Source organism: Schistocerca cancellata, chromosome 3 (genome assembly GCF_023864275.1).
Source record: "Schistocerca cancellata isolate TAMUIC-IGC-003103 chromosome 3, iqSchCanc2.1, whole genome shotgun sequence".
Lineage (NCBI taxonomy): Eukaryota > Metazoa > Arthropoda > Insecta > Orthoptera > Acrididae > Schistocerca > Schistocerca cancellata.
This window is the reverse complement of record NC_064628.1, coordinates 839,809,894-840,098,251: the sequence shown is the minus strand read 5'-3', so window position 1 is coordinate 840,098,251 and position 288,358 is coordinate 839,809,894. Positions and strand designations below refer to the sequence as shown.

The 288,358-nt window shown below is 41.2% G+C and overlaps 1 protein-coding gene across 4 annotated transcripts; it reads left to right on the top strand.

Annotated features, from left to right (window-relative positions):
• Positions 1–121,381: 121,381 nt before the first annotated feature.
• On the top strand, positions 121,382–222,773 carry LOC126175892 (uncharacterized protein KIAA0930 homolog). 4 transcript variants are annotated; one of them, XM_049922946.1, is made up of 11 exons: positions 121,382–121,727; positions 137,790–137,950; positions 160,307–160,486; positions 160,570–160,671; positions 179,339–179,479; positions 179,673–179,811; positions 181,443–181,549; positions 181,673–181,835; positions 191,933–192,553; positions 201,259–201,408; positions 222,405–222,773. In XM_049922946.1, exons 1-11 carry the CDS (start codon positions 121,616–121,618, stop codon positions 222,443–222,445), a joined length of 1,917 nt encoding a protein of 638 aa, XP_049778903.1. In that variant the 5' UTR covers positions 121,382–121,615; the 3' UTR covers positions 222,446–222,773. The 4 variants fall into 4 exon arrangements, with proteins under 4 accessions (XP_049778903.1, XP_049778905.1, XP_049778904.1 ...); XM_049922948.1 differs by having other exon boundaries at positions 121,385–121,727; positions 192,341–192,553; XM_049922947.1 differs by having other exon boundaries at positions 121,385–121,727; positions 192,290–192,553.
• The last annotated feature ends 65,585 nt before the right edge of the window (positions 222,774–288,358 follow it).

Genomic DNA, 288,358 nt, shown 5'->3' with positions numbered 1-288,358 from the left:
GGTCTGCGGGTCTCGTAGCTTGATATAGTGCACATGATCTCTCACTTTTATTAATAAACACCATGAATGTGAGAGAAGATTTCCACAACCACGCAGTCCAATGTACCTGCTGGGGAAAACGGAAGGAATGTCCAGTTACGAAATGCTGGGAAGGCAGAAGACACAACGACATCAGCTTAAAGGAATGAAATATTAAAAGTATAACTAGGCAAGAAGTACATACCAAAAGGAACAAGGTGAAACTTGGTCTGCGGGTCTCGTAGCTTGATACAGTGCACAAGATCTCTCACTTTTATTAATAAACACCATGAATGTTAGAGTAAATTTCCACAAGCATGCAGACCAATGTACCTGCTGGGGAATACAGAACAAATGTTCAGTTACGAAATGTTGGGCAAGCCAAGGGTAAAACGACATCAGCTTAAAAGAATGAACTATTGAAATTATAACCAGGGGAGAAGTACATACCAAAAGGAACATGGTGAATCTAGGTCTGTGGGTTTCATAGCATGATATAGTGCACATGATCTCTCACTTTTTTTAATAAACACCATAAATGTGAGAGTAATTTTCCACAACCACTGAGTCCAATGTACCTGTTGGGGAAAACAGAAGGAATGTCCCGATACGAAATGCTGGGGAAGCAGAAGACAAAACGACATCAGCTTAAAAGAATGAACTATTGAAATTATAACCAGGAGAGAAGTACATACCAAAAGGAAACAGGTGAAACTTGATCTGCGGGTCTCGTAACACGATATAATGCACATTATCTCTCACTTTTATTCATAAACACCATGAAAGTGAGAGTAAATTTCCAGAACCACGCAGTCCAATGTACTTGCTGGGGAAAACAGAATGAATGTCCAGTTACGAAATGGTGGGGAAGCAGAAGTCACAACGACATCAGCTTAAAAAAAATGAGCTATTGGAATTATAACCAGGAGGGTAGTAGATACCAAAAGGAACAAGGTGAAACTTGGTCTGCGGGCCTCGTAGCTTGATATAGTGCACATGATCTCTCACTTTTATTAATAAACACCATGAATGTGAGAGAAGATTTCCACAACCACGCAGTCCAATGTACCTGCTGGGGAAAACGGAAGGAATGTCCAGTTACGAAATGCTGGGAAGGCAGAAGACACAACGACATCAGCTTAAAGGAATGAAATATTAAAAGTATAACTAGGCAAGAAGTACATACCAAAAGGAACAAGGTGAAACTTGGTCTGTGGGTCTCGTAGCTTGATACAGTGCACAAGATCTCTCACTTTTATTGATAAACACCATGAATGTTAGAGTAAATTTCCACAAGCATGCAGACCAATGTACCTGCTGGGGAATACAGAACAAATGTTCAGTTACGAAATGTTGGGCAAGCCAAGGGTAAAACGACATCAGCTTAAAAGAATGAACTATTGAAATTATAACCAGGGGAGAAGTACATACCAAAAGGAACATGGTGAATCTAGGTCTGTGGGTTTCATAGCATGATATAGTGCACATGATCTCTCACTTTTTTTAATAAACACCATAAATGTGAGAGTAATTTTCCACAACCACTGAGTCCAATGTACCTGTTGGGGAAAACAGAAGGAATGTCCCGATACGAAATGCTGGGGAAGCAGAAGACAAAACGACATCAGCTTAAAAGAATGAACTATTGAAATTAATACCAGGAGAGAAGTACATATAAAAAGGAACAAGGTGACACTTGGTCTGCGTGTCTCGTAGCATGATATAGTGCACATGATCTCTCACTTTTATTAATAAACACCATGAATGTGAGAGTAAATTTCCACAACCACACAGTCCAAGGTACCTACTGGGGAAAACAGAAGAAATGTCCAGTTACGAATTGCTGGGGAAGCAGTAGACACAACGACATCAGCTTAAAAGAAAGAACTATTGAAATTATAGCAAGGAGAGAAGTACATACCAAATGGAACAAGGTGAAACGTGGTCTGCGTGTCTTGTAGCATGATATAGTGCACATGATCTCTCACTTTTATTAATAAACACCATGAATGTGAGAGTAAATCTCCACAACCACGCAGTCCATTGTACGTGCTGGGGAAAACGGAAGGAATGTCCAGTTACGAAATGCTGGGGTAGCAGAAGACACAACAACATCAGCTTAAAGGAATGAAATATTAAAAGTATAACAAGGCAAGAAGTACATACCAAAAGGAACAAGGTGAAACTTGGTCTGCGGGTCTCGTAGCTTGATATAGTGCACATGATCTCTCACTTTTATTAATAAACACCATGAATGTGAGAGAAGATTTCCACAACCACGCAGTCCATTGTACCTGCTGGGGAAAACGGAAAGAATGTCCAGTTACGAAATGCTGGGGTAGCAGAAGACACAACGACATCAGCTTAAAGGAATGAAATATTAAAAGTATAACAAGGCAAGAAGTACATACCAAAAGGAACAAGGTGAAACTTGGTCTGCGGGTCTCGTAGCTTGATATAGTGCACATGATCTCTCACTTTTATTAATATACACCATGAATGTGAGAGAAGATTTCCACAACCACGCAGTCCAATGTACCTGCTGGGAAGACAGAAGGAATGTCCAGTTACAAAATGCTGGGGTATCAGAAGACACAATGACATCAGCTTAAAAGAATGAACTATTGAAATTATAACAAAGAGACAAGTACATACCAAAAGGAACAAGGTGAAACTTGGTCTGCGGGTCTCGTAGTTTGATATAGTGCACATGATCTCTCACTTTTATTAATAAACACCATGAATGTGAGAGAAGATTTCCACAACCACGCAGTCCATTGTACCTGCTGGGGAAAACGGAAGGAATGTCCAGTTATGAAATGCTGGGGTAGCAGAAGACACAATGACATCAGCTTTAAGGAATGAAATATTAAAAGTATAACAAGGCAAGAAGTACATACCAAAAGGAACAAGGTGAAACTTGGTCTGCGGGTCTCGTAGCTTGATATGGTGCACATGATCTCTCACTTTTATTAATAAACACCATGAATGTGAGAGAAGATTTCCACAACCACGCAGTCCATTGTACCTGCTGGGGAAAACGGAAGGAATGTCCAGTTACGAAATGCTGGGGTAGCAGAAGACACAACGACATCAGCTTAAAGGAATGAAATATTAAAAGTATAACAAGGCAAGAAGTACATACCAAAAGGAACAAGGTGAAACTTGGTCTGCGGGTCTCGTAGCTTGATATAGTGCACATGATCTCTCACTTTTATTAATAAACACCATGAATGTGAGAGAAGATTTCCACAACCACGCAGTCCTATGTACCTGCTGGGGAAAACAGAAGGAATGTCCAGTTACGAAATGCTGGGGTATCAGAAGACACAATGACATCAGCTTAAAAGAATGAACTATTGAAATTATAACAAAGATACAAGTACATACCAAATGGAAAAAGATGAAACTTGGTCTGCGGGTCTCGTAGCTTGATATAGTGCACATGACCTCTCACTTTTATTAATAAACACCATGAATGTGAGAGAAGATTTCCACAACCACGCAGTCCATTGTACCTGCTGGGGAAAACAGAAGGAATGTCCAGTTACGAAATGCTGGGGTAGCAGAAGACACAACGACATCAGCTTAAAGGAATGAAATATTAAAAGTATAACAAGGCAAGAAGTACATACCAAAAGGAACAAGGTGAAACTTGGTCTGCGGGTCTCGTAGCTTGATATAGTGCACATGATCTCTCACTTTTATTAATAAACACCATGAATGTGAGAGAAGATTTCCACAACCACGCAGTCCATTGTACCTGCTGGGGAAAACGCACGGAATGTCCAGTTACGAAATGCTGGGGTAGCAGAAGACACAATGACATCAGCTTAAAGGAATGAAATATTAAAAGTATAACAAGGCAAGAAGTACATACCAATAGGAACAAGGTGAAACTTGGTCTGCGGGTCTCGTAGCTTGATATAGTGCACATGATCTCTCACTTTTATTAATAAACACCATGAATGTGAGAGAAGATTTCCACAACCACACTGTCCATTGTACCTGCTGGGGAAAACGGAAGGAATGTCCAGTTACGAAATGCTGGGGTAGCAGAAGACACAACGACATCTGCTTAAAGCAATGAAATATTAAAAGTATAACAAGGCAAGAAGTACATACCAAAAGGAACAAGGTGAAACTTGGTCTGCGGGTCTCGTAGCTTGATATAGTGCACATGATCTCTCACTTTTATTAATAAACACCATGAATGTGAGAGAAGATTTCCACAACCACGCAGTCCATTGTACCTGCTGGGGAAAACGGAAGGAATGTCCAGTTACGAAATGCTGGGGTAGCAGAAGACACAACGACATCAGCTTAAAGGAATGAAATATTAAAAGTATAACAAGGCAAGAAGTACATACCAAAAGGAACAAGGTGAAACTTGGTCTGCGGGTCTCGTAGCTTGATATAGTGCACATGATCTCTCACTTTTATTAATAAACACCATGAATGTGAGAGAAGATTTCCACAACCACGCAGTCCAATGTACCTGCTGGGGAAAACAGAAGGAATGTCCAGTTACGAAATGCTGGGGTATCAGAAGACACAATGACATCAGCTTAAAAGAATGAACTATTGAAATTATAACAAAGAGACAAGTACATACCAAAAGGAACAAGTTGAAACTTGGTCTGCGGGTCTCGTAGCTTGATATAGTGCACATGATCTCTCACTTTTATTAATAAACACCATGAATGTGAGAGGAGATTTCCACAACCACGCAGTCCATTGTACCTGCTGGGGAAAACGGAAGGAATGTCCAGTTACGAAATGCTGGGGTAGCAGAAGACACAACGACATCAGCTTAAAGGAATGAAATATTAAAAGTATAACAAGGCAAGAAGTACATACCAAAAGGAACAAGGTGAAACTTGGTCTGCGGGTCTCGTAGTTTGATATAGTGCACATGATCTCTCACTTTTATTAATAAACACCATGAATGTGAGAGAAGATTTCCACAACCACGCAGTCCAATGTACCTGCTGGGGAAAACAGAAGGAATGTCCAGTTACGAAATGCTGGGGTATCAGAAGACACAATGACATCAGCTTAAAAGAATGAACTATTGAAATTATAACAAAGAGACAAGTACATACCAAAAGGAACAAGGTGAAACTTGGTCTGCGGGTCTCGTAGCTTGATATAGTGCACATGATCTCTCACTTTTATTAATAAACACCATGAATGTGAGAGAAGATTTCCACAACCACGCAGTCCATTGTACCTGCTGGGGAAAACGGAAGGAATGTCCAGTTACGAAAAGCTGGGGTAGCAGAAGACACAACGACATCAGCTTAAAGGAATGAAATATTAAAAGTATAACAAGGCAAGAAGTACATACCAAAAGGAACAAGGTGAAACTTGGTCTGCGGGTCTCGTAGCTTGATATAGTGCACATGATCTCTCACTTTTATTAATAAACACCATGAATGTGAGAGAAGATTTCCACAACCACGCAGTCCATTGTACCTGCTGGGGAAAACGGAAGGAATGTCCAGTTACGAAATGCTGGGGTAGCAGAAGACACAACGACATCAGCTTAAAGGAATGAAATATTAAAAGTATAACAAGGCAAGAAGTACATACCAAAAGGAACAAGGTGAAACTTGGTCTGCGGGTCTCGTAGCTTGATATAGTGCACATGATCTCTCACTTTTATTAATAAACACCATGAATGTGAGAGAAGATTTCCACAACCACGCAGTCCAATGTACCTGCTGGGGAAAACAGAAGGAATGTCCAGTTACGAAATGCTGGGGTATCAGAAGACACAATGACATCAGCTTAAAAGAATGAATTATTGAAATTATAACAAAGACACAAGTACATACCAAAAGGAAAAAGATGAAACTTGGTCTGCGGGTCTCGTAGCTTGATATAGTGCACATGATCTCTCACTTTTATTAATAAACACCATGAATGTGAGAGAAGATTTCCACAACCACGCAGTCCATTGTACTTGCTGGGGAAAACGGAAGGAATGTCCAGTTACGAAATGCTGGGGTAGCAGAAGACACAACGACATCAGCTTAAAGGAATGAAATATTAAAAGTATAACAAGGCAAGAAGTACATACCAAAAGGAACAAGGTGAAACTTGGTCTGCGGGTCTCGTAGCTTGATATAGTGCACATGATCTCTCACTTTTATTAATAAACACCATGAATGTGAGAGAAGATTTCCACAACCACGCAGTCCATTGTACCTGCTGGGGAAAACAGAAGGAATGTCCAGTTACGAAATGCTGGGGTAGCAGAAGACACAACGACATCAGCTTAAAGGAATGAAATATTAAAAGTATAACAAGGCAAGAAGTACATACCAAAAGGAACAAGGTGAAACTTGGTCTGCGGGTCTCGTAGCTTGATATAGTGCACATGATCTCTCACTTTTATTAATAAACACCATGAATGTGAGAGAAGATTTCCACAACCACGCAGTCCATTGTACCTGCTGGGGAAAACGGAAGGAATGTCCAGTTACGAAATGCTGGGGTATCAGAAGACACAATGACATCAGCTTAAAAGAATGAACTATTGAAATTATAACAAAGACACAAGTACATACCAGAAGGAAAAAGATGAAACTTGGTCTGCGGGTCTCGTAGCTTGATATAGTACACATGATCTCTCACTTTTATTAATAAACACCATGAATGTGAGAGAAGATTTCCACAACCACGCAGTCCATTGTACCTGCTGGGGAAAACGGAAGGAATGTCCAGTTACGAAATGCTGGGGTAGCAGAAGACACCACGACATCAGCTTAAAGGAATGAAATATTAAAAGTATAACAAGGCAAGAAGTACATACCAAAAGGAACAAGGTGAAACTTGGTCTGCGGGTCTCGTAGCTTGATATGGTGCACATGATCTCTCACTTTTATTAATAAACACCATGAATGTGAGAGAAGATTTCCACAACCACGCAGTCCATTGTACCTGCTGGGGAAAACGGAAGGAATGTCCAGTTACGAAATGCTGGGGTAGCAGAAGACACAATGACATCAGCTTAAAGGAATGAAATATTAAAAGTATAACAAGGCAAGAAGTACATACCAATAGGAACAAGGTGAAACTTGGTCTGCGGGTCTCGTAGCTTGATATAGTGCACATGATCTCTCACTTTTATTAATAAACACCATGAATGTGAGAGAAGATTTCCACAACCACGCAGTCCATTGTACCTGCTGGGGAAAACGGAAGGAATGTCCAGTTACGAAATGCTGGGGTAGCAGAAGACACAACGGCATCAGCTTAAAGGAATGAAATATTAAAAGTATAACAAGGCAAGAAGTACATACCAAAAGGAACAAGGTGAAACTTGGTCTGCGGGTCTCGTAGCTTGATATAGTGCACATGATCTCTCACTTTTATTAATAAACACCATGAATGTGAGAGAAGATTTCCACAACCACGCAGTCCATTGTACCTGCTTGGGAAAACGGAAGGAATGTCCAGTTACGAAATGCTGGGGTAGCAGAAGACACAACGACATCAGCTTAAAGGAATGAAATATTAAAAGTATAACAAGGCAAGAAGTACATACCAAAAGGAACAAGGTGAAACTTGGTCTGCGGGTCTCGTAGCTTGATATAGTGCACATGATCTCTCACTTTTATTAATAAACACCATGAATGTGAGAGAAGATTTCCACAACCACGCAGTCCATTGTACCTGCTGGGGAAAACGGAAGGAATGTCCAGTTACGAAATGCTGGGGTAGCAGAAGACACAACGGCATCAGCTTAAAGGAATGAAATATTAAAAGTATAACAAGGCAAGAAGTACATACCAAAAGGAACAAGGTGAAACTTGGTCTGCGGGTCTCGTAGCTTGATATAGTGCACATGATCTCTCACTTTTATTAATAAACACCATGAATGTGAGAGAAGATTTCCACAACCACGCAGTCCATTGTACCTGCTGGGGAAAACGGAAGGAATGTCCAGTTACGAAATGCTGGGGTAGCAGAAGACACAATTGCATCAGCTTAAAGGAATGAAATATTAAAAGTATAACAAGGCAAGAAGTACATACCAAAAGGAACAATCTGAAACTTGGTCTGCGGGTCTCGTAGCTTGATATGGTGCACATGATCTCTCACTTTTATTAATAAACACCATGAATGTGAGAGAAGATTTCCACAACCACGCAGTCCATTGTACCTGCTGGGGAAAACGGAAGGAATGTCCAGTTACGAAATGCTGGGGTAGCAGAAGACACAACAACATCAGCTTAAAGGAATGAAATATTAAAAGTATAACAAGGCAAGAAGTACATACCAAAAGGATCAAGGTGAAACTTGGTCTGCGGGTCTCGTAGCTTGATATAGGGCACATGATCTCTCACTTTTATTAATAAACACCATGAATGTGAGAGAAGATTTCCACAACCACGCAGTCCAATGTACCTGCTGGGGAAAACAGAAGGAATGTCCAGTTACGAAATGCTGGGGTATCAGAAGACACAATGACATCAGCTTAAAAGAATGAACTATTGAAATTATAACAAAGACACAAGTACATACCAAAAGGAACAAGGTGAAACTTGGTCTGCGGGTCTCGTAGCTTGATATAGTGCACATGATCTCTCACGTTTATTAATAAACACCATGAATGTGAGAGAAGATTTCCACAACCACGCAGTCCATTGTACCTGCTGTGGAAAACGGAAGGAATGTCCAGTTACGAAAAGCTGGGGTAGCAGAAAACACAACGACATCAGCTTAAAGGAATGAAATATTAAAAGTATAACAAGGCAAGAAGTACATACCAAAAGGAACAAGGTGAAACTTGGTCTGCGGGTCTCGTAGCTTGATATAGTGCACATGATCTCTCACTTTTATTAATAAACACCATGAATGTGAGAGAAGATTTCCACAACCACGCAGTCCATTGTACCTGCTGGGGAAAACGGAAGGAATGTCCAGTTACGAAATGCTGGGGTAGCAGAAGACACAACGACATCAGCTTAAAGGAATGAAATATTAAAAGTATAACAAGGCAAGAAGCAAATACCAAAAGGAACAAGGTGAAACTTGGTCTGCGGGTCTCGTAGCTTGATATAGTGCACATGATCTCTCACTTTTATTAATAAACACCATGAATGTGAGAGAAGATTTCCACAACCACGCAGTCCAATGTACCTGCTGGGGAAAACAGAAGGAATGTCCAGTTACGAAATGCTGGGGTATCAGAAGACACAATGACATCAGCTTAAAAGAATGAACTATTGAAATTATAACAAAGACACAAGTACATACCAAAAGGAAAAAGATGAAACTTGGTCTGCGGGTCTCGTAGCTTGATATAGTGCACATGATCTCTCACTTTTATTAATAAACACCATGAATGTGAGAGAAGATTTCCACAACCACGCAGTCCATTGTACCTGCTGGGGAAAACGGAAGGAATGTCCAGTTACGAAATGCTGGGGTAGCAGAAGACACCAAGACATCAGCTTAAAGGAATGAAATATTAAAAGTATAACTAGGCAAGAAGTACATACCAAAAGGAACAAGGTGAAACATGGTCTGCGGGTCTTGTAGCTTGATATAGTGCACATGATCTCTCACTTTTATTAATAAACACCATGAATGTGAGAGAAGATTTCCACAACCACGCAGTCCATTGTACCTGCTGGGGAAAATGGAAGGAATGTCCAGTTACGAAATGCTGGGGTAGCAGAAGACACAACGGCATCAGCTTAAAGGAATGAAATATTAAAAGTATAACAAGGCAAGAAGTACATACCAAAAGGAACAAGGTGAAACTTGGTCTGTGGGTCTCGTAACTTGATATAGTGCACATGATCTCTCACTTTTATTAATAAACACCATGAATGTGAGAGAAGATTTCCACAACCATGCAGTCCAATGTACCTGCTGGGGAAAACAGAAGGAATGTCCAGTTACGAAATGCTGGGGTATCAGAAGACACAATGGCATCAGCTTAAAAGAATGAACTATTGAAATTATAACAAAGAGACAAGTACATACCAAAAGGAACAAGGTGAAACTTGGTCTGCGGGTCTCGTAGCTTGATACAGTGCACATGATCTCTCACTTTTATTAATAAACACCAAGAATGTGAGAGAAGATTTCCACAACCACGCAGTCCATTGTACCTGCTAGGGAAAACGGAAGGAATGTCCAGTTACGAAATGCTGGGGTAGCAGAAGACACAACGACATCAGCTTAAAGGAATGATATATTAAAAGTATAACAAGGCAAGAAGTACATACCAAAAGGAACAAGGTGAAACTTGGTCTGCGGGTCTCGTAGCTTGATATAGTGCACATGATCTCTCACTTTTATTAATAAACACCATGAATGTGAGAGAAGATTTCCACAACCACGCAGTCCATTGTCCCTGCTAGGGAAAACGGAAGGAATGTCCAGTTACGAAATGCTGGGGTAGCAGAAGACACAACGGCATCAGCTTAAAGGAATGAAATATTAAAAGTATAACAAGGCAAGAAGTACATACCAAAAGGAACAAGGTGAAACTTGGTCTGCGGGTCTAGTAGCTTGATATAGTGCACATGATCTCTCACTTTTATTAATAAACACCATGAATGTGAGAGAAGATTTCCACAACCACGCAGTCCATTGTACCTGCTGGGGAAAACGGAAGGAATGTCCAGTTTTGAAATGCTGGGGTAGCAGAAGACACAATGACATCAGCTTAAAGGAATGAAATATTAAAAGTATAACAAGGCAAGAAGTACATACCAAAAGGAACAAGGTGAAACTTGGTCTGCGGGTCTCGTAGCTTGAGATAGTGCACATGATCTCTCACTTTTATTAATAAACACCATGAATGTGAGAGAAGATTTCCACAACCACGCAGTCCATTGTACCTGCTGGGGAAAACGGAAGGAATGTCCAGTTACGAAATGCTGGGGTAGCAGAAGACACAACGACATCAGCTTAAAGGAATGAAATATTAAAAGTATAACAAGGCAAGAAGTGCATACCAAAAGGAACAAGGTGAAACTTGGTCTGCGGGTCTCATAGCTTGATATAGTGCACATGATCTCTCACTTTTATTAATAAACACCATGATTGTGAGAGAAGATTTCCACAACCACGCAGTCCATTGTACCTGCTGGGGAAAACGGAAGGAATGTCCAGTTACGATATGCTGGGGTAGCAGAAGACACAACGGCATCAGCATAAAGGAATGAAATATTAAAAGTATAACAAGGCAAGAAGTACATACCAAAAGGAACAAGGTGAAACTTGGTCTGCGGGTCTCGTAGCTTGATATAGTGCACATGATCTCTCACTTTTATTAATAAACACCATGAATGTGAGAGAAGATTTCCACAACCACGCAGTCCATTGTACCTGCTGGGGAAAACGGAAGGAATGTCCAGTTACGAAATGCTGGGGTAGCAGAAGACACAACGACATCAGCTTAAAGGAATGAAATATTAAAAGTATAACAAGGCAAGAAGTACATACCAAAAGGAACAAGGTGAAACTTGGTCTGCGGGTCTCGTAGCTTGATATAGTGCACATGATCTCTCACTTTTATTAATAAACACCATGAATGTGAGAGAAGTTTTCCACAACTACGCAGTCCATTGTACCTGCTGGGGAAAACGGAAGGAATGTCCAGTTACGAAATGCTGGGGTAGCAGAAGATACAATGACATCAGCTTAAAGGAATGAAATATTAAAAGTATAACAAGGCAAGAAGTACATACCAAAAGGAACAAGGTGAAACTTGGTCTGCGGGTCTCGTAGCTTGAGATAGTGCACATGATCTCTCACTTTTATTAATAAACACCATGAATGTGAGAGAAGATTTCCACAACCACGCAGTCCATTGTACCTGCTGGGGAAAACGGAAGGAATGTCCAGTTACGAAATGCTGGGGTAGCAGAAGACACAACGGCATCAGCATAAAGGAATGAAATATTAAAAGTATAACAAGGCAAGAAGTACATACCAAAAGGATCAAGGTGAAACTTGGTCTGCGGGTCTCGTAGCTTGATATAGGGCACATGATCTCTCACTTTTATTAATAAACACCATGAATGTGAGAGAAGATTTCCACAACCACGCAGTCCAATGTACCTGCTGGGGAAAACAGAAGGAATGTCCAGTTACGAAATGCTGGGGTATCAGAAGACACAATGACATCAGCTTAAAAGAATGAACTATTGAAATTATAACAAAGACACAAGTACATACCAAAAGGAACAAGGTGAAACTTGGTCTGCGGGTCTCGTAGCTTGATATAGTGCACATGATCTCTCACGTTTATTAATAAACACCATGAATGTGAGAGAAGATTTCCACAACCACGCAGTCCATTGTACCTGCTGGGGAAAACGGAAGGAATGTCCAGTTACGAAAAGCTGGGGTAGCAGAAAACACAACGACATCAGCTTAAAGGAATGAAATATTAAAAGTATAACAAGGCAAGAAGTACATACCAAAAGGAACAAGGTGAAACTTGGTCTGCGGGTCTCGTAGCTTGATATAGTGCACATGATCTCTCACTTTTATTAATAAACACCATGAATGTGAGAGAAGATTTCCACAACCACGCAATCCATTGTACCTGCTGGGGAAAACGGAAGGAATGTCCAGTTACGAAATGCTGGGGTAGCAGAAGACACAATTGCATCAGCTTAAAGGAATGAAATATTAAAAGTATAACAAGGCAAGAAGTACATACCAAAAGGAACAAGGTGAAACTTGGTCTGCGGGTCTCGTAGCTTGATATAGTGCACATGATCTCTCACTTTTATTAATAAACACCATGAATGTGAGAGAAGATTTCCACAACCACGCAGTCCATTGTACCTGCTGGGGAAAACGGAAGGAATGTCCAGTTACGAAATGCTGGTTTAGCAGAAGACACAACGACATCAGCTTAAAGGAATGAAATATTAAAAGTATAACAAGGCAAGAAGTACATACCAAAAGAAACAAGGTGAAACTTGGTCTGCGGGTCTCGTAGCTTGATATAGGGCACATGATCTCTCACTTTTATTAATAAACACCATGAATGTGAGAGAAGATTTCCACAACCACGCAGTCCAATGTACCTGCTGGGGAAAACAGAAGGAATGTCCAGTTACGAAATGCTGGGGTATCAGAAGACACAATGACATCAGCTTAAAAGAATGAACTATTGAAATTATAACAAAGACACAAGTACATACCAAAAGGAACAAGGTGAAACTTGGTCTGCGGGTCTCGTAGCTTGATATAGTGCACATGATCTCTCACGTTTATTAATAAACACCATGAATGTGAGAGAAGATTTCCACAACCACGCAGTCCATTGTACCTGCTGTGGAAAACGGAAGGAATGTCCAGTTACGAAAAGCTGGGGTAGCAGAAAACACAACGACATCAGCTTAAAGGAATGAAATATTAAAAGTATAACAAGGCAAGAAGTACATACCAAAAGGAACAAGGTGAAACTTGGTCTGCGGGTCTCGTAGCTTGATATAGTGCACATGATCTCTCACTTTTATTAATAAACACCATGAATGTGAGAGAAGATTTCCACAACCACGCAGTCCATTGTACCTGCTGGGGAAAACGGAAGGAATGTCCAGTTACGAAATGCTGGGGTAGCAGAAGACACAACGACATCAGCTTAAAGGAATGAAATATTAAAAGTATAACAAGGCAAGAAGCAAATACCAAAAGGAACAAGGTGAAACTTGGTCTGCGGGTCTCGTAGCTTGATATAGTGCACATGATCTCTCACTTTTATTAATAAACACCATGAATGTGAGAGAAGATTTCCACAACCACGCAGTCCAATGTACCTGCTGGGGAAAACAGAAGGAATGTCCAGTTACGAAATGCTGGGGTATCAGAAGACACAATGACATCAGCTTAAAAGAATGAACTATTGAAATTATAACAAAGACACAAGTACATACCAAAAGGAAAAAGATGAAACTTGGTCTGCGGGTCTCGTAGCTTGATATAGTGCACATGATCTCTCACTTTTATTAATAAACACCATGAATGTGAGAGAAGATTTCCACAACCACGCAGTCCATTGTACCTGCTGGGGAAAACGGAAGGAATGTCCAGTTACGAAATGCTGGGGTAGCAGAAGACACCAAGACATCAGCTTAAAGGAATGAAATATTAAAAGTATAACTAGGCAAGAAGTACATACCAAAAGGAACAAGGTGAAACATGGTCTGCGGGTCTTGTAGCTTGATATAGTGCACATGATCTCTCACTTTTATTAATAAACACCATGAATGTGAGAGAAGATTTCCACAACCACGCAGTCCATTGTACCTGCTGGGGAAAATGGAAGGAATGTCCAGTTACGAAATGCTGGGGTAGCAGAAGACACAACGGCATCAGCTTAAAGGAATGAAATATTAAAAGTATAACAAGGCAAGAAGTACATACCAAAAGGAACAAGGTGAAACTTGGTCTGTGGGTCTCGTAACTTGATATAGTGCACATGATCTCTCACTTTTATTAATAAACACCATGAATGTGAGAGAAGATTTCCACAACCATGCAGTCCAATGTACCTGCTGGGGAAAACAGAAGGAATGTCCAGTTACGAAATGCTGGGGTATCAGAAGACACAATGGCATCAGCTTAAAAGAATGAACTATTGAAATTATAACAAAGAGACAAGTACATACCAAAAGGAACAAGGTGAAACTTGGTCTGCGGGTCTCGTAGCTTGATACAGTGCACATGATCTCTCACTTTTATTAATAAACACCAAGAATGTGAGAGAAGATTTCCACAACCACGCAGTCCATTGTACCTGCTAGGGAAAACGGAAGGAATGTCCAGTTACGAAATGCTGGGGTAGCAGAAGACACAACGACATCAGCTTAAAGGAATGAAATATTAAAAGTATAACAAGGCAAGAAGTACATACCAAAAGGAACAAGGTGAAACTTGGTCTGCGGGTCTCGTAGCTTGATATAGTGCACATGATCTCTCACTTTTATTAATAAACACCATGAATGTGAGAGAAGATTTCCACAACCACGCAGTCCATTGTCCCTGCTAGGGAAAACGGAAGGAATGTCCAGTTACGAAATGCTGGGGTAGCAGAAGACACAACGGCATCAGCTTAAAGGAATGAAATATTAAAAGTATAACAAGGCAAGAAGTACATACCAAAAGGAACAAGGTGAAACTTGGTCTGCGGGTCTAGTAGCTTGATATAGTGCACATGATCTCTCACTTTTATTAATAAACACCATGAATGTGAGAGAAGATTTCCACAACCACGCAGTCCATTGTACCTGCTGGGGAAAACGGAAGGAATGTCCAGTTTTGAAATGCTGGGGTAGCAGAAGACACAATGACATCAGCTTAAAGGAATGAAATATTAAAAGTATAACAAGGCAAGAAGTACATACCAAAAGGAACAAGGTGAAACTTGGTCTGCGGGTCTCGTAGCTTGAGATAGTGCACATGATCTCTCACTTTTATTAATAAACACCATGAATGTGAGAGAAGATTTCCACAACCACGCAGTCCATTGTACCTGCTGGGGAAAACGGAAGGAATGTCCAGTTACGAAATGCTGGGGTAGCAGAAGACACAACGACATCAGCATAAAGGAATGAAATATTAAAAGTATAACAAGGCAAGAAGTACATACCAAAAGGAACAAGGTGAAACTTGGTCTGCGGGTCTCGTAGCTTGATATAGTGCACATGATCTCTCACTTTTATTAATAAACACCATGAATGTGAGAGAAGATTTCCACAACCACGCAGTCCATTGTACCTGCTGGGGAAAACGGAAGGAATGTCCAGTTACGAAATGCTGGGGTAGCAGAAGACACAACGACATCAGCTTAAAGGAATGAAATATTAAAAGTATAACAAGGCAAGAAGTACATACCAAAAGGAACAAGGTGAAACTTGGTCTGCGGGTCTCGTAGCTTGATATAGTGCACATGATCTCTCACTTTTATTAATAAACACCATGAATGTGAGAGAAGTTTTCCACAACCACGCAGTCCATTGTACCTGCTGGGGAAAACGGAAGGAATGTCCAGTTACGAAATGCTGGGGTAGCAGAAGACACAATGACATCAGCTTAAAGGAATGAAATATTAAAAGTATAACAAGGCAAGAAGTACATACCAAAAGGAACAAGGTGAAACTTGGTCTGCGGGTCTCGTAGCTTGAGATAGTGCACATGATCTCTCACTTTTATTAATAAACACCATGAATGTGAGAGAAGATTTCCACAACCACGCAGTCCATTGTACCTGCTGGGGAAAACGGAAGGAATGTCCAGTTACGAAATGCTGGGGTAGCAGAAGACACAACGACATCAGCTTAAAGGAATGAAATATTAAAAGTATAACAAGGCAAGAAGTGCAAACCAAAGGAACAAGGTGAAACTTGGTCTGCGGGTCTCGTAGCTTGATATAGTGCACATGATCTCTCACTTTTATTAATAAACACCATGATTGTGAGAGAAGATTTCCACAACCACGCAGTCCATTGTACCTGCTGGGGAAAACGGAAGGAATGTCCAGTTACGAAATGCTGGGGTAGCAGAAGACACAACGGCATCAGCATAAAGGAATGAAATATTAAAAGTATAACAAGGCAAGAAGTAGATACCAAAAGGAACAAGGTGAAACTTGGTCTGCGGGTCTCGTAGCTTGATATAGTGCACATGATCTCTCACTTTTATTAATAAACACCATGAATGTGAGAGAAGATTTCCACAACCACGCAGTCCATTGTACCTGCTGGGGAAAACGGAAGGAATGTCCAGTTACGAAATGCTGGGGTAGCAGAAGACACAACGACATCAGCTTAAAGGAATGAAATATTAAAAGTATAGCAAGGCAAGAAGTACATACCAAAAGGAACAAGGTGAAACTTGGTCTGCGGGTCTCGTAGCTTGATATAGTGCACATGATCTCTCACTTTTATTAATAAACACCATGAATGTGAGAGAAGATTTCCACAACCACGCAGTCCATTGTACCTGCTGGGGAAAACGGAAGGAATGTCCAGTTACGAAATGCTGGGGTAGCAGAAGACACAACGACATCAGCTTAAAGGAATGAAATATTAAAAGTATAACAAGGCAAGAAGTACATACCAAAAGGAACAAGGTGAAACTTGGTCTGCGGGTCTCGTAGCTTGATATAGTGCACATGATCTCTCACTTTTATTAATAAACACCATGAATGTGAGAGAAGATTTCCACAACCACGCAGTCCATTGTACCTGCTGGGGAAAACGGAAGGAATGTCCAGTTACGAAATGCTGGGGTAGCAGAAGACACAACGACATCAGCTTAAAGGAATGAAATATTAAAAGTATAACAAGGCAAGAAGTACATACCAAAAGGAACAAGGTGAAACTTGGTCTGCGGGTCTCGTAGCTTGATATAGTGCACATGATCTCTCACTTTTATTAATAAATACCATGAATGTGAGAGAAGATTTCCACAACCACGCAGTCCAATGTACCTGCTGGGGAAAACGGAAGGAATGTCCAGTTACGAAATGCTGGGGAATCAGAAGACACAATGACATCAGCTTAAAAGAATGAACTTTTGAAATTATAACAAAGAGACAAGTACATACCAAAAGGAACAAGGTGAAACTTGGTCTGCGGGTCTCGTAGCTTGATATAGTGCACATGATCTCACACTTTTATAAATAAACACCATGAATGTGAGAGAAGATTTCCACAACCACACAGTCCATTGTACCTGCTGGGGAAAACGGAAGGTATGTCCAGTTACGAAATGCTGGGGTAGCAGAAGACACAACGGCATCAGCTTAAAGAAATGAAATATTAAAAGTATAACAAGGCAAGAAGTACATACCAAAAGGAACAAGGTGAAACTTGGTCTGCGGGTCTCGTAGCTTGATATAGTGCACATGATCTCTCACTTTTATTAATAAACACCATGAATGTGAGAGAAGATTTCCACAACCACGCAGTCCAATGTACCTGCTGGGGAAAACAGAAGGAATGTCCAGTTACAAAATGCTGGGGTATCAGAAGACACAATGACATCAGCTTAAAAGAATGAACTATTGAAATTATAACAAAGAGACAAGTACATACCAAAAGGAACAAGATGAAACTTGGTCTGCGGGTCTCGTAGCTTGATATAGTGCACATGATCTCTCACTTTTATTAATAAACACCATGAATGTGAGAGAAGATTTCCACAACCACACAGTCCAATGTACCTGCTGGGGAAAACAGAAGGAATGTCCAGTTACGAAATGCTGGGGTATCAGAAGACACAATGACATCAGCTTAAAAGAATGAACTATTGAAATTATAACAAAGAGACAAGTACATACCAAAAGGAACAAGGTGAAACTTGGTCTGCGGATCTCGTAGCTTGATACAGTGCACACGATCTCTCACTTTTATTAATAAACACCAAGAATGTGAGAGAAAATTTCCACAACCACGCAGACCAATGTACCTGCTGGGGAAAACGGAAGGAATGTCCAGTTACGAAATGCTGGGGTAGCAGAAGACACAATGACATCAGCTTAAAGGAATGAAATATTAAAAGTATAACAAGGCAAGAAGTACATACCAAAAGGAACAAGGTGAAACTTGGTCTGCGGGTCTCGTAGCTTGATACAGTGCACACGATCTCTCACTTTTATTAATAAACACCATGAATGTGAGAGTAAATTTCCACAAGCACGCAGACCAATGTACCTGCTGGGGAATACAGAACGAATGTTCAGTTACGAAATGATGGGTAAGCAGACGACATAACGACATCAGCTTAAAAGAATGAACTATTGAAATTATAACCAGGAGAGAAGTACATACCAAAAGGAAGCAGGTGAAACTTGGTCTGCGGTTCTCATTGCAAGATGTAGTGTACATGATCTCTCACTTTTATTAATAAACACCTTGAATGTGAGAGTAAATATCCACAACCATGCAGTCCAATGTACCTGTTGGGGAAAACAGAAGGAATGTCCAGTTACGAAATGCTGGGTAAGCAGAAGACACAAAGACATCAGCTTAAGAGAATGAAGTATTGAAATTATGACCAGGAGAGAAGTACATACCAAAAGGAAGAAGGTGAAACTTGGTCAGCAAGTCTCGAAGGATGATGTAGTGCACATGATCTCACACATTTATTAATAAACACCATGAATGTGAGAGTAAATTTCCACAACCACGCAGTCCAATGTACCTGCTGGGGAAAACAGAAGGAATGTCCAATTAGGAAATGCTGGGGAAGCCGAGGGTAAAACGACATCAGCTTAAAAGAATGAACTATTGAAATTATAACAAGGTGAGAAGTACATACCAAAAGGAACAAGGTGTATCTTGGTCTGTGGGTTTCATAGCATGATATAGTGCACATGATCTCTCACTTTTTTTAATAAACACCATGAATGTGAGAGTAAATTTCCACAACCACTGAGTCCAATGTACCTGCTGGGGAAAACAGAAGGAATGTCCAGTTACGAAATGCTGGGGTATCAGAAGACACAATGACATCAGCTTAATAGAATGAACTATTGAAATTATAACAAGGAGCCAAGTACATACCAAAAGGAACAGGGTGAAACTTGGTCTGCGGGTCTCGTAGCTTGATACAGTGCACACGATCTCTCACTTTTATTAATAAACACCATGAATGTGGGAGTAAATTTCCACAAGCACGCAGACCAATGTACCTGCTGGGGAATACAGAACGAATGTTCAGTTACGAAATGATGGGGAAGCTGACGACATAACGCTATCAGCTTAAAAGAATGAACTATTGAAATTATAACCAGGAGAGAAGTACATACCAAAAGGAAACAGGTGAAACTTGGTCTGCGGTTCTCGTTGCATGATGTAGTGCACATGATCTCTCACTTTTATTAATAAACACCATGAATGTGAGAGTAAATTTCCACAACCACGCAGTCCAATGTACCTGTTGGGGAAAACAGAAGGAATGTCCAGTTACGAAATGCTGGGTAAGCAGAAGACACAAAGACATCAGCTTAAGAAAATGAAGTATTGAAATTCTGACCAGGAGAGAAGTACATACCAAAAGGAAGAATACAAATCTTGGTCTGCGGTTCTCGTAGCATGATATAGTGCACATGATCTCTCACTTTTCTTAATAAACACCATGAGTGTGAGAGTAAATTTCCACAAGCACGCAGACCAATGTACCTGCTGGGGAAAACAGAAGGAATGTACAGTTACGAAATGCTGGGGTATCAGAAGACACAATGACATCAGCTTAAAAGAATGAACTATTGAAATTATAACAAGGAGACAAGTACATACCAAAAGGAACAAGGTGAAACTTGGTCTGCGGGTCTCGTAGCTTGATATAGTGCACATGATCTCTCACTTTTATTAATAAACACCATGAATGTGACAGAAGATTTCACAACCACGCAGTCCAATGTACCTGCTGGGGAAAACGGAAGGAATGTCCAGTTACGAAATGCTAGGAAAGCAGAAGACACAACGACATCAGCTTAAAACAATGAAATATTAAAATTATATCATGGCAAGAAGTACATACCAAAAGGAACAAGCTGAAACTTGGTCTGCGGTTCTCGTGGCATGATATAGTGCACATGATCTTTCACTTTTATTAATAAACACCATGAATGTGAGAGTAAATTTCCACAACCATCCAGTCCAATGTACCTTCTGCCGAAAACAGAAGGAATGTCCAGTTACGTAATGCTGGGGAAGCAGAAGACACAATGACATAAGCTTAAGAGAACGAACTATTGAAATTCTTTCCAGGAGAGAAATACATACCAAAAGGAAGTAGTTGAAACTTGGTCTGCAAGTCTCGAAGCATGATATAGTGCAGATGATGTCACACATTTATTAATAAACACCATGAATGTGAGAGTAAATTTCCACAACCACGCAGTCCAATGTACCTGCTGGGGAAAACGGAAGGAATGTCCAGTTACGAAATGCTGGGGTAGCAGAAGACACAATGACATCAGCTTAAAGGAATGAAATATTAAAAGTATAACAAGGCGAGAAGTACACACCAAACGGAACAAGGTGAATCTTGGTCTGTGGGTGTCATAGCATGATATAGTGCACATGATCTCTCACTTTTTTTAATAATCACCACGAATGTGAGAGTAAATTTCCACAACCACTGAGTCCAATGTACCTGCTGGGGAAAACAGAAGGAATGTCCAGTTACGAAATGCTGGGGTATCAGAAGACACAATGACATCAGCTTAAAAGAATGAACTATTGAAATTATAACAAGGAGACAAGTAGATACCAAAAGGAACAAGGTGAAACTTGGTCTGCGGGTCTCGTAGCTTGATACAGTGCACACGATCTCTCACTTTTATTAATAAACACCATGAATGTGAGAGTAAATTTCCACAAGCATGCAGACCAATGTACCTGCTGGGGAATACAGAACGAATGTTCAGTTACGAAATGATGGGGAAGCAGACGACATAACATCAGCTTAAAAGAACGAACTATTGAAATTATAGCCAGGGGAGAAGTACATACCAAAAGGAAACAGGTTAAACTTGGTCTGCGGTTCTCGTTGCATGATGTAGTGCACGTGATCTCTCACTTTTATTAATAAACACCATGAAAGTGAGAGTAAATTTCCACAACCACGAAGCCCAATGTACCTGATGAGGAAACAGAAGGAATGTCCAGTTAAGAAATGCTGGGGAAGCGGAAGACACATTGACATCAGCTTAAAAGAATAAACTATTGAAATTATCACTAGGAGAGAAGTACATACCAAAAGGAAAAAGGTGAAACTTTGACTGCGGGTCTCGTAACACGATATAGGGCACATTATCTCTCACTTTTATTAATAAACACCATGAAAGTGAGAGTAAATTTCCACAACCACGCAGTCCAATGTACCTGCTGGGGAAAACAGAAGGAATGTCCAGTTACGAAATGCTGGGGAAGCAGAAGACACAACGACATCAGCTTAAAAGAATGAACTACTGAAATTATAACCGGGGGAGGAGTACATACCAAAAGGAAAAAGTTGAAACTTGGTCTGCGGTGTTCGTAGCATGATATAGTGCACATGATCTCTCACTTTTATTAATAAACAGCATGAATGTGAGAGTAAATTTTCACAACCACGCAGTCCAATGTACTTGCTGGGGAAAACAGAAGGAATGTCCAGTTACAAAATCCTGGGGAAACAGAAGATACAGTGACATCAGCTTAAAAGAATGAACTATTGAAATTATAAACAGGAAAGAAGAACATACCAAAAAGAACAGGGTGAAACTTGGTCTGCGTCACTCAAAGCATGATATAGTGCACATGATCTCTCACTTTTATTAATATACACCATGAATGTGAGAGTAAATTTCCACAACAACTCCGTCCAATATACCTTCTGGGAAAACAGAAGGAATGTCCAGTTACGAAATGCTGTGGAAGCAGAAACACAAGGACATCACCTTAAAAGAATGAACTATTGAAATTATAACCAGGAGAGAAGTACATACCAAAAGGAACAAGGTGAAACTTGGTCTGCGGTTCTCGTAGCTTGATATAGTGCACACGATCTCTCACTTTTATTAATAAACACCATGATTGTGAGAGTAAATTTCCACAACCACGCAGTCCAATGTACCTGCTGGGGAAAACAGAAGGAATGTCCAGTTACGAAATGCTGGGGTAGCAGAAGACACATTGACATCAGCTTAAAAGTATGAACTGTTGAAATTATAACAAGGCAAGAAGTACATACCAAAAGGAACAAGGTGAAGCTTTGTCTGCGGGTCTCGGAGCATGATATGGTGCACATGATCTCTCACTTTTATTAATAAACACCATGAATGTGAGAGCAAATTTCCACAACCACGCATTCCAATGTACCTGCTGGGGAATACAGAGGTAATGTCCAGTTACCAAATGCTGGGGAAGCAGAAGACACAACGACATCAGCTTAAAACAATGAACTATTGAAATTATAGCCAGGAGAGAAGTACATACCAAAAGGAACAAGGTGAAACTTGGTCTGCGGTTCTTTCTTGTAGCATGATATAGTGCACATGATCTTTCACTTTTATTAATAAACACCATGAATGTGAGAGTAAATTTCCACAAGCACGCAGGCCAATGTACCTGCTGGGGAATACAGAACGAATGTCCAGTTACGAAATTCTGGGGAAGCAAAAGACATAACAATATCAGCTTAAAAGAGTGAACTATTGAAATTATAACCAGGACGGAAGTACATACCAAAAGGTACAAGGTAAAACTTGGTCTGCGGTTCTCGATGCATGATATAGTGCACATGATCTTTCACTTTTATTAATAAACACCATGAATGTGAGAGTAAATTTCCACAACCACGCAGTCCAATGTACCTGTAGGAGAAAACAGAAGGAATGTCCAGTTACGAAATGCTGGGGAAGCAGAAGACACAACGACATCAGCTTAAAAAAATGAAATATTGAAATTATAACAAGGCAAGAAGTACATACCAAAATGAACAAGATGAAACTTGGTCTGCGTCACTCGTAGCATGATATAGTGCACATGATCACTCACTTTTATTAATAAACACCATGAATGTGAGAGTAAATTTCCACAACCACTGAGTCCAATGTACCTGCTGGAGAAAGCAGAACGAATGTCCAGTTACGAAATGCTGTGGAAGCAGAAAACACAACGACATCACCTTAAAAGAATGAACTATTGAAATTATAACCAGGAGACAAGTACATACCAAATGGAACAAGGTGAAACTTGGTCTGCGGGTCTCGTAGCTTGATATAGTGCACAAGATCTCTCACTTATATTAATAAACACCATGAATGTGAGAGTAAATTTCCACAACCACGCAGTCCAATGTACCTGCTGGGGAAAACAGAAGGAATGTCTAGTTACGAAATGGTGGGGAAGCAGAAGACATAACGACATCAGCTTAAAAGAATGAACTATTGAAATTATAATAAGGCAAGAAGTACATACCAAATGGAACAAGGTGAAACTTGGTCCGCGCATCTCGTAGCGTGATATAGTGCACATAATCTCTCACTTTTATTAATATACACCATGAATGTGAGAGTAAATTTCCACAACCACGTAATCCAATGTACCTCCTGGAGAAAGCAGAATGAATGTCCAGTTACAAAATGCTAAATAAGCAGCAGACACAATGACATCAGCTTAAGAGAATGAAATATTGAAATTATAACAAGGCAAGAAGTACATACCAAAAGGAACAAAGTGATACTTTGTCTGCGGGTCTTGTAGCATGATACAGCTCATATGATCTCTCACTTTTATTAATAAACGCCATGAATGTGAGAGTAAATTTCCACAACCACGCAGTCCAATGTACCTGCTGGGGAAAACAGAAGGAATGTCTAGTTACGAAATGCTGGGGAAGCAGAAGACATAACGACATCAGCTTAAAAGAATGAACTATTGAAATTATAACCAGGAGAGAAGTACATACCAAAAGGAACAAGGTGAAACTTGGTCTGTGGGTCTCGTAGCATGATACAGTGCACATGATCTCTCACTTTTATTAATAAGCACCATGAATGTGAGAGTAAATTACCAGAATCACACAGTCCAATGTACCTGCTGGGGAAAAGAGAAGGAATGTCCAGTTACGAAATGCTGGGGAAGCAGAAGACACAATGATGTCAGCTTAAATGAATGAACTATTGAAATTATAACCAGGAGAGAAATACATACCAAAAGGAACAAGGTGAAACTTGGTCTCCGGGACTCGTAGCATGATATAGTGCACTTGATCTCTCACTTTTATTAATAAACACCATGAATGTGAGATTAAATTTCCACTACCACGCAGTCCAATGTACCTGCTGCGGAAAACAGAAGGAATGCCCAGTTACGAAAAGCTGGGGAAGCAGAAGACACAATGATGTCAGCTTAAAAGAATGAACTATTGAAATTATAACCAGGAGAGAAATACATACCAAAAGGAACAAGGTGAAACTTGGTCTCCGGGACTCGTAGCATGATATAGTGCACTTGATCTCTCACTTGTATCAATAAACACCGTGAATGTGAGAGTAAATTTCCACAACCACGCAGTCCAATGCACCTGCTGGGGAAAACAAAAGGAAAGTCCAGTTACAAAATGCTTTAGACGTAGAAGTCACACTGACATGAACATAAAAGTTCAGCTATTTAAATTATACCCTGGAAAGAAATATTTAAAGTACTTACCAAATGGAAGAAGGTGAAACTTGGTTTGCGGCTCTCATAGCATTATGTAGTGCACATGATCACTCACCTGTATCAATAAACACCGTGAATGTGAGAGTAAATTTTCACAAGCACCCAGTCCAAGAAACCTTCTGGGAAAAACAGAAGGTATGTCCAGTTACAAAATGCTGGAGAAACAGAAGACACAGTGACATCAGCTTTAAAGAATGAACTATTTAAATTATAACCAGGGGAGAAGTACTTACAAAAAGGATGACAGTGAAATTTGGTTTGCGGATATCGTAGTATGATATAGTGCACATGATCTCTCACTTGTATTAATGAACACCATGAATGTCAGAGTAAATTTCCACAACCACACAGTTTAATGAACCTCCTGGGAAAAACAGAAGGAATGTCTGGTTATAAAATGCTGGAGAAGTAGAAGTGACACTGACATGAGCTTAAAAAAGTGAACTATTTAAGTTATAACCAGGAGAGAGATACTTACCAAAATGAAGAAGGTGAAACTTGGTATGCGGTCCTCGTAGTATGATATAGTGCACATGTTTTCTCACTTGTATTGATAAACACCATAAATGTGATAGTAAATTTCGAGAACCACGAAAACCAATAAACCTCCTGGGAAAAACAGAAAGAATGTCCAATTACAAAATTTGGAGAAGTACAAGTCACACTGACATGTACTTAAAAAAATGATCTATTTAAATTATATCCAGGTGTGAAGTATTTACCAAAAGGAAGAAGGTGAAGCGTTGTCTGCAGCTCTCGTAGTGTGATATAGTGCCCATGATCTCTCACTTGTATTAATAAACACCATGAATGTGAGCGTAAATTTCCACAACCACACAGTCCAATGAACCTGCTGGGAAAAACAGATGGAATGTCCAGTTACGAAATGGTGTAGAAAAGGAAGTCACACTGACATGAGCTTAAAAAATTAAACTATTTAAATTATAACGAGGAGAGAATTACTCACCAAAAGGAAGAAGGTGAAATTTGGTCTGCAGCTCTCCTGGCATGATACAGGGCAGATGAACTCTCACTTGTATCGATGATCACCATGAATGTGAGAGTAAATTTCCACAACCATGCAGTCCAATGAACCTGCTGGGAAAAACAGAAGGATATCCCATTAAGAAATGCCGGAGAAGTAGATGTCACACTGAAATGATCTTAAAAAAAGCAATTATTTAAATTATAACTAGGTGTGAAGCACTTACCAAAAGGAAGAAGGTGAAACTTGGTCTCCCACTCTCGTAGTATTATATAGGTACATTATAACTCACTTGTATCAATATACAACATGAATATGAGAGTAAATTTATACAACTGCACAGTCAAATGAACGTGCTGGGAAAAACAGAAGTAATGTTTCTTACGGAAAACTGGAGAAGTAGAAGTCACACTGACATGAGCTTAAAAAAACAAACTATTTAAATTATAACCATGTTGAAGTACTTACAGAAAGGAAGAATGTGAAACTTTGTCTGCCACTCTCGTAGTATGATATAGTGCACATAATCTCTCACTTGCAACAATAAACAGCATGAGTGTGAGAACAAATTTCTACAACCATGGAGTGCAATGAACCTGCTGGGAAACCAGATGGAATGTCACATTAGTAAATGTAGGAAAAGCAACAGTCACACCTACAAACTATTTAAATTATAATCTGGTGTGAAGTACTTACCAAAAGCAAGAAATTGAAATTTCGCGTGCCTCTCTCATAGTAAGATAATAGCGTACATGATTTCTTACTCGTAACAATATACACCATGAATGTGAGAGTAAATTTCCACAACCACCCTAGCCAATGAACCTGCTTGGAAAAACACGAGGATTGTTCCTTTACTAAATGGTGTAAATGTAACAGTCACACAGACATGAGCTTTTCACAAAATGAACTATTTAAATTGTAATCAGGTGTGATGTACTTACCAATAGGAAGAAAGGCAAATTTGGTCTTCCACTCTTGTAGTAAGATATGGTGCACATGATGTCTCACTTGTAACAAGAAATGCCGTGAATGTGAGATCAATTTTTTCACAATTATGCAATATAATTGGACTGGTGGGAAAAACAGAAGGAATGTACCATTACTAAATGCATTAGGTGTAGCAGTCACACAGACATGAGCTTCACAAATTGAACGATTTAAATTATAATCAGTTTTGATGTACTTACTGAAAGGAAGTACGGGACATTTGGTCTGCCTCTCTCGTAATAAGATGTGTAGCATATGATTTCTCATTTGCAACAAGAAACACAGATAATGTGAGAGTAAATTTCGAAAAACCAAGCAATGGATTGAATCTGCTGGGAAAAAGAAATGAAACTGAATTAGAATTATATTAATACTTTCAGCTTGTGGTGGGTGTTGTTATATATCAACGGGGACAGGTGACAATGTGTTCCCTGACCAGAACTCGAACCCAGGTTCTCCTGCTACATGGCAGACGCTCTATCCATCTCATACCCTGAGGGCACATAGTGCAACTGCAGGGACTATGTCGCGCATGCCTCCCACGAGGCCCACATTTTCACCTTGTATGCCCACACACTACTTTTGTAGTGTCCCACCCCAACACACTCATTTCTCGTGGAAGACATCTTTACCAAGTTCCGTAATATGTGTGCATCTGCACAGAAGTAGAGGGTCATGACCGGTATTGCCAGGTCCGTAAGAAAAGACACCATTGCTGACCTGCAGTTGTCTAGAACAAAATTAGAATTATATTAATACCTTCAGCTTCTGACGGACGTTGATATATATCAACAGGGACAGGTGAAAATGTGTGCCCAACCGGGACTTGAACCCGGGATATCCTGCTTACATGGCAAATGCTCTGTCCATCTGAGCCACCGAGGGCACAGAGGATAGTGCAACTGCAGGGACTATCTCTCGCATGTCTCCCGTGAGCCCCACATTCTCATGTTGTATGTCCACACACTGCATTCGTAAGTGTCCCACCCCAACACACTCTTTACTCATGTAAGACATTCTTACCAAGTCCTGTAAGAGTTCAGGGAATATGTATGCATCCCCACAGAAGAAGAAGGCCATGGCCGGTATTCTCAAGAACTATATACTTATATGGATATGGTGTCTGTTCGTTCGGACATGTCCAAAAGAACAGACACCATTGATGATCTGCTGCCATCTACAACGAAATTAGAATTATATTAATACCTTCAGCTGCTGACAGGCATTGATATATATCAACAGGGATAGGTGAAAATGTGTGTCCCGACTGGGACCTGAACCCCAGATCTCCTGCTTACATGGAAGACACTCTATCCATCTGAGCCACCGAGTGCACAGAATATAGTGCGACTGCAGGGACTATCTCGCGCACATCTCTCGTGAGATCCACATTCTCACCTTGAATTTCTATACACTACCTTCGTAGTGTCCCACCCCAACACACTCATTACTTATGGAAGACATTCTTACCAAGCCCCGTAAGAGTTCGGGGATATGTGTGCATCCGCACAGAAGAAGAAGGTCATGGCCGGTATTGCCAGAACTATATACTTATATGGATATGGTGTCTGTTCTATCAGTCATGTCCAAAAGAACAGACACCATACCCATATAAGCATAAAGAAATGAAATGTTCTGTTACTAAATTCTGTAAAGACAACAATCATGCCAACATGAGCTTTAGAAAAAAATTATTAAATTTATAAAGAGGTAGGAGGTGCTTACCAAAAGAATGAATTTGAAGTTTCTTCTGATTCTCTCGTAGTGAGATTTGTTGCATATGATCTCTCATTTGCAGCAATACACAGAATCAATGTGAGAGTAAATTTCCACTACCACGCAATCCAATGGACCTCTTGGGAAAAGCAGAAGTTATGTCCTGTTACTAAATGCTGTAGATGTAACAGTCAAGCAGACATGAGTGTTAAAAAACCAATTACTAAAATTATAAGGATCTAGGAGGTGCTTTGCTCTTGAGGTATGATATGGCACATGTGAACTCTTATTAGAAATAAGAAACACAGTCAATATGTGAGGAAATTTTCACAGTAACGCAATCAGATGAATCTGCTGCTACTAAATGCTGTAGATGTAACAGTCACGCAGACACAAGCCGTCCAAAAAAAAAAAAAAAAAAAAAAAATGTGAGGAGATGGGAGGGTCTTACCAACAGAAAGAAGGTGCAGTTTGTTCTGTGGCTCTCGTAGTAAGGTTGGGTGCATGTGATCTCTCATTTACAACAAGAAAAACAGTCAGTAGTCACAACCAAATAATCAGATGAAGCTGCTGGCAATAAGAAGGAATGTCCTGTTACTAAATGCTGTAGATGTAACAGTCACGCAGTCATGAGCTTTCCAAAAGGAATTATGAGAATTATAAGGAAGTGGGGTGTTATTACACAAAAAAGAAGGTAAAGTTTGTTCTGTGGCTCTTGTGGTATGATATAGTGCATGTGATCTCTTATTTGAAATAAGAAACACAGTCAATATGAGAGGAAATTTTCACAATAATGCAATCAGGTGAATCTTCTGGGGAAAAAAAAGGGATGTCCTGCTTCTAAATGCTGTAGATGTAGCAGTCATGTAGACACGAGCTTTCCAAAATGAATTATTAAAATTATAAGGAGGTGGGAGGTGCTTACCAAAAGGAAGAAGATCAAGTTTGTTCTGTGCCTTTAATAGTTAACTACTGTGCTGGTGATGTCTCAATTTTACCAATAAATACAACTGATGGCATCGTACATGTTCCCAACAATGCAATCAAATGAACCTGCTTTGAACAACAGTTGGAAGGTTCTGTAACTAAATGTTGTACACTAAATGAAGCGTGCGCATGACTAACACTGTATGGCACATTTTGACATTTCGTAGAACTGCGTGGAATAATGCTATATACGACAGTCTGCATTGCCTGCTGTTATAATTGACATGTTCACCATCTGAGGGCAGCACTAAACAGCAACGAGACATGCACAGTTTTTGCGCCTCTGCGCGAACAATGCTGTATGTTACAAGAATGGCGGAGTGCAGCAAGGTGACGCTTACCGCAAGTGGTTTGAAACGTGCAAATAATGCACGGAAAAGGAAAATTAACATTGGTAGTTAGCAGGATATTAAGAGGAAAAGGCTTCGTGATGCTGGTAATTATGGACTCCCTGTCCAAGGAGACCGTTTCCCTGTGAGCTTAGAGATGAGGACAAGTGCTTCAGGGCTTTAACCGAAGAGGACATCAACCCCTAGACTTGATGGAAGTCGACTGTTCAAGACATAGACCAGGGAGGACATTGAACCTTTGGGAAGATCTGGCAACAATGCAGACTGGGCCAATAACATGAGAGCCCTCTTACTCATATCTTTCTGCATTTAACATTTCCTTAAGCACGATCAGTGGTTAACACCCTAACCACGATGAACACTCTCAGGTTGTACACATCCTCCTCCTTACTTCACAGTTGACACTATACATGATGTGAGCCAATGCTCTCCAGGTATTCGCCAAACCCAAAGCCTTCTCATCAGGTTGCCACAGGCTGTAACATCCTACATCACTGCAAATAACTTTTCCAGTCATTCACAGTCCAGTGGCATTGCTCTTTACACCACCTCAAGTGTCTCTTAACACTAACTACAGGTAAGTGTCACTTATGAGGAGCTGCTTGACAATTATATTCTATTATTTTTAACTCTCTACACACAGTTGTTGTGCTAGTTGGATTTCTAGTAACACTTTGGAACTCATGAGTGATCTCTTCTACTGATTTCAAGTGATTTTCTGCAACCATCTTCCACAATGCTTGGTTCAACTATCCTACACAGTGCTTGGTTGGTTGGTTGATTTGGAGGAAGGGACCAAACCATGAGGTCATCAGTCATATTGGATTAGGGAACCGAATGGGAAAGGAAGTCAGCCAAGCCCTTTTGACAGAACCATCCCGCTATGTACCTCAAACAATTTAGGCACGGAAAACCTAAATCAGGATCGCTGGTTTGAACCAGCATCCTCCCGAAGGTGAGTCCAGTGTGCTAACCACTGCGCCACCTTGCTCAGTTCACAATCCTTGATGGTCCCTGTCTGTCAGTAAATGAGGTCTGCTTGATCTTTGTTTAGCTCTGATTGTTCCTTCATGTTTCCACTTCACAGTCACTCCACCAGTAGTCGACTTGGGAAGCTTGAGAAGGGTTCAAATGTCTCCAATGAATTAATTACTTGGGTAACATCCGATGATCAGTTAACATTCAAAACCACTAGAGCTCCCATGACTGACCCATTCTGCAATTACTGCTTCTCTACTGAAAACACAATAACCTCCACCTCCCTTTATACTGGCAGTTCTGCCTCTCATAAAATCTAGTGGTTAGTTCAGCATCACAAAGGGGTTTCAGGGTACTTCAGATGAGTTAGTGTATACAGTGATATCTCTGTAATTATATTGTCACAGAAGAGCCTGAGCAGCAAAGTCATCATAGAGTAGTGGTTATGATACTACACTGTAGCACGGAGGGTTGTGAGTTCAAAACTCACCTCCACCATACAATTTGAATTTCTATATTCGGTTCGGTTACATTCTAGAAGTATCCATAAACGTCAAGAATCATTATAGTGGAATGTTCTGTAACTGTACATCTACCGCATATGTTACGCGAAGTTAGTGTTCGTCATTCATCTGATCACACCTTCTTCTACATGACGTTATTCTGGTGGAGGAGCCGGGTATTGGAACTTGTGATAGCACACATTACCAACACACAGTGGCTCCCTTCAGGCCACCACAGAGCTGCCGTTTACGTGGCGAGAAACCCGAGTTTGAGCCATATTCAACAGATCACAATCTATCAGGAACAGAAGAAGAAGAGTACATTACGATGACAGCAACTGTGTGCCACCACATGAAACATCCTTCTGGGTTCTCTGGTGACGATGGCCAAGATCCAAACAAGTGGCTGAAGGTATTTAACAAATGGCATGACACCGTGTGTTTGGCTAACGTGTTTTTCTACTTGGAGGGCACTGCGAAGCAATGGTATGAGAACAACGAGGGGAAGTTCACAACCTGGGAAGTATTCCAGGTGGAATTACGCAAGTGTTTCAGTGACACACAACGACAGAAGTGCAAGGCTGAAGATAAATTAAAATGCAGGGCACAGCGTCCAGGAGAAACTACAGCATCCTACATTTAAGACGTCTTGGAGCTGCGTAAAATAGTGGATCCTAAAATGAAGAAGGAAGATAAGGTTGCACATCTCACGAAGGGTGGTGCTGAGGACATGTATCAAGCCCTACTCATGAAGGAGGTTTCGACGGCAGGCGACTTCATAAAATGGTGCCAGTATATCGAGACAATGCATCAAAAAAGAATTACACACAAGAAGTTTGAATGGTTTCCAAGTGTCGTACCGATGTCTGTGATGGAGGAAGGAACTGATTTCACAAATGTTCTTCGTCAGATAGTGAGAGAGGAAGTTCAGAAGACACTTGGATTGCATGGCGAGCAAAAAACCGAGACGCTTCAAGAGGTCATAAGGGAGGAAGTGGAACAGACATTGAACCCAATTCTCGTCCTTCATTTCCTTTTAAAACGGTGGAAGTCGAAGCCCAGGCGAAGTTACATTCCTACAATGCTGCATGAGGATCCTGTTTGGGCACCAAGGAAGACTGACGTCTGGAGGATCCAGGATATCAAACCAGTAGGTTTCCACTGCGGACCACTGGGACATGTGGTGCGCTATTGTCGAGAAAGGCGGCGGATGTTTGATGACGCCCGCGCCAGAAGACAGCAGACCGATCTTAGCCGACGCCAATTCCGGGATGACGAAGATGAACAAAAGGATGTGGGTGTAGGACGACGCACGTCACCATAGCCGCAAGCTAGCCGCTGGACAGGACGCTCCCCAACACGCCGATCAAGGTCTCCATCGCCGTTTAGAAGCTCCAGCCGATCACCTAGCCGCCGCAACCTGGAAAACTAAAGGTTGCGACCTTCCTTGGAGGTGAGGCTGCCGAAGAGAAAAACCCTTCTCCGTCGATCACTACAAAAGTGATAGGAAACTACGTCGATATCCTCGTGGATGGCCGACCAGCCCAAGCTCTTGTGGACTCTGGAACATCATATTCAGCCATTTCGGGACAGTACCGTTGCCAGCTGCAGAAAACCGTACTCATCAACAACAAAAAATCTCTGCTGAAGGTGGATAATGGGCAATATGTAAAACCTACAGGAAGGTGTACCATTCGTGTAGGTATAAGTGGCCATACGCAGCCCTTAAAATTCATCGTCTTACAAGAGTGTAGTCATGACGTCATTCTCAGATGGGACTTATTGAAAGCTTCTCAGGCAATTACTGATTTTGGTCGCTCGATGATTATGCTAGACGAGATGAGATGCTGTGGACAGGAAGATGCACATCCGAGTGTGTGGAGACTATGTGAGCTAGATGAAGTGATCATTCGTGCAATCAGCACTAGAAGGGTAACTGTCATGTGTCATGCCACGCATCAGCCCATGGATCTTGTACTGGAATGTAAGAGAAGCATTCCACTGAAGAATAACTTGGTTATCCCAGCCTCTGTCGTCTCGTTTAAGAATGGATTCGTTGAACTGTGGATAGTTAACTGTCTCCTAGAACCGCAGATCCTTCCAAGACGCATGTGAGTAGCAAACGCTGAGCCGTTAATTGCAGAACAGCTGAGCGTCATAGAAACCTACCACGCCGAGTCTGTCCGCCGCTCGTGGTCTCGCGGTAGCGTTCTCGCTTCCCGAGCACGGGGTCCCGGGTTCGATTCCCGGCGGGGTCAGGGATTTTCACCTGCCTCGAGATGACTGGGTGTTTGTGTTGTCCTCATCATTTCATCATCATCCAGGAAAGTGGCGAAATTGGACTGAGCAAAGATTGGGTAATTGTACGGGCGCTGATAACCACGCAGTTGAGCGCCCCACAAACCAAACATCATCATCATCATGCCGAGTCTGTGGGCGAAATTAGCGCTACCACTACGAGATAAGATCTTATAGCTCGACTATCACCCAATCTCACTAAGGAACAACAGAAGAAGCTACTTGCCATTCTTCAAGAGTTCTCTGAATGCTTTAGTCCACAGGTGAAGAGCAAATTAGACAAATCGATGGTGAAGCACCGGATTAGCACTGGAGACCATTAATCAATAAGCCAGAGAGCATACCGTGTGTCAGCAATCGAACGTCGAATAATTCACGACGAGGTAGAGAAAATAATGAAAAATGACATCATTCAGCCTTCGCAGAGCCCATGGTCGTCACCAGTGGTTCTCGTCAGGAAGAATGATAGCAGTTGGCGCTTTTGTGCTGATTACAAGAAGCTTAATAAGATAACGAAAAAGGATGTTTACCCTCTTCCACGAATTGACGATACACTAGATTGTCTGTAGGGGGCTAAACTCTTTTCAACCACTGACATGTACTCGGGACACTGGCAAATCGAAGTAGGTGAGGCTGACCGTGAGAAAACTGCATTCATCACTCCTGAGGGCCTGTATGAGTTTAAGGTAAAGCCATTTGGTTTGTGTAATGCACCAGCAACTTTTGAACAGATGATGGATAATCTTCTAAGGCACCTGAAGTGGACGATGTGTCTTTGTTATTTAGATGACATTATAGTGTTCTCAGAGACATTTGATATACACATAAGAAGACTGAGGGCATTCTTAAGTGTCTCCAACAAGGCGGACTGAAACTTAATCCAAGAAAGTGTCTCTTTGGAGCAAAAGAAATCAAAATACTTGGACACCTTGTGTCAAACGAAGGTGTGCGGTCAGACCCATAAAAGGTGAGATCTATAATGGAATTTCCTATTCCTAAAAGTATTAGAGAAGTGAAAAGCTTCCTCAGATTATGTTCTTATTACCATCGTTTCATCAAAGACTTTTGCATCAAATGGTTCAAATGGCTCTGAGCACTATGGGACTTAACATCTGTGGTCATCAGTCCCCTAGAACTTAGAACTACTTAAACCTAACTAACCTAAGGACATCACACACATCCATGCCCGAGGCAGGATTCGAACCTGCGACAGTAGCAGTCGCGCGGTTCCGGACTGAGCGCCTAGAACCGCTAGACCACCGCGGCCGGCTACTTTTGCATCAAAGCCAGGCCACTCCAAGAGTTGTTAAAAGCCGATACTAAATTTATCTGGGGTGGTGCTCAACAAGATTCTTTCGGTGTGCTGTGAAAAGCGCTGACAACTGACCCCGTACTTGGTCTGTATGATGAGAGAGCACCTACAGAGCTACACACACATGCCGCTGGGTATGGGATCGGTGCTGTTCTGATGCAAATTTTGGATGGAAAAGAGAAAGTTGTGGCCTATGCTTCTAGGGCACTTACAAAAACCGAGAGAAACTACTCAACTACAGAAAGAGAATGTCTTGCTGTGATCTGGGCCATGTGCAAATTTCGACAGTATCTATATGGAAGGCCATTCACAGTTTTACAGACCATCACTCAATTTGTTGGTTGACAGGTCTTAAGGATCCAACAGGACGACTCGCCAGGTGGTCACTATGTCTTCAAGAGTATGACTTTGCCATAGTGAACAAAAGTGGAAGAAAACACCAAGATGCCGACTGTCTCTCAAGAAACCCTGTGCAAGACCATCAAGACATTGATGAAGATAGTGACTGTCTCGCTGAACTCCAGGATCTCTCTGCTGAGCAGAAGAAGGACGCCAAGATATCTCAAATTATGCTTTCCTTAAATCAGTCAGAAGATGTAAAAGGACAATTTAAGGTAGTTAATGGATTACTTCACAAGAAAAACTTTGATCCGTTTGGAAAGAAGTGGCTACCAGTGATTCCTAAACACATACACTTAGATGCTCTACAGAAATTCCATGACACACCTGAGACCGGACATTTAGAATTTATTAAGACATACCATAGGATCCGCAAGAGATTTTTCTGGCCAGGTTTATTTAGGAATGTCCGTCACTATGTGTCGCACTGCCGAGAGTGCCAGAGGAGAAAGGCAGTTCCTCAGAAACCATCTGGCCCATTTATACCAATTCCACCAGCCGGAACGCCTTTGCAGCGTGTTGGGATTGACCTTCTCGGACGATTTCCAACGTCTGCTAGTGGCAACAGGTGGATTATTGTCTGCACTGATTATATGACACGCTATGCCATTACAAAAGCCGTGAAAACAGCCGAAGCATCCGAGGTAGCCAAATTCATCGTAGAAGATATTGTATTAAAACATGGTGCCCCAAGGTCGTTAGTTACGGATCGAGGGAAAGTTTTTCAATCGAATCTTGTGACAGAGATAAACCGTCGGTGCAACATTACTCATCACATGACGACTGCCTACCATCCGCAAACTAACGGTCTTACGGAACGGCTTAATAAGACCTTGACCGACATGCTGTCAGTGTTCGTCAATGTTGAGCAGAGCAACTGGGTGCTAACTTTCGTGAGTTTGCCTACAACACCGCCAAACAAGACACCACAGTATTTACGCCATTTTTCCTGGTGCGTGGCCCTGAGGCGACTACGACGATAGACACCGTGTTTCCGTTAAATCCTGATGACGTGGACGACGACTTCATCGGCCAGGTGTTAACCAGAGCTAAGGAAGTTCGGCAGTTAGCTCGACTCCGCACGCTGCAGGCTCAAGAAAACGATCGCCGAAGGTATGACGTGAGCGAGCACCCTGTTGTCTACCATCCTGGTGACCTCATCTGGATCTTCACTTCTGTTCGGAAGTTTGGTCTCTCTGAGAAGCTCCTCAGGCGCTATTTTGGATCTTATAAGGTTGTAAGACAGTTGTTTGATGTTACTTATGAAGTTGAAGATTTCGACCCCGATGCAAGACGACGAAAGATCAGAGATACGGTCCACGTCCTTAGAATGAAGCCCTATAAGGATCCTGCAACCCAGGGTAAATTCGAAGCTCCAGGGACAGGCAACAAGCGGAAAGGTGACGAAGAGCGTAGCGGCAAAAGAAGTTCTAAGAAGCGCAAGAATTAGTCATCAGGAGTCGGAGTATTCAGGACTGATACTCGTTTCTGGACTAGGAGGACGTAACACCGAGACGCTGTTCTCTTAAGGAGGGAGCGAAGTCACGGAAGAAGCTGAGTATCACAGTCACCATAGTGTAGTGGTTACGATACTAGACTGTTGCATGGAGAGTCGTGAGTTCAAAACTGAATATATACCGTATGTGTTCTAGCCGGAAGCAGTTCGCTCCGCGCTCTTGTATGTGCAAGTGCTGAATAAACCTTCGTTAAGTGAAGTTAGTGTTCGTCATTCATCTAATTACACCTTCTACTACTTGACAATGTTATGCCTGAATACAATGTAGACAGTATACAAGCGATTTCAGCGTTTCATTAGTGTATGAACATTATTCATGAAATATGATGTTTTCGCAAGAGTTAATCATTAGGTAATATTATAACATATCCCTTACTACTAATATTTTTAGTAGGCACAGATATTTATGCATTGGCGCTTAGTGGTGGTTTTTTATCTTTTGGAAAAAGTTTTCAACAGCATAAATATTTTGATGACTTTTACGAAAAGACTTTAGCACAAACTGCCAAGTTCTGTATATTATATTTGTTCTATACTGGCTTAATCATATCTGAGTTTCACTCAATTACTGCCCCTATAAACATGATATCTAATTTGAAATTTGTGTCGAGCAGTGCTGCAGTGTGGTGCATAGGTACAGGAGGCTACTGAAAATAGAAGCGAGATGATGTTTGTGATAGTGTAAATTTCTAATTTCGATCATGTATTCATTGACTATGCAGACATTAAGTAATGTGGAGTACCTGCACGAAAAAAAAATGGTTTCTGATCTTGTTTCTGATCTTACCAGATGTAGGTTTGATCATCACAAAAATATTGTTAACTATATATGACGGTAGTATCTGTTCCCGAAAGAACAGTTACCGTCAATGACCATGCAGCTTTGCTAGAAATGAAATGATAATTAAATAGACACCCTAGCTGCAAGCAGGCGTTGATATACTTCATTGGGGACATGTTGAAAATGTGTGCCCCGACCGGGACTCGAACCCGGGATCTCCTGCTTACATGGCAGACACTATATCCATCTGAGCCACCGCGGGCGCAGAGGATAGTGCGTCTGCAGGGACTTATCCCTTGCACGCTCCCCGTGAGATCCACATTCCCAACATGTCCACAACACTACATTCGTAGTGCGCCTAATAGATGTTTGCCCATCATACTCGTTACTCGTGGCAGATTAATCTATCAAGTCCCGTACGAGTTCGGGCATAGCGTGTGCGTTCGCACAAGAAGGTCAAAGGCCGGGAACCCATATTTTTAACTATATATGACGGTAGTATCTGTTTCCGAAAGAACGCACACGCTATGCCCGAACTCGTACGGGACTTGGTAGATTAATCTGCCACGAGTAACGAGTATGATGGGCAAACATCTATTAGGCGCACTACGAATGTAGTGTTGTGGACATGTTGGGAATGTGGATCTCACGGGGAGCGTGCAAGGGATAAGTCCCTGCAGACGCACTATCCTCTGTGCCCGCGGTGGCTCAGATGGGGTTGCCGGCACGGTAGCTCAGCGTGTTTGGTCAGAGGGTTAGCTACACTCTGTAATAAAAAAACTGAGTGAATGGATCAACGAACAACCTGAAGGGATGTCATGAGACGTCCGCCCCGAACATATACAACGAACAAATTAGAACAAAATGAGATCAACAAAGAACTTAAAAAAAAAGAGGGATAGAGTGTTTGCCATGTAAGCAGGAGATCCCGGGTTCGAGTCCCGGTCGGGGCACACATTTTCAACATGTCCCCAATGAAGTATATCAACGCCTGCTTGCAGCTAGGGTGTCTATTTAATTATCATTTCAAAAATATTGTTGCAATATTATTACTGAATTATATTAATGGATTAAATTGATAAACACTCTCACTTTGGTCTGAAATGCAGTCGCTTAAGATAAAGTAGTCCCTTTTATAAGTTTACTCTTTCTCAGTAGAACGATGACTGTGTTACGTGATCCCTGTCGTTATTCATATTAAACGATCTTAACAGATTGTCCAAAATCTGTGTGCACAGAGTGCTATGGGTTCTGGTACTCAGTCTTCTGAGTCATTTTTATCAATGAGACAACAAGTAGATGATGTTTATATATGACGTCAGGAATTTTGTGACTTGGAAAAAAAAATGGTTCAAATGGCTCTGAGCACTATGGGACTTAACATCTGTGGTCATCAGTCCCCTAGAACTTAGAACTACTTAAACTTAACTAACCTAAGGACATCACACACATCCATGCCCGAGGCAGGATTCGAACCTGCGACCGTAGCGGTCACACGGTTCCAGGCTGAAGCGCCTAAACCGCACGGCCACACCGGCCGGCTTGACTTGGAATGCATACACATACATCGTGTAGAGATTTTTCGACCCATGGTGACTGTTACAGCATACATAATAATGACCTGCATTGTACAGATGTTTGATTAACAAACAAAGTTCATGCATCACAGGTGTCACACCCCCATCTCCTCAAAGGTGGTTGGATGGCCATCGAGCATTGAGCTCTCGCTCACTGGGACAGTTGACCAGCCCTGTTTCAAATAATTAGCCTTTGTACAGAGGCTAAATTTTACAACTGCCGAAGCTTATATAAGAGCGAATGTTCTTTGCCTGTACTTTCGAGAGGACGTATTAATTCCAGAAAGATCGCTGCATCTTACGCCATCCCATTCCTTTCTGTGCGCTTGATTTTCTTGCCTGGTTTTCACCAGCCCCCGTAGAGTCTGCTGAAAAGATGGTAGCTCCTAAGATTTCTGATAATTAGCAGAATAGAATTAATATGAAGAAGTTCTTCTATGTAAATCAGCTCACATAAAAGAAGGGTTTTCTATGATTGTGATCAGCAAATACTGCAGAGGGACGGTTTGCATTGAGTTGTAAGAATCAGTGTAGGTACACTCTGCACATATTAGGAACTATTACTAAAAGCCTAGATATTAACTCTGCTGTGACTGTAGGAGGATACAAGATGACTTGGACAGGATTTGTGATTGGTGTAAAGAATGGCAGCTAACTCTAAATATAGATAAATGTAAATTAATGCAGATGAATAGGAAAAAGAATCCCGTAATGTTTGAATACTCCATTAGTAGTGTAGCGCTTGACACAGTCATGTCGATTAAATATTTGGGCGTAACATTGCAGAGCGATATGAAGTGGGACAAGCATGTAGTGGCAGTTGTGGGGAAGGTGGATAGTCGTCTTCGGTTCATTGGTAGAATTTTGGGAAGATGTGGTTCATCTGTAAAAGAGACCGCTTATAAAACAAAAATACGACCTATTCTTGAGTACTGTTCGAGAGAGGCGGGCTGCTAGATTTGTTACTGGTAGGTTTGATCATTAAGCGAGTGTTACGGAAATGCTTCAGGAACTCGGGTGGGAGTCTCTAGAGGAAAGGAGGCGTTCTTTTCGTGAATCGCTACGGAGGAAATCTAGAGAACCAGCATTTGGGGCTGACTGCAGTACAATTTTACTGCCGCCAACTTACATTTCGCGGAAAAACCACAAAGATAAGTTAAGAGAGATTAGGGCTCGTACAGAGGCATATAGGCAGCCATTTTCCCTCGTTCTGTTTGGGAGTGTAACAGGGAGAGAAGATGCTAGTTGTGGTACGAGGTACCCTCCGCCACGCACCGTATGGTGGTTTGCGGAGTATGTATGTAGATTTAGATGCAGATGTAGATGTATCTGTATTAAATCATTCTATCTGGCATAACACAGATCGGATGTATTTGAATATCTTTTAAGAATAGTTGTATGGAGCAGTGGACAACTCCTAAGAAAAAACATTAACACTAAGTAAGAATGATTGAACAGAGCAGACAGAGTAGGCAGTCTGGATGGACATAAAGCAAAATTTTTGGGCCAATAATTCTCACGATGCACTCTTCAACCCGACATAAAAAAATCTCAACTGCAACCACGCACTAACATATACAATCATAAAAATGTTCGGTAAGCATAACACATCTATTATTTGTTACGACAATAACGTAACTGATAGAAACCTGCGTTATATTTGTGACTTGAAACTTGCAACAGAGGACTCCGAATATTTTATTTGAATGCCGTTGGAGTCTAAGTTAATCTTACACCGTGAAGAGTGTGTGTGTGTGTGTGTGTGTGTGAGAAGATGCTAGTTGTGGTACGAGGTACCCTCCGCCACGCACCGTATGGTGGTTTGCGGAGTACACACACATACACACACACGCAAGGGGCGGGAGGGGGGGGGACACCCTCCCCTTCCCCCCACCCCCCACCTCCGCCCTTCCCCCCACAAACGCTAACACATGTGCGCGCGTTCATGTGCGCTCGTTTACAGTGTCAAAAATGCACGCACGGAACTTTTACATAACCTACAAATAAAATTTTTAGATTTATTGCAGGTCGTACCACAGCAGTGGTGGATATCAATATCGAGCAATTATTGCATAGTTTTCAGTAAGTAATACTAGTGACATAAAAATTTTCTGAGTATCGCACCGTGTCACAATGTAAAAAATTATATTGGAAAAAGGAACGTTTCAGCCATCGTTACAGTGGCATTCTTCTGGGTCTACTGAACAGGGCCAGAAAAAGGCCGCTGTAACCGTGGCCGAAGACCCAGAAGAAGCCCGCTGTAACCGTGGCCGAAACGTTGGTTTCTCCAGTATACTTTTTTACATTATGGCACCGTACAATATTCAGAAAACTTTTATGTCAACTGACTCTGGCCGCTCAGGCCTAATCAATTATAAAACAATACTGTTATTAATAACAACATTATATTCAAAACATAACGGGTTTAACGTAACAATCGGCCTGACTAAACGCATTCCATAGACAACAGTTCACGGAACTTTTGCACCAGTTGAGTGTTACTATACGGCTACAGGAGAATCAGTCGCACAAACAGAACGTTTACAAGGTGCAACTATTAGTTTGTCACAGAATAATTTAAAACTGTCCAGAAATTTACCATGGCATTACGGCCTTAGAGACACACATAGGTAATTATTATCTGTTCTAGGCCACTGACAACTAAAATAAATTCAGTTTGAGTTACCGTATTGACTTTGCCCATGGGTGATTGTGAAAGAAATGACCGTCGTAGAAGTGACAGACACAAGACACTGCGTGCAATTCGAGCACATACGTTTTTCGTATATGTTGACATGTCAAATACACGCCCAACAATATTAACATCCCCGACGAACACAAACATAACACATTTTCGCAACTTCTTCTAAGCACAGTCGCTGTTCATTACGTGGCAGTCTCATCCTGCACTACAGAAGTTGAGTTTCTCTTACCTTTAGGCCGAAAAGACTTTCTACTGGACGCTGGGAACCCAAAATAAAATCTTAAATCTTCTGTTACACTCTTTTATAGAAAACTGGAAGTTACGAATTCGCCTCGTACGCAACTGTCGAAGACAGAGAGTAATGCGAAGTGACAGCTGCTCGTACACATACGTCATTCAAAGAGTAATTGTTTATCGCGGGAAAACACTCAGAGCGTAAATAATACGCAGCTGGAAAACAATCAAAGAGTAAATAATTCGTGGCGGGAAAAACAATCTCGTACCGAACATGAATAAAAGTTATGTATCAGCCGTTCAGAACTTTGACCTGAATTCAAAGTAAAATATAGAACTGAAGCGTCAGTCGCTCAGAATTTCGACCTGACTTCAAAGTAAGCATAGGAACTGAACTAATGATTTGTTTTGCAAATAGCAACGTCGATTGTACTAGCCCTCTGTCAACCTGCTTGGTAACAGAAATAATCACTCAAATTTTTCCTCCCATTGATATGACTCTATATATAAAGATCAAAGACCCGACATTTGACTTTATGATTTGGATACGGCTTGATCCTCATGGGTACTTTATTTCTCATAAGTGTTATATATCCTGGCATACGGAGTGTTTCAGTTGATCCACAACGGGAAAACATTTCGGAAAACACACACAACACACATGCATCAGATACGGACACTCGCTCTTTTGCCTAGAGTCAGGCACATAAGAAATTATGTTATAAAAACACTTTATTAGTTGTATATTGTATTAAACATAAGATAGATTCATATGAATTCACCATAGAAAAAACATTTGTAAAGATATTATATAGTAGTTGAAATGTATCTTGACAAATCCTATATCACAAATGTGATGATAATAAATAAATAAATTGACTGACGCAATGGTGGCCAGGTTGTCAATATGAAAGGTAATGTTTACTATTCCATGATGTCTCTCTATGGAGTTGATGTCCGTCTGAACAGATTACCCATGAGAGAGCAGCACACTGATCTCTAAGTTGCCGCTATTTAGTTGCTGTTACGGTTACATTATAGATTTCATTTGGTGGTTGCATCATGCAACATTTTACGGGCAAAGGGACTAAGTGCTGCAGCCTGGAACTTCTAGCTGATAGTTTGTCATACATGACGCAAAAGAATCGTGCGTCTTACATTTTCCTTGTTTGTCACAGACCTGCGTAATAAAGAAATAAATTTCTGCAAAATCCTTTATTTATTCACATAAAAAGTCAATATTTACACATGAATAATGTGGTTGTGGGCCGTTAACGAATTATTCGTACTGGGTATGTGGTTTTTAAAATTAGTCTCACGACTAAAGGTGTTGTCAGTAATTAGGAGATGTGTCAAAGACAAAAGAGAAAACTCAGCACTCCACATTATTCACAAGTGACATTTGTTTAGCCAGTGGCACCTCAATAATTTCAAATGGTAACGTAATGAACGGTCTACCATGGGCTCATACTGATTTCTTGTCTATTATGTTCAGAATATGTATTGTCGGCCCCTGACAGTTGAGTGGTCAGCGCGGCGGAATGCCACGCCAAGGGGCCCGGTTCGATTCCCGGCTGAGGCAGGAGATTTTCTCCGCTCAGGGACTGAGTGTTGTGTTGTCCTCATCATCCTTTCATCCCCATCCCCGACGCGCAAGTCGCCCAATGTGACGTCGAATGCAATAAGTACTTGCCCTCGGCGGCTGAACTTACCCGAATGGGGGACTCCTGACCCACAATGTTGTACGCTCATTTCCAGAGTATGTACTCTGGTGTAATCGACTGACACCAACAAGAACATGAAATATCCTACTTGTACGTAAAATTACCATTAAATAAAAGCCGATTAAAAAATTCCCGTTTGAGAGCGTTGCTGCAGCGTATATGCAACGTAGCGCGCGGGCAGGTATTTAAGCACCGACGCGTAGGATAGGGATTAGTGTGGCATTCGTATCTTTCCTACATTTGTGCAGTAAATGCGGAATCGTGAACTACGGCGTTATTACCAAATGTGCCCAGACAGCTCCAACGTAATGTTATTATTTTCTGGGTTGCCGAAGTACAAACACCGGTTGACAACCATCGGAAAATGAAAAATGCATATGGGCCAATATGTTCGTCGAAAACTACCGTTGTGGAAAGGTGAGCCAAATTTCGTGCTGGTCGCGGTTCGACACAGGACGCTTGTCGATCTGAGAGGCCAGCCTTATTTGATGGAACCTGGTATCTCCATCACTGGGGAACGGTACTGTGCAACGCTGGAGAAATTACAACGTGCAATTAAGGCGAAACGTCTGGGAAAACTGCAGCAACGGTACTGCTGCTTCAAGATAATGCATGTCCCCATATCGCAAATGTACACTACTGGCCATTAAAATTGCTACATCACGAAGATGAGATGCTACGGACGCGAAATTTAACCGACAGGAAGAAGATGCTGTGATATACAAATGATTAGCTTTTCAGAGCATTCACACAAGGTTGGCTTCGGTGGCGACACCTACAACGTGCTGACATGAGGAAAGTTTCCAACCGATTTTTCATACACAAATAGCAGTTGACCGGCGTTGCCTGGTGAAACGTTGTTGTGATGCCTCGTGTAAGGAGGAGAAATGCGTACCATCACGTTTCGACTTTGATAAAGGTCGGATTGTAGCCTATCGCGATTGCGGTTTATCGTATCGCGACAATGCTGCTCGCGTTGGTCGAGATCCAATGACTGTTAGCAGAATATGGAATCGGTGGGTTCAGGAGGGTAATACGGAACGCCGTGCTGGATCCCAACGGCCTCGTATCACTAGCAGTCGAAATGACAGGCATCTTATCCGCATGGCTGTAACGGATCGTGCAGCCACGTCTCGATCCCTGAGTCAACAAATGGGGACGTTTGCAAGACAACAACCATCTGCATGAACAGTTCGACAACGTTTGCAGCAGCATGGACTACCAGCTCGGAGACCATGGCTGCGGTTACCCTTGACGCTGCATCACAGACAGGAGCGCCTGAGATGGTGTACTCAACGACGAACCTGGGTGCACGAATGGCAAAACGTCATTTTTTCGGATGAATCCAGGTTCTGTTTACAGCATCACGTGTTTGGCGACATCGCGGTGAACGCACTTTGGAAGCGTGTATTCGTCATCGCCATACTGGCGTATCACTCGGCGTGATGGTATGAGGTGCCATTGGTTACACGTCTCGGTCACCTCTTGTTCGCATTGACGGCACTTTGAACAATGGACGTTACATTTCAGATGTGTTAGACCAGTGGCTCTACCCTTCATTTGATCCCTGCGAAACCCTACATTTCAGCAGGATAATGCACGACCGCATGTTGCAGGTCCTGTGCGGGCCTTTCTGGATACAGAAAATGTTCGACTGCTGCCCTGGCCAGCACATTCTCCAGATCTCTCACCAATTTAAAACGTCTGTTCAATGGTGGCCGAGCAACTGGCTCGTCACAATTCGCCAGTCACTACTCTTGATGAACTGTGGTATCGTGTTGAAGCTGCATGTGCACCTGTACCTGTACACGCCATCCAAGCTCTGTTTGACTCAATGCCCAGGCGTATCAAGGCCGTTATTACGGCCAGAGGTGGTTGTTCAGGATACTGATTTCTCAGGATTTATGCACCCAAATTGCGTGAAAATGTAATCACATGTCAGTTGTAGTATAATATATTTGTCCAATGAATACCCGTTTATCATCTGCATTTCTTCTTGGTGTAGCAATTTTAATGGCCAGTAGTATAGTAGCGCAGAAGCTACGCCAACTCACGTGGGAGACACTTGAGCACACCCCCTATAGTCCTGATCTCTCCCCATGCGGTTATTACGTCTTCCGTCTCTTAAAAAGGGCCTTGAAGGGTCGAAGATTCCTGTCGGACGTGGACATCTTCACGCTACAGTACACGGTGTTTTGCCAAACCGGTGTCTTCAGCCTGATACGTCGATGGGATGATTGACTCAGTGGTTACACCGGTTCTGCCTGAGTGGCATATCGATTCTGGAATGTACGGTCTTCGAACGGAAACTTCTTGATTGCCTCTTAATAAAAACCTATTAGTAATGTAAGGGGCAATCAAAAAGATAATAATAACATATTAGTAATATAAGGGCGATCAAGATGTTTCGTTGTGGTGACTTATTTGGTACGTTAAATAATGTAGACATTACATTCCATACAATTTTCTTATGTTCTGCATTCATTGATTTGGCTGGAAGTGTACCGAACAAAACTTCACGTTGGTGAATAGTTATACGAGGTCCTTCTGAAAAATGACAGACCTCCTGCTGTCTACAAATCTTTTTTGTTCCTAAAGGAAAGCGACATTCTTCATTAAATGTGTGTACCTCATAAAAATTGAAAAGTTAGTATGGAAGTATTGATAGGGTTTTTCCATCGCCTGGTACAAGTCTTTTTAGTTGACGCCATTTCGGCGACTTGCGTGCTGATGATGACGAAATGATGGTGTGGACATTATACACACCCTGTCCCGAGTGGAGAAATTGTCCTGATCTGTCTCCCAGACGTAACTCGTTATGCTAGAAGACGAGCTTCTTCATTAAGAACATAGAAATAACTTCTTCATGTAAATGAAAAAAATAAACTCTTCATAGAAAGAAAGAAATCTCCTCTAGGAAAACTAAGAACACTCATTATGGGAAAAAAAGCGTTATGACTAATTACTCTGGAGGAGAACTGGAAAGAAAACTCTTCTACAAAAACCAAAGGCAACTCTCTTAAAGAAACAATTAAAATAACTCGAAAAAACAACACAGCGCAAAGCAATTTATAAGGAATGGTGTAACTTTTTTTTTTGAGAAAAAACAATAAGGCTTTTCTGGAACAGTAGGAAAAAAAACCTTGTATAGTAACTTCAGACTACTTTACTGAGAGAGATATGCAAAAAAGTGCAGAAAAATTATTTAAACTTCTTTTCAATTTCTTACTTAACAGCCAGTGTGCTGAGTTTAGTCATCTCGAATGCCCGTTGTTTCTGGCTCTGCTGCCGGATGGAAGGGCCAGTCTGGTCGTAACATATTTTCTAGTAGTAGGCCTAATGCTAAGGTGCCCTGTGGGTAACGTGGACCAATCTGTTCCGAACCTACGACCACGTTTTCTTTTGATCGATGCACACGGAATGGTGTTCCACATTGGTTGCAGAGTACACTTAGTGCAATACGAGTCCGGTGCCATTCAAATTCGAAACAGTTTCTCTCGCGTCACCACTTTGTCATTGACAACGTCATACCACTGCGACTGGCGTTAGTGGGGAGAAAAGACTGGTGTACCTCAATCCACACACGCACCCAGGTCGTTCTAGGACCGACGATTTGTCTTGGTTGTGTGGGTGGCGATTCGAAGAATCTGCTGTATAATATTGCCATGGCTAGGCGTACGATGTCCTCATCAGTATAAGTTGACTCAATGTAGTATTGTCTGACGAATGGAAATGGAGACTCAGAGCTAGACAGTGCATTGGCGGAGACATGCCTGCAGTTCTATAGTGGAACACCAAAGCTTTTGTGATGGTTTTTGTTCTCACTTCAAGGATGCAAATCTGTCCTTTTGGGACACCGCAAGCCCACGAGCTTCTGACTGCGTTAAAAAAGAATCGTAAATAAACTGTTTGTACTGTACCATTTCATGCTTCCCAGGAATTATAAGTAACTAAAGAAAGACAAATACAAAGTAACTTTTTAGTTAATGCCGATTTTTACTGCACTACGTATGTTTCCTTTTGTAAATCGATATAAACGATTCTATTTACACTCATCCGATGCCGTATTCAAAAGCGTACATTTCTGTCCGGTTGGAGCTCTGCTGTCACGCTGGGTAAAAAAACAAGCAGCGGTGACGTGACTGTATTTGTTGGAACAGACTGTGGTTACGCTGTGGTCTAACACACAGTAATTCCAAACTACTCCTTTTCGGCACTTGTCTTGATTGCTCCGTTGTTGATAGCAGCATAAAAAAAATTGGATTCGAAGTTATTAGTTTTCTTGAAAAGAGATCAGTAACACTTGATATGAATTTCATATTTCGGTGTGTACGAGTTAATTTCTCTTGGCATACAGGTTATAATATTTCACCAGTAAGAGAGCGTAGATACTTGTGATTGTGTCCGGTAGCAGTTGCGAATCTTTGTAATGTGTGCCACTTCCTTCCAGATGAGCTACGAAATGTGATGAAATGTTGGCACATAGTTTGTGGCATTTCATTATACCAATTAACATGTATGAATCACACATATGCTAGAAAAAGGGTTCTCTCTCTTTCGCGACAATCGTTATCCATTACAATCACCCACTAGCAGAACCGATACAATAACTGTAATTTAGTTTTTGTTTATTGATTGTGCTTCGCTGCAGGTAAAAAGCTAGTTGTGTTGTCGTTAATACCGTAACAGGTTGCAGCTGCAGTCATTTTGAAAACTTTTTGTCGCTTCCGTTGTGAGAATCAGGATACTTATGACAGTTTTATGTTCACCATACATTGTGTGACACGCTAATGGTCTGAATTCGAAAATGCTATGGCGAACAAAATGACTGCCTTGGAGTCGTGCTGGTGACACCCAGTTGGTGCAATAGTACCGTGAACTAAATTCTGTAGCATGAATTGAGTCCGTCAGGTAATTTACATTAGATCTTTACGCTAGAATATAACTGACATAAGCAGATGCAACTAGTGATCTGCGATCGTTATTATGACTGTGGTGGCAGTATTTTAGTATGTTATATACACTGCCCCTCCCTCCCCCCCTCCCCCTCCTCCCCCCCCCCTTACCCACCCTTGTTATAAAATCCGAGCTGTCGTCGTTGGATTAAATGTGCTCGTCTGGCCATTCTTGAGGAAACCAGCCGAAATCAGAGCGAAATCTTTTCCCCCATATGTCATCTTTCCAATGAAAATTGGTGTAACATGAATAAATTGTGTAGGGGATGAAATTTACTACAAACGGAAATTTATAATTTTTCTTCTATCCTTTATAATTCCTAGATATAAAGCCTTAAAAATGTCTATAGCCAAGTTGGCAGAAACAAGTATTTTGCATGTGAAGGTTTTACTTGTTCGCAGTACTTCGTTCCCAGGGCAATTTTGAGAAAAATCAACCAACAACAATATAGTGCAACAAAAACTCTATGTAAGGCATACAAACCTTACCGAGGTAATCTTGTGTCCTTGGTAGAATTGCCAAAGCTACGCCTTGCTCTTCTCCCCATCCCTCCACACACGACCCGGAAGAAGGAGGGGGGGAGGGGAGGAATGGCAACAAAAGGGGCATACCACTGACAGATTAACACACTGGCCCCATGATGGTACGGGATACAGGCTAGGAAAAATAAGGATAAGAGCAGCTAATTTACGTATGAACACCGTCTTAGTTGATATGATTTCCAACAGGAAATATTCCAAAACAAGTTTAATACATTTAACTCTTTTTTTACTAGTATTAATCGACATACGAAGAGTTGTTAATCATGGCAGATAAATTTCAATAATAAGACATCCTGACAGAGTGGCGTTCTAAATAGTGATTGAAATTGCTAGATAAATCGTTGCTGTGTTGTGTGACCCACTGCAGGCGATAATTGCCTGCGACATTTCTAGCGACGTATCGCTCGTGTGTGGGGCACGTAATGAACTCGTTGTCAGCGAGACAACTTGATGTGTCAGGTCACGGGTCATAGATGCTCACTGCTATAAATTACGTATTACCGAAATGAAACACAGCATTATGCAGTGCCGACTATAGCGTCAGAACTATGGCGCACTGGATGACTTGAATGCCGCAGTTGGCAGCGGAATGATACATTAGATGTTCGAATTCGAGCGATCTCTACCAGTTCCGTACTAAAGAGATCAGAAGGCAAGGAAAAGTGGCTGCACTGTGTTGGTATTAAGGATACGAACTGCAGTGGCACAAATAGATAAAGCAGAAGATGCGTCAGCAGAAAAAAAATTTCAAAAGGCATTTCATTTCATGAATAAATCTACGATTTAAAACGCAAATTAGCGTTCTGTCAAAAATAGGGGCTAATTTCTTGTTTCCACCCCGCAGCTATGACCAATTTGGCTTATTCGTAAACGAACGAATGTACCACAGAAAAATACATAATACACATACATACGGTAAAATACAATTGCAGCTCACGCAGTTATATGGCTAAGAAATTGAGATAACGAAAAAGGAAAGTAATATCGGAAAACTGGAAACATAAATGCGTGAAACAAATTGACGCACTGCGAACCGTAAGAGCCTAAAGCACACTGTCGTAGATTTTGAACAACCTTACTGTGAACCAGCTCTAACAGTGCTGCACCCCTAAATTGTATTTATGGACATTTGCGAAAATTCGCCGATTTCTATGATATTCATTTCCATAAGGGCCCAAAGAACAAGTGGTAATTTTTGCATGAAAGCTCACTGGCGCACATTTCTTCATAAAATGTGGAAACTCTTGAAGAAATTCCCGACTATGACCTCACGTTCCACGTTTCAGCATTCTAGTTTGTGAAATGGAGCTGAGGATTTTAGTACTTTTAAGAGAGCGACTGACCTCACTACCTAACCAAGAATTGATGTTCGTGGTAACAATGTACATATCAGAAATTTTACAATGATGAAGTTGCAACGGGTTTCTGAGAAATGTTGTGTAAAGTAGCATATTCTTATTTGGAGACATGGGATACCACAATATTCTTCAAGTCACATAGAGGGAGACCACAATGTGTTATTTCCCCAGAGTTTGTAGATGCGTTGTAAAATCTAGTATCCAAATACATAGGCAGAAGCAAAAAAAAAACCTTAAAACACAGAGACTTAACAAAACTATTACGTCAAACATGAAACACAGACACTAAGGCGACCAAAGTCATGGGATACGACCTAATACCGTGTCGGACCTCCTTTTCTCCGGCGTAGTGTAGCAGCTCGACGTGCCTAAGTCGTTGGAAGTCCCCTGCATAAATATCGAGCCACGCTGCCTCTACACCCGTCCATAATTGCGGAAGTGTTGCTGATGCAGGATTTTGTGCTTGAACTGACCTCTCGATTACGTCCCATAAATGTTCGATGGGATTCGTGTCGGGTGATTTGCGTGGCTAAATTATTCGTTCGAACTCTCCAGAATGTTCTTCAAACCAATCACGAACGACTGTGGCCTGATGGCTTACCGCATTGTCATCCATTAAGATTCCAGTGTTATCTGGGAACACGAAGTCCACGAACGGCTGCAAATAGTCTCCAAGTAGCCGAACGTCACCATTTCCAATCAATGATCGGTTCACTTGGACCAGAAAGCCAGTCCATTCCATGTAAACACAGCCGATACCATTATGGAGCTGCCGCCAGCTTGCACGTGCCTAGTTGCCAACTTGGGTCCATAGATTCGTGGGGTCTGCGCCGCACTCGAAACCTACCATCAATTCTCACCAACTGAAATCGGGACTCATCTGACCAGGCCACAGTTTCCATTCGTCTAGGGTCCAAACGAGCCCAGGAGAGGCGCTGCAGGCGATGTCGTGCTGTTATCAAACGCACTCGCGTCAGTCGTCTGTTGCCTCAGCACGGTTAACGCCAAATTTCGTCGCACTGTCTTAATGGATACGTTCGTCGTACGTCCCGCATTGAGTTCTGCGGTTATTTCACACAGTGTTGCTTGTCTGTCGCTGTTAACATCTCAACACGAACGCCGGTGCTCTCGGTCATTAAGTGAAGGCCGTTGTCCATGGTGAGAGGTAATGCCGGAAAATTTGTATTCTCGGCACACTCTTAACACAGTGGATCTCAGAATATTGATTTCTCTAACAGTTTACGAAATGGAATACCCCATGCGACTAGCTCCAACTACCATTCCGCGTTCAAAGACTGTAAATTCTCATCGTGCCGCCAAAATCACGTCGAAAACCTTTTCACATGAATCACGTGTGTTCTGCCATTCTATACTTCGTATACGCGATACTACCAGCATCTGTATATGTGCATTTCGCTATCCCATGACTTTCGTCACTTCGGTGCAGACTTTAAAAAAAAATTAAAAAAGTAAGTACTAGATTTCACGCCTAAAGTGAGCAGATAGTTTTATCTGGACCTCAAGTCAGGTTTATGAAAATGATAACTAGGAACATGAAGTGTTGGAACAGGTCATAAATATGTGTGTGTGGTGCATTTAGTATCTATTCCTATAGTCCGATTCTGGTTTTACATTAATTGCACCCTACACTACAGTCAAAAAGGTACTATTGGCACTAGCCTACATGTGTAACTGTCATGACTTAGTAATAATAATCTTAACATTAATTAAAATTTCATAACAAAAAGTGGGTACACAATTTTTTTCGGAAATACAGGATGTTGAGACTTGGTTTAAAAACAAGTCAGCCCTACGAGACTGGCGGTTGATTGTCACTAATATCTACTTTTCTCAAAACTTCGTACCTGTGCTTTGGGCCGTTATGGTTCTCAGTGCCTCAGTTATTATCGCATTAAAATTTATGCGCGAAAGATGGGAAAGAAAGGCGGCCGTGCTCTTAACGAAGGTACCATCCTGGCATTTGCCAGAAGCGATTTAGGGAAATCACGGAAAACCTAAATTAGGACGAAGGACATGGGTTTGAACCGTCATCCTCCCGAATGCGTGTCCAGTATGCTAACCAAAGTGACACCTCGCTCGGTGGAATAGCGGTAACATAATAATAATAATTGAATCTAAGGGCAATTTTGGTAAACATTTTTGGAAACAGTGATCAATTAATTATTATATTTTGACTAAAGTTCAGTCTTGATCACTCATGTATGTTTTAATGATACAGGTAACCGGTTTCGGTTCTTTCTACAGAACCATCATCAGACCCATGGCTCCCTTAGGATGGTAGGCGGAGCTCTCCTCGCTGCTACGCAGTCAACTGAACTTTAGTCAAAATATAATGAATCTAAGGGAACTACCGCGGGAAAGTGGGGGTTTTTGGAGGGGACAAACTGCAGTCTAAGACAAAAACTGCAAAATGAAATTAATAGTAACACATAGGAAACGTACGTAGGGCATAAGCAGGGAATAAGGACAAAGCTACACAGAGTTCCTAAAAGAAAAGGGACTACACAACTAACGGAAATTTTTGAAAAGATAACAAATCTTGGAATAGATAACCAGAATTCAGCTACGGAGGTCAGGTCTAGTTATCGATTCCATGACTGATTATTTTCAGTGTTTTCGTTGTAGTTGTGTGCAGCTCTTTGTTACAGGATTTCGGTTTTTGGTGTTGCTCTCTGCACTGCTGCAATAAATAAGAAATCTTGGAATCGGTAACTAGAACTGGCTTATGTAGAACAATTCTAGTTGTCGATTCCACGGTTTGCTATTTATCGCGTTTTTGGACTAATACAGTATGTGATACCATACAATTAAATACTAAAGGGTTAGCAAGCGACACGTAATGAAAATGACATAACGAAGGAATGTGGAATCGGCAATTACAGCTGTACCACATATGAAAATTCTAAAGGAATGCAAGGTAGGCGTATGTATTGGTTCTTTATAGTATTTCAGTTTTTGTTGTTACCTCTGCCTTACTACTGTTGCAGTAGGTCTCCACAGTGCATTATTTGAGGACTACCATACATGGTATCACTCTTATTATCGATTCTGCATTTCGTTCTTTTTCGTGATTTTTACTGGCTGTTAACTATACCGTTAAGATTTTAGAATTTGTTTATCGCTCGTTACTCTACGCGAAAAATAACAAACGTTGGATTCGACAACTAGGCTTCACCTACATAGAAATAAGAACGGAAGAAATTAGTGATAAACACTCAAAGAAAAATTACGAAAATTCTCGAACCATGGAATGAAGAACTAGAATTGACCTATGTAGCTGTTTTCTTGCGTTCCTGCCTAACCTCATTCTCACAAATCGTGCCACATTTGGAAACAAACAACCAAATACTTATGAGAACCAAGATTATAAATACGATTTCTGCTTGAGTCACTCGCAGGAATTTTAACTGTGCACTTAAGTTCGTGTCTAACAACTCCCTCGGAAATCGCAAAAAAATTGTAATTGATAGTACAGTTTACGTCAGTTGCTAAGACAACCAATGGTAACGTATAATAACAGCCAGTTACATCCTTCGCGTTGTAAACTCATGGTGTCGTGCAGGATGTCACTGATAAAACCTGACAGGTGGAATCGGACACTAGAATTGATTCAAAATAGAACTTCATTCCAGATATTAATCTATAATCCGTTTGAAATTCTTATAAAAATATATTATTTCTTACAGTAGGGCCATGGAAAGCGTGTGTTTCAAGACAGCATGGCAATGCACTAAACTTCTCGAATGTTATAAAAACGAGCGAGTACAGGAAGCACTTGGCGTGGCAGCTTCTTAGGAGCATAATCTGTAATATTCCGATCTTGTTCCAAGTACAGGATTTATAAAATTCTCCAACACAGACTGCCTTAGACGAATCGTGATACACAGTCTAGAAGACCGGTTTACAAAATTAAATTGCCCTGAATATAACTACCTTGTCGAAGATCTCCACGCTCACTAAACAAACATGATACACGAAATAATATAACGCGTCCGCAGAAAGGCGAAATCGATTTGACGCCTGTGCTTTGGCCACGAATGGTTAGCAAAAATGAGACGCTTTTTGGTAACTTACCAGAGACCGCTATTGTTGCCTGTGCTACTGCATTTCACGATTTTCCTAAGGTGTAGCTGAATGCGGACAGGAACGTTGTTGGTGTTGCTCGCCATTCGACTCGCTCAGACTGTTGCTAAGACACGGCATTGGACGTTGCATAGATCCCTGCATTGTTGATAACTGTGTCACGCCGCGATTTCTGGTGTTTACTCTAAGGTGGACAATTATCACAGTACTATTAAAGAAACAAGGTACCCTCCACCACGCACCGTACGGTGTCTTTCGCAGTATCTATGTAGCTGTAGATGTAGATGTAGAAACTGTCCAGCGATAAAAATAGCGGCATTAATGGGCTGTGGCGTCCGCGGCAATGCCGAGAACAAACTGTCCCTGCTGCCCGAAGGACAGAAATAATGAAAAATTAAAAGAGGAGGAGAAAACTGATAAAAATAGTGAAATGGAGCAGTCAAGGCAAATCTTTCACTATGTTAAAAGTAATCAAAGTAGTTTGTTTACTTTTATTTAGTGTTAGACATCTCGTTCCGTAGCACCAGATTGAGGAGCATATCTTCTCAGTCATGGAAAGAGTCTGTGCGTAAAATTAACAAGGGAAACGTTTATACCGGATTACATTTACATGAACCGTAGGCAAATGACAAACTGCTGGGTAAAAGCTATCATAATAAACAATATAATAAACTGATAGAAGGAGTGTGCCATGAGAAAATTCTTCATGGTGGCTTATTCAAAATGCACTAGAATACTGCACGCCTTTTTACGTAAGAGACAAGGAGGTGCGATACAAATGCAGATTGGATTTCTGCCTAGTATTAACTGAGAGAGAGATGCGATTTATCGGGATTAAGCTCATACTGTTAACAGCCAACGGCATTAAAAGAAATGTATATTAAGAGGCCAATGGAATTCCAAGACCCCCTAAGATCCTAACCGTGAACTTATTCCATATCGTGCTCGAATCATCCATTTCTGAGCCAAAAATACCCTTCGGGATTGGGAAGAGTTACCCCAGAACTGAATATCGTATGTTACACTACTGGCCATTAAAATTACTACACCACGAAGATGACGTGCTACACATGCGAAATTTAACCGACAGGAAGAAGATGCTGTGATATGCAAATGATTAACTTTTCAGAGCATTCACACAAGGTTGGCGCCGGTGGCGACACCTACAACGTGCTGACATGAAGGAAGTTTCCAACCGATTTCTCATACAAAAACAGCAGTTGACCGGCGTTGCCTGGTGAAACGTTGTTGTGATGCCTCGTGTAAGGAGGAGAAAATGCGTACCATCACTTTTCCGACTTTGATAAAGGTCGGATTGTAGCCTATCGCGATTGCGGTTTATCACATCGCGACATTGTTGTTCGCGTTGGTCGAGATCCAATGACTGTTACGAGAATATGGAATCGGTGGGTTCAGGAGGGTAATACGGAACGCCGTGCTGGATCCCAACGTCCTCGAATCACTAGCAGTCGAGATGACAGGCATCTTATCCACATGGCTGCAACGGATCGTGCAGCTTCCTCTCGATCCCGAAGTCAACAGATGGGGACGTTTGCAAGACAACAACCGTCTGCACGAACAGTTCGACGACGTTTGCAGCAGCATGGACTATCGTCTCGGAGACCATGGCTGCGGGTACTCTTGACGCTGCATCACAGACAGGAGCGCATGCGATGGTGTACTCAACGACGAACCTGGGTGCACGAATGGCAAAAAGTCATTTTTTCGGATGAATCCAGGTTCTGTTTACATCATCATGATGGTCGCATCCGTGTTTGGCGACATCGCGGTGAACGCACTTTGGAAGCGTGTATTCGTCATCGCCATACTGGCGTATCACTCGGCGTGATGGTACGGGGTGCCATTGGTTGCACGTCTCGGTCACCTCTTGTTCGCACTGACGGCATTTTGAACAGTGGACGTTACATTTCAGATGTGTTACGACCCGTGGCTCTACCCCTCATTCGATCCCTGCGAAACCCTACATTTCAGCAGGATAATGCACGGCCGCATGTTGCAGGTCCTGTACGGGCCTTTCTGGATACAGAAAATGTTCGACTGCTGCCCTGGCCAGCACATTCTCCAGATCTCTCACCAATTGAAAACGTCTGGTCAATGGTGGCCGAGCAACTGTCTTGTCACAATACACCAGTCACTACTGTTGATGAACTGTGGTATCGTGTTGAAGCTGCATGGGCAGCTGTACCTGTACGCGCCATCCAAGCTCTGTTTGACTCAATGCCCAGGCGTATGAAGGCCGTTATTACGGCCAGAGGTGGTTGTTCTGGGTACCGATTTCTCAGGATCTATGTACCCAAATTGCGTGAAAATATAATCACATGTCAGTTGTAGTATAATATATTTTTTTCCAATGAATACCCGTTTATCATCTGCATTTATTCTTGGTGTAGAAATTTTAATGGCCAGTAGTGTATAAGCGAATGAACGTAGACAAATTAATCTCCGTGCCGGACTACACTCACTACAGATACCGTCCTAATCATGAATATTAAAGCATTACATTTCTGAACAAAATCCTTTTGAACATGGGCTTTCCATGACAGCTTATCAAATATCCGAAGTGTTCAGATTCACTAATCGTATGACCCTTCTGTGTAGTCCAAATGTCTGTTTAAGTTGAATTGTTTGTTATAAACTATAAAATCTGTCTTATTGTGATTTAGCTTCACTTTTTTCGCAGGCTATAATCTTATGGCTGGAGCTGCACTATTTGATTCTTTCCTATGATGCACTCAACATCCTTCACAACCCAGCTAGTGCCATCAGCAAACAGAAATACCTCAGAATCACCTATCATATTAAAAGGCATATCATTTACATACATAAGAAACGGGAACGGTCCCAACAGGGACCCCTGAACCCCCTCCATCCCCTCCTCCCCCCCCCCCCTCCCCCATCACCTCCCGGCATAAACATCGTCCAGTCAGACTCTATGCACATCCTTTTTCATTACTGTGGACATAAGACCTTCCGCTGTCTGTTCTTAAAGCATGAGTGGAACGAATTTTCAGTTACTCATCTTATTCCATAATGATACAACTACTGCAATTATATTTTGTGACCAACACAATGAAACATCTTAGTTGTATCAAAGAAGACGCCTAGAGCTCGCGAATTTTCGTTTAATGCGTCCAGTGTCTCATAGAGAAGAGAGAATACAGCATTTTCAGTTGTTAAGTCACTTCTAAAACAAAGCTGATCGTTTGGCAGCATCTTATATGAACTGCGATGATCATTATCATTATATATACAACCTTTTCAGTAACTTTAGCAAACACCAATGGCATAGAAATAGGTCTAAAATTGTCTACATTATCCGTTTCTCCTTTTTTTTTTTACAAAGCGTTTTCACTAATGAGTACTTTAATCGTTCAGGAAACTGACCATTCATAAAGGAAAAATTACAGAAATGGCTCAGTACTGGGCTAACATATCTCGCACAGTGTATTTTGCTGCATATCCCATTATGTCTATGAGATCCTTTAGTCTCCAGCTATTTAATTATTGACTCGATCTTCCTCTTGTTAGTATTACGGAGGTGTATTTCAAACAGCAATCTTGGAAAGCCATTTTCTTAGAGAGTTGTATGATTCCCTTTAGAAACTAAGTTTTTACTTAATTCGAATACTATATTGAGAAAGTGATTGTGAAATACTGTGGATATACGTGACTTACCAGTAACAGATACATTTCTTGCCACACTCTGACATTACATCCTCGACCCTGTGTTGCTGACCCAACACATCCTTCACTACTGACCAACTGGTTTGAATTTCATCCAGAGTATTAACTATTCCAATTTCATGTAACATACTTTTTGCCTTGCTAATAATATTTCAAGTACTTTCAGTACCCTTCGTATTGGACTACTGCAGCTCGATTGTGACTCTTTCTGACGTTACACACTGAAGCGCCAAAGAAACTGGTATAGTCATGCGTATTCAAATACAGAGAAATGTAAACAGTTAGAATACGGCACTGCAGTCGGCAAAGCTGGGCCATCAACAAGTGTCAGCGTGCGAACCATTCAACGAAACGTCATCAATATCGCCTTTCCGAGCCGAAGGCCCACTCGTGTACCATTGATGACTGCACGACACAAAGCTTTACGCCTCGCCTGGCCCATGAACTCCGACATTGGCCTGTTGGTGACTGGAAAAATGTTGCCTGGTCGGACGAGTCCCGTTTCAAATTGTGTCGGGCAGATGGACGTGTACGAGTATGGAGACAACCTTAAGAATTCACGGACCCTGCATGTCAACAGAGGACTGTTTAAGATAGTGGAGGCTCTGTAATGGTGTGGGACGTGTGCAGTTGGAGTGATAGGGACCTCTGATATGTCTAGATACGATTATGACAGGTGACACGTACGTAAACAACCTTTCTGATCACTTGCAATCATTCATGTCCATCGTGCATTCTGACGGCGTTGGGCAATTCCAGCAGGACAATGCGGCATCCCACGCGTCCACAATTGCTACAGAGTGGCTCCAGGAACACTCTTACGATTTTAAACACTTCCGCTGACCACTCCCCAGACATGAACTTCATTGAGCATATCTGGAATGCCTCGCAGCATGTTGTTCAGAAGAGATCACCACCTCTCGTACTCTTACGGATTTATGGATAGCCGTGCAGGATTATTGGTGTGAATTCCCTCCAGCACTGCTTCAGACATTAGACGACTTCATGCCACGTCGCGTTGCGGCATTTCTGCGTGCACGAAGGGCCCTACACGATATCCGGCAGGTGTACCAGATTCTTTGGCTCTTCAGTGATAATACCCACTTTGTTCTGCATGATAAGCTTACCCCACTAGTCAGCAACCTAGGTTGCTGTTAGTCCTAATATCCTGATATGAACGTTCTAATGCTCAGCAACTTCCATAAAGCATGAGAAATGTTTTGAGGAAAGCATTATATTTATCTGTCGTCTAGCTAATCAACACTATAAACGTCCTGCTACTCTTGATCTTTCGAAAAAGTCTCTGTTGCTTTAGATTAATTTTTGTAAATAGTTTGCAATTATGTTTAACATTTGTGCGTCCACAAATTTCTTTTAGTATTAAAATTTGCGCATCAAGGTGTGAAAGGCCAGTCATCCTTTCACTAACACAATGCCACTCTAGCTATGAACGACTACCAGAAGTGTAGTCTTTGGATGTGCCCTGCACTCAGGGCAGAAAGAATATAGTCTTCATGAGAGATATGAATCTAGGATATCTTTCAGCATTGTTAATCACTTGTAAAATTAATATTAAAGGCAATATATAAACTAATTTTTGGTGCTTTCTATAAAGTGAACTAAGAACTCTCTCTAACTTGAACAGAAATGTCCTGAAGTTAGAGTAAGGGGACCTATGAATAACTACAATTAAAAGTTAAGCTTCACTAAATGATGCTGCACTTGCACAACACTAGAAGACCTATACAGTGCAGTGCTTTGACACGTCAACAGACTCAAATGGAATACCGTTTTTCACGTACATGGCCAGTCACCCACTCTGCAACGTGCTCCTTGAAAAATAGTCAGCTAATCTGTATCCTAATAAAGGGAGCCTCTGATTAGTCAAATAATTTAACTGGTGCTTTGATATACCAATAATATCGGGGACAACATCTATAAGAATTTTCTGAGTCTGACTCTACTGTATCTTATATTCTGTTGATATATGCTAATTCCTTCATTATGTAGATGCCTGACCATTCTTGAATGTAGATCCTTTATCAGAGAGACTTTCCTTAAGCAGAGATACCTTCAGCTGACCTCACCCCGGAAAAGTTCAGCTCTAACACCAACTACTACATGAATTTTCCCATGGTGATACCATCCTCCCCATGAACCCAGCCTCCCCCACTACACTGTCACCTATACACTTTGCCAGCTTCCTCTCCCCATACCTATTGAGACGGAGATCACACCTAGTGAAATCCGATCTATCGATGGATTCAACTGTTACCACTGTTTTGGAAATCATTCAGCCGTTACGTATGAGAACCATTTACCTCTTTCATCCGCCTCAGAAACTGATCTGAACGTCAGTTAATTGAATACATAGAACGAAAGGGACAAGACGTGAGTAGGGTTTTGGCAAAACTATGGCTGAGTGTTCATCATGATTGGTGCATACAGTGGTGTACAAGAAAGTTTGAATCTAGTTCTTAAAGGTGCTACAGCTTCTAAGCGGTTAAGCAAAAAACAGCCCCTTATTTCGAAACCGCTGAGGACATCTACAAATTTTTTTGTCTAAGCGTGACACAGAGATGAGAATCACTGCATACATACATACATACATTAATCCTTGTTCCATAGATCATAAATACGACATTTCCTAACGATGTGGAACGTGTCACTTTAACATACGTTTTTTACACAAAATAATTAATTAATTAATTTTTGTTCTTTTTCATTTTTTACAGTTACTATTTCATATCTAAGAAATGTTTGGGCGAAGTTTTGTTGAGTTGGCTATGAAGTGACCATGTAGGAGACATGTGGGAGTTAGAAGGATACTCACTATTGATATTCACCCCATGGTCTTCAAAACTGAACGCACTTACGCCCCTGTAGCAGGTGCAAACTTTTTTAAGTGATTGTGTTTTGGATATCACCATTGTTGGGACACCACCTATCCCAGCATAACGTTGCTGTAAGTGTTTCTTTAAACATTTTTATTTTAATGAAGTTTTTTACAGCGTTTCAGAATTTTGCTGGTTTTCGAATAATAATGATAATAATAATAATAATAATAATGGTCACGATCGCAAGTGAATTCTTGATTTATAAAATAAAGCCATCATTGTCAATATATGGGAAAACAGCATCGTATGAGCATAGCAAAACTGCTTTGGTCCACAAAAAGGTGTATAATACAGATCCAGACAATTACCTATGCATACCAGGCTGTAGCAACAGACAGAACATTTGATAGGTGAATAACAGCTAGGCTTTCGTCCGGGCCAATCATGTGCAGGGCAGGTCTGGAACTTCAGGATGGTATTGCAGTCAAACTGCACAATTCTCACTTTCGTAGATTTCAAAAAACCTGTGACTCGATCGATCGCATCAACCTATTTGATATACTTCGTGAATGTGGTGTGGATAACAAAACAACTATGTTAATCGAACATATTTTGGCAGGTACATTACCTAAAGTAAAATTCATGCGCGAAATCTCCGAACCTTTTCAAATTAGAAGTAAGTCAGGGGGATGTACTGTTCCCACTCCTATTGAGCCTAGAACTAGATAGTCAAAATGTAGGAGATGTAAATACCTGGATAAGTATGGGAACAAAAGATAAAGGAATCAACATCAAGTGCCTTGTTTTGCTAACGATCGAGCAGTAATTACCCAGACTCCCGAGGAAGCCAGCCACGCCATCGAGAAGCTTCATGACACCTCCAACAAGACCGAACTCAAATCTCTTACAAAAACACATTAGTGGCCTCCAAGAGCCCAAACCTCTCATCACTTGCAACCAAGTTAAATAGCTGAGGTACCCAGTTGAAGTTATTGGAAAGAGTAGTTTACAAAACACGCACAGAAAAATTGCTTGTAGCCTTTACAATTATCTGGAATATGTACAATAAGAAATCGTTGTCTATCAAAGCCCAACTTTGTCAGTAACACACAGAACACACAGTTGTTCTTACGAGTACCGTCCTATAGTTTGTGTACGCGATACTACTACAGTCTGTATATGTGAATTTCGGTATCCCATGACTTTTGTCGCCCCGGTGTGGACTTAACAAAACTGTTACAATTATTGCCTAAAGGGAACAAATAGTTTTATCTGAACCTCAAGCCAGAGAATGTGATTAATGAAAATAATGATAACTAGGAACATGAAGTGTCAGGACAGGTTACAAATGTGCGTGTGATGCATTTAGTATCTTTTCTTATAGCGTGATTCTAGTTTTACATTCATTACACACTACACTACAGTCAAAACAGTCCTGTTTCCAGTAGCCTGTATATGAGCTTTCGTGGTTAGTAGTAATAACCTCAATAATAATTCAAATTTCATAACATAAAATGCCCACACGATTTTTTTTCGGAAATATGACACTGGTGGTTAATTGTCACTAATACCTACTTTTCTCAAACCTTCGTATCTGTGCTTTGAGCCCTTATGATTTCCAGTGCCTAAGTTATAATCGAATAAAAAATTCATCCGATTAAGTGAAAAAACTGCAGACGACCTTTCAAGCCCACTACTATATCACGCATTGTTAACTCGTAATACTGTGGAATAGCGGTAATTCTTAAAAATTAACTATTGAATCTAAGGGTCCCGCGGGAAGATGGGAGTTTTGGACGGAGGCAAACTGCAATCCAACACAAATCGCAAAATGAAATTAATAGTAACACACAGGAAACATAAGTAGCAAATAAGCAGGACATCAGGAGAATCCAACACAGAATTCCTAAAAGAAAACACAACTAACGAAAAATTACGAAAAAATAACAAATCTTGGAATCAATAACTAGAATTGAGCCATAGAGATCAATTCTAGTTATCGATTCCATGACTGATTATTTTCGGCGTTTTCGTAATAGTTATCTGCAGTTCTTTATTAGAGGACTTTTATTTTTGGTGCAGCTTTATGTACTACTGCGATAAATAATAAATCTTGGAACAGGTAGCTAGAATTGGCCTGTATAGCGCAATGCCATACACCTAAATATTAAAGCAATTAGCAACCTACACCTAATCAAACTGACATAACGAAAGAATGTGGAATCGACAATTAGAGCGGTATCACATACGAAAACTCTAAGGGAATTCACAGCAGGTGTATAGTTGTTCCTTATAGGCTTTCGGTTTTTCGTGTAGCTTTCTGTACCACTGTTGTTGCAGTAAGTCTCTACAGAGTGTTATTTGAGAATTGCCATGCACGGTGACACTTTAATCGTCGACACCTCGTTCCGTTATTTGCCGTGGTTTTTACCGGGTGTTAACCATTTCGTTAAGAATTTAGGATTTTTTTTATCGCTCTTTATGCTAGTGGAAAAACGCGAAAAATAACAAACGTTGGGATCGACAACTAGGCTAGGCCTACATAGAAACAAGAACGGAAGAAATTAACGATAAACACTTAAAGAAAAATTAAGAAAATTCACGAACCATGGAATGGAGAACTCCAATTGACCTTTTGTAGGTGTCCTCTTATGTTCCTGCCTAACCTCATTCTCAGAATTCGTGCCACATTCTGAGAACCAAGATTATAAAAATAATTGCTCATCGTTTCACATGCAGCAAGGAAATCACACCATTTTCGGTAAAAATAGCCAAATATTTATGAGAACCAAGATTATAAATAGGATTGCTGCTTGAGTAACTCGCAGGAATTTTAACTGTGCACTTAAGTTCGTGTCTAACAACTCCCTCGGAAAACGCAAAAAAATTGTAACTAACAGTACAGTTTACGTCAGTTGCTAAGACAACCACTAGTAACATATAATACCAAGCGAGTTACATCCTTCGCGTTGTAAACTCATGGTGTCATGTAAGGTGTCACTGATTAAACCTGACAGGTGGAATCGGACACTAGAATTGACTCAAAATATAACTTAATTCCTGATATTAATCTATAATCCGTTTGAAATTCTTATAAAAATATATTATTTCTTACAGTAGGGCCATGGAAAGCGCGTGTTTCAAGACAGCACGGCAATGTACTAAACTTGTCGAATGTTATACAAACGAGCGAATACAGGAAGCACTTGGCGTGGCAGCTTCTTAGGAGCATAATCTGTAGTATTCCGATGTCTTGTTCTAAGTACAGGATTTATAAAATTCTCCAACACAAACTGCCTTGGACGAATCGTGATAAACAGTCTAGAAGACCGGTTTGCAAAATTAAATTGCCCTGAATATAACTTATTTGTCGAAGATCTCCACGTTCAGTATACAAACACAATGCACGAAATATAATAACGCGTCCGCAGAAAGGTGCAATCGATTTGACGCCTGTGTTTTGGCCACAAAGGATTAGCAGAAATCACAGCCTGGTTGACAACTTACCAGAGACCGCTATTGCTGCCCCTATTCCTACCGCATTTCACGATTTTCCCAAGGTGCAGCTGAATGCGGACAGGAACGTTCGTGTTGCTCCCATTCGACATGCTCAGACTGTTGCTAAGATACGGCATTGGACGTTGAAGAGCCCCCTGTATTGTTGAAAACCACGTCACGTTGGGATTTGAGTTGTTTATTCTGTTCGGTGATAAAAACAGCGGCATTAAGGGACTGTGGCGTCCGCGGCAATGCAGACGTGAACGAAGTGTCCGTAGCGTCCGAAGGAAAGAAATAATGAAACTGTAAAAGAGGAGGGACAAACGGATAAAAATAGTGATCTGGTAAAGGCAAGACAAATCTTTCGCTATGTCAAAGTAAACGAAATAGTTTATTTTCTTTTTTTTTCATTTTAGACCTCTTGTTCCGTAGAGCCAAATATAGGTGCAAATCTCTACTGTCATGGAACGAGTCAGTACACGAAATAAACAAGAGAAAAGTTAAAAACAGGTAATATTTACACGATTCGCATACAAATGACAAGTGCTAGGTAAAAGCTGACATAATCAACAATATAACACATGAATGTGTTTCCTTTGAACCGGGAACTCCCAGACTGAATTGAAGGAGTGAGACGTCAGAAAATTGTACATGGTGGTTTAATCAAAATGAATGTATCAGAATACCGAACGCATTTTTACATAAGCGACAAGGAGACTGGATTTCTGCATGGTATTAGAGAGAGCTGCTACTTCACGGGAATAAGTTCATACTGTTAACAGCGATCCGCATTAAAGAAAATGCACATTGAGGAGCCAATGTTGGAATTCCAAGACCCCCTAACAGGGATCGAAAGGAGGTTCGCGAAGGTGTACCGCCGTGCGGTTCTAGGCGCTTCAGTCTGGAACCGCGTGACCGCTACGGTCGCAGGTTCGAATCCTGTCTCGGGCATGGATGTGTGTGATGTCCTTAGGTTAGTTAGGTTTAAGTAGTTCTAAGTTCTAGGGGACTGATGACCACAAATGTTAAGTCCCATAGTGCTCAGAGCCATTTGAACCATTTTTGAAGGTGTACCACATTTTGCTCGAACTGACTACTTCTGAGCCAAAAACACCATTCGAGAATGGGACGAGTTACCCCGGAATACAATACCATATGTCATAAGCGAATGAAAGTAAACGAAGTGACTAACTTCTGTGTTGGACCACACTTAATACAGATACTGTTCGAATGGTGAACATTGAAGCACTACGTTTCTGATCAAAATCCTGAACATCGGCTTTGCATGACAGCTTATCATCTGTCCGAACTGTTCAGATTCGCTAATTATATGACCATTCTGTGCAGTCGAAACGTCCGTTTCAGATGGATTGTTTGTTAGAAACTATAAAATCTCTGTCTGATTGTGATTCAGCCTCAATTTTTTTCAACAAGCCATGAACTTATGATTCGAACTGCACTATTTGATACTTTCCTGTGTTGCACTCAACGTCCCTCACTACCAAGCTAGTGCCATCAACAAACAAAAATAACTCAGAATCACCTATCATATTAAAAGGCATATCATTTACGTATATAAGAAACGGGGGCGGTCCGAGCAGCGGCCCCTGACCTCCACCTCCCCCCCCCCCCCCCTCAAATTACATAACCGTCCTGAAGTCAGACTCTATGTCACATACGTTCGTATTACTGTGTATACATATGATCCTTCGCTGTCAGCTCTTAAAGTAAGAGTAGAAGCAATTTTCGGTTACTCATCTTATTCCATAATGATCCAACTACTGCAGTAATAGTTTTTGGCCAACACAAACACTTTATTTATAGCAAACTAGATCCCTAGTGTTAGAGAATTTTCTTTTAATTCGTCCTGTGCCTCACAGAGAAAAGAGAATACAGCATTTTCAGTTGTTAAACCACTTTTAAAACCATGCTGATCGTTTGACAGCAAATTATGTGAACTAAAATGATCAATTATCCTTATGTATACAACGTTTTCAGTAACTTTAGCAAACACCAATGGTGTTGTCTACATTACCCCTTTCTCGTTTTTTATGAAGCTTTTTCACTAGTGAGTACTTTAATAGTTCAGGAGACTGACCGTTCATAACGTAAAAATTACAATTAGGGCTATGTACTGAGCTAACATATGCAGCACAGTGTATTTTGCTGCACATCCCATTATATCAACGAGATCTTCTAGTGTCCAGCGATTTAATTATTGACTCGATCTTTCCCTTGTCAGTATCACGGAGGTGTATTTCAGAGAGCAGTCTTGGAGAGCCATTTTCTAATAGAGTTGTATGATTCCCTTTAGAAACTAATTTTATTTTTAATTCACCTACTATATTGAGAAAGTGATTGTGAAATACTGTAGATGTATCTGACCCATCAGTGACAGAAACATTTCTTACTGCACATTGACATTACATCCTCAAACTTGTGCTGCTGACCAGACACGACTGACAATCTAATTTGAATTTTATCCTGAGTGTTAGCTATTCCATTTGTATATCACATACTTTTTGCCTTTCGAATAACATTTTAAACGCTTTACAGCACTGTTTGTAATGGAGTATAATGCAGCTCGATTGCAACTCTTATATGACATTATGTAATTCCCACTTTCTTCTGCATGATAACCTCACTCCAGCAATCAGCCACGTAGATTGCCTGTTAATAACAGTACCGTGCTCTAAACGTCTTGATGGTAACCAATTATCATAAAGCTTCATAAATGGGTTGAAGGCAGAATATATTTAACTGTCGTCTATTTTATCAGCACTATAAACGTCCTGCTACTCTTGATCTTTAACGAGGTTCGAAAAAGTCTCTACAGGCATTGGATTAATTTTTCCAAATAGTTTGAAATTATATTTAACCTTTGCGTATACACAAATTGCTTTAGTATTAAAATTTGCGCATCATGATCTGAAAGGCCTGTCACACTTTCACTAAGAGAATGCTTCTGTAACAATGAAGAACAACTAAAAATGTGGTCTATGGTTCTCCTATCGTTCCCCTGCACTCTACATTAGATGATACGAATTTAGGAGATCTTCCAACATCCTTTGTATTGCACAGTCACTTGTAAAATTAATATTAAAGTTACCACACAAACCACTAGATCTACAACTTTGATTCCGCCATTTTTTCTCGAAGTTCGGGACTGTATTGTGAAAAACTTACAAAAAAAATTATGATTTATAATATTGCCCATCGCTGGCCACTACATTTTTCCATCTTTCGGACAGCGTACGAATCCCGTGGCGGAAGAATTGGGCGTCTTTTGTGGGGCTCCATGAATCGATTCAATTTTGCACTTGTTCATATGTTCTGAAGTGCTGGTCAGCCAGACTGTATGCCACTGATCGAAAAAGGTGGTAGTCAGAGAGCGCAACGTATGGAGAATACGGCGGGATGGATAGGACTTCTCATTTCAACGTTTCGATGTATTTTGACGGGTTTTGCAACATGGGGTCGAGCACTGACCTGCTGCAAAATTACCTTTACGTGTCTATAGCTGTATTGTGGCCGTTTGTGTTTCAGTGCTGGGCTCTAACGCTTTCGATAATGATGTCCTGTGACTGTCTTCGTCTGTTTCAGTAGCTACAAAAACGTTCTGCCTTCTACCGCCATGCCGGTCTGCGACATCAAAATCACCGTTCTTAAGGCGTTGAAAACATTCTGTGCACGTTCTTCCACTAATAGTTCCCTCACCATTGGTCTTACCCAGCATTTCAAGAGCCAAAGCCGTAGATTTCTTCATGTTAAAGCAAAAAATTAAAACTTCCCGCAAATTGCGAGAAATGAGTACGTAAGTTGACGTACTTAATCGAGAATAACCTTATGATACAATCACAAATCGACTATTATTTTTATGGCATTACGTTAACAGACGCCTAGGCTATTGTATTACACCTATGACCAACCACCTGAACCCCACTTGCCGCTACTGCCGATTATTGCAAAACGGCGGAAGCAAAGTTGTAGACCTAATAATTTTTGGTACTTTCTGTAAAGTGAACTAAGATCTCTCTCTAGCTTGAACATAAATGTCCTGAAGTCAGAGTTAGGGGACTTGTCAATAACTATAATTAAAATTTAAGTTTCATTAAATGTAGCTGCTCCTGCACAACACTAGAAGACCTATACAGTACAGTGCTTTGACACGTCAACAGACTCAAATGGAATACCGGTTTTCACATACATGGCCAGTCCCCCACTCTGCAAAGATCTCCTCATAAAATAGATAGATAATCTGTATCGTAGTAAAGGAAGCCTCTGATTAGTTACATAATTTAAGTCGTGCTCTGATTTACCAATAAAGCCAACATCTATAAGCACTTCACTGAGTTTCATTCCGTTACCACTTATATTTTGATGGTATATGCTAATTCCTTCATTACCTAGCTACCCGACCTTTCTTGACTATAGATCCTTTATTAGTGACACTTCCCTTAAGCAGAGATACCGTCAGCTGACTTAGACCCAAAAAAGGTGCAACTCTAACACCAACTACTACTTGTATTTTCCCATGATTGATTGATTCCACCCTCCCCCACTACACTGTCACCTATAAGCTTTGCCAAGACCACAACCCCCCCCCCCCCCCCTCCAACCCCAGTACCCATTGAGACGCAGGTCACACCTAGTGAAATTCGATCTATCGATAGATTCAACTGCTACCACTGTTTTGAAAATCATTCAGCGGTTAAGATATGAGAACCATTTACCTCTTTCACCCAGCTCAGAAACCGACAAGAACGTCAGTTAATTGAATATATAGAACGAAACGGACAAGACGTGAGCCAGTCTTTTGACCAAAACTGTGGTGGAGTATTCATCATGAGTGGTGTGTACAGTGCTGTATAAGAAAGAAACGAGCTGTAACTCGAATCTAGTCCTCAAAGATGCTGAAGAGTCCAACTGGTTAAGCAAAAAACATCACCTTATTTCGAAAACATTGAGGACATTTACAAATTTTTTGGTCTAAGCCTCATACAGAGATGCGAAGCAATGTGTGGGTGACCTTTTGTTGAGTTGGCAATGAGGTAGCCATGCAGGAGACATGTAGCCGACAGAGGGGTCTCACTATGGGTATTCGCCCACGGTCCTCAAGACTGCACGTACTTACGCCTCTGTAGCAGGTGCGAACTTTTTTAAGTGGTTGTGTTTTGTATATCACCATTGTTGGGACACCACCTATCCCAGCATTCTGTTACTGTAAGCTTTTCTTCAAGCATTTTCATTTCTATGAAGTTTCTTAGAGTGATACGAAATTATACTGGTTTTCCGATAATAATAATAATAATAACTCCGCCATTGCCGGTCGCAAGATCGGGGCCCCATCTCGCAAGTGATGAAGGAGGAGCAGGAGAAGTATCAACCTCAATAAAAAAAATACCAGAGTCAATCTGACTCCAGATAGTAGTTGGCTCAAATGGCTCTGAGCACTATAGGTCTTAACTTCTGAGGTCATCCGTCCCCTAGAACTTAGAACTACTTAAACCTAACTAACCTAAGGACATCACACACATCCATGCTCGAGGCAGGATTCGAAACTGCGATCGTAGCGGTCGCACGGTTCCAAACTGTAGCGCCTAGAACCGCTCGGCCACCCCGGCCGGCCCGGATGGTAGTACCCTGTTATAGTTCCCTTTGCCATGGTTACGGCGAAGACCTCAGCGGCATCTAAGCTGGAGAAGATGGACTTCAAATCAGCGTAGGTGACGAAAGAGGCAGCCCAGTACTCGGGACTAATGGAGTATATCAAATCCAAGTCGCGTCTGCAGTGGTAGCAACCGGCGACTGGTTAGAGTCTGTTCGCTCTGTGAGTACGGCTGCAATACATGCTTCAGGAGCTGACAGTCCCTGATTCTAACAAACCCACTGGGTGACCACTGGGCACCAATGCTTACAAGTAATCATGACTCGTGTAAGTAATAACAGCAATACCCCAGGTGTTGACTAGTCCACCCATCGACAGATGGCAACTGGGCACTCGGATTCTGGAGGATCCGAACTTCCATGACCACAGAGGAAGTCAAAGTTCTCTGGCAAACTCCCACACAAGACACCAACATACACAGGCACATTCAACATCAACAGAAAATCCTAAGAAATTTTGGTCTTATGTCAAAGCGGTAGGTGGATCAAAACAAAATGTCCAGACACTCTGTGACCAAAATGGTACTGAAACAGAGGATGACAGACTAAAGGCCGAAATACTAAATGTCTTTTTCCAAAGTTGTTTCACAGAGGAAGACTGCACTGTAGTTCCTTCTCTAGATTGTCGCACAGATGACAAAATGGTAGATATCGAAATAGACGACAGAGGGATAGAGAAACAATTAAAATCGCTCAAAAGAGGAAAGGCCTCTGGACCTGATGGGATACCAGTTCGATTTTACACAGAGTACGCGAAGGAACTTGTCCCCCTTCTTGCAGCGGTGTACCGTAGGTCTCTAGAAGAGCCTAGCGTTCCAAAGAATTGGAAAAGGGCACAGGTCATCCCCGTTTTCAAGAAGGGACGTCGAACAGATGTGCAGAACTATAGACCTATATCTCTAACGTCGATCAGTTGTAGAATTTTGGAACACGTATTGTGTTCGAGTATAATGACTTTTCTGGAGACTAGAAATCTACTCTGTAGGAATCAGCATGGGTTTCGAAAAAGACGGTCATGTGAAACCCAGCTCCCGCTATTCGTCCACGAGACTCAGAGGGCCATAGACACGGGTTCACCGGTAGATGCCGTGTTTCTTGACTTCCGCAAGGCGTTGGATACAGTTCCCCACAGTCGTTTAATGAACAAAGTAAGAGCATATGGACTATTAGACCAATTGTGTGATTGGATTGAGGAGTTCCTAGATAACAGGACGCAGCATGTCATTCTCAATGGAGAGAAGTCTTCCGAAGTAAGAGTGATTTCAGGTGTGCCGCAGGGTAGTGTCATAGGACCGTTGCTATTCACAATATACATAAATGACCTGGTAGATGACATCGGAAGTTCACTGAGGCTTTTTGCAGATGATGCTGTGGTGTATCGAGAGGTTGTAACAATGGAAAATTGTACTGAAATGCAGGAGGATCTGCAGCGAATTGACGCATGGTGCAGGGAATGGCAATTGAATCTCAATGTAGACAAGTGTAATGTGCTGCGAACACACAGAAAGATAGATCCTTTATCATTTAGCTACAAAGTAGCAGGTCAGCAACTGGAAGCAGTTAATACCATAAATTATCTGGGAGTACGCATTGGGAGTGATGTAAAATGGAATGATCATATAATGTTGATCGTCGGTAAAGCAGATGCCAGACTGAGATTCATTGGAAGAATCCTAAGGAAATGCAATTCGAAAACAAAGGAAGTAGGTTACAGTACGCTTGTTCGCCCACTGCTTGAATACTGCTCAGCAGCGTGGGATCCGTACCAGATAGGGTTGATAGAAGATATAGAGAAGATCCAACGGAGAGCAGCGCGCTTCGTTACAGGATCATTTAGTAATCGCGAAAGCGTTACGGAGATGATAGATAAACTCCAGTGGAAGACTCTACAGGAGAGACGCTCAGTAGCTCGGTACGGGCTTTTGTTGAAGTTTCGGGAACATATCTTCACCAGGGAGTCAAGCAGTATATTGCTCCCTCCTACGTATATCTCGCGAAGAGACCATGAGGGTAAAATCAGAGAGATTAGAGCACACACAGAGGCATACCGACTATCCTTCTTTCCACGAACAATACGAGACTGGAATAGAAGGGAGAACCGATAGAGGTACTCAAGGTACCCTCCGCCATACACAGTCAGGTGGCTTGCGGAGTATGGATGTAGATGTAAATGAACACTCTCATACAGCCTGGAAAGCTGCACAACCTAGTAACAGAACTCTATAGTCAGAAGATACTGGTCCTCGCACTGCAAGAGACATCTATCACCGACAAAGACACCACAGACTACGGCAAGTACCGCATCTTTAAGAGCAAAACCGATAGGCAAGTTGCCAAAGGCGCTCCACTGTTGGGGATGGCCTTCGTGGTCCATAATAAGTATTATCCAAAATGCCCAAGGATAACATCAAACTTCTTATGGGCGATTTCAATGCACAGATTGGCAGAGAAAAATGCACAGGAAAACAGCTGGAAATTATCCCGCACATAAATTCACCGGCAAAAATGGCACACAGCTCATTGAGCTGTGCCAGCAGCACAACCTCAAGCTCATGTCGACATCTCAAAAAAAAAAAAAAAAAAAAAAATGCGTTTGTACACCGTACAGAAAGAGATCCATTACATGCAGGTACGCAGGGAAGCCAACATTGATTCTGACCACTACGTAACACGCATCAAAGTCGAGAGAACTTTAACTTCGCTACTGAAATTTGACACGAAAAAGATCGCTGACTCTGGAGTGAAAGAGGCTTGGGAAAAAGAATATACAAATGACTGGCAAAATTTCAGCCAAAAAAAATCACAGAAAAAACACAAGCCCTCATTCCTCTGAAGAGGAACACCAAGCACCCATGGTGGGACACTGATTGTGAGAATGCACTCGTCACCAGGAAATTGGCATACCTGAAACACAATACTAACAAGTCTCCAGAAAATTCACAGGTGTTCAACGAAACACGAAAGACAACAGCAAAAATTATTAGACAATCCAAGAGGAAATACCTGAAGGAACAGCTAGACTCCATAGAGGACAACCTCCGCAATTACAAAGGAAGGGACTTCTACAGGACGTTTGCTGGGCACATCCGAGGATACACACCACCTAACCTCTACTTTGCAAATAGTGACGAAAAATTGGCACTTACAGATAAGGAGAACTGCAAGGTGCTGGCACAGTACCTCTCATAACTTCTCAACTGCCCAGAACTCGCAGAGAGATTCCCAGACGAAGAACCTACAGACAGACACACAGACTCACTATCCCCAACACAAGAGGAAGTCCACAGGCACATCCTCAGCCTCAAAAACAACAACACACCTGGTGAAGACGGCATAGTCTCCGAACTACTGAAAAGCCTCGAACGAAACTCATTCAGAGAACTCACACAGATCATCACAGACATATGGACGTCAAAGATGTTGCCAGACGACTGGAAATGTGCACTGATCCACCCTCTGCACAAAAAGGGTGACCCCACAGATGTGAGCAATTACAGGAGCATCTCACTAATACAAGTCACATACAGGGCATTCTCAGCGTGCTTCTCCAAAGGACACGGAACCAACTGGAACACAAGATCACTGAGTACCAGGCGGGCTTCCGCCCTGGTCGCTCTGTGCAGAACAAATCTTCAATCTGAAGACTACTGTGAAAATCAGAGTCCTCAGGAACAGTCCAGTCATGTGCATCTTCGTTGACTTCAAGAAGACATATGACTCCATTGACCGCCAGTCATTGTTCAACATTTTACATGAACATGATTTGGATGGCAAGACACTGCGACTGATCAAACAGACACTGACAGACACGACATCTAAGGTGCAGTTCAAGAGGGAAATCTCCGAACCCATGAGATCAAGACAGGCGTTCGTCAAGGTGACGGATTCTCACCGCTCCTCTTCAACCTAGTGCTGGATAAGGTCAACAAGCGATGGGAGAAAGAGCTGCAAGTACAAGGCCACTAGAAGCCAGTGCTACTTGCACGACCCAAGGACAAGCTGGAGGTCGGCTGTCTAGTCTTCGCAGACGATCTGGCACTACTCACAGATAACGAAGCCACAGCAATCAGACAGATAGAAGAGTGCGCGGAAAAAGTAGGGCTACAGATTTCCTTTCTTAAAACTGAGTTCTTCTGAACTAAATTACACATACCAAATCTGAACACAAAGTATAGCAAGATCAACTGGGTCACACACTTTAAGTACCTCGGTTAAGTGCTCGAATCGGCAGGGAAGGAGAAAATTGCCCAGACACTAGGTTACTGAAAATGAAGAGAGCCTTATACAAAACACAGGGTATTTACAACAAGAAATGTCTGTCCACCTGCACCAAAATTCGTCATTACAACACTGTAACCAAACCTGAGGTGCTATGCGCCAGTGAGACATTGTAGTTACTCACAAAGGTACAAAGGCCGACCTTGAGAACATTCTCACACAGGAAAGAAAAATCATTAGGAAAATTATTGGACCAAAACTCAAGGACGAAGGATATAGGCTTAACTCCAAGGACACCACAGAGAAGTTCTTCAACATCTCAGCAGACATTAAAAAGAGGCGACTAAAATTTTATGGACACATCAGCAGACTCCCACATACCAGACTCGCCAACAGAATCCTCAGGTACATCCAGGGACTGAAGACCACAACACCCTGGATGAAACAAGTCAAAATTGATCTGGAAAGAGCTCAGATAGATTCAGCGGACGTCATGAACAAAGGCGTCTATAGACACAAGATGTACAAATGGGAAGTGAAGTCAGAGAAAACAGCATCTAAAGTCCAAAGGCCAAAGTGGACTGCAGAAAGGAAGAGAGTCTTTAGTGAACGAATGAGGGAGTACTGAAAGAACAGGAAGAACAAGTAGTCGTGAATGTTTCGCGAGGTCTGATGAAAGGCCTGTAACGTATGTAATAATAATAATAATAGTGCTCCCTATCGCAACTGAACTCTTGATTTACAGACTACAAGCCATCATTGTCAATATACGGGAAAACGGCATCATATCTGCATTGGCAAAATGCTTTGATCCACAAAACGGTGGATAATACGGAGGTATTTCATTTTTACTAATTTCCTCACGCGCGCTACTTAACTGACTGGAGCAACAGACAGAACATTTGATCGGTGAGCGCCAGGCATGCTTTCGTCCGGATCGATCACGTGCAGGACAAGTCTGGAACCTCAAGATGATACGGCAACGCAGAAAGTCAAGCCGCGCAGTTCTCGCTTTCGTAGACTGCAAAAAAGGCTATTACTCCATCGATCGCAGCAACCTGTTTAATATACTTCGTGAATACTGTGCGGATAACGAAACAACTATGTTAATCGAACATACCTTGGCAGGTACATTATCTAAAGTAAAACTCATGCGCGAAATCTCTGAACCTTTTCAAATTCGAAGTGAAGTACACTCCTGGAAATGGAAAAAAGAACACATTGACACCGGTGTGTCAGACCCACCATACTTGCTCCGGACACTGCGAGAGGGCTGTACAAGCAATGATCACACGCACGGCACAGCGGACACACCAGGAACCGCGGTGTTGGCCGTCGAATGGCGCTAGCTGCGCAGCATTTGTGCACCGCCGCCGCCAGTGTCAGCCAGTTTGCCGTGGCATACGGAGCTCCATCGCAGTCTTTAACACTGGTAGCATGCCGCGACAGCGTGGACGTGAACCGTATGTGCAGTTGACGGACTTTGAGCGAGGGCGTATAGTGGGCATGCGGGAGGCCGGGTGGACGTACCGCCGAACTGCTCAACACGTGGGGCGTGAGGTCTCCACAGTACATCGATGTTGTCGCCAGTGGTCGGCGAAAGGTGCACGTGCCCGTCGACCTGGGACCGGACCGCAGCGACGCACGGATGCACGCCAAGACCGTAGGATCCTACGCAGTGCCGTAGGGGACCGCACCGCCACTTCCCAGCAAATTAGGGACACTGTTGCTCCTGGGGTATCGGCGCGGACCATTCGCAACCGTCTCCATGAAGCTGGGCTACGGTCCCGCACACCGTTAGGCCGTCTTCCGCTCACGCCCCAACATCGTGCAGCCCGCCTCCAGTGGTGTCGCGACAGGCGTGAATGGAGGGACGAATGGAGACGTGTCGTCTTCAGCGATGAGAGTCGCTTCTGCCTTGGTGCCAATGATGGTCGTATGCGTGTTTGGCGCCGTGCAGGTGAGCGCCACAATCAGGACTGCATACGACCGAGGCACACAGGGCCAACACCCGGCATCATGGTGTGGGGAGCGATCTCCTACACTGGCCGTACACCACTGGTGATCGTCGAGGGGACACTGAATAGTGCACGGTACATCCAAACCGTCATCGAACCCATCGTTCTACCATTCCTAGACCGGCAAGGGAACTTGCTGTTCCAACAGGACAATGCACGTCCGCATGTATCCCGTGCCACCCAACGTGCTCTAGAAGGTGTAAGTCAACTACCCTGGCCAGCAAGATCTCCGGATCTGTCCCCCATTGAGCATGTTTGGGACTGGATGAAGCGTCGTCTCACGCGGTCTGCACGTCCAGCACGAACGCTGGTCCAACTGAGGCGCCAGGTGGAAATGGCATGGCAAGCCGTTCCACATGACTACATCCAGCATCTCTACGATCGACTCCATGGGAGAATAGCAGCCTGCATTGCTGCGAAAGGTGGATATACACTGTACTAGTGCCGACATTGTGCATGCTCTGTTGCCTGTGTCTATGTGCCTGTGGTTCTGTCAGTGTGATCATGTGATGTATCTGACCCCAGAAATGTGTGAATAAAGTTTCCCCTTCCTGGGACAATGAATTCACGGTGTTCTTATTTCAATTTCCAGGAGTGTAAGAGTGATGGACTGTCCCCACTCCTGTTGAGCCTAGTACTCAATAAGGTTCTCAAAATTTAGGAGAAATAAATACCTGTTTAAGTATGAGAACAAAAGATAAAGGAATCAACATCAAGTGCCTTGCTTTTGCTGACGATCTAGCAATAATTACCCAGACTCCCGAGGAAGCCAACCACACCATCGGGAAGCTTCATGACATCTCCATCAAGACCGGACTCCAAATCTCTTACGAAAACACATTAATGGTCTCCAAGAGCCCAAACTTCTGATCACTTGCAACCATGTTAAGCAGTTCAGGTACCTTGATGATGTTATTGGAAACACTAGCAACGAAAGAGTAGTTAACAAAACACGTGCATAAAAACTGCGCGAAGCCTACACAATTACGTGGAATATGTACAATAAGAAATCGTTGTCATCACAGCCGAAGTTTGTCACTACCACACAGTAGTTTTAAGTAGTCTATCCAACTGTGACATCATGAAGTACCAATGTCAAAGACAACGAGAAAATAGAACGACGATTTCAGAGAAAAGTATTTAGACCGAAAATTCTTGATGCACGAACAAGACGTTTGAATTTCTACGGTCATATTAGCACGAATGGACGACTTTCGCTTGACGAAGAAAATTTTTCACACCAACGTCGGAATCCGACAATCATTAATACTTATTTGGCATTTACCCAAAGTGACCTCACACAAATCGGTGTTGACCCACGGGTAACTACACGCACTACATACAGGCAGAAAATCAGCAGACATAGCATCATATCCAAGAACTCAACAGGAAGGAATTTGAAACTCAAAACCGCATTGATGCAGGAAAGAAGACAGGGCCAAAGAAACAGTGAGGAAGTTTTTGAAGATAAGAAATGCAAGAATGCCAGTGATAAGCAATGTTTCCATGAGCTCCATAGATCCTACGTATGTAATTTATACAGATCCAAAAGATAAATCACAGAGTTCTTTTATTTTATAAGTCAGTTTTGCTGAGAATTATCGGAGGAGTAGATTTTCAAGACAGGCTATTTTTCTGTGAAGACAAAACTGACGCTGAAGGCTGAGTCGAATAGGGAGGCAATGAAATCGCCGAAGGTGATTGCAGTGATCATAATCATGTTGAAGATGGTTTGATGGTCGATAATAAAGTGATATTTTCGGAAAATAACCTCAAGGCATACCGCAATAAAGCGTCCCAGGACGCCATCGTGTTCCTTCCAGGGCGAACAATAGAAAGATAACGGTTAATAGTGAAAAACGTAACCATTTACTTGCAACATGTGTAAAGAGTCTTTAAGCCCTGATGTATGTAAATTACCACATGGAGACTGATTTCTCTATTCATTGGATTGTTAACAGCAATCCACAGTAAAAAAAACGTGAGTTTCCACCATTTGAATAAATAATTACTTTGATAGTTGGGGTTTACTGTTCCTCGGTATAGTGTCCGCGGATAGTGCACGTAGATGGAGTATTGCTCTGTTAGTCTTTTTTTTATTTTCTAGCCAAATTTGCGCCCCCTGTGTGCCTGTGCGCTAAGCGAGGGCCTACCATCCCACCTCCTTAGTAAGGCGCTGCTACTACGCATCGAGGTTCTAACCAACTTAAATTCAGGCCGAAAACTAAATGATACAGTCGGAAAGCGTTTCGAACTTTTCATTCCCGGACTTTCCCTTTTTTCAACATGTATTTTGTTTGCAATACTTAGTGATATCAAAATAAACATGTCTACAATATTTATCATCAGCGTAATTGCACTGTAAGATAGAGATTAGTAAATGATACGGGACATAAACTGCAAGATTGGAATAAGCTGCTAAGAGGCAACACTAGGAAGAAATGGTACAGAACAACTAGAGAGAGAAGAGAGAAAAATGCTGAGGAAAGTACTAGGCCTTAAGAGAGGTGGTTAGAGATGGGTGCAAGGACCTAGGGAAGTACTGTACTGGACCATGAGAATAATACCAGGAGAAGTCACTGAAAGGGGCAAGGTTTGCTGGGCATGTAATGAGGATGAGTATGGATAGAGAGACGTAAAGAATGTGAGAAACAACAGGGAGAACGAGGCGAAAGACAGAAACCAAGTGGGGTGCTGAACTCTGGAACGATTGCTCGGAGTTGGGAATCAAGGAGGAGGAGGAGGAGGATATTAGTGTTCAACGTCCCGTCGACAACGAGGTCATTAGAGACGGAGCGCAAGCTCGGGTGAGGGAAGGATGGGGAAGGAAATCGGCCGTGCCCTTTCAAAGGAACCATCCCGGCATTTGCCTGAAGCGATTTAGGGAAATCACGGAAAACCTAAATCAGGATGCCCGGAGACGGGATTGAACCGTCTACCTCCCGAATGCGAGTCCAGTGTGCTAACCACTGCGCCACCTCGCTCGGTAGTTGGGAATCAAGAAGCAAGTAAAGGAATAGTAGAGAAGCTAGTACAAACCGAACAAAACGCCATAGATCAACGACAAAGATGGACAAAGGAAAGGTGACTCACTTTTACCAACTTTTTGGCAATGTACGTTGGGAGGAGAGAGAGAGCTATGAGGAGATCCAGCTAATCGACATCCTCGCCAGTGCTTATTGACTGCATCATACTGAGAAGACAACGAGATTGCTGGCGCTACTATGAGAATGTCAGCATCCCCTTCTGCATGTATTGTCATAGTGTGTGACCGTCCAGACAGGGGGAAATTAAATGTGACTAGTTCTTTTAATTTCCCAGAAACTTTCTCTGTGTCACTTATGGGTGCATCCGTTCAAAAGGCCAAACCATAGCAGAATTTGAAACACTGGCGCACAGTTCTCTTTCCATTCTCTTATAGCTTCTGTTCCCTACTAAATCTGTATTGCCGTCGACGACCACTATTGCATTGGCATAATAAGGATTTTGAACATACATATCGCGCGAAAACTGAAGAAAAATGTTGAGCACGAGCCATGAAACTTTGAGCAGTAGATGTAGCTACATGTATTTTGCAGCTTCTTTGCTCTGTGTAACTTCGTAGTGGGTTCCTTTGCACATCCTTTCCTCTGAGAAAAGGGCAGAGATGATATTAAAAGTATTCCTTTAATAAACTTTCCGTTTTTTTCACACTATGCACACGATCGATGTAAGGGCAACAATGGACCTGCTGCCACAGTCATACCTTGTTTTTGAAATTACTGGTCGCTGCGCCAAATGAAACACTGTATTATTAAGTTTTAAATGTATTTCTCCAAAGATCTGATTCATAGCTTTGGACACAGAGATTTTCCCCATCTTTTCAGCCATGTGATAAATGCCTTCGCTGTTTTCGATCGTGTCGCTGCTTATGGGCATAACCACGTTTGTTTTAGGAAATGGTTCGTGGCAAGCAAACCGATCAAAGAGAGTTTGGTCGACTTGATCAACCTTCCCAATTCGTGCAAACCCATCACTACATGTTGCTGTGACGTTCCTGATTGTACCTCATAGAACGACTCTATATCCTCACAGACGTTTTGCCGATAAACAAATCCAGTAGTTCAACGAAGAATGGAAAAGTCTGTAATTCCACTTCCTTGGGTCTAATCTCCTGATGATTCCATCTATCCCATAATAACAGACCTTGAGGAAACATGACCTGAAAGGGTTTTCTCGGTGTTGTTTTGTGCATAGCTCCTTCATTCCGTTTCCAGGCTCGATAATCCGAATGCATCCCATAAATGACATTAGCGGATGAAATCCTCCAAGCCTAACAAATACATCTCTTATGTTGGGGATCATCCCGATTGCAAGCATATCTCGTCCTTGCTGGTCTAACGATACAAAGGCAGTCCTTTGATTGTGAAAGCGGCTCTCTTCACTAGTTGTTTCCTAAGAGATCAGCACTGTGTCATGAAGAGTATGTGCTGCGTTGATGAACGGCAGACATAATACCTTCGACATTTCAGTAGTTTCATGTGATGTTATCCACCCACAAATCCATTTTTTCAGGATGGGCAAAAAATTTAAAATATTTTTCATACAGCCAAACGCGGGTAGCTGGTGACAGTAAAATATATTCAGGATGGATCTGTATAACGTCTGTAACTCGGTTTTCCTGCAAACCGCAATTCTGTACTGCATCACAGGATTTCAAAGGAGCAGAACCAAATTTCCCTAGTAGTTGACTTGAAAATAAAAGCTCTGGACGAGCTCAGAGTTTTGATCTGGCCCTACGGTTGTTAACTGGGGTCACAGCTGCAATTCCTCCCATTACATGAAACGTTCCACATCCGTAGAAAGAGTCTATATTAAAATCAGCATTGTCAAATACTAATTGGTTAAAAGTGATATATTGAGGGGCTTTCCTGGATGAAGAATGACAGTATGTTTAAGTCAAGTCGCCCCTTTGTAGGAACATGGAAACCTATGGGCTGAGAGAATATCAGTGAGTTTTCTCGAGACAATTTTTTTTTTATTTTTTTATTTTTTACATATACGCATCTACACCAGTAACAAGTGATAAAACGAAAAACCGCGATCTTGTCGCTGAAATCAGAGAGTGCGATAAGCTAATACAGTTCCTTTCCCATCCCCCTGAACTGTCGTATTTGCATTCGCCTATCAATCTTCCATGAATCTCTGTAGTGTATGGGGCACCAACGAGTTGATTTCCTGAAGAAAGTCATAGGATGGGCAGTAATTTTCCATGGATGACCATAAGGATCCAATATCTTCCTTACTAATGTCTACAGCAGCTCTTATAATCCGACAACGGGTTTCCGTGGCGTTGGAACTCCTGTCTTGATAACTTTGGTTATTTATTATTTTGCACCCAGCATTTTTTAAATAAATTAATGCTGTAAGTTATTATTTTGTACCGAGCATTAAAAATTACTGCCGTATCTTTCTTCCTTTCAACAAAGAGGATGTCGAAAATTGGTCACAGGTTGAAACTGTGTGCCGGACCGAGACTCGAACTCGGGACCTTTGCCTTTCGCGAGCAAGTGCTCCATCAACTGGGCTACCTACGCACGAGTCACGAGCCACCCTCACAGCTTTACTTCCGCCAGTACCTCTTCTCCTACCTTCCAAACACTGCAGAAGTTCCCCTGCGAAACTTGTGGGTCTAGCACTTCTGGAAGAAGGTAAGAGAAGATGTCGTTACCGTAGTAATTTTCATATCTTGCTCTGACAGTTTTTATGTTAGGCCGGAAGTCTTCTATTTTATCCACTGGCTCTTCCAGTAAAGTCTGACATTCCTCTGAATTGTTGAACAGATAATTATAAATGTATCTCAGAGCTTTATCAAAATTTTCAAGAAGTAATTGGCAGGTTTTTGAATAAAGAAGGAGGTAAGTGAAATAACTTTTTGTAGCAAGGCGCTTGGTTACTTGCATCTTGAGCCACCAAGTCAGGGGCTTCAGGCATCTGAACAGTAAGTCGAGTCACTTGTTGAGACCACTTACCATCATGTTCTCAGCTGCTTTGATGATACTTTGATGCACAAACGGATGCTCCACCTTACGTACAGGATCCAGTTAGCCATAAATTTGTTTTCATTCTGAGCCGATTCAGTACCTCTCCATTAGTTCAAATGGCTCTGAGCACTATGGGACTCAACTGCTGTGGTCATTAGTCCCCTAGAACTTAGAACTACTTAAACCTAACTAACCTAAGGACATCACACACACCCATGCCCGAGGCAGGATTCGAACCTGCGACCGTAGCAGCGGCGCGGCTCCGGACTGGAGCGCCTAGAACCGCACGGCCACCGCGGCCGGCCCTGTCTTAAATTCAAAGTTGGGATTATTCTACGTGAGGGAACTTGTTTGTGCTGGCGCGCCACCTCTACACATAAATGCTAAGATGAGTTTTCATTGGTGTTGTATTTTTGACAAACGTCATCAACGGTGACTTCCGTCAAGATTTTCAATGCCCATTGATGTGAAGCGACTCCTCGTTCCATTCTTGCATTTCGAAATGGAGCAACTGCTCTCTCCTTCACTAACACCACTCCACCATCATAAAAACTTTTATCACAAATGAAACAATTGGCTCCTTCCAAAATCCACATTTAAAATCATCTTAACAGGCTCCCAAAAATATATAAATCGTTTCAGACGGACCCCTCAGGTAAAACTGAAGCGTCAACAGCGGGCTCCGATGTTCAGTCCCCTTTCCAACCTTTTTATATCGGAACCTACAAGAAGGAAACGGAGGGATACCACTCTCGTTTCTGCCATAGACAGGAACAACCTGGCCGACTGACCGCCGTCTCATCTTCAGCCAATGGCGTCATTTGGATGAAGATAGGAGGGGCTGTTGTAAGGTTCCCAGATCTTATGTCCGCTATTTCTCTTTCAAGCAGCTTATCAGTTGGCACCATGAGGCTGAGCGGATCCTGCTCCAGTCCATCTACTAATGAAAATCCGTGGCACTACCGGGAACCGAACCAGGGTCATGCCAGTCAGCCGCACTGACCACTCGGCTGTGAGGGCCGACGGAACCTGTAATAATTAAGAGAACAAGTGTAAATACAACAGTGTTAGAATTTGCATGCTCTATGGAATTTATTCAATCCAATTTAACCGAAATTTGCATTGGAAAGGAGATACATTGAGGAGAAATGATTTCACAGCGATTTCAGCTTTTTTTTTTTTTTCAACATGACGGTGCTCAAACAAGCGCTCCAAGGTCGGGAACATGGATGTTACAATACGGGACAGTTCTAAAACGTAGCTAAGAATGGAAAATAACAGAACAATAACGAACACAAACGCCTTTTTGATGTTATTGCACTGACTTCGTATCCAGCTGCAAAACCCGTCGGTGGGTAGATGTGTAATCGTACCGGAATGATGAAATTGCCCAGACTCCATCACACACCACTTAAGACCTAATGTTAAATTTTGATTACTACCCAGCGGAATCGCTGTCAAAAATGACCCTAACATGGAATCCTAAGGCGGAGAACTGATTTGAAATCCTGCTGAATGACCGTTTTTGCTCAATCGACGAATAATAATAATAATAACAATAATAATTAATCGAAGGAAAGTACAAGTTACTTCAAATGAAATACACACAAACTTAAATTGATGTTTTATTATATTAAAAGCAATGAGACAGTACAAGACTCCGCTGACTGTCAGGAAAAGTAATTTCAATAAAGGTATGAAGCAATTGAGGGCCCAATGCGGTATCCTAGTTGCACATGCAATCACCAATACGAAGGCAACCCACTACATGTTTTCGTTACTCCAGTGGCTGACTGAATATTAAAAATGTTCAAATGTGTGTGAAATCTTATGGGCCGTAACTACTAAGGTTATCAGTCCCTTAGCTTACACGCTACTTAACCTAAATTATTCTAAGGACAAACACATACACCCATGCCCGAGGGAGGACTCGAACCTCAGCCGGGACCATCGCACAGTCCGTGACTGCAGCGCCGGAGACCGCTCGGCTAATCCCGCGCGGCGACTGAATATTAGATGAACACGATACTATCAGTGGAACTGTGGTTAACTGTACTGTGATTTTCCAAAAATCAACGTCCACCTATCACTAATCTGCTGTGGCGGAAAGTTGGCGGTGTGTGGTCGCAACGTGAAGAACCAGACTCACGCCTGTCAGTAGTCGCACACCGTGAAGTCCCTTCCATCGTCTTAAATCGAGAGTTCACGATTTCTAAAACTAGCGATCTTTCACCTTCCACATCCAAACCAGGAGCGTCATCCTCTTGTGTCTCTGCTCCCGAATCTGCTGTTTGTGGCGTTCCGGCCGCAACCGCCAATCAGGAGAAACGTTACTGTTTTCCACCAGCAGCGTGAAAATTGTCACGTTTAATTAATTTCTACCAAGTAATGCCTCCAAACGCAGGCCAATCAGAGCAGTTTGCTCTAGCAATTCCCGTCTGATGTCAGTAGGTGACGCGTGAATCAGAGTGTTGCTTATACACTTCTGAATTTCCAGAAGCCTAACCAACATGGTGGGAACCCCACGAGGATTCTCTTCCCACCGCATAGACCCAGGCATTCCGAGACTTGTGATTTCTCGTCATAAATTATTAGGTGGCAGCCAGCGCTTGAGACTACCGCTTTCAGCCTTCTACAGAACCGAACCGTGCCGAATACCGCGAACCCCGTATCAGCTTGACTGGCAGGGGAGTTCCGTGAGCGTGTCAGGTGGCTCCTTGACACATGAAAGCCTCTGATCTGAGTTCTGTGCGAACTGGGCGGTTCTCACGCATTCTTAGAATGGAACTACAAGCCTCTACCGACAGCCACTGCAGATTTATAAAATAGGTTCCTCAGCATTGAATAACGTCATGAGACTTATATCATAATGAAACTAAAGAGTTCTGCCTATCGCCAATCAAGATAAGGGGCAGATGAATTTAGTATAAAAATGGAAGGAGGCAAGCTAGACGACTTGTAACGTTTCACAGTATTTGTGTAATGGGATGCCCTACTGATTCTTTGTAGCATCTCTACAAGAACAGAAGGAAGTAATGACACTTACTGGCGCAGCTGAACAAAAGTATTTTATGTTAAAATCGAATTACCTTTGAAATAATAATGACAATAATAATACTAAACAAAGTAAGAAATGTAGTGAACCTACGAGTTTGGATATAACTAACTGTTGTTGTCGTGGTCTTCAGTCCTGAGACTGGTTTGATGCAGCTCTCCATGCTACTCTATCCTGTGCAAGCTTCTTCATCTCCCAGTACCTACTGTAGCCTACATCCTTCTGAATCTGCTTAGTGTATTCATCTCTTGGTCTCCCTCTACGATTTTTACCCTCCACGCTGCCATCCAATACTAAATTGGTGATCCCTCGGTGTCTCAGAACATGTCCTACCAACCGATCCCTTCTTCTAGTCAAGTTGTGCCACAAGCTCCTCTTCTCCCCAATTCTATTCAATACCTCCTCATTAGTTATGTGATCTACCCATCTAAGCTTCATTATTCTTCTGTAACACCACATTTCGAAAGCTTCTATTCTCTTCTTGTCTAAACTATTTATCATCCACGTTTCACTTCCATACATGGCTACACTCCATACAAATACTTTAAGAAACGACTTCCTGACATTTAAATCTATACTCGATGTTAACAAATTTTTCTTCTTCAGAAACGCTTTCCTTGCCATTGCCAGTCTACATTTTATATCCTCTCTGCTTCGACCATCATCAGTTATTTTGCTCCCCAAATAGCAAAAGTGCTTTACTACTTTAAGTATCTCATTTCCCAATCTAATTCTCTCAGCATCCCCCGACTTAATTCGACTACATTCCATTATCTTCGTTTTGCTTTTGTTCCGTTCAACTGCTCTTCCAAGTCCTTTGCTGTCTCTGACAGAATTACAATGTCATAACTGACTAGAGTTGTATAATTTTTTGAAAACTGAAGCATTAATGTGAGGTTGAATTTCTCTAAATTCCTAAGTTCTACCTAAAAATTGGTTTGTGGTTTCTGGTACATCCAACAAGTGCAAGTTTGCCTGCGCCTTGTCTCCATGGACGCCGTGCGGTGGGCCTCGGGAGCTCACGTGAAACTTAAGACTCAGTTTCACGCGAGCTCCCGAGGCCCACTGCACGGCGTCCATGGAGACACGGCGCTCGCCGGAGCTTAAGTCTTGGTGGTGACTTAGTAGCTATGTACCGCATTTTTAAAATGTGACTACGCCTATTCAGGCTGTTATAGTTTTATTTCTAGACATGCCCTCGTAGACATATTATAGAATCAGGTTTATCTTCTGAAGAAGGCTCAATTACTTGAGCTGAAACCTAGGTAAAGGTTGGTTTCATTACCGCAATCGAGGCTGATAGTTGCTTATACAGGGTGAGTCACCTAACATTACCGCTGGATATATTTCGTAAACCACATCAAATACTGACGAACCGATTCCACAGACCGAACGTGAGGAGAGGGGCTAGTGTAATTGGTTAATACAAACCATAAAAAAAATGCACGGAAGTATGTTTTTTAACACAAACCTACGTTTTTTAAAATGGAACCACGTTAGTTTTGTTAACACATCTGAAAACATAAACAAATACGTAATCAGTGCCGTTTTTTGCATTGTAAAATGTTAATTACATCCGGAGATATTGTAACCTAAAGTTGACGCTTGAGTACCACCCCTCCGCTGTTCGATCGTGTGCATCGGAGAGCACCGAATTACGTAGGGATCCAAAGGGAACGCTGATGGACCTTAGGTACAGAAGAGACTGGAACAGCACATTACGTCCACATGCTAACACCTTTTTATTGGTCTTTTTCACTGACGCACATGTACATTACCATGAGGGGTGAGGTACACGTACACACGTGGTTTACGTTTTCAATTACGGAGTGGAATAGAGTATGTCCCGACATGTCAGGCCAATAGATGTTCAGTGTGGTGGCCATCATTTGTTGCACACAATTGCAATCTCTGGCGTAATGAATGTCGTACACGCCGCAGTACATCTGCTGTAATGTCGCCGCAGGCTGCCACAATACGTTGTTTCATATCCTCTGGGGTTGCAGGCACATCACGGTACACATTATCCTTTGATGTACCCCAGAGAAAGAAGTCCAGAGGTGTAAGATCAGGAGAACGGGCTGGCCAATTTATGCGTCCTCCACGTCCTATGAAATGCCCGTCGAACATCCTGTCAAGGGTCAGCTAGTGTTAATTGCGGAATGTGCAGGTGCACCATCATGCTGATACCACATACGTCGACGCGTTTCCAGTGGGACATTTTCGAGCAACGTTGGCAGATCATTCTCTAGAAATGCGATGTATGTTGCAGCTGTTTGTTACAACACGCAACTGAACGTCGGAGGTTTCAAGCGTCAACTTTAGGTTACAACATCTCCGGATGTAATTAACATTTCACAATGCAACAAACGGCACTGATTACGTATTTGTTTATATGTTCAGACGTGCTAACAAAACTAACGTGGTTCCATTTAAAAAAACGTAGGTTTGTGTTAAAAAACATACTTCCATGCATTTTTGTATGGTTTGTATTAAACAATTACACTAGCCCCTCTCCTCACGTTCGGTCTGTGGAATCGATTGGTCAGTAATTGATATGGTTTACGAAATATATCCAGCGGTAACGTTAGGTGACTCACCCTGTATATTAGATTATCACGATTGCTGACTAGGCTGCAATGTTTGAAGTACTACAAGTAAAGGCAAGTGACATCTGCTGTGAGCGTGCCTACCCTACGACTCTGCGTCTTCCGCTGACCTTATTGGACAGCACCTACTACCTCTAAATTGTGCAGGTTACACGCTTTTGCATTATTCCTGCATTTCCTGCCTGTTTGTCTGGTTCTGCTTAGCGTTTGGTGTGTCCTATGAATTTGGCGTGCGGTTTTGCTATTCAGAGTTTCGCTTTCCCTCACTACCTGGCATGGCGCACCACAGTGCACATAGCGCCCCACACCCGAAACAACGAACCAACACAAGTATCAGACACGCTGTTCTCATCACTGTTTCCGAAAAGTGTGTTTACAGTGAATAGTGTTGGTCATATAAAATATCAATGAAAATGGTGGAAGGAAATGAGAAGGTTAGTACGTTCACATCCCCGTGACCCTGAAATTGCTTGGCATACTGCCATTGTGTGCTATATTTGAAACAAAATCAGGATGCAGTAAGACACTATTTTTGACCAGTTTCGACCAGAATGTCTGGCCTTCCTCAGAATATCTACCAGTGTTAAAAATTTGATTACTGATCAGGACTGTTCAACTCATTGTAATTTCAGGACTTTCCAAACAAACAAACCTCCAGGTAGAAAAGGACGGCTGTAGCTCTTTTGATGGGCTCTCATATACGACTGCAGTTGCTGAACCAAATTACGACCCACCTCCTGCTCAGTCGGTACCTCGCCACAAAGCTGCACATAGGCATTTTAATAGCGTTCGTCTCGTCCCAAAGATTACGTTGACAGATCTCAAGGCGCCACGTTTCGTCGAGCTGCCTTGCCCGCCTTCGTTGCTCTTTCCTTCTTCTTATGAATACCAAGTGTGCCATGGCCACTTCCATGAATCCAGGCTGAAATACGTGCATTAATGAACTCACTCTCATCTTGTATGGCAGTTCTTCAGTAAAACGTAATCACTATGTTCAAAACTAAAAATCAGTCAATATTTCTAAAATAACAAATTGTCTCCGAAGTGAAAGCACACCGAATCGAACGAATGGCGTTACTCACACCTCACCACCGCTCGGTACAGTAGACGAGGAATTAGCAAGCAGAGGGATCAGTAACAGACGTCATTAGTGTACAGAATAGCAATTTTGGCTACTGAACTAAAAACGACGTCACTACTGAGGCTAACCTACGGGACCGAACGGTATGGGCGACAGAGAATAGGGTTACCGAAGAAGTCGCGACCACCCTCGAGGAGACAGCCAGTCCTGTTGACGATGAGGAGGCTGAAGAATCGCCCAGGAAGGCACCTTCGTCTAGAGGAGGCTAGTGCTGGTTTTGGAGGCGACTAATACAGAATCATCAGTGGGTGAACTTTGCTTCATAGTCGAACATTTGTGCTCTATAGGTCATTACCGTATACCTGCTATAAAACTTCTATATGGCACAGAGCAGAAAGTCTGAGAAAACGCCCATAACTATACGTTATGTTGAACTGTGCAAATGATGTCACAAAATTGATGACTTCATACCTAAATATCATATTTCTATTTTCAGTTTGAATTAGCTAATGAAGAGAACTAACAAGGAGTCCACACGGTAATAAGATTTTTGTAATTGTTTATATTTATGGTACATGAAGTTCAGAATTTAAATATCAATTTCCCAAAGCAGTTCGATGCAACTTTCATAAATCCTCGAGGAAATCAACTTGGAAGTTTCGCGAGTGTCTTCAGTACCGTAAAGTGTGGTCAGTTCTTCAATAGACAGAGCGGCTCTGTGGTAGAATGTTTCCCTGCCCAGCATGGGACCTACATTTGACTCCCGCCTGACACACATTTTGTAGAAAGTGAAATTATCACCAACTCCAATTTGTTAAGTCTATAGTAGGAAAACACCACATTACGACACTGTTCCACCTCAAATTTCCAATTTGACACCACTGGTATAGAAATAATAGCTCGTATGTTGTATACACAGGATGATTCCACTATAATGTTACAAACTTTCAGGGATGATGGAGAAAGAACAAGGAAACTATATCATTTTGAGCTAAGCGATCCTTATCCGGAAACAACCAAGTCGAAAGTTGTAAACGAAAAGGTTCTGATACCTCTGACAGTGGCATACATGTACCGGTACTGTTCCTAAGATTATACGTTTCCTCACGTTTTATATAACAACGATTCTGTAAATAAAAATTTGTTCTTATTTCATCTGCTTTCATATTTGAATTTACCTATTTGGGGTAAATAAATAACACAAAAATGATTATTTTGTCAAATGAAATATTATTCTTTGGGAATTTCTTTTTGAAATTTCAACCAGACAGTTACATTTGCGTAAAAGGTGCTAGTAACAGTGTGTAGAAGGTACTTAGAACTTGGCTTTAAAAAATAAAAAAAATACATAAAATTAAATAAATAAATAAAATTCAAAAAATAAAGTCGAATGATTAGGAGCGAAGTTACGACGGGTTAAGCGAGCGATGACTCACCATTTTTCCCCACCCCGCTCCCACCTCTCATTAGCGTGTATGAGATGCCCACCATCACTTTTCTCGATCCCTACCTTACAAGGAACAAAATGATACCATCCCCAATACTCGACCATTAAACTGCACATACCATGCCACTAGAAAACCCACTAAAAGTCATGTTCCCCTAATTCTTTTGAGCAGTATATTTTTCTTCCTCTGCACTATTTTTAACGAGAAAATTTGTACCTGAAATCATTGAAGAAGAGAATTAAACTGTGTTCTACGAACAGGCAGCGTTTAATTCGATTTTCCTGTCACTTCCATGAGCGTGAAAATGAAAAGTCCTCACTTTGCCGAACGTCTTTGCGCAATATTTTCTTGCGTTTGTGGACATGATGTGAATTCGTTTGATATGATCCATGATGATGATGATGATGATGTTTGGTTTGTGGGGCGCTCAACTGCGTGGTTATCAGCGCCCGTACAATTACCCAATCTTTGCTCAGTCCAATTTCGCCACTGTCCTGGATGATGATGAAATGATGAGGACAACACAAACACCCAGTCATCTCGAGGCAGGTGAAAATCCCTGACCCCGCCGGGAATCGAACCCGGGACCCCGTGCTCGGTAAGCGAGAACGCTACCACGAGACCACGAGTGGCGGACATATGATCCATATCACCGACAACAACCCTTGGCAAGTTATGGAGTTGTGTGAATAACTGTACTTCAAGATGACAAACGAAAACTTTACGATCGACTATGTTAGCGTTTACACTGATACATTGCTACTCAGTTAGTCTATGGTACATAATGAAACTGTGGATGACATCTGTTTTTCCGATAGTTAATCACCCCATGATTCTAATAACGTATGTAATACTTAACTTTAAGAATATCCTATAAAATTTAATTTTATCCCCCCCCCCCCCCATCCTATACACACTTACGTCTGAACACGATATAAATATTGCATACAGGAGTCCACTGCTTGTAACTACACATTTTCTATTTCCAACAGAGTGTAGTCATCGTTGATCAAAAACACTATTTGCATAAATATTGTAACAGGATGCTTCATATACTAATATTGATTAACAGGCACACATATCGCTACGTTGAGAGCTGCTACAGGGCTTTTCAGCTTTTTTGTTAGGTAACATGGATGCCTAAATATTTGTTCCAAACGTATAACGTAAAATGACTATTTATAATCAAACATGGATTATAATTTAATTTAGAAACTAAACCTGCACATGTATTGACAGAGAGAAAGACTGACTGAGAAATTTTTGTTAACCAAAACGGCTACATTTACGTAAATGGTGCTAATAACATAATGTCTAGAACTTCCTTCGATCTTTCTTTTTTTTTAAAAAAAATATTAAAAATCGAATGATTAGGAGCGAAGTCACAAGGGGGTGAGCAAGCGATCACTCACTGCCAATACTTTCCTTATTCCCTACCTTATAAGGAACGAAGTGATATCATCCGTATTACTCTACCATTAAACTATTCATGGGAAGAAACAAGTAAGCCCTAGAAAATTGACTATTTGGGCGTCTGCCATTCTCCATTGAGCGATAATTGAGTACTGGGTATGTTATCAAATTATACCTTATCTTCCACAAATTAAATACGCAACAAAACATTATTACATTCTTCTTCTTCTTCTTCTTGCGTTACAGCCTCTGTAGGACCACGGGTAGCCCCTTCGTGGACTGCATTTTCCTCTTCTTCTCCCAGAACCTCTTCAAGCTTTCTTTTCTTCTCTCCCGCTCTTCTTCCGAGATCTCCAATTTCCGTTTCTCCTGTCGGCTCCACTGGTGACACTCTAATCTTTTCCTGTATTCTTCTCTGTCATTGATCTCCGGCATATTGGTCGGTGTATATTTGTTCCTCCAATTTTCCTTTCCTTCGAGCTTCATCCCCAGTTCCAACCAGTCCTTCCGAAGTTCAACAACTCACTTGGTTCCTGTCTTTCACCTTGACCTCCCTGTTGTTTCCCACACTCTCTTCGTCATTCTGTGCGTACTCATCCTAACTACATGTCCAGCAAAACTTGCCCTTTTGAGTCTGATTTCCCCGGATACTGTACTCATGTTCTGGTACAATTCTTCCCTAGGTCTTCGCATCCACCTCTCTCCACCTCTTTTGGGACCTAGTATTTTTCTCAGTATTTTTCTTTCTTCTTTCACTAGTTGTTCTGCCCCATTTCTTCCTAGTTGAGGTGTTGACATAAGTGCCAACACCGTGTTTCTTGAGGAGGCCGAAATGCACGCTGTTAAAGCTCACGCAAACGGTCGTGAGGTCTGGAACAGTTAACGGAAATTATAGTAGCAAATAAAGTACGTAGTTGAAGTAATACTTAACTTTATTCCATAATTGGTGTACATCGGTCAGATGGTTCATGCTTCATCAGATACATAGCAAAGGATAAATGGCGCCTTGCTAGGTCGTAGCAAATGACGTAGCTGAAGGCTATGCTAACTATCATCTCGGCAAATGAGAGTGTATTTGTCAGTGTAGCTTCGCTAGCAAGTCGTCTGTACAACTGGGACGAGTGCTAGGACGACTCTCTAGACCTGCCGTGTGGCGGCGCTCGGTCTGCCATCACTGACAGTGGCGACACGCGGGTACATCGTATACTAGCGGACCGCGGCCGATTTAAAAGCTATCACCTAGCAAGTATGGTGTCTGGCGGTGACACCACATTCCTCCCCCGCAAATCGGCGGACGGTTGTGTTATAAGGCTTTCGCCCGCCGTGGAGAGGACCCCATGTTGGCGTATGCGACGAGGTGGGGAGCCGAACAACAGGCGAGACTGTGCCACCCGCACCCGGCCATTCGGTCCGAGGGGAGCTAGGAAACGCCTGAAAACCTAGTCCAGGGTGCACGCCAACATGGGGTGTATGCGCCCGCAGATAGTCAGGAGTGGCCGAAGGGTCGACCTCCATCGAGTCGGAGCACCCGACTGGCGAAGACGACATCTGGTCCGGAGCGGGCAAGAGTTCCACGTCGGCGGACAACCGGTCACGGGAAGCGATCGGCGGCGCGTGACCCAGGGAGGCGCCCGGCGGTTGCAGCGACGCGTCCACTGCGGGCTGCGCCGGCGGCGGCTGCGGCGGCGGCGCGACGCCATGGGGCAAAATGGAAGGCATCGTCGGTAACACCTGGGGATGAGGCGAGCCAGTAGATGGGTCCCCAGGGCGCTGACCGGACGGCACCGTCGCTGAAAGCAGACGGGGAGCGGCAGAACCCAGGCGACGACAGAGGCGCAGCTGATTGAGATGCCGACGCACCTCACCAGAGGCCCCCAAAACCAGATACATAGCGCGGCCGAGGCAGCGCAGAGTGCGCCCTGCGAGCCAACGCTGGGAACCGCGATAGTTGCGATAGTATACAACGTCGCCAGGAGCAAAAGCAGGTGGCTGCCGCAGCACAGGAACCTGATGCGGCGGATGCAGCAAAGACATCAAGGTTCGATGAGGACGACCGTGCAACAACTCAGCCGGCGAGCGACCATCGCGGGGCTGAGAGCGATACGAGGACAAAAAGAGCAATAACGCGTCCTCCCGAGAATGCGACTCTTTCAACTTCAACATCTGTGACTTGAAAGTCCGGACCAAACGTTCCGCGGCACCGTTTGACTGCGGCGAAAACGGCGCGGATGTCAGATGTTGAATACCATTGGTCTTGCAGAATGACTGAAATTCTGCGGACATGAATTGTGGGCCATTGTCGGAAACAATAGTCTGTGGTAGACCTTCAATGCAAAAGATAGCGGACAACGCTTGGATTGTGGCAGAAGACGTCGTGGAAGACATCCGGACAACAAAAGGAAAATTACTGAAGGAATCGACCACAACCAACCATCGAGCATTCCAGAATGGACCAGCAAAATCTATGTGTAAGCGTTGCCACGGGGAAGTGGCTTTCGGCCATGCAAAGAATTTCCGCGGTGGTGCGGATTGTTGTTCGGCACACGCCATGCAGAGCACATATCCGTAATCGCAGCATCGATTCCGAACCAAGTACAGTGCTGACGAGCAAGTTGTTTCGTGCGCACTATACCCCAATGTCCTTGGTGGAGAAGTTGTAAGACAGAGGACTGTAACGAACGTGGGACCACGACCCTGGACTGATCATTATCAGAACGCAACAGCAAAACACCACGTCGAACAAAAGGTCTCTCTCTGTGAGCAAAAAATCGGCGAACCAACGGATCCACGGTCCGTGACTTTGACAAGGACCATTGCGTAGCAACAAAACGCAAAACTGTAGTAAGGACAGGGTCAGCAGCTGTAGCTGTAGCTACACGACGAAAATCAATCGGAAACGATTCGACCACGTCATCGGTTTCCGCATCAATGAACATGCAAGCAAGTTCGGAAGAATCGAATGCTCTATCCTCAACAACAGGCAAACGGGACAATGCATTGGCGTTTCCGTGCTTAGCAGTGGACCGATACAAGATATCGTAGTGGTACTGCGAGAGGAAAATAGACCAGCGAATGAATTTCTGCGCTGTACGTGGAGGTACAGGCTTGTTCGGATGAAAAAGTGATGTCAAAGGTTTGTGGTCTGTGATGATGGTAAAGTGACGACCTTACAAGAAATCGTGAAACTTTGTGACATCAAAGACGAGAGCCAAAGCTTCTTTCTCTATCTGTGAATAATTTCTTTGCGCTGACGAGAGCAATTTGGACGCAAACGCAATAGGGCGATCATGCGATCCATCTTTGTGCGCAAGCACAGCACCGATCCCAAAATCCGATGCATCTACCATCAACAAAAGGGGTTTCTGGGGATCGAATGGCGTAAGGCAAGTATTAGAAAGCAACGCCGATTTCAACTGGCGAAAGGCGCGTTCGCATTCCGTCGACCAGACGAACGGAACACCTGTACGGCGTAAGCGATGAAGCGGAGCTGAAATGGAAGAGGCATGTGGGATATATCTATGGTAGTAATTTATTTTACCCAGCACACTCTGTAGCTGCTTCAAATTCTGCGGCGAAGGCAAGTTTTGTATGGCACGGAGGTGCTCTAGACTGGGATGTATGCCTTGGGCATTGAGTACATGTCCCAGATTTGGCAATTCACGAGCAAAAAACACACATTTGTCCTTCCGCAAGCGAAGACCATTTTGTCGCAAGACCTGAAATAATGTTCGGAGGTTGGCTAAATGTTCTTCTTCTGTCTTTCCGGAGATCAAAATATCGTCCAGATAGTTTGCTGCAGTAGGGACCGACGCACAAACAGTTTGTAAATATTGCTGAAACAATGCAGGGGCGGATGCACACCCGAATGGCAGTCTTTTGAATCGGTACAAACCAAGATGCGTGTTAACCACCAAAACGCGCTGGGATTCTTCGTCCACCGGCATTTGCAAGTACGCATCTGCTAGGTCCAACTTAGAAAAATATTTACCCGGGCACAGTTTGTCAAAAAGATCTTCCGGGCGGGGTAAAGGATAAGTTGCAATCACTAGCTGTGGATTTACTGTTGCCTTGAAGTCCACGCAAAGTCTCAATTTTCCGGAAGGTTTTGGCAAAATTACTAAGGGTGAAGCCCAGAGAGAAGCCTGCACACGTTCAATTACACCTTGTGATTCCAAATCGTTTAACGTTTGTGCGACCTCAACACGCAATGCGTGGGGAACATTGCGCGCTCTGAAGAATTTCGGTTGCGCGTTTACTTTCAGTTCCAAGTGTGCTGTATAGTTCTTAGTGCAACCAAGGCCCGGTGCAAAAATGTCTGCAAATTCTTCACATAGACGAGAAACACTGGCTGAAGGCACAGTCTGGTTCACTGATAGGACCCGATTGACTATAGACAAGTTAAACAACTGAAATAAATCCAAACCAAACAAGTTCACGGCAGAAGAAGAACGAAGGACGTAAAATGACACAAGTTTTGTTTGTCCCTTGTATGTTGCAAGAAGGCTGCACTGTCCTAACACAGGGATAGCTTGTCTGGAATAACTATGTAACTTAACATTTGCGGCACGCAACGGAAGTGTGCCCAGTTGTTTGTAGGTGTCTTTATAGATCAAAGAAACTGCAGCTCCGGTATCGAGCTGGAATGGGATCACGTTGCCATTAATGTCCAAGTCTACAAAAAGTTTATTGTCGTGCTGACGACAAGAGCGACTGTTTTGTGCAACGTGAACAGACACTGGTACAGAATCACTTGCGACTTGACGTGATTTCCGTCGATGTCGATGCACACTTTTTGTGGGACGAACACAGTCACTGGTAGAGAGAGTGGCACTGGGTGGAGTGGAATTAACTACATGAATTTCCACGGGCGAAGGTTCACGAGCCTGAGTATTCTTGGTTCGATTCCGGCGCGAAGCAAAGGGCCTGGAATGGTTTTTAGTGTCCGATCTGAGCTTTTTCTGGCAAACACTCTGAACATGTCCTTTTTTATTACAGAAAAAGCAAATAGCTTGGCGTGATGGACAATTCTCACGCGAATGTCTAGTAGCACAACGCGGGCATGATTTCACTGCATTTGCGTGCTTGCGCGGCACACGTGGCTGTGCGGACGTGCGCGAGGGCTGTTTACAGTTCCGTGCAGCTCGCCTGGCGGGCCGGTTAATGTGACACACAGCTGGCGAAGTTTCAAATGATTCCTGAGCAAAGTCAAGTGTGTCTTGCCTATCCAATATGTCTATCACTTGTTGAAGGGAGGGATTGACTAGTTTCAAAATCTGTTCCCGTATACGAACATCAGAAACGTTCTGTGAAATTGCATCACGCACCATAGTATCTGAATAAGGGAGTCCACGTTCACACTCAAAAGCACAATCCCGTGTAAGGCCTTGCAAAGTTGCAACCCACTCCCGATTAGTCTGACCAGCCATACGTTTTGTACGAAAGAAAGTATACCTTTTTGCAACTACATTGACTGATTCTTTGAAATAGGCATCCAATGCAGACAAAATTTCGTCGTAGGACAGAGTTGCTACGTCGTGTCGGGGAAACAATTTCACTATCACACGGTAGGTGGACACACCTATACAAGAAAGGAGATGAGGCTGCCGCTCGTTACCTTGAATTCTGTAGGCGGCGAGATGGAATCCAAATTGGCGTGACCACTCCGTCCAGCTTTCCATTGCTGCATTGAATGGACGAAAAGGTGGTGCAACTGCGTGTTGTGGCTGCGGTAGCGATGAAGCGGCGGCGGCCGCATCGTTTTGCAGCGCACGTTGACCCTGGACGAGCTGTCCAAGGGCATCCAATAATGCCTGCGTCTGCTGATTCTGCAAGCGATAAAATTCGGACAGTACATCTGGAGATTGTGGCGAAGCCATGACACAAGGAAGTTAAGCAAGTATAAAGAATAAGACCCTTTTTATACTCGTCGCCAATGAGGTGATGACATAAGTGCCAACACCGTGTTTCTTGAGGAGGCCGAAATGCACGCTGTTAAAGCTCACGCAAACGGTCGTGAGGTCTGGAACAGTTAACGGAAATTATAGTAGCAAATAAAGTACGTAGTTGAAGTAATACTTAACTTTATTCCATAATTGGTATACATCGGTCAGATGGTTCATGCTTCATCAGATACATAGCAAAGGATAAATGGCGCCTTGCTAGGTCGTAGCAAATGACGTAGCTGAAGGCTATGCTAACTATCGTCTCGGCAAATGAGAGCGTATTTGTCAGTGTAGCTTCGCTAGCAAGTCGTCTGTACAACTGGGACGAGTGCTAGGACGACTCCCTAGACCTGCCGTGTGGCGGCGCTCGGTCTGCCATCACTGACAGTGGCGACACGCGGGTCCGTCGTATACTAGCGGACCGCGGCCGATTTAAAAGCTACCACCTAGCAAGTGTGGTGTCTGGCGGTGACACCACACTAGTGTCATCGTCTCAGCAGCATATAATACTGCATTCCTCACGTTGCCTTGTAGTGGCGTATCTTTGCTTCTGTGGATATATTCTTATTATTGTATATGTCTCTCGTCATGCAGAAGTCTGACATCATCTTCTTTATCCTCTCTGTTATTCCTTCCTTGCTCCTGTTCCTTCCTGTTATAAATTCTCCCAGATATTTAAATTTGTCCACCATTTGCATAGTGCCTTCTGGTGTTTCTCAGTTTGCAGTGGTATTTAATGTCTTTGTCTTGTTATAGGCGATCCTCAGTCCCACCTTTCTGGCTACCTTACTTAAGTTGTCGAGTTGTGTCTTTGCGTCTTCTTCCGTCTCACTTACTACTGCTATGTCGTCTGCAAACGCTAGGCAGTCCACTTGAGCCCTGTTGTCCTTTTTGTCCGCAACATGGGTCTTTGGTATTCCCATTTCTTCGTTAATTCTCTCCACTGCCTGCTCACTTCATCCAGTACTATACTGTACAACAATGGTGTCAATCCATCTTCCTGTTTAACACCAGTCTTGATCTCAAATTCTTCTGACAGTGCTCCTCTGAATCTCACCTTTGCTTTTGTGTCTGTCAGAATTTCCTTTATGAGTTCTTGTGTAGTTCCATCAACTCCTCTGTTCTTCAGGATCCTAGCAAGAGTCTGTCTGTCGATGGAGTCATATGCCTTTGTGAAGTCCACGAAGGTTATTACTGTCTTTTTGTTTTTTAAGGCCCTATGTTCTATCAGTTGCTTCAGGATAAATATCTGTTCTATACAACCTCTTCCCTTCCTGAATCCCGCTTGGTAGTCGCCAACTGTACTTTCTACCTGTTCTTCTACTCTCTTGAGCAATAGTTTTGACAGCATCTTGTATCTGACCTCTAGTAGCGATATTCATCTGTAGTTGTTTGCATCTCTCTTGTCCCCCTTCTTATGTATTGGTACTACAATTGCATTCTTCCATCCTTCTGGCAATTTCTTTGTTCTCCAGATCTGGTGAATTATGTTGGTCATGTTGTCTATTGCTTTGTTGCCTCCCCACTTTATCATCTCGGCTGCTATACCATCTTCTCCAGTTGCGTTATTATTCTTTAGATCACTTATGGCACGTGCGACTTCATCCCTGGTTGGAGGATGTGGCTCTCTCTCTTCTGTGTCAGTTCTCAGTTCCAGCTCTTCTTCAGGTGGTTCACAGTTCAGCAGGTCGTGAAAGTGCTCTGCAAAAATCCGACAGTTCTCCTTTGCACCAACAGCCAGCCCCCCTTTCTTATCTCTTATAAACAGTTCTCTACCATTGAATCCAATCAGACTCTTTTTGAATTTCCAGAAAAAGGGCCTGCTGTTGTTTTTCCTGAAGTTGGGCTCAATCTCATCCAGTTCCTGCTTCATCTTCTGTCTTCTGGTCCATAATATTGTTCGGGCCACTTCCTTTCTTGCTCCTAAGAAAACTTCCCATTTTTGCAGTCTCATCATTACATGCTACATTCTCGTTCATTTACATAACAAGAACTGGAATGTCCGACAGGTGTTGAAATTAACAATCATTCATCTCGTCACCCTGGGTGCTTTTCATTGGACTTTGAGAGCTTCTGTAATGTTTATGGCCTCTTTGAGCACTTATCGCTGTTCGACATCTACATGGCCTGCTTCGTGTAAATCTACGGAGGTCACCCTGTGGTAAACGTTCTCATTTTTTGATAAGACCCCTTGAGAGATTTTGGAGAGTCTGTGGTGCAACAGAATACATCAAACACGTTTGTCAAACATGTCCCACAAATGCTTGATGGAGTTTAGATCGGGATTCTCCGCTGGCCATTCCATTAGTTCATTTCCCGTCACATGGGCCCTGTGACAAGGAATTCAGGCGACCACCTTATGTGGCAATTATCAAATGGTCCAACAAGAGCTGTTCAATGTACTGCATGTACTGCATGTGCTGCTAAAGCGACCATAGACAACGACAAGACCCGTATGGCTGTCGAAACTGAAGCTTCCCCACAACATCACAGAACCCAGGCTGAACCTGTCGATTTCCTTAACAATATTTGGCAGGTATCGCTCACCACAGGATATTCACACACGAATCTGGCCATCACCGTGAGTCAGAGAAAATCTGGGCTCATCTGTAAATAACACGTTTAGCCAGTGACGAGGTTTCCAGTTGACATGGGAATGGCAGGACAAAGGCGAGATGATGTCGTGGCAAGCGAGATAGTCGAACAGGGCGTCTGGGTCATAAGGCCCTTTCTCGTAACCTGTTCCTTACAGTCTGATCTAACATAGCGGCTGCAGTGGCCCTTCGTTCGAACTGAAATGTGTTCTAGGGTACAACAGCATCACCTTCAGTCTTATCCAATAATCGTGACACATCAGTTGCTTCCATTTTGCAGTGTGCGGTTTTAAACCTGTCACTTCTATGGAATGGCGAGAACACTGTTAGTGATCCTCAATAATAGTTTTCTTATCGATTTTCTTCTCTCTCGTTTCGGGAGGCTTTATTCCTCTCAGTCAATACGTGTCACTGTGTATTCAGGACATTTTTGGAACAAACTTGTAAAACACGTTAGTAGATTTGTCCACATGGAGAAACGAGGTACCTACCGGTAGCAAAATGTTTTTCTTACAAGCCACCAAATCACAATGCAATGACATGTGTGTCTTTCAAACAATATTAGTATATCAAGCACCCTGTAACATTACCTAATTGATTCACCAGCAAAAGTAACTACAGGGTACAAAACAATTTTCTCGGAAGACGCCAAATCTCAGTGCAGTGATATGTGTACCTGTTAACCAATATTAATACACAAAGCACCCTGTACATTACTTAACTGATTACACCTGCAAATAGCGTATTTAATCAACGATGATTACACAATACTGGAGATCCATAAATGAAAACTTATAAGCAGTAAACTCCTGCGTGCAATATTTATACCTTTTTCCGATATTAGGTGTGTATAGAGGGACATAATTTTACATGACATCTTGGATATTCGGGAATCCAGCCGGATGTTCGCGTCGTTCTCGCACGATATTTCAACAGTGTGCCTCGCTGTCTTCTTCAGATGCTACCTGAGACTGGTCCTTGGGTCGATCGAGTCCAGTATTTATGCCTGGGAGGAGCTGGGCGTTCCCTAATCGGGTCGAGTGTTCCATCTGTGGTCCGCGCCCGCCATACTCGGCTTCAACGGACCCCTCCAGTCGCAGATGTTCCGACTGCCGTCGGCGCCCGTTCTGGCCGTCCTCAACGGATGTGGTTATCATCTGAGGTGTGTCAGACCCGGTCTGAGATGTTGGGTACTCTATTCCTGACTGTTACTATGATTTCCACTTCTGTTTCGTGCTGGGCGCTCCCTAATCGGTCCGCGCCGCTTCGTGTGTTCCGTCTGAGGTCCACGCCCGCCAGACGCGGCTACATTGTCCCTCTCTGGTCGCTGGTGTTCCCTCCGCCGTCCGCGCCCGGCCTGGCCGTTCATGATCTGGGGTGTGTCAGATCTGGTCTCCAATGTCAGACACCTTGCCTCACGGCTGTTCTCTCGGTCTCCACTTCTATTTCTTGTAGAATCCCGGAGTGTCCTACGTTGAGTTTTCACAAGCTCAAGCGCTGGATTCCAGGCAGTGCTGATTTGGTATCCCGAGTCACGGTTGATTAGATTGTCTGTGACCTTAATCTCAATGGCTTCTTTAATGACACTGTCCCAAAATCTTGAGGTCTGTGTCACAATCTTGGAGTCATTGTAATCCATTGAATGACCAAGTTCCAGACAATGCTCTGCTATGGCTGATTTAGTTGCCTGCCTGAGCCTGGTATGTCTCTGGTGTTCTTTACACCTGATGTTCAGAGTTCTGGTGGTCTGGCCAATTCCCGAATATCCAAGATGTCAACAATCGCCGGGAAAGCATGAAGAATTACATAATTTTACATGTTTTGCAAAGTTACATGTTACATACGTTATCAGTATCAAGGGGTGACAGGCTATTGGAGAAATAGACATGGACTACAATTTCACAAACGACACTGTAGCAGTGTAAACGTTAATAGAGTCGAAATGGTTCAAATGGCTCTGAGCACTATGGGACTTAACATCTGTGGTCATCAGTCCCCTAGAACTTAGAACTACTTAAACCTAACTAACCTAAGGACATCACACACATCCATGCCCGAGGCAGGATTCGAACCTGCGACCGTAGCGGTCACGCAGTTCCAGACTGAAGTGCCTAGAACCGCACGGCCACACCGGCCGGCTTAATAGAGTCGGTTGAAAAGTTTTCAGTTCTCATCTTGTAAGATAGTGACGCACATAACTGCGCACCTGGTCAATGGGTGTTATCCTTAGTATGGATCTTATGAAATAACTTACGATCACATTCCACAAATGCAATAAAATATTGTGCAAAGACGTTAATAGTGGGATAAAGTATGTACGGCCCCACTCCCCATTGTTGCCAGATGTATCCAAGATGATGGCGATAACGTCATCCAATATGGCGGCGAGTAGACTTAGCAACAATGCATGACATCATCCAAGATGGCGGCTGTGACGTCATCAAAGATAGCGCATTTTGGCATGAAGATAGGTCAGTTGGGCAACCTACACTAACCTAAGCCCCTCCACTCCCCTCCCCCAGAAAAACGGCGGGAAGTCCAAACTCCAACAGGATAATGCATCACACCATGGTTATCTCTACTAACATAAGAAAATTGTGTGGAAGATTGGTCACTTGGGCAACCTAAGTCACCCGACAGCCACCTCTTCCTAGGAACTGGTGCCAAGTTTGAATTTTGGTGGTAATGAAAGGCCACTTGGGCTACCTCTACTAACCTAAGAAAATGGAAGGAAAGAAACGGCATTTGACTAACCTAAGTTACCCAACCTCTTCTTAGGGATTGGCAGGAAAATGACTCAGCCTGCACTTGACTGATGGAGAGAGGAAAGAGTGTACTTTATTTATTTTAGAACAATTTATTTAGGGATGGATTTTGAAAGATAGTATATTTATCACAGTGATACAGAACACATTCTCTGACATGCCACACAACCTACAGATATGTAAACCACTCGTAAATAATGCAATACATTTATATCCAGAGAGCCAAACAACTAGTAAATCATCAAAATAATAATGCATCTAAAAGAGTCTGCAAACAAACTTGCTAATCGTCAACTGTTGAAATCATGCACTAGTTTTATTTAAACAATTTGAGGCACTACCACCATCCAGTGTGTTTGCCATGAGGTCCAGAGTCCAACTGACCTGGTACACAGTACTACTACCAGAGGGCACTGTCGTTCATTCCGTGATGTAATCCAAGATGGCGGCCATGACGTCAGCTGATGACGCAAGTACCATTATCCAAGATGGTGGGAAACAGTGTGTCCACCACGAGGTCTGAACCTAGTACACAGCACTGCCAAGAGAGTGCTGTCACTGTTCCATGATGTAACCGCAGAAGCTCTCTATCAAAAGCAGAATATTTCTTCGGTGCTGTAGATAGTATTTTAGAGAAGAAATGAAGTAGTGAAACTGTGTAATCTTTTTTCTGTTCTAATACTGCCCCAACTGCAACATCGCTGGCATCCATAGTGATGAACAAATCGGAAAACGGATCAGCGTGGGCAAGTACAACTGTATGAGCTAAAGCTGTTTTAAGAGCCCTGAAAGACTCTAGCATGGGTTTAGTCCAACATATTGGTTTAACGCCTGAAGTTTGTTTGCCAGAGAGCGAGTCCGTCAGCGAGGCCTGCACGGCGGCAGCAGAAGGTAGATGATGGTTGTAGTAATTTATAGCGCCTAGGAAATGTCTGAGTTCTTTGTACGTAGCTGGGGATGGCAATGACATGATAGCCTTCATGCAGGATTTGGTGGGCTGTATCCCATCTGCAGAGACAGTGTAACCCTGAAATGTCACAGAAGAATGATGCAATTGGAATTTTTCTTTGTTAACCTCAACACCACTGGATGCCAAAGTCTGGAGGACCTGAGATAAATGACCTTCATGGTCTTCAGTCGATCTGCTGAAAATGAGTATGTCATCCAGGTATGTGAAGCAGAACTCGAATTGTAAGGTTGAGTCAATGAAACATTGCCATGTTTGTGCCGCATTCTTTAAACCAAATGGCATGAAGTTGTACTGGAACAAACCGAGCAGCATGATGATCGCAGTCTCTGGAATGTCTTCTGGCGCTACAGGAATCTGGTGATAAGCACGTTTGCAGTCAATCACACTGAAGATTGTGGCGCCCGATAACATATGAGTGAAATTGTTTATGTTTGGCATGGGGTAATTGTCCATGACAGTGCAAGCATTTAAACATCTGTAATCACCACACATTCGAAAAGAACTGTCGTGTTCGGTGATTAGGGGAATTGAGGGGAATTGGTGAAGACCAATTGCTGTCTGATAGCTGTAGGATGCCTGGCTCCAGAAGTTCGTTAATTTGCTGCCGGGCTGCGCGCAACTTAATGGGGCTGAGGCATCTAACCTTGTGTCTAATAGGAGGGCCAACAGTGGTAATTATCTTGTGTGTTGTTCCATCAGTGACAGAAGAGACTGAGAATTGCACACAAGGCTGAGTAACATTGTGACGTGGAGTTTTGGGACGAGTGGGGTGCAATAAGGCGTAGCCATTAGCACGAGTGGGAAAAGGCAGCATGGAAGTCCTATGCCTATTACGTGAGTGTGGCGTGCACTTGTTTGTAGAGGTCGGCTGCGCGTGCACCACTGAGCGGAGTGGGGACGCAGCGACTGTCTGTTGTTAACTTTGCCTTTGGGGAGAGAGGCACTGGGGTCGCGCGAGAGACAGCGATGGCCACTGAGTTGCTTGGCTGGCACATGGGAGAGGGGAAATGTTTATCAACAATTGGGGTGGCTGCCTGTGTAGTGGGTGTGGTCGTGCTGTGTGAGCGACTGTTATTAGAGACACTGTTTGAAACACGAGACATTGCGCGTAGTGGGCGCTTGGATGGTACGGAGGTCACTGAACGCGAATTGTCACACACAATGAATGTTTTTGAACTAACCTGATGAGTGTTTGAACTGATGCTTGGTGATGAAGTTCGATCCAGTGAAGGAACTGCAGATTGCAGTTTCAACAGCAAGGTGCAGGCCGCAGCGAGCTCATTGTAAGTGTGAGCAATGCATTGTTTCAGCTCGTCGTTCTCCTGGGGGAGGTGCACCACTGAGTCGTATTCTGAAAGTAGGTTAATGATGCAGGTCACAATCTTGCTCACAAGGGTAGGACACTTGCGGGCTAAATCCCATGTTGTGGCAGAAACTGAATGAGGAGAATGGGTGCCAGAGCACGGTATCAGAGTGTTAGACAGTTGGTGTAACACTGAACACTAGACTACATTCGAGGAGAGCTTGTAATGGGACAAAAAATCCATACCGAGAATTGGTTCATCGATTTCGGCAATCTAGAAGGTCCATGGGAAAAGCAGAGAAGGGATAGGTGCACCATCACTTTCACAGAACCAACAGTTTGTAATGTTGATGCATTGACAGCTTGTAGGAGAGACTTCGTTGGTGAAAAGTCAGTAGGAGCCAATTAGGTAGACAAACTGCAATGAAATGTCTGTCACGAATAAACGACCGCTCAGCCAAGGGGATGAGTGGACGGAGTGCAATGTTAGGAGATGCCTGTGAAGTTCCCTGCAGGACTCGGCGTCACTTAGTTCCTGTGGTCGGTGTTTGGGTGTTGGCAAGGTAAACTGCACCTCTTGGCCTCAGCCTCAAAAATCTTCTGGTAGCAACAGTACAGATGAGCCAGATGTGGCGGCGGCGGTGACTGTGATAGTGGCGGAGGCTTGTCCTCGTTGATCTGTTCTGGGGTGTAAATCGGGACGTATGGAGCAGGGACGATTATTCAGTGTTTGGAAAGAGGAGAGAGCAAACGAGTACTGCCTGGTGGCGTAGAAGGCATGGAAGTGGAACGGGCCCTGCCCCTGCCTGCAGACAGCCGGTAAACAGGAGGTGTAGTGTCACACAGTGATGGTGGATGAGCTGGTTGTTTCTAGCGTAGGAGCGCATATAGCTGATTTGCGATGCATAGGTGAGAACCGATGCACTTGAAAGAGAAGAGCAGTAGGTGTATCTGTAGGTTGGTAGATAACTTGGCAGACCACACCGCCCACAGGGTGGCATCTGGCATTGTGTGTTCATTCACAAGTAACCTGAGGCGGCGCCAAAGTTGTGACGGAGTGTGGTCCCCCAGGTGCTCCTCGTACAGAATCTTGATTATCAATTCCTGTGACAAGCAGGCAAGTCGGTATATCGTTTTCTTGGTGAACTCGTACTTCGGTAGAGGTGGAGGCGAAAGTAGGAGATCACAAATTAAATCTGAGTGGTCATGAAAGTGTATGTCCAAACATAGGAACTTGGATTTGTCATCAGTCACTTGACGCAGCTTGAAGAGGTGCTCCATCAGTGCAAACCATGAAACTGGATTGTCCTCGTATAGGGGAGGTAGCTTGGGTACGGTGGCCTGGAGGTGGAGATGAAGGTGGCTTTGGTGTGTCTTGGAAGGCCTGCAGCCCCACTGCACAAGATTTCATGCTGGAATCCGGCATCACCGGAGTGGAAATGCTACTAGCACACACATTCGGAACAATGGCTGGTTGTAATGTCTCTGAAGACACCTGAAAACACGACACGGCAGGCATGGTTGGTACCATGGAAGCAAACAAGAGAGAGGCGCATAATGAGGGCCTGTAAACTGGACCAGAAATTGTAGGAATAGCACTGACATTGTCCAACTCAGAAATGATGCAGAAGGCCAGTGTGGAAGATGCAGACAGTACTGCAGAAGGAATCAGTGGTTTTATGGTCAGAATCAAGGCCCCCCGTTAGAAGGGGGGGGTAGTGGGGTGGTGGCCTGGAGCTTAAAGTGGCAACAACAAGAGTTTTCCACACACACTGGCCATGCACCCTTCATGGTAGGACCATAAAATGCTGGTGAAACCTGTTGGTGGTGGCACTGTCGTAGTACAATGTTGCTGGGTGAAGAGCCTATGTTGAGTGGACTCGTACTCACGTTGTCATGAAACTGGGCCGCCAATTGGTTTGTTCTGGCGAACTGGAAGCATAAAAATGTCTGTTACTGATTTGTGAGGAAGGTGAGGCTTGCGTAGCTTGGTAATAGTCGACTGCGTGTGTGTTTTGCACAAATGGCAGCATTGCACATGGCACTACTGTAACCGACATCGTGGTGCGTAGAGGATCAAAGCACATGTGCGAATTTTGGTCCCTTTGAACTTACTACAAGCAATCGATCATCACACTATTTAGTAGATCGTCCACTTCACTTTTCACTTGTTGTTGTGCGTAATCCGGCGAAACAAAACTTGAGTCCATTGTTTGAGGTAACTGCATAACACTTGGTCGTTGTGGAGTTGCTAAAGTAGAGGTTATCCTCATCGAAGACCGTATATCATTGTCCGTTAGCTGTGAAATAACTGATGGTGGAGGGTTGTGATTGTCAGGTTGTTAGAGCTGGGCCTCCAAATCTTCACAAAGAATGTTCGGTGATGCAGCCATGGATTCGTATGTGAAACGTGAAACCTGTTGATTCTATATGACCGGCACAGAATTTGCGGAAGAGGTAGAACTTTTTGTCTGGTGACACCAATAAGGGATTTTGGATATGGATCATAATATACATAATAAACAGTTGCTAAGTTTCCTATATACACATATATTTTACCATAAAGACTGATACACATGAACACTGAATGCAGTACAGAGGCAGACTGAATTAAACATTGTGGCTTGTCAGAGCAGTTAATGCTCCAAAGATTGTAATTTGTGTGGTCGTGCCCTATCGACACCACAAGCATATCCTAAATCATCAAGAGAATTTAGCTGCAGGAGCTATTTGTTCTTCTCTTCTAGGTTAAAAGTGATGATAAAACAAAATCAGTGTGCTCAAAATTCTTTCATAATTTATGTAGAGTAAGCCAAACAAAGATTAATGACACATCAAAAGGTGTTAAAAATGGTGGTAGTGTCTGAGAGAGGAGAGGCAGCAACAGAAAGTATGCTTCATTTAGTGCAAAAAGAGAAAAGAAGACTGCTAACTTCTGTACAATTATTGTATTTTTTCCTGTGAGAGGACATTCATTTTTACCCACAGACATGGCTTTTGAGATTAAAAGTCTCTTTGTTAGCGCTCAAACATCATTACACCCAAGGAACACCGAGAAGTTTATCAGGCTGTGAGAACTGTAAAATTTCTAGGCAAGGAATGATTTGTAAGGGATTACCAGATGCTTGCCAAGAATTTTAAGAAATTGGATGGGAGGAAAGAAGTGTAGAGAGTGAGAAAGATGCCCCTAGATGGCCCATGCCCACAAATAGTTTAGCATTGGATGGTTCCTTGCAGGTGCTCATTGCTCTACCAGAGATTTGTTCATTGGAGATGTCTTCAAAAGAGAAGTAATTATAAGTGAGCATGTAATTGGTCATGGTGATCAGGCAGGAGGTGGTAGATTTGAAGTCAGTCAAGCATTGGGAAAGATAGTGTTTAGTAGTGGATATTCGGGATGTTAGTATAGAGGGAGGAGAAATCAACAGGGTGAGCAGTCAGGGGTTGTAAAGGAACAAAAACTTTGGAGAATCAATCAGAGAAACTGTTTGTGTCTTTTATGTAGGACGGTAGGTTAAGCGTAAAAGGCTGAAAGTGTTGGTCCACAATATTTGGTTACTGTGCCCGTACAGAGAGAATCTCTGCCCTTATCCCCAATGCCAATAGCCAATGCCAGACTAACTGCAGACCTACAACCTCCTTCTTGGTCACCATGACCAATTATGATACTAACCCACAATTATTTAACTATAGGAATATTTCCTAATCATTCAGAATCCCAGTCCCCTTGCCTGGTTCAGATTCATTGATGACATCTTCATGACATGGACCTAGAGTGAGGGCATCCTAACTGCATTCCTACAGAACCTCAGCACCTTCTTTCCTGTTTGCTTCATCTAGTCTTCTCAGCCCAAGTCATTTTTCTCAGTGTTGAACTCCACCTTTAGGATGGTTACATCATTCCTCAGACTACATCAAACCTATAAAACCACTAACCATACTTCCACTTAGAGAGCTGCCACCCATTTCACACCAAGAAGTCCGTCCCATACTTCTTACCCACCTTTGGTTGTCACATGTGTAGTGACAAGCACTCCCTCTACAAATATACCAATGGTCTCACTGATTCCTTCACAGATGAAATTAGCCTCCCAACCCTGTCCCATCCCTTGTCCCACCAGTCATCTATTATCCCCTACATACCTACAGCCCAACCACAAAGTGACACTTCTCTTGTGATTTGGTACCAGGCAGGACTGGAGCAAATGAATTATATTCTCCTCCAGGGTCTCGACTAACTCTCATCCTGACCTCAAATGGAAAATCATCTCCCGCCCCCCATGCCCCTCTTTTCCCTCACACTCCTCCCTATAATGTATTCTTCATTTCTGTAATCCCACTGGCTTCAGCCTTTGCTAGTCCATGTCCTTCAACTGCCTATCTATTTCCCCATTCCCATTTCAGTACTACACACATTTCATCTCACTAATACACCTACAAAGTCCCTTCATAATGTCTACTTCTTTCTTTTCTCCTCTTTCTTCCCCCCCTCCACTGCACAGCCATCCTATGTTGCACCTAACACCCCTACCCTGTCTCCAAACAGTGCCTACATGCTTCCACAGGCAGCACTAGAATCTTCCTCCTCTCTGCCCCATGGCTGTCCTTTACCCCCACTACCCACCCTAACTATGTAGATTGCTGCCCATATCAGACATAGTCACAGCTGGGCCTTAGAGCCCAGAGACAGTGGTCACATGTGCGTGAATATTCTAAATCTGTAGAAGGACTTTATCTGAAAGATGAACTATTTCTCTAGTTCCTTTTATTGTACCTGTCTGTGACACTATGATCCCTCTATGTGGTGATTAGCAGTCTATCCTTTGCATGTAGAAGATGGATGGCTAGGTCTGACAGATGAAAGAGTGAAGGCATCAGAGAATCAAACAGGCAAAAAGCCTAGGCCTAGTAGAAGTCATTGGATAACACAGGTGACAGTAAATTTAATGTACAAAAGGTGAAAATATAAAAATGCAGCTAACAAAACAGGTGAAACGAAAAACAGATCTTTACAAATGAAATTGAGATAAATTGTAAAATGAAATGACTAAGTGTGAGCCGTAGTTGTGTCCGGCTCTTCAAAAAGCATGCCAGGCGGAGTGCTTTTGCTTCGCATCTAGTGTTTGCAGTGGCACGTTCTTTATGGCATGCTGTTTGGATTGCTACCATCCTCTGGCGGGAGGTGGAACAAGTGTACGGTTGCGTGATGATCGAGAAGTACGTACTGGGCAGTGATCAAGAGAGGTGGTGGTGTGAGCGGGGCCCTGCTGTTGGAGGTCATCAACTGCTCACCTCGTGCTTTGGCTGACCTCTTGGCTGTAAGTGGTTTATGAAGCTTAGAAGCCGTGGTGCAGGAGATCAGTGTGTGGGACCATATGTCTTCTTATCGGCTGTTGAAACCACTTGAGGAGGTGGTAGCTTCAAATGGAAGTTTTGGGGCTGATCTGCTATGGCCCTGTAGACCACCAGTAACTATTCCACCTATTGTGATTTGGGCCCCTTTACACGTGTCACTCTCTCACCGAGCTAAGGAAAATTGTTTTTGGGAACTGCCTTTAATGTGAAGGTTTGTGTGCTGGATTATTCACATTTATCTTGTAACAAATATAAGTTATGTAACTGGCGAGAGACAACTATTTTTGCTTAGTACAAGCTACCTACTTAAAGTTTTTTTTTTTGGAATTGTTCCCTTATTGATATAACAAGTTTAAAATCTTCTTATTGTTAATGTTAAACCTTATATATATATCAAGCTAAAATCTCATTATTGGCTAGTTGTTAATGTCATACCTTTTCATAACGAAAATTATCAAGCTATTTGAAATTGTTTTGAAATTATTATTATTTTTTTTTAGAGAAATGTCAGACTTAAAACTTTATTACAGAGAAAACCTTTTAAAATAAAAGATAACCTTATTAATGTGTGTTTTTTCACCAGCACCTCCTGGCCCCTTCTTCCACGATAACGTATTTGGAATACATGTGTACTTAAGTTGTTGTTTGTGAATCGCCCTAATTGATGGTTCATTACTGGTAGCAGAGCGTGGTTCTTTGATTATATATATTCAACTTCCTTTTGAATGAAATTTAAAGTTATATTTTCAAAAAATAATGTATGTTCCTTTTTCTCAGAAAGTATTCAAGAGATTTCTACAAAAATTTCTCTTTTCATCTCTTTATATGTTGTAAAATTCTATCATGAGGTTTTTGGAATAGGTGAAATAGGAGAATTTTCATAATTTTTTAATTATAATTCCACAAGTACAATTTTAAATTCATGCAGAATTCCAAGCACTTTGCCCATATCTCAGCTTCCAATCAGAATTTCAAAATTTGCTCTTGAGACAACGTTTATTAGATTTACAGAAATATGTGTATAAAATTTCATAATTATAGCATTCATAGAATCTGATTAAAAGGTACATAAACTTTAAAAAACAAACTTTTCAGAAAACGCAATTTAAAGTTCAACCTAACTTTTTTCCTTATCTCACTTCTTCAGAAGGCACCACATTTGTACTCTGGGTCATCTTTCCCTTCAAGGCTTCTCTTCTGGTTTCTTGTTGTCTGTCTTCTTTCCTTTGCCAGGTCTTCAACTGACTTTTCAGCTGCAGAGATGTGCTGTAAATCTATTTTTCTCAGGGTATCTTGAGCAAAAATTCCTATCTTGAAGCCCATTCTTTATAATACCTTCATCCTCCTGATGTTCCCATCATTAAATCCAATAACTGCATCATAAGTTGCAATTCTGACAACAATAGCAGATGCAAATGTGTTTTTAGGGTATCGTTTCCATATGAGTGAGTTTAGAGACGCATTTGGATTTTGGGTTTTGCCATGAACACACTTTTTGAGAAGTGCAGGATCGGCCAAAGATGATCTATAAAACCAAAGAGTTTGTATCACAGCCTTCTAGATGTATCCCGCACACATTTGGTTGAAATTAATACACATAATTGTTGTTCACTGAGCTGGTATTGAAGTGCTGCTTCAAAATGTGGGCGGGGCAGGGAGGCTGCGTCACACTTTTAATTAATTTTCAGGCACTTCGGAAGCAATTTCAAGATTTCAATTTTGGGAACTTATTGTCCATGAGTTGTACCAACAAATACAAAATAAATTGAAATTGACGTTTTTGGTCAATTTCATCAACGGCCCCCTTTAAGATTAGAAGGGTAGATTGAATAACAGATGTGCAGTTACTGAACTGAATTGGTGAAAAAAGAACTTTATGCACAATTTGACTAAAGGAGGGATGGATTAACAAGATACATCTTCAGGGATTAAGGAAACTTTAGATTGGTAATGGACGGATGTGTGGAGGGTAAAAACTGTAGAGGAAGATCTAGGTGTGAATGCAGTAAGCAGACCCAAGTGGAGGTAAGTTACAGTAGCTGTTCAGAGATGAAGAAGCTTACACAGGATAGACTAGCATGGAGTGCTGCATCATGCTAGAGTGTAGACTGAAGACCTCAACAATCTGCATCAAACTGAACTGTGGACTAAAAACCTCAATAAGAAACAATACCATCAAAAAGGCAAAAACCTCTGCACATAAAAATTAATAATTTCAAGAACCAAGCAAGGACAGTATGGAGCCAGTATGGAGCATAATTAGGCAAAAAATAAATCAACTCAGCATAGCAAATGATACTGAACTCACAAATGACAATCGCAGTGAGACATATGATATGTGAGTTCTTCCTAGTAGTAACTGAAACCAAGGAACAAATAATCATTCACTGAAAGCAGATCCTATAAACTTACCTTGACAGGCAATGTGAACTCCACCACCAGGTATCAATTTTGCTATCTTATCTGTCGGAGAGAGAATAAAAATCGTTACATCACTAAAAGTTGGTTACTCCTCTGGCTACGATGGTATCTCAGCCAAAGTACTAAAATTTTGTGTCATATTGATGGTGTCACCCTTGAGTTACTTTGTGATCAATCAATAAGTCAAGGTATGTTTGGTGAAAGACTGTAGTAATAACAGCCGGCCGCGGTGGTCTCGCGGTTAAGGCGCTCAGTCCGGAACCGCGCGACTGCTACGGTCGCAGGTTCGAATCCTGCTTCGGGCATGGATGTGTGTGATGTCCTTAGGTTAGTTAGGGGACTGATGACCACAGATGTTAAGTCCCATAGTGCTCAGAGCCATTTGAACCATTTTTGTAGTAATAACACAAATATACAAAAGAGGAGATAAGCACATGACCACTAATTTTAGATCAGTCTCCCTTCTTACCAAATCCTTTAGATCAGTCTCCCTTCTTGCCAAATCCTCAAAAGTTTTTGAGAAAGTAACTTACAACAGAGTACTGAACTATCTCTCTGAGAATAATCTTTTAACAACAGCTGAGTTTGGCTTTCACAAAGACTTCTCTACTGTAAATGCAATATCTGATCTCACAAACTCAGTTCTAGTGAAACTAAACGATGAAAATTGCTCTGCTGGCATTTTCAGTGATCTTGTCAAGGTATTTGACTGAGTAGATCACATAATTCTGCTAGGAAAACTAAAATGCCATGACATTAAAGGTCTTCAAGTTTAATGGGTGGGATCATATCTTAACAACAGCAAACAAAATGGTCACATTAGCAAATGATGCAACAGTATATGTGGTGCACTACATAGTTTGGTACTTGCCCACTCCTGTCTGTGATCTACTTGAATGATTTACTGGGATACTGAAGGGCTCTCCAGAAGCTGTAATGTTTGCTGATGACACAAGCTTATTGGTGAAGGGTCCAGACATGGCCACACCAGATACAACCACAAGAATAATGGAACAGGCTTACAACTGGTTCATAGCCAACAGATTAACGCTTAATCTTGCAAAAGATCGTGTTACAAAATTCCAAAAAAATAAAAAATAAAAAACTTATAGGTAATGCAAGTATAGATTAATTGACTTACAATGGACAAGGTTCCAAGTGTGGAGTTCTTGTATATCCAGATGGGTAATAAACTGAGGTGGCACCAATATGTGGACGCGTTAACCAAAAAGCTCAGTCCTGCCTGCTTTGCACTCAGAAATCTCTCTCACTGTGTTGATGTGCAGACAAGAATGCTAGTGTACTTTTACTCAATTCTGCCCTAAAGCATAACCTTTTGGGACATTTCAGCTAAGGTGACAAGAAAAAATGTTTTCTTCAGAGTAAGACTATTGAGTAAAGATAATAACCAAATATCTTGCTGAAGGCTCTTCAGTGACTTAGGGATTCTTACACTGACATGCCAATACATTTATTCCCTAGCATTATTTGTGGTTAGTAATAAGAATGGATTTAGGGTGAATTCAGTAATTCACGTTATTCACAATCACAATACTAAAAGTAGAAGTAATTTTCATATAGACTGTGCATTCCTTTAGGGTTCAGAATGAAGCTTTATATTCTGGTAAAAAAGGTCTATAACAGGTTACCAGTGAATATGAGGCAGGAAATCGAGCATCCCCAAATAGTTAAAGAAAAGTAAAAGAGCACCTGATTAACCACTCCTTCTACAATACATCTCAATACATTGATGCACAAATGTAAACTCTGCCCAACCCCAATATTTGTATCAGATACATTTCAATTGTGTCAGTATATAGACAGATAATATGAGTCTGAAAAGGTAAAATGCTTTGTTTGAAGTGTTAGATAACAACAGCAGCTGAGTGGTGTATAAGGAGCAGTAGCAACATTTTTTTCCATAGTACCATAGCTGTTTTTCTCCTGACATACATATATAAAGTAATCTAGAAGTAATTACCACAGTTATTAGTTTGAGAAAATTAGTGTTAGTCACAATTTATTGTCAGTATACTTTACAGAAGCATCCAGCAGTGGTTGCTTCTGGCTGTTATGTATAACTTAATTGAATTCCACAACCTTGATGGCTCTCCTCCACAATGAGATTTGCTGAATGGATGGTTTTGCCACATTACCATTAACATTGCCTTGTTTATGCTTTATGCATCACCCTATTTTGTAATTATTCCCTAGCCCCTTCCAGTTCGTAATTGGCTCTTGTCCTGTGTGACCATTTATTACAGTGCCAATGTTTTTGTGCCATGGAATGCATTATACCCAATTTCTTGTCACACAGAAATATTTCCTGTGATTATGCACCACCACAAGTTGAGATTAATGTCCATGCAATAAACATTGTGTGAACAATTCTTGGAGTTCAACTGGGTAACAAATTAGAATGGAGTCTACACACAGGTAAACAAATCAAGAAGCATAGTTCAGCTGTTTGTACTTAGAACTATCTCACATAGGGTTGATCTAAAGAAATGAGAGGTAACTTGTTTTGTAAATTTTAATTCCTTTGTCTCATGGAATTACCTATTGAGCCATGGTATCTAAAGTAAACAAAATACTTATTCAGTAGAAGTGAGAAGTAAGAATCTTGTGTAAACTAGATAACCACGCATCCTGCAGGAGTCTCTTTAATGCTCTTGGAATGTTTACACTCCCTTCTCAGAACATTTACTCATTTTTTGCTGATAACAGAAATCAGTCTCAGCTTATCTGTTATTTACACAATCACAATACAAGGCACTGCAGCGACCACAAGTTAGATCTTGCAGGTCACCACCAGATGATCGCATAACCACCACAGACCGCAGCAACATTACACCACTCTGATTGGCCTCAATACACAGGTACAACCACTTGTTCGACAACCAGTGGTGTTTTTAAAATCTGGACCACCACTTCAGAATTACTGTGTTGACACCAGGACATCTAAACAACAACATATGGGGTCTGAGCACATACAAATAGCACTAACTCATGTGGCAAAAGGCATATAGTTGCTCAGTCACCATCTACCAATGCATCCATCAGTATCAGCCTGCATCATTAAATTGCTGCCATTAAGTTCTGCACTAAACACTAATTGGTCCACAATTATTGACCACTGACACAGGACATCACCAGACGCTGATGTTTGTAGTTCGCTCCCTGGATGACATCGCCTTTTCCATACGTTGATGCGGAGCAGGCTGTCTGTTGTGTCTAGGAATCCTGCCTACTTGGTTCACTAGACAAACAAACAACTCATTAATATGAGTTTTATTACAATAAAACAATACAATACTTAACTTTGATGGATGTGTCACAAGCAAGGGGCGACATACAAAATTATCAGTCTTCTGTAGAATAGACATATACAAGTCTGTGCTACATAGATATTCCTAACAAAGTGGCTAAGGTTGATGCTGCTATTGAGGTTGCTAACACTGATACTGCTATCCAACTGGGCTGCCAACAGTTGGGCATGGCACTTACGTTCTCTTCACGTAGGGGCCACTGCTGTTGCATTCTGGAAGGGAGGTTGGTCAGCATACGATTGGCTGATTTCTTCTCACACCCTTCTCTTCCCTGTCATTTCCGACTGGCACGCCAGTGCTGACTTTATGTAGTAACACTGTCAGAATAACCCACTCACCACTTGGCTATGAAACATGGTTGTGTAACCAGCATTGATTCAGCACCGTCTGCCACTGAGCTGCCTGCCTGGTGAAAACACTCTGCCCTTGAACTACACTGTGCTGCTAAAGCCTTGGCTGGGATTATTACAGTGTACTGCTGCCAAGGACCAGAGGTTCAGTACCCACTCTGCCTGCTGGACATGGACATGGAACATCACTATACACTGTGCAAGATCAATACATCACTCTGGTTGTAACAAGAGCATTGTTAAATTTGCTCTCCCTCTCCACCAGTGAACCTGCACACTCACGGTGAGGAGATAAGAACAGGCACCCCGAAAAAACTATAGCTGCTCTGCCCCCTCCCTTCCCCCGCTCCCCCTCCAGTGGTGTGGACACATCATAGTGCTGCAGACACTGTTACAGCACAAAAATAATTTTCATGTAGACTTCACCTCCTAGTCTACAGTTTAGAGTGGAGCTGTGTTCTCTGGAGTACACATATTCAACAAACTTCCCATCTAGCAAGTAACTGGATATCACAACCAGTTAAAAAGAAATGAAAATTATACATCATTAGGAACTCTTTGTATAAATTAGGTGAATACCTAGATTTAAGGTTTGAAATGTTTTGTTAACTACATGCAACTAACAGTATTTGTTGTAAAACTGCATAAAAGATAGTAATCTACTGAAAACAGGACCCAGTGTTTACAGATGTAGGTAACTTTTCCTTCATAAAATCTCATTGTGAACAAGTAAATGTTAATTTAGTATACATTTCTTTCACTTCTGAGAATGAGCATAGGATGTTTGGTCCTTAGTTTACTGGTTTCAGTTACCAAATACCCATCTTCAGAAATGTTTTGTAAGATGTCCTAATACTATAAAACCATAGTGGCATCATTACAAAATATATACAAAGTCAGCTTAGCATCCTCGCACGTATTTACAATATCGTGCAAATGAGGCCAGAGTACCAGCAGGGTCTTACTGTCAATAGCACTACTGTTCATAATAAAATGTTATGAACTGTTGCACTATCAACAGTATGACTTAGCTGGTACTGTGGCCTAGTTTAAACCATATTTTAAATGTGTGTGATGATGCTAAGCTGATTTTGTGCATATTTTGTGACGATACCACTACAGCTTCATTATATTAGGACACGTTATAAAACAAATCTGAAGATGGTCATTGGTAACTGAAACTGGAAGTCTAAGGACCAAAAGTTTTGTTATCATTGCTGGAAATAAAAGAAATTTATTCTACATTTCCAGGCACACTGTTTTAATCTACAAATATGTCACATCTTGTAAATGTTAATGTGGCAATAGACGATGAACAACAGTTATTTCAATGTGAACAGCAGTACCCCCCTGCCCCCCTCCCCAAGATATTAGTTTTCCTTCTAATTAACTAAGTTTCATTTAGCTGGTCTCAGAACAAATCAACAAATAAATGAATGAAAAAATGGAATATTTTAAATTTGGTGAAAATGCTGCAGATCTGTCTCTTTCTCTCTGACTGACTGTACTGAATTGAGAATGAAAAAATATGTACATACATGGAAATTAGAACAAAGAGAATTAAAGTAGTATGTACATGGGATAAAATGGAGGATGTGCAAAAGCTAAAAAAGAAGACTCGTAAATGTTCCAATGATAAAAATAAAATGATTACCCATGACATCTTGGAAAGAATGGAAAGATCTTGTCATGCAGCAAGAGTTTTAAGAATAGTGATTGAAAGGACAGGGAATGTTGAAGACAGAAATGCTGATTGAAGGACTGGACCTGTCCCCTACCCCTCACCCATCACAATATATTTAATGAAAAGTGATTAGCTCTAAACTGCTGTCAGAAGCTCCTACACAGAGTAAAAGGAATGTGCTCCAATGAAACCGACTTGGATTTGAAAATCTCAAGTATTTCATTCACATTATTCAGTTCTCTGGAAAGCCTACTCAAAAACTGAGCCTGTAGAACAATGTAGACAAGTGTAATGTGCTGCGAATACACAGAAAGATAGATCCTTTATCATTTAGCTACAAAATAGCAGGTCAGCAACTGGAAGCAGTTAATACCATAAATTATCTGGGAGTACGCATTAGGAGTGATTTAAAATGGAATGATCATATAATGTTGATTGTCGGTAAAGCAGATGCCAGACTGAGATTCATTGGAAGAATCCTAAGGAAATGCAATCCGAAAACAAAGGAAGTAGGTTACAGTACGCTCGTTCGCCCACTGCTTGAATACTGCTCAGCAGTGTGGGATCCGTACCAGATAGGGTTGATACAAGACATAGAGAAGATCCAACGCAGAGCAGCGCGCTTCGTTACAGGATCATTTAGTAATCGCGAAAGTGTTACGGAGATGATAGATAAACTCCAGTGGAAGACTCTGCAGGAGAGACGCTCAGTAGCTCGGTACGGGCTTTTGTCAAAGTTTCGAGAACATACCTTCACCGAAGAGTCAAGCAGTATATTGCTCCATCCTACGTATATCTCGCGAAGAGACCATGAGGATAAAATCAGAGAGATTAGAGCCCACACAGAGGCATACCGACAATCCTTCTTTCCACGAACAATACGAGACTGAAGGTACCCTCCGCCACACACCGTCAGGCGGCTTGCGGAGTATGGATGTAGATGTAGATGTACCAGTACTTTTCAAATTTCTCTTCAATGGCTAGGGCAGGATGAGCCAAATTGTTTTTATCTCTAGCACTGACGTACTGAATCCTACAGCTCTTTTGACTGGGTTTATGAAGGAGCACATGTGCGCGGATTGTGATATGAGAAACCCTAATTGCCTCAATAGGCATAATTGTCAAGATGAAGACAAAGGCAAAGCATTTTACAAACTTCTAAATGTAATATTCCTTAAGGAAGATGTCTGCATACTTTCAATTTTTTTTAAATTTATAGTGTTCAGCTATTCTGGAAATCACCGCCAAAACTGAACCTCAAAATGAATATATGCGGTTTTTGCATTTCATGACAAAAGCGATGTAGGCTACAAATCGTTGTTGCATTTGCTTCTCAACCTTCGCTAAGATTTGTTAAAGTGTATTCTGCATCTCCAGTAACGCAACTATAAAATTTGTCATAACTAATTTATTACTGGTCTGAACCGCTACTTCGGCTTCATGCTACATAAGCAAATTCTATCAAGAAGGCAATTTCTAGCCAAAAATTGCAAGGGTGGGCATGTACCAACAGTACAATAGTCATATTATCTCTTAACAGATATGTTTAACATGTATGTGTCGTTAACATGAAGTATATAATCTTTGATTAAAAAATAAAACGCTTTCATTCGCGCTCTTTCAAATATGCGTCTGTGAGACTTCGGGTGAAAAATCCTGGTATTGACGTTTCTCATGCGCATAGTCAGACGAATTGCAGTGTAGACAACAGCTAAAATCGGTCTGCGCCACGATTTCACCTTTTTATGCAGTGAAACTCTAGCAATATCGTTGAATTTATGCATTTTTATTCCATGAATAAAGACAGATAAGTCATCCTTTATCGTGCAGTTGGTATAACAAAAGTGCTTCATATATCATTTTTGTGTACACGTTGGACGACTGTCGCTGTGACACTTGCAACGAATAAAAGAATGACGATGAGTAATCAGCAGTCCCGATAATATGACATCAACAGGACTGAGGAATTCCCTAAATGTAAAATGTATTGTGGAAGCTGTAGGATATCGACAGTTATGTGGGCCTTCGTAGTTTAAGATGAGAATGTAATGAACTGGCTGCCTTCTTGACAGTATTTGTCGCAAGTTATGGCGTTTGCAGGTGCAGCTTCCTTGTTGAAGGCGCCTACTATGTTGGAACAATTGCTGGAAGAAATAAACTTCCAGCGAACGAAAGAGATGCGACAATTACTAAAAGATGGTAAGAGTTCAATAAAACTTCTGCCAATGTGAGAATATACATGCATTTCGACAGTGTTTAGGTGAGCACGTGTCAAACTTGAAGTGTTTGGCACTAGCGTCATGTACACAAACAACATACAGAACCTAAAACATATGATCTATTTTTAATAAACAAATAAATGAAAGTATCTCTGTTTGATTACTGCTCACGAGTGCACGTGTGAGAATAGTAGCGCTTGATTCCATTCCACACTTTAACCACTTTGAAATAGCACTTGCACGTTTCCTTAAAACATCACGTTAGTCGTAAAATTGCGTAGTTAAGGTATCATTAGCGGTTGCATATTGTACTGCCATTAGCTGTGTGCTGCCGCATTTATCATGTTTTTCTAATTCGTAGAAGACTGTCGCCCTATTATTTATGTACTATTAGTTATTTATGCTCTTGCCGTTGTTAAATAGTCTATAGAGTTATATTACCCGACCGCATTAGTTTGGAATGCCTTCATTAATAACTTGTACGCTTTGAATACAGTGAAAGACCCTGTAAACATTTCGTCTTGGGTGTGGAGTCGTCGTAAAATCAGCAAAAATCATTCTAGTGTATTTTAAGTTAGTGACTATTTCTAATTGGCCATTCAGTCATTATTACACATTTTAAGGTGTTATTTCGTACATTCAGTAGCTACTGGTAGCAGGTTTACCAAAGACAGTTCTTCTTTAGTATTGTAGAGATGGGAGATCATGTTTGTGTACCCAATGTAACTAGCTAACTGTCTTGTATATGGGAATATTACATTCTGTGAACATACCATTTGTCACCTACAGCCCATTATTTTATAGATCAGATGGTTAGGTCCTTTTTTATCAGCCTTCTGTCAGGATCTACAATGCAAATTTGAAGATAATAAACTGAGGTGTCTGGTTGACGTGTATGATAATCAGCGAGAAGTTAAGTAGCAGAAAGGTTTCAATATTCTATTAGTCATATTCCACAGATCTTGTGAAATGACTGTCAAAGACATACATTTTATTTAAGTGATTTAGAATGAAATGACTTAAAATAAAAATCAAACAAGGGAAAATCCAGGATGGAATGATGACAGTATTATGAAGAGGATAGATTGAATTCACCATATAGCAGAGAAGTTGAGTCACAGATAGGCACAACAAAAATACTGTCAAACAAGTAAGCTTTCGGCCAGAAGGACTTCCACTCTCTCTCTCTCTCTCTCTCTCTCTCTCTCTCTCTCTCTCTCTCTCTCTCTCTCTCTCTCTCTCGTACCTGCGACTCAACATCTCCACTATTTGGTGATCTGCAGTCTATCCTTTTCATAATATTAGCCTAACTATTGTATTACAGTGATAATTCTAAGTTAATGTAAAACATAATTAGGAGTTTCTGTGAAGATACTCTCAATGGAGTAAGAATTTAACAGAAAGTTCTTTAATTAAGTCTAAAACTCAACTAGACTCAGTTTCAGACACTACCACATTATCTGTATGACATTTAATATAAAAAAACTGTCATTTTCAGACCATGGCTGTGAACAAAATATAGGTTGATTCTTTCAAAGAAGAAGACAGCCCGAGCCACTATTGGTAATGCTATTTACTTATGTAAATAGTGTAGTAATGAGTTTTAAACCAACAGGTTCATCTTCAGATGGTTGTTCACATAAAGAAGCATGTTTGCAGAAATTTACAGGAGATTTGGCCCTATATTCAGTTTTGGTGTGAAAGATTCTTAGGATGGTGGTGCCCTACGATAAAAAACATGTTAGAAACTGTATATTTAAATGTTACTATCCTCTGTAATTATTGAACACAGTGAAAACAAATATGTAAGACTGAGTAGTTGCAGTCATATTCTACGTACGTTGAAAATCCCGTGCAATTTTGTTGGAATGTTGTTGGCTTGTATTCACAAAACACTGTAGAGTATACGCACTACTCACATTATTTGTATATAACCACGTTGCATAAAGCACCACACACACCAAAAAGTTCATGAAAGTGATCCAGTGTTTCATAAATATGAGCCAACAAAATTACGTGGGATTTTCGATGTAAATAAATCGTAACTACAGCTACCCAGTCTTAAATATTTGTTTACATTGTGTTCAGTCATGATGAAGGGGTAGTTGCATTTAAGTAGATCAAATCTAAAATTGTTTTTTACTTTAAGGAACTTCCATCCTGAGAATCTTTCATCACAAGGTGGAATAAAGAGCCAAAAGCATATGTAATCTTCAGCAAATCAGCATACTGATGTGAACAGCAACCTTAAGATGAACCTGTTGGTTTGAAATCAGTTACAGAATTATTTATATACCTGACTCCTATCATTAGTTTTAAGTCTCCATAGCAGTTGTTTTGATCCCAGTCATATTCATGCTTCTCACTATTTTTGAGAAAAAGAGAAATGTTGATGACAACATAGGAAATCAATGACTATATTTATTTGAAATAGTCATTAAAATACCTAGGCTTTTGAAAAGGCCTTTGCATGAACTTCTAGAATTAAACAACAGATGTAGTTTTCCTAACACATTTCTATATTCTGTATACAGTGCCCCTGTACTGTTTCACTCCCAAAAAAGGGGGGGGGGGGGGGGAGAGACAGAGAGAGAGATTCCATAATGTGTTACTGAATGTAAATATGCAACATAAAGTAGTTTGTTTGTTACTGAATCACCCACAGCAATAATCATGCATACTTCAAATGTAATTGAGCAAAAGTGCTTCAGTAATTCTAGGCAGTGTGTTTTCCAATTATGTTTGTTATCTATCTCGTGATCCCAAGGGGTTAACACTTTTCTCTTGTAAAGAAGACTATTTTTATATCTTGTGGAGTTATCAGAAGTGGTAAACTGTAAGTAAGATGTCTTGTCAAATTCAATGATCCCTTTTTACTTGAACCGTCTGTTGGTGCTTTTGAATATTTTGTTAGCTGCTATGGTACTATTTTTTATTCCTGTATTTAAAACTGGACCAAAAATTAGTCACCTGCAGAATGTATCACACCATGTAAAACTACCTTCAGCCGTTATTTATTATTTAGGAAATTGAAGATAATTTGGGAAATTGAAGACAAGTGTGTCAATAATACTTTAATAAACTAAATGTTTTATATGTCAGTGGTGATTAAAATGGCCTCCTTCACTGTCACAGACATGTAACAAACATGGTGACATCTCTATTACAGCTACACCCCAAACTGTGCTTAAGAGGGACCACAGGGACATTGTACTTCAAATGGACAAGGAGTTATGAGCAAAATTTGGCAATACATGGTGTTCATTTTATCAGTTTGATCCAACAAGGACTGAAAGATAACAAAGTAGACACTTGAATTTATCTTGGGATTTGAGATTGACTTAATTCTAAATAAAATGAAGATTGTGGTTTACGGATTTGATACAAAAACCTTTGTACCACTCACCATGAGGTACTTAAAGCATTTGAAATTTTGTCATGTGATCTAATTTTACAAATAACTCTACATGCAAAGACTGCAGATGACCACTACATGCTGATGTACTCTGTGCAGAACCTCCTCATTGCACAGATTTCTGGTAGTCATTCCTCCTGATCATCAAATTGCCACACAGCATGAAGGGAATGTAAAATCCAGGAGTTCTAGATCTTTAATTGGTCAATGTACCAAGAATCCAGGAACAAGTATGATCATCTATACAATGTCCAAATGACAGCAAGCTGCTCCCAAAAAGTAACCCACAACAAGAATGAATATTCCCTCTTCCTCCTCATCACCAGGCTCTAGCAGTCCCCTTAACATTCTGTTCCCATAAAGGAGCGGACTTTCCCCTACCTGCCCCCCCCCCCCCCCCCCCACTATCTCTACATCTGCACTGTGAGGGCCTCTGCCTTCTCCACTCATACAATAAACGCCTCTACCTGACCGACACCCTCTGGCGGAAGGTTGCTGCATCCTGATCCTACTACTGTAACAACCAAAAGACAAATTTGATAAGCCAATAATAATTCATGGAGAAGAAATAAAAACTTCGAGGTTTGCTTTTGATTTTGTAATTCTGTCTGTGACAACAAAGAACTTGGAAGAGCATGCAAGTGGAATGGACAGATGAAACCTATTTCCGTATGACATTTGCTCTCATTTTACATAATTAGCAAGATTATTATAAGAATCAATTTGTCTCTGAACGAGCCACTGGTGGATTGTGTATGCTGATCATAGAGATCACCACCAGTGACCAAATACCATTTAATGCTATGCTGGAATTGGTGATGGTGTGCTAAATATAGAATTCAACATCTACAGCCCCCCCCCCCCCCCCCTTCCTGCTCCACCTCCCACCCCACACTTTGTGATCAGCATGCTGTCATATTTTTATTTTGAAAACATATAATAAATATTTAAATCTGTTGACTCAGTCCAGATCGTAGTGATAGATTGTAATCATTGTCTGAGGAACATGCAAAAGACTTAATTATGCTGCAGCAAAAGAATTACCTCATTGGACAGAGGGCCAAAATGAGAATGATCATATTTGTCAGTGATTGATATCACTGCACACATCTCTGCTATACAATCACCTGACAAGTAGTTGCTAGAGTAGTGCACAAGCAGAATAGGGTACTTGACACCTAATAAAGTTTTAGGTTTTTCTAAATCGCGCGCGCGCGCGCGCGCGCACACACACACACACACACACACACACACACACACACACACACACACACACATATCCATCCGCACATATACAGACACAGGCAGACATATCTGTATATGTGCGGATGGATATGTGTGTGTGTGCGCCCTTGAGTGTATACCTGTCCTTTTTTTCTCCCTAAGGTAAGTCTTTCCGCTCCTGGGATTGGAATGACTCCTTACCCTCTCCCTTAAAACCCACATACTTTCGTCTTTCCCTCTCCCCTGATGAAACAACCTTGGGTTGCGAAAGCTTGAAATTTGTGTGTATGTTTGTGTGTTTTTTATTGTGTCTATCAACCAGTGCTTTCTCGTTTGGTAAGTCACAGCATCTTTGTTTTTTAATATATTTTTCCCACGTGGAATGTTTCTTTCTATTATATTCATATTTAATAATTAACTTAGAGAATAGCTACTTTCAGTGATTGTTGATCATAGTTGTTTCACATTTTTGCAGGAAAAAAATGCTGCCTTTCAATTACTTTGTGTACATAATGTGGAACAGGTCGCTTTTTAAATAAATTTCAACAGCCAAATTCAATAATCCTTCTGCTTATTCATAAACTTCAGTTCTGTCATGCCAGCTAACAGCAACTGGCTTTCATCTCTTAAGCAACTCTTTCACTTTGAATGGGGGCTAGGGAGGGGAAGGGAGGAAGAGGAGGTGTGCATTGAGAGGAGGAGGAGGTGGTGGTGGTGGGAAGAGACAGGGTAAGGAGAAGATAGGCAGAGAAAGAGTGAGGAGTTGGAGCTGGATAGTGAGTGGCATGGTGGAGGAGACAGACATTGAGATGGGAGGATGAAGGAGACAGTAGTGAGATTGGGGGAGTAGGAGATGGACAGAGACATGTAAAGACGTGGGTGTAGGGGGAGATGGACAGGGGATATGGGTATAGGGGGTGAGGGACAGAGAGATAAAGGCGTAGTGAGAGATGGACAGAAGATATGGGTGTAGGAAAACATGGACAGAGAAATGTGTGTAAGGGGAGATGGAAAGAGAAAGGGAGGAGGAGACATTGGATAGAGGGAGGAGGAGGAGTAGTAGTAGGAGGAGGTGTGTGCAATTTATGTGTCATGTGCATAAAATTCTAATAAACTGTAAGAGAGGTGGCTAATGAGGTATTCTTTTCTTTGTTTTTGAATACTGGGGTTTTTTGATTTTCTGACTGGTATCCTCCAGCAACCTGTTATAGACTTTTTGCTATAGTATATTCTCCTTTTTGGACCTTAGAGAGGAAAGAATCGACTGTGCATTTTCACCTCTTCAAGTGATAGTTAAGCAGTCCATTAAATTTTGAGCATTCAGCATTTGAAATTCCATCCCTTCGACTAATATTTCGGCTTGAGCATATTCCAGATATACTGGAGAGAATGTCTATTGGCTCACTCAGAGGCTGACTGAAAGATACATCAGCGAAAAATGGTAGTAGCAGAGATGGAATTTGTTTGACTACCTGCCTGAAATTTCGGTGGAATAAAGCTTAGTCTATGGAAATTATTTTTATGGGCCCTCTGTAAAGGAAAACTAGATTCATGATTTAAGAATATTTGTAGTAAAGAATTAAATTTCTGACCTACTGTGTGTCCTTGATAAAGTTTTTCATCCTTTAAATTCTCCATGAATAGTGTAACTGTGCGAATACTTAAAATTCTGCATAGTTTACATTTTCATTCTTAGCTAAATTTGGTTGATCAGGATGCTTTACTGATGCTATTTGACCATCTCGGTAAATAAACTGCGTATTAGAAGGTTCACACTTGTTTAAAAAGAAATTGGATTTATAAATAATTAGCAGGCACTGTTGTCTGCCGTCGTAATGTTGTTGAAAATGTTCAGAGGCGATCAAACGAAAGCTGTAGATGAAACAATGGAAAATCCATGATGGAATGTAGTGATATTACGAGAAGGAAAGTTGATACTCACCATATAGCAGTTCCGCACTGTCGCCTGATAAACAAAGTAAGAGCCTACGGAATATCAGACCAGCTGTTTGGCTGGATTGATGAATTTTTAGCAAACAGAACACAGCATGTTGTTATCAATGGAGAGACGTCTGCAGACGTTAAAGAAACCTCTGGCGTGCCACAGGGGAGTGTTATGGGACCATTGCTTTTCACAATATACACTCCTGGAAATTGAAATAAGAACACCGTGAATTCATTGTCCCAGGAAGGGGAAACCTTATTGACACATTCCTGGGGTCAGATACATCACATGATCACACTGACAGAACCACAGGCACATAGACACAGGCAACAGAGCATGCACAATGTCGGCACTAGTACAGTGTATATCCACCTTTCGCAGCAATGCAGGCTGCTATTCTCCCATGGAGACGATCGTAGAGATGCTGGATGTAGTCCTGTGGAACGGCTTGCCATGCCATTTCCACCTGGCGCCTCAGTTGGACCAGCGTTCGTGCTGGACGTGCAGACCGCGTGAGACGACGCTTCATCCAGTCCCAAACATGCTCAATGGGGGACAGATCCGGAGATCTTGCTGGCCAGGGTAGTTGACTTACACCTTCTAGAGCACGTTGGGTGGCACGGGATACATGCGGATGTGCATTGTCCTGTTGGAACAGCAAGTTCCCTTGCCGGTCTAGGAATGGTAGAACGATGGGTTCGATGACGGTTTGGATGTACCGTGCACTATTCAGTGTCCCCTCGACGATCACCAGTGGTGTACGGCCAGTGTAGGAGCTCGCTCCCCACACCATGATGCCGGGTGTTGGCCCTGTGTGCCTCGGTCGTATGCAGTCCTGATTGTGGCGCTCACCTGCACGGCGCCAAACACGCATACGACCATCATTGGCACCAAGGCAGAAGCGACTCTCATCGCTGAAGACGACATGTCTCCATTCGTCCCTCCATTCACGCCTGTCGCGACACCACTGGAGGCGGGCTGCACGATGTTGGGGCGTGAGCGGAAGACGGCCTAACGGTGTGCGGGACCGTAGCCCAGCTTCATGGAGACGGTTGCGAATGGTCCTCGCCGATACCCCAGGAGCAACAGTGTCCCTAATTTGCTGGGAAGTGGCGGTGCGGTCCCCTACGGCACTGCGTAGGATCCTACGGTCTTGGCGTGCATCCGTGCGTTGCTGCGGTCCGGTCCCAGGTCGTCTGGCACGTGCACCTTACGCCGACCACTGGCGACAACATCGATGTACTGTGGAGACCTCATGCCCCACGTGTTGAGCAATTCGGCGGTACGTCCACCCGCCCTCCCGCATGCCCACTATACGCCCTCGCTCAAAGTCCGTCAACTGCACATACGGTTCACGCCCACGCTGTCTCGGCATGCTACCAGTGTTAAAGATTGCAATGGAGCTCCGTATGCCACGGCAAACTGGCTGTCACTGACGGCGGCGGTGCACAAATGCTGCGCAGCTAGCGCCATTCGACGGCCAACACCGTGGTTCCTGGTGTGTCCGCTGTGCCGTGCGTGTGATCATTGCTTGTACAGCCCTCTCGCATTGTCCGGAGCAAGTATGGTGGGTCTGACACACCGGTGTCAATGTGTTCTTTTTTCCATTTCCAGGAGTGTATATAAATGTCCTAGTAGATAGTGTTCGAAGTTCCATGCGGCTTTTCGCGGATGATGCTGTAGTATACAGAGAAGTTGCAGCATTAGAAAATTGTAGCGAAATGCAGGAAGATCTGCAGCGGATAGGCACTTGGTGCAGGGAATGGCAACTGACCCTTAACATAGACAAATGTAATGTATTGCGAATACATAGAAAGAAGGATCCTTTATTGTATGATTATATGATAGCGGAACAAACACTGGTAGCAGTTACTTCTGTAAAATATCTGGGAGTATGTGTGCGGAATGATTTGAAGTGGAATGGTCATATAAAATTAATTGTTGGTAAGGCGGTACCAGGTTGAGATTCATTGGGAGAGTCCTTACAAAAAAGTAGTCCATCAACAAAGGAGGTGGCTTACAAAATACTCGTTCGACCTATACTTGAGTATTGCTCATCAGTGTGGGATCCGTACCAGATCGGGTTGACAGAGGAGATAGAGAAGATCCAAAGAAGAGCGGCGCATTTCATCACAGGGTTATTTGGTAACCGTGATAGCGTTACGGAGATGTTTAGCAAACTCTAGTGGCAGACTCTGCAAGAGAGGCGCTCTGCATCGCGGTGTAGCTTGCTCGCCAGGTTTCGAGAGGGTGCGTTTCTGGATGAGGTATCGAATATATTGCTTCCCCCTACTTACAACTCCCGAGGAGATCACAAATGTAAAATTAGAGAGATTCGAGCGCGCACGGAGGCTTTCAGACAGTCATTCTTCCCGCGAACCATACGCGACTGGAACAGAAAAGGGAGGTAGTGACAGTGACACGTAAAGTGCCCTCCGCCACACACCGTTGGGTGGCTTGCGGAGTGCAAATGTAGATGTAAATGTAGACGCTGAGTCGCAGATAGACACAACAAAGAGACTCTCACAGTTATAGCTTTTGGCCATTAAGACCTTCATCATCAACAACACACACACACACACACACACACACACACACTCACACTCACGCAAGTGCAACTCGTGCACATGACTGCAGTCTCAGGCATCTGAAACCACACTGCGAGCAGCAGCACCAGTGCATGATGGGAGTGGTTACTGGGTGGAGGTAAGGAGGAGGCTGGTGTGAGAAGGTGTAGGGATAGCATGATGGGAGTGGCAGACAGTGGAGTGCTGCAGGTTAGATGGGGGGCAAGGGAGAGGTGGAGATTGGGGGGGTTAGTAGCGGGAAAGGAGAGAAATAAAAAGACAGGGTGTGGTGGTGGAATGATGGCTGTTTAGTGCTGAAATGGGAACAGGGAAGGAGCTGGATGGGTGAGGAATGTGACTAACAGAGGTTGATGCCAGGAGGATTACGGGAACATAGGATGTATTGCAGGGAAAGTTCCCACCTACACAATTCAGAAAAGATGGTGTTGGTGGGAGGGAGCCATATGGCACAGGTTGTGAAGCAGTCATTGAAATGAAGGATACCATGTTTGGCAGTGTGTTCAGCAACAGGGTGGTCCACTTGTTTCTTGGCCACAGTTTGTCGGTGGCCATTCATGCAGACAGACAGCTTGTTGGTTGTCTGCCAACATAGAAGGCAGCACAATGGTTGCAGCTTAACTTGTAAATCACATGATAGTTTCACAGGTAGCCCTGCCTTCGATGGGATAGCTGATGTTAGTGACAGGACTGGAGTAGGTGGTGGTGGGAGGATGTATGGGACAGGTCTTGCATCTAGGTCTATTACAGGGGTATGAGCCATGAAGTACGGGATTGGGAGCAGGGGTTGTGTAAGGATGGACGAGTATATTGTGTAGGTTTGGTAGACAGCAGAAAACCACTGTGGGAGGGGCAGGAAGGATAGTGGACAGGACATTTCTCATTTCAGAGCATGATGAGAGGTAATCGAAACCCTGGCGGAGAATGTAATTCAGTTGCTCCAGTCCTGGGTGGTACTGAGTTATGAGGGGAATGCTCCTCTGTGGGCGGGCAATGGTAATTTGGGAGGTGGTGAGAGACTGGAAAGATAAGGCACGGGAGATTTGATTTTGTACAAGGATTGGAGGATAATTATGGTCAGTGAAGGCTTCAGTGAGCCCCACGGTATATTTCAAGAGGGAATGCTCGTCACTGCAGATGTGATGACCACAGGTGACCAGGCTGTATGGAAGGGACTTCTTAGTGTGAAATGGGTGGCAGCTGTCGAAGTGAAGGTATTGCTGGTGATTAGGATGTTTGATATGGACGAAGTTACTGATGTAGCCATCTTTGAGGTGGAGCTCAACATCTAGGAAGGTAGCTTGTTGGGTTGAATAGGACTAGGTGAAGCAAATGGCGGAGAAGTTGTTGAGGTTCTGGAGGAATGTGGATGGGTGTCCTCACCTTCAATCCAGATAGCAAAGATGTCATCAATGAAGCTAAACCAGGTGAGGGATTTAGGATTCTGTGTTTGTAGGAAGCATTCCTCTAGATGGCCCATGAATAGGTTGGCATAGCATGGCGCCATGCGGGTGCCCATAACCGTACCTTGGATTTGTTTGTAGGTAACGCCTTCAAAGGAGAAGTAATTGTGGGTGAGGATATTAGTTGGTCATGGTGACTGGGAGAGAGGTTGTTGATCAGGAATCCATAGGGCTTTGGGAAAGGTAGTGTTCAATAGCAGTAAGGCCATGGGCATTAGGAATGTTAGTGTACAGGGGGGTGGCATCAATAGTGTCGAATAGGGCACCATATGGTAAAGCGACAGGAACTGTGGAGAGTCGGCTTTTGTTCGATCCTAACCCTGTGCTGTTTTCCTTCGTTAGTATTTTCTTTTGTATTACTATACCCAATGTCCATCCTCCTTTCTCTTCTTTCCAATATTTCTCTCGTCGCCTTACAAACTGCACTGCACCTCTACTTATGAGCCGCACTGTATCAACCATCATGTCCCTGCACAACAGATGGCTACAAGACCACACTGATTGTTGGTGCAGCACCCCAACCTCTGCCCTGCCCTCTGTCTAACCTGTAGTAATTCACTGTCTGCCACCCCCACCATACTATCCCTCCCCATCCCCGCACCAGCCTCCTCCTTACTCCCACCGAGTCACCACTCCCGTCATGCACCGGTGCTCTGCTTGCAGTGTGGTTTCAGTTACATGAGACTGTAGGTGTGTGTGTGTGTGTGTGTGTGTGTGTGTGTGTGTGTGTGTGTGTATTGTTGACAAAGGTCTTAATGGCCAAAAGCTATAATTGTGAGAGCCTTTTTTTGTGCTACTCACCATATAGCAGAGATGCTGAGTCGCAACTTTCCCTCTCATAGAAAGCTAAACATAAGTATTCTAGGTGTCATCTCCCAGAGAAAAAATCTATATTGAAATCGCCACATACAATCACTTTCCAGTTATTTCTATTTAGTCTTGCCAGTGGCCCCTGTAATTTCATAACGAAGTTTAAAACATTGAGAAGAATTCATATCATACAGATTGTGAAGCATTCATTGAAAGTCCCTACACACTGCATTGGACTGCGTGCTTGGCAATTGGATGGTCCAGCTCTATGTTATCCACAGTTCACCAGTGGCAATTCATTGACAGACAACTTATTGCTGCCAGAATGAATTTTCACTCTGCAGCGGAAAGTATGTTGATTTGAAAGTTCTTGGTGGATTAACTGTGTGCTGGACTGATACTTGAACCTAGGACCTATGTCATGCCCATGTGGAATGCCACGCGGTGTTTTATCTGAGTTGTCAGAGCACATGGTTGTTTTCTCAGGTAATCTTGCATTTGATGGGATAGGAAATGCTGGTGACTGGGCTGGGGTAGGTAGTGGTGGGAGGATGTATAGGACAGCTCTTGGCTGTAGATCTGTTACAGGGATATGAGATTTGGGACAAGGGGCTGGAAAAAGAGGGTGTTATGGACAGACAAGGATATTGCATAGGCTGGGTGGGCAGCAGAATACTGTGGGTGGGGAAGATATTTCTCATTTCAGGATACAATGAGAGGTAGTCAAAATCCTGGCAGGAAACTTGATACTTTGCTTCGGTCCTTAGTGGTACTGAGTTCTGAGGGGGGTGGGGTACTATTTTTTGCCTGGTCAGTGAGTGTGTAGAGGATTGCGCTGCAGGTGACTTGGGAGACAAAGTGCAAGAGATCTGTTTCTGGACTCGGTGCTGAGGGTAATTTTGGTGTGTGAAGTTCTCAATGAGACCTTCGGCATATTCGGAGGAGAGCTGCTTGTCACTGTTGATGCGACGAGCACAGATGGCTAGAATGTATGGAAGGGACTTCTCGGTGTGGAGTGGGTGGCAGCTTTTGAAATGGAGGCTTTGTTGGTGATTGATAGTTTTGAAAGGGACAGAGGTACTGATGGAGCCATCTGTGAGGTGAAAGTCGATATTGAGGAAGGTCTCTTGTTGGGGTGGAGGAAGACCAGGTGAAATGAATTGGGGGAGACTGTATGGAAGCTGTGGAGAAATGTAGGTAGAGTGTTCTCACAATCAGTGTAGATCACAAAGATGTCATCAATAAATCTAAACCATGGTGATGGGATTGAGCTTCTGGGGGGCTAGGGAGGACCCCTTCCTTAGATGAGCCATGTGTGGATTGATACAAGATGCTTCCATGAGGGTACCCGTGGCAGTACGATGGATTTGTTTGCAAATGATACTTTCAAAGGAGAAGAAATTGTGGGTGAGCATATTAGTAAGGTGATCAGTCATTGGATAAAGTGGTGTTCAGTGGCGCGCGCGCGCTTCTGCGTGTGTGTGTGTGTGTGTGTGTGCGCGTGCGCGCGCCACCACGCTGTGCTACAGTACCAGAGGCAGAGTATTCCAAATTACATAGTTAAATTAGGGTGGGTGTAAATAGGGAGACTAGTACTCAATGAATGCTCCAATCTTATATTCAAGATCTACTTACAAAAGGAGCTTAAAAATATGCTGTCGATGGTGCTTGGAAAATGAGACACATTCGGGTCATGAAATTTGTCATGTACTCAGATTCTGCAATGGAAGTAATTAGTATATTTTTTTAAACAGAGTATCAATTTAGTCATCTAGGACCCCTTCTCCACCTATAATATCAATGGAAGGTGGTGATAAACTGCTACATACTATTACATGTGGCAGTTTGGAGCAGCAAACTGGCAACTGTGTAGGCTGAGGCATTCTGTACAGTACTGTCAGTGGAAAATTGTAATGTCTCTTTACACGCAGTGATCTACATTACTTCATAGTTTTCCCTTTTGGCAAGAGGACAAGCCTGTAATGCATGTCCCAACTCCTAGGAAACTGCAAAGGAAGACTTAGTTCCTCAGTCTGGCTTATAACTGCCAAGATTACTTAGTTTCACAGCTCTTTATATAACAACATTCAATGTCACACGATATTTGCTTTTTTAAAAATTTTATTATGTGATTCATTTGCAAGATAACTTGAGTGAATGCTAATTACCACATTACCAATTGCTTTTTGCTCAAATAAAATCTCTTATCAGATACAACGGGTATTCAGAAAGTATGTTACACTAAAAAGTAAACACATATTGTAAAGGAAAAGAACATTTACTGTGAGCTTAAGTGAAAGCAGTGGATGTTTCTCCATAATTTCCAGCCTTGCTGAGAGAATAGCATATCAAGGGGATACTGTCTTTTTGTATCTACATATCACAGAACTTTGCCACCTGTAATAATAACGAAGTGGTAACAGATTGATGATATGTCTTTGTGTTGCTATTGTTAGTCACCTACTTTAATTAAATGTAGAAATTATTCCAAATTTTTAGCCATAAATTGCAGTGTTTAGACCACCCCTATAGCCAAATGGTTAGTGTCACTGTCTTTGGTGCAGAAGGACCCAAGTTCAATTCTCAGTACCTCCTCAGATATTTTTCTGAGTTAGAGAAGTCAGGAACTGGGTTCACTCACCCTTGCAAGGCTAAATGGGGAGCTACTTGAATAAAGAAGCAGTGGCATCATAAGGCTTAATCTACTGGCAGTAATGGCTTGAGGGATTGGTGACATGCTGATCATATGTCCCACCATTACAGACTGCTCTTTGTACTGCTTTGGAGACAGCAGTTGGCCAGTCAGAATAGGCCTAAGGTCTAATCCGTGAGTGGTGTTTTGTTTATTGTGGTGTCCTCAAATAATGAAATGAGATTATTGCAGCATCTCAAATTACTGCAACTGCAACATCTCAAATTACTGCAAAAATTATTGCACCATCTTAAAAGTTTTAAAGCAGGAAACTATCATTATTTTTGCATACTCAGCTTGAAAAAAATGATGCTGATAGTGGTTGATGATTGTGATTATTCATCATTCTTTTTCACAGAGAAAGTCCTGGATTTTCTTTTTTTCAGTTTTATGTATGGTATATGACGTAGAAAAGGATTTATACATTTCAGATAAGTTTTGACATCCAAGTTTTGTAATTTCCTCATTTTTTAAAAATAATTTTCACTTACAACACAACAACAGTCTGCTACCATTTTTAACAATTGCCTTATCGCAACCACATAACAACTGAAGTGATTTGGCCACATTGTCCCTTGTATGAAATTTTCACAATAGCTTGTGCTTTAATATTATTACAACTGTTATGTTTTATTTGAATTACCATGAAAAGAGATTCATTTAGATAATTTCACATTTGAAATGAAGGCCATGAAAAATGTAAATATCCAGAATGAGATTTTCACTCTGCAGCGGAGTGTGCGCTGATATGAAACTCCCTGGCAGATTAAAACTGTGTGCTGGACCAAGACTCGAAATCAGGACTTTTGCCTTCCACAGGCAAGTGCTCCAGTACACAGTTTTAATCTGCCAGGAAGTTTCATATCAGCGCACACTCAACTGCAGAGTGAAAATCTTATTCTGGAAACAGCCCCTAGACTGTGGCTAAGCCATGTCACCACAATATCCTTTTTTTCAGGAGTGCTAGTTGGGTCATGAATCATGCTTGGGTTGCTCAGATGGTAGAGCACGTGCCCGTGAAAAGCAAAGGTCCTGAGTTCGAGTCTTGGTCCAGCGCACAGTTTTAATCTGCCAGGAAGTTTCAAATGTAAATTTGTTTTCAAATAATAGTTCTGTCAGTTTCCTGTGCTAGATTTGATCAAATAAATCTCTTAAACAGTTACTGTTGAAGTATTTAGCTTGTCATTAGAAGTAATTTGGTATTCCAATTTACTTCAATATTTCTGACATAAAACTAAATAAAGTTTTATCATCTTATACAAAGAAAAGCATTTCAAGTAGTACTGAGTACTTGGAGTGTGGTAACTGTTTGTTTTGAATGATTATTATAATATGTCATTTTGTAAGAGTTGAACAAAATTTCTATGAAAAATTTTCTATTGTAAATTATGTATTATTTCAAATATAATTATATAATGTAATTGTAAGGTGAAGGTCAAGCCATGACCATAAATATATAAATGCATAATAAAAAACCATTGTGTATCGTGTATAGTGGGCAAGGTGTATTGTATACTGCAATAAAGGAACTTTGGTCTCTATCAGAAAGAGTAGTTCTATTTTGTACGTAATATTTCAACAAATGACTTATTCATATTCTTCACATTCTGTTAGCAGTGAACTTTTATGTGCTAACCTACACACTGCTCAGAGATCATACCAGTGGTTAACTTTATGAGATGTTCATTGTTATGCCACAGGTATGAAAACTAAGATGTGGACCAGGTGCCAGTAAGCCTTGGAACATCCACGATACGTACTGTATGTAAGACTATACACACAAGAATGTCTCCGACACATTGGGTTCCCAACTTTGTCTCTCATAGAACTGAAATTTTTATATGCTAAATTATGTTTTTATTTGTTATAAAAAACTTATTTCAGATGATTGATTTCTTTTGTTTTCAGATTCTGGTTTTGTAATGCTACAGGGTACAACTTATTGGACAGATTTGTTTGTGAGACACTTCTTATTTCAAACAGAACATTGTATTGATTGTGATGATCTGCTGTTCTTTGTCAGAAAACGTCATGTAAAAGGTTCATCACGATATCTTCCAAAATTTGAGGTGAGTGCATCTGGTAACAATTGATAATTCTACAGTAAATAAGCATTGGCCTGTAATTCACTCTCGTAAATCTGTGTTGTAGTGGCAGTTAAGGCAGTGTGTGCTTCACGCAGTGATTGTTACCGTTGAGCTAGCTATCCACTCGTGTATTCACCACTCTCTGTGCCATAGTAATGGCTTAGATAGATAGTTTGCGATACAAAATAGAGATTAGTTGTAGCTGCTATGTGGGATAACCTTCTTGAAGTTAAAACTTAACCTGCAGTAAGGATCATTTAGAATGTTTAGTCAAACAATGGAAAATCTAGGATTGAATAATGATGGTATTGTGAATAGGATAGTTGCTACTAAACATGTAGCAGTGATCCCTAGATAGGCACAATAAAAAGACTGTCGAACAAAACTTTTGGCGAAACAGGCCTTCATCAGAATTGGACAACATGCATACATACACTCATGCAAGCGCAACCCGCACAGTTGCGTGCATGCATATGTGTGTGTGTGTGTGTGTGTGTGTGTGTGTGTGTTTTGTCTAATTCTGATGAAGGCCTGTTTGGCCAAAAGTTTTGTCTACCAGTCTTTTTGTTGTGTCTATCTGCAATTCAGCACCTCTACTATATGGTGAGTAGTAGTTATCCAATTCAGAATATTTGACTGGAATGACAAGAAAATATCAAGTGAATTAGGAGGATAATTCAGTACCTCTCTGGGCAGTAAGTTTACCATCATAATATTACTGAATATTTTCTGTGATGTTACCAAGTCATAACGGTACTAGCAGCAAGACTAGTATTATGATCCACAGACTGAGTTTCTTGGGGGAGTGGTTATTACATTGGACTCAACATTTGAGAGGACGATTATTCAAACCTGCATTCGGCCATCCAGATTTAGATTTTCAATGATTTCCCCAAACTGCTCCAGGCAAATGCGGGATGGTCCCATTCAAATGGCACAGGATATTTCCTTCCCCCTCCTTGCAACATTCTGAGCTTTTAATCCATCTCTAATGACCTCGATGTTGACAGTATGTTAAACCCTGATCTTTTTCCCTTCCTTTCTTTTTCTTGAGTGGGTCAAAACTGTTCCACACTTGAGCACAACCTGCATTGTTTTTGAGACTTTGAGCTGCGAGGATGACAGAGAACCAAAGTACCAACAGGAATAGACTGGACCGCGCCACTGCGCATGCGGCCACAGATACACAAGGCACCAGATACATTAATTGGTGGCAAAGACGTATGGCATATGAATGGAAATAGATTTATGGCTGCACAGTCGATCCATACAGTGATATTGATGTATCACTGCAAGCTGCACAGTCACAATGTCTTTGTGATTTTATTACAGAAATTGCCAGATTCCAAGATTTTTCCAAGCTGTAGTCGCTATCTCTATTAATTAAATTCATCGCCAAGCGAATTTCAACTGCTTCCTTCACTACTGAGTACCAGAAAGATGAAGTCGAGGCTAAAATTTCAACGTTATCATACACCATAGAGCGCCCAGTGTCAATACAGTGCTCGGACACCACAGATTTATTAGGTTCTAAGAGCTGGGTGTACATGTGGTGCTCTGTGCATCTCTCCTGGCTAGTACATGTCGTCTGTCCGATGTATGAACGGCCACACTCACAGGGGATCTTGTAAATCCCAGGCTTCTGAAGCATCAAATCATCCTTAACGAAACCCAGGAGTGCTGCTGTCTTTGGTGGAGGGCGAAAAATCACTTTCCCTTCATGCTTACTGAAGATCCGTCCTATTGTCGATGATAGGCTTCCCACGTTTGGCTGAAAAGCTATCGATTTAAAACTTTCCTTGCCTTCTTCTGATTTTCTTATACCCACAGTTGGTTTCATTTGTAGCGCTTCATGTATCTGCTGTTGTGAGTACCTGTTGGCTTCAAAAACTCTCCTCAGGTGTAAAAGCTCATCCTCCTGACTGCTCTCATCAGCAATGACATGTGCTCTGTCTACTAGAGTTCTGAGTACACTAATCATCTGTGAAGGATGGTGGCAGCTATTTGCACGTAGATATAAATCTGTATGGGTCGGTTTTCGATCAATCATGTGTCCCAAGGTGCCATCATCTTTACGCCATACCAGCACATCCTAAAATGGAAGGCAACAGACTGACAGTGTCACCATGAGTAGTCCTTTGTCGCCTTTGGTGGCCAACTTTTTTATGGAGGACTTCGAGGACAAGGCAAGTTTGAAGCCCCCAGTGTTTTGGACGTATGTTGACGACATGTTTGTAGTGTGTCCCCATGGTGGAGATGAGTTAAAAGGATTTTTAGATTATCTGAACTTCATCCACAGACAAATTCAGTTCACGATGAAAATTGAAAATGATGGATACCATTAGAGATGCTAGCAATCATTGGAGATTTCTCACAATGTCTACATCTACTGAGCACAAACGCACTGAGGCTAAATATGCCAGGACTCGCCTAGCTGCACCTTGGTTCCTTGTGGTATCGCATACTGGAGGAGGTCAGTCCTTTGCTGTGGTGACATCCTGTTCTCGTTAATGCAGTGGGACTTTGCTTTTGGAGACTAATTGTGATTCTCAGGCATAACAGCTGCTTGCAGCACTCCTCCATGGCTATCCTGTTTGTATAGATGCCCATTGAATGTTGAATTCTTCGCATGTTGTTACTTACACAGGTGCTCGATGGTCCAAACTTAGCTGTCTGATAGCGGCATCACTGCAATCCATTGGGTGATGAAAAAGGGTGATGCATCCTTTGTGTTTACAGGCACTCTTTTTCTCACATTTGATTGTGTAATGCTTCCATCAAAGATCAAAGGAGGCTATGGAAGTCATCATGGTCCCACTGTACATTCCAAACCTGATTCACTACTACCACTCTCAACATTACAACTGCACTCTAATGTCCCGTTGAAACACAGCCAAATGTGTTACTTATGGTAGGGATGCTAATAAGGGCAATTGCCCATGTCTTTCTCCCCAGTGTACCAATTGCAGTGGTGACCGTGCAGCCTCATCCCGAGAACGCCCCATATATCTTGATGAGTGCACCATCCAGATCTGGGTGAAGGAAGAAGTGCCTTGCCTTGTCACTCATCAGTTGTTGGCTATTCAGAAGCCCTGCATTTTACCATATGGCACTTACAGTACTGTTCTCACTACACCTCACTCCATGAAGAACATGGCCATGCAGACTTGCTATGTCAAATTCAGCACTGCGGTTGTACAATTGCCCAGTGTCACAGTAGCATTCCCGTCTCCTCCTCCTCCAGCTGTGCAACAAGCCACCAAATTTTCACCTTGGATGGCGAAATCATCTGCTACACGACCGACAGGCTGGAAAGAACAAAAGGAATACTCCTGCAAAGACTAAAATTTCTCCAGCCAATAAATACCTGAGCCTTCACTTGCCAACCTGAGAAGCTACAAGAAGGGAAACAAAGGCAAATGGTCTTCTCCACTGACTGGGAAATCCTCGTCAACGGTGTCGCTGCATGATATCGTCACTCGACTGACCTCCATTTCGACGGTGTGCACTACCTACCATTTTTCTGCCCTGGAATCCACAGGCCTAGCCAGAGGCAATGCCAATGTCTCTGTAGATCTCATGGACCAGGATCCTCCAGCCTTTGCACTGTGTGGCAGTGAGTCTTCGAAGAATAGCACTAGGCAGCCGCCGAGGTGACAGCTCTTCATTTTTTCCCTCTACCCTTTTCCCCGTCGTGACTCGCCTCCAATGGAACAAAAAGGATAAATTATGGCTGCTCTTGGAATTGCAGTTTCCACTTGTTTTCTGCCTTCAGGGAACAAAATTGCACCCTTGAGACGGCTTTGACCTCCTGCATTACTTTCTGGTCTGTTTTAACCCCCCCCCCCCACAAGGACGGCCGTCCATCTCATTGAGGGGGGGGGGGGGGTCATGCTGTTCATCTGGATTATAGTCAAACCATCTCACAGAACACCTGACTACAAGCTGTTGCAGCCTGCATTTTCGTTCCTAATTCACCTTTCCTCTTTATACCATCTACAACCTATGTCATTTGGTGTCACCAAGGTGGATATCCTGCAACTTAATGGGCAACTCCCTCACCCCTTTTTTCTGCTTAGTGACTTTAATGCACACTACCCTGTTTTGGGCTCTTCATGAAGCTGTCCCAGAGGTACCCTCTTGGCCGACCTTCTCAATCAACTCAACCTCATCTGCCATAACACTGGAACACCCACATTCCTTTCAGACTCCTATTCACATTTGGACCTCTCATTCTGCACTGTCCAGCTTGCCTGTCATCTCAAGTGGTCCGTTCTCTCCGACACGTACTCAAGCGAGCATGTTCTGTGTGCAAACTATTTGCTGACTCCTACCCCACCTACGTGTAAACCAAATTGGCAGCTTTTAAAGGCCGACTGGAGGCATTACTCCTTCCTGGTGACCTTTGGTGAACATTATTTCCTCAGTTGTAATGACCAGGTTGAATACCTTACAAACACTATCTTTATTGCCGCAAAATGTTTCATTCCTCGCACTTCATCTTCACAATCCGCACATGGAGATGTGCTCTCCGCATTTTTCATCATCCTGTGATGGAGAACTGCATTCATTATGAACAGTTGCATGCACAGCATTGTTGCTTTCTTCTGGATAGCAAGGGAGCTAGTTGGATTTAATTTACTAGTTCTTTTAACAGTTCCACTCCCTCTTCCATTGTGTGGATCAATTTTTGACGACTCTCTGGGGCCAAGGTCCAGTCCCCAATTTCCAGCCTGACCATAGCAAATGATATCACTGTGAATGCCATTGCTATCTCCAACGCCTTGGGCCATCTATTTTGCGGAAATTTAGAGCTCCTCCCACTGTCACCCAGCCTTCCTCAATCGAAAATGAGTGGAGGATGGTACCCTCTGTACTCTTTACATATGGTGTCTCTGAGACAGCCTTTCCGTTTCCTTCAGGAATTTTTAAAAGACAAGGTTTTCTAGATACGTTTGGGTTCTGCCTTGTCGGACAACTTTATGCAGGAAAATGGGGTGCCTCAGGGCTCTGTCCTGAGCATCATTCTTTTTGCTGTTGCCATTAACTCCATTATAGCCTGCTTCCCGCGAGACATCTCCAGCTCCCAGTTTGTTGATGATTTTGCAATCTATTGCAGTTCTCAACAGACTTCTCCTTGTGCGGTGTCTTTGGTGATCTGTGGAACATCTTTAATCGTGGAGCATCGACAGTGGCTTTCACTTTTTCACTGACAAAACAGTTTATGTGAATTTCTGGCGGTGCAATGGGTTTCTTCCACCATCTTTGTCTTGGGCCTTGCTCTTTTGTTTGATGAGACTATGAAATTCCTGGGGCTCATGTTTGATAGGAAACTTTCTTGGTCCTCCCACATGTCTTACCTGGCCACCTAATATACCTTGTCCCTCAGTGCCCTCTGTGTAATCAACAGTACTTACTGGGGAGCGGATTGGACCACCCTCCTCAGTTTGTACCAATCCCCTGCCCTTTTGAAACTAGAGTATGGGTGTTTCATTTATGCATCTGCATGTTCATCCATCTTATCCCATCTAAATAGAATCCACCATTGTGGCATCCTTTTGTCCACTGATGACTTTTACACTATCCCAGTTGAGAGTCTGTAGGCAGTAGCTGCTGAACTACCGCTGGCATACCAAAGTGATGTTCACATGAGTGGCTTCATACGGTAGCCCATGTCCACATTGGACTTCATTCACTTCCTAAGGACACTACTCCAGATTCTATCTATCACTGTAAGTTTCTAGACCTTCACATGGAACTTAGCGATAGTTCCTTTGTGTGCACTGATGGCTCTCGAAATGACCGTGGTGTCGGGTGTGCCTTCATCATTGGCACCAACCAGTTTCAGTATCAGCTTCTGGAACGCTGCTCAATATTTACAGCAGAGCTTTTTGCCCTGTATCAGCCCATGTAATACATCCGGCGACACATGCTTTCCATTGTGTCATCTGCTCTGGTTCTGTCATTGCCCTTCAGAGCCTCTGTGTGTTGCATACAGTCCATCCCTTAGTGCAACGGGCCCAAGAAAGCTTCCATTTGCTCACTGCCACTGTGATGTTTATGTGGGTCCCAGGTCACATCTATCTGACGGGAAACAAAGCTGCTGACGCTGTTGCCAAAGCTGCAATCCTCCTACCTCGGCTTGCTAGTTCTTCAATTCCTTCCAATGATCTCTATGTTGCTGTCTGTCAATAGGTTGTGTCACTTTGGTTTCACCACTGTCTTCCCTTCATGGGAACAAGCTCCGGGGAATTGAACCTCTCCCACCTGCTTGGCCGACCTCCTCTTTGTTCTCTCGCCATGAGGAGAGCATTTTAGCTGGGTTGTGTATTGGGTGCTGTCGTTTTAGCTATCACCATTTGTTAAGTGGACACCCCCCCCCCCCCCCCCCCCCCCCCTCCTCGCCCCACGTTTTGTGCTCATTGATGGTTTGCCGTTTCCTGATTTTTTTTTTATTTTTTTTTTTTAATCACTTATGTTCTAATGTATATTTGCCATCTGAGTTAGTGAACAACGTGCTGACTGTTGACAGCATTTTACTTTTTTATCCATTGTAGCAATATGGTGAAGGACATCTAATCTATACTTCAGGACTTCTGTTGTCTCTATGGCATATTTTGTGGATCTTCCTCCAAGAGGATGTCCTTGCTTTTAGCTGTATTTCTTTCCGTCGGTTGGGCTTAATGTGTAGTCGCTTTTAACTTTTTTTTTGTCTTTGTGTTCTAAGGTTATTACATGGGCGCATATGACCTTAGTTATTTTAGCACCCTAAATCAAAATAAAAAAACAATCAGAGAGGTTTTGTCGGATTTGTCCTAATGACCATTTTCTAGTGCATGCTCAGTGAAAGTGGGTGATAAAACCCACATCTCTTCTTTTCTGCATTGTTCTACAGTGCACGTTGTTTGTTAGAGGTAAAATTGATTGTGCTCACAAGTTATTTTGCGGGCGTCAGTTGTTCTGAGACTTGCTGCATCCTTAACTTGTCTCAATATTGCCAGATTTGTAACAGAGGCCTGAAGAGTGATTTAAGCAGAAAGATATCTTGCCCAACACGGAACCACAGAATGGTAAAACAGCAAATTTTTTTTTCCTGCTCCTCATCATTGGTATAATTGCAATTCTTACTTGGAATCACTTCATTTATTTGGTGATTGTTCTAGCTATTGTCAAAAAATAAAAATATACTACATATATTCTCAGTAGCAACTTATACAACACATGCATTTATGTAACCTCATGCACCATTTAATGTTGTGGGCTCAAAATTGCCTTGCTAGGTATAAAAAAAAAAACAAAGCACAAAATCAAGAAGCAGAAACACACAAAAATGCAATCACATTAATTTAACATATAAAAACACTGCAAATCTGATGAAATGAATTTTACAGAAGCTGTGAAGTGGAAGTGGGTGAGAGTTATGAGGGGGAAGCAAATATTTTTCTAGGTAATACAACTTTATTACAAAACAAAATTGAACTATAGCTGGAGTTAAGTTATGCACAAAACAACAACAATAATAATAAAAAAATAAAACCCTGCTCAAAGGGTATAATTCAGGTAAGAAAACAAACAAAAGTAATGTATTCTGTAATTAACTGCAACAGGAAATATGACCCAAAGGCACTACTAAATGCAGTAAGTGAACCAAAGTATATAATCATTACATATTCAGCATTGCTGGGTTGCAAATTCAGCCGGTGCAGTGTAAACTTTGATAGAGGAGAGGACTGTCAACTAAGAGTGTTCCACATGGGAAATCTTAAGCAGAGGGCATGCAGCACAAGGCACAGACACTGCCTGTGCACATCAACCACAAGAATTTTGCTGGCACTCGATCCCCTAACCTGAATCTATTAGGTTGTCTTCTCTTATTATGTGCTTAGATTCCTGCCCACAGTCTGCTTGAATGTTTTCCCTGACCTGATGCGACTTTCCCTAATCTCTCCAGAAGATACATAATTGAGTAGCATATCGGCGATAGACCATACATTAGATAGGACTGAATTTGACTGAAAATCAAACATAAGCACTGCTGCAGTGACCTGATGTGCCTCATGTTTCACTGTGTTGAAGGTACGCATCGACCACTACATTGTCCAATCCCTACAAGTATATTCTTGGCAGAGGAACACAATTATCACAGTATGAAGGTTTTGATTGACCTCTCTGTGAAGGAGTGATTCGGATAATACAGAATTGTGTTAAAGTGCCTCACTCCTGACCCAACACAGTCTAGAAGTGAACATGCTAGTGAAGTCAAATATCAAAATCTGGCATGGACCAAAGGTACTAAACAACAAATGGCTGCCTGCACTATAGCTGCATGGATGGGAAACAGCCAAGAAAACCTTTAAAAGGTATCCAAGTAAACAAATATATACTTATTTCCAAAACATGAGCGAGGAAACAGACCCACAAAATCAACATACCGGGTGATCCAAAAGTCAGTATAAATTTGAAAACTTAATAAACCACGGAATAATATAGATAGAGAGGTAAAAATTGACACACGTGCTTGGAATGACATGAGGTTTTATTAGAACCACCCCATGTTGCTAGACACTTGAAAGATCTCTTGCGCACGTCATTTGGTGATCGTGTGCTCAGCCGCCACTTTCGTCATGCTTGGCCTCTCAGGTTCCCAGACCTTAGTCCGTGCGGTTATTGGCTTTGGGGTTACCTGAAGTCGCAAGTGTATCATGATCTACCGACACCTCTAGGGATGCTGAAAGACAACATCCAATGCCAATTCCTCACCATAACTCCGGACATGCTTTACAGTGCTGTTCACAACATTATTCCTCGACTACAGCTATTGTTGAGGAATGATGGTGGACATATTGAGCATTTCCTGTAAAGAACATCATCTTTGCTTTGTCTGACTTTGTTATGCTAAATATTGCTATTCTGATCAGATGAAGTGCCATCTGTTGTAAATTTTTTGAACTCTGTAATTTTTTTTTTTTTTTTTTTCTAATAAAACCCCATGTCATTCCAAGCATGTATGTCAATTTGTACCTCTCTATCTGCATTACTCCGTGATTTATTAAGTTTTCAAATTTATACTGACTTTTTGATCACCTGGTATATCTTTTTCAATTGCTGCTCTGCTGGTGTTTGCTAGCAGTAAAAGATCTACAATTCTATGTCATTGTTCTTATGTCAGAACCCAGACATTTCCAGCTAAACTCCTTATGAATATTAGCATGGGTTTTATGTACCCCCCCCCCCCCCCCCAAATCCCCAAGTATTCGCCCATAAAAGAGTGATGAAATTAGGCAGAAAGCGTTGGAATAATCTTGGTGGAAACTACAATCATAGGGTGGTGATCATTCCAGGCCTTACAATACAAAACCCCATCCTTCAACAAATACAGCTTAACTTTTTCACCTCTGGCCAACTTCTCTCTTATTTGTCTGCATATCAACATGCGTCCAATATCTATTGACAGCCTTAAGCAGAGCTTGACGCTCCCTTGAAATCAGATTTAATTATATAAGAATTCAGTAGCAGGTCTGTCATTCTCTCAGTTCCGTCTCTTGCAGCATCATTGTGAAAAATTCTACTTGGGCCATCTGCTGTGACATTGTCTGTGCCCCTTACAAGCTTGACTTGAGATTGGAGTGCAGAAATCCAAGTAGCCCATCTTGCTAGTACATCTAGGACTCAACATCTGATTATCGATTTCAAGCTGGAATGGCCTGTGGTCTTGGTAAAAATGGAACATACCAAAACCAAATAACATGGCTAGTACTTCCAACTTTCTTTCAGGCTGTGACAACACACAGGACACATAGGATGCAGGTCATGTACCATCTTGGCTTTTTGCAGTAGGACAACTGCAGTGCCAGTCAAGAAGACATTGTCTGGACAGTTAATTGCTTAAAATCTGGGATCACCAGCCCTAGGGAAAATGCCAAAGTTTGCTCAAGCCCTTCGAAAGTAGCTCGCTGAGACTCCTGTTCCCCACTAAAACTTGCACCCCATTTTTCACAGTTCGTTCAGATGCCTGGCTTGCTGAGCAAAATCGAGACTAAATTTTCTAAAAAATTTAATCACGTCAATGAAACTTTCCACTTCCTTAGGATTTCTTGGCAGTAGAAATTTCATTATTGCCCGAGTTCCACTTGTGGTCAACCCCAATTCACGTGGCAATGCTACATGCTCCAACAATACCTTCTCCAGAAATTCAAGCTTAATTAACCATGTCATGTTTAACTATTAAACCTCCTCCCCTTAATTAAGTAAACAATTCCCTCAGATGATGTAAATGCTGCTCCCAATTGAGGCCTAAAATAACTAAACCATCTAGGTAGTGGTACACATACTTTAATTTGATATCCAAAAATAGAGTCACACATTTGGGATAAAATGGCAGTTCAAGTCATGAGGCCGAAGAGTACTTTTACTGTATGACTTGTATTTGTGCGCAACTAGTTTCAACCTTCTAGGCCATTCTCAAGAGATTTTGTGGTGCTGCAGTGGAAAACTATGCTTTACGTTTTGAAATGTCAGTGTCTATAAATTTGTGTTTCCTATTCATTTTGGTTTACAAATGCTGCCTTGTTGGATTGACAGCTTGACATTTACAAAGGTATTAATTAAACTAAAAAAAAAGAAAAATCCAGTCAGTAGTAAATGCAGTGGTTTGTTAGAACCCTCGTAGAGTGGAATCTGACAGTAAGCTTGGTTGAGATGCAAGGCAGTAATAACCTGCACACTTACAAACTATACAAAACAGGTGTGCATATAAGGCAATGGAATCAGCCTAATGACTACCTTTGTACTTAGTCCTGATAATCCCCACCACCAGCCTTGATTGTCAGAAGTGTTTGGCACTGGGAAAATGGAAACGGAATAGGGTGATTTGGAGGGGTGAATCGCATCCTGTTCCAACACTTCTCCTATCAGACTCTTCAATTCTTTTATATATGGAGGGGATAAAGGGTAAGGTGGTTTTCTTGCTGAAATGGTACCCAAAAGCTCAATCTTACACAGAGCGGGGCAAATAAAAGTGGCCCAGATCAGATGAGTGGATGTGATTGGATGTGAATGTATACATTCATGGCAGTATTAACGGAGCAGGAAAAACCTACAGTTACTTCTAACACTTCCAACAAGTTGAAGCAACTGACCATACAGCCAGCCGAACCTTGGAGCACATTTACACAATCTTCATGCCTAACAAAGTTATTAGCAGAGGTCAGTCTGGTCACAGCCCTAGCTAGCCACTCAGGTCACCTGATCTGTCAGTGCATGATTATTTGTGTGGGGAGGCCTCAAGTCTAAGTTGTAGCACAACCACCCTCATGGTCTCCAAGAACTGCAGCAGAACATTTTGAATGAGACCAACAGTCCAGCTTCGACCTGCCTTCAGCAGCTTGCTGATCAGCACACGAAAGTCCAAAGAGATGAATGGTGGTCACTTTCAACATCTGCTATAGTCGGATTAGTACTGTATTTGCTTTCCCCTGCTGAGTTTCTTTGTACCCTGGAACTCTCCCCCTGCGGGTCCGGGGGTTAGAATAGACCCGTGGTATTCCTGCCTGTCATAAGAGGCAACTAAAAGGAGTCTCCAATGTTTCAGCTTTTCTATGGTGGTCCCCTCTCGGGTTTGACCTCCACCTTTTCCAAAATTCTGTTGATATTGCGTGCCAATTAGGGGAGGATGCCTTATGTGGTGTTTTTGGTTTGTAAATCATGCACCATGATATTGCATGGTACTTATTGTCGTGTAGTGGGCTTTGCATCCAATATCTTATGAGTTGCCTACTTCTCGTCTCCTTCGCCATCCCATCCTTCGTGCCCACAACAGTTCTGGACCATTTTGGCATCCAAAATCGAGCGCGGTAGTCAGTCCATCGTGGTGGGGTTGTCATAAACCCTCTTGGTGGCAACCCCCTGACAACACAGGGATCACAATGATGATGCCAGAACTGTGACCTCGCCATGTATGTCAAGGAGTAGCTGGGGCACCAGGACTCCCGCCAGGTGGCCCTTGCTGAGGCTGGGTGGCACCTGTGGGGAGAGCCCATGGTCGGAGTGGGTGGCATCAGGGCAGATGACCTGCAGTGAAACAGCCTAAACTGAATCACGCTGGTGGTCACTCAGCCCCAGCAGTCTCAAAGCGAGTACGGAAGGATTTTGATGCTGCAACCTATGATTCCCAATTGTTCCCCTCCCTGGCCACAACTTGGCAGGACCGTAGGGTGACCAGGTCTCGCTAGCCGTATTCGCCTCAGTACATATTTTGCAGCAGGACTGATGAAGCAACCTTTCAGGCAACGAAGCCCCAGTTTTTTGTCAGCCGTCTTGAAGATAGGTTTGGGGAAGTGGCAGCATTGTCCAAAGTGCACAGTGGGTTGATTTTGATCCAAACGGCCTCCCCAGCCCAGTCGCAGTTGTTGCTCGCTTGTGACAAGCTGTGTGACATCCCTGTCTCGATTACACCCCATAAAAGCCTTAACATGGTCCAGGGTATTATTTTCCATCGAGACCTCCTTTTGCAGTTGGATGAGGAGCTACACACCAACTTAGAGCAACGCGGTGTCCACTTCGTCTGTCACTTGCATGGGAGACCCAAAGACAATGGGTTGCTACCAGTGCCTTCATCTTGGCTTTTGAGGGCGACACGTTACCTGAAAAAGTCAGGGTGATGGTTTGCCATTGTGACATGAAACCATACGTTGCTCCTTCTATGCGGTGCTACAAGTGCTGGTAGTTTGGCCACATGTCATCTCGCCGAGCCTCCAATGCTACATGCAGGGAGTGTGATCATCCTCTGCACCCGGGTGCTCCATGTGTGCCCCCTCCCATTTGTGTCAACTGTGGGAAGCACCATTCCTCCTGCTCGCCTGACTTCCCTGTTCTCCATAAGGAATGACGAATTATGGAGATAAAAACCCTGGACAGGCTCACCTATCAAGGTGCAAAGAGGAAGTACGAGCGACTTTATCCTATTCAAATGACTACATCATATGCTGCGACTGCGACTTTGTTGCCCTCTCAAGGTACCTCCTTTGGGAGACCAACCCCCCCAATTGACGGGGATATCAGACCCCCTCCTCCTCGCCGGAGGTCCGCCAGCCTCCTGTGGTTTCTCTCACGCGGAAAGGGTCCTTTGGAAGTCTATCTTCTAAGGCATCCTCCACTGCGACAGCTACCATCAGTCAGTGGCTCAAGGAGCCACGAGTGGCAGATCGAAGAGCTTCCTGCTCTTCGCCTGTCCCTGGCCCTCCTTCTGAGACTCCCTCCCAAGTTGCTCCTAAGGAGCACCGGGAGGAGGAGGAGGAGGAGGAGGAGGAGGAGGAGGAGAAGAAAAGGCTGGGTAAGAAGGGAGAGGTCCAGGTTGACTCTGTGCCACCTGTTACTACCAGCTCTGCGTCTGAGAACCATTTGCAGATTTTGGCATTCCCGACGACCTCTATCTCGCCTCTGCCTTGGACACAATGGTTCTCAATTCAGGCTCCCCTTCAGTGGTGATAGATGACTCAGCAGTGTAATCTGCCTCCTTGGTCCCTTCACACCTTTTTCGGCCGTGGACAATGTCGTTCTCCAATGGAATTGCAGCAGTCTTTTCCACCACCTTGCTGAGCTCTGACAACTTACCAGCCTTCACCCATTCTTCTGCATTGCTCTCCATGAAACTTGGTTTCCAGCAATGCGAATCCCCGCCCTCCATGGCTATTGGGTTTATTATAAGAATGAGGCAGCTTATGCAAGGATATCTGGTGGAGTCTGCGTCTATGTCCTTAACTCTCTTTACAGCAAGTATGTACCTCTTCAAACACCTTTAGAGGCTGCCACTGTTAGGGTGAGGTCGTCACAGGCTGTTACTGTCTGCAGTGTCTATCTTCCACTGGATGGTGATGTCCCACAGCATGTATTGGCTGCACTGATAGCCCAGCTGCCCCCACCTTTTCTGTTACTGGGCCACTTTAACGCCCATAACCCTATGTGGGGTGGATTGGTGACAACAGGCTGAGGCACTGTCATTGAGCAAGTGTTGGCACAGGTCACGTTTCTCTCTTAAATAATGGTGCCTCCACACATTTCAGTGTGGTGCATGGCATGTGCTCAGCCATTGACCTTTCGGTCTGCAGCCCTGGGCTTCTTCCATCTGTCCAATGGAGTGTGCATGATGACTTGTGCGGTAATGGCCACTTTGTGATCTTTCTGACACTGCCACAGCGTCATTCTTTTGGGCACCTCCCCATATGGGCCTTGAATAAGGCTGACTGGGACTCGTTCGCCTCCATTGCCACTACTGAGCCTCTTTCTCATTACGCCATTGATGTGGTGGTTCACATGATAACCACTGGCATCATTTCTGCAGCGGAATCTGCAATTCTCTGTTCTTCTGGGTCCCCTCAGCAAAGGACTGTGCCTTGGTGGTCACCAGAGATCGCTGAGGCGATTAGAGATCACAAGCAGGCCCTCCAACATCGTAAGTGGCACCCATCACTGGAACACCTCATTGCCTTTAAGCGGCTCCATGCCTGAGCCCGACACCTTATTCGTGATGGAAGCTGGAGTGCAGGGAAAGGTATGTCTTCACCATTGGCATCCGTACCTATCCATCACAGGTTTGGACCAAGATTAGGTGACTCTGTGGATGTCAGACCCCTGTCAGCGTACCTGGGATTGCCCTGAATGGAGCAATCTGTACTGAATCAGACACAATTGCAGAACTCTTAGCAGAGCATTATGCTCAGAGTCCTGCTTCTACAAATTACCCAGTGGCCTTCCACTTCCTGAAAGAGTGGTTGGAACATCGGAGCCTTTCATTCCATATGCACCACCCCGAATCATACAATGTTCCATTCAGTGAGTGGGAATTCCAAAGTGCCCTAGCCGCTTGACCTGATACAGCTCTCGGGCTGGATCATATCCACTATCAGATGCTCAAACACCTCTCAATGGACTGCCAGTGACACCTCCTAGACCAACTCCTAGACCTTTTCAACTGTATCCAAGTTGAGGGTGAGTCCCCTTCACAATGGTGGGAAAGCATCATTATACTGGTGTTGAAATCTGGCTACTTGAGTCTTGGGGCCTTCTGGCTCTGTCTCAGGGTGGATTCTGTAAGGGCCGCTCTGCCACTGATAATTGGGACTGCCTGGAGTCTGCCATCCATACAGCATTTGCCCACCATCAGCATCTGGTTGCAGTGTACGATACAACATGGCGACATCACATCCTCACCATGCTTCATGGGTGGTGTCTTGGGGCCTGATCCCAATTTTTATTCAAAATTTTTGTCGCTTCGTTCCTTCCACGTGCAAGTTGGTTCCTCCCGAGTCCAGGAGATTGGGGTCTTGCAAAGCTCTGCCTATTTTTAGTTACTATCAATGGGCTAGCTACAGCTTTGGAGAAGTCTGTATCAGGTTCTTTGTATGCCTGTACTACAGCTCCACTGGAATTGCAGTTGCTGAGCAGCAGCTGCAGGGCACTATCTGCAAGGCGCAGTCTTGGGCCGTAATGCGCGGCTTCCAGTTTTCGGCAGCCGAGACTTGTTTCTTGCATTTCTGCTGGCATCGCACTGTTCACCCTGAGCCACAGCTTTATCTTGACGGCAAACCTCTTGCTGTGGTGAAGATGCATCGGTTTTTGAGATTGCTTTTTGATACCCGGTTGACTTGGCTCCCTTATATTCATCAGCTTAAACAAACATGCTGGCGGCATCTTAATGCTCTTTGTTGCTTGAGTCACACCAGCTGGGGTGCCAATCAGTCTACCCTTCTACAACTGCATCAGGCGTTGATTCAGTCCCGTCTCGATTATGGGAGCCTGGCTTATGGTTCGGCATCGCCTTCCGTGTTGTGGTTGCTTGACCCCATACTTCACTGCGGGACCCGACTCGCAACTGGAGCTTTCCGCACAAGCCGTGTAAGCAGCCTACTTGTGGAGGTTGGTGACCCTCCTGTGCGGATCCGGCACCAATGATTACTGGCCACTTATGCTGCACATGTTTGTAGCTTGCCCGGGTATCCAAATTACCATCTCCTGTTCCCTAACTCAGTCGTCCACCTTCCAGAAAGACAGCCCCAGTCGGGGTGTAAAATTGCGGTTTGCGTCCGGTCTCTTCTCTCTGGGCTTGCGTTTTTCCCTCTCCCACCTCTTTCCAGGCCCATATACGTATACCCCCATGGTGTGTGCCCCGCCCATGCCTTCATCTGGATTTGGCACAAGGCCCAAAAGACTCAGTCCCTCCTGAGGCCCTCTGCTGACACTTGCTTTCCATCCTTGCCGTGTTTCACAGCTCTGACGTAGTTTATATTGACAGTTCGATGGTTGCTGGTCAAGTTAGTTATGCTTTTACTCTTGGGGGTCAATCTGAACAATGCTCCTTGCTGGATGGCTGCAGTGTTTTCACTGCAGAGCTGGTAGCCATCTCTCGTGTCTTAGAGCATATCCGCTCCCAGTCAAGTGAGTCCTCCATCATCTTTAGTGACTCCCTGAGTGGTTTACGAGCTGTCGATTGGTGTTTTCTTCGCTCTCATCGGGTGATGGCTATCCAGGAAGACATCCATACTCTTGCCTGTTGTGACTGCTCTGTGGTTTTTGGGTGGACCCCGGGTCATGTCAGCATCCCGGGTAATGAATGTGTTGACAGGCTGGCCAAACAGGCTATCAGTGAACCGGCCCTGGAGATTTGTGTTTTGGAATGTGATCTCCAGTCAATATTGTGGCAGAAAGTCCAATAATTTTGATGTGAACTTAATTTGATTTGACAGTTGAGCTTGTATTTCTTTACCTCCACATAGTGCTGTGATCGATCCCCTCATCCAAGTGGTGCTATTGTGTTATCATTGCAGACAATCATGTTGAAAGTGTCCGGGTCTCCACAAGCAAAACAACTGACCTGTTTCATGCCATGCAGGTGATACCTTTCGGGTGCCCTATCCACAGTGGATGCTTCACTCTTGGCCCCCTGACAATGATTGACATATCTAATCCCTCCAGTCTTATGAATCAAGACTTTTAAATCCACAAAGTGTTTGGGTTGTTGGGCAAACATGATACATGACCTGTCTAGTGGATTAATACTCTCTACAGTGTTTTACCAGTCTCCTGTTCGACATTTGAAAACCACAATGCTTTTGCTACCGTTTTCACTCTACTCAAATATTTGCCAATTATTTCCCAATTACCTTGTTGGTGACAAAATGAGTATCAATCAGTTGTCACATTGCTCTGTGAGGATTACCTGTAGGGCAGACTGTCCATGAAAACTTTTATCTGTTTCCTGTGATACTACCAAGGAAGCCACTCACTGAACCAGACTTCTCTTCACACACTGGAAACACATCTGCACGATCTAAATGTCCCAGAGCCCACACACTTTCATTTACTCAGTGACACCAAATGCCCGCATCTCGTGGTCGTGCGGTAGCGTTCTCGCTTCCCACGCCCGGGTTCCCAGGTTCGATTCCCGGCGGGGTCAGGGATTTTCTCTGCCTCGTGATGGCTGGGTGTTGTGTGATGTCCTTAGGTTAGTTAGGTTTAAGTAGTTCTAAGTTCTAGGGGACTGATGACCTAAGATGTTAAGCCCCATAGTGCTCAGAGCCATTTGAACCATTTTTGACACCAAATAACATAAAAATTACACAGTAGGCACAACCATATCAACAGAAAACTCTTGTCCTTGTTCCATCATTTCCAAAAAAAGTGTGAACTGACTTTGAAAACTTTTTATCCCATTAACTACCATGTGCATGAAGACTGACTAATTCCAGATTCCAGCAGCCTTCACCAACTTGTTTCAGGTTTACTATAGACCTGTATCACTATACTGAAGCTACTGACAACTTATTGTTTAGTGAATCCTTTGCCTGTAGGCACACCACTATGTCACTATTCCCCTCTTGTACATATTAACTTCAAATCACGTAAACATTCATATAATGCACTATGCGCTTCCCCTTCCAGAAATTTAGTAGACATATCAATCTTGGCCAATGCTAACTGAAGTGCTGCACTGGCAGTATTTCCATCATCTCCCCTTGAAATTAACTGTACAGGTTCCCCCAGTACAAGGCAAAGCTGTTGGATCAGCTCAGGTTTGGGACCTCCAGGAGTCTGTCCACAGATGGTGGATTCATAAGCCAGTTCACCCTTTTGAAGCAACTTCATTCTGGGAGGATGGCTAACAGGCATATCCGCAACAGTACAGGATTGGAAAGATAAAAATTCTCACAACATTTATTCTTAATCTATGACTACACCACTTCTCATGTACACAACCACTTTCTTCTACCATTGGAAAGGTAAATTTTGCAGTAGTATTGGACTGTGGATTAAAAGCTGCTGGGAATTGTTGGGGATGCAAATATTTTTACAGAATGATAAAGCATTATTACAAAATACTGTAAACAAAATTTGCTTATACACAACAAATGTGCCTAGTGTTAAGAAACAATAATAAAACTTTTCTCAAAGCAGGCAGTGAGATAATCTTGAAAAAGAACAAATAGAAACATGTGTTCTGTATGCAACTTTAACAGGAAATCTTACCCAAAGGCACCATAAAATGCAACAAGTGAACGAAAGCATAATGCTCCCTGGTTCCTCACTCACATCTCTTGGTGTGTGTATCATGCTATACTATTCCATATTTACTGGGCCATGGTTTCATCCCAACTTGATTATAGTGCCAGACTTACATCTCAGTGGCACATTTGTCTGTGAATTATTGGACCCAGTACATTATTGCGAAGTAAGTTTGGTCATGGTGCCCTCTGGCCTAGTCCCATAGACAATCTCCTTATTGAAGTGGGGACATTACCAGATTCTTTTTGCATCCAAGGTAAATTGATCCTCTGACACTTGCCATCAGTTGAGTTTACCAGTTGGATTGTACCTAGACCCTCTGCTAAACATTCCCCTTACAATGTGCTCCCCATGCACTCCTCTTTCGTTAGCACCCAGACCATGAATTAGGACCAGTCTGTTTCAAGGACTTAAAGTTTATCAGCCCGTGACCTTTTGGGATCTGTCCGTCTCAGTTCTTTATGAGTATTAAGGTGATACTATCATTTACACTGCCTGAAAACCATGAATAGAATGAGAAATGCTTTTATATCTCCCACTAGTGAGTAACAACATTCATTGTCGGAATCTTAAATGTTTTTTGGCAGAGCTGATAGGCATTAAGAAAGCTCCATATATTATTACACAGACCTCCTTTGGTCATGTTTTAATTCACAGTGTCTTGATGGTCAGTTTCCATCTTATTGATCAATTTTACTCTTGTCACACTGTGAGATCTGGTATGCACCATATTTTCTCTGAAGTTAGTTGTGCTACTTGCTCAGTTGTCTTTGGCTACCATGTTAAGTGGGTGTTTTGGGAAATGGACTAACTGACTTTTTATCTAGAGGAGCAACAACTCACCCAAAATTCAGTGTGAGATGGAACAATATGTGGTGGTGCAATTGTAATATGAGCAAACTCTGCACTACCAAGGATACTATGTCTGCACAGTGCTTCTCCTTATGCTCCTCCCAGAAACAACCCACTATCCTTTGTTGCCTCTGCATCATTCATTTCAGATTTACCCTTAGTTTTATCTTATTTAATGAATCACCCCCACATTGTGGGTGGGAGCCTTACAAAGAGTAACCTACATCCCAGTGGACTGCTTCCTTCTAACCAATCATACCAAGCATGGTGTTCTGAATTCTCTGCCTCTAATTCCGGGGAATGACATACACAGTTGCCTGGTTCCAAATTTTCTCTGAGAAAGTGTTTTTTAAACACAGGTACAACATTTTTAAACTGATTTTAGGATAGGGGTAGGATGGTTAGGTTTGTGGTGTGTGTCATCGCATACTGGACCCGATAGCCTCTCGAGTCTATCTCCTCCGCCACCTGCCATGATAATTCCTCTTTTAATCTGTTTTAATTACTTTTAGACACAATTAATCCCTTTTCCTGCTACATCTTGTTTTACTTTTTTAGGAGTGTCTCTTCACGTAACACTTTGACAAGGGAAAAACCTTAAGCATTCCTTATCCTTGATTCTAGTTGATGACAGAACAACAGTTTTATGCTTCCTCCAAGAGACTAGGCTCTATTTGCATCTTTAAGACTTTGAATAGAATGGTTTTTGGGTTGGGGTGTGATGGTTGTGGGAGAGATGAAGTATGAACAGTATGATGCGCCCCAGGGGACTCTTCACTGCAGTTACCACCTACTGACCTGATTTCCACTCTTGTCTTATTTTACTATTGTAGATCCTCCTGATGTTCATTACATTTTCAGCCTTTTCACTTTTACTATTACCGCTCTTCTAGCTAGAAGGAATTATTTTTTTCCGTTATTGTCTTACCGCTGCATTGGATTTGCAGGGAGGGTCAGATGTGTGGGTGGTGTCTAACTCTGCAGAAGAGCCCTGCAGTTGTATGCTTTTTAACCTGCAGACCAGTTGGACCTAATCTTTTGCCTCTCTTTAAATTATTTTTCATCTTTGGTATCAATCTTACTTTCAGTACTTCAGTTTTGCCACGCCTATGAACTATTATGATTTGATCAAACTTGTGGCTATCATCACCAACTCCAGATAGCCTACCCCCTTGGACAAGGGACTGATGACCTCACTGTTTATTACTTTAACCCCCCCCCCCACCCCCTAAACAATTCCACCAATTATATACATTGAAAGCCAGGCCTTATCTGATGACTGCTAACTTGATGTACTAGATTTGAAAGATGCATAGGTCAAATAACAGAAACTGGATCTATACAAAAATATACCAACAAAAAGATAAAGAAAAACTGAGTGATGTGGTGCAGTGGTTAACACGTGGGACTGACATTTGGGCATTTGGGCAGATGGTAGTTCAAATCCCCATCTGGTCATAAAATAGTTTTATGTCATGTCCCTAAATCGCTGAAGGTAACTGTTGTGATGGCTTTTCCAAAAGGATGGGACCAATATCCACCTTCAGCCTTATTATACTCTTTCAGATGCCATCATCATTTAATTGGATGTTGCATCATAAATTTTCTTTTCCAAGACAGAGAGAATCATAGATACTGTGTGCAAATTGATTCAGAATAGGTGTCTTCACTTTTAGGAGTTCAGAGATGAGAAACAGTTATTTGGTGCAATGTGAACAGATGGTTGCCATCTAGAGGCAGTGACTTAGTGGTAAGAAAATAGTTGGGGGCAAAAAAGGTCAATATGCTAAATGAAGCTGATTTTGATCGTTAGTTGCCCATTTAGTGAAATGGTGGTGGTGGTTGTTGTAGTAGTGGTGGTGGTGTGGTTGTAGTAATAGTGGTAGTACTAGTAGTGTTGATGTTGTTGTTGTTGATGATGATGATGATGATGATGATGATGATGATGATGATTCACTTCCTCATCAAGAGGTAACATCACAAATAAGATCAATTACATTGTCATTTAACTCCTCTCAGTGACATTAAAAATTCTTTGATAAGCACTTTACACAACTGGAGATATGTAACTGGATCTAAAATAGTTAAAATACTTGGGTGGATATAGGAAAGAATACCCTTGTTGAGAAAGTTGTCAGTTTAACTTAGGGAGCATATGTTGACATTTGACTACTTTGATTTCCCAGACACTCTACCAATCATTTTATTGTTCTGACATCAGTGATAACTAGATCAACCAACTTCAGATGACTCAAAAATATGAAGTTTAAGAAGATATAGTTCATATCAGACATCACATTAGTGCCCACATAACTTGTGCTAAACCATGAGAGAATAAAACAGAAAAATTTAAATATCTAGCCTTGTGTATAAGGTCTGACATCTCTAAGGAGGAGGATCAACTGGATGGAACTGACATACTGCCTTACCAAACATGTTCGTAACAAACAATTAGCATCTATCAATCCCACGTTCAGTCAGTTCTTCATGAGCAAGCTTTGTACAAACCATAATGCCTTTCAATTAATAAAAGATCTGGCTAAATAACTTGTGTCAAAGGAAGAAAGCTTCTGGAAAGGTCGTGTTCTTGATCAAATTAAATGAAGAGTAGATAGTGAATGCACTCGTGAGCATTATTCAAATATTATTATGAAAATAACAAACCTTTTAAATAGGTGTGTGTTTTATATATTCTGGTGAAGGCCTCTTTGGCCGAAAGCTTTCTTTAACAATCTGTTTGTTGTGCCTATCTGTTAATCAGCATCTCTACTTACCAACAAATAGTTTAAAGTTGTTTTCATATTGCTTTAATATTAAACTTTTCCTATTTGACTTTCACATTAAATTCCAGAAAAATATACTTTGAAGTTCATCCTCATAATGTGGTTGTTATGACGTAGCAATTGCTTGAAATTTGCAATTCACTTTCAGACAGAAGTAGACGTGTTCCGCAAAGACAGCCGGAAACTACCTATCGGTGATCCTGACATTGACTGGGAAGAAACAGTTTATTTAAATCTCATTATACATCAGTTTGACTACACTCTCACACTTGCTATATGCACAAGAACAAGTCCTAATGAACTACAGGTCCTGAAAAGACATTCACAGGTTAGTTTCCATCAGCAGTTTTAAACTTGTTCTCGGCTTAAACTTTGTGATAATGTTGTTTAATATATACATTTGCCTTTCAGAAAGTTTATGCTTCTCCAAGCCGCAGACGAATGGATATGAAGGGAGAGGTGGAAGAAATGACGTACCCTCATATTTGTTTCATGGTTGACAATTTTGATGAGGTATGATCCATGTCTTTTCATCAGTGTGGCATTTTGAGACTGTTAAATAAAGTTTGTTGTGTATTCTGATGTTTTGTTGTTACCTTGCATAGAAATTTAACAAAGAAATGAAATTTGTTAACCATGGGATAGAAACTAATCTTGATACTCAGAATCTGAGCATTGGAGTTTACTTATAGATACTCAAAGTATTAATGAAATTATTCAGTTGAACTAATATTTGCTAACTAAAAGGCAGTTTCATTTGTATAATAGAGAGAGAAAAAAATAGTCTTATATATATGTGCGTGAATGCCCCTGTGAACTGTCTTTATGGCCCACCACAGTCAGTGTCCCTGAGAGATATATAATTTTTTTTTTTTTCCATGAACACATGAATGTGTTTAAGGGGCGATCAAATATTTTCTGTTTGAGGGCATTGCTGAGGTTTATATATGATGTTACACAATTCCAATGCAGGTGTATGAGCACTGACATGTAGGCAAGGGATTAGAGTGACATTCTTGTCTTTCCGATGTGTATAGGATAAATGCAGAAATATGAACTATGGCAATGTTATTACCAAATATGTCCAAATAGGATCAACATACTGTTGCAGGTGACTGTCCTCTTGGCTGCTGAAGGACAGTCACCTGTAAACATCCACCAGAGAATGAAAAATGTGTGTGGGGCACCACGGCTGTTGAAAACCACTATTGTGGAATGGTGTGCCAAATTCTGTGGTTGCAATTAAACACAAGATGCTGATTGGTCTGGGAGGCCAACAGAAGTTAAGCCAACTGAAGTAGAAGACACTTGAGCACATGCCCTATAGTCCTGATCTCTCTGCATGCAATTATCACACCTCCAGTCCTTTAAAAAAGGCCTTGGAGGGTCGACAATTCCTGTCAGGTGAGGAAGTGAAGGAGGCAGTTACTGATGTCCTTATGCAGCAGGACATGATTGCTTCATAGCTCATAGAAGTTTTGCCTGATTGGCATACCAGTTCTGGACTGTAAGACCTGTGAACAGAAACTTTTTAGTCGCCCGTTATACGTGTATTGCAACGCAACTTCTCAGTAACTCCGAGTGCAGAGCAAGTAGGTTTCAATAATCGTGCATATATAGTTGAGTGCAACTGGTACAGCAAGGGCTGTTGGAATGCATTTAATATTTGTCAGTAATTATTAGCATGTATTGTATGCATTTGGATAATTTTTTTTTTTACAGCCTTGATAACAATTAGTAAATTTGAATGATTACTGGGTTTGGCATTTTGAAGTCATCAGACCTATATGAAAAAAGACAAAAATATATAAATGAGCTTATGCTGACAGTAGCCAACTTTGCTATATGTTTAACTACCCCATTCATTTGGTTTCTTAATTTATAATAACCACTGCACAGGGAACAATCATAAAAGTGCAGTAATTATCAAAATAACAAAAAGGAAGTCATTAGGAAAGCTGAAACTACAAATATTATCAGCCTGTTAAAAAATTGAGAAAGGGGCAAGAAGTTATATTTATCATACTACTGTTGATTATTGAGAGTAATGTTGTAGTGAAGAAACAAGTAGTATTACATTTAAATTTGCAGAGAAAGAAAATTGGTGAAACAATAGATTGTTCAATAATAAGAAATAATTTGCCATTTAAGTTGCCAATACAGAAATGAAAGTGTAATAATTTGAGTGTGATTGACAAACTATGAAGGGACAAAAATGAAGGTCAAGAATCCATTGTAAAACGCCGAAATGGAGAGTACTGTTATGACGCCAAACAATTATTAAGAGTAATAGCAGAATTTCAGTAAACTGTAAAAGAAATGTCACGGGGGGTTTTTATTCCCATAACTACCATTTTAAATTGCTCTTGAGATAGGTTTGGGGTTGTGGTGTCTCTTGCCAGAGGCAAGATCTAGGGACCCTCAAACCTTACAACCATAGTTTTAGCTCTTTCATAACATGGTACAATTTCAAATGTGTCATCCCTTGTCTCTTACTTTAATGTACAGGATGATTTTAATTAAAAAGTTAAACTTTCAAACCATAGAAATAACACCACTGGTCATAATGACGTCAAATTGCAATGGAATATTATCGGAGAAGGGGGAAAACGTATGGCTGAAGAAAAATAAATAGTTACAAAATGTAGTAATAGATGGTGCTGTAAGCATCATACTACTGGTCAACTTCAAATGACAAATCATACAACAATGCCTAAGGTGTATGTTTGACATTAAACAAACTGTACTACTCAATTTGCATGGGTGTACAGGTGTGATACTGTTAGCTATGTAACCCCATCCGCTACAACGAGGTCATATCACATCATATGGGAAAAATCAGTTTTTAATTGTCCTGAGGCCAAAAACCGCGTAAAAAGCATCAATCAAAATCAAATCATATTATTAATTTCTGTGTGGCTGGCACAAAACATGTTCAGTGTGCTGTCCACAGTTTTCTGCGACAAGTTGAAATCGAGAAACAGCATGATTCACAACTAATCGAAGTGTTTCCAGGGTCACATTCAGAATGTGTTGCACATTGCATGCCTTGAATGCAGCTAAGTTTGCAATTGGAACACTGAACATGACACCTTTCAGATAGCCCCACAGCCAGTTGTCACATGGATTAAGATCAGGTGATTAGGGCGGCCAGGCTGTAGGGAAATGGCGACTGATAATTCTAGCATTTCTGAAATGGTGCTTCAGCAGCTGCTTCTGGATTTACAATGTGTGGAGGTGTGCCATCTTTCATAAAAATGATCCCATCCATGCTGTTGGAGAGCTGAAATGACATGGTTGTGGAAAAGACTATGATAAATGATGCTGTAAACCCGCACCACACAGTGAACTTTTCGGGATGAAGTGGTACTGGTTGATTTCCGTGTGGATTTTCTGTCCCCTATATTCGACAATTCTGTGTATTGACGTATCCTGTCAGATGGAAGTGGAATTTGTCTGTCCACAAAATCTTCCACGGCCAATCATTGTGCATTTCAATGTGAGCAAGAAATTCTAAAGCAAAGATCTCTCTTGCTGGCAGGTCAACAGGAAGCAGCTCATGCACATGGGTAATTTTGAATGGATAGCAAAGAAGGATATTTTGTAGGATTTTATGCACCGTGCTTGTGGGTATGTCCAATGTTCGGGAAATTCTCCATGCACTACACATTTGCACACCACCACTCATCTCCTCCTGCATTGCTGTGGCCACTGCTTTCACTGACGTTGAATCAGTTAGTTTCCTCCCTCTATAAGGTAGCACACCAAAAGAACCCGTCTTTTTGAATTTCCGCCGGCCGCGGTGGTCTAGCGGTTCTGGCGCTGCAGTCCGGAACCGCGGGACTGCTACGGTCGCAGGTTCGAATCCTGCCTCGGGCATGGGTGTGTGTGATGTCCTTAGGTTAGTTAGGTTTAAGTAGCTCTGAGTTCTAGGGGACTTATGACCTAAGATGTTGAGTCCCATAGTGCTCAGAGCCATTTGAACCATTTTTTTTTTTTTCGAATTTCCAAATCATTTTCTCCAGACCCACAACAGTCATCGGACCAACACCTTTTTTCAAATCTTTCATTGTCCAGAACTTCTACAGAGAAGTGTGCACAGTCATCATTCTTGTAATACAGCTCTACAAGCAGAGGGTGATACTGCATTGAGACAGGCATGGTGAACGTCACTGATGCGGAAGGAGGAAAAGCCGTGCACCTGATGTGTTTATACTAACTTCGATGGGTAGTGTGCATGACAGGGGTTTTCATTTATCTCTTCTGACACATACAGCACCATCTATTGATTAATTTTCACCATATTTTTTTTTTTCTTCTGCCATACATTTTCCCCCTTCTCAAATAATATTCCGTTGCAATTTGACATCATTCTTACCAGTGGTGTTATTTCTGCAGTGTTTTGAAAGTTTAACTTTAATTATAATCACCCTGTATATCAGATAGTAATGTGCAAATATGAAAATTCAGCAAATAAAACAGGCAGAGGGAATACACATGTCTGAAAAATTTGATTGACAGAAAGAAGAAACCAGTCTATGTTTTGGTGCAATTTAGAAACACACAAGGCAATATTGGCCCTAAGACTTATGTCACAAGATAGACAAACCTTCATTGACAGCATTTGTAGATTTAGAGAAAGCTTTTGACATGTTTACTAGGAAAGAAGCTTTAAAATTCTGAAGGTAGCATGGATAAAATACAGAAAGCAAAAGGTCATTCCTAACCAAACTGAAGTTATAAAGGTTGTAGGACTTGAAAGGAAGCAGTAATTGAAACAGGGTTGTAGCTTATTCAGTAGGTACATCGAGCAAGCAGTCAAGTAAACCAAGAAATAGTTCGGAAAGGAAATTGGAGGAAGTCAGGAAGATGTAACTTTGTGTTTTGTGGATGATATTGTAATTGTCAGAAATGGCAAAATACTTAAGAGCTGTTGAACAGAATGGATAGTGCATTGAAAACAGGTTATAAGATGAAAATCAACAAAGGTAAGACACAGTTAATGGAATGCAGTTAAATAAAAACAGACAATGCTGATGGGTTTAGATTCGGAAATGAGGCACTATAAGTCGTGAGTTTTGCTGTTTGTGGAGCAAAATAATTGATGGTGGCTGAAGTTCAGAGGATACAAAATGCAGGCTGTCAATACAAAAAAAAGTGTTTCTGAAAAAGAGGAATTTTTTAACATCAAATATAAATTAAAATGTTACAAAATCTTTTCTGGAGATACTTGTATGGAGTGTAGCTTTGTATGAAAGTGAAATGTGGATGATAAAGAGATTATTGAAGAAATAAGTATAAATTTTGAAATGCCATTCTGCAAAAAAATGCTGAATATTTGGTGGTTAGATCAAATAACTAATGAGGAGGCGCTGGATTGTAAGGGGCAGAAAAGAAAGTTATTGCATAGTGTGACTAAAAGAAGGGATTGGTTGATAGAACACACCATGAGATGTCCAGGAATCATCTTTTTGGTAATGCTGGAAAGTGGAAGGGGTAAAAATTGTAAATAGAGACCAATACTCAAATGCAGTAAGCAGCTTCAAATGGATTTAGATACAGTAGTTTTGCAGAGATGAAGATGCATTCACAAAATAGCCTAGCATAGGGAGCTGCACCAAACCAGTCTTTGGACTGAAAACAACCACCACCACAATGACGACAACAACAACAATAATGTGAATGGATGACAACACTTAATATTGATACTGAAGCAGCACTCTCAGCACACTGAGTACATACAGGGAATGAGCTTCATGACCAGTTCAGCTGAGGGGAACTTATCATGTCCATTAACAGCACTCCATCAATACCAGCACCTCCCCCTCCTTTCCATCGAGTTATGCTTGTGTATAACTGTTAACAGTGTACCTTTACACAATGTAATTAAAGTCCATGAGCATTATATTACACAGATTCCCTCCTAAACCAAGGAAGCAGTAAATTGGGAGCACTAGTCTTGTGTGTGGTTTCCTGTACAATTACACTACGCTTTCCCAGAACCCTTCCGACAAATCTGAATCCTGCATTTACCTTCCTTATTGCTCATTTTAAATGTATGTCCTAATTCATATAAATTTGTAGCAGTACTTCTAGATATTTAAACAATGTAACAGACACCCCAAGTCCACTACTGAACTTGTACTCATAAGTTATTAGGTTCTTTCTTTTTAGTAATCGCGAAAGCGTTACGGAGATGATAGATAAACTCCAGTGGAAGACTCTGCAGGAGAGACGCTCAGTAGCTCGGTATGGGCTTTTGTCAAAGTTTCAAGAACATACCTTCACCGAAGAGTCAAACAGTATATTGCTCCCTCCTACGTATATCTCGCGAAGAGACCATGAGGATAAAATCAGAGAGATTAGAGCCCACACAGAGGCATACCGACAATCCTTCTTTCCACGAACAATACAAGACTGAAATAGAAGGGAGAACCGATAGAGGTACTGAAGGTACCCTCCGCCACACACCGTCAGGTGGCTTGTGGAGTATGGATGTAGATGTAGATGTAGATGTAGAATGGGCTTTATGTAGCATTTATCCACATTTAAAGAACTGTGCCGTTCATTGCCCTGAGTGTAAATACTATTAAAGTGTATTTTCATTTCCTTACAAACATTACCCTCATGCAGGCAATAGCATCACTAGCAAATAATCCAAAAGTCTTGCTATTTGATAAATTGTTTATGTACGTGGAGAACGTTGATAGTCTTGCAGTGCATTCTATGGTCTCACCTGATGTCGCTTTCATTTGTGTTGAACAATTGTGGTTGAATATAATATACAGGCTTCTATTCGTAACAGGTTCTTCAAGCCAGTCACACATTTCTGTAAATACTTCGATTAATCAATCTCAGTTGCCTTGTTGTGGTACTTTCAAATGTGTGTTAGAAATCAAGAAAGATGAATTACCTGTTCACCTGCATTTACGACAACTAGCAAGTGATTTTCTCCAATCCATTGCTGATTCTTTGAAAAGTCTTCATTTCCTCCAGGAAAATCATAATGTTAAGAGTTCATAAAAAGCTGTAGGATGTGACAACAGATGAAAATCGGCAATACTTGTCTGTAATTTTGTACATCTGTTCTTTTCACTTCTTGTATGATTATTCACTACATGAGAGAGTCTAGGTAACTGCAAACTAGTAAAGGGGCTGATCCTGCAGCATATTCGATGTAGTCTCAATTATTTGTTGGATGTGTTCCAATCTTAATCATCCCCTGCAGTTTCTTCCCTCTAGTACCATGGAAGGTATTCCCACACATCCTATGAGCCTGTCCCATCTACTTGTTAGTTGGTAACTGAAGAAATCTTCACAAGCCAAGATTGTTAAAATAGCATTTTTTTGGATTACTGTTTTCGACACAGCTTTGTTGTTGTCATAGGATCTGATGATAACAGCATTGCTGTGTTGAAACCAGCCATCCAATAAAATGCTTTTTTAGCGATCTTGGCTTGTAGAGTTCACCTCAGTTACCATAGATTGCAGATTGTCCCGTAATTCTTGCCAGTGTTTTCCATATGTTCCTTTCTTTACTGATTCTGCAGAGAATCTCATCATTCCTTATCATCATACCTAATTTCCTTCTCTAGCACCTCATCTCAGATGCTTTGATTCTCTTCTTTTCCAGTTTCCCCACAGTAGGCTGATTCACTATTATACAGTACTGTGCTCCAAATGTACATTCTCAGAAATTCCTTCTTCAAATTAAAAGACTTCTTTTAGGCAGGGATTCCCTCAGTGCTTGTGCTTATCAACTTTTTATTCCATCCTTGCTTCATCTACTGTGTTACTTTGCTTCCATGGTACCAGAATTTCTTAACTTCACCCATTTCATTGTCACCAATTTTGATGTTAAGTTTTGTACTCGCATTCGGGATGATAACGGTTCAAACCCATCTCCAGCCATTCTGATTTAGGTTTTCTGTGATATCCGTAAATCATTTCAGCCAAATGCCGAGATGATTCCTTTTTGAAAGGGCACAGCCGATTTCCTTCTCAGTCCTTCCCTAATCTGAGCTTGTGCTCAGTCTCTAATGACCTCGTTGTCGACGGGACGTTAAACACTAATCTCCTCCTGATGTTAAGTTTATCGCTACTCTCATTTCCACTACTCCTAATTACTTTTGCCTTTCTTCATTTTACTCTCAGTCCATAGTGTCTGTTCATTAGACTGTTCAGTCTATGAACAAGTCCTGCAATTCTTCCTCACTTTCAGTGAAGGCATCAGTATCATCAGTGAATCTTATTCTTGACATACTTTCACAATAAATTTTAATCCCGCTCTTGAACTTTTCTTTTGGTTTTTATCATGGCTTCTTCAATGTGTAGACTGAACAGTAGGGACAAAAGACTGCTTCGCTCTCTTGCACACTATTTCATTTGAGCACTTGATTCTTGGTCTTCCATTTTTATTTTCCCCCTGGGTTTTTGTACAAATTGTATATTACACATCTTTCCTTAGAGCTTACTCCTATTTTTCCCAAAATTTTGAACATCTTACACCATTTTACATTGTTAATGCTTTTTCTAGGTTGAAATATCCAGTGAATATCTCTAGATTTTTCTTGAGCCTTGCTGCCATTATGAACGGCAACATCAGAACTACAGTGGAAATTCGATTTTTAAAGTTGTACAATTTTATGTTTTTTGCGATTCTGCACCATAAATTTGTAGTCCCTGTGAAAAACTCATAAGATCAATGCTAAAATTTCCCCGATTTTACATTTCTTCCTAGTCAGGTTTCCCTCGATTCCAAGTTCTTACTTGAAGTCTTCCTTTACTTTGTCCTGGTTTCTAGCTATTGACATTTGATGTGACTGAACCAGTTATAAGTGGCACAAAAGGCAGACAGTTCATACCACAGTTGGCGGTAGAGTTTAGGGAATATTTCAGCCTTTTGCGGAGACGGGAGACATGAGAGAGGAAATGCTGATGTAATCCACGATTGGTGTTGCCAACACAACTTCCAACATTCAGCTTCACCATGCAATTGTGATACAACTACTGCTAGGTTACAGAGGTAATGGAAAAACAAAACAGTCAATGCAAAGTGTTCCGAACCGAGCCAATATGTGTTTCTAGCGCCACATACAACTCATCTTTTTGCATGTAATTTCGATGTACTGCATGCAGCAGTAATATCAATCACCAACCTTTTAAATTCAAACATTGAGTCTCGAAGAATGTGGTCAGTCATAATCAAAGAAGTGTTGCCCATTTCTGGCTACTGAACTCTTATTGGCTGGCAACTTTTTAAGTCACCTAATAGCCAATACAGCCACCACACCACACTAACACATGTAAAAGAGCTTATCTATTGTGTGTGTGTGTGTGTGTGTGTGTGTGTGTGTCTGCAGGTAGGAGTGAAAGCATTTTGTGAAGTGCTGAAAATATACTTTTCATGCAGATGATGTGCTATGATAGAAATGTCACACAGAAATAGAATAAGGGTTTTGTGATAGTGCATTTTAAATACTTTCTTGTTCAAATATGACATGATACAGTTGCAACAACTACATACACTACTCGCGTATATACTTTGTGCACTGTTGATCATATAGATTGGCAGCAATGACAGAGGGCATGAAGCTAAAATGTATCTTCTGAACTTCCTTTCAAATGTATATTTTACACAGTATACAGAAATTCACTGGGCCACTTCTAATAAGCTTGTAACATCAACTGAGGAAGTAAACTCATTTTATCACATCTCTGTTTCTCTCATCAAGCCTAAAATAACACTTTAACAGTGCTGAGCATATGAAATGCAGCTCATAAGGAAAGCATTAAACAGTAACAGCAATGGTTACAAAGTTTATCAGTAAGCAGATGTCCACATTTATGATTATGGCTTAAACACTTAGCTGCTGTGATGTTTTTGGTTTAATTCAATATGTTCATCAATTTTTGCTTTTTTTCTGTGTGACCACAAAGGATGATCTCTTGAAAATGCAGGTTATGAGTGTATAATTTGTGGTCATAGCATGTCAGAAAATAGCTGCATTACCTTGTATCCAGATGCCAATTTCAATTTTTTTATAAGTTTTTACTTGCTGTTGCACATCTGTGATTTTTTAAGAAGTGATGAAATTCATTAGCATAAATTACTGTCCAAACATTGTATTGTACATTTAATTTCCTCCACTTAGACAGATTTTATACAAACTATTGGAAAGGGTTGGAATTTTTAGTCGTATATGCCAATTACATGGGTTTTTGATTGTATTTTGGAAGGTTTTAATATTTTCCTTGATTCTGCATTGTTCTCAGTTTTGCGTTTTTTTAAGTCTGGACTACACAAAAATGTGAAATAGGAGTTTCACAGTACTGATAATCATATAACAGCTACTCAGTTTTCTTTCCAGTTCTTATATTCCATTCTTAAGGGATGCCCGAGGTGTTACGCCGAATCTTGCACTTATCTGCCCTTTTGTCTTCAGTATTGTGGGCAGCAATATTTTTCTGAAAGTCTGATGATATGTCTCCAGTCTCACTGATTCTATACACCAACTTGGAATAGTCATATGGGTGCCTCTTTCCCCAAAGATTTCAGAAATTCCAAAGTAATTTTACTATACCTTTCATCTTTTTTTTAAATCATCATCATAAGCCTTCCAAAGCTCTCTTAAACTCTTGACTGTAACACTGAATCTCATTTGTCTTCCATCTTGAATTCCATTTCTTCTTTTATCCTGTCATCAGTCAAGTCTTGCATTTATAGAGGCCTCCAGTGTAATCTTCCCATCTATCTGCTTTCTCCTCTGCATCTAACAGTGGAATTCCTACTGGACTCTTAATGTTGACACCCTTGCTTTTAATTTCACTCAACATTGATTTGACTTTTTTGTATGCAGAACCAGTTCTCCTGACAACAGTTTCTGTTTTGATTTCTACACATTTTTCCTGCAGCCATTTCACATTTGCTTCTTTGCACTTTCTGTTTATTTCATTCCTAAGTAATTTATATTGCTGTACTCCTATCATACCCCATACCTTTCTGCACTTTCTTCTTTTGCTAGTCAGTTGAAGTATTTCTTCTGTTACCTAAGGTTTCATCACAGTTATCTTCCTTGTTTGTCTGTCCACCTTCTGTAACTGCCATTTTTAACACATTTTTACTAAATCCCTTTCTTGACTGTAATTGATTTGGAACTAACTCCCCAATGAGCTAGAGACTTGAAATTTTAAGTATAGCACAGAAATTGATGACAGTGCAATATTAACACTCTTTCCTCTCAGTCTGTTCAGTAGGGGTAGAGGTGAAAATTATTGGTAACACCTAACATCAAGGCTGTTGTCCAGGACCAGAATGTGCTCCAGGTGGTATGTGACTGAATGAGCACAGCTGAGCAGAGAGAGGAGGGAAGAGAAGATGGCCAGAGAAAGGGGGTGAATGAAATTGTGAATATATGTGATATACATGGATACTGTAACTACCAAATTTGTGTGTGCACCACTTCATAGGTTGCGTGTGAAGTTTGTGCTTGATTCGGCCACTAGAGGCTGCGCCCCCCTGTTAGAATTATGGCTATATAGGCTGGAGCGCACACACTGTCTGTTTGTTGTTTATAGAATGTACTTTGTGTCTTGTGTGTTTATCCTTTTTTATATAATAAAGTTATTGTTCTTGGGTTACATCAGCATACTCGGCCAAAGCTGGGTTAAAAAGTTAGTACATATATAAATGATTATTCACATAAAACATATATTATCAGAATGATTAAAATCCATTGGGAAATTAACACTTACAACACTAAAAAGCAGAAAATAATTATTTAGATATAAATAAATTTTTAATATAACACATTTTCGTATTGGATTAAAAGGTATAAAATAATTTGTCCTATCCCCAACATATTCCTAACCCTCTACAGACAGCCCTGAAAATAAAAGCGTGTGAATTTTTAATAGCTATGACAATACTTTTAAGATTTATAATGAGAAACAGGGGCACATGCAGTAGATAGTAGGAGATGAACTATTCATACAGTCCAATATCTGATTTTGGAATCTGTGCCCAAGCAAGTTGTAATCTAACTGGAATCATCACATGTTGCAGAGCCTTTCCCAAGTATGCCTACTCCTATTGTGATTTTTGAACAGTGTATTCACTATTACAGAACTTGATTAGTTTTTCTCCCTCACTCCTGCTACCAAGCTCATATTTTTCCATAACTATGTCTTCCATTCCTTCCCCTACTACTGCATTCCAGTCATTTTTGAATATCAGATTATTATCTCCCATTACTTTCTGACTTACTTCATCAGTATCCTCATGCACTTTCTCTATCACTTCTTCTTTTACCTGTGATGTTGGCAGTTCCACCTGGAAAGTTATTGTAGGCATTGGTTTACTGTTGGTTCTGATGAGAACAACTTTCTGACTGAATTGCTCACAGTAATTTACTCTCTGTACCACCTTCCTATTCATAACCAATCCAATTCCTGTTACGCCATTTTCTGCTGCTGTTGATATTACTGTATATTCATCTGACCAGAAATACTTGTCTTCTTTTCTTTACACTTCACACCCCCCTGCAGGTCCGGGGATTAGAATAGGCCCGAGGTATTCCTGCCTGTCGTAAGAGGCGACTAAAAGGAGTCCCTCCCCCTCAAGGGGTTAGTTAGCGCCTGCGTCCGGAGACGGACTGTTCCACGACCTATATTTGCGATCATTTTGGTTTTTCACTTCTTCTCGTTTCTTCCTTCCTTTGGTTGGTTCCTTACTTTGTTCTTCTCCATCTCACTGTCTTCCTTACTCTTTCCCTTGCCTTCTTCTCCTTGCCTTCTTCTCCTTGCCCTCTCTGGTCTCCGCCTCGGCGTTTGAGACAGTCTGTCCTCTCTCTCCCTCTCTCTCTTCTTTTTCCTCTTCTTCCTTCCTCCCTGTGTGTGCCTGAAGGCCGACCCACGCGTTCGCACGCGTAGCCGGTGAGGGGGTAACGCGTAATTCCCCGCCCTGGGTAGACAAGTAAGGCACGCACGTACCCCCTGGTAAAGGCCAGGCCCAGGGAGGAGTGATTGCCTGAGCCGATACCTTCTGACCATGCTGATTGGTCCCTCCGTCTGTTTCTCGGGAGGTGTGACCTGAGGTGTAAACATTCACCTAAGGCGGGAGTGCCCTCTGAGAGGGTCCCCACAAGGAAGGAGCGCGCCATCGGAGACGCTGGCAATCATGGGGGATTCCTCCGCAATGGATTTCTCTTCTTCTTCTCTCTCGACTTCTGCCCATAAACGGAAACTTGACCAGCCACCAGTGACAAAAGTGCTACTGCCTGCCCCACAGTTCCTCGTAGTTTCTCGATCTGAGGACGGCAAGGATTTTTCCTCTGTCAACCCTTTCGTTATCCAGAAGGGCGTAGATGCCATAGCTGGATCTGTCAAGTCGTGTACCAGGTTGCGTAATGGTACCTTGTTACTTGAAACTGAGAGCACCTTTCAGGCACAAAAACTGCTTCGGACCACACTCCTGTACACGTTCCCTGTCCGGGTGGAGGCTCACTGCACTTTGAATTCGTCTCGTGGTGTGGTCTATCCTCGATCACTCGACAGTTTGACTGACGAGGAGATTCAGTCTTTCCTCACTGAGCAGGGCGTGACGGCTGTCCATAGGGTCATGAAAAAGGTCAACAATGACCTTGTACTGACCCGGATACTTTTCTTGACCTTTGATAGTGTTCAGCTGCCGTCGCATATCAAAGCGGGCTATGAGGTTATTTCTGTTCACCCCTATGTCCCGACACCTACGCGCTGCTACCAGTGTCAGCATTTTAATCACACTTGCCAGTCTTGTTCCAATGCGGCTAAATGTGTCACTTGTGGCAGGGATGCCCATGAGGGTGACTGTCCACCTCCGTCTCCTTGTTGTGTGAACTGTCAGGGTGACCATGCAGCGTCCTCCCGCGACTGTCCCATCTACAAGGAAGAACGCTGTATCCAAGAAATTCGGGTCAAAGAGAAAGTGTCCACCTCGGCTACTCGCAAGCTATTTGCTAGTAGGAAGCCCACGCTGCTCCCGGCGGGAAAATACAGTACTGTCCTCGCCTCTCCTCGGACTACCAGGGAGGTGGCGACACAGACAAGCGATCTGACCTTCAGCACCACGATCGTCCGTTCGGCCAGTGCTAAGATCGCGCGGTCGATGTCTCCTCTTCCTCCCGTCACCCCTCAGACACAAGCACCTTCATCAGCTTCTGCTAAGAAGGAACCGTCCCGTGCAGACTTCCTACGTACCTCGAACTCCCAGCCGTCGACCAGTACTTCCACTAAACGACCTTCCAAGAAGGCTCATAGGAAGCACAGTTCTCCTTCTCCGCCGCGGCGCATTTCTTCTCCTGCGCCACCCAGTGGTTGCCGCCCCAGGCCGTCATCCGTTTCGCCTGGCCTCGCCGCTGGTAGCCGAACATCTGGCCGTCCACCAGCGGAGGAAGCTCCTCCTCTCGGCCATCTTAACGAGATGGCCGATGAACCTATAGAACCAATGGACGATGACTGTCCGCCTACTGATAGCGGCAGCAGTGCTCACTCGAAGCCTGTCCCTCAGCGGCCTTCGAGGTGACCCCTTCTTTCATCTTCCTTTTCCTATCACGATGGCACTTATTCACTGGAATATTCGCAGCATTCGCTCCAACCGAGAGGACTTGAAGTTGCTGCTCCGCTTGCACCGTCCGCTCGTCGTAGCCCTCCAGGAAATGAAGCTACGCCCATGCGATCACATTGCCTTGGCACACTACACCTCTGTGCGTTTTGACCTACCCCCTGTGGTAGGTATGCCGGATCGTGGAGGGGTTATGTTGCTGGTCCAGGGTGATATTTATTACGATCCCATCACATTGCACACCGGCCTGCAGGCAGTTGCCATCCGAATTACTCTCCCCACTTTTACATTTTCCATTTGTACCGTTTACACTCCATCGTCGTCTGCCGTTACCAGGGCAGACATGATGCAAATTATTGCTCAGCTACCTGCACCATTTTTGTTAACTGGAGACTTCAACGCCCACCATCCCCTTTGGGGCTCTCCAGCATCCTGCCCGAGGGGCTCCCTGTTAACAGACCTTTTCAACCAGCTCAATCTTGTCTGCCTCAATACTGGCGCCCCTACTTTTCTTTCGGACACATCTCACACCTATTCCCATTTAGACCTCTCTATATGTACTACCCAACTTGCACGCCGGTTTGAGTGGTATGCCCTTTCTGATACATATTCGAGCGACCACTTCCAATGTGTCATCCATCTCCTGCATCATACCCCCTCTCCGTGCTCAACTAGTTGGAACATCTCCAAAGCAGACTGGGGGCTCTTCTCTTCCAGGGCGACCTTTCAGGATCAAACTTTCACAAGCTGCGATAGTCAGGTCGCACACCTGACGGAAGTCATTCTCACTGCTGCTGAATATTCCATCCCTCACACTACTTCTTCTCCACGTTGCGTACCGGTCCCCTGGTGGACCGCAGCATGTAGAGACGCTTTACGTACTCGTCGACGTGCTTTACGCACCTTTAAACGCCACCCTACAGTGGCAAATTGTATCACTTATAAACGATTACGTGCGCAGTGCCGTCGTATTATTAAAGAAAGCCATCTGGGCTGCTTTCACAAGCACCTTCAACAGTTTTACTCCTTCTTCTGTTGTCTGAGTTAGCCTGCACCGGCTATCTGGCACTAAGGTCCACTCACCAGTTTCTGGCTTGACAGTCGCGAATGGCGTCCTTGTGGCCCCTGAGGATGTTTCCAATGCCTTCGGCCGCTTTTTCGCAGAGGTTTCGAGCTCCGCTCATTACCACCCTGCCTTCCTCCCCAGAAAAGAGGCAGAGGAGGCTAGGCCACCTAACTTCCGCTCCTCGAATCGTGAAAGTTATAATGCCCCTTTCACCATGCGGAAACTCGAAAATGCACTTGCCCGGTCATGGTCCTCCGCTCCAGGGCCTGATTCTATTCATATATTCATATTCAGATGCTGAAGAACCTTTCTGCTGCGGGTAAAGGTTTCCTTCTTCGTACTTATAATCGCATCTGGATTGAGGGACATGTTCCTGCATGCTGGCGCGAGTCTATTGTTGTCCCGATTCCTAAGCCGGGGAAGGACAAGCACTTGCCATCCAGTTATCGACCCATCTCACTTACCAGCTGTGTCTGTAAGGTGATGGAGCGAATGGTTAACTCTCATTTGGTTTGGCTGCTCGAATCTCGATGCCTACTTACCAATGTACAATGTGGATTTCGTAGGCGCCGCTCTGCTGTTGACCATCTGGTTACCTTGTCGACCTTCATTATGAATAACTTCTTGTGGAAGCACCCGACTGTGGCTGTCTTCTTTGATTTGGAGAAGGCTTACGACACCTGTTGGAGGGCGGGCATTCTCCGCACCATGCATACATGGGGCCTTCGCGGTCGCCTCCCTCTTTTTATTCGTTCCTTTTTAATGGATCGACAGTTCAGGGTACATGTGGGTTCTGTCCTGTCAGACACCTTTCGCCAGGAGAATGGGGTGCCACAGGGCTCAGTTTTAAGCGTCGCTCTCTTCGCCATAGCGATCACTCCAATAATGGATTGCCTCCCAGCTGATGTATCAGGCTCCCTTTTCGTGGACGATTTTACCATCTATTGCAGCGCGCAGCGTACATGTTCCCTGGAGCGCTGTCTTCAGCGTTCTCTTGACCATCTTTACTCCTGGAGTGTCGCCAATGGCTTCCGTTTTTCTGCCGAGAAGATGGTCTGTATTAACTTCTGGCGCTACAAAGAGTTTCTCCCACCGTCCTTACGACTCGGTCCCATTGCTCTCCCATTTGTGGAGACAACAAAATTTTTAGGTCTTACATTTGACAGGAAACTTAGCTGGTCTCCACATGTGTCTTCTTTGGCTTCCCATTGTACCCGTTCTCTAAATGTCCTCCGTGTTCTCAGTGGTATGTTGTGGGGAGCGGATCGAACCGTCCTACTTTGCCTATATTGGTCGATCATCCGCTCAAAGCTGGATTATGGGAGCTTCGTATACTCCTCTGCACGGCCATCCATCTTACGCCGCCTCAACTCCATACAACATCGGGGTTTATGTCTTGCGATCGGAGCATTTTATACTAGTCCCGTCGAGAGTCTTCATGCTGAAGCCGGTGAATTGCCATTGACCTACCGGCGTGATATACTGCTTTGCCGGTATGCCTGTCGGCTACTGTCAATGCCCGACCACCCGTCTTATCGTTCCTTTTTTGACGACTCTCTCGATCGTCAATACGGGTTGTATGTCTCTGCCCTGCTACCCCCTGGAGTTCGCTTTCGTCACCTCCTTCAACACCTTGATTTTTCACTCCCTGCAACCTTTAGAGTGGGCGAGAGCCACACGCCACCTTGGCTCCAGGCTCAGGTTCGTGTTCACCTTGACCTCAGCTCACTCCCAAAGGTTACCCCCGGTTCGGTATACCACTCCCGTTTTGTCGAACTTCGTTCGAAGTTAATTAATATGACCTTCATTTATATGGATGGCTCTACGACCAATGACGGGGTCAGTTGTTCTTTTATTGTCGGGGCACAAAGTTTCAAATACCGGCTCCATGGCCATTGTTTGGTCTTCACAGCTGAGCTCTTTGCCCTCTACCAGGCTGTTCTTTATATCCGCCGCCACCGACATTCTGCTTATGTCATCTGCTCCGATTCCCTGAGCGCCATCCAGAGCCTCAGTGATCCGTATCTGGTTCACCCTTTCGTGCACCGGATCCAACGCTCTCTTCAGCAGCTGGTAGACGATGGTTCCCCGGTTAGCTTTATGTGGGTTCCTGGCCATGTCGGTATCCCTGGGAATGAAGCTGCAGATGCCACGGCCAAGGCTGTGGTCCTCCAGCCTCGGACAGCTTCTTGTTGTGTCCCTTCATCAGATTGTAGCAGGGTCATTTGTCGGCGCATTTTATCGCTGTGGCATGCCGATTGGGCTGCACTTATGGACAACAAGCTTCGGGCCTTGAAACCTTTTCCCGCGTCTTGGACGTCCTCCTCACGCCCTTCTCGGCGGGAGGAGGTAGTTTTGGCCCGGTTACGAATTGGACACTGCCGGTTCAGCCATCGCCATCTGCTGACGGCTGCGCCGGCGCCGTTCTGCCCATGTGGGCAATTGCTGATAGTCCGCCACATTTTAACGTCCTGTCCAAATTTTACTACACTGCGTCTTGATCTTGGCCTGCCATGTACTCTCGATGCCATTTTATCGGATGACCCAGGAGCAGCTGCTCGCGTTCTTCGTTTTATCAACTTGACACACCTGTCTAAGGACATTTGATTCTGCCGTTTTTTTTTTTAATCCTATGCCTGTCAATCTTTTATCGTGTTTTCCCTTTTAGTTGCTGTTTTAAACTTGTGCCTCACAGTGCACTCCTAACGTAGTCTGGGCGCTAATGACCATTGAAGTTGTGCACCCTAAAACCACAAAAAGAAAAAGAAATTAAAAATTTACACTTCACCGACCCAGATTGCGTCTTTTCATTCCTTTTTCAGATTTCATTGCTTCCCTACCACAGTGGCAGTCAGTGTTATCCATCTGTTGGTTTTTCTTTTTCTCGGGGTTATCTCCTCCTCGGACTAATGGGGAACTAACCTGAAATCTTTTGGCAATAGGCAGATCCTCATGACAATTTTTCGATCACAGGTCAAATGTTCTGTGGACACACATTGCCTCTCTTTAATGCAGTGGAAACCACTACCTTCTGCATCATCATTTCATTAATTAGTGCCGATTCGTGTTCCTTTCAGGGGCAGTATCCCACCCAAAAGGCAAGAGGTTCCCTGAAACTCCGTCTGCTCCTTTGCCCTCTTTGACAAGGATGTTGGTGGTTTGTTCATTTGTTAGTCTCCATTGTTTTTTAGTTACAGTTGTTTATTTTCGTGTATCATTATGTGTGTGTGTGTGTGTGTGTGTGTGTGTATGTGTGTGTGTGTGTGTGTGTGCGCGCGCGCACGTGTGTGCAGCAGTCAAATATTAATGTGGTAGTTTTTTCAAGAATGAATATGTTCTCAAATATGGAATTTAAGATCCTGTCCGAATTCCTATTAATTGTACATTTTGTGTAATTTGATATAGTATTAAGTTTCAGTGGTATCAAGGTACACAAATAAATTTTACTCATTGTTTTGAGAATTTATTTGCTTCCTCATTTCACGCTTTATTAGTAATTCAGAATGTTGTTACAGGTATTTTGTGACATACTGGTTAGAGATGGCGAGATGGTGTGCGTAGAGCTTGTGGCATCTGACAGAGATGGTGCCATTCAGGGTGTCATTTTTTTGGGTTCTATTAGATATGATGCCCTCAAGAAAGTATATGATGCCAGGGTAAGATTTATCATAATGTTCTGGTCATTTAATTTTTTAACTATAATTGTCCTTGGCCCATAGTGTTTTGGAAATACAATTAAGTAATGAAATTATTCGTATACATTTTCATTTGTAACTGTTAATTAAAATAGTTCAATCTTAGTACTTACAAAAATTATTTTCATTGTGTGTGTTGTTGGCATGTCTGCAGTCAAGCTTAAGTAGCAAAATGGCACAGAGAATGACTTTTGGATTGTTCTCTGGTGCAACAACACAACGTGTAGAATTTGTACGGATGAAAGGTCCACAAGGAAAAGGCCATGCTGAAATGGCAGTAACTAAACCTAAAGGTGGGTATAATTGTGCTGTTAATTGTTACCTGTGTACTTACTAGATGGTTTCATGTCATGGCCAGTAAATGTGATATGTGTGTGACACATCTAGAGTTTTAGTGGTTGTGTCTATATCTTCCACTTCAACTGCTAACAAAATCAGGTCCATGCAGAGAAAGGAACTGCCCACACAAAGAGAACAGGAAAAGTTTGGTAATAGAGATTCAGCAATAGTGAGACTATGAGGACAAAGCTTATGCAAAGTAACTTAATAATGCTAAGATTAGTAGAATTCCCCATGCATCATTCTAGGTACCAAAATGATCTGGAAGTTACAGGATATGAGAAGTGTGGTGCAATATTCCCTCTCCTTGGATCCTTAGCTTGAAACTATCTTTTATGGAACTGCTGATTATATTGAATTTTATGATTTTCTTTCTTTTACCTATTTTTCAGTTTGCAAAAACTTGAACTGTTCAATACTTGCAAAAAAAGATCAAAGTTAACTGCCATTAACAGGTAAATTGATTCTCTTATGGACTGAGTACACAATCCAATTACAGGTTGAAAGTGTCAGGGTAAAGTTAAGTTTGTTAATTAATTAATTAATTACTATTCTGACACAGTTAATAATGTCACTGATTTTTGTTGTGAATCAGTACCATTTGAAGCTTGTACTTTCCTAAGATGGTGGTGGTGGTGATCATCATCAACCATGGGGGATTGTGAGGTAGCGCTAGTACTCTATAGTTCGCTTGTTCCATCACACAACCTGCTTCATTGCTGATAATTGTCAGTAATGAAAACTACAGCTATTTCCATTTAGTCATTTTATTAACAGCTATGAACATTACAGAAAAAGTAGAGAACTTCAGTATATTTTCATTATCTCACAGCATTGAGACTGTTCTTTGTGTCTGACCTTTGGACAGCTGATGCCAGATGATGTTGCAACTTTCACATGACAAATCACTCGCTGTACTTTCGTAGCTTTCCCTAACCAAGTTGTTTCCTCTACTGTTCATTAGTATCAAATGATACTTTCAGTATTACATCATATGGTTTGTCTATCTGTCCAGTCTCCAATCAGGAACCAGTGGCAGCATAATACATGTGCATTTCATTCTTGGAATAACAACCATTTACAAACTTTACATGTTGCCTTTACAATAAGTATTAATATAAATAACAAATCATATTAAAGAAACCACAAAACTGGTGTGATTTAATATTGTATGTGTTTCAAAACTACTCACAAATAAGCTGAGGTGAAAAAGCACTATTTTCTGCTATATGTTACACCAATATGGCCTCACCCTCACTCTGCATGAAGAAAAACTAGCAGTGCTTTTGCCCTCTTCCAGTAATGCTTATGTAATTGCGTACCCACTGTCTTTGTCACTTAATAGCCAGTTTAAAGTTTTGGAGAATCTCGATGTATACACACCTTCTGTGTTGATTCAGCACAAATCTCTGCATGGTTGTAGTGATACCTGTTGTGTCAGTGTCTGGACTTCAAAACTCAAAATTCTGGAAAACATGACAATTTCAGTTGTTCTACAGTGCTTTTTGACTTTTAGTTTTTACAGATAGTTTCATACTTTGGATTTATATTAATATCTTCTTAAATTACATGTAAAAATGTATAGGCTCTGGAGCAGAAACCCCAACATCGGAACCTGGACTTTGTGCAACTGACATGTGGGACTCTGATTGGGATGAAGACCCGGAAGATTTTTTTGTTTACACACACCGGGTAATAATACATTTAGTGCATATTTTCAAATAAAATGATGATACTGTAATTTTTTTAAAAGATACATACAAATGTAAACTTTTGGTTTTATTTGTTAAAATAATTTGTTTGCACATTTGGTAGAGACGTTTGAGCGATCCCAGTGCAAATCTTAATAATTTTGTACGTGGCGGATGGAAGACGAAGCCGTATGAGAGTTCAGGACCGAAATCTCGATCCGAGAATGAGGGATTGGACTCAATGGCTAATGGTGTGACAGAAATAGAAGCTGGAGATGTACGAGATGGTGAGAGAAAATGATGTAGTATAATTTTTCTCTATTTTGATAAAAAATAATTAATCATGTCTGTCTTATTGTCTGACTCATTCAGTCACGGAACAGTCATTCCTTCTTTCTAATAGCTGTTTTCTTTTTATATTAAAGAAAAGAGAAGCTAAATCAATTTCTTAGCCAGTCATTTTAGATTTGTGCTCCCCATAGACATCATGTGGAATCTCTTATTTATTGCTGTTTTTGAGTTCTCGGAATTTGTTGCCTTACGTCTAATGCAAAGTCACAACACTTTCATTGGCAGACTGTCTTAAAACCTACCTGTACATCCCCTTCCTAAAACTTAAAGACTATAATTTTCAATTTGCCATATTGATTTACTAAACTTAAGATTAGTACAGCAACATTATGCTGTTTTTGCACTTTATAGAGTTTTTATTTTTAGAATCAAGAAATTAACTTTTGTTGAACGTTTTGCTGATTTGTGCAATTGTTCCCAGCCACAGCCCATCAGAATTAGAAAATTCCATTTTATTGTTGTTATCATCATTGTTGTTGTTTTTTGTTATTATTTTGTATGTTTTGTTTGCATATTTGTTAGTATGTGTAAGTGTGTTAGTGCATTTAAGTTCCGTAGCATTGTAGCATGTTTCAGTGTTCATATCTGAGTAGATACTTTTATTGCACAGCATATATTATAAATACACACCGTTTTTTGCATTAGTTTGCAAAGTTCAAATTTTTTATTATTGCTGCTTTTTATGTTTATCCAGATATGCCCTCTGCTTCTCCATATGTAAAGAATTGTTCCATTAATCTTATTAGAACACGTGTTTCTTAAGGTGGTTTGGTGCTGCTTGTGCATTATTACTGGAGGGAATATAAGAGCACCCAAATAGTTTTGATACTTCATTGCATTTCACAGCCATATTTGATGGAGTTGTGTACCAAATTGCACCTCAGGTGTTTTCACTGATATTTAACTGTGCATTTCACAAATGTTCACATTGTGATATATTGAAAATTAATTTAGCTACCATGTTTCCAGCATCCTAATCTTCCCTTCTTATGAAAACTTAAGAGAAGGTGTTCAATTGGCAGTTAACATATGATCTTTCCCCCTTTGAAATGTAAAATGTCGAAATATTAAAACCTCTCAACAGCAGCTGAAATTGTATCGTATTGACAATACATAATACAGATGTCAGATTTAATATTTCCTGAACAAAAATTACCTTTCTTTGCACTGACGAGAAATAGTCATGGAGGATAATAAGTGTGTGAAAAATAGAGTGCTGCAGTAAATTTTAGAACTTTTTACACACAGATGGTATAGCAGTTGATCTGAGGGTAATGGGAAGTAATTACCAGGTTTTGATGTATGTAGTAATTAATAATGAATAAAAAGCAGTTGCATATGTAAAGAATAGTAGATACAAATGAAGACAGGTCTGATACAAACTACGCAGAAAAAAGAACTTTGTCAGTAAAGATATGGTGGTGCTATTATTTTGCATATGTCGGGGAAGGATCAGGGTGAAAAGGAGGGAAGAATGAGGTCAGAGGGGGGGCTAAAGAAAGGCTTACGATAATACCATGTAGTAGTAATAACAAGTGTGTAATTAGAAAACCAATTTCCACCAGCAATTGAAGAGCTAGTGTTCGTAGAAAGGCTCGAGTTAATTAATCTTAAATCTGTCCACAGGTGTCTGCTTGTAAGTCACAGATCATTGCATGTTGCATGTTTATGGTGGGCTTTCTCTGTGTTACAATTTAATGGTGGTCATGCCAGCTTCACACTGAACAGTATTTACATGTGGGCTGATGAGTGATATGATTCCTGCCCCAAGTATCTCTCTTGGGAATGTGTTTGTCTTTAACTGTAATCCTGCTATTAATGGTGTGGGCATATAAAACAGGTTCTCCACACAACTAGGTGGCCTATACACAGTAGTGAAGCATTGTTTTATCATAACTATCTTATTCTTGATGTCTTCAGGGGGCTCACCACTCTCTGGTGAGTACATGCTTGGCTACCAGTGGGTGCCAGCCTTTGGAGCACTACCTCCCTATCCATGCTGCATGTCTATTCTCTTCCTATTCTTTTCCCCTACCTTGGGGACAGTGTTGTACGCCTTCTTCAGGTAACTGAACTTCTTGATAAAACTGTGTATGGATTCATCCTGTCAACTTATTTTTTTTCCCCCTACTTTCCTCCGCTTTGGTGTTTGAGGTCTTTCTTCTTCTTCTTCTTCTTCTTCTTCTTCTTCTTCTTCCTCCCTGTGTGTTTGCTGGCCCACGTGTGTTGCACATAAAAGGTGACTGGGTAACGTGTAATTCCCAGCCCCGGGTCGACAAGTAGGGCTCGTACATAAGCCCTGGTGAAAACCAGGCACAGGGAATGGTGATTGCTTGACCTGGTACCTTCCTGTATGCCAATTGATCCCTATGTCTGGAGTCTGGGAGATGTGACCTGAACTGTGGACAATCAACAAAGAAGATGGGTGAGCCTCTCCCCACCTTCCTCCCCCTTCCCTCTCCTCCCTCCCCCCCCCCCCCTTTTGCCCCCCCACCCCCCATCAGGAAGTAGTGCGCCATTGGAGATGCTGTCCATTGTGGGGGTTTCTCCACGATGAGCTCCTCATCTCGTAATTGTAAATGGCTGCACTCCAATGCCTTGTGGTGTCACACACAGAAGACGGTCGCAATTTCATGACAATTAATCAATTTCTTATTCTGAAGGGTTTAGATGTCACTGTAGGTCCTGTGAAGTCTTGCTCTCAGTTGCATAATGGAACCTTGTTTTTGGAGACAGTGCTTTTCAGGCACAGAAACTGCTCAATGCAACACTTCTCCACAGCTATCCTGTAAAAAGTAGGGGCCCACTACACTCTGAATTCCTCTCGTGATGTCATATACATTCGGCTGCTTGATGGCCTGACCTAGGTTAAAATAACAGCCTATCTCACTGACCAGGGAGTGACGGCAGTTCATCGCATGATGGAAAGAGTCGATTAAGAATGAGTGCCAACCCACACTCTGTTCCTCACATTCGACCATGTGGTACTTCCATCTAAAATTGAGGCTGGCTGCGAAGTTATTACTGTCAGACCACATATCCCAAATTCCACGCTTTGCTATAAATGTCAGTGCTAGAATCACACTCACGAATCTTGTGAAAGTGCAGCCATATGTGTAACCTGTGGCAGGGACACTCATGAGGGTGAGTACCCACCCTCCTTTGCCTCATTGTATGAACTGCAAGGGTGATCAAGCTGCTTCCTCCCATGACTGTCCCACATACCTCAGTGAAAGAGCCAATCAGGAGATTTGAGTGACGGAAAAGGTTCCTACTTACATTTGCTCAGAAAATGTTGGCTAGCTGCAAACTTTTTACACCACCCTTTGACAATTATAGTACAGTTCTTGCTAGACCCTGACCTACGAAGGACATGGCTTTTCAGGCTTGTGACTTCCAGTTCATTGCCATGGTTGTGAAATCGTTCAGCTCCAAGATCACACCCTCCTCTTCAGTAGCTACATGTGTAGCTACAAGAGCACACCTTACCAACAAACCTTCACCTGCGCCAGTGAAAGTGCATGCCTTGCAAACAGAAGCACAGAAATGCAGAAAGGAGTACTTCCTAGATGACTTTCTCTGTACAGTTAGCCAGCCAACGTCTGGGTCTGCATCTGACAAACGCCAAGGTTCCAAGCAGCCAAATGAAGGCAAACGATCTTCACCTTCTCGACGTCGGCATTCTTCAACGGTGTCACCACACAACGCCCTCACCCGGCCGACCTCCATTTCACCGAGGCACACAGCCAACAACCAGTCTGCTGGCCAACAGTAGGCAATCAACCAGGATCCTCTATCTTCTGAATCTAGTCATTGTGCATGTTTGAATTGTGGCACTTGGTAGCCACTGTGGTGGCTGCCCCTTATTTGACTCATCTCCTGTCTATCATCTGATATGGTTCTTCTCCAATGGAACATTCGTGGCATCAGATCCAATAGGGTTGAATTACGGCTCCTCTTGTGGTCGTACTGTCCAGTTGTTTTCTGCCTCCAGGAAGCAAATTTACACCCCCACAATCATCTTTACCTCCCACACTTCACTTCAGTCCGATTTGACCTTCCCCCTGAGGCAGGGACTCTGGCTCATGGAGGAGTCATGTTGCTCATTCGAGATGATGTTTATAGTCACACCATTTCCTTGCACACCCAGCTTGAAGCTGTTGATGTCCATCTTTCTTTTCCTGATTTCATCTCCTCTCTTTGTAATATCCAGTCACCATCAACTTGTGCTGTCATCAGGGAAGACATTTTGCAACTTATTGCTCAACTTACTCCTCACTTTTTGCTGCTCGGTGATTTCAGTGTCCACCATCGCCTTTGGGGCTCTCCATGCCCCTGTCCGAGAGGCTCTCTCCTAGTAGATATCTTCAGTTGGCTCAATTTAATCTGTTTGAACACAGGTATACCCACATTTCTTTCCAACTCAGCCACTCCTTTTCCCACTTGGACCTTCTGATCTTTACTGCTCAACTTGCTCGCCGTCTTGAGTGGTCTGTTCTCTCCGACACACACTCGAGTGACCATTTCCTCTTTGTCACTCATTTGCAAACACCTGTCCCATCTGTGCATCCAACCAACTGGCAGCTTTCCAAATCAAAGTGTTCCATACCTCACTCCTCTTCCTCACCCAACTGAGGTATGCCGCAATGCAATCCGTGTGTGGAGACGAGCTCTCCATATTTTTAAATGCCATCCCACATTAGCAAACTACATCTGTTATAAACAGCTACGTGCACAGTATTGCTGCATTTTCAGGAATAGCAAAAAAAGCTAGTTTTTTTTTTCAAAGTTGTTTTAACAGTTTTACTCCCTCTTCTGTTGTTTCAAGTAATCTCAGTCGCTTTCAGGAACCATGGTTCATTTCTCGGCTCCTGATCTGACCATAGCAAACGATGTTATTGTAGACTCTCTTGATATCCCCAACATCTTGGGCCAATATTTTGCAGACATTTTGGGCCAATATTTTGCAGACATTTCAAGTTCCACCCACTACCATCCTGCCTTCTGACCTCTGAAACGAGCGGCAGAGGCATGGATGATGTCTTTCTCCTCCCACAATCATGAATGTTACAGTATTGCTTTTAATATGAGGGAGCTTAAATGTGCACACACTTCATCCCAGTCATGTGCTCCTGGACTGGATGGCGTTCACATAATATTGCAACACCTATCTCCTGAGGGCCTAAGCTTTCTCCTCCATACATATAACTGTATTTGGACAGATGGCACATTTCCCAGTCGCTGGTGTGAGGTCATGGTCATTCCCATATCTAAGTTTGGTAGAGACAAACACCTTCCTTCCAGCTACCATACAATTTCCATCGCCAGTAGCGTCTGCAAGGTGATGGAACATATGATTAATGGTCGGCTGGTGTGGTGGCTCAAGTCTCTGAATCTTCTCGCTAATGCCCAGTGTGAATTATGTTGGCACTGCTCTGTGGTTGATCATCTTGTCACCTTGTCAAGTCATATTATGAACAACTTTTTTGCAGAAGTTTCAAACTATGGTCATGTTTTTTTGTTTGTAGAAGACGTATGACAGCTGCTGGAGGATGGGTAACCTCTATATTGTGTACGAATGGGACTTCCGAGGCCATCTGCCCTTTTTATCCAGGAATTTTTAAAAGATTGTGTTTTTAAGGTACATATTGGCTTGCCTTTGTTGGACACTTGTATTAAAGATAATGTGGTGCCTCAGGGTTCTGAGTGCAACATTGTCTTATTTTCCATAACCATTAACCCTATTGTGGATTGTTACCACCAGGTACTTCAGGCTTTCTTTTCGTTGACAACTTTGTGATCTATTGCAGCTCTCAGTGAACCTCCCTACTTGAGTGGCTTCTTCAGCAATGCCTTGGTCATCTTTACTTGTGGATCAACAACAGTGGCTTCCACTTTTCTGCTGACAAGGCTGCCTGTATAAACTTCTGGTGGTGCCGGGAGTTTCTTCCCCAAGCCCTATGACTTGGCCCATTCCTTCTTCCATTCATTGGCACAGTGAAATTCGTAGGACTCAAATTTGATAGGAGACTCTATTGGTCTTCCCACATCTCTTACCTGGCAGCTTGTTGTAGTCCCTCCCTCATTGTTTTATGCGGTACGTCTTGGGGAACAGATCAGACCATCCTCCTCCATTTAGACTGGTCCCTTGTCCATTCGAAACTGTATGTATTGTATATTGTATATTCATATAATAGAGGGAAACATTCCATGTTGGAAAATATATATCTAAAAACAAAGATGATGTGACTTACCAAACGAAAGCACTGGCAGGTCGATAGACACACAAACATACACACAAAATTCAAGCTTTTGCAACCAACGGTTGCTTCATCAGGAAAGAGGGAAGGAGAGGGAAAGACGAAAGGATGTGGGTTTTAAGGGAGAGGGTAAGGAGTTATTCCAATCCCGGGAGCGGAAAGACTTACCTTAGGGGGAAAAAAGGACAGGTAAACTCGCGCACACACACACACACACACACACATATCCATCCGCACATACACAGACACAAGAAAAATGTCTGCTTGTGTCTGTGTATGTGCGGTTGGATATTGGTGTGTGTGCGAGTGTATACCTGTCCTTTTTTCCCCCTAAGGTAAGTCTTTCCGCTCCCGGGATTGGAATGACTCCTTACCCTCTCCCTTAAAACCCACATCCTTTCGTCTTTCCCTCTCCTTCCCTCTTTCCTGATGAAGCAACCGTTGGTTGCGAAAGCTTGAATTTTGTGTGTATATTTGTGTGTCTATCGACCTGCCAGCGCTTTCGTTTGGTAAGTCACATGATCTTTGTTTTTAGATATATTGTATATTCATGCACACGTCTGTCTATCTTGTGTTGTCTTAACATGATCCACCATTGCAGGATACATTTACCCACTGGTGCTTTCAGTATTAGTCTTTATGCTGAGACTGCTGACTTACCGTTGTCATACCAGTGAGATGTTCTCCTCATTCGTTACGTGAGCTGTCTGTCTTCTTTCCCTGATCACCTATCCTACGTTCCCTTTTTTGACGATTTCCTTGACCACCAGTATGGGCTGCAACCGTCTCCTCTGTTGCCTTCCAGAGTTCACTTTCGTTTCCTGCTTCATCAGCTTTGCTGTACGCTCCCTGCCACATTCCACACGGGTGCAAGCTCTTCACTGCCCTGGCTTTGTGCCGAGGTACGTGTTCATTTTGGACTCCATTCACTTTCTAAGGACACTGCTCCTGGCCTGGTATATTGCAGTGAGTTTCTCGCATTTCGCACGTGGCTTGGGGACAGTGTCTTCCTCCAACTGCTCCAAGACGACAATGGTGTCGGGTGTGCCCTTGTACTTGGCAATGATCCTTTTCAGTAGTCACTTCTTAACCAGTGCTTGATTTTTACTGCGGAGCTATATGCCCTTTATCAGGCCACACAGTTCATCAGGTGACATAGGCTTCCAAGTTGTGTCATTTGCTCAGATTCTCTTAGTGCTCTTCAGAGCCTTTGCATGCTGTACTCAGTCCACCCTGTAATATAATGGATCCAAGAATGCCTGCACTCATTCACTGTGGGAGGAGCCAATGTGCTGTTTCTGTGGGTTCCTTGTCACATCGGCATGCCATGGATGAGCCTTTTGATGCTGCTGAAAAGGCTGCATCTCTCCTCCATCGGCCTGCTAGTCATTCTGTTCCCTTGGATGATTTTCTTGTCACTGTCTACCAGCATGTAGTATCACTTTGGAGTGCACAAAGGTCTTCTCTCCTGGGGGAAGAAACTCTGGGACATTAAACCTCTCCCAACAGCATGTTCGACTTCCTCTCAGCCCTCACATTGCGAGGTGTTCATTTTAGCCCAGCTACATGTAGGACACTTGTTGTTTTAGTCCCCGCTATTTACTAAGTGGCGACTCTGCTCCACTCTGTGCCTACCGCTCTCAAGCCTTAATGGCTCGCCACTTTCTGATGCGGTACCCATTTTTTAACTGTTTATGTTTACGTTCTATGTTTGCCATTACTTTATCAGGTGTTTTAGCAGATGACATGCATTCAGTTGATCTTACGTTTTATTCGCTGCAGTGGCATGGTGAAGCAAATTTGATCTCCTCCATGGGAATGTCCACCATCTCAACAATGTTCTGAGAAATTTTTCCTAAGGACGTCCATGTTCTTAGCTACTCCTCTTTTAAAGTGGCGTGATTGGGTTTTTGCCTTCTTTGCCTCAAGTTTTTATTAAGTACATGTTTTTTCTTACATTATGATATGGGCACTTATTACCTTAGCAGTTTTGCGCTCCAAAGCACCAACCATCGAAAATTATTCTTGATGTCTGGAGGACACACACACAGGCGCACACATGTATGTGCACACCTGGGGGGGGGGGTTTACACACACACACACACACACACACACACACACAGATAGAGAGAGAGAGAGAGAGAGAGAGAGAGAGAGAGAGAGAGAGAATGTAAGTTCATGCTCAACAAAGTGAGATGGTGCAATGGTTAAGACATTAGAGAGAGAGAGAGAATGTAAGTTCATGCTCAACAAAGTGAGATGGTGCAATGGTTAAGACATTTGACCCATATTCAGGAGAACTGGGGTCTCTAATCCCCATCTGACACCTTAAATTAAGTTTTATGTCATCTAAGTCAGTTAAGGCAAGTGCTGGGATAGTTGCAATGAGTGTGTGATATGGCCAGTTTCTGGCCCTCCCTTGTCCAATTCGAGCTTGTGCTCCACATCTAATAACCTCATTTGCTATGGGACATTAAGCCCTAATATTTTTTTTCTTCTTTTACTGTTATGACGACTTCCGTCAGATCCATTTTATTCACCTCTGAGACATCTGGATTTCTTAGAACATTCCTCAAAGAATATGGTTCATGTAAATCTGAATATCTGTTTTGCATTATCCCCACCCCAATCATCTAGTATTCAAATCTCTGACCTCATATATATATCAAAATGTCCCTTAGCTTGAAATATGTTATGATGAGGACTTCCCATTATCTGTCAGGTTGCATGCAATTACTGTTCAGCTTGTCTGTTTGGCACGATCACCACTACGGGATTAACTATTTCCAGCAAGCATTTTCCAGAATCAGTTCTCAATACTGTATTGCTACAAGCCTTATGCAGCACAGTAGCAGGATCTGGATGCTTGTAATGCCATTCTGTTGATTTGGTTTCTTTGCTTGCAACAGCTGTACTTCAGGAATGGGAACTGTGTCCAGAATTCATGTGTAAGTCTTTTTCTGTGATTCTAATTTTCCATCTCCTGCTTCCTTTTGTACACATCATCCACCTTCTGTCCCCCTTTCTCCCTTTTGGCAATTTTTTGCAGAGCATACTTTCATATAACAATGTTTTTCTTTACTCCCAGTTTCTAAAAAGTTTTACACACAGAACAAAATAAATCTTGTGTCTTCATTCATTGCTTATTTTACTTACACATTTGGTGCCATTTTCATTTCTGTATTATTTTTTCATATCTGCTTATCTTTAAGCAGTCAGTTATTAAGTGTTGTGGAACTTTTGTTAAAGCACTTTTAATTAAATGAACTGTATGCTCAGACTTTCCTTTGTAACAATTGATGTCTGCCTTTGAGTAATTATCTTTTGTTCTTCTGCTCCCTTTTATGTCCTACACGTTCATTCAGTTTTGCCACATTCAGAGCCCAGCAAAAGAAACCATCTTGTCTGAGACCTCTCTTATTTTTAAATCTGTTATATTTCTGTCAACCGTACTCCAGTTCATTCTAGTTGGTGAGTATAAGCTTTTAGTAGTTTAGGAGATGGCTAGAGCTGATATAGTAAAATTCAGATGTCCTGTAATGGTAGTTGTCAGGGACTCTCAGACATAGTGGTTGTTAAATGTCTGCACTTTGTCAATTATGATAGGTTTTATTGTCACTTGAAACAACAGATTAATGTTTCTGTCAAAAATTTATTCTTGAACTTTAATGTGCTCTATTTGGAGTAACATACTTAGGGTTGTGGCAATGTATATATTAACTAGAATCATTTTGTTATTTTTTTTGTCACTTTGTCGCTTTTCTTGTCCTTAGAGCTCGGGTTTTGTCTGCACTCTTCTACTTCTACTGCTACTACTTCCTGTCCTCCTCGTTGTCGATGTTCACCTCACAGATCAACATGTGCCAGTGTAGGGAGCATGGGCATGTCACAGAGCTTCTGTGAAGCCACAGCACCGCCGACTAACAGTACAACTCAAACATCCAGGAGGTGTCCTTCCTGCATAAACAATAATGAGCAGTGTGAAGGATGCCTACAAACAGGGCATTCTTTAGACTGTTCATACCTAACTGGACATGTCTGTGACAGCCATTTTCAAAATGACTTGCAGCCTGATGTCAGTGGAGCTGAAGCAATTGACAGAAACTTTCATGATCTCAATCTTGGTATAGAACCACAAATAACAAGCAATGGGAACAAACAAGATACTGCTGTGTCCCCAGAAGCCATCTCCAGAGGGCAGAACAGTAAATCCAGCAGCCATAGAGTAAAGGAGTACCATTCCAAGTCTTTACCAAAAAAGCTGAAGGACTCTGTAAACAACCGTGCCAAGTCATATGGCAGGTCAATGACTCCACCTTGCCGGTTTACGCCTGATGGTACTCTAGTGAATTATTGGTGTGACTTGCCACGTCGAGGACCACCAGGAGCTCACGGTATGTTTATTTGCTTGTTGCATGGCTTAATAAGTTTTTGTAAATAATAGTTGTTAAGCAGTAACTATTGTTAATTACTTAATACAATACTTTTTTCTTTACATTTTTCTTTAGCCACTTAACTTGCACATAATAAGTATTATTTTTAGGGTATTACATCTGCTGCTCATTTTGTTTTTAACTGACTAATGTAAAAGTAGTACCGATGTTACACAAATGTGCAGTCTGCTTCAGAAATGTATAAATCTACTTGAAATATGGAACTAAATGCCACTTGATGTCTAATTGTGGGTGTACAGAGCCGTTAAGATATAGTAAATACTAAAAAAAATTGTTGTACCTTCTCACAAACCTTTTATGTGAAATTTAATTTAACCTTAAATACTATCTCTAGTCTGCGACTGAATGTGTGCACTTATTAATGTTTTATATTTTTAAAATCATGAAACAGATTTGGGCTTTTTTCTCCTGACAAAATTACGTACGTATATAGACTCAAGTTTTCCCCTCCCCCTTCCTGCCACACTGCCTTTCTCCTCCCTACTCCCACCCACACAAACATCACATTGTGTGAACATGATAATTGTTATTTAATGCCTTATCCAAGAACTCACCTGTCAGCTGAAAAATGCTCATTATTTTGTCTACACATTTAGTTTTAAGGCAGCAAGTTTATATGATTTTTGGCAGTCATTTTGGACCTACACATATAAAATAAATAGTGATGATTTAATTGTGCATCATGTTTGTAACTATGTTATTCTCTTTATCTCTTTGAACTTTGCTAAGAAATATTACAATGGCATTCCTGGAATGCACTTATATCATTGGAAATTATTCTCTCAAGATATTTGGAGTTGGTAGTGTCTCACATTCTTTGCCAGCATTTCTGAAGGATTTTTTATTTGACTTTGATGTATTATGTTTTCCGTTGTAAGTAGATTTTCATTTAAATATGTAACAGGAAGAGTATATGACTTCAGTATAGTACACTGGGCAAGAAAATGTTGAGATGACAAAAGGGGCCCTTCACTCAAACTGTGTACAGCATATTTTTCTGTCCACAACCTCTGTTGGTTATGTATTCACAAATACTTAGCCCATAGCGGATGGTTTGTTGAGGGCTGCAACTGATTAGATAAGTGACAAGAAAGCAGAGATTTACTGTTTAAATCACTTTTATTTCAAGCGGCATTGTGTGTTTCAATGTTCATGCCATCATCATCATATGGATTTGTATGTTTTTATATTGTGGCATGTACTTATGATGTGCACAAACATTGTTTATTTCGTAGACAATGATGTAACAAAACCACCTTGCACTAACGAGGATGCATTGCATTTTTACAAACTGATAGCTGTTTTAATATATTTTTACAAGTATGCAAAAACTGCACGTACTTCATATCTGGATGAATACAGTTGCCGTGTGCTGTCATAGTGCACCATACATCTGTCACTACACATTTCAAAATTATAGTATTTTTTTTTTTTAAGTTGTATAATGCAAAGATGTTATCTGCCACAAAGATTCTGAACATTGGTGAGACTACTGCCAAGATACTGAGATAGAGGAATTTTATGGAGTTGTTAGTTCTATGTAATATTAGAGTAGTATGAAATTATTTTAATTTTTTAAACAAAATGAAAATTGGTAACATAAATTAGCAGATATTGGCAGTTTTGCATCTTAATTTCATTACAAGTATTGTTTATGGTAAAATTACAAGTACGAAGGTGCTACAGAAATATTGTCTCCAATTTACGTATATGTTGTTACTATAGTTGAGAAACTTTCAAAGAAGTTGATGGAGCCAGATTTAGTCCTTTCATGTAATATATTTTGTCCAATCTCCGTGTTTATGAAAATTTCCATTACAAAGAGGTGACACACATGCATGTCACAAATACATTTCATGATAAAATAACATGTTAATATGAATGATGATGATGATGATGATGGTAGCATGATAGCAGAAATGGATGGTGGTGTTTAAAATAAAAGCAGCTGAAGCAGTAAATCTACAGGTTTTTTTCCTGTCCTCCTCCAGCTTCCGATCATGACAGGGAATGTGAAATTGTCAGCAAAGACCTCTTCATAATAAAATAGTGTGATCGGAATTGACTGACGTATTTGATCAAAAAATAATTAACTCTGTCAAACTACGAGGATGAGTCAAATGAAAACCTTAAATTTGTAATAAGAAATCGAAATTTCATGGTGTTATCTTGTAAGTTGGTAAGCATGCTACAAACAGTATGCAGAATGGTCTGTAGGTGGCAGCAAAATGCAGATGCACACATACCGTTGCAGTATCAGTAGAAAGATGGCCGCCCCACTTACGACTTGCACCAGGGAAGAACAGCGTTCTGTTATTTGGTTTCTGCATAGTGAAGATGTGAAACCTATTGAAATTTATTGACGAATGAAGGTTCAGTATGGTGATGCATGTTTGTCACAGCAGCCAGTCTACGAACAGAGTTGGAAGTTTGCAAATGATGTGACTTCAGTAGAAGATGCTCCTCGTCCAGGTCAGCCACAACGAGGTGTGACTCCACAGAACACTGCAGCAGTTGAAGCCATAGTGAAGGAAAACCTCCGAGTGACACTGAATGGCATTGCAGCATGTTTAAAAATTAGTCATGGATCAGAGCACCACATTGTGCATGATGTGCTCCAGTTTCACAAAGTGTCTGCAAGATGGGTGCCACAGCAGCTGGCTCCTGAAATGAGAGAATGATGTGTTGATGCTTGTGAAGAACTTCTTCAGCACTTTGAACAAGAATGTGATGGCTCCCTTGCAAGAATTGTTACTGGGGACAAAACCTGGGTTCACTTCCACCAGCCGGAAATGAAGAGAGTGAGCAAGGAATGGTGCCAGTCCTCATCATCAAAACCAAAGAAGTTACGAACAGAACCATCAGCAGGGAAGGCTATGCTGACTCTCTTTTGGGATAAGGCGTCATTTTGGAGCATTATATGCCTAGAGGGACCACTGTCACCAGTGCATCATACACAGATCTCCTAAAAAATCATCTGCGGCCTGCAATCAAATCAAAGTGATGTGGATTGCTGTCAGCAGGTGTCCTTTTGCAACATTACAATGCAAGGCCCCACACTGCCCATACAACAGTTGCAACAATCACAGACCTGTATTTTGAGTGTATTCTTCATCCACCATACTCACCAGACCTTGCCCCAAATGATTTCTGTATGTTTGGACCACTCAAAGACGCAATGGGAGGAAAGAAGTTCCATTCTGATGAATAGGTACGCCATGCAGTGCATGAGTGGTTGGGCGGACTACCAAAAGAATTTTTTTCTAAAGGAATTTATGCACTTTGTAAGCACTGGAGAACTTGGATTGAGCGTGGGGGAGATTATGTTGAAAAGTGATACAGCTTTGTACCACTTCTGCACAATAAATAATATTTAAAAAAATATTTAAGGTTTTCATTTGATTCACCCTCGTAAATGGGAAGTTTCCAATCCTCATCAAGGGTAGTGAACTTCATATAAGCTATATAATGATGGACCCCATATTTCAGCAGACATCAGTTGTCAATAGAAAGATGTAACTAATAATTTAAGCACAAACAAGTGTTCTGAACTGCTTCATGAAATGCTTGGTAACTTTTCTTTGCCATTTGAAATGGTGAATTCATCTTGAAATTGAAGATCCTAGGTAACTGATGGGTGTTATAAGTATTGGTATCTGAAGTTGAGGTTGTTGGAAGACTTGGGTTGCTGCCTGAATATTGCATATTTTGTTATGACTTGCAAACCTAAAAAAGAAGAATGGAAGGTTATGTACATTAAGCCTGTAAAAAGGAGCAGCAAATCTAAAAATAATGAACACATTTTCTTGTTTTTGTTCACTGTGTCATCCACATGGTTTACTCTTTAGATTAAGAGACAGTGGGCAGCTCTCTTTGTTGTAGTTGGGTGTGGATTGGTTCTGAGGTAATGTGTATCATAGGCAGGACTTAATACTTATCTGCGGAGGCATAATTTCTTAATGGTTACATACCAGCATCATCATATCTGAATCTGTAGGATTTTGTTTGAGCTTCTTTGGTCATGCTAAAAGTGAATTGTACCAGTTATTTTAATACTGGTTCAGTTTTTGCCCAAGTTTCATCAGTTGCAATAATACACTATGGAAATATGAGGAGCTCATTATCAAAGGTGGACAACTCAATTTTTCACAAAATGTAGATGTTAACTGACCCCAGCAGTACTTTTCAAGTTGTACTTTTTCAGGCTTCAAAAATGGGCTGAAACATGTTGAAAATTAATGTGGATTGCAATGTGTGAACAAAATGCGAATGACTCCACTACATTTCTGCTTCATATTTGGCCAATTCTGGCAGCAGCCAATAAGATGATAGGAATGCCTCTCTGGCATTCCCATAGTTCAGTGTGCATCCGGTATGGCAGAACCTCTTTTTTTGTAAAACATATTTTCAGTCTTAACTTACGTTATTAATTTAACACAGTAAAATGCAGTCATGGAAGAGAAAGTGCAGGTAATTCATGCTAAACAAGCAAGAAAGCTGCTAAGGGGTAAAGCTATTGGAAGGTGGTCAAACAACCCGTGGGTGTGCAACAAAACTGGAGAACTCCTAAACTTATTTACAAATCTCAACTTGGTTATTTACTCTATATAAAAAAAATGAACTTAAATTTACTTTTAAGGGATCATAAGAATCACTTGAAAAATATTCAGTACTCGATGTGATATAGATCTGTATATGTTACTTTTTGGTCTCTCCTGCAAAAAAAAAGGGGGGGGGGGGAGGAGAGAGAGAGAGAGAGAGAGAGAGAGAGAGAGAGAGAGAGAGAGAGAGAGAGTGTGAGTGAGTGGGAAGTGTAGCTGTCCATCTTTTATAATGAGCACCTCATATGTCACCTTCCTTTTCACAAAGTTATAGATAATGCATGTGTGTTCCCATCTCTCTTGCATCTGAATCTGATTAAGGTGATGTGACACTCATTTTATCAGTATCTTCTACATACCTGTACCCTTTAATAATAATGCGTCACCAGATATTAAGTACTCAATGTAATTCTTATGTGCTGACTGTGGTTTGTTGTCCAACAGTATATGAAGTCATGTAAATGATCATAATATGTAGCATTGTGTGATGGTGATTTCTCCTGAGAGATGAGGCATCCCTTTTTGAAATGCAGTACTCCATCTTGCAGTTGTATGGGATGGTAGATCTGCATTACTAGAAGCTTTCTGCATAACATGATAGTTCCTTTTCCTTTTTTTTTTTTTCTTGTACAGCTCAAAACATGATTTATCATAGTGTTACCCCTTCACTAACACAGCTTTCTTAACTGCTGAACACTGTTTTCTTCTTTTATGCCTTAAAAATGTAATTTGGTACAAAAATAAAAACAGGCACTATTATAATTCTTGTTTCTTATCTTTTCTCTCTCTCTCTCTCTCTCTCTCTCTCTCTCTCTCTCTCTCTCTCTCTCTGTCTCTCTCTCCTCTGTCTTTCTCTCAACCCTCCCCTTCTCACTTCCATCTTCTTTGCTCTTCATTATTTATTGGTGTGGTAGGCTGCTCTTTACTGATTTGATTGTACAGTACTGTATTGAACTCGCAAAGATCTGTGTGAGGGGTTGTATGTGCATCATGTGTTGAAGTATGATGCATTTTAACAAATTCAAACTAACATCAGACCTGTGCCACTTTCTTGTCCTGTATGTATGAATGAGCTAGATGGTAACTATAGTAAGTGGAAGATCTAATCTGTGATAAAAAACACCTGAAATGCTATAACATCATCATCATCAAACCTGAGTGTCTTTATGGACAATGAAGCACTTGGCTATGGACACTGAAGCACTCACATTGTACACTGAAGTACTGAAAGAGAGAACCTGAGTAAATCCAAAATAGGGAACAGAAAGTAATCAGTGAAATTATAGGTACAAAATACATTAAAGAAGAAAAAATTCCTTTTCTTCCATTTGTGTTATGAGAGCATAGAATTCTGCAGCTTAGAACCTAACTGTCTTTTGGAAATTTATTTACAAAGCATTAGTTCCATACATGGAATTATTAAGTTCACCTTGAAACAACAGAAAGCTTTGTGTATTCCTTAATTAGATTCAGTTGGCAGTGAAAATAGGTAGATGTCCAGGCAATTCTGTTTACCATAGGCATATGAAGAATGAATTGAAAAATGTGCACCACAACGTGGTGGTCTAGTTATTCCTTGGCTACAGTGGGGAGGGGGTTAAAGGCAGTATTTGGTATGCCTGCTTTTTTGTGTTTTGATTTTCTTAGCAGTCCCCTGCTTTTCTGTGTAGCTGCTAGTTACTTCCTCTTTGTGAGGATATATATTTCACAGCTTTATGATCTTTCTTAGTCCTCTGCCTTGCCCTTCCTCCTACCTGGTTATGCTGCTAATTGATCGTTGCCAACTGAATCTAATCCAATCTAATCTGAACATTGTCTGCAAAATTGGCAAGAGGAAATACAGTACTGGACTCCATGGTATTATATCAAAACGCTCAGCTATGAACACAAGTGGATCTTCATCTATCATGTCTAATAGCCTGGGGTATTTTGAATCATTCTGTAGATATGAACATGGGATCTGTGGAATATAATTTAGGTTGTATGGGAAAAAATGAAAAATGTATAAAGAATATTTTTTGTGCGAATGCATCACCAACAACGATAGTATGTGGTCCTTTGTGCAGAAAGTCTTTATCCATTACATCTTACATAAGATTGTCATCATCTGTACCTCCTACAGTTTCATACTGATTACAGTAAGATTAACTGTATTATGATGGTCATCTGAATGTGAACTACTTTCTTCTTCATCCTTTACATTTTGGGATAAAACAGCAGTGGCAATATACTGTACTCTCTACCTTCCAAAGCAGAAGTATTTTTCTAAATAGCTTTTGAATCTTTTCCATCAAAAATGTAAAATTTACTTTAGTGGTCAAATGCTTTGTTATTGAATTTTCACTCATAATTACCACATAATGAAAGTAAAATTTAAAAAATCTACATACTATGCCCATGTCATTTGCAAAGTTTATAGTTATGAACAACCAAATCTTTAGTAGGTCATTTGTGAAAGTGAAGAATAGAACTGGACTATTACTAAAGCTTTTAAGGATGCTATACTTTTTTTGCCCCATCATGTGTTTTGTTTCAGTTCTGTAGCAGATGCTGTTAGTGCAATCTTCTGAAATCTTAACTTCACCACTACATGGAAGAGTCAGTTTCACCAGTGCCATAAAAATTTTGCTAGTTATGGATTATATGATTAAAATCTTTGTAGAAAATAAAAACATGATGATTTTTGTTGTTTACCATTACCATATTGTATTCAAACTGTGCTTAGTATCTGATTTACATATTTTAGTTGATTTCCGATAGGTATTTGATTTAGTGACCAATAAATGTGTGCTCTATGATATACTTAGATAGTTCTTGCTTGCTCATGATGATATTGCTGATAGAAAAGCAGTTCCTGTATGATCAATAGGCTTTTTCTTTTTCCCTTCTTACTTGCTCTAAAGCTGCAGCTGACACTCTGCTCTTCCCCAGTTTACAGCTCAGAATTCTTTTCTGTATTTTAATTCTTGAGAAGTAGCATAGCAAATGATGCACAGTTTGTTTTAACCACCAGCAGAGGTTCCAATATATCACAAAAAAAGAGTGGAAAAAGGCCTTCCATTTTGTGTTACACAAGTTTGACAAACAGATCTTCTTTATAAGCAGATGATGTTATTACAGAGATTTAAATGGAATATTCATGGCATATGATGAAAATAGTGACATAAATATCTCCAAAAGTTCATTTAGAAGTTATTCAGACCATTCCACATCCAATGCCTAACAATAACTATTAAGGCACTTTTACAATGGATCAAGAGGGATAGTCTTAACTAAGAGTGAACAAACGAGAGTATAATAACTTCATTGGTGTCTCTGTATAACTTCCACTGTAGTTTGCACCTCATTTGTTCAATATAAAATGCAAGCAAAATTAATCTCAAGTACTTATGAAGTATAAAACTATGGACTGGTTTACGCTTATAACCACTCTCCACAGTACTGAGGAAAAAACAGCTGTGCTGAAATGAATTGTCGTAGAAAATGGAAGTTTATCATGTCATAAATCTGAGGTGATGGTGGATGCAAAATATGAATTTACCAATAATCCATAGGATTTCATGAGCAAGAATATCAGTGGTGATGCATCAGGAACATAAAAATAGTACTTACTATTCGCAACTAATCTTTGTAACTCCTCCCCTTCCAAATAACAGAAACTGTGTTTTGCAGGTTTTTGAAGTCCTGTTAAACATTAAAAGTAGAGGAACCCTGTATCCACTGTAATTAGGTTTCTTTCATATTTTACAAAGAAATTGCATCAGGTACTCCATGTTTCTCAAATATTGCAAAAGTACAGAGTTGTAATGTAAAATTTGTCAACTTTATTACAAATGTATGTAGATTTTTGTATGATTTGTACTTAATCATGGAATACTAAAGGAAAGGGAAAAAAGAAGAAATACAATGAAAGTGTCATAAATATTTTCAAACATGATATTACTTATTATTTCTGTAATTTTGACAGAGTAACATAAATGCAAAACATGTAGTTCATTTATATTTTTGTTTTTAGAAATTACCTGGGTTTTCCTCTGTTTACAGAGTTAGATGATGGTGTGTACAATCCCTTGTGGACCATGCGTGGCTTTACTCAGACGTTCCATTTCTGGAAAGAAAGCCGGAGAGCACAATCTGTACCCCTAAATGCTTTCCTTACCTATATTACCTTGCCGTGGTGGAGCATAACTAAAGGTTTGTACTGTGTGCATCCACTTGAAGGTACAAGGTCTGACAAAAGAGAAACAAGACTGTCCTCCAGACTGGCAGAGCACAAGAACACTTTAGTAATAAACTGCTCGACCACTGCTGCTGTGTATCTGGAAAGTTGGAATTTGTCACAGTGTATGCACCCAGTTTAAGGTTGAGAACCGATTTGGCTCTAATAAGTTATGACAAACAGTTCCATAGCAACGCAGGCAGTGTCATTTTCTTCATGTCAGACCTTATGCTTGTAACGTCATTATTAGTTATACACAAAAATAATTTTTAAAATTGTTAGATTCAGTAAGATAAAAGTTTGCATTTGTAATTGCATTGCTACTTTTCATAGAAAGCTGTCTCCAAAGCTCTTGACAGTTTCACTTTTATTCTTATCTTTGTTTCACAGTAATTAACTATTTCTTAAAGTTTCATTTACCTAGTGGTTTCTCATGAAGAAAAAGCGGAGTCAAAGGCACCATTATAACACACAAACATGCAATAGAATTTTTAATATTAGCGTAAGATTGATTCTTGCATAATAAGGAGACAAGGTACTGGCAGAAGTGAAGCTGTGAGGCCGGGGCGTGAGTCATGGTTGGGTAGCTCAGATGGTAGAGCACTTGCCCATGAAAGGCAAAGGTCCTGAGTTCGAGTCTTGGTCCGGCCAATCTGCCAGGAAGTTTAATAAATACAATGTTTGACTGGACATTTCCCTCGCACAGTTTAATTCCAAGACTAGTTCCAGCACAAATTGAATGGTGCATGGACTGAAAGTGAAAGAGAAAATCTACAATGACACCACTGCTCTTAAGACTGACTAATTAGCAAAGCAGCTTTTCAGCAGTCTGTTATGACAGCTAAGCTTAATTTATCATATGATATTATAGAAGACTAGAAGGTACATGGAAACAACTGTTCCATAGTAATTATAATTACAAACAGACACATAATATAAAGCCAGCACAGCAGTAAAGTTTGTTTCTACAATATCCAGTATGCAGATAAAAATCACATGAAACAACATTATTTGTTTGAACTATATTCCACATCAATGACTTAAAGGTGCTTTAAGCATAACATATCCCAGCTGCATCATTAGTGGAACAATTCTGTGAGGCTTTTTATATTTTAAAATATTTATTGTAAAAGTCTCAGTTGGAATTAGTCGCACTTGGTAACTAGTTTTGAGCATATTTAACATTAAACTTCAGAGCTAAAAATAGAATAAAATAAAACGTAATTAAATAACTATTACTTTGTACAGCACACAAATGCATGAACAAAATGGGGAAAATATTGTTCATTATTGTAAAAACTTTAACTTAAAAATAATGTTGATACAATTTCAAAACACAAGACAAAACTCAACGTGGAAAATGCTCACAAACATATCAGGAGAATTCTGAAGAGATCATGTAGACATAAGAAACAAAAATGCAAGACAGATTTTGAATGTGAGTACATGAAAGGGATATACATCTACAGCTACAAAAGTACTCCGTGAGCCACCATTTGGTGCATGTCGAGGGTACCTTGTACCACTGCCATTCATTTCCTTTCCTTCTCCACTCACAAATAGAGTGAGGGAAAAATGCCTGTCTGTATGCCTCCATACGAGCCATAATTTCCCTTAGCTTGTTTTCATGGTCCTTAAGCAAAATGTACGATGGTGGCAGTAGAATCATTCTGCAGTAAACTTCAAATGCTGGTTCTCTAAATTTTCTCAATTGTGTTTCGTGAAAAGAAAGTCATCTTCCTTCCAGGGCTTCCCATTTGAATTCACAAAGCACCTCCATAACACTTGCATGTCGATGGAACCTACAGGTAATAAATCTGGCTGGCTGCCTCTGAACTGTTTTGATGTCTTCCTGTACTCCACCATGCTAAGAATCCTAAACACTCAAGCACTGCTGATACTGAAGAATGGCTCACACTGACGTTCTGTATGTGACCTCTTTTATAGGTGAGCTACACTTCTGCAAAATTCTCACAATAAACCTAAGTTGATCATTTGCCTTCCTGATTACCCTCCATATGTGCTCGTTTCATTTCATACTGCTTTGCAGCATTGTACCTACATATTTAATCAAAGTGATTGTGTCAAACAGCACACTACTAATGCCGTATTTGAATATTACAGGATTTTTTTTTTTCGCTAATCTGCATTAATTTACATTTTTCTACATTTAGAGCAAGCTGCCATTCATCACACCAACTAGAAATTTTGTCTATGTTGTCTTTTATCCTCCCAATCACTCATTATTAATACCATTCCTATACACCACAGCATCATCATCATCAGCAGCAGCAGTAGCAGCAGCTCACCCTCTCAGATCATTTACGTATACAGGGAATAAGGGCAGCCCTATTACGCTTCCCTAGGGTGTGGGGTGCTCCTGATGATACCCTTGTCACTGATGAACACTTGCTATGTAGGACAACATATTGGGTTCTTGGGGTTTGACCATCACTCGCTACAAGTAAAAATTAGGCCAAACCCAAGAAACAGAAAAGAACAATGCAGAACATACTTTTAAGACCAGACCCATAGTACTTGAAAATAAACAAAGACAAAATTATTGATGAAATTAATCAAAAAACAACAGAAAATTGGATAGACATTGTGAAGACAGTTGAGAAGGCAAAGCCTTGGAGACAACCTTCATGGAATCACAAACTTAGATGATGGAACGCAACTTACGACCTGGTCAGGTCATTGAATAAAGAATCTAGACATGGGAGATGCTTAGCTGTAATAGAACAACACTAACAGGGCTGGATTTCCATGATGTCCAGAAAAAAATCTTAGAAACATACTGGTAGAGTGAAAATGACCTACAGCAAAAGTGGTCTAAATAAAATCAAGGAAGTCTTCAAATGGAATAACATGAGAAATTTCTAAAAAATATTCAGAGAAAATAGAAAGGCTTATCAGCCTCCAAATATCTCTTACAAGAACAAATGGCTCTCTAGAAACATATACTAAAGAAAACATCAAAATACTTTAAAAAAAATTCTTTGATAAACTCTTCAGTTATGAGAAACCTAAACACAAAATTAAAGCTCCTTAATGCAATACCAAATCCAAACTTCCTACACTCACAGAGTTATAGGAGATTGTAAAATAACAGAGGCTCAGGGGAATATGTCTTTATCACTGAGTCTGCAAACTCAAAGAAAAAAAATCACAAAAAAATTCATAACATTCTCACAGAATATGGATTACAGAGAGAATCCATACATGTGGAAATGCGCATTGATCCACCAACTGTATGAAAAGGGTAACAAGATAGGCTTCTGATAATTAAACAGGTACCTCATTATTACCTATCACTTACCAAATTGTATCCAAGGCGTTACTCAACATATTAGAATCACAATCTGATATAAAGATAGGTGAATACCAGGCAGGTTTCAGAAAAGGAAGATCATATAGTGAACAGATTTGGAATCTGTGGACACTCTTGAAGCTCAGACATACAGACAACAGTATAGTCACATTTGTGGACCTTAAGAATGCCTACAACTCCGTAGACAGACAGACACTCTTTGACACACTAGAAGAATACGGAATTGCCAGAAAAACTAGAACACTCATTCAACACAACAATGGACAAGGAGCACTGGAACACATATATAAAGTCTCTGCCAGAACAGCACTACAGATATGATATGAGAAATTGCTGTATATGGAAAGAAAAAACAACATATCATGCACACAAAATACAGAAAGATTAGAAGAATGGAAAAATTCAAGTATCTAAGGGAATACATGCAAATAGGAGGCTCAAACAAGACATCCAACACAGAGAGAACAGAAAAACTTCAGAAAGCGTACAAACTCACATGGCTGCACCACAATAAAAGAAATACCCCAAGAAAGGCCAAACTGAGGCACTATAATAAAGCTGTACTGCAAGAGGCACTTTAAGCATCAACAACTACTACACTCGGAGCATCAGGTATTACTGAGACAGAAAAAAATAGAATGTAACATCCTCAGAATTTTTTGGGATGAATAGACAGAAAAGGTTGTTGTTGTTGTTGTGGTCTTCAGCCCTGAGACTGGTTTGATGCAGCTCTCCATGCTACTCTATCCTGTGCAAGCTTCTTCATCTCCCAGTACCTACTGCAACCTACATCCTTCTGAATCTGCATAGTGTATTGATCTCTTGGTCTCCCTCTACGATTTTTACCCTCCACGCTGCCCTCCAATGCTAAATTTGTGATCCCTCAATGCCTCAGAACATGTCCTACCAACCGATCCCTTCTTCTAGTCAAGTTGTGCCACAAACTTCTCTTCTCCCCAATCCTATTCAATACCTCCTCATTAGTTACGTGATCTACCCACCTTATCTTCAGCATTCTTCTGTAGCACCACATTTCGAAAGCTTCTATTCTCTTCTTGTCCAAACTAGTTATCGTCCATGTCTCACTTCCATACATGGCTACACTCCATACAAATACTTTCAGAAACGACTTCCTGACACCTAAATCTATATTCGATGTTAACAAATTTCTCTTCTTGAGAAACGCTTTCCTTGCCATTGCCAGTCTACATTTTATATCCTCTCTACTTCGACCATCATCGGTTATTTTACTCCCTAAATAGCAAAACTCCTTTACTACTTTAAGTGTCTCATTTCCTAATCTAATTCCCTCAGCATCACCCGACTTAATTTGACTACATTCCATTATCCTCGTTTTGCTTTTGTTGATGTTCATCTTATATCCTCCCTTCAAGACACTGTCCATTCCGTTCAACTGCTCTTCCAAGTCCTTTGCTGTCTCTGACAGAATTACAATGTCATCGGCGAACCTCAAAGTTTTTACTTCTTCTCCATGAATTTTAATACCTACTCCGAATTTTTCTTTTGTTTCCTTTACTGCTTGCTCAATATACAGATTGAATAACATCGGGGAGAGGCTACAACCCTGTCTCACTCCTTTCCCAACCACTGCTTCCCTTTCATGCCCCTCGACTCTTCTAACTGCCATCTGGTTTCTGTACAAATTGTAAATAGCCTTTCGCTCCCTGTATTTTACCCCTGCCACCTTCAGAATTTGAAAGAGAGTATTCCAGTCAACATTGTCAAAAGCTTTCTCTAAGTCTACAAATGCTAGAAACGTAGGTTTGCCTTTTCTTAATCTTTCTTCCAAGATAAGTCATAAGGTCAGTATTGCCTCACGTGTTCCAACATTTCTACGGAATCCAAACTGATCTTCCCCGAGGTCGGCTTCTACCAGTTTTTCCATTCGTCTGTAAAGAATTCGCGTTAGTATTTTGCAACTGTGACTTATTAAACTGATAGTTCGGTAACTTTCACATCTGTCAACACCTGCTTTCTTTGGGATTGGAATTATTATATTCTTCTTAAAGTCTGAGGGTATTTCGCCTGTCTCATACATCGTGCTCACCAGATGGTAGAGTTTTGTCATGACTGGCTCTCCTGAGGCCATCAGTAGTTCAAATGGAATGTTGTCTATTCCCGGGGCCTTGTTTTGACTCAGGTCTTTCAGTGCTCTGTCAAACTCTTCACGCAGTATCTTATCTCCCATTTCATCTTCATCTACATCCTCTTCCATTTCCATAATATTGTCCTCAAGTACATCGCCCTTGTATAAACCCTCTATATACTCCTTCCACCTTTCTGCTTTCCCTTCTTTGCTTAGAACTGGGTTGCCATCTGAGCTCTTGATATTCATACAAGTGGTTCTCTTCTCTCCAAAGGTCTCTTTAATTTTCCTGTAGGCAGTATCTATCTTACCCCTAGTGAGACAAGCCTCTACATCCTTACATTTGTCCTCTAGCCATCCCTGCTTAGCCATTTTGCACTTCCTGTCGATTTCATTTTTGAGACGTTTATATTCCTTTTTGCCTGCTTCATTTACTGCATTTTTATATTTTCTCCTTTCATCAATTAAATTCAATATTTCTTCTGTTACCCAAGGATTTCTATTAGCCCGCGTCTTTTTACCTACTTGATCGTCTGCTGCCTTCACCACTTCATCCCTCAGAGCTACCCATTCTTCTTCTACTGTATTTCTTTCCCCCATTCCTGTCAATTCTTCCCTAATGCTCTCCCTGAAACTCTCTACAACCTCTGGTTCTTTCAGTTTATCCAGGTCCCATCTCCTTAAATTCCCACCTTTTTGCAGAAAAGGTATATGGGTAAAAGACCAATCAAAGAATTATACTAACTCACACAGGCAGACTCACAGATGTGATCAGAAAACTCCAACAAACACTCTGTGGACACATGCATAAAGTGAACAACAACAACAACAGAATTACAAAGACGATTTTTGGGGTACTAAACAGCTCAATCAAAAAATCAATTGGCTTCAAAAAATAGATGACCAAAAACAAGCAGGAATCAATAGGAGAATTATAAATGAAAGAAGCAAATTCAGCAATGAAATTATGAATGTGAAATTTGAAGTAAAAGACAGGAAGAAAACAGGGAAAATGTGGACAGAACAAAGGGAACAGGAACACAACCAAAGAATGAAGAGATTTTGGAAAGAGAAAAAGGAGGAAGAAAAGAGAAGAAATTGAATAATCATGTAAAATTAATGTTCAAACATAATCATATACTTTTTCAATTGATAACATCAATTGAAAATATTTAAAATTCTTAAAATTGTACCTGATTAATTATGAATTGCGAAAAGTAAATAATTCCTTAAAAAGAATATAGTCATAAGCAGTAAAATAAAAGTAACAGCACCATAGTACACTTGTAACAACATTCCATGACATCCAGTTTTTTACCAAACCAATTTTCCATCACATAGTCACATGTATCAGGGGTAATGGCTAGAGGCTAGAGGAAGGTAGGAGGGTCAGAGAAAAAGCACTGATACTTTGTGGTATTGGAATGTAACAAAGATATTGCCTGAAAGATGTGATATAATTAATTTAAAACTAAGAAGCAATGTAGATATTGTACCTAACACTGATACATGATACATCTTGTTAAACTAAGTATTTAAATTAAAATATTGATCTAAAACATCGAGTGCCCATGTTTTTCACTAGAGGGCATCTGAGTTGTGTTTTCTGCTAGCATGCACTGAGCTCAGTCTGCTTACAGCCTCACTGCCAATAAGTGCAGTGGGGCTGCTGAAGTCATCCCATCCTGAGTGACTCTGTAGCAAACCTGGAGAGTTGCTGCTGACTAGACTGTCTGAGTATTTGTCAAAATTGTTGAAGTCACTCTGGAGATTGAGTGTTTTGTCTGGTTCTTTTAGATGATGTCCCAATATTTCGACTTGTTCTAAATGTTCAAAAAAATGCCCCGTGGACCTACCTAGTGTTTACTTTCAATTAGATGATCTCCAAGTGCTCTCTTATTATTTTGTAGTGAAGTGTGCTTGTTAAATCAGATCCCAATAATTCTACCAATTCGGCCTATGTACTGTTTATGGTGGTTGTTGCATTTGGTGCACTAATTGTAAAACTTGATTTATTTGTATCTTGTTTTAGTTTAAAATGAAGAGTTTAAATTGTGTGAAAGGCTAGTGTTAAGTGTGTTTTCTGAAACTGTTGCCATATTGCATCTGACACCCTTTGTATCCTGTAGACATGTAAATAGATTTTTGCACTTGATGTTCCTTTCTTAACACTTAGTGTGTGTCTTGCGCAATATTATGGCACTTGCAGCAAGTGAGAATGTACAACAGACATAATATTACATCGCACAAGCTATGATGATTTTCTGCAGTCTCAAATGCATTTCTACAGCCCCTGAATCATCTATGAGATCTGGAGGCTTCGTAGATGACAGTAGCAGTATCATTTGAACACCTCATCCTTTTTGAAACCTTTATCACCCTTTCTTGTTTCATAGACATTAGGCGATGATAGCGTTCTCTCCGTTTCATCAATTTTTTGCGCTTTTCTGTTGATGTTTTTGTTAAAATGTGCAGTGAAGAAGAGAAATGTTCAGAGAAAATGATTTTGAAAGACCCCAACGAGTCTATAGATGATGAAAATGAGGTATTTGATGATGATTCAGGTTGCACGTCATCTGAAAATTTTAGTAATTCTACTTTTTTGAAGATGAGTTGCTGCATAGTTATCATGGATTCTCCTTCAGGTACATTAGGAAATGAAAGCGGGTGTAAGAGTCCTGTGAATATAATGTTGGACTGTGCATTTCTCCATCTTTTAATGTACATTACACTGTCCTCTACTAATAATGAAAAAAGTTGCTTTGATCTTGTGTCTTTTCTCTTTCTTTAGCTGTAAATTGACTGTAAAAGAAATGTAAACAGGAAGATCATGTGTTTCTTTACGTACTTGACTGAAAGATTGCATGTTTCCATACATATTTGACAGAAAGATCACGTGTTTCCTTACATATTTGAATACTAGAATTACTTTTCTATTTTTTCAGCAATAATTACTGTTCAACTAAAGTTTCATTTGTGTATTCAAGATTTAACACTAGCAATAGCAAAATATGTGTATTTAAAGTAGAAAGTCTAATAAACTTGAAAATGTTTTGAAATTCCAACTACATATTTACACACACACAAATTATAACTTAAAAAAGAAATTGTAGATATTTTAGCCAGCCCACAGGTAATGGCAGCTACTTAAGACTAACAATGTAAGTATTAATGTAATAGTACTGCCCTTTCCATGTACTCTATTTTAATTTCTGGAAACATTTTAGTGACTATTTCAGTCAGGTAACCATAATGTAACAGCAAATTGCGTAAGAATGGCTTTTTAATTTTCTTATCCTGCTCACTGAATGGTAGCTTAAGTAATTCATTAATTAAGGAACTAAAATATGCCATCTTGTGTATAGTTGGATACCATGACATTGTAGTCGTAATGAGATATGTGTAAGTAGGTTTCCTGTTAATGTTTGAAATATATGGACACCACTTGAAAGAACCAGAAGAAATAGTCAATCTGCTGTGAGACTTCATGAATTTTTGCAACATACTCAGATGCCCCAGCCAACAGCAACTCTCCAGCTTTGCTACAGCACTATTCCACAAATGATCATCTTAGCAGCCTGCTGCACTTGCTGGCAACGTGGCCGAAGGCAGATTGAGCCCAGTGTGCACAGGTGGAAGACAAACCTCAGATGCCCTCTGGTGGAAACTGCATGCACTCTGTTTTAGATCAATGTTTTACTGTAAATACATATTTTAACAAGATGTATCATGTGTGTGTTAGGTGCATTATCTAAATTACTTATTAGTTTTAAATTAATTGTATTACATCTTTTAGACAATGTCTTTGTTATTTTTTTAATACTGCACATTTCCTCATCTCCTCCACCCCCACCCCCTCCTCCATCCTTCCTCTCACCTTCCTCTGTCCCCTGCCAATCATCCATGACAAATGAACCTGTATGATGGAAATGCAAGATGCCACAGAATGCTGTCACAAGTGTTCTATGGTGGTGTTTCTTTTATTTTGTGTTCCTTAGAAAGAATTTTTACTTTCCACAACTCATGATTAAACAGGCACAATTTAATAATAATTTTAAATATTTTCAGTCATTATTGTTTATTGAAATAATTATTTCTTAATGTTTTATTACATTTATTTTCAAATTTGAAGATGATCATTAAATGTGGTTGGAAGTAGTTATGAAGTGCGACTAATTACAGCTGAGTCCTTTAGAATAAATGTTAAAAAAGAATTATACAGTTGCAGCATCGGTCATTGTGATATGTGATCCATTATTAAACTCTGTGACTGTACACATGAGCTGTCTAATACAATATGGCTGTCATCATCAACCCAGAACGTAGGGAGTGGAATGGTCTCATGTTGCTGAGGTTCGACTGCAGCAAGTAGTGACCTTGGCTGGGATGGGTAGTGGCGATACAAAACAGGCATGGGGTAGGGAGGGGGAAGGAAAGCAGTATAGGAGTGAGGGAAGATGCAGTAATGCTGCCTGTGGGGATGTGGAGGGACATACCAGAGCCAGGGACAGAGGTACTGAGGTGCAGCATTGAAAGTCTGTGCTGCCGCAAGGGAGTGGGAAGGGAGAGGAGAGTGGTGCTAGGAAGGGGGGTGGGGTGAGAAGAGTAAGCAAAGTGGGGGGAAAGGACTATGGAGGCAAACTTGGGAGGTAAGGGGCAGGACAGGTGTCTGAGACTCGAGTAGGACTGTGGACTTGTGAAAAGTGAGGAGGGAAACAGAGAAGGGAGAAAAAATGCTGGATTGGGTGGGGGGGAGGGGGGGGGGAGGATAGAAGATAACCAACTCTAGAGTGGGAGCAGGCAAGGGCAGTGTATTGCGTGGCTTGCCCAGAAACTGTGTGGTCCAGTTATTATCTTCATCTACATCAGTATTCTGCAAACCACTATGAGGTGCATTGCAGAGGAGATGTTCCATTGTACCAATTATTAGGGTTTCTTTCTGATCCATTTGATTATGGAGCATGGAAAGAATGATTTATTGAATGCCTCTGTGAGTGTCGTAATTATTCTAATCTTATCCTCACAATCCCTGTGTAAGCAATATGAGGGACTATAGTATATGCCTAGAGTCGTTATTTAGACCAGTTCTTGAAAGTTTGTAACAGACATTCTCGGTATTCTGTACATCTATCTTCAAGAGTCTTCCATTTCAGTTCCTTCAGTACCTCAGTGACACACTACCATGGATGAAATGAATCTGGGACCATTTGTGCTACACTTCTCTGTATATGTTCAATCCCCAATTAATCCTATTTGTTGCAGGTAACACACACTTGAGCAATATTCTAGAACCAGTGACATAGTGATTTGTAAGGAATTTCCTTTGTAGACTGATTGCACTTCCCCTGTATACCACCAATAAACTAAAGTTTACAAGGTTGGTTTGAAAAGTCCTCGGAATTACCATGAGAGGTCAGCACTAGCGCAATGAGCTGTTCATGTGATATTCATTGGACTGTTGCCTGTAAACACTTGCCACCTCAGTGCTCTTGGATGAGAGCTGTGGCAGTGACGTCGATCTATTGTTGTTCCCGCTTAGTGATTTGCTAAGATGGAAAATCAAGATCTGAGCAGTGATTAAGTACTTTGTAAAGAAAGGTATCAAAGCAAAGGACATTCATGCCAATTTCCAGAATACAGTGGGGGACTCTGCTCCTTCATATTCAACTGTTTCCAAGCAGTCAAATGAATTTAAATTTGGTTGGGAGAACTGAGAAGTTTGGCCAAGATGTGTCACTACTCCAGAAATCATTTCAGAAGTGCACAAAATGGTCATGGAGGATCGCCGATTAAAAGTGCGTGAAATTGCTCATGCTTAACAGATATCATCTGAAAGTGTATATCACATTTTAACTGAAGAATTAGAAATTAAAAAATTATCTGCAAAATGGATGCCACGACTCTTGACGCTGGATCAAAAACGCATGAGAATGTACATATGGGAACAATGTCTGGCCCGGTTTAAGAGAAACGAACAAGATTTTTTGTGCCGGTTTGTGACCAAACATGAAAGTTGGGTGTACTACTAGCCCCAGAGACAAAATAACAGTCAAAGCAGTGGAAACTTGCTGAGTTTTCTGCCACCAAAGAAAGCAAAGACAATTCCTTCAGCGAGAAAGGTCATAGCATCCGTGTTCTGGGATGCGAAGGGAATTCTGTTTATAGGTTACCTCCCCACTGGGAAAACAATTACTGGAGAATGCTATGCTAACCTCCTGGACAAATTGCAACAAAAGATACATGAATGAAGGCCAGATTTAGCAAGGGAGAAAGTCATCTCCCATCAAGACAATGCATGCCCATACACGTGCTGTCACCATAGCAGAATTATAGGAACTAAGGTATGAATTGTTGCCTCACTCACCTTATGCACCTGATACGGCTCCATCAGACTTCCATCTCTTTCCAAAACTGAAAATTTTTCGTGGTGGACGAAGATTCACATGAAACAAAGAATTGTTAGCAGGACTTGACAACTATTTTGCAGGCCTGGAGGAAACTCATTTTCGAGATAGGATCACGGCACGGGAATATCATTGGACCAAGTGAATTAATCTACAAGGAGACTACACCGAAAAATAAAAAAAAGTTTCAGTGATGTAAGTACTTTTTTTTCTATTCCATTCTGAGAACTTTTCAAACCACCCACGTACTACCTGCTTTATCCATGGGATCATTCCATTTCATATCCCGACAAAGTGTTACACACAGGTATTCATTTGCATGAGCTGGCCAATTGCAGCAGTGATCTGTTGATATTATAGCCATAGGATACAACATTTTGTTTTGTTTTGTGAAGTGCACAATTCTATATTTCTGAATATTTAAAGCAAGTTGCCAGTCTTTGCACCACTTTAAAATCTGATCGAGAAATGACTGAATATTTATGCAGCTTCTTTCAGATAGTACTTCATTATAGATAACTGCATATCTGCAAAAAGCCTGATGTTACTATTAATGTTGTGTGCAAGATCATTAATATACATCATGAAGAGCAAAGGTCCCAATACAATTTCCTGTGGAACATCCAAAAGTATTTCATATGATGATGACTCTCCGTGCAAGGTAACGTGCTGCATTCTTCCTACCAGAAAGTCCTGAATCCAGTCACAAATTTTACTTGATACCCATATGTCATACTTTTGACAGTAAGTGTAGGTGTGGTAGTGAGTCAGTGCTTTTTGGAAATAAAAAATTACTGTGTCTACCTGATTGTCTTGATGCAAAACTTAAAGCTTTCAGAGAAAAGAGCAAGTTGGGTGTGACGTGACTGATGTTTTGGGAATCTATGCTGGTTGCCATTGGTCATTCTGTTCAAGATACCTCAATGTGTTTGAGCTCGGAATATCTTCTAAAATTCTAATTGATTGGACGATAGTTTTGTGAATCACTTCTACAACCCTTCGTGTACATGAGTGTGTCCTGTGCTTTTTTCCAAGAATTCAGACAGTTTTTTATTTGAGGGATCTGCATAGATTATAGTTAAAAGAGGGGTAAACACAGTCGCAAATTTAGTATAGAATGTGATAGAAATTCCATCGGGCCCTGCAGCTTTGTTCAGTTTTAATGATTTCAGCTGTTTTTCAACACCACTTACACTAATACTGATTTCACTCATATTTTCAGTGGTACGAAGATTTAACTGGGGCAATTCTCATGGGTTTTCCTTTGTAAAGGAGTGTTTAAAAATGGTGTTAAGCATTTCAGCTTACTACCCTCGATTTCAGCTCCTCAAAACGAATTTTGGTGCCACTAACTGCCTTTACATAAAATCAGAATTTCATTGATTTCTGTAAAGGTTCATTTGGCCATATTCTGCTGCAGTAGTCATTGAAGGTATCACATATTACTCTCTCGACAGCCAGTTATGTTTCATTCAGCATCGCTCTACCTATTGCCCTATGCTTTGTTTTACACCTATTATGCAGTAATATCTCTTTCTTTGGAAGTGTCTTTACAGTGACTGTGTACTGTAGAGGTTCCCTCCCATTATGAACTGTTCTACTGAGTACATATCTTCAGTGCATGGTCAATTGTTCTTTTAAACTTGACTCATTGTTCCTCTACGTGCTCCTGCCCCGTGTTGAAAGTTTCGGGTTCCTTATTTAGATATGACACTACTGATTTTTTTAAATCTAGTTTACTCTTGTTTTTGAACTTTGGTAATCATTGTTGCGACAACCATGTCATAGTCACTGATACCAGTTTCAGTGTGAACATCCTCACATGGACCAGTTCTATTTGTTCCTGTTAGATCTAATATATTTCCATCACGAGTGGTGTCCTTAGTGATCTGTTGTATGTAGTTTTCAACGTAGGCATTTAGTAATGTCTCACAGACTGTCTTATCATGCCCACCACTAACAAAATTGTAATTTTCCCAGTTAATTGTTGGATGATTCAAGTCCCCACCAATGATTACAGTACGATTGGGAAACTTCTGTACAAGTGAACTGAGGTTTTCTCTAAAGTTTTCTGTTTCATCAGGAGTTGAGTCTGGTGGGCGATAGAAGGATAGGGTAGGTGGCATGCGAGGTGAATCTATCACTTCGTCCTAGTTCAGTTGTGGCCATTCCAAATGCCTGTCCTTACCTGCTAGCATCTAAGCTGAGGGTGTTCGCTGTAACCAGTGCTTCAGAGGGAAGCATTGGAACAGCCTGGTTTTGAGGACCACGCATCTCCTGCATAAGTTTAGAAAGCTGCAGCTTAGACTATTGCAGAATTGCTATAGCTCTAGTTCAGGTCATACACTCAGCTTAAAACCACTCATTGCAGAACTGTGTTACAGATTATTATTATTATTATTATTATTATTATTATTATTTCTTTTTGCCCACCGAGCAAGGTGGCGCAGTGGCTAGCACACTGGACTCACATTCGGGAGGATGACGGTTCAGACCAGCGTCCGGCCATACTGATTTAGGTTTTCCGTGATTTCTCTAAATCGCTCCAGGCAAATGCCGGGATGGTTCCTGTGAAAGGGCACGTCCGACTTCCTTCCCCGTCCTTCCTTAATCTGATGATAAAGATGACCTCGCTGTCTGGTCTTCTTCCCCAAAACAAGCAACCAACAACCAATCTTTTTCCCAGATGGTTTATTTCGTTAGTTCTTTTGCATGTAATTATGGATGAAAAAACTGAACAGATCATTTACTGTGACAAGCAAGGTGCCACTTATAGTCACTAAGCTCTGATGGAAATAGTTGGGCCTGTGGAAGCCACTGTCACTATCTGCATCTCTTGGTAATTAATTTTCATAGCAACGACATGCCTGTTTGAATAGTCTCATCAGTGAAGAAGCCTGTTAATATATACTTTAGCTATTGAACTCAGTGCGGCAGAGATTGTGTTCCACACAAAAATAAAAGTTACTCCCTTTCAATGTTGCTCTTGACTAAATGCTTCAGAATCCACTGTTAACACAGATGAAACAATGTAGGACCAGACAAAATTGTAGAACATTGCAATTATGTTGCTGTGACACAACTCTGTCATTTCTTAACCCACTGATAACATTTTGTACAAGTTGGAGTCTGCACATATGAGGGTAATCCCAAAAGTAAGATCTCCAATTTTTTTATAAGTACATAGATCTGTTTATTTCTACAATGGTTTACATCAGTTTACAACTTGAACATTTAGCTATTTTTTGACATGATCACCATTTCTGTAGATGCATTTTTGTAGACACTGTGGAAGTTTTTGTATGCCCATGTCATACCAGCTCACTGCCATGCTGTTCAGAAAGTTACGAACCTCTTCTTTCACCTCGTCATTGGAGCTGAATTGCTGGTACCACAATTAATGCTGACAGGTACTGTGAGACTCTGAAAAAACTCAAACGGGCAACCTGCAACGATGACGTGAAAGAAGAGGTTCATAACTTTCTGAACAGCATGGCGGCGAGCTGGTACGGCATGGGCATACAAAAACTTCCACAGCGTCTACAAAAATGCATCGGCAGAAATGGTGATTATGTTGAAAAATAGCTAAATGTTCAAGCTGTAAACTGATGTAAACCATTGTAGAAATAAACAGGTCTTTGCACTTATAAAAAAAATAGGAGATCTTACTTTTGGGATTACCCTAATATATTCTCAGCTTGCATACACATATCCATTCATACACGTTAATCACTAATATGCAGAAACAATGAATCACTGACCACAGTGGTGCAGTGTGACTTTCAGCAAATATTCAGGAAGTTGCTCTGTGTAGTGTAGTGCAGAGCAGTGCAGAACAGTTTGTGAATTTTATACTAATGCTTTAAAACTCAATATAACAGGATATAGCAGGGTAACTGAGTATGGGCGGTGGTTCTGTGTCAAAGATGGATGCAAGTGCAACAGGAGAAGGGAGATTGTAGATACGGGATGTTCTTTATTATTGCATTTTTACAATGATTGGACCTTCTGGCTACTAGTGTAGATGGTAAACAAGGTGGACTTATTGTTCAGCATCTCCCAGTGCACAAACTTTCAGCCCAGTGTGCATATAATAGCACTTCAGTCTCCTCTGCTGTGGCTGCTGGTTCAAGAGAAGGCTCGTGTTTTCTGGTCTGCGTCATACCGGAACAACATAGCTGCTGTGAGGTGGCAAACTGTGCCATATCCAGTGGTGCAGAACATGGAAGTCTCATGTCGATATTTTGGCAGAGGCAGCAATGGCTGGATACCCCATGACGTAGTCCAAAGAAGGCTACAGAGCACTCAAGCAGCAGGCAGAGTTTTGTACCCTGGCAACAATAGTGGCAGCAGCATCGCCAATATGGCTTTGGATGATGATGATGATGATGATGATAGCTGGTTTGGGAAGGTGTTAAATGCAACTTATCAGCATTGAGTTCACAGAAGGCTGGCGTTTCTGTGTCACTAGGAAACTGTTCTGGAACAGAAGAAATGACTGGAGTGACAGTTGTCACCCAGAATCCAATCAAACCAGAGTGACTCCTCGAAGGCTAGCCCCAGGGCACTGACACCCAGTACAGTGTCATGGATGTGGGTGCTTCTGCTTGAGAGTTACTGATCACAATAGTTGATGGCCAGCACCTGATGATGTCAGGTGCTCTGACTCTCCAGCTTCTGCTCCAAGTACTGCTATAGTTTATCCTGATAAAATTCCACCCTCCTAAGAGAAATCCAGTCTCTGGCTTTCCATTGAAAACTGGCTGTAACATAAGTACTGGTTTATTTGCAAGTATTTACATTTTTTGTCCCCACTTTGCCCTTAACACTATGTACACTTCTTTTTGACTTCACTAGTCCTTAGCTCACACACAGATTTTTCATTCACAGTTGATTCTGTCCTTTCTCAGACTGTCTCTTGTTGGTGCCATTATTACCGATTTGGATCCATAGGTTGAAGGTTGGAAGGGATGGAATTAGAGCAATTTTCTGCTTGAAGTAGTAGTAAGCAATAACTATTATGGCTAAAATCATGTAGGCAGCTGAAGTTGAGATTCCTATAGTTAGGAAGTGACGATGATGCTATGTATGATACTCTAATTACAAAATGTAATCAATGTGTTAAGATATGACAGAGTTGTGGTACAGTGTTATTATTGCAATGTCCTATTAGTTTGTATGTTGGTTCTTCTGTGTTACAGTGAACTTTGAATGAAAGAGGCAAACAACTGAATGTAATGGAAACATTTTGTTTATATTAGGCTGAAGGAACTGTTAAGCAAAATATTTATTCACCATGTTTGTGCACATGCTAATAGGGAAACATCAGTGTCACATTGTATGATATGTAATTACTCTGAAGAGTGCATGTTTAGTCAATGCTGAAGGAGTTATATATGTGTGCAAGTTAGTCATGGGCCTTTAGTTTTCCGGATAAAGATTTTTGGCTCTATCAGTTTATTCTTGAAAGATGATGATAGCATTAGACACAAAAGACCCATGCACTGCTCCTCATGCGGGAAATACTGCACTGCTGAGCTGGGCTGATAACCATTTGTCATTCACTTTGGGTACACGCCATCCACAGGTCATGCGAGTTCACCTTTTTCTGCTCTGCGACGCAATGTCCAAAAATGGTAATAACATGCAAAAGAGAATTCTTCCGAAGAGTAGGTCTGCATTGGTTATACTCTGTTATACTCTAAGGCAACCCAAAGGGTTATTATTTTTACTTTTTATGTGCAAGGACATTACAGTAGCACACAGAAGGTATCTTAATCAGTGGCATGTAATGAATATTTTTTTTTTTTTTTTTTGCTTTGGGGAGGGGGTTGTCCTGGAATTGCGGCAAAAATACAACAAAAATAATCATTGAAAGATTATTTGATTAAACAGAGAATTTGAAAAGTTTGTTCTTATACTTCTGTTGCAATGACATCAGGAACGTGTGATCATGGCGGTGTCTTTGTTACACTCTCGCCTCCACCACTCAAAGATAACTTTGAGACAAATACATATGTTTACTCATAGAACAGTTTCCAAACATTACACTTTAGTTATTAGTTCTGCAGTGACATATAAAGTTTAGTTCATTGCTTGTAGATATCTTAGTTCAGTGTAACTCGGAGTAATCTGCTTCCTGCCGCTACTCCTGAAGTTGTCATCCCGGTCCATTTCGTCGGAAACCTGGATCTTGTTAAGTGAATTCCATGAAATAATCCAGACACCAAGTCATTTTATAGTGGTTTGTTAATGACAAGCTGCACAAATTCTTGGTGGGAGACCACTCCACAAAGCAGGCTACACAGTCACAAAACTGTAGTAAAACAAGTATATTATTACATTGATATGTGACACAGTGGTCACGTCTGTGAACTGTCTCCTACTGAGCTTTTCTGAGCCTTCTGCTCCCCTGATTTATATGTTCTTAACAATGAAGTTAACAAAACTAGAGTGCAAATTTATAATTTTAACAATTACAAGTTCAAGTTTATTATGAATAACTGTATACAAATCCTTTTCTATTTTATGCCTAAACTGGTGTATACACTATAAAAGATTTTTACATAAGATACAAATCACATTATACAAAATAGTGAAAAACCACAATGCGAACCTAATTTTTCTTAATTATGGATTAATTAGTGAATGCAAAATAATGCTAGCATATATTGGACGAACACGATATACAAGTAAATAAATGAAATAATAAATTTTATGAAATTTAATGTATTATGCAAAATCACTTATTAGATACAACTGGAATTACAAAACTTTCCATGAATTGCTTCTTTGGAGAGTATTTCATTACGGTATCGAAAAAGGAATGCAAAACAAGGAGTTGTTTTATTTCAGGCACCCAGTGTAATAGTTCTGTACTATCTTTTTGATTACCCAAAACCATCACTGGAACCACCAACCTATGTATCTCCCACACATTAATTTACTTACCCATCCTGCCATTAGAGATCCTACCTGGTGAAAATTTGACTCACGTGAATAACACTATAGACTCCTTAGACTAGATGTTAGCTGTTAAAAATGACTGTATATCAATGGGATACCTTGTAGACAACACAAAATTTGAACACGCTTAATTTAAACACACTCACTCCACATTCTCATTAGCAGAAATTTCTCAGATTGCATACCCACACCCATTGATGTACATTAATTTCTAGTACACAGGTACAATGAATCACTGGCCATAGTGATACAGTGTGTCTTTCAGCAAATACTCAAGATATTACTCAGTGCAGTGCAGTGCAGTGCAGTGCAGCACGGTGGAAAACAGTTGTTGAATTTGAAACCAACACTTTAAAACTCATTATAATGATGTATAGCAGGATGCTTGTGCAAGTGGCCAAGCTTACACAACTTTGTACAAGCTTCTATTGCAGTTATAGTCTGTCCCCCTCATTTTGTTTAAAGAGCAAAATCACACTTGTGTAATTTTTATTGCGCTTTGTTCTTATTCCAACATTACTTGTCAGCTTCTCAGTGAAAGTTAGTTTTCCATCAACAGTTGCTATCCAGCAAGCTGTAGAATGTCTTTATGGTTTCAGCAAGGGATGAGGACTGTACTGATGGTGTCCTAAATATCACTCACTTCAGCTGCTCAAACCAGCAGTCCACTTTCACAATGAAAATCACTTCCTGATCTCTTGATTGAAACCAGTATGTTTGTTGAAGTTACTACATATTGTTGTTGTTGTTGTTGTTGTGATCTTCAGTTCTGAGACTGGTTTGATGCAGCTCTCCATGCTACTCAATCCTGTGCAGGCTTCTTCATCCTCCAGTATCTACTGCAACCTACATCCTTCTGAATCTGCTTAGTGTATTCATCTCTTGGTCTCCCTCTACGATTTTTACCCTTTATGCTGCCCTCCAATACTAAATTGGTGATCCCTTGATGCCTCAGAACATGTCCTACCAACCGATCCCTTCTTCTGGTCAAGTTGTGCCACAAACTTCTCTTCTCCCCAATCCTATTCAATACTTCCTCATTAGTTATGTGATCTACCCATCTAATCTTCAGCATTCTTCTGTAGCACCACATTTCGAAAGCTTCTATTCTCTTCTTGTCCAAACTATTTACCGTCCATGTTTCACTTCCATACATGGCTACACTCCATACAAATACTTTCAGAAATGACTTCCTGTCACATAAATCTATCCTCAATGTTAACAAATTTCTCTTGTTCAGAAACGCTTTCCTTGCCATTGCCAGTCTACATTTTATATCCTCTCTACTTCTACCATCATCAGTTATTTTGCTCTCCAAATAGCAAAACTCCTTTACTACTTTAAGTGTCTCATTTCCTAATCTAATTCCCTCAGCATCACCCGACTTGATTTGACTACATTCCAAATCCTCGCTTTGCTTTTGTTGATGTTCAGCTTATATCCTCCTTTCAAGACACTGTCCATTCCGTTCAGCTGCTCTTCCAAGTGCTTTGCTGTCTGTGGCAGAATTACAATGTCATCGGTGAACCTCAAAGTTTTTACTTCTTCTCCATAGATTTTAATACCTACTCTGAATTTTTCTTTTGTTTCCTTTATTGCTTGCTCAATGTACTACACATATCAAGCGTAAATTTGTGTCTATTTTAATAATAAAAGTTTGGATAAATATCGAACTTTACACATACTGATATTAGTCACCACATTTTAAAGTTAAATATTACACACTGAAAGAAATTCAAGGAGCACCTAACTGATGGTTCTACTATTACTGCAAGGATTATATTTACATTACCCATTCTGTAACCTCTGTGACTTGACACAGGTTGTGGATGATTTTCCACCTGTAAAAGTGTGCCACGCTGGCTCATTTACATCACCAATTCAGGCTGTCCTTCATACTTACAGGTTAGGGGATAGAAGCTGCATCCTGTCTCTTCTCTTACACTGCTTTTACCCTGAAAGGATACCGAATTCTGCCACTCGGACATGACTCACACTTCACAGCCAAGGGGGAGGGCATGTTGCAGATCAGTCTTTTCCGTAAAGGAAAGTGCATCTGTAGTAGTGAATAATATTTGAGATACTTTTCTAGCACTGCTGCTTCCAATAATGTTGTTGTGATTTTTTTTTTAATCAGCACACATTTTGTTTCTTTTCCAGACATTTTGGATCATCGAGAGGGTCCCATTTTAACTTTCTAGCAACACTTTCTGTATGTGATCATACAGTACAAAGCAGAAGAAGATGTGGACAGTTCTGGACAAAATGTGTTCCTTTGTTACTGCTCATCCTGTTGCCAAAGAATTTTATAGATGTATCTTTGAATGGTGTGTCGTGTGTTGACGTAAGGAATTGAGAATTAAGTCATTTAGAAGTGCAATGTAGTATAGAACAATATACTTATTGACTTTTATAAGTATGTGCTGATCTTCCATATCCTTCGCATTTCACTTTTTGTTAAATAAGGTCTAAAATATGCCTTTGTTGTGAGAAAATGCTGACATGATAATTGCATTTAATAAATAAATTTGTAAATCTTAGAATTCACAGTTGTGAAGATCTTTATGAAGCAGCACATTTATTTATTGATTTACTTTCTTCTTCAGTGCCTGTATAGTACTCTGACAAAGTACTGTGTTACTCTTAATATAGCAGCTTATGGCACTTATTATTACAAAGATTTACTTCAGAGTTCCAACCCATGAAACCTTCTTATACGACAAATACGGTAATGGGATATAACAGAACCAGAGAAGAAAAGTTGCTACTCACCATATAGCGGAGATGCCGAGTCGTGACAGGCACAATAAAAAGATTCACACAATTAAAGCTTTCGGCCATTAAGGCCTTTGTCAGCAGTGAAGTGTTGCAGTTTAGACGGAGGGCAGGAGAGAAGGTGCAGAAGGGGAAGGGGGTAAGTAGCAGAAAGGAGAGAAATAAAAGAGATTAAAAGACTGAGCGTGGCGGTGAAATGACGGCTGTGTAGTGCTGGAATGGGAACAACAGGGAGGGGGCTGGGTGGGTGAGGACAGTGACTAACGAAGGTTGAGACCAGGAGGGTTACGGGAACATAGGATGTATTACAGCGAAAGTTCCCACCTGCGAAATTCAGAATAGCTGGTGTTGGTGGGAAGGATCCATATGGCACTGGCTGTGTAGCAGTGATTAAGATGAGGGATATCATGTTTGGCAGCATGTTCAGCATCAGGGTGGACCACTTGTTTCTTGGCCACAGTTTGTCGGTGGCCGTTCATGCGGACAGACAGCTTGTTGGTTGTCATGCCTACATAAAATGCAGCACAGAGATTGCAGCTTAGCTTGTAAATCACATGATTGGTTTCACAGGTAGCCCTGCCTTTGATGTTAGTGACCGGACTGGAGTCGGTGGTGGTAGGAGGATGTATGGGACAGGTCTTGCATCTAGGTCTATTATAGGGGCTTGAGCCATGAGGTATGGGATTGAGAGGAGGGGTTGTGTAAGGATGGACGAGTATATTGTGTAGGTTTGGTGGACAGCAGAATACCACAGTAGGACGGGTGGGAAGGATAGTGGGCAGGACATTTCCTATTTCAGGACATGACGAGAGGTAATGGAAACCCTGGCGGAGAATGTAATTCAGTTGCTCCAGTCCTGTATGGTACTGAGTTACGAGGGGAATGCTCCTCTGTTGCCGGACTGTGGGACTTTGGTAGGTGGTGGGAGACTGGAAAGATAAGGCACAGATGATTTGTTTTTGTACAAGGATGGGAGGATAATTATGTTCAGTGAAGGCTTCAGTGAGCCTCTCAGTATATTTCAAGAGGGAATGCTCGGCACTGCAGATGCGACGACCACGGTTGGCTAGGCTGTATGGAAACGACTTCTTGTTATGGAATGGGTGGCAGCTGTCAAAGTGGAGGTATTGCTGGTGGTTAGTAGATTTGATATGGATGGAGGTACTGATGTAGCCATCTCTGAGGTGAAGGTCAACATCTAGGAAGGTGGCTTCTTGGGTTGAGTAGGACCAGGTGATGAAGCAAATGGGGAAGAAGTTGTTGAGGTTCTGCAGGAATGTGAATAAGGTGTCCTGACATTCAATCCAGTTAGCAAAGATGTCATCAGTTAACCTGAACCAGATGAGGGGTTTAGGATTCTGGGTTTTTAGGAAGGATTCCTCTAGATGGCCCATGAATAAATTAGCGTAGGAAGGTGCCATGTGAGTGCCCATAGCCATACCTTGGATTTGTTTGTAGGTAATGCCTTCAAAGGAGAAGTAATTGTGGGTGAGGATGTAGTTGGTCATGGAGACTAGAAAGGAGGTTGTTGGTTTTGAATCGTTAGGGCATCTGGAAAGGTAGTGTTAGACAGCAGTAAGGCCATGGGCATTAGGAATGTCAGTGTACAGGGAGGTGGCATCAGTAGTGGCGAGCAGGTCACTGTGTGGTAAAGGGAGAGGGGCTGTGGAGAGTCAGCCGAGGAAATGGTTGGTATCTTTTATATAGGAGGATAGGTTCCGGGTAATAGGTTGATGGTGTTGGTCTATGAGAGCAGAGATTCTCTCAGTCAGGGCACAGTAACCGGCCACAATGGGGTGTCCTGGGTGGTTGGGTTCATGGACTTTAGGAAGCATGTAGAAGGTGGGAGTGTGGGAAGTGGTAGGGATAAGTAGAGAGATGTACTCTGGGGAGAGGTTCTGGGAAGGGCCTAAGGATTTGAGTAGCGACTGGAGATCCTGCTGGATTACTGGAATGGGATCACTGTGGCATGGTTTGTAGGTGGAAGTATCTGAGAGCTGACGGAGTCCTTCTGCCATGTAATCCTTGCGTTTCAAAACAACAGTGGTGGAGCCTTTGTCAGCAGGTAGGATTATAAGGTTGGGATCAGTTTTTAGATAGTGGACTGAAGTTCTTCCCGCAGATGTAAGGTTAGATTGCATGTTGAGGGATTTGGGGAATGATGTTGAGGCAAGGTTCGAGATTAAGAAATTCTGGAAAGTTAACGGGGGGTGGTTTGGAGGCAGTGGGGGTTGATCACAGTTGGATGGAGGAGTGAACTGAATTAGGCAAGGCTCAGCATTGGTCTTTGGTTGAGTCTGATGGTTGGGTTGGTAGCGAAAAAGTGTTTCCACTGTGGGGACCGGGAGAAGGAGAGAAGGTCTTTAACTAGTCCTGCATGGTTGAATTTGGGAGTGGGGGCAAAAGGTGAGGCCTTTGGAGAGGACTGATATTTCTGTGGGACTAAGGCTTCTGGAGGAAAGGTTCATAACTGTGTTGCGGGTCTGTTTAGGTTCTGGGTTGTGTGTGGTGGTGGGAGGGAGTTTTGGAGGATCGGGTAAATGTAGTAGGTCTGCAAGACAGGGTTTGTCAGCTATGAGGGGGTGTGGGGGAGGTTTGGAGATGGTTGTAGAAGTGGTGGATGGTGGTACTCCAAGGCGGGAGTGGGAAGTGAGTAGGCTGGAGAGCTTTTTGAGGTGGTGTTGTGCATGTTGCTCATGTACCTGCAGGGCAAGAGTTTCAATGTGTGTTATGGGTTCCAGGAGTTTGGTATTATATAGCAGGAGAATTTTGCAGATGGAGAGAAGGTACTGCAAGGAGGATTGGGCTTGGTTGATATGGTTTTACAGGACTATGTTGATGAGGGCTAAGGATTGGCAGAATCTGAACAGGTGGAGGTCATTATGGAAGGAGGGGTGGCAACCAGAGATGGGTAATTTGATGGTAAGGCCATTAGGGGGGATTTCATGAGCCAAGCAACAACACAGGAACAGTACGTGGGATTGGGATCTGGTTAGGGATAAGGACAATTTTCTGTATTGACGCAGATGGAAGGAGCAAGGATTCATGGTGGTGCAAAAAATGCGAAAAATTACGTAAGAAAGTAGAATTACATCTGAAAAATTAAACAAAAATACACCCAAATAACGTGTGAAAAGTACAAAAAGGACCAAATGGATGCATAAGGGTGGGAAGAAAACGTGATGAAATCTGAGGAAAATGACAATAGTGGAAGGCGAAAACTCACTAAAATTTGCGAGAAGTCACAAGGGTCAAAGTAGAAAATAACTACTCAATAATAAATATAAGTATATTACTGTGGGTAGCAGGTTTAAGGGTGGATACGCATTAGGGGGACGGCAGATGTGACTGGAAGAGGTGGATTTAGTGGATGCGAACAGGCATAGAACATCACCTATCCCATCAAAGGCAGGGCTACCTGTGAAACAAGTCATGTGATTTACAAGCTAAGCTGCAACCTTTGTGCTGCATTCTATGTAGGCATGACAACCAACAAGCTGTCTGTCTGCATTAACGGCCACCGACAAACTGTGGCCAAGAAACAAGTGGACCACCCTGCTGCTGAACTCGCTGCCAAACATGATATCCCTCATCTTAATCACTGCTTCACAGCCTGTGCCACATGGATCCTTCCCACCAACACCAGCTTTTCTGAAATGCACAGGTGGGAACTTTCCCTGCAATACATTCTACATTCCCGTAACCCTCCTGGCCTCAACCCTCATTAGTCACTGTCCTCACCCATCCAGCCCCCTCGCTGTTCCCATTCCTGCACTACACAGCCGTCATTTCACCGCCACACCCAGTCTTTAAATTCTTTTATTTCTCTCCTTTCCGCTACTTACCCCCTTCCCCCTCCACACCTTCTCTCTTGCCCTCCGTCTAAACTGCAACACTTCACTGTCTGCCACTCCCACCATACTATCCCTCCCCCTTCCTGCCCCAGCCTCCTCCTTACCCCCACCCAGTCACCCATCCCATCATTCACTGGTGCTGCTGCTCGCAGTGTGGTCTCAGCTGTCTGAGACTGCAGACGTGTGTGCAAGTTGTGGTTTTGTGTGTGTGTGTGTGTGTGTGTGTGTGTGTGTGTGTGTGTGTGTGTGTGTGAGAGAGAACTGCTGACAAAGGCGACTCAGCATCTCTGCTATATTGTGAGCAGCAACTTTCCTTCTCTGGTATTGTTATATTCCAGCCTGGATTTTCCATTGTTTGACAATAATGTGATAGATAGTTAAATTGACCCCACCTCCCTCTCATAGACAGAGGTGATGTGAATTCGGACTGAAGTTAAATGATGCAGAATGGATAGGTATACACAGGAACTTAATTCTATCTGAAACATTAATACTGTTTGCAAATGTCACGTCTTAGGCACGACTTTGACAAACACAATTAGGTTGGTGCATAAGTTTGTAGTGTTTTTGTTTTCAATGTTGGTATTCTGGTTGTTATGGGTTTGTTTATTGGTGGTCATTTTTTATTTGTAGTTCACTGTTGCTTTTTGAGTTTATATTGTGTCATTTTGCCATTTGGAGATAGTGAATGGAACTGTGGACAGTAGAAAATGAAATGCTAAGTGGAAAAATTGGACATTTCTGACATTTTATTATGTTTGAGTTCTATAGAGGAGTGACAGCACCAAAGGCAACCAAACACATTTGAACTGTTTATGTGAATAATGCCTTTCAAAAGAGCATAGCAAGAAAACGGTTTTCTTATTTTGAGGAGGATTGTTTTGACATAAGTGACCCTCCATGTCAGGAAGACTTTCGGGGTTTGATGAAGATCATTTAAACGCAGTGATCCACATTGGTGTACTCGAGAATTGGAACATGTGATGAACTGTGATCATTTCACCATTGTGTGACATTTGCATGCAGTGGGAAAGGTTCAAAAATGGCTAACAGATGCTCAAGCCAAAATCACAAAAATCATTGATCATATGGGTGTCTCAGCTTGCTTGTCATCAGTTGGCTTGTGAACAACACCAACCATTCCTGTCCTCTATGTCTTTGTGTTAACATAAAGGAAAAAAAAAAAGAATAGTTGAGTCCAAACAAAGCCGCAACTTCCCATACAAAGACTTGCATGCATCCACAAAAGATAAAGTCATGCATCTGATGGAACAGCAATGGTATGGTACATTAAGAATTGCTTCCCCGAGGTGCAACTATCACTGCTGACATTTATTGTCAAAATCTGAGATGTCTTGCAGACACAATCCAAAAACAACCACCAGGAAGACTGCATTAAGTGATGCTACTCCATGATAATGCCCAACCGCATTATGCTAGACTGACAAAAAACACTATACAGGAGTTGCGTTGGGAATTTATTCCACATCCACCTTATTTACCTGATCTGGTGTCCTAAGATTCTCACCTTTTCTGCTCTCTGTTGAATAACCTTCTAGGAACTTCCCTTCCAGATTAAAATGCACTTCATCTCGAAACCATGTGGCTAATCCAGTCCCAGAATCAAAACATTACCCATGTGTTGCGAAAGAAAATATATTATTGATGACTATAGTATCTGTTATGTGTATCTGTTGTGTTTATTAAACTGATGGAAAAATGCTATGAACTTATGCACCATCTCAGTATAAAAAGTTTCTACTGTTCAAATGAAGACAACTCTAAAGTTTTGCTTGGTTGTTGTAAGTAGATATAGTGGTTGAATTGTGCTCAGATTTCCTTCACAGTAGGTACATTGCTGTATCATGAAGTTCAAATGACTGCAATACTCATAATCTCATACAGAGCGATAGATGTAAAGCTGCAGAAAAAGACATAGATTTGTCAATATTGCCTTTTAGCGTAAGTTTCCATGAATTCCATACAATGGTGGGTTATTAACTGAGCCATCCTACAAAGGTAGGTACTTCATCCTTTCCTACTTTGATCTTCAAAAATTTTGTAATTGAAGGCACTAAAGGGCCTGAATCCCCCCACACAGTACGAGTTTTCCTGAACTTCAGAGATGGAAACCCATTCTCCAACATTTCCTCTCATCCCAAGTCCTCATAGACTTAGGATTTTTTCTGTTCTTTAATCCATACTTCACTTCTCACTTTAAACCATCTTCATGGAAGTTCGCACCACACTTGCTCACATACAACTTTCCACCCTCCCAACTCTATTGGCATCTCCTACTACTTTGTCTCGCTTGTTCTTATAAGGGAAGATAACCTACAATCTGAGCCTACAAAGCAGCTCCCCTTCACCTGCTCCCCTCCGCCCCTTTCCCAAAAAATATCTCGGAAATAACATACAAGTTGTGAAAGTTACGATTAAGTGTTTCTATTGCTGAAACTAGAAATTTCATCTCCTGAGGGTAAGTATCAATTAGAAATGTTATATCCTTGTAATCCTAAGAATTTTCTCCATTTGATACTGTAAAGGGGTTTTAGTGTAATCATTAATGGTGATATAAGCATACAGTGCAAAAATTGATGAGAAAAAAAGCTAACATTAGCTAAACATGCCTATTATTCTTTCACCATAGTTAGTCTACATTTTGTCCATCATAAATCTCTTACTGTTACAAACAAATAAGGGATTTCCAGGAACTAAAAGAATATCTCTAATGTGTCACCCTAGGTTAAATTAAATAAAAGAAAAAAATTTTTTTGTGTAAGCTAAACTGGAATCAATAAAGACAGTTAATGGAAAAGTTTAGTTCATCAGGTCTTGCATTTATTAGTACATTTTGTTGTGTTGACTTTCAGATGAAAGTTACAGCTTATTTTGCATACTTTAACTGTGTTCACCACACTGACAGCAGTTTTCATCCATTGCTGAAGAGAGAGCAGTTACACTTGTACACATTACGGTTTTTAAGTGTAAGTATCGTAGTAAGCCACACCTATTCCCCTAGGTTGTCCATCTGTCTTTCATAAGTCATTGGCTTGTTTGTTTGTTGAGAATTTATTTTTGAATATGGCAGTCATCTTCCCACATGAATTTCTGTGTGGGTTTTATTTATATTTTTATTCTGTATAATGTTTCTTCTGTCCATTGACGCCAGTTGCTGTAAATACACATTATTCAACTGGTTCAACGACATTATAGCAAATTTCTACTGGCTTCAGTGCAGTATACTGATTACATTTCATTAAGGCTTTACTGCACTTTGTTTTCAGCTCTGCTCTAATATCTGCACTATTGAGTTCATTCTCTTATTGTTGAAGTTCTCAGAAAAAAATCCATTGATAGGCACAGGTTTGTAATTCCAGTTAAATGATTAAAATATCTTATAAGCCTGCAGAAAAAAAAATTGTGAAAATAGTCACACATTCCCCAATTTCTTTCTCAATTATGAGATCGTTCCTTGCTCCCACATCGGCAGCTGACTTTTCTTATCTGTCATCTGATTTTGAACCTCAGTTGTCTTAAGGCAAATTTACAGACACTGGTTAACTGAAAATTAATATTGTAGAGTATTAGTCTGCAGCATGAGTATTCATAGACAGATCTACAGCACAGTCCTGTAAGATGCTGCCTGGGTTCACAAATTTGTGACTTCGTAATTCACTACTTCCTGATTGGTGATGCACTTTTCTGCCACAGATAATTACACCAAACAAAAAATTTGTCACACATAGTGTCCATAACACTAATACTGTGTAATATTGACTCCAGATTTATAATGACCTCACTTCAGTGAGGAAGAGATTCCACAGGTTTCTTTAGGTATGACATATCCAACTGAAGCCACCCATTGATTATTAGATCCCACAGAGCTAATAAATTGTGGAAATCTCAATTGTTATGTTTCACTTGCTGTTCGAATTATCCCAGACATTTTGCAATTGAGTAAGACCAGATAATTTAGTGGGCTAGTTGAGTTACGTGAGTGTGTGTCAAGCCAGAAAAGTATGTGTGCACCCCTATGAATATAGCGTTGTCATCTTGGAAGACAAGAGTGCCCACAGGTTAATCATGAAAATGTAGAAGAAAGAGTGGTGTTTGGTCGTTGAGAATGTTGAAGTAAACATCCTGATTTATGTTCACAGTAACGTGAATGAAGGAGCCAAAGTCATGGTAAAAAAATCACCCCTGAAGTATCACAGAACCACATTTTGCTCAAATTACACCAACAGACTGTGGGTTAAAAGTCTCATTGACCCCCAATGCACTTTTTGCATGACTTGAAACAAGGCAAAACTGTGACTTGGCAGACAAGAATATAGACTTACAGTCAGCTCTTGTCCAGTTTCTGTCATATGGCCCATTCGAGACGTGCAGCCTTGTGCTGCTGTGAGAAGTTGCCATTTGTGAGATGCCAGAGTCCAAATATTAACTGCATGCAATTCCTTTTATAATATTCAGTCACAAACTGACTGAGACAGACCCACATTCACTGACAGCAGCAGTGCCTGTCGAGTTGGAAACCAATTGTCATTGACTAGGCGCAAAACTTGTCTCAAATCCACACGCATTATGATCTTTTTATGACCACTCATGTTGTACTGTCTTGTGTGTTTGAGAGTGGTACACCATTCCTTGTAGATACATTAGACAGACTGAGTTTATACATAAATAAATCAGGCAACTTTATTCACAGTGTGGTCACAGGCCTGTCCAAACTTCTGCTATTCTGTCACATTCCCCATGTTGACCACTGTTGTGTACTGATTATGTACAACCAACTGGCACGTAGGTGGAGAATCACATGAGCACCTGGTGGCATTTTTACATCATCTGCAACACCTCACAGTGTCCAGTATACCCATTTAAGGGAGACAACTAATATTTTGAACAGTGAGCTTACTTCTTAGGCTGTAAGTCATGTACAGTACTGGTTTTCGTGCATCATTGCTAGACTGCATAGAAAGCTTAAATGAAGCTTGCCTTATCAGATTTGCAGGAAATTTGCATGAATGCCTAATCTGCTAAGTTTGAGTTTAACTTTGACAGAGCAGACCTCAGTGATAATTCTTAGTTGTGGGAGAAGTTATGCTGTTCCTGGGTGTGGATATAATGTCTCTTGGAACAACCATAGTGGTCTCGTGCCTGTAATGTGCTAAGGTCATTTTCAGAGAGGCCATTTTGATAATTAAATCACCTGCTCAGTGTAAACCATCACATAAGAAGAGGAACAAGTGGATCACTTGGTAGGTCATTGATAAATATTAAAAACAGTAATGGCCCTAATACAGATCCCTGGGGTACTCCATACAAAACTATCTCGAATCTTGATGAATATGTTCTATCTGCCTGGCTTATCTCCACCTTCTGATACCTGTCTGACAGATATGATTCAAACCATTTGTGGGCAACTCCACGTATCCCATAGGCATATAACTTCCTAAGCAGTAACTTATGGTCGATGACATCAAAGGCCTTTGATAAGTCTAAAAACAATCCACAATTTAATTCCTTTCTGTTTATGGAATTTAGAACAAGTTGCAAAAAATTGAAGATAGCTGTTTCAGTTGATTTATTTTTACGGAAACCATTTTGCGCATTAACCAATATTCTATTCTTAATAAGAAATTTGTATAGTCTCTGATACATTATCCTTTCTATTATTTTTGAGAAACCTGACAACATTGATAAAGGCCTAAAGTTACTAACATCATATTTATCACCATTCTTGTAAAGTGGCTTTATAGTAGACATTTTAAGTTTTGATGGAAACACCCCTGTCTATAAAGATTCATTTATAATTTCAGTGAGATGCGAGGCTATGTTTCTTGCACTTTGCTTAATGACTTTGTCAGGAATCTCATCACACCCACATGACATTTTATTTTTTAACTTATTTATAGAATTTAGTACCTCTGAATCAGTTACTGGATAAAGGAACATTGTCATGTCATTCATGGGGATTTTTACTTTGCTATTGGAATTGCATTTACTTTTAATTAAATTTATGGCTATATTTGTGAAATGTTCATTAAATATGTTGGCAATCTGAAGTGGGTCCTTAACAGTTTTACCCCCACTTTTAATGACAAAGCTGTTATCTTTTCTTTTGTGTCTACCTATATTTTTATTTATTACCTCCCAAGTTGACTTCATTTTGTTGTTACCTTTCTCAATATAGGTATCATTATCAAGCTTCTTAGCTGCAATTATTACTTTTTTGTACAGGCTTCTATAACATTTCACATGTGCTTTCAGTACTACATTCTTCCTGGCTGATTTATTTAACTTTCTGAGAGTGTCTGATGACTTTCTAATCCCCTGTGTAATCCATGTTTTGGTTTTATGTTTATTTTTGACTCTTTTTATAGGAAAGACAACATCGAAGCAGTGTTTGTAGCTTTCAAGGAATGCGTCAAACATGTTGTTGACATCACCACTTGATTCAGTCCCCCAGTTGTTATTTTCCAGAATGTAATTAAAAATTCTTATGCTGTCATCATTTATAAATCTCCTTTCCCTGTAATTATTATTGATAACAGGGTCCTTGTAAGATGTGACATTTAAACGTAATTTGATACCCTTGTGATCCGAGAAACCAGTGTCAATTACTTCAGTGTTATATTCACACTTGTCCTTGTTTATAAATACTTGATCTATTATAGTTTCAGACATATTTCCGCATCTGATAACTTCATTTACAGTTGCCATCATATTATGACACAAAAACAGATTGCACAGTTGCTGTTGTTTACTACAATCATTCTTAAAGTTAACATTAAAATCACCAAGAACAATTACATTATGTTTAAGTTCATTCAGCAGTCCCTCAAGGTTTTCCATAAAAATGGCAAAGTTGCCCCCGGTGGTGATCGGTACAAACACACAATAGTAATTTTTAATTTGGTTAGTCCACATATACTGTATTCAAAATCTTTTTCTATGCATTTTAGTTTACATTTAATTTCTCTTGATTCTACCCCTGTCCTAACATAAATACATGTCCCACCCCCTTTATGGTTGATTCTACAAAATTTGCTAATCATTTCAAAATTTGGAATAATTATGCTAGACACTTGCATTTCTTTTACCCAGTGCTCACTTATGCATAGTATTTTAATGTCTTTTAGATAGTCAGTTAATAGAACTTCTATTTCAGCTAATTTACTTTCTAGTCCTTGCACATTTTGGTATACAACTGTTAAAGTTTCATGTAGTGGATTTGCTGCACTATTTACCTTTGTACCTTCTTCTTGCTGACACTGTAAAGATTCTGCCTTTTCTTCTTCTTCTTCAAATTGCGAAGATCCCATAAAAAATAGTCACTACGCACAGCAGCTCTTCTTATCCTGAGGCTCTTCCTTTGAGATGTCTGCAGAGCAGCTGATGAGTTTCTGGATCTAATTGAATGGTTCTTGGCTGTTGGTGTGGTGGCAGTCCTAGTTACAAGTGAGCATGAAGCATTAAGTGTGTCAAATGTGCTGACAGCTTCATCCTTGGAGGTTTCAGGTGCACATGAGTTTACACCAGGTTTGTAGGCTTTCTCATCTGAAGAAATTGTTTCCTCTTAAATTCTGCTAGATGTTTCTGACATTTCTGCTGGTACCCCATATTCTACCACTCCTTCAGATACTGGTACCGGTATGTTAGGTATCTCTCTCATCTTAGACGTTTCCTTGCAAATTTCCATTTGCTCAGTTACTGCTATGGTGAGGATACCAGGCAGTTTGTGTTGATCATTGAAATTATTTATTGTTTTCATAATTTGAGCACAGACATACAGTTGTCCGGCTCTATTTAGATCTCCACTGTTTATGAAATGTTGTTTTCTGAAATCTAGCTGGACAAATGTTGAATTTGGGTAGCACTTTGTTGTTTTGTGAAGCAGTCTGTTAGTTTTTTTTATTTCTTCGTTAACACAAGATTTCTTAAAAAAATCGTATGGAATGCTGGTTACCATCACATGTACATTTTTGAGCTTTTCGAGCGTCTCTCTTAGCGCTCGTCTTGCTGATAATACATCATTGCAGCGGACGTCTACTCCGCCCCCTAGGATTAGAACACAATCATTTTTCTTTATGTTGATACTCAGATTTTCGCAGTTGTTGACGATCTCTTTCAGTGGAGCATCAGGTTTTATTACGCTAGTAACACTGCATCCTGAGTTATATAGGGTTTCTGCCAGTCTTTTTCCGAGACTGTCGGCAAGTATATGTACACTAAAAGCATTATTTGTTGTGCTCAAGTCTTCCGAAGTTTTGCAGTCTATTATACGATCTTCTTTCTTTTCACAGTCTCTATGTATTATATTATTAACAGATTTTAACGTTTTGAGCACATTATGGGTCGAGTTGTTAAGTTTTCGCTCAAGGTTTCTGTTAACAGTTGCTTGTATGTTAGGTGTAACGAACTTTTCGGAGGCTTGTTTACTTTCAGTTCTCACGACACTTACTGCTTGCATTCTCTCTCCGCAAGATTTTATTTTGTCACATATTTCCAGAGCATTGTATCTGTTTTGTACAGCGATCTTTTTAGTTGCTTTTAGTTCGTATTTTTTAAAATTTACACTCGTTTTTGGAAGAATATATGTGCTGTAGATTTCGGAGTTTGCGTTAAGTGATGATACTCCATTCAATTCACATTCACGAAGCTTTGCTTTTAGGACTTTTATTGTTTTTTTAGCACTTTGCAATTCATACAACACACTTTGTAACACATTAATTTCACGTCCGGTAGCGTAAGCGACTAACATGGCGTTAAATCCGTTACAACTTCCCTGATCACATTCACATGAAAACACAGTTTTTGCATTAATGAATCTCATACACGCAGAATGTATCCATACTTGTGATTCTAAGCAAAGTCTGAAAGCATTTTGCACATTTGAATTACAGATTACACACGTGATTACTTTAGAATTACTGTTTTCTTGAGAGAAACTATCACACAATGCTGTTACTGATGCCATCTTGTATCTTGACATGTTAAAGTTTTCTATGCTTACCACATTTTTTTTTGTAACAGCTCATCTATTGAGTAGTGTCCCTGCACTTAACACTACTCACAATAAACAGTTAATAAATTTCTTGACCCATCTAGCAATATTCTTCTGTTTCCGATAATCTCAATAAGTTGATATTACTCATCTGTACATATTTAAAATAAAGTAACTGAAGCACCATGTGCACTACGCATAGATGTATCTAGTAATTATCTGAATGCTCCTTCTTAGCAATAGTATGCAGCTCATTCTGCTAAGATGTTAAGCTAGCATACTTTCTCATCACATTAACTGTTCAAAAGATAGTCTACTATTTAGTAATACTTTCAACCTATTCAACAACTCCTACTTTATAATTTCTTTCCATGTCAAATATTCACTGAAAACTTTATTTTTTGTTGATTTTATTCATTTATAACGATATTAACCTTTCTATCAGCATCATCTGTTTGCTTATCTTTTCACCTGGAATGTTTTATTCTAGTCACAACAATACAAAGTCCTCTCTAATAACATGTTAGCATACGCACATTTCAAAATTATCTTTTACATTTTTCATACTACAGCTGCACAGATTGGTTAACTAGCACCAATGCCATAATGTACTTGAAATTCTTTAGTAATTAACAAATGATGTCATCCTTCAAACATGTTTGAAATCATTGTCCTTTAACTTTCTGTCTTACCTAACACTCTGTAAACATACAGTACATAAATGAAGTTCATCTTTGTGGTGCCCTTTGCTGATTATATAATCCGTATGATGTGGAACAATCTGGGCAGGTGAAGTTGCTACAGATAGCTCACAACATGTGTTTTAGGCATCATTAGGTAACTACAGTTAGGTAACTAACTGCACTTAGGTAACTACAATAACTACAGCAATAGACAGTGTCAAACACATGATAAAATTAATTGATAATGCAAAAGTGCAATGTTTAGCAATTTAAATTACAGTTGTATAATATACTCAGCAGAGAAATGCAGTGTTGCCAAGGTGTTTTAAAGCAGTGCGTTCATGCCCATATCATGCAGCATATGGCCTTGTGCTTAATGTATATGCCATCATATCTCCTGAACTATGTATTGTACAATGATATAATTTTGTAGATACATTCAACAGTATATGTGGATACTGTCTGCAGAATATGTTTTGAATGTTTTGAATGGAGTAGCAATGAAGTAATAAATTTAAGCAATATGCACAATACAGCTGCCTTCAATGTGTCTCACCATTTATGCTGTCATATCTCCTGATTTGTGTATCAGACACTGATATGATTTTGCAGTTACATGAAGTGCTGTGTGTGCATACTTTCTGCAAAATGTGTCTTCAATCCAGTTATCATTAAAGAAGTAATAAATCATAACATCATGCCTTATCCAGTACTTTTCCTCCTTGAACAGTGGAAAAGTGATAAGCAATAAACTATTTTCCCTTCATTATTTTGTAAGGACTGTCAGTGAGAAAAAAATTCTTAAATTTTTGAAATTATGTGTAAAGTATGTCGCAAGTCACTAAATGCTCTCATTCTCAAATACTAGGTGAGTAAAGTCTGGGAATTTACATGTCGTGCACTACACTCATATTTCAACCCCACCCCCACCCCTTTGGTGGGTTGGTGGTTATTACCCCAACAGCTTGTTGTGTGATAGTGAGGAGTATGTGTACAGAGTTTGGTTGAAACTGGTCCAGCAGTTTAGGATGACATATGGGTGACACACACACACACACACACACACACACACACACACACACACACACACACCCACACACGTATTTTTTTTAACATGTATGGATAATAAATTCACTCATATTATAGAATGTATGGCCATGTAACCAGCCATAAATCCTCTGATGACACGTTCCTGTACACCAAAGTGTCATCAGCAGACAACCCCACATTGCTGCTCACCCTGTCTGGCAGATCATTTATGTACACAGAGGTTAATACAGTATGCATATACTGCTGTTGCTATAAATGTATTTTTATAGTAGATCTGATGTCACTTGAACTGTGAGAAACAGCTCTTCAGAATGGAAAGAAGCTGGAAGATACTTCTTTAGCCTTCCTAATATGAAATGTGCAGCTGCTGAAAAATTCGGTAAAAATAGAGGCATGACTTTTAACATGAATCCACATATGCAGTTGAAGATTTCAATACACCTTGAAAAAAAAAGTATCTCAAAGCTTTAAAAGTAAAGGCATTGCAGGAAAATTACTATTTCTCTGGCACACAAGGGTGTGTGGGTATATTAAATCTTTCAACAACAATCTCTCTTTATTCGAGAATGTCCATAGAGGTATATGAGTTACTCATAACAAAACAGTAGTGCTGAGAACAAATTTAGACATGTAACAGTGAAACCAATTTTGTTTTTCATGCAGTAAGCCGGCCGGAGTGGCCGAGCGGTTAGAGGCGCTACAGTCTGGAACCGCATGACCGCTACGGTCACAGGTTCGAATCCTGCCTCGGGCATGGATGTGTGTGATGTCCTTAGGTTAGTTAGGTTTAAGTAGTTCTAAGTTCTAGGGGACTTACGACCACAGCAGTTGAGTCCCATGCTGCTCAGAGCCATTTGAACCATTTTCTCATACAGTAATTGGCAATATTTAAGTTGTGCAGTTGGACATTGAACTTTCCATACCACAAAGGAAGTCTCCCATGACACACAAGAAATATGAAAACTGATAAAGAAACAATCTAACATCCATTCTCCATTAAGGAGGACACAATTTCACAAGATAAAAATGGTTTGTAGCTTTTAAAAATTAGTGCAAATGACTTTCAGTAAATTTTATTTCAAAGTCTCTCAGAAAATACACTCCTGGAAATGGAAAAAAGAACACATTGACACCGGTGTGTCAGACCCACCATACTTGCTCCGGACACTGCGAGAGGGCTGTACAAGCAATGATCACACGCACGGCACAGTGGACACACCAGGAACCGCGGTGTTGGCCGTCGAATGGCGCTAGCTGCGCAGCATTTGTGCACCGCCGCCGTCAGTGTCAGCCAGTTTGCCGTGGCATACGGAGGTCCATTGCAGTCTTTAACACTGGTAGCATGCCGCGACAGCGTGGACGTGAACCGTATGTGCAGTTGACGGACTTTGAGCGAGGGCGTATAGTGGGCATGCGGGAGGCCGGGTGGACGTACCGCCGAATTGCTCAACACGTGGGGCGTGAGGTCTCCACAGTACATCGATGTTGTCGCCAGTGGTCGGCGGAAGGTGCACGTGCCCGTCGACCTGGGACCGGACCGCAGCGACGCACGGATGCACGCCAAGACCGTAGGATCCTACACAGTGCCGTAGGGGACCGCACCGCCACTTCCCAGCAAATTAGGGACACTGTTGCTCCTGGGGTATCGGCGAGGACCATTTGCAACCGTCTCCATGAAGCTGGGCTACGGTCCCGCACACCGTTAGGCCGTCTTCCGCTCACGCCCCAACATCATGCAGCCCGCCTCCAGTGGTGTCGCGACAGGCGTGAATGGAGGGACGAATGGAGACGTGTCGTCTTCAGCGATGAGAGTCGCTTCTGCCTTGGTGCCAATGATGGTCGTATGCGTGTTTGGCGCCGTGCAGGTGAGCGCCACAATCAGGACTGCATACGACCGAGGCACACGGGGCCAACACCCGGCATCATGGTGTGGGGAGCGATCTCCTACACTGGCCGTACATCACTGGTGATCGTCGAGGGGACACTGAATAGTGCACGGTACATCCAAACCGTCATCTAACCCATCGTTCTACCATTCCTAGACCGGCAAGGGAACTTGCTGTTCCAACAGGACAATGCACGTTCGCATGTATCCCGTGCCACCTAACGTGCTTTAGAAGGTGTAAGTCAACTACCCTGGCCAGCAAGATCTCCGGATCTGTCCCCCATTGAGCATGTTTGGGACTGGATGAAGCGTCGTCTCACGCGGTCTGCATGTCCAGCACAAACGCTGGTCCAACTGAGACGCCAGGTGGAAATGGCATGGCAAGCCGTTCCACAGGACTACATCCAGCATCTCTACGATCGTCTCCATGGGAGAATAGCAGCCTGCATTGCTGCGAAAGGTGGATATACACTGTACTAGTGCCGACATTGTGCATGCTCTGTTGTCTGTGTCTATGTGCCTGTGGTTCTGTCAGTGTGATCATGTGATGTATCTGACCCCAGGAATGTGTCAATAAAGTTTCCCCTTCCTGGGACAGTGAATTCACGGTGTTCTTATTTCAATTTGCAGGAGTGTATATGCAAAGGGAATAAGTGAGAACGAGAAATTCTGTACCACCTCTACCACGTTGTAAAGCTTCAAAATTTCTGCTATGTGTGATGGTGAAGCTAAGACAAAGTTAATAAATATTTATTGATCATCCTTGGTGGCTGGATTCTTTTTGCCTCAGTTTATCCTACAGGGTCGTCCCATGAAAAGGGAAGATTAGTAGTGTTGGTGAGACTCAGTATGGAGATGGTGGGGATGAAGATTATTGACCTTTGCCGTCTGTACCGTCTAACATTTAATTCCAATGAATTGCTGGTTGGATGAACAACATGCTTACGCATTGAAATCATATTATCAGAATGGTGAGAGTTTGGTGAAAAGGCAACATACCTTTCAACATCCTCAGAAGCGAAAGAGGCAGAAATGATACAGTTTCCACATTACCAGGGAGATAAACAGTTCAATGCATTACTCTTTTTAAGGACAATGAACACTTTGCACAGCTGAAAATGTTATTTAAGTAATTGAAACTGCAAAGACTTTCACAGGATATGGCTTGTACCAGTCGCCTACATTTTTGGTGTTTTGTGATTTGTCTTCCAATTCATCTTTAAACCACAGTTTTTGTGAACAAAACATAATAGTAGTAATAAACATATATGAGGGCTATCCTGAAAGTGACAGACATTTTAAAATTAAAATTTTGTCATATACATTTTGAAGGTATTCTCTTAAGCTGTTTTTCTACGTGATCACCATTCAGACTGAGGCACTTATCATACCATGGCACAAGTTTTTCAATACCGCCTCTTCAGAAATTTACCACCTGGATTGGATTTGGGAACACATGCAGCCCAAAGTTTGTGGTAACTGAATTTCTCCACCACAATTTCATGCACCAAACTCTGTGAAATTTGGGGAAAATGTTGCAAAAATTTCATAATTGTGAAAAAAATTTTTCGTTATTTTTGTCATTGCTTTTCATCACCAGTTCGTCACTAGGCTAGGCCTACCACTGCGGTGCTCATCAAGAACAATGGGACAGCCATTTCTAAAATCAATGTACTATTGGCTCACTCGGCTTTTGCTCATTATTCCTTTTCCATATACATCACAAAGGTTACAATAACTTTCATTTGGTTTGCAGTTTTTTGCCAATGAAAACTTAATTACTAAATGCACCTCACAAGTGGTGGGATTTTCTGTTGCAGCATACATTTTAATATGTCACAGGAAGCAAAGTAGCAGAGACAGAGACCATATGTTACCATCTCCGGATGTGAACTGAGTGTAGGAATGTTATGACACAACCATGGCAGTTGTAGCCCTGCCCACCACTGTGATAGAGCAAAATATCTTTTACTTTCCGGGTAGCCCTTGTATAATGTTTTAATTTATACAAAAAGTAGCAAAACAAAAAATAAACATTGTTACAACACAAAAGCAGATGATAGATTTACGCACTGTATCACACAAACTGTCAAAATCATTTTACAGCTGCAAGCTTGTCGAACACAAGTTATTAAATAAGCTTTTACAAGTTGTAAAGATCTGATCTTGCAATATCCTGTGAGAGGTTATGACAAATTTCAGATCAGGCTTACAAAATGTTCAGAAAATAATTTCCTTTGCATTGCAACCCTAAAAGCTATTCCTGCACTTCAAATTTTCATCTAATGGCGTATTAAAAATCAATTCTGTAACTAGCAGTTACATTCTAAAATTATCCATTTTGTTGGTGGCCAATATTGTGTGAATTACATCACACACGCCAATGAGTTAAAGCGTAAACTACATGTAATACACATACCATGAAGAAATCCAGGACTATCTCCTTTAAAATGGATTGTGCCACAGCTTGTATCATCACACTACTGAGACACATCATCCCCCCCTCCCCCCTGTCCCACCTGCCAGTGTTCCCATTGTTACAGTTTCCATCCTGACATTGAGTCATGCAGAGGGACACTGTCACATGCAACAGATACACTGGGTAGTATGCCGCTGCCATTTTTATTACTGACCAATTGCAAAGTGCTAACTATCCAGAGAAACACCACTCCACCACTCTACCTCTACAGTCCACCCAGAGAGACTTGCAAAGACAACTCAGCAGAAACTACAAGTTGAATGTGTCGAGCACCCAGCTAAGGAATCCACGTCAACACTAAAATTAAGGTGCACGATTCTGCAAACAACCCTCGTGACTGCTCTACACAGTATTCTTTCGTACAACAGAAACTCATCTCTAAGGAAATAAGTGCAGTTATCCAACAAAGTTTTTGGACTAAAGCTGCCAGTAACTTTCCATAGTGAATAATTACAACTATCCATAGACTCCCCACACTCCACCAACAGCTCCGAATGGCAAATAACCTCCCAAGAAAAAGAATTGACTTTGTATTTCTATATGTTGGTTTCAGCTGAAATAATTACTAGTACAGTGCATTATGACAAATCAGAAAACCAATATACTAGCTTTTGTAGAAGTTGAAGCAAGTCCTTGACTACAAGTTTTGGTGAACTGATTGGATATCACTCCACCCAAAATGATTGAGTGAAATCAGAACTACCACCACAATTCTCGCACAAAGGAGGCATGGCTATGAGGCTTAAAACACCCAAAACTACCCTCATCAACACTGTCTCTATCTTTATTCTACCAGCAAGCCCCAGCCCTAAAGATCTCATGAAAGTTGCACAGGGTGAGTGCATCATCATGGGTGACATTAACGCAAGGAATACCAACTTCCCAAAAATGGAAAGGCTCTTCTTGAATGTGTATGTGTGGTGGGAACTTGCTCAATAACAAACACATTGCTGGTAACAGCAGTGCTCAAAACAAAACTATGACTCAGGAGATAACTGGCACAACTCTTCATAGAGTCCTGCCTTAATGGCAAACGATGACAACGAAAACTCAGAAAAGCTAGAAAAGGGGCAAATATTCAAAGACACATTAGTTAATGTTCATCAACATCCTTTAGACAATTTTGTGGCAAGGTTAACACGTCCTAGATCCAATCAGACACTCTCCTTTTTCTATGCAAATCTACTATCCTTACTGAACTGCAACCCCAGCTCCTTGCTCATATTAGTGAAAATGAAATCTCAGAAACCCTAGTAGCTGGGAACCACAACATAACCACAGCTCAGGATGTAACCTCAAAGAAAAGCATCATCTCAGATGTTCCTTCTCAGAGGCCTGTGCAAACTATTCAGAGCAGTCCTATTCATGGGAAAAGTGCCAAGCCAGCAGACAGAAGCTCATACCATCATGATATAAAATCATGTAGAGGCTGTACGTAGTTCTGCTAGTTACTATCTATATCCGTGTTCCAGGTGATAAGAAAAATCTACAGATGTAAAGAAGAGCTCAAAATTCTTCCCAAAGAACAAGCCAATTTCTGCTCTAAACAAATCTACTTTAGATTCCATCATTATATTTAACAGTGATGTTACTGTCAACTTCAACAGAAGTGACTGTGTTATGTGAGTTCAACAGATATCACTCTACCATTGATAACCAGACTTAATACTACTATTTTGAGACATTATATCTTCAAATAAGTTACATATGTGATTTTCAGGGGTATCTCTATTTTTATCAGCCCTTCCTGTTCCTATAATATTTTAAGTATAGAGTTGGTTATGTCCTATCAGAGCATTTTATACAAGAAATTACTGAGCAAGGTGGAACAGTGGTTAGACATAAGACTCAGATTTAGGACCGAGCGAGGTGGCGCAGTGGTTAGCACACTGGACTTGCATTCGGGAGGACGACGGTTCAATCCCGTCTCCGGCCATCCTGATTTAGGTTTTCCGTGATTTCCCTAAATCGTTTCAGGCAAATGCCGGGATGGTTCCTTTGTAAGGGCACGGCCGATTTCCTTCCCAATCCTTCCCTAACCCGAGCTTGCGCTCCGTCTCTAATGACCTCGTTGTCGACGGGACGTTAAACACTAACCACCACCACCACTCAGATTTAGGACGCTGACAGTTCAAATCCCCATCCCACCACCCAAAATTAGGTTTTCTGTGATTTCTCTAAATCACTTAAGGCAAATATTGGGATGGTTCCTTTTAAGCGGTGCTGCCAATTTCCTTCTTCATCCGTACCAAGTCTAATGATATTGTTGATAACTGTATGCTAAACATTAATCTTCTTTTTCAACATTATACAAAAAAGGATGACCACATGGGGTATCAAGTGAAATCTGTGGCTGGACTGAGGCCTTTTTTGGTAGGAGGACACAGTGTGTTATCTTGAATGGAGAGTCATCGTCAAATGTAGAAGTAACTTCGGGTGTGCCCCAGGGAAGTGCATTGCTCTTCATGTTGTGTCTTAATGACCTTGCAGACAATATTAATAGTAAAATCAGGCTTTTCACAGATGATGCAGTTATCTATGATGAAGTACTGTCTGAGAGAAGATACATAAATATACGGTCAGACCTTGATAAGATTTCAACATGGTGGAGAGACTGGCAACTTGCTCTAAATGTTCAGAAATGTAAAATTGTGTACTTCACAAAACAAAATAATCTAGTATCCCATTACTATAATATCAATGAGTCACTGTTGGAATCAACCAACTCACAAACACCTGGGTGTCACACTTTGTAGGGATATGACACAGAATAATCATATAGGTTCAGTCGTGGTTTAAGCAGGTGGTAGACTTTGGTTTATTGGTAGAATACTGGGGAAGTGCAATCAGTCTACAAAACAGATTGCTTACAAATCTCTCGTGGCACTCATCGTAGAATATTGCTCAAGTGTGTGGGACCAGTAGCAGATAGGACTAATGGGATATTGAACATAAACAGAGAAGGTCAGCATGAATTGCCACAGGTTTGTTTAATCCACGGGAGAGTGTCACAGAGGTACTGAACAAACTGAACTGCCAGAATCTTGAAGACAGATATAAACTATCCTAAGAAAGTCTATTAAGAAAGTTTCAAGCACCAGCTTTAAATGATCACTCTAGAGATATACTACAGACCTCTATGTATCATTCACATAGGAATCATGAGGATACGATTAGAATAATTATTGGAAGCACAGAGGCACAATCTTTCTTCCTGTGCTTCAAACGCAAATGGAACAGAAAGAAATCCTAGTAACTGTTACAATGAGATCTACCCTCTTTCATGTTTCTCATGGTGCCTCGCAGATTATAGATGTAGATGTAAAATGGTGTCACTCAAGGCAGTGGATGAAGTGTGACCACCTTCTTAATGGCTATTAAAGCTATTGCATCCATGGTAAGGAGTCATGCGCAGAGTTCCTTATTTTAAGATGATTTTGTAATTATCTGCTCTTCTTCCTGCTTCCTAGCAACCACATTGCAGTTGCAACTAACTGTTCAGAGGCTGGAGAAATGGGCATACAATAAAGATTTTAAATTTTCTACTGAAAAATCTGTGTATAGTCTTTTGAAACATTCAAGAAGTCATTCTCATGTTCTGGAAAATAAAATGAGGAAAACCAACATAAAATTTAAATATTTACTGTAGTTTTTGGGTTTCATTTTTGATTAAAATTAAGTTATTTGCGACATCGAGAGAGATGTAGCATGATCTCTCAAAGCACTCAGCATTTTAAAACATTTTAAAATGTATAAGTTATGTAACATAGGGAGTAGACAGAAGACATTTGCTCCAGACATGCACGATTGTACCTTGATTAGAACTGTAGAGTGTATGGGTCTGCATGACCCATATAGTTCACCATATGAGAGTCAAGCAGGCTACAGAGGCATTTAGTACCAGCTCCATTCCCAGATTTGTGCTCAGGGAGCACAATTTAATACCAGGTGGCCGCCTCCTGGTGCAGCAAGCATGTAGGATCTGTTGTGTACAGAAATCATTCATACACCACACCATTTTTCATCCAACTATGGAGCAACTTTTTGATAATTATCCGAAAAAAAGAGGCAAATATTACTGTTTTCATGGAAAGTTGGAGCAAATCATTGCTTGTTTTCTTAGGAGCCCCAGAGTAGGTTTACGAGGGGTGTTTGAAAAGTCTGTGCAAATTCCGAGAGATGGCACCACCGGCGCATATCGAGGTCCTGTTTAGTTAATAGCATCTTTGGAAAGAACCCACCCCAAGTTTCAGCCATATTGGTCTATTTCTTTGTGTTGGCATTCGTGTGAATCAAAGAAGTCGAGATTGGAAAAAAATGGACGAAAAAGAATTTCGTGTGGTGATTAAACATTATGAAAGGCAAAACGCCTCAGGAGACTAAAGAGAAGCTTGATAAACATTACAGTGACTCTGCACCTTTGATTAGAACAGTTTATAAGTGGTTTCAAAATTTTCGGAGTGGCCATATAATGCTGAACGTTCAGGACGCCCTTTGGAGGTAATGACTCCAGAAATCATTGATAAAATCCAGTCCAGTCACAAATATCACTTTATACCTCATATGATCATACTTTTGACAATAAGCGTAGGTGTGGTACTGACTCAAATGCTTTTCGCTGTCTTGATCCAAAGCCTTCAATACGAGGGGCATTTGAAAAGTCCGTGCAAAGTCCGAGAGATGGCACTACCGGCACGTATCGAGGTCATGTTTAGTTAGTAGCATCTTTGGAAAGAACACACACCAAGTTTAAGCCATACTGGTCTATTTCTTCGTGTCTAGCATTCGTTTGAATCAAGGAAGTCGAGTGATTGTTAAAAAATGGATGAAAAAGAATTTCGTCTGGTAATTAAACATTACTTTACGAAAAACGCCTCAGGAGACTAAAGAGAAGCTAGATAAACATTACGGTGACTCTGCACCTTCGATTAGAACAGCTTATAAGTGGTTTCAAAATTTTCGGAGTGGCCATATTGATACAAGTGATGCCGAATGTTCTGGACGCCCTTTGGAGGTTACAACTCCAGAAATCGTACATAAAATCCATGATGGTGATGAATGACAGAAGAGTTATGGTGTGTGATATTGCTAGTGCTGTGGGCATCTTGAATGAACAGGTACATAATATTTTGCATAAACATTTGGACATGAGAAAGCTATCCATAATATTGGTTCCACGATTGCTCACGCTTGACCAAAAATGGAATTGTGTGAAGTGTTGCAAGGATCGTTTGCAGTTGTTCAGGATGAATCCACAGGCCTTTAAGCATCGTTTCGTCACTGTGGATGAAACATGGATACATTACTATACTTTTGAAACCAAAGAACAATCTAAACAATGGTTTACCAAGGGAGAATCTGCACCAAAAAAGGCGAAGACCATTCCTTCGGCCAGAAAGGTTATGGTGACTGTCTTTTGGGATTCGCATGGGATAATCCTCATTGACTATATGGAAAAGGGCAAAACTATTACAGGTGCATATTATTCATCGTTATTGGACTGTTTGAAAACCGAGCTACATGAAAATGCCGGCGATTGGACCGCAAAATAGTCCTTTTCCGTCATGACAATTCACCAGCACACACCTCAACAGTTGTGGTTGGAAAATTAATGGGAATAGGATTCAATGTCATTTTACATCCCTCCTATTCTCCAGACTTGGCTCCCTTAGACTACTATTTGTTCCCCAGTTTGAAGAAATGGCTGGCGGGGACAAAGATTTTATTCAGACGAGGAGGTGTTTGCAGCAACTAATAGTTATTTTGCAGACGTGGACAATTCCTATTATTCGGAAGGGATCAACACATTAGAACAGCAATGGATGAAGTGTATAAGTCTAAAAGGAGACTATGTCAAAAAAAAAGGTTTACCCCAAACAAGTAAGTTGTTTTTATTTTTGCTCAGACTTTTCAGATGCCCCTCATAGATATTACTAGTTTTTTTAAAAGTCTAGTATAATTTTTAAAGCTTTTTTAACAATTTTTTACACTAGCGCCAGAATTTCATTCCAGTATGGACTGACAGGTGTAGCGAAGGGAGCATCTTGGTCACTCAATGGGTTTCCCTGGCTGTTTCTTCAGGATTCATCTATCAAACGAATTTACAGTCTGCAGTGTAGAAGTGTATGTGGTCCTAAAAGACACTGACAGAGAAGAGTGAGTCATGAGAGAGGGAAGAACTTTCTTATTTGCTCTGATTCAATCAGTCCCCTCCAAGCAATTTCACAGACATACACATCAGAGAAAATGCTTCCACTGATTCAAGACTCTCTGTGGTATCTTTGTGAGCACAAAAAGGTGGTAGTACTCTACTAGGTACCAAAGACCGATGCCTCTTCTTTAGTGGCCTGGGACAATCAGTGAAGTTACCCAACAGTTAGTAGTTTAGCTTTTGAAACTGCCAGTTTACTGGCATTTCTGGAAGTACAATCACTCTCATACTCTCATGCAGTCAGCAAATTTTGTATAAGAGTTTGTATGTGTAATGGGACTTATTACGTCACAAATTGTTCTAATGAATTAATTAATCTGTATTACAGTGTTGCTAAGCAAAGTGATCAACAAGGTGATACATGTCTCAATTAAAACAGAACCTCGATATTTTGAATAAACTTTTGGTTCATTTTTGTCAAAATCAGCACTTGTCTCAAAATTAATCTCCAACTTTGTGCATTAAGTCCAAGTGCATTTGTAGCTACTGTAGGCAATTCACTGGACAGCTTGATCACGCACTAGCATGTAACGCATTTCAAATTGAGCATGCAGAGCAAATTGTACACTCGCACTTTTTGCACTCTAAGTGATAACTCATCTCAGAGTAAAAGCCGCACATAAATTCACACTTTTTCATGCACACAAAATTCAAAACTCCTTTATAAACTACTAATTAACATTTACCATTCTGAATAAATTTCAAGAACTTGTATTTCATAATCAATAAAATTTTATCACTTGAAAGAAACTATTAGTTTGCTAATATATCTAAAAACAAAGTAGATGTGACTTACCAAATGAAAGTGCTGGCAGGTCGACAGACACACATACGAACACAAACAGACACACAAAATTCAAGCTTTCGCAACAAACTGTTGCCTCATCAGGAAAGAGGGAAGGAGAGGGAAAGACGAAAGGATGTGGGTTTTAAGGGAGAGGGTAAGGAGTCATCCCAGTCCCGGGAGCGGAAAGACTTACCTTAGGGGGAAAAAAGGACGGGTATACACTCGCACACACACACATATCCATCCACACATATACAGACACAAGCAGACATATTTAAAGACAAAGAGTTTGGGCAGAGATTAGTTTGCTAAAACGGATTCAGATTACAGTCAACTTGTGTCTAGATGATGATGTCATGAATCGATACTTGCTTTGAATGAACGAAATACCTGTACTGAAAAATACTGTCCGCTGAGTAATTTACTGACTTTTATTACATATTTTGTACCCCTTGCATTGCTATACTAGGATCCCCCTTAGGATCACAGAGACAGATGAAGGGGTGTATAGGTCATTGTCATGTGGCCCATTTGTTGCTGCTCCAGTGAGAAGACTCACTGTTTTGTGGAGCTTGTGTAGTGTGTATTTGAATAAATCACTTTTTAGGGAGTATGTTTTACATCATACAGAGAGGACAGCAGTAATTTTAAGTGGTGATCTTCCCATTATTATATCTAATGATGAGACAAGTGCCTTCTAGGCCTCCCTCCATACTTTGTGACCAGTATCAAATCAACACAAACAGTCAGGACTACTACAGCAATCTGCAGCTGGTGTTGCTCAGATTCTATACTCTAACTTAACTCTATAGCTCTATAGCCTTTGTACTGCTGCCATATGAGAGGTAGTCAAACGAAAACCAAACACTTGCCACGATGGGGTCATGAAAAGGTTCCACACAAAAGTAATCACCACACACATTAAGCAATATATCCCACTGGGAGGTGAGACAATCCACTCGTTTAGAATAACATGGTCACCTGCTGGCGGATCCACAACTGCACTCCCTCTTCCTCTTCCTTATCCAACTGAAGCCAATGTCCTCCTTTAGGTCTCCAAAGATACGAAAATTATGCAGTGAAAATCCAATCTGTACAGAGGATTTAACAATGTTTCCCAAACAATTCACTGAAGACTTCATCTAATTGACAGTGTGGGGATGGGCATTATTGTGCACCAGGATGATTCTGTCTGGCAGCATTCTGACACCCTGAGGGCAAATGGCAAAGTCAACAGTGGAAATATCTCACATCTCCCCTGCAAAAGAAATCCAAAGCTGTTCACACATGTTCCGGTAAGATCATGATGACCTTCTTCTTCAACTGCAAGGGAGCCTCGGAATGAGAACTTCCTCACCTTCAAATTTTCCTTGGAGTATTGTCACGTAAGTAACATTGATCATCAATTTACATACCACCAAATGCGTACCGTTGCACAGTTTTGGTTGGTTTATGTTTCGAAGCATGATTACTATGGAGCCAACTTTTAGGCGTAAATTGTGCAGTGGTAAGCCAGGCACATCCAAGGAGTTTAAAAATTCAATTGGCTAGGTGGTGGCTTCATTTTCACTTGTTACACAGTCAATAGATTTGAATGAATGCATTTTACCAATGATATCATGCTGAATTATGTAGTTTAGGTCATCTGCATCTTTATTCTTAGCTGCTAAAATTGCTCGCTCACTCAACCATTCATTACTTTTGTAGTTAGTAATGGTGTTTGGGAATACTTCATTCATAAGTTCGTCTTTCGATGAGACAAAGTTACGGAAATTATGAGGAAATGAAATCAATCCGCTCGATTCTTCGACAGGTACTCAACCATTACCCGATAGTCAGCAATTGCTCAGAGAAATCTTCAGCAGATGTATCATTAAGCAATGCAACTCTCATGTTTGTTGTCAACTGAAGTTTCTTCACATAGCGCCATAGATTCAATGATTTGAGGCAAGCATTTACTTCGTCTGCAGCCGTTGATCTTGGAAGTACTGGCAGTGTTTGGCGGAAATCGCCAGACAGTAAAATCATTGCTCCTTTAAAACATCTTGAGTCACTGCGTAGATCTTTCAATGTTCATTTAAGTGCCTCTAATGCACGTTTATGTGCAATTGTGCCTTCATCCTAGATGATGATCTTGGATGCTGATAAAACTTTGGCCATTGCTGAGTTTTTTGTAATATTACATGTTGGTTCTTCAATAGCTTGAAGATTTACCAGTAGTTTTAATACTGAATGAGCCATACAGCATCCTTCTAACAATGTGGCTGCTGTTTCAGAAGAAGCAACTGCAACCGCAATGTTGGATCTCGCACGAACAGTGGCTAAAACTACTGACATGAGTAATGTCTTGCCAGTTCCACCAGGGGCATCCAGGAAATATAAACCTCCATTTCCATCGTTAATTGCCTTCATTGATGTATCATAAACTTCCTTTTGCTGGGGGTTCAACAGGGTGACATTCGTTTGAACTACTAAATCTAATTCCTCGTGATCATATTCCCATTCCCATTCCAGTTCTCGATTAAATGCATCATTCATTTCACGAATTGGCGCTGGCATTCCTAACCTGACTAATAAACTTCCGCTCATGAGGTAACACATGTCTTCGATCAAGAGTAAAACCCAATTATGTATCTCCTCATTCATTTCAAGATCTTGATTTCTGGAACTGAGACGATTTCGCCATTGTCAACCGAGCCGTTTCACGGGCTGCCTCACTTTGCTCTGTTTATTGAGAATCATGAAGTCGAGCCATACTAGCGGCGCTCTTCACGGGCAATTTGTTGTTCTTCTTCAGTCCTTCTACCAATTTTCAGACAAATATATTTATATATATATATATAATAGAAGGAAACATTCCACGAAGGAAAAATATACCTAAAAACAAAGATGATGTGACTTACCAAATGAAAGTGCTGGCAGGTCGACAGACACACAAACGAACACAAACATACACACAAAATTCAAGCTTTCGCAACAAACTGTTGCCTCATCAGGAAAGAGGGAAGGAGAGGGAAAGACGAAAGGATGTGGCTTTTAAGGGAGAGGGTAAGGAGTCATTCCAGTCCCAGGAGCGGAAAGACTTACCTTAGGGGGAAAAAGGGACGGGTATACACTCGCGCACACACACACACATATCCATCCACACATATACAGACACAAGCAGACATATTTCACCCAGGTTGTTTTGACGACACTGCAGAACATTCACTGGAAAGCCCTTATACGTCTTCCATACAGCCTTAATCTCTCCTCATTGCAATTTCCATAAATTTGGTGCTCTGATGAAAGACATTCATGGCCTTCGATTAGCTTTGGATGAAGAGGTGCCTGTCTGGATACAATCGATGTTCTGTAGAAAGCCACCAACATTTTTCCTTGAAGACATTGTCCATCTTGTTTCAAGGCAGAATAAATGTATTAACAGTTAAGGTGATTACTTATGAAATAATAATGCGTTTACTTACTTTTTTTCCATCCGTCTCCTTTTTGTTTGACTGCCCCTTGTGTATTTGTAGTGGATATATAAACTCTGACTTATGACCGTAATTCCTATATTTCTGTAAATTACTGTACAATGTTGTGATTTCGAAGAAAGTAACCATCTTCTGTAACCCATATAGCATAAAGATATTTACAGAAATTTAATGAACGCCTGTACCTATCTGCACACATCATCTACATCTACACCAATTCTCTAGTAGTAGTAGTAGTAGTAGTAGTAGTAGTAGTAGTAGTGTTCATCCATAATCTCTTTTTAGAAGGATATCAGACATTTCAAGTATTTACAAGTTTAGACCAATTTAAAATAAGCTAATTCGTATAAACATACATTTACAGACTTCTAGTTAGAGACAATCATTAGATTTACTCCTGGTATATAATACTTCTTTTACAAATAACTTATTAAATAATGTAATGCCACACTGTTCACTAATATATCACTATCAGTCACTGTACACACTATACACACATTGTTTCATAACACTTCACTCACTACAAACACACACACACACACACACACACACACACACACACACACACACACACACCACACACACGTGATCTCTTGGTCATTTTCTGTACCGCAACTTCCCATTTGCTATCCTGAAAAACTGAGTTAGCATCCCTCTATAACAATTGAGGTGTTAAGCTGAGAAAGATGAAGAGGTGTTAGTACTGTGCTATGCATAGCTTGGGGGTAAGTTTTTCCAGAAAAGGAAAAAAGAAGGAAAAAAATATAGTGTGCAAGTGTTATGAGGAAACTTGGATGTTTTTTAATCATTATTATTATTATTATTATTATTATTATTTATTTATTTGTATGATTTTTTTTACCAAACCCCTACTGTGTTTCATCTAAGTAATCCTTCAATGTATAAAATGTATTGCATAACAGGTACTTTTTAGCTGCCTTTTTAAATAAGTGTATTTTTGCAATTTCTTTAATCTCTTTTGGTAATTTATTGTACAGTTTTACTCCTTGCTCGAAAATGCTGTTTTGAGTTGTATATTTTTTCTTGGCAAATGTAAGTTGAGTCTAGCTCTTGTTTCATGGTCATGGACAGAGCTGTTTGTGCAGTAATTACAATGTTATTTTTGATGTATACAACTGATCGGTAAGTGTATTCACATGGGGCAGTTAAAATCCCCAGTATTTTGAACAGCTCTTTACAATGAGCTCAACTACTATTTTTGGTTATTATTCTTATGCCTCTTTTCTGGAGTTTGAAAACTGTGTTCATATTTTGTGCATTTGTTCCCCAAAAGTGAATGCCATAGCAATAATTGAGTGTACATATGAATAGTATGTAACTAAAAGACACTGCATGTTACACACTGATGATAGAATTCTAAGGGCATAACATGGTGATGACATTCTGTTTGCAAGTACCTTTATGTATTCACACTACTTCAACAGAGAATCAATATTCATTCCTAGAAATTTTGCATTTGTTACGTAGTCTACAGAGGTGCCATCTACATTTAATTTAACATTGTCGTTTTCTCTCTTCAAATTGAAATTCATGGCATTAGTTTTCTTTATGTTCAATGTCACTTTATTGCTTATTGACCAATCATAAACTTCCTTGAGAGTTTCATTTGCTTTCTCTGCAAGGAGTTCTCTTGTTTTACCAGTGACTATAATATTGCTGTCATCAGCGAAGAGAATTTTTTCACCATGAGTAACACAACTGGGAAAATCATTGATGTATATCAGGAATAGTATTTGTCCTAATATGCTACCTTGTGGAACCCCTGTATTAATTTATTTTGGGTCTGATAAGTGTTTTACTAAATGTTTAGATCTATTTGAAGTATGTGTTATCTCTATTCTTTGCACCCTATCTGCTAGGTATGATCGAAATCAGTCATTAGCTACCCCTCTTATTCCTAATACTTCCAATTTATTTAATAGAATTTTGTGGTCGACTGTATCAAAGGCCTTAGAAAGATCCAAAAATATGCCTGTGACATACTCATCTTTGTCAAGAGCATCAAGTACACCTTTTGTGAATTCTACTATGGCTGACTCCGTATTTTTGCCACTTAAGAAACCAAACTGTGATTCACTCCAAAGATTGTATTCATTCAGGTAATTTGTTAATTTGTCTTTCATTATTGCTTCTATTATTTTTAAGAATGCTAACATCAGGGAAATAGGCCGGTAATTTTCTGTCTTCTGTATTACCCTTCTTAAGAAAAGGTGTAACTGTTGCGTGTTTTAACTGCTCTGGAAATGTCCCTGATGTGAAGGATTAATTTATTATTTTTTTAAGGGGCATTGATTAATCTCTATGCATTGTTTCAATACACATATTGGTACTTCAATTAAGCCTACTGACTTTTTACTTTTTAGTTTTTGAACAGTTTTATTGCCTTCAATCTCTATGGTTGGAAGTAACATCATTGTATTTAGTGCAACATTATTTACAGATGTTATATTTGTTTGGGGAATTTTTTGCTGTAACTTCTCTGCAATACTTGAAAAATGCTCATTTACATAGTTTGCTAAGTGTTGTGGATCATTTATTATGTTAGCCCCCTCCCTTAACAATATGTGTTTTTGCATTTGTTTGCCTCTCCCTGTTTTCTTTTTTATAACATCCCAGACTGCTTTGCTTTTATTCTATTATTTTGTCATTAAATGACTTTTTTGCAGCAATCAGCACCCTCCTATAGATCTTTATGTATCTATGACAGAAATTTAAGAATTCTGGATCATTGCAACTCTTTTTCATGGAACTGTGGTACAAAAGTGTTTGGGAGGACTTCTAAATACCTGCTGTTATTCAAATGTTTTTGTGAGATGCTGATACAGACATGCATACTTTTGGAAATGCCTTTTCAAAGTTCAGTTTAAATAATGCGTATAATTTAGAGAATTTCATATTCACATTGGCTTCCTTATACTCTTCATCCCAACTTTGTTTTGCTAGTTCTTTTGAAAAATCTTTTATTTTGATTTCTGATAGTTATTGTTTGTAGGCTTGCAGTTTAGGGAATGATTTGATGCCTGATTTTACTGTTGTTATTTGACAGAGAGGGCCTGATAGTCCAAGATCTTTCACAGCTACCTCACATTTCTCCCTGTCCATATTTGTGGCCATATGGTCAACAAACTGTGTCCCATTGTACCAGTTATTTGGGCTTCTCTCCATTTTGTTAATGTATGGATCCCTAAAGGAGCAATACTTAGGGGTTGTAGTAGAGTCCCAGATCCATCACTTGAAGTTTGTTCTAGAAAACTTTATAAGTAAGCTTTCAGAAGACAGTTCACATTTATCTTCAAGCATTTGCCATTTCTATGTTTTCAGCACCTCCACGATGCTCTCCCTCAGGTCAATCAAGTCCACAATTATTCATGCTGCCCTTCTTTGTATATATGTATATCCTCTGTTAGTCATATCTGGTATGGGTTCACCCACTTGAAAAATATTCAGTGACGAGTCGCACGAGTGTTTTGTAAGCAATTTTCTTCACAGACTGACTGCATTTTCCTACTATTCTACTAATCAACTGAAGCCTACCAATGCTTTACCTATGATTGAGCCTGTGTGAGTGCTCTGTTTCATACCCCTGCAAACTGTTACACTCAGATATTTGTATGATTTGTTTGATCCCAATTGTGAATCATTAATATTGCAGTCAAAGACGCTATGTTTCTTTCCACTTTATTAAATGCAAAATTTTAGACTTCTGAACATTTGAAGCAAGCTGTCACTGACTGTATCACTTTGAAATCTTATCAAAACCTGACTGAATATTTCTGCAAATTTCTTCAGACAGTACTTCATTTTAGATAAATGCATCATCTGCGAAAAGCATGAGGTTGCTATTAATACTGTCTGAAAGGTCATTAATATACAACATAAACAGCAAGTGTCTCAATACACTTCCATGGGGCATGCCTAAAGTTACTTCTACATTTGTCAAGATTCTCCATCCAAGATAACATGTTGCACCCTCCCTAGCAAGAAATTCTCAAAACGATTTATAATTTTCATCCGATATTCCATTTGATAATAGGTATAGGTGCAGTTCTGAGTCAAATTATTTTCAGAAGTCAGACAGTACCACATCTATCCAACTGCGTTAACCTATGGCTTTAAGAATATCACAGGAAAAAAAGGACAAGTTGGGTTTCAGATTACTGTTGTTTACAGAATCCATGATGGGTCACAGAGAGAAAGTCATTCAGTTTGAGATAACTCATTACATTTGAGCTCAGAATATGTTCTAAGATTCTAAAACAAATGGATATCCAGGATATCTTGTGGAAGTTTTGTGGAAGAGTTATGCACCCCTCTTGAAGATGAGTGTGCTCTGTGATTTCTTCCAACCACCAGACACAGCTTTGTGTTTGAGAGATCTATGGTATATAATGGTTAAAAGAGGGGCTACAAATCTGGAGTATAAGGATTACATCAGGCCCTGCTGCTAGTTCAGTTTTAATGATTTCAGCTGTGTCTCAATGCCACTGACTCTAACCAGTATGCATGCAAAAGCATTTGCTGCCAGTATGTTCCAAAATGCCATGCAGATGAATGGGATTTTTCTGGGCTTTGGGTTCAACTGTAATACCTTGGGTGCAACTGTGACAGAAAGGTAGGGTCAAGGGTTTTGGATAGCCTTTGGGCTAGGGACCATTTATGTTCCCAACAGAAGGATCATTTTAGTGTAACTATCCTACAATTTGAATATTACATACTTCCTCCAGCTTAGGCAAATGGAACAAGTCGGTTGGTTCTTCTTGAATTAGAAGTGGTCTATGGTGCACCATAAGGAGGAGGAGGAGGAGATTAGTGTTTAACGTCCCGTCAACAACGAGGTCATTAGAGACGGAGCGCAAGCTCAGGTGAGGGAAGGATGGGGAAGGAAATTGGCCATGCCCTTTCAAAGAAACCATCCCGGCATTTGCCTGAAGCGATTTATGGAAATCACGGAAAACCTAAATCAGGATGTCCGGAGACGGGATTGAACCGTCGTCCTCCCGAATGCAAGTCCAGTGTCTGCACCATAAGGGGCACCATTTAGTTTTTGGGAGGTTTGTGAGAAAACCAGAAATTTTTTTCACTGTCAGCAGCAGATATTTAAATAACTAAATGCAGCAGATTGCTCAAATTTTAACAGTGTATTCTCTTGTGGTAATGGGCAAGTGGGAGTGTATCGGTATGAGTGACTTAAGCAATGCAGCAATGGACAAGTAGATATGAGGGAATTACAGTTAAGGAAGGTTGTGGGAATCAGAGGTGAGTTGCATGTTAAAAAGAACATGAATATGTTCACATGCCAAAATATTTGGGAAAATTTGTAAAGGTGTTGAGGAAGGTGGAATGATGTGGCTGGTACCCAACTTTCTAGTCAGAGTCTTTAAAATAAACAGGAGCATATTCATCTTTTTGTGCTTCAATGGGAGCATTTTTCTGCTAGTGTCTATATCACTCATCTTTGCAATTGTGCAAAAATTAGATTGGAGCAATGCATCTGGATTTGCCTTTGTAAAGGAGGAACATTTGAAAACTGAGTTCAGCATTTGTGCTTTTGCTTTGCTACTATCAGTTTCATTTCCCAACTCTGGACCTTAATATATTAATATGGTGCCACTCACAACATTTTACATATGACCAGAACTTTTGGAGGCTTTTGTGAGAGATCTGTGATAATGTTCTGCTACAGCCATTGTTGAAAGTGTCATACATTCCTCCCTTTACAGCCACATGGGTTTCATTCAGCATATGTCTGTCTATAGCCCTATCCTTCATTTCACACCTATTATGCAGTATTCTCTATTGTAGTCCACAGAAGGCTGGGCACGTACGGACCAAATTACGTATATTGTATTTCGTCATATTGTCACTAACTGTGTGCCCAGTAAGCCCAAAATCAGTGACATTGGTTGCATGAAGCAATACTGTCTCCCAAGTAAAAAAATACTTTACTCTTTATTGGCAATAGCGTACATTGAAAACAGACAATATTTCTGCACATAACATAAAAGTTACAGTATGATAGTTGCTAAACAATGACACGCCATGGTCAGTTACAAGAAGAAATACTCTGGGTAAGTAACTGTATGTACTTCAAGAGTTCTTGAGTGATGTACAAGAAAAGATAACATTTGGCAAGTAACTGTCTGTTGATCCAAAAGTCCAGGTTGGTATCAGTTACAAAAAGGGATAGTGCTTGGAAAGTACTTGTCCATTAATCCTGGCTGGTGTCCAAGTCAACATGAGCTACTACTGAATGGACACTACTGTGAGCTGTACTTGTGCTGGTGTGGTATGAAAGCTAAAAAAGGAGAAGAGGGAGCTAACTACATAATATCTTTCTCCTGAGTGTAGATCCAACACCTGGCACATGCAGCTGTATGTTGTTGTTGCCACTGCACCTGGGTAAAGTAACAGTGCTTCCATCTTTTGTGTTGTCAATAAGGTTGCACCATAATAATTACCATTAGTAGGCCTCTGTTATATTTTGACTATTGCATTTCATATTTTTTTTATTAAAACTGTTTTCCATTGACAGCAATGAGTTGTGTGACTCTTGTTGACTTTAAACACATAAGACACAAATAAATAATTTCTAATGGCACTTTGGACTGCAGTTGGTGTCGTGAACTGTCACATGTTATATAATGAAAGCAATCTTTCAGAACACAAGCAGACTTTTTCAGGTCAGAGTTATCTACCTTGCCACATCTTGAAATATGAAACAATTCTTCTGATTCGCCCTGCATAATCTATAGGACTGAATGCACTTCCAACAGCTTTTGGTGAAATGAATTTATTTATTCGGAAATTTAGATACTCAGATTTAATGCTAAAACAAAATCTTCTTGAATAAATTGACAGTAAGGTTCACTCAAATTTGGAATGTGATTACACAAAGCTACTTGATGAAGATTTTTTGCCTTCCACTCCACACAGGCAATGGTCTGGGAAGTTCGTTGCGGGCTCGTAAGTGCTGCTCATCTCTTTCTACAGCATCTGTGGAAAGACCATCTGTTTACATGGCTGAGGCTACATTTAAACAATATCATTGCTTTTTAGCTAAAATAAAATAGTAACCGTGTTTTGTAATATTCCTAGTGACTCATGCAACAATTTGGATTCCACACTTCAGATTAAAATTTTTCATTGTTCCCCTACATGACAAAAAATGCAAATGCCACAATGGTTCTTTTGAAAAGAACATGGCTGATTTCCTAGTTTATCTTCAGAAGAGAGAAGGATTTGTACATAACAGTCTTGATATGAATAATTTTTTCTTTGTGTTATGTTGATAGAGTATCTTTTGTTGGCTTGTCATTATCATAATAATCTGTTATATATGAAACACAGTCACTCACATCCTTCTCACAGATCAATGATAGTTTTTGGTGCAAAAGTCTGAGAAAAGGAGGTTTGTTGGCTATTGTTGGTAGCTCTTGCCACCAAAGGCAGGTGGAGCAGCTGCAGCATCACAGAAGCTATGACACGTGATTGGATGTCGTGGATTGTACCTTGCATAGAAGAGAATTACTACGGCCCACTCAATTCATTGTTGCCTTAAAGAAATTTTAGGAAGCACTTTGCCTGAACTGAGATGTGACCATATTGCTATGGACATCCCCTTTTGTTTGTCATAGTTACACACTATGGACACTAACACCTCTGGCCATCGATGAGTCAGTTTTTGTTACCACCTGCTGCTCCACATAGTCATGCTTTTTTCACTTGAAGTAGCTGAAGAACATTTGATAGTGCACAGCATATTATTTGAATACTGATAGCAACAATGTCTCATGAAGATTTACATGGTTTGAAATCAAACACTGGAAAGTCCATGCTGCAATATCACTGATTATGGGAAGGATAGATTGCTATTCTCCATAAAGATGACATGTTGAGTTGCAGACAGGCACAACAAAAAGGCTATGAAACACCATAGAAAGACATTGAATGTCATAATGGATGCTTGTATGAAGTGCTGTCCTTTCTATCTCAGTTTGATGACACTTCCCACAATTTTCTTCTGGATAAGGATTATAATATGGATTTAGCTCTCTATGTCTGGCCTGAGCAGCCTGAGATGGTGATCACATGTGTGTGAATTGTGCTTGCTTGTGTGAACACATGCCTGTTTTCCTTTTCTGGTGAAAGCATTGCCATAAGCCTAAGGCGTAACTGTCTTTTTGATGTGCTTGTCTGCAACTCAATGTGTCATCTTTAAGGTGAGCAGGAACCTCTCCTTCCCATAACTGAAAAGAAGATGGCCTGGTCAGAGAAGCCACATCTCACAACTTGTATTTACAATTGTGGAAACATCCTATGAAACAGCACTCAAGGATACTGAATATCATAATGGATGCCTGTAAGAAATTATGTTGCTTCTATCTCAGTTTGATGGCACTCCCAAATTTTTTTGCTGGATGAGGGTATAATATGGATCTAGCTCTCTGTAGCGAATGTCTTGACAAGGAGATACATGCAGTTTTTAAGTTCCAATACTTTTCAATGAAGCAGTTTTCCTGCCAGTCTGATCTGTAGTACTGGTGAACTGCCACCTATTAAAGTTGAACTCTACTCTGGAGATACTGAGAGTTGGCCAATGTTTTAGAAACAGTTGAAAGGTCTGTCAATAGTAATGTATCTAAGTTTACTAGTAACAAGTATATGCCTCTTCTAGGGTATATTGAGGATGAGCCCAAGCAACTAGTTGCTGGCACTGTAGTGATTGACTTGACTCCCAAGAGTACAAGCAAGTTCTTCAGTCAAGATATGGAGACTGCTATCACATAATAAAAACTCATACACATTATTTAGAGGAGGTAAGACCTATTCGAGTTTATTGTCCTGAAACACTGCAAAATGCAATAAAGAGATTCAAGCTCAGATGTCCTTGAGTGTAATACAAATGCCTATTGCAAATTTCTCACCCCAGAAATACTGTGTATCTTCCCCAAGTACATTCTCCAGCATTGGATAATCCCCATAAGGAGGAAAAACTATCCAAAGGAGATGCACTACAATTAAGGGAATTTTTAGGGGAAGGAATTGACGGAATGCTCAATGCCTAAAAGGTACTCAAAGACAAGTCATCGATGAGTGTGTTCCTTGTTGTCACTTTTCTTAATGTTCATTCCAAGCAACATTGTACAAAACACAAGATTTGGTGTACCATAAAGCCTTGCTCTGTATTTTACAAACAACATGGCTACTTGGCACAAAACTACAAGATGGTAAAGGATGTTCCCCAGTGTATCAAGATACTATGTTAAGACATCTTTGTATTAATTGCAGTCATGCTGTCAGGCTGTTTAAAAGAAGGAGATGCCTATGCTTACTGAAAAAGGAACCATAATGGATCACTTTTTGCCCATCTTGAAGCATATGATATTTCCACTGCCCAATCACTAGTTCAGTGAGAAATGTTGTAGTGTGACATGTAAGTTTCATTGGCTTTTAAATGAGATGTGTATGGGATGGGGCCCACAAATGACAGCAGAGTCACACACTGTATTCCTGAACGCTGGCAGGCAGTCCACCTTCATCAGCCAACTCCTGATTGCCCAATCAATAGTTCAGTGAGAAATGTTGTAGTGGGACATGTAAGTTTCATTGACTTTTAAATGAGATGTGTATGGGATGGGGGCCACAAATGATAGCAGAGTCACACACCATATTCCTGAATGCTGGCAAGCAGTCCACCTTCATCAGCCAACTCCTGATTGATAGGATAAACTTACAGGTGATCAACACTCAACCTTTGTCAGTTGATGCTTCAATATCCACAACTCTTGTTAAGAAGTGGAGAGACTTGCTAAGAAGTGGATAGATGAACATTCATGCCAAGCTGGCTGCCTTCAAGGGTTTACATTGTTTCATGAAACATCTGACTGTGTCAGCATGCCACAAGATGTGTTATAACAATCTGATTTTGATATGTATTAAAAAAAGAGCGGTCATTACTGGTAGATAGTAGACAACATGTCTATAGCACATATTTCTCAGTCTCTGGCATTGTTGCTCTCTAAATTTAGGGAAATTCCCAGTGGAAGTCCTGCTGGAAGTTTAGAATGTACAGAGCTGTTACTCTCATTTACTTAGCCTTTTAAGAGCCAAATGATGACACTATACATCACTTCTGGTACTTAGAAGCAATAGAATCAGCACTGATCAATAAAAATTAATGAATTAGCGATCCTGGAAGGGTTCCACATGCCTTAAATGCTTGAAGACCAGAGATGAGTAGTTTGCCTCCCTTGAAAATCTACTGTCACTAGACCCATAACTTTCACAAAATTGAGATGCATTTCAATGCTTTGGAGAGAAGAGTATTGAGGATTGATGGTCTGAGATGTGTTTATGGGAATCTGATTTTGATATGTTTAAAAAAGACCATGTAGAACGGACTCTCACAGATGAATCCAAAGAGTTGCGCTATTTGTTTCACCACTTATTTGAGAGAGACAGGCAAGGGAGCAGTAAATGATGAACAGTCTTCATGGATCTTTGCACTAAATAGCACTAAGAGGGTGCCCCATCTCTTGATGACATTTTGGAAATCAGGTCTAGTTTGCTGTATGATCTGACTGACATGATTATGAGATTCTGTTTCAACCAACTGTCATCACTGCAGATATTACTCAAGCCTTTCTGCAGTTCACTCTCCATCCTGATTATGCAACCTTACTCGATTCTTCTGCTACAACATTGATTACAATAGAATTGAAGAAGAAAATAAAGGAAGACAAAAGACAGTTTATTGAATCAAACATCTTATTCTCAGGCTTGCTGGCAGCCCTTCTCTGCTTTCAGCAACACCCCAATATGTGGCAGTCACTTATCTGCCCCAGTTTCCTACAGCTGCATCCATACTGCACCAATACATATACATTACTTCACTGCAGGAACTGAAATGGGGGGCAGCCAAGTTCCACTATATTATGAGTTATCTTTGCTAATGAAACAAGTATGATTGTATTGTCAAAATTAGTCCCTAATACAGGCTATTTAACTATAATCTGGAAGGTGGAAGGACGAGACATCCTTATGAATGTCATGGAATTGGGAGTGCTATGGAACTTGAAAGAGGACAGATTTTTTGGTAGGTCAGTAACACATCACTGAAAATTTTTGGAAGCAGCAGGAACTAAAAGGAACTTATTATGAGCCTCTGTAGGCCTTCATAACCCTCTCATTGTAATGACATCAATTCCTATTGTAAAAAATCCTACTTTGAGGTATTTGGTTGCTAAGACTAGGTTAGGATCAGATGCTGCCTCACAGTGTAGTTGTTAAATGGCGAACATGGTTATCAATCAATCCTAAGTTATCTAAGAATAATGTTCCTAGATGAGTCCAGATGTTGATCAAAGTGAGCTCCAATATTCACATTCTTGTGACACATTGGAGCACACATATGGCACCCCCTTACACACAAATTGTATGTTCAATTGCCTATAACTAATGTAAAGTAAGAGCCAATGAGCCACCTATGAAGAGAATAACACACCCATGACTTGAACTCTAAGAAATATTGACAGGGATGAGACTGCTATGCTAGTCTTGCAAGGCTAATTCCTCTGATACTATCAGATAAAAAAACTCTAGACTGATTTTGTTACAACACAAGGATGGATAAAAGGAAATCTTGCAAGCAGAGAAATGTTTGCATCAACAGGGTTACAGAAATCCAAGGGTCAACCTCCCTATTTCAGTGATTTATATGTTCTCTCTGTATCTCCTAGAGACCAATTTCTATGACTCCTCTGTACCTCTTAGAGAAGCCAAGAAATTCAAAAGCACAAATACACCATGAATAGAAAAGGAGGATTGGAATTAGACAAGTGCTAAATAAAACAAAAACATGAAATTTTCTCCCCTACAAGCTCCATAACACATTGCACATTGATGTGATTCTATAATCTTGTTCAGTAATCTGATGATGTCATGAATTGACTGTTGCATGGAGACATGTTAATAGTTTGACTTGCTCAGCTTGTTTGAGATTTTAGCTGATTTCTGAGTCATTATAGTTTCTGATGCTGTCTCCAGCACTGGAAATTGAAAATAAGGCAGATTAATATGCCTCGGACCACAGCTAAATGTGCATAAAACAAATATCACAAAAGACTCTAAGACTGTGCAGTATGACTAGTTGGACTATTGGTTTTGTCTCCGTTACACAACATTATTTTATACATGAAAGTATAGATTCAAAAGCACTATCTGAACAGGGATTCATTTAGCAGAAAGACAGATTCACAAAATCTGGCATTTATCTCACAGAAAGACAGATTCACAAAATCAGTCACTGTAAACAGTTTGTACATAGCTCTCTATGATGAGACAGAAACAAACTATGAAACCTCTCCCTCAGAATAATGTTTTCTGACTGAATTGTCTAGCTTTTAAAGAATATTTCTCTTATGATATCTATTCAAACAATGAGCAAACCTGCTTCTAGAATGTGGGGTGTCTTTCAATACAATAACTCTTGGGAACACTTTTTAGAAACACTCTTCAAGCAGAAATATGTCACACTATATTCAATATTTGTATCAATTACTTATTTCAGAATAGCTTCAAAACAAAATCAAGTAGGATTGTAATTATTTTTTTCAACATGCAAATTTTTAATCATATTATGCAATTTAACTAATTTAATTTTCCTGGTGATTTTATTAATGTTTTTACCACTTAAGTTGTTGTTGTTGTTGTTGTTAGTAATGATACTACTACTACTACTACTACTAATAATAATAATAATAATAATAATAATAATAGTAGTAGTAGTAATAACCATAATGAAAATCAAACAACCTGTTTATAATTAGATTCAACATTACTGACACTCAGGTAACTTTTACAAGAATTAGGAGTAGGATCTTAGCACTGGCTACATGACTAAGGTTAATAACTGTCTTGGGGCACAAGAGAATAAAACTGCACAAATGTATCAGATGCAGCATAGGAGACACTGACTCATGCAATTCTATAAATATAACGAAGTGGTACATTGCCTGGACACAACAATGTGTAGAGCCATGGCAGCAGTTGTGTTGCTTAATATTAATGTGTGATCCAGTGTTTCTTCCATGTCCAAACACCATAGAGCACTGTGAAAACATTCAATACTACACAGTAACGTGGTTGCTTGCCCATCTGAGGCTTATTTCCAGTAAAATTGCATATAGTTCAACTTTGCTTCCACTTTTAATGGAACTAACCAATAGCTCATCTGTTGCTACATATGGTACTTGTCAATACAGTTCAGGGAATGGACTATTCAATACCTTTCATAAATTCACTATATGATACAAAAGAGTTCATACAGTTTTAATGACATCATTAAAATAGTTTTGCCAACTTATACACCCAACTTATACACAAAATACATGTCCAGATGATGACTCTGACATAAGTAATAAGAATTTTATTATTTTTCAAATAAGTTTAAGTATTTTTTCATACATAGGATTTATTTTCAAATTTACTTATTCAAATTTATTTCTATTTGAAGTCATCAACATTAAAAGTGTTGATTGTAAACCCTGAAAAATAACTTCAAAGAAAAGGAATACTGAAAAGCAACTCATTTGTGATGTAAAAGAAGCTCATCATCATCATCATCATCATCATAATCATCTTGGAAAGTTTCCAGCCTCTGGCTGGGTCTGTATGGAACGCAGGCCTCTCCAGCATCTTTTGTCTTACCACCATCATGTCCATACCATCTCAGCCTTGATTTCTCTATCTCCTCCTGTAATGGTTCCACCTTCATTAGCTCTCTGATCCTCTCATTTCTTAACCTGTCTATCTTTGTCACTCCAATACTGTTTCTCAAGAATTTCACCTCACTAGCTTGTATTTGTTTTTCTCTCTTGCTTTCATAACCCAGGTTTCTGATGCATGTGTCAGGATTGGGACATAGTATGACTGGTATATAACCTTTTACTGATTTGGGGTACATCCTTGCTCCATATCAGGCTTCTAACACTTTTCTGAAATGCTTCTGCTTTTCTCCCCTGCTCATTTATTTCTCTGCCTTTTTTTCCGTCTTCCTGTATCAGGCTTCCTAGGTACTTGAACCTCTCCACTCTCCTCAGTCGTTCCTCACCAATTGTTATTCCAGTTGTTCCTCTCTCCTTCTTTCTTGTTGTGATAATCATCTCACTCATACTAAATTTCATCCAATATTCTTGTACTGTTCATTCCCATACATCCAACTGCTCTTGTACTTCCTACTCCTTATTCCCCTAAATCATCAGATCATCTGCAAACACCATAGCTTTCATCTTCCTTTCACCAATTACTTGTGCTACTGCACTCATTATATCATCCATCACTACAATGAAGAGTAATGGTGAAAGTGCACTCCCCTGCCTCAAGCCATTCTTCTGTTGAGTCCAAGCTGATTTCTCTCCTCCCAGTTTCACACAGCTCACACTTCCATGGTACATTTACCTTATCCTCCAAATAATCTGTTTTGCTACTCCTCTGTTCTCCAGGGCTTTCTACACTTTACTTCTATGTACACTATCATATGCTTTTTCTATGTCCAGGAAGCTCATTAATATAGCTATTCCATATTCATAGTGCTGTTCCTGCAGTTGTCTCCCACAAGCCCAACCCTTCATCCAAGTCATAGGAGATGGGCAACAGTGTGAAGTAGGTGAGGTCCAGTGGGGACTGGGTGTGCCCCGGGACCACTATGGTAGCTGTGAAGGTCCTACAGGAAACCTGAAAAGTGACAGCTAATGGAGCTCTGGTGAAGCTATGATAGGCCCAGCAAGCCAGTAGTGGATTATGATTTCTGCTTTCAAAAATAAAATGGTCCTCAGAAAGGACAGATGTAAAAGAAGCTCATTTTGCATAAATAATGTTTGTTCTTTTAGTAAGTTATGAGAGGTGTTTGTTGTGTGTAGTTGGTAGGAACAGAGAAGTGTAAGTTAAGTTTGTATCACGCACATGTTGTGTTGTGTCTGTAATTGTTACTTGAAGGATAATCATATGGTAAGTATTGAATAAATGTGACATAAGTGAACATCATATCCTGTGACTTATATTGCTAGTGTTAAAAATTCAACAGTTGACAACCCAATAACTTTCTGCATTCTTCAGGAATCTTAAGTACCTCAACACTGCTGTGCTGACAATGCGACAAAAATGTATTCATCATTGAGAAACAAGACAAATCAAAATAATTACTTGTATTTTCAATTATCATATTGGAAATGATAAGATTTATAATGTGTCTCTTCTGTTCTTCAATATTTAATAGCTTGAAGAATATAAGAATATTGCCCAAAACCAATTCATTATAAAGAACCAAGTTTGGAAAGACATTTTGAACTTTTGATGACTTTTAGTTTTTTGAGAAATGGCAGACATTAGACACTCCAAGGTGTGGGCAGACTAAAGGCTAGCACTTGACTACTGGATGGCCATTCTTCTCTTGGCATCCTCACTACACACCATTATCTCTTTTACTTTGGTGCACTGACTACCTCCTATACACCAGAGGGGCTTCTCCCAGCTTTTCCTTCCTAACAATACGTTTTTATCTATTAATCCGTATTTATGAATCAATAATAGGACAAACATTCTTTTATACATAAACCACACATAGAAAAATATTCATAATTACTACAAATAGTGAAAAATTATACAGATTTGTGAACAGATAATAATAATACAGTGATATTTGCAGTAAAGACACAAAGTGATGGTATTACAAACCTTGCATGAATTTATTATGATGTTTAGTTTATGATCCACAACATATCATAATTGTGAAAAAGCAAGTACAATCATAACACTCTTTCTAAAACTCTTTTGTTCCATATCCATATGATCAATGAAAGGTTCTGAAGCAAAATTTGATACTGAAGTGGACAAGTAGGATTGTTGAAAGCAAGTAAGTGAGAGAGAAGAGAGGTGCAGTGAAGGAAAATTTGTTATTAGGTTGGAGAGCTGGATCATTCAACTCATTCAGAGAGCGACTAAACAAGGAATCAATTGCTGTATTTATGTATGAAACATCCCTGCAGTCACAGAAATGAACTAACAAAATCATACTAGATGTAAATCTGGATTTTCTTATGGGGATGTGAAACATACACTCCTGAAAACAAGTCCATCATGCCATTTGGACCGAAGAATGAAACTGATATACAAATGGCAAGGTTTTAAAAGTAAGTTATCTTAGCCTCACACCAAAACATACAATTAGTATTTTGTGAAATTTCATCTGCAGCAATCGCATACAAATGAAGTTACCTTCACACATTTCACAGATTGTACAGCATGTAAGACCACAATCACAGATTCAAGTACCTGCAGACAGATTGTCCTTGGCAACAATTTCAGTACCCTGTAGCTACAATTCAATTGACAAATCATTCATACAGACCATCATAAAGGTGTCAGATGTAATTCTTTGTTGTCATTTTCTACTCCACATCCTTATGTTGCCAAAGTTGGCCAAGGGGTGCTGTTGCTGATACAGACAAACTAATCTCATCCACATATACAGGCATGACAAGTATGTTAGAACTTCGAGCCTAACTTATAGAATTTGTAGTGTATGGACAGTCTCTGTTGAGAGGAGGCACCTCCTTGGTATTTTAGGAATGGAATAGAATAAACTGGATGATATTGTGAGAGCATCTTGAAATGCTGTTATTTCAATTAGAATGGTCAACAGGCAACTGTTGATACCCAGTGTATAGTCAGATCATTAAATTTAACCAGAAGTGCAATTCAGTTAAAAAAAAGGTATGGACAAGGAGGGATTCCACAGACATTAAAAAGGGAAAGGGTTGATTGTAAACCCTATGCAAGGAGAAAGCCATATGTGTCATAGCAACACTTTATGCAAGACCTTGAAGGAATAGAATAGTGTGCTAACATAGTCCATGTGAATGTTTTTGTAGGGTATTGTATCTGCTAACACATGTCTCCAGATTCCCACATAGTGTAGTGCTTAGCAGAATGTTGCCTCCTTCCACAAATGCTGTAGACAAATGAGGTTGTTATTATTTGCATTGCTGAGCATAATGATGCAGTGATAGTTCCAGATGTCGGTACAAATAAGCAAATAAATTAATTTAGAAAATTATGTTAATACCAAACAACAAACTTAACAAAATAAGGGAATACCAAAACCTATAAAGAAAATAAGTAAAACCAGAAGGTTATAAAAATATACAAAAACAAAAACAAACAATGGAAAGTTCAGGCTGGAATAAGAACACTATTATGAAAAGGATAGATTGCTGCAATTCATCAAAGGTCTTGAGTTACAGACATCTACAACAAAAAGACTAAACATATAAGTTTTTGGACAAAACAATCATTCTGCAGAAGCCAATTCCTCTGTCTGCTGTGACTGGTTATCAGAAACCAATGATCTCATTTTGGGAATTTAGATGAGAGAGTTGTAGCATTGGTGAAATATTGAGATATCCAAGTCCTAGGTCTATCGGTTGACAGGGAGGAGGGAGAGGGGTGCTTCTAAGAATTTTGGAAGAGGGAGCCTTATTAGCAAGAGGGATTTCTGTTTCTGGAGATCTGTGGAGTAATTGTGGAAGAAACTGTTGCTGTAGGTGTCAAAGCTTCCAGTATCGAAGCAGATACATTTGGTGTGGTTGTCTGGGAAGAAGAGTACAGTGTATCTGATATGGAGGAGGTGCAGTCTAGACAAATAAGGCATCCAGCACTTCCTTTCAATAAACTTGCAAGGCCAGCACTACAGATGTGACAACCATGGGTGACTAGGTTGTATGGAAGAGACTCGCTTCCTGCGCACGGGGTCCCAGGTTTGATTCCTGGTGGGGTCAGGGATTTTCTCTGCCTCGTGATGTCTGGGTGTTGTGTGTTCTTCATGATCATTTCATCATCATTGACCCGCAAGTCGCCGAAGTGGCGTCAACTAAAAAGGACTTGCAATATGGCGGCCGAACTTCCCCGCATGGGGCCTCCCGGCCAACAATACCATACGATCATTTCATTTCATGGAAGAGACTACTTGGTATGGAATGGGTGGCAGCTGTTGAAGTGGAGGTTTTGTTGGTAGTTAGTGGATTTGATATGGATGGAGGTACTGTTGTAGCCACCATTAAGGTGAAAGTCAGCATCAAAAAAGGTTGCTTGTTCGATTGAGAAGGACCAGGTGAAGCAAATTGGGGTGAAGGTGTTGAGATTCTGGTAGAATGTGGATAGGCTGTCCTCATCCTCAGTCCAGATCACAAAGATGTCCTCAGTTAATCTGAACCAGATGAGGTGTTTGGGATTCTGTCTAGTTAGGAAGGATTCCTCTAGATGGATCCCTTTAGATGACCCTACGTCAACATATTCATCAGCCATCCTCAGCATAATAATCCATTTTCCCTGTGTTTACTTCCACCTTACATACGGCTATATCAGTGCCTTTACCCATATGGAAATGGAAATGTCGTGGGGCTAGGGCCTCCCGTCGGGTAGACCGTTCGCCTGGTGCAGGTCTTTCAATTTGACGCCACTTCGGCGACCTGCGCGTCGATGGGGATGAAATGATGATGATTAGGACAACACAACACCCAGTCCCTGAGCGGAGAAAATTTCCGACCCAGCCGGGAATCGAACCCGGGCCCTTAGGATGGGTCAGCTACCGGGGCGGACTTTACCCATATAAAACCCACTAACCACCAACAATACCTCCTCTTCAACAGCTGCCACCCATTCCAAAACAAGAAGTCCCTTCCGTACCATCTCGCCACCCATAATTGTTGCATCTATAGTGATAGCAGTTCCTCTTCAAATATACCAAGAGCCTCAGTGAGGCTTTCAGAGAATGAAATTACCCTCCCAATCTTGTACAGAAACAGATCTCCCATACCTTGTCTAGGCAGTCATCTACCATCTGCTACATATTCACAGTCCAGCCATAAAGGAGCACTCCCCTCATAACTCAGAACCACCCAGAACTAGTGGAACTGAATCAAATTCTCCACCAGGTTTTCAACTCCCTTTTGTCCTGCCCTAAAAAGAGGAACATCCTTCCCACAATCCTTCCCACCCCTACCACAGTGGTACTTCGCCACCCACCAAACCTACACAATATCCTCGTCCATCCTTCATCCTTACTCCATCCCCTTCCCAACACCTTGCCTCAGCACTCAGATCCCTACAACAGACTTAGATCTAAGACCTGTCCATACATCCTCCCATCACTACCTAATCCAATCTGGTCACAGGCATCTCCTATTCGATCAAGGGGTAGGGCTACCTATGAAAGCAGCCATGTGGTCTACACATAAGTTGCTAACACTCCGCTGCTCTCTACATGGGGATAACAACCAACAAGCTGTCTGTCTAATTGAATGGCCACTGACAGACTGTCACCAAAAGAGAGCTGGGCCAACCAATTGCTGAACATGCTGCCCAACACAAGTCAATGTGCTTCACTTCAACGACTTTTTCACAGCCTGTGCCATCTAGATCTTTCCTGTCAACATCAGCTTTCTGAATGGTGCAGGTAGGAAGTCTCTCTACCTACCCCTTTCCTTGCTACCCTTTTCCTTGCATCCTCATCCACTCAAGCACTACACAGCTTTCTACTCTACCAGCGCACTCACTAGTCTTTTGCCCCCGACTCTAGTTCTCTTAAACCCCCACCCCGCTCCCTCCATACCTCTCAACTGGACCAAACAACCCTACCCTGTCTTCACCATGGCCCTGCATGCTCCCACAAGTAGCAGCACAATTTCCCCCTCCCCCTCCCCCCTACCCTAACATCCCTCCCCCTTCCCATCCCATGTATCTTCCTTACCCTCACCACCTATGCCAGACTGCTGCTCCCATCAACCACAGTTATGACTCAGTCCAGATACAGTGGCCAGAAAAAGTGGTCATGTACGTATGAGTTTTGTGAATGTGTGTGTGTTTCCACAAGAAGTCTTTTTGGCTGAAAGATTAAATGTGTAGTATTCTTTTTGTTGTGCCTGTCTGCTACTCAACATCTCCTCTGTATGGTGGGTAGCAATCTATCCTTTTCATAATACATAAGTAATACAGTGAGCTTTCAAATGCAGAATGTTTTGTAGGTACAGTAAATAGCGGTTTCTGGTAAAAATGTGTATTTTTCATAATTTATGTTTTTTTTTTTTTTGTTATTTGTGCAGTCTTGATCCCCATTAACAACGATAATTGGGAAGCTTGCCGTATTTGATAAAACATCAGCAGTTCCATTTTTAATTCGATTTTGTGCTAACCAAACCATTTCCTATTTGTTATTTTCTACAAGAAAGTGTTCAGGAAAACATATTTTCCTTCTCAACAAATTATTCTGACATATGACTCTGTAGTTTTCTAGCACCAGAATCTTATCCAAAGTGTCATAATTAAGAATAATATTTTAGTTTTGTGCTACCTTCACCTCAGAATTCCCCATTATGACCTTGTTGTGGGATTTGCCATTAATAACCATCTATAAATCCTCTATAGAGCTGTTCTAGCTATGTAGCAAAACAGATGACCTGATTTTAAATCTATTTAGTCTGTATTTTTCCTCAGTGCTTCTGATGACCCTGATATAACACACCTAAACTTATAATTTTTTTTCTTTCAACTCTGCTAACACAGCTGACAATTAATATGTCTTTTTTTATTTTATTTTATTTTTTATTTTTTAGAAGCAGTTATGTTTACAAGGTCAGCATCATTGTCTATCTAGCCAATGTAGTGTATCAAGGTGTGGGAAGAGAACTAGCTGGATGTGTCACTGCCTGAGTTCCCTCAGCCCATTATTCCCAATATTATTTCATATGGCCTGGTTTACTGATTTTCTGGGACTTGCACACCTTCATCATTTCTACACATGGTAACTCCCCAGCCGGGCCTTATAGATTTTCTTTTAACATTATTGGCAGACTGGCCACATTCCACAATCTTAACACAGTTAATCACCTTCCTACGCCAAAATCTAGGAAAGGACTTAACATACACAAGTAGTTACCACAGTGGCAAGCAAACTATGGTAGTTGTGTAATGAAGACTTTGGAATCTGTGTTAAACCAGTGAATAATCTGAGTTCTAGAAACCAAGTACTCTTTTAGCCAACATTAATGTGGACTCAAAAGACACTATTTGCCTGTTGGTATTATGAGCATGTTGCATGTTGGACGCGTATGCATTTTTGGGTTTAGAGCACAATACTGTGAGCTTATTAATGCTAAGTCAAAAGCAGTTCAAAGATGTAAAAATTTGTCCTAAATGGAGAATGATAAGTCAAAGTAAGCAAAGTAAGCAAAAAATTATAAGTCTGATGCATTATGTTTAAATTTTTGCTTGGTAGCCTCAGCCCAGTGTCTATGTATGGGACAATAACGCAACATGACTGGTTGGGTAGATTAGTACTCCCATGGTAAATACTGTCCATTTCTTTGAAGTATCCAGGTCTCATGATCCACACACACTGTACACCCATAAACTAAGTGGGATGGCGCAAAAGTGTTTTAAAATTCAGGTAGATGTGCCTTTTCTCTTCCCCAATATCTGCAGTTGAGATACTGAAAGTTCAGTCATCTGCATAAAGCAGTTTATATTAAACAAAAATGAACTTGGATCAAGAGGAACTCACAAATCTCCATTGTATACATGTTAATCTCAGATTATTTCACAATGGACTAGGATTACCTGAATAAGATTTTCACTCTGCAGTGGACTGTTTGCTGATATGAAACTTCCTGGCAGATTAAACCTGTGTGCCGGACCGAGACTCGAACTTGAGATTGAGTCTCGGTCTGGCACACAGTTTTAATCTGCCAGGAAGTTTCAAACTAGGATTAGCTAAAAATCATATAAAGGCAAGTACAATTGCAGTTGACAAATTGCCTGTTTACTTCCATCTCAGGTTCTTTGGCTAGCATTTGTTTGGCAAGTTTTCCAACATTTCACCAACACAAATGGATGACATTTGATTATTTTTTATTTATTTATTTATTTATATTATTTATTTATTTTTTTTAGTCAGTAAGGTTAAATTAAAGAGAGTATCAACAAAAGTTTTCCCATATGAACTCTTGGAGATGAGTAATAATTAACATGAGAAAGTTTAAAACTTTCTCTTAGTCACTTAGCAGCAGAGCGTGAAAACAAAATCTGCACTTTTTACAGTGAACAGTTAAGTGTAGGGAGTTCGGCAGGAGTCAATAATGACTGAAAATACCCAACAAAAGTGTTCTATAGACTTAATTAACAATAACTACACAATCTGTATTAAATTTTGAACCACCAAGTATGTGATTAAACTGTTAGGACAGCTGCAGCTCATCGGTGAACAGATGTAAGTCAATTAGAGAAATCATTTATCAGCCAATAACAAAATGTTGGGTCTCAATGGCAACATGCTGGACTGTTGTATGAAAGGACTGGAGTTCAGTCCCAAGTTAGTCCAGTGACTTTTTCAAATTCTTTTTCAGTTATCTCTTCCCTCATCTTTGGCAATGTTTCTTAACATGCACAATGCTGAGTTGCATCATGGTCTGAGTCCACCTCAAACTGTACATCCCAAAATATGTGGATGGATAAGACTGTCCAAAAGTCTGATGAAGGTAACAGTATACCACATCCACAAAGGACAGTGTCAAGTAAACCACTATGGTGGTAAGTCTAACTTTTGAGTTTATGTTTTTTGTTTATGACTGCACACACTATCTGTGTTGTTAGTTTCTTTAGCATTGAATAAAAGTGAATTTAAAGTCTGTGAGCTAATGAAACTGTCATCCACACAGAAAACTGTCCAAATCCATGCTCAATGATCTGTAATATGTATATTTGCGTCATACTAAGCAAAGCTTGATCCGACAGTTCATGCACATAGTCAAATTTGCTGCACTGCCTAACTGCCATTGTTTTGTATTGTATTGTATTTGTATTGATCCAGGCAATCATAGTATTGTACAGCTGTACATATGATATTGGATAGGTCAAGAGAGCTATTTACAAGTAATTTTTACAAATTGAATTTTACATTATTTTGTAGCAAGGAAATTATCTATCTTAAACAAAACAGTTAATACAAATTTTTACAAATTGATTTTTACATTATTTTGTAGCAAGGAAATTACCTATCTTAAACAAAACAGTTAATATAAATCACAGATTTGTCAGGTTGTACATACGATATTGGACAGGTCAAGGAAACATATTTACAAGTAATATTTAATAAATTGATTTTACATTATTTTGCAATGAGGAAGTTAGCTATCTTTAACAAAACAGTAAATACAAATTTTGTATGGTAAAATACACACAGCCAATACAAATGTAATAGTAAAGTAGTCCAGCGTATTTCATAGACATGCACAGTATATAATAATACACTATATTTCATAGACATGCACAGTATATAATTTTCAGACCTAATTGAACATTTCTCATATTGTTTACATTTTTAACCCCTTTAAAAAAAAATGATCAACTGCATAAAAACAATGATCCAAGAGATATTTTTTTAACTTATGTGAGAAGGCTCTTGGGTTCTTTGTTGCTTTGATTTCATTGGGTAAATTATTATACATTTGTATCCCAACATTTAAAACACTTTTTTGGTAGCAGGTAGTTCTGGACTGAATCTTATGTAGGTCAGATTGCTGCCTTGTTGCGTAGTTATGAATATCTCCATTGAATTTTAGTGTGCAGTCATTGTTTAACAGGTATGACTTGACAAATGAGACGATATTATAAATGTAAGCAGAGGGCAGTGTCATAATGCCATTTGTTTTGAAATGTTGTCTGCATGATTCGTTATGTCTTAGATTACATATTATGCGTATTGCCTGTTTTTGCATTTTGAAAATATATCTACCTCCAGGTGAGTTCCCCAAAAATATGATTCCATACTGTAATGTAGAATGGAAGTAAGCATAATATACATGTATGAGAACAGATTTTGTGACTGATTTTTTGAGTATCCTTAAAATGTAACACACAGTTGAGAGCTTTTTTGAGATATAATTTGTGTAAGTCTCCCACTTAAGATTTCCTTCAAGCTATATGCCAAGAAACTTGACAGAGTCCAAACACATAAGCTCTTGGTTATTTAGAATCACATCAGGCATTTCTTGTTTTTGGGATGAGAGTCTGAAGTTGATGTACGTTGTTTTCTGTATGTTTATAATCAGTTTGTTCTCGTTGAACCATTTGCTGAGTGACGACATAAGCGGTTTAATTTTTAGGTTGTGGTCCTCTGTATCAGTACCCGTTATTAGTATACTTGTGACATCGGCAAATAGTGTGGTATGTCCTGTAGCAAGCTTCGTGCTTATACACTCCTGGAAACTGAAATAAGAACACCGTGAATTCATTGTCCCAGGAAGGGGAAACTTTATTGACACATTCCTGGGGTCAGATACATCACATGATCACACTGACAGAACCACAGGCACATAGACACAGGCAACAGAGCATGCACAATGTCGGCACTAGTACAGTGTATTTCCACCTTTCGCAGCAATGCAGGCTGCTATTCTCCCATGGAGACGATCGTAGAGATGCTGGATGTAGTCCTGTGGAACGGCTTGCCATGCCATTTCCACCTGGCGCCTCAGTTGGACCAGCGTTCGTGCTGGACGTGCAGACCGCGTGAGACGACGCTTCATCCAGTCCCAAACATGCTCAATGGGGGACAGATCCGGAGATCTTGCTGGCCAGGGTAGTCGACTTACACCTTCTAGAGCACGTTGGGTGGCACGGGATACATGCGGACGTGCATTGTCCTGTTGGAACAGCAAGTTCCCTTGCCGGTCTAGGAATGGTAGAACGATGGGTTCGATGACGGTTTGGATGTACCGTGCACTATTCAGTGTACCCTCGACGATCACCAGTGGTGTACAGCCAGTGTAGGAGATCGCTCCCCACACCATGATGCCGGGTGTTGGCCCTGTGTGTCTTGGTCGTATGCAGTCCTGATTGTGGCGCTCACCTGCACGGCGCCAAACACGCATACGACCATCATTGGCACCAAGGCAGAAGCGACTCTCATCGCTGAAGACGACACGTCTCCATTCGTCCCTCCATTCACGCCTGTCGCGACACCACTGGAGGCGGGCTGCACGATGTTGGGGCGTGAGCGGAAGACGGCCTAACGGTGTGCGGGACCGTAGCCCAGCTTCATGGAGACGGTTGCGAATGGTCCTCGCCGATACCCCAGGAGCAACAGTGTCCCTAATTTGCTGGGAAGTGGCGGTGCGGTCCCCTACGGCACTGCGTAGGATCCTACGGTCTTGGCGTGCATCCGTGCGTCGCTGCGGTCCGGTCCCAGGTCGACGAGCACGTGCACCTTCCGCCGACCACTGGCGACAACATCGATGTACTGTGGAGACCTCACGCCCCACGTGTTGAGCAATTCGGCGGTACGTCCACCCGGCCTCCCGCATGCCCACTATACGCCCTCGCTCAAAGTCCGTCAACTGCACATACGGTTCACGTCCACGCTGTCACGGCATGCTACCAGTGTTAAAGACTGCGATGGAGCTCCGTATGCCACGGCAAACTGGCTGACACTGACGGCGGCGGTGCACAAATGCTGCGCAGCTAGCGCCATTCGACGGCCAACACCGCGGTTCCTGGTGTGTCCGCTGTGCCGTGCGTGTGATCATTGCTTGTACAGCCCTCTGGCAGTGTCCGGAGCACGTATGGTGGGTCTGACACACCGGTGTCAATGTGTTCTTTTTTCCATTTCCAGGAGTGTATTATCAATGTATAGCAGAAACAGTATGGGTCCCAGGATTGAGCCTTGTGGCACACCATATCTAATGGGCATTGTGTCAGAGGAGTGGACAGTAGATCGATGGGTGGTTGTATTCTTTTTTTCAAAATTAATTTCAACTTTTTGAAATCTGTTTGACAGGTAAGATTCTAACCATTTGTTTGCAATTCCTCTTATACCTTTATTTGCTAACTTCTTAAGGAGTATGGTATGGTCAATTACATCAAAGGCTTTGGATAAATCTAAAAAGATACCAGTAGTGATTTCCTTATTATCCAGTGCTTTTAAGGTTTTGTTGAGATACTCATAAATAGCTATAGTATTTGTCTTTTGCTTTCTAAAACCATGCTGGTGTTTTGTCAATAAGGATAGTTTATTAGTAAAGTCTTCCAATCTGGTGTAAAATAATTTTTCAAATATTTTTGAGAATGAGCTGAGTTGTGCTATGGGCCTGTAATTGGCTACATCATTTTTAGAGCCCTTTTTGTGAAGTGGGGTAATTTTAGAAGTCTTTAGTAGGTCAGGGAAAACTCCATTTGTAAAGGATGCATTTATTATGTGGGTTAGGGGTTCTACAATGGATTCTCCACATTTCTTTACAATTAAACCAGGAATGTTGTCACTACCACTGGAGTACTTATTCTTTAGTCCTTTTATAGCTGTGAGTACTTCAGTATTGGAGACTTTGTGAAGAAACATTGATGCCTGTACTGGTATGGTTTCTATTAGTGTTTGGTGTTGAGTATTTGGTCTGTAGCAGTTGTTCTTTATCAGGTTTTCTGCTACTTTGCTAAAATAGTCATTAAAACCATTTACTATTTTTTGGGGATCTGATGTGACTTCATCATTTAGGTTTAGTTTTAATGTTTTGTTTATAACCTGCTGCTTACTGTTTGTTTCATTTTTTACAACTGTCCACAAGCCTTTCATTTTATTGTTAGATTCCTTTATAAATTTATCATTGTATAATTTTTTTGCTTGTTGGATAACTTTTCTGTAGATTGCAACATAGGTCTTACAATATGACCTAAACTGATCATCGACATCATGGTGTTTCATGTGATTTTTTAAGTCACACTTTTTTTGGCTGGAAATCCTTATCCCTTTTGTTACCCATTGGGCCATTACCAGGTGATTGTGAGTTATCAGCTGCTGCATGATGTATTCTCTACAGTGTTAGCTATCAAGGTAATTATGACAATACTATGTTTTGAAAGTGTAACATCTGAATATGTCCCTTGCTATTTCTTAGCTTTCTGGACAACTATGGTGTGCAGAATTCTGTGTTCAAGATCCTTCAAGCACTCAGAATTATAATGTTTCTTTTTGTTTGCTTTCTGGATATGTCACAACTTTGATATTCTTCTGCCGTAAAGAAGTTTCTTGAAGAAGTTTGAGAATTTTCCCCCATATTTACAAAACAATACCTTCAACAACAAACACTATGTGTCTATGATGTACAATTCAATCAGAAATGTGCAACAGGGACCAAGCCTGTCTTTTGACAGAAATGAATTTTCAACAGTTTCTGATTCTTTAGATGTCATTTGTTGGATTTAGGAACAAATGGATCTAAATTTCATATATTCTGTGTGTTTAATGACATGACAGTTCCCCTTGAACTTGCAGTCCTGGACTTTGCACGTTTTGCCAAAGGAACAATACTGTCAAAATGGTAGAGTAAAACATTTTCACAGTTAGTACCACTGGGTGCTTGATTTCTTACAGGTACTTATGATTGCATTGTTGCTTGAAGACATAAACACAAATTAATGGGAGAAAGTGTATAAAAAAAGAGAAAAGGGCTGATCAACAAAGGCCTGTATAAGAGAAACGTCATTAAGAAAGATGAAATTAAATGTTTGGCTCATAAGAATCACAAAGGGCAGGAAGTTCTTGCAAGTTCAACTGGCTCTCCATGCAGGTAGCTGAAGAGGTTATGATATTCTTTTATTATGACAATATATTTTCATTTTAAGATGCAAGAAACATTGCTTTAACCATTTTACTGAACATCAGCAAATAGGAATAATCCACCATGTAAACAACTCTGGTACAGAAAATGAACAAGATATATACTGGCAAGGGTTAACTGAAACAATACCTGTAAAATGTAGATGTCCTCGAAATGGTGAAGGATCAATGAAAGCCAATTCTTTCATTTGTAATGTACTTAGTAGTGGCATAAAAATAAAGGCTTGTCATGAATTATTTGTAAACTTACATGGAATTACTGTAAAACTCTCCGATAGGTTTGTGCATTACTATTGCAAGGGAAATTGCTGAAGGATGCTCATGGGAAACACAGTAACTCGACAAATGCCTGCGGATGAACTTCTAAAGGTAAATGACCATTTAGATTCATTTCTTGTGGATGAATCTCATTATTCTGGCAAAGAGAAGTACTATTTAGATGCCAGATTAAATGTGGCCAAGACATAGGTACTTGTTAAAGTAAAATACCCAAATTCACAAGTATCATACAAATATGATGCAAAAAATTTCAGACCAATTTTTTGCTTACTTTTGGACATCCTCAAATAGATACATGTTGCATGTGTGAAGAGTTGTCCATAAAAATTAAAAACCCTATCTTAAATGAAGTTGTGAAGAGGGTTGTGGTGGCAGAGATTAGTACACCTGAGACAAGTAAAGAAATTCCACAGACATATAAAAGAGGTAAAAGTGATGTCTGAAAAGGACAATGATGTAGCAGGGATTATATGCAGAATCTCCCACTGCCACACATACCAGTGCAGGAAATATTTTATTTATGACAGTTATGGGTAAATATGTTCAATATCCATGACTTAAGAAGTAGTAAACCCATCTTTTATACATACCATAATGGACAGGCTTAGAAAGGACCAAATGTGGTATGTAATAATGAATACTCTGCTCAAGATTTACAAGAGGAAGAGATATAATTGAAAAAGACTGGGAAATAGAGGAAGATTACAGTTAGATTACAAGGTCAGCCAGAGATTCTGAAATCAGATACTGGATTGTAAAGCACACCCAGGAGCAGATATGGATTCACATCACAATTTAGTAGAGATGAAGAGAAGACTGAAGTTTAAGAGACTGGTCATGAAGAATCAATGTGCAAAGAAATAGGATACAGAAGTACTAGGCAAAGAAAAGATATGCTTGAAGTTCTCTGAGGCTGTAAACACTACAATAAGGAACAGCTCAAGGCAGTGCATTTGAAGAGGAATGGATATCTCTAAAATGGCAATCACAAAAGTTCAAAGAAAAAAATAGGTACAAAGAAGGTAACTGTGAAGAAACCATTGGTAACAGAAGAATTACTTCAGTTGATTGATGGAAGAAGGAAACAGAAAAATTTTCATGGAAATTCAGGAATACAGAAATACTTAGGAATGAAATAAATAGGAAGTGCAGGAAAGTTAAGATGAGACAGTTGCATAAAAATGTGAAGAAAACAAAAAAGAAATTATTGTTGAAAGGACTGACTCAGTATATGGAACGGAAATGAAGTCCCATGCTTCTTGATAAAGCGTAGGGGAATGATGCAGGAGACCCGCATCGCTGTACTAGGCAAGATCCTAATGGAGGTGGTTTGCTGTTGCCTTCCTCTGACCATAACGGGGATGAGTGATGATGTTGAAGAAGACACAACAATACCCTTTACCTCAGGGCAGGTGAAGATCACTGACCTCTCTGGGAATCAAACACAGGACCCTGTGCTTGAGAAGTGAGAATGCTACCACGACACCACGAGCTGCAGACAACTCAGTATATAGGAAAGTTAAACAACATTTGGAAAAATAAAAGCAAGGGTAGTAACACTATGAGTGCAATTGGAATTCCATTGTTAAATTCAGAGGAGAGAGTCAATAGTGGAAAGAGTAAACTGAAGGTCTCTATGAGGGGGAAGACTTGTCTGATGATGTGACAGAAGAAGAAACAGGTGTACATATAGAAGAGACAAAGGATCCAGTATTAGAATCAGAATTTGAAAGTACTTTGGAAGACTTAAGGTTGAATAAGGCAGAAGCAACAGATAACATTTCATCAGAATTTCTAAAACCACTGGGGGAAATGGCAACAAATGACTATTCATGTTGGTTGTAGTATGTATGAGTTTGGCCATGTAGCATCTGACTTTCAGAAAAACATCAACCACACAATTCTGAAGACTGCAAGTGCTGATAAGTGTGAGAATTATCACACAATCAGCTTAACATCTCATGCTCCAGGTTGCTGACAAGAATAGAGAAAAAAAGGAAAATCAAGGATGTGTCACACTATGATCAGGTTGGCTTTAGGAAAGTTAAAGACACCAGAGATGAAATTCTGACATTGTGATTGATAACAGAAGCAAAATAAAGAAAAATCAAAAGACCTTCATAAGATTTGTCAGTCAGGAAGAAGCATTTGACAGTGTCAAATGGGGCAAGATGTTTGAAATTCTGAGGAAAATAGGGGTAAGCTATAGGCAACGATAGGTAATATACAGTATGTACAAAAACCAAGAGGGAACAATAAGAGTAGAAGACCACAAACAAAGTGCTCAGATTAAAAAGTATGTAAGACAGAGAAGTAGTTTTTCACACCTACTGTTCAGTCTATGCATCAAAGAAAAATGATGGAAATAAAAGAAAGATTCAAGAGTGGAATTAAAATTGAAGGTGAGAGGATATCAATAATAAGATTCACTATTGACACTGGTACCCTGAGTGAAAGTGTAGAACAATTACAGAATCTGCTGAATGGAATGAAGTGTCTAATGATTACAAAATATGAATAGAGAGTAAACTGAAGAAGGATAAAAGTAATGAGAAGTAGCATAAAAGGAAAAAGTGAGAAATTTAATATCTGGGTTGGTGATAATGAAGTAGATGTAGTTAAGGAATTTTGCCACCTAGGCAGCAAAATAACCCTTGACAGACAGAGTAAGAACATAAAAAGGAGGCTAGCTCTGGCAAAAAGAGCATTTTTTGCCAAGAGAAGTCTACTAGTATCAAATATAGGCCTTAATCTGAGGAAGAAATTTCTTATAATGTACTTTTGGAGAAAAACATTGTCAGGTAGTGAAAAATGGACTTGGAAAAACCATGGGTACCAGGATGGCCCCCTCGTATGCCAACCTATTCATGGGTCGCTTAGAGGAAGCCTTCTTGGTTACCCAGGCCTGCCAACCCAAAGTTTGGTACAGATTTATTGATGACATTTTCATGATCTGGACTCACAGTGAAGAAGAACTCCAGAATTTCCTCTCCAACCTCAACTCCTTTGGTTCCATTAGGTTCACCTGGTCCTACTCTAAATCCCATGCCACTTTCCTTGGCGTTGACCTCCACCTGTCCAATGGCCAGCTTCACACGTCCGTCCACATCAAACCCACCAACAAGCAACAGTACCTCCATTATGACAGCTGCCACCCATTCCACATCAAACGGTCCCTTCCCTACAGCCTAGGTCTTCGTGGCAAACGAATCTGCTCCAGTCCGGAATCCTTGAACCATTACACCAACAACCTGAAAACAGCTTTTGCATCCCGTAACTACCCTCCCGACCTGGTACAGAAGCAAATAACCAGAGCCACTTCCTCATCTCCTCAAACCCAGAACCTTCCACAGAAGAACCCCAAAAGTGCCCCACTTGTGACAGGATACTTTCCGGGACTGGATCAGATTCTGAATGTGGCTCTCCAGCAGGGATACGACTTCCTCAAATCCTGCCCTGAAATGAGATCCATCCTTCATGAAATCCTCCCCACTCCACCAAGAGTGTCTTTCCGCCGTCCACCTAACCTTCGTAACCTCTTAGTTCATCCCTATGAAATCCCCAAACCACCTTCCCTACCCTCTGGCTCCTACCCCTGTAACCGCCCCCGGTGTAAAACCTGTCCCATGCACCCTCCCACCACCACCTATTCCAGTCCTGTAACCTGGAAGGTGTACACGATCAAAGGCAGAGCCACGTGTGAAAGCACCCATGTGATTTACCAACTGACCTGCCTACACTGTGAAGCGTTCTATGTGGGAATGACCAGCAACAAACTGTCCATTCGCATGAATGGACACAGGCAGACAGTGTTTGTTGGTAATGAGGATCACCCTGTGGCTAAACATGCCTTGGTGCACGGCCAGCACATTTTGGCACAGTGTTACACTGTCCGGGCTATCTGGATACTTCCCACTAACACCAACCTGTCAGAACTCCGGAGATGGGAACTTGCCCTTCAGCATATCCTCTCTTCTCGCTATCCGCCAGGCCTCAATCTCTGCTAATTTCTAATTTCAATTTGCTGCCGCTCATACCTCACCTGTCTTTCAACATCATCTTTGCCTCTACACTTCCGCCCCGACTGACATCTCTGCCCAAACTCTTTGCCTTTACAAATGTCTGCTTGTGTCTGTGTATATGCGGATGGATATGTGTGTGTGTGTGAGTGTATACCTGTCCTTTTTTCCCCCTAAGGTAAGTCTTTCCACTCCCGGGATTGGAATGACTCCTTACCCTCTCCCTTAAAACCCAAATCCTTTTGTCTTTCCCTCTCCTTCCCTCTTTCCTGATGAGGCAACCGTTGGTTGCGAAAGCTAGAATTTTGTGTGTATGTTTGTGTTTGTTTGTGTGTCTATCGACCTGCCAGCACTTTTGTTTGGTAAGTCTCATCATCTTTCTTTTTAGATATATTTTTCCCGACATTGGTTGTAAAGACATTACTTACATAGCAATGTCATCTGGCCATAATACTTAATGCTATGAATGTGAAGTCAGTCTGAATAGTTATTCTTGCATACACCTCACAGAGCCTGTTTAAGGACCTTGGAAGTCTTGCACTTACTACTCAGTACAATTACTATTTAACAGTTTTTGTTGCTGATAGTAAAAATCAGTTTCAACTGAGCTGTGGCATATGTAGCCACAATATAAGACACAAAAATTATTTAGGCTATGTCTCTTTGTCCATGGTCCAGAATGGAGATATATACTCTGGTGGTAAGATATGCAATAACCTCTAGTCTAACATAAAGCAAGGGTTACCAGTTCAAAAGGAAATAAAAAATGTACCTCAGTAGCCACTCTTTCTACAGTTAAGATGAATGTCTAGATTTAGGGACTAGATGCTCCTGTTAGCTGTAGTGACCCCCACAAGATTCCATAATCATGATCCAGGCACATAGTTGTATGGTGTGCCATAGAAGTCACAAGACATCAGCACTGGCAGATGCCCCCACTCTTGGTTGCAAGCCGCCTCTCTATGGTGCACTCTACTTGCTGGCCGATGGCTGATAGCCGATGGCTTACAGAGTCAGACCCAGCCATCCCTCGTGCAGTCTCTTTACTTCAGCCGATCTGACTAGGACTAGTAGTGCAGCAATTCTGTGGCAAGTGTTTTTTTGTATCAAATACTTGAAGAAATAAAGTGTTGTGCTCATTATTATCTATGTGATCTTGCAGTCAGAACACACTTGCAATGAGACAAGTCGTTTTTCATGTGATAAGTTGTGCAGCAGCTTTCTGCATTCAGCTATGGCATTTTTCTTGTTGTGTCATGGAAGCTCTGCTTTAAATTGTGCAACAACAGACAGAACTTCTTATGGTCCTGCGACAGGCTGTGTCACTTTTATTCCTCCTCCTTATCCTCCAGCTATATTTCTTCCCTCCAATTCTGCCATTTGATGAGGCAGCAGAAGATTTGGAAACACATGAACACCACCTACAGCAACATTTCCATGCCTTCCACTTGACGAATACAGAGGTATGTTGTGCACTGATTTTTCTTGGATTTCTCCTACCTTATATCAAGTATTGTGGTGGTTGATCCCATTACAGAAACATTCTTTGTTGTCTTTTAACAATTTATGCTCACTGTTTTCTTCCTACTATCACTGCCACACAAACATTGTGGCTGCTAAGGTTGAATTCTACCAATGCAAGAAACAGCCGTATCAGCCTTATTGTGGCTGGGCTGCAACTCTCCACAGCCCTAGTCATAAGTGCTGTTTTGTCAGTTTGAGTCAAAAGAATGGTAAATGGATGATATGATTTGCGAGATTATCCACTCTGCCCCACATAAGGAAGTCCAGCATGGGGCCCTCAAATTAGAAAACCCTTCCCTCAATGAGGTGGTGTCTGTTGCCCAGTCATGTGAGATGTCACACACAGCTGATCACCAGCTGAAAGCATGGTGTGATGTCACAGGAGTGCAGGCTGGCCTAGCTGCATCCACTGCATCCAGGGAGGATGACATAATAGTGGTACAAGCCAACTGATTCGGCAGCTTCCACACAGCACATAAATGGCATTCCAGCTGCTGCTTTCTTTTGCCATCATGTGCATCTTGTTATTCCTATCATGACTGACCAGACCATCTGTCATAAGTGTTGGTAAAAAGGCCACATTCGGTAGTCTGCCAATCAATGGTGCAGGACACAGTATTAGAGAACATCAGAAGCAGTTCATGATCAATCATCCAGCAAGCATTCTATTGAGGTCTTCATTCTCTCACAATAGCTGCACCTGCAGGTGGACACCTTGGTTTCCCTGCTTAATGACCAAACATATTCAGATCTCAGCTCTCCTCTGCTATCACCAGTAAACAGATGCCTACGGGGATATGGTAAACAGCAAATTCCATTGCTTGGTCAGTTCAGGGCTAATGTTACCTACAGATCAGTAACTTAGCCTATTGCCTTTTATTGTTGCTCTTGATACCAGTTAAACAAACCTTTTCAGATTTGAAGCCTTTCAGGCCTCTGGCTTTTCAGTCATGGACTCCATACAGTTGGTATCTACCGATGTCCCCTATCAATAATTGTGGTTCAAATTTCTTCTGTGATCCCTGTTTCAGGGCCTAGGGTGCACCACAGATTTTAAAGTCCACATAACCTTGAAGATGTTGGCTCACAGTAGATTTTTTCTTGTTTGGCAGATTTACATACCCCTTCGTCGGAAGTCAGGGTGGAGGTGGACTGGTTTGCAACTCTCAGGGTTGTGGTTCCCATTTCCTCTAGTGAATGGGCCACAACCCTTGTTATTGTAATGAAACACTCTGCTCAACTGTGACTTTGCAGTGATTTTAAGTTCACCATGAATTCACAATCTGTGGTTGACACATACTCAGTGCCATGTCCACAAGAGCTATTCACATACTTAGAAGGGTGTCGATGTCCTCCTAACTTGATCTTTCTGAAGAATATCACCAGTTACCCTTGGACGAGGAGTCCAAATGTATCATGGTTCTGAATATGCCTTTTGGCCTGTATACATACCAGTGTCAATCTTTGGTGTGGCAAGTGCCCCCATTATTTTTCAACACTATCTGGAACAGGTCATGACCACTATTCCGCAATGTTTCAACTACCTGTTGTTACTGAACATACTATGAGTGAACACCTGCATAATCTCTGAGCCCTTCTTGAAAAACAGTAGCCTGCAGGTCTGTGTTGCAATCTGCAAAAGTCTAATTTTTCCAACCCTCTCTTTAGTATCTGGGTCACACCATATGCTGGGAGGGTGTCCAACCTCTAGTGTGTCTGTTGGTGGCCATCACAGATGTGGCATGTCCCTCATTGTTATATGAGTTTCAGGCTTTCTTGGGTAAACTTGCCTATTACCCCTGGTTCATTCCCAAGGCAACCAACAATGTGCACTCTCTCTACTTTCTTCTCTGCAATGTTGCTTCCTTTGCATAATCTCCGGCATGCAATCAAGCCTCTTCCACACTGAAGGCCTGCCTCAGGTCAGTGTCATGTCTATCTACTTTGATCCTAACAGACCACTGGTTTTGGTTCCAGACACCTTGTAGTATAGTTGCAGGCTGTCAGTGCCCATCAGAATGCAGATGACTTGGAGCAGCCACTGCCGTTCACATCCAAAATTCTCATTCCAGCACAGGGTCATTACTCTCAGATAAAGAAGGAAGCTGTGGCCATTGTGTATGCAGTCCAAATTTCTTATATTCTGGTATGGCACCGAATTCCACTTTATTACAGACCCCACAAGCTGTTGGTTTTGCTATTCAGTCCATCTGCCAAGATCCCTGATAAGGTGGCCAACAGTTTGCAGCGGTGGGCATTGTTCCTCTCCAAATATCACTATGGCATCCATTTCCACTCCACTGGGTACCATGCCAATGTGGATGCCTTATCCCAGCTGCCTGT

Bases quoted from the DNA above. Each gene is read 5' to 3' on its own strand.
- LOC126175892 (XM_049922946.1), top strand. From the start codon at position 121,616: ATGGCGTTTGCAGGTGCAGCTTCCTTGTTGAAGGCGCCTACTATGTTG. The intron at 121,728-137,789 runs GTAAGAGTTCAA...TTTTGTTTTCAG, and splicing joins GCGACAATTACTAAAAGATG to ATTCTGGTTTTGTAATGCTA. The intron at 181,836-191,932 runs GTGAGAGAAAAT...TCTTGTCCTTAG, and splicing joins AGCTGGAGATGTACGAGATG to AGCTCGGGTTTTGTCTGCAC.